Source organism: Acanthaster planci, linkage group LG13 (assembly GCF_054643075.1).
Source record: "Acanthaster planci isolate LZ-2023a linkage group LG13, COTS_SCS, whole genome shotgun sequence".
NCBI classification, from domain to species: Eukaryota; Metazoa; Echinodermata; class Asteroidea; order Valvatida; family Acanthasteridae; genus Acanthaster; species Acanthaster planci.
Genome location: NC_141789.1, coordinates 5,381,335 through 5,651,131, shown reverse-complemented (window position 1 = coordinate 5,651,131; position 269,797 = coordinate 5,381,335). Strand labels below are relative to the sequence as shown.

The 269,797-nt window shown below is 40.1% G+C and overlaps 6 protein-coding genes, 1 long non-coding RNA gene and 2 pseudogenes across 14 annotated transcripts; 5 read left to right on the top strand and 4 right to left on the bottom strand.

The window, feature by feature from the left end:
• Window positions 1-3,325: 3,325 nt before the first annotated feature.
• LOC110990558 (uncharacterized) lies at window positions 3,326-13,779 on the bottom strand. 2 transcript variants are annotated; one of them, XR_015427474.1, is made up of 8 exons: window positions 13,263-13,779; window positions 8,412-8,496; window positions 8,204-8,309; window positions 7,656-7,815; window positions 6,171-6,245; window positions 5,435-5,504; window positions 4,759-4,827; window positions 3,326-4,378 (listed from the first exon to the last, which is right to left on the bottom strand). It is a non-coding gene; the product is annotated as an uncharacterized LOC110990558 (long non-coding RNA). The 2 variants fall into 2 exon arrangements; XR_015427473.1 differs by having other exon boundaries at window positions 3,326-4,347.
• A 78-nt stretch (window positions 13,780-13,857) lies between these two features.
• fra10ac1 (FRA10A associated CGG repeat 1) lies at window positions 13,858-26,320 on the top strand. 2 transcript variants are annotated; one of them, XM_022240842.2, is made up of 11 exons: window positions 13,886-14,007; window positions 14,990-15,167; window positions 17,671-17,738; window positions 18,451-18,534; window positions 19,062-19,107; window positions 20,225-20,304; window positions 21,640-21,808; window positions 22,331-22,490; window positions 23,954-24,208; window positions 25,085-25,160; window positions 25,499-26,320. In XM_022240842.2, the coding sequence occupies exons 2-11, from the start codon at window positions 15,153-15,155 to the stop codon at window positions 25,539-25,541; spliced, it is 996 nt and encodes a 331-aa protein (XP_022096534.2). In that variant the 5' UTR covers window positions 13,886-14,007; window positions 14,990-15,152; the 3' UTR covers window positions 25,542-26,320. The 2 variants fall into 2 exon arrangements, with proteins under 2 accessions (XP_022096533.2, XP_022096534.2); XM_022240841.2 differs by lacking the exon at window positions 14,990-15,167 and having other exon boundaries at window positions 13,858-14,007.
• An 11,134-nt stretch (window positions 26,321-37,454) lies between these two features.
• On the top strand, window positions 37,455-42,178 carry LOC147796930 (uncharacterized). The gene has a single exon (XM_087144814.1). The coding sequence runs from the start codon at window positions 39,868-39,870 to the stop codon at window positions 41,437-41,439; it is 1,572 nt and encodes a 523-aa protein (XP_087000940.1). The 5' UTR covers window positions 37,455-39,867; the 3' UTR covers window positions 41,440-42,178.
• Window positions 42,179-47,897: 5,719 nt separating this feature from the next.
• Window positions 47,898-201,969, bottom strand: LOC110982457 (cGMP-specific 3',5'-cyclic phosphodiesterase-like). 6 transcript variants are annotated; one of them, XM_022240857.2, is made up of 20 exons: window positions 200,791-201,969; window positions 179,141-179,299; window positions 140,928-141,017; window positions 138,886-139,026; window positions 130,177-130,272; window positions 118,161-118,231; window positions 99,809-99,872; window positions 92,416-92,616; window positions 87,187-87,330; window positions 84,251-84,400; window positions 71,218-71,325; window positions 70,548-70,657; window positions 67,779-67,866; window positions 65,562-65,662; window positions 63,812-63,889; window positions 62,412-62,550; window positions 61,077-61,160; window positions 56,941-57,127; window positions 54,642-54,683; window positions 50,749-50,889 (listed from the first exon to the last, which is right to left on the bottom strand). In XM_022240857.2, the coding sequence occupies exons 1-19, from the start codon at window positions 201,433-201,435 to the stop codon at window positions 54,679-54,681; spliced, it is 2,661 nt and encodes an 886-aa protein (XP_022096549.2). In that variant the 5' UTR covers window positions 201,436-201,969; the 3' UTR covers window positions 50,749-50,889; window positions 54,642-54,678. The 6 variants fall into 6 exon arrangements, with proteins under 6 accessions (XP_022096546.2, XP_022096547.2, XP_022096548.2 ...); XM_022240859.2 differs by lacking the exon at window positions 56,941-57,127 and adding an exon at window positions 57,480-57,579 and having other exon boundaries at window positions 200,791-201,968; XM_022240854.2 differs by lacking the exon at window positions 54,642-54,683 and having other exon boundaries at window positions 47,898-50,889.
• LOC147796929 (uncharacterized) lies at window positions 100,895-101,825 on the top strand (annotated as a pseudogene).
• Window positions 108,642-109,627, top strand: LOC147796928 (uncharacterized). Its single transcript, XM_087144828.1, has 3 exons — window positions 108,642-108,691; window positions 108,981-109,225; window positions 109,425-109,627. Exons 1-3 carry the CDS (start codon window positions 108,642-108,644, stop codon window positions 109,565-109,567), a joined length of 438 nt encoding a protein of 145 aa, XP_087000954.1. The 3' UTR covers window positions 109,568-109,627.
• LOC147796927 (uncharacterized) lies at window positions 111,391-118,154 on the bottom strand (annotated as a pseudogene).
• A 2,876-nt stretch (window positions 201,970-204,845) lies between the features above and the next one.
• wdr6 (WD repeat domain 6) lies at window positions 204,846-234,459 on the bottom strand. The gene is made up of 25 exons (XM_022240880.2): window positions 234,279-234,459; window positions 232,441-232,539; window positions 231,650-231,725; window positions 230,907-231,095; window positions 230,168-230,315; window positions 229,316-229,519; window positions 229,069-229,131; window positions 227,862-227,909; window positions 227,295-227,355; window positions 226,524-226,704; window positions 226,202-226,353; window positions 225,637-225,743; window positions 221,762-221,959; window positions 220,724-220,882; window positions 220,163-220,240; window positions 219,163-219,417; window positions 218,604-218,667; window positions 217,376-217,438; window positions 216,426-216,673; window positions 215,037-215,254; window positions 213,325-214,160; window positions 211,360-211,506; window positions 209,900-210,003; window positions 207,578-207,645; window positions 204,846-207,169 (listed from the first exon to the last, which is right to left on the bottom strand). The coding sequence occupies exons 1-25, from the start codon at window positions 234,349-234,351 to the stop codon at window positions 207,031-207,033; spliced, it is 3,978 nt and encodes a 1,325-aa protein (XP_022096572.2). The 5' UTR covers window positions 234,352-234,459; the 3' UTR covers window positions 204,846-207,030.
• A 5,449-nt stretch (window positions 234,460-239,908) lies between these two features.
• On the top strand, window positions 239,909-248,194 carry LOC110982467 (beta-3 adrenergic receptor-like). The gene has a single exon (XM_087145153.1). The coding sequence runs from the start codon at window positions 240,119-240,121 to the stop codon at window positions 241,163-241,165; it is 1,047 nt and encodes a 348-aa protein (XP_087001279.1). The 5' UTR covers window positions 239,909-240,118; the 3' UTR covers window positions 241,166-248,194.
• Window positions 248,195-269,797: the final 21,603 nt, after the last annotated feature.

Sequence of the window (269,797 nt, the reverse complement as noted above, 5' to 3'; positions counted from 1 at the left end):
TTGTCACTTAGTTCAGTTTAATGTTTCTTGGGAACTCTGCATGTGAGCAGAGCGTGGTTTGGGGCAGGCACTCTGCTTGTATTTAGCCTGTAGTCATGACAAGCGTAAAGAGCGATTCAAAAATCAATGATTTCTTACATTGATTACGCAAAAATAAAACAAAAATCCCCTCCCGATTTCGATAAAAATCGACCGAATTAATTAATTGATTTAAAAAATGACAAAATGGTCACAGTAAACTGCAGCTTATGATTCTGAAAAATCAGAGCTCTATTCATAGATGCAGTGGTCGCAATCAAGCATGCGACTGCAGCCCGTGGAGTCGGCCTGGGTATTGACTTTGTGGTTTCAAAATGGTCAGGGGCACAGGCTCTCAAGCTGGTCCCAGAGAGGGCGGTATTGATGAGGGCGCTCTTTCCGGCAAGCGGAGTCTCTGTTGCCTGCACTGTTGCAATTCTAGGAAATTATCGTCCACACGTTGGCGCTTAAAAATTACTTCTACAAATATTTCAAAAAGAGGGGTTCGTATTTATCGAGATACTATTGAGTTGTGTAAGTATTTAGCCCAGGATTATCTGTGTGGATTCAGGGGCAACCATCTGGAGGAAAAGCAGAAAAAAATGTGATTGAAAATTAGTCAAGAGAGCCTCAAAAAATGAGGATTGTCGTTTGAGAAATGGCTGCGGAGACACTTTGGGAACATTCACATTAGGGGGCCGAGGTCAATTTTGATAGATAATTTAAAAATTCACTCGTCAACCTAATAAAAAATGGAAAACCAAATGCAACCTGAAGGATCAGACAAGGCTTTTTTTTAGATGCCTCAGGGAGTTCGGTTGCCTTTTACATGGGGCTCTAAAATTTAATGGTTTTGCATTTTTGTAATGGAGCCTGAATTAGTTCAGTGCATCCCTTCATGCAACTTTGCTTCCCTGGTTCACAAACGAGCAGTAAACGAATGTGCTGCAATCTCATCGCTGCCAAACAAATTGATAATCCGGACCAAAGTGGCTCTTTCCAACCGATGATGGGGTGTTTCCGCTCCTGTGCATTATAAACGGTTTAATTTAATTAACAGAATGCATGAGGAGCTGCTTAGCCTGTACCCCTTCGGACCATCGCGCACAGTTCTTTCAAAACTTGAATTTCGAACATCCGTAGCCCAAACCAATATCATACATCAAGATTAATACACGGTCCACGGGTTTCAGGTAATTTTGCGTCGACTCATTTTTAATCGCGTAATAGTGTAACGCAAAGAGTGTGGGTGAAATTTGTAAATGCAAGCATTTGGCAAAACGCACAACGAAGAAACTTTTGACAAACGTTCAGGGTTGAATAGGGAAAATTATAACAAAAATTATGTTTTCTTCGATATTTGTCCAAATATTTGAATTACTTTGTTCATTTCTACATGGCCAAAAAAATTCGGTTACATTTTTTCCCCATGGTTCAAGATTTGAAGCATGCCGTTTTTTTCTTATGCCGTTAAGCCTGCAACTGTTCCAAGTCTGCAGTTTGTCGGTTGATTCCTGACAATCCGTAAATGCATACAATTTAATCTGCAAATGTCATAAAAATTAACAGACTTGAAAATCCCCCAATTAGGTTAGGAAAAATCTCTCAAAATTTTCACTTATCGACGTTATTAACGGTTTGCCATTTCGATGATCTCAACACATATCTTATGGCACTTCAAGATCTCTGCAGTCATTTTTTATTTATTGTAATTTCAAATAAAGGTTTACAATATCGAAGTGTACAAATTACGATTTACACCCAATTAAACAAGGAAATCGTTACCATGCGAGAGCTAGACCTAAACAGAGTGCACCAATGAATGTTTATTTGAAATCAGACAAAACCAAGCCCTGCCAATTGAGCTCGACGCTAGAATTCGCATATCAATGGCATTGAAATATTTCTACAATTGAAACGAGACTTGATGTACAACGGCGATAACGTTAACTTGAATGTGTCCGTCAGAACCGCTGTGAAGCTGTTTTGGAAGTCATTTACAACAAATTAAATTCATGAAGTACTCGTGATATAAACGGCCTATAGTTGTTTCCTGACCAATGCAAACAATAAAATTTCCTAATTTGGAGGAATAAAATCAGATAAAAAGATAATTTTTATTGCTCAAATCAGAATTCGGCCAAGAAGCAAAAAGGATCTGAAAATCATCATTAAATGGGAGACTTGTGGAATAGACGTCGATCGGGTATCCAGGGATAGGGACACTGGAAACTGGATAAATATAAGGGGTGGTGAATTATGCGGAAAAGCCTCGACTTTCTGACAACAAACACGATGAGCAATCTTGAAATACAAAATTACTATCAACATTATGATGCGGTGATTGGGATGTTTCTGTGTCAAATTAATATTAGCGACATTGTCGCCAACGATGAAATAAAAGTATTTAGACCAAAACCGTAAGACGGAGCTCTGAAAGTGCCATTGGTTGTCTTCATCCCGCAGTCTCAAGGTGTTTTTACCCAACTTCGATGATGTTGTCATTCCGTGAAACTATCTCTATATGTCGTCATCAAACTTTTAGGGTTTTGCAGTTGAGGACCTCTTTACAATTAAGTCAGATGGAAATTTTGTAGCTTCGTACGAAAGCCACAGAGTGCCATCTTAATAAAATATTCAAATTGCTAAGTATCATTTTTAAAAGTTTGTTATCATTAACTACATTTTCACATGTGCGTTGGTTCGAGAGATTCTCCAGTTTGTTCCTGTAAGATCTCTAAGCAGACACGTTTATTCCATTTCCCATTGAGAAATGAATCGAAAGCTCTAAGTGTATGTGACAGTTAAAATTGAAAATGTTTGCCTGAGCAACATACTTCTTTTTAAAAATGTAACAAATGGTTCATACCCTGACATAGAAACAAGGCTTGTATAAATCAAAACGAACTGGAGAAAGCGTGTCCCGAACAAACATAATTTAAACAAATAATATAATTTACTTTTAGAAAGTTTCACGAAAGCAAAAAGGCTTTCTTATATTTGGGTCTTATTAGAAAAACAAATACCTGTGTCATGATTTTACTGCTTCGCGTTTGTCAAGATTCCCAGGGGTAATACTTAACTTCTTGTAGGCCTACCTACTCTATTCCAGGTTAGAATGCATTCTGTATCTTGTCGACCCTAGAATAGGTTTCTCTGGTAAGAGTTGAAGAGAGTTGGGAGTTTCGGAGGAGTCACTTGATCATCCACCATGGGCAATTGAAGGGATTTGGGGTTAGAGATATCACGTAAGCGGTTAATGCTCGTTGTACAGTTCAATGACTAAAGAACACTGTTTATACAAGGTTCTGCTTGGAAAGCGAAATTAATTTTATTCATGATAACATGTTCCTGTTACAAGGACCTCTCTCACGAATGCACACACTTTTATGCAACTGTATTCGCAAATTTTTGTACTTGTTTTATATATCCAACCTAGCACATCTACTTCTTTCTCTCACCCATGATGCCTAGGCCTACAATCATGTTTGTAAAGCTGGCAATGTTTCCCTTTTCTCTTGAACATTATCTTGTTACATACCCGCTATTATATAATAAATAATACGTCAATACAAGTTAATTATTAAGTAACGTTGGAAGCCGACACAGTAAAAATAACCTTTTAAGTGGTTTACTGTTGATTATTGGCATTTCAAAGGTAAAATTAACAAAAGAGAATTGACACGTGTATCCAACCAACGATATGCCTTGTTCTCATCAAAAGAAAATTATAAGAGCTGCCAGCATTATGTATCACCCTTTAATCAAAACACTGGTTACTGTCATTTCCAGCTGCACTGTTTACCCTTCCTGAAATTAAGTACTGTTCTATTTTTATGACGAAATCTCGTCACAGGTTCACTATTCCATTCTGATGTTGGGACATTTGCATGAACAATTTACTGAAGGCAATTCGTGACTGTTCGTGTTGGCCTAATTTTATGAAATAATCATTGGCTGCTGTACATTACTTGTTGAAAATACATCAACAAAACAGTGATGAGGAAAATTCGCAATAGTGACGTGTTTGCATGCAAAGGATTATTAAGCGAACACCCATCCCCAGAATTCCTGAAAACTTTACTTAAACTTTGCTTTCCCTTCGATTTAATTTTTTCCAATAAGTTTCATGGGAGGCTGCAAATGCATTTACACATTCTTCAAACCACTGTATCTAATGTTACAATTACATAACGAACATAACAATATTATATAGTGTGGCATTATCAATTAAGGGACAGACTGGGTGCCGACATCATGAGAAAGATGGAGGATCCTTCTCCGCATAACCTTTCCATATGGTCCGGGTGTCAGCTGATGAAGTCCATCCTAATAACAGCAACAAACCAAACCAGAAAACCTAATTTGGGGAAAACAAACACCACATGTATAAAACTGCCACTTCCCCAATAACATGATACAGGCCAAAAAAGGGTCTTCCTTAGTTATTTCGAGGACTGTTTAATAGTCGGAGCATTTGTCTCATCAATTTTACCGGAGCAAAACCAAGGTTTTTGATAATAACATATTCTCATTTTCAAGAATGATTGAATTTTGTATACCCCTGCAGTATCCAGGTCTCCCTTCCTGTGGACATACAACTGGATAACAGACATCAAAGTTCCACTCAGAAGCGTGTCATTTCCTTCAATGCCAAAAAATGCCATCCCGTGCTGTTTGTCACGTAAATCCTACTTATTTCTTCATCCATCTTCACCACTATACAAACTAAGTACTCACATTTAGAAAGGCCTCCATGTATGCAAGAACATGCAAACCGCAATCATGCAGGTTTTCCTGCTGCGACACCTGATGAAAAAAAGAAGAGAATTTTTAGCTAACACAACATGTGATATTTGCTGAGGTTGTGGGTCAAGGACGTCTATAAACAAGGAACAAAGTGAAATCAACAATATCCAAAAAATCACAATCTGCTACTGATCAGCAGGATTATGCAGAAGTTTAATGGAACTTTGCACTTTGATTAACCAAGTGTAGTTGAAGTGTTTAATTGTAATGCGCCCCTAACTTATCACATAAATGAAATCATGCCGACTGTTAAGATAATGCTGTTCACAGACAAACCAAGTACAACAGATGACTCCAAAACAGAAACATTTAAGATTCCCAATGAACACTACTTTATTTCTTAAACCAAAACCATGAATACCTTGTCAATAATAAGGGCCGATCGGATACCTATAGCTCAGCAAGCATGCTTGGATCAACCACATTCATTATTCACCCTACACTGACCGCAACACTACGTTCCATGTTTCTTTCAAAATCTAATATATGGAGCAGTTTAGTTATGAAAGGAACTATAAAAAAATAAAACAATGGGCACTGTATTTTGTAACAACCGTGTGCTTATATTTTTAGAAATGTGGATGTAACTGCAACAGATAAATCTTACCTCACAGACCTCCAACTCCAAGCTGTAATTAAATGACTTTCAAGCACACCGAGCAATCTGATTCATGTATCTGGAGAAGTGATGAATCAAAGAATTATATACATGAAAAACCTACAAGATAATTGGACTCTGGAAAAAAAAAAGATCCAACAGCACAAATGGAGTAATTTCCCTAACGGAGTGCAGACAGTCTTGTCTAACAATTCGTATGACAACTTAATCAAATCAGATCTTCAGACAGAGGTACATTATGTTATTTTGTCTGGGCAAAAGGAAACGGAGAATTGAGTTGATTCTCAAAGCCAATCAAAATCTGGAAAACTTTTATGACATATAAAGTATGACTGTGTGGTGAACATGAGTCGAATTTTGTGTAAAGTTCATGTGAGCATGATATACAATGCTGGTGTGTAGTTCCAACAGCTGAAGTTGTACTGGCTTGACAGTAGTGGTTATAAAAGGTTTTTTTGGGTTTATTTAAGTGTGAAATTACGGTTCAATATACACTGACAAATCACAAACATTTGTCATACATGCATTTTCAGGATAAATGAGAAACAGTTAAGTTAATTAGAACTAACTAAAAAAAATTAATACTTTCAAATTTAGACAGCAAGTGCCATATGCCTTTGTGGGACAATGCAACTGTGATACATAATACTCAGATAAGATACGGTTGTCATGTTTCTAAACAGTTTAATAAAGGCTTTCATTAAGTTCCACTCTCATACATTACCTAGTGGTGGTCTGATGGATCTCTTGATACACTTGCTGACCCAGATGCCCCTGCAGAGAGTCAAGGATCAGCATCCTGCATTGGAAAACCAGCAAAGACATTACACAGTTCTCATCAAACACTTTGGTAGTAGGAAACTTGTCTATATCGATTAACTGCTTTTCAGGATACATGAAGAATTATTTGTAATTTCTGACAAAACATTTAAACATATAATAACAAATGAGAGTAACCCAAGTGGATTGCTTATTGCTCTCACGTTTTCCTCTGGTCTCAAAGTGGCATATTCAACTGTCAAAAGACTGTATTAACAAGAAAAAACTTGCATCTTAACTTTCAGTAAGTTGCATTCGATCAACTGATAATTACTGGAAAATAACTTGTGCATACTGGTTCTCATGCTGAAACAATTTCTTTTCACTGGAAAAATAGCAGGTGGTAGCAGAAAGTGCATAATTTGACCGAAGCATTCCAGCTCTAGGCCAAAAATAAAATGCTTATGATTATGGTTTCCCAGCCCACCCTACTTTTTAAATACCTGTGAAAAGGGCAGTCATTCATCATGTGATAGTCATTTTTATTTGAATAATGGTCTTCTGCAGATATTTCATGATGTAAGTTTAATGAAGCATATTCCTAGATATGAAAAAAATGCTAATTGTCATTTCAATGTTAGTAAACATCCAATGAAGAAACAGAACTCTCCATCTGCAGTATCACCATATGAAATCATTATTTTTAATGCACGAATACAAAATTTTGTTGTCTTAATCTTATTTATCTTATTAACCCAAATATTGTATTCATGAACTCTAAGTACAAATCGCATCAGAAAGAACACAATAATTTGCTGATTTCTCAAATTAACCAGTGTCGGGAAAATATTGCCTCTCTTGTAAAGGGCCTTAAATTCAATTATAAAACCATGTGAGCCATTTTACATTCAAGAGGTACAGGCACAATTGCAGATTACAGGCTCAGAAGACTTTTGGGGGGGGATTTTACAGTTTGTTGGTAAAAAACCTAAGTGAAAATGTTGCGATACCTGGCTACATGGTATTTAGGTTTAATGGTTTCTGGCTAGCACACGCCAAACAGAGCTATTAGCAATTGGGAAAACCCGACAACATACAGCTGGATAGCTCTGTTGGTAGAATAATACTGGATAGTATTTCAGAGGTTGTAGGCTTAAATCCCATTTATAATTCCCCCAAACTTAATCAAGATGCTTTTTTGGTGCACAGGTGATTGACATTGATTCCCCCAACAGCGCCTCGGGAAACCTATAGTTATATTATTACACATATATTACTCAAAGAATTGTTGCATGATGATAAATTGTAACCATATATCCTATCACATGGCAATCAGTTACTCATGTGTTGCACAACCTGCTTTATAAGAGTTTTCTCACAAGACAAATGTAATAAAAAACATCAGTGTATTCATGCTTATTTCAATGACCAATTCAATCAGTAAATTCACCTGAATATGCTCCAATTCTGGCTGTGGCTGCTGCCTCTGTCCGTAATGTGTGACTGATGATGTCCTTTGGATTACAGCCTGAGATAACCATTGACCCGTCCGTTGTCATGTGCATGAAAGCACATGATGACGGTATATTATCATTGAATTCACTCAAATACTGCGGAGAGAACAGATTGCATTACGATGTTGCACTAAAAGGGTACAAATTGAAAGGAGGTGATAATTAATTAGTATGAAGAAGTGAAAGTAAGTTATTAACACACCATGAAGTTAGTTTTGATAGCCTTTCGGGTGTGATTTTGCACACTTGTGGATGGAAGGTTAGCAGTAGTTTTTCTTGTTTTCAGAGCTATTTCCTTTTCCCATCTTTTTTTTAAGGGGGAAAATTATTTTACACTTTACTTTTTGTTTAGTATGAATAGTAAACAAATGTGCTTTCACTTCAGGAATTAGAGCTGCTATAAATGATGACTAGTTATACCAGGTAACCAAGCAATCAACAAACACAAACACAATTCTGGCGATAGGAATATTCTAATATTTACCATGATAGTTTGATCCAAATAAGTTACTAGGACGCTGTATTGCAGCCTCTTTGAATCTTCCAATCACAAATGGGTCCTCCGCAAAAGTTCCCATTGAAAGCTGGAACTTAAATGTAAAACATCAAACATGAGAAAAAAGAATATTCTGATAAACTCACTGCAACTTGATGCATTTTGTTACAATTAGGAACGGCGGAAAAATACATACCACCCCTTTCCAGACCTCCCTGGTTTAGCCTCATTGTGACAAATGAAGACACTGATGCTCCCATTGTAGATACCCATTTTGAAGCCTGCAAGAAATTGATATACCACTCTATGTTAAAATCTAAAAATCATATTACATGATTCCACAAAAGCTATTCCTAACCAAAACCGTGCTAATTAATATCACAACTGATGATTTGCAGGTGGTCTTACGCGAGCAGTATAACCATGTTCAAATTTTACTCTTAAAAACCATATCTCACTAATCGGTTGGAAGGTATTTGTCCTTTAACAAGTGTTATAACAGAACTCCCACAAATTAGTTGCATAAGTGGAATTTAATGTTTAGAAATTCACATTTCTGTATTTTCAGTCGTGGATTTTAATGTGTGCTGAGTTTGGGGATGGAGTTGATGTCTCGGGATTGTGTTGGGACAGGATCTCATGTAAAGGGCAGAATTCTCAACAAGTAGTTGAGGTTTTTTCCTTATATTCATTAAAAAGAAAGATGCGGAGAAGTTTGTGATGACATTTATCAGTAACATGAAAGTGTGTCACTTTGTATATGTTGAATAAGGTTTGAAAACAATATGAAGTTCTAAAAAAAAAGACAAATTATGTATATTATCACGAAGAAATTCTACGAACGTGTAATGAAACCACTGACATCTAAGGAGTGGCTGTGGTTTTAAACACATGCAGTCCTTGAAAAGGAAACTAAAGGAAAAGCTGATGTAACTAAATTTATTTTTGGGAAGACACCAAGGACGTGGAAGCAAATAAAAAGAAGGAGTAGGTGATGGGGAGGGGTGGATACAAACTTAGATCACAGATTGAACATTTCAGATTTAGTCTTCAGGTTTCAAGCTTTGCAGTGGCTGTAAACTTCTATGTAGATAGCCAACACGTGTGTGGGTGTGAATCAATCAATGTAACTCAAGTGATTTTATCTTAAAAAGGAGAAAATAACAATATAAATTGGGACCTACATGAATGAGTTTTGAATTGAAATACGTACACTCCTAATTTAGGAAGCATAAGTGATTAAAGCCATGATGTTAGCATATGATCGTGGAGAAATTTTCTTTATGTGATGCTGATCTTTTCAAATCATTCCAATAGTGTCAAAGCCATGTAATCATTAGGTTGGAAGAAATTGATACTTCAACCCTATTTTGTCAACAGATTTATACGACAATTATAAGGGACTTTTCTGAGTGCATGTACATGTACAATAAGTCCGACCATGGTAGAACACATATTTATTAAAAGGAGATTGTTTAATGTGTACGATGTGATGGCTGGCATCTGCTGAATTATCTGTAGCAGGAAAAGCCATCTTTTTATTAACCAAAAATAAACAACACCTGAGTGGTAACAGGATCTTATCAGCGACTGTTTATTACTGTTTAGTAACAAACCACAGCATTCAACAATTATTATCGCTTGACTAGACACAATAGAATGTATGCGTGTGTGGTTTTCTCAAGACAAGTGGACTGTCAGAAAGAAAATCTCAGTTGGCCTTTATTAGCTCAGAAACTGAATTACACACCTTCAATCGCTACAGTTGGTCACGGCGCAGGAATGTTCAAGCAGATTGACACATGAGTTTGTGAAGTTGCCCTGGACACAGTTACCAACAATTTAATACATGTCTGTGCTTGAAAGGGTCACCATCTCTGCTGATTAGAGACACAATGAAATCATGTTATCTGACTCAGAGATAGAGAGGACAGTACTCGCCACGTTTCAGCCTCTTCGTATGGAGGGTCATCAAACAGTGGGCAAATTATCTGGGGTAAAAGGGGGGTGTACAGTTTCATGGGCTTATTAATCTGTCCCCAAGAGGAGGGTAACTCACAATAAAAAGGGACTGGATAGAGTGAAAAAGGGGCTTACTGTTTATGCCTGCCTGCTGGCACGAAAGAATGTGTCTTAATACTCCATGTAGCTCGTATTTTACAGCATCTTTTCTTGTCATTCATTCAAAACGTTTTGGTCTTCCATGATCAGACATTCAGACCCACTCAGTAGGTCAATAAAGATATCATGTTTTTTTTCCGTAGTCTCTGCAATACATTTGGGCTGAAGGATTTTCTGACAAGTAAGTACTGTATGTATGTGTCATCAGAATATGACAATAAACATCCACTGAAAATATTCTATGTGTTAAAAGCTATTTGTGTTGTTCCCGGATGCACAGCACTAATAGCAATCACCTAAACATTGGATTAAGACAGCACAGTTTAATGAAACTACAGTCAATCTAGCTTTTCCATAATCCATTTTGTTCGAGTTTGTTTCCCTGGGTACCATCCAGAAATGTTAATGAGACTTCCCCAAAATTGGCTCGAGACTTCTGATGTGAAACTAGGCTTAACAATTTCAAGACAAATTCATTTTATATTCTTTGAATTCAGAACAGTGATTTCGTGGACTATTGATACATTAATTAAAGTCTACTTTAATCAATCATGATGAGTTAAAAGGATCTTCGGCCACTTATGACCATTTCAAAAATAAACCTGCATTGATCCATTGACTAAAGGAATGTTCTCAGCAGCGTAATGGCTTGCATCTTAATATAATATCTTCTTGTTAAGGACTCAGCTGACATATCAAAAAACTATGATGAACTGCAACCTTAAATTTATTTTAGAGAGTACTCGGCCGAGTACTTTTATCCTAAAAAGTTAATTTTAATCAAACAGTGATGGTCTGAAGTCATTATGTTGCTTTGTAATCTTACTTTATGCATGTACCTTAAAATGCCGATGTACTTTAGCTTTGTTCACTCCTAACTAGTTAAATATTTGGTAGGGAAGTTGGTTCTCAAAAAGTACTCGACTACATCACTGCCACAGAGCAAAGCAGGACAAAGCACCAAGACCAGGGTCTTAGGAATGACAAGGTCACACCTATCACTCACAACTTACAAAACCCATTCGAGGACTGTGAGTCATGATCAATAACTGAAACTTACATGCTTAAAAGAGTAACTTTTGGGCAATCAATAACTAAAGCTCTGTAGACAACAACAACAACAACAGTGTTCCTTCATATCCCTTCTCAAACTATTCTCCTTGAAATAAGGAAAGGAGTGAACATAATTGTAATTCTGTCTATCCACTGGTGTTGTTCCCCTGTACATTCATGCAAGTATCATTACCTTTAAATTTAATGTTGCACTCCCTGAATCTCCTATAATAAGGGGTGTTATCAATCAACTCTTGCATACTTGGATTAATATTTGCAGATTGCATTTGTCTTCTGATGACCTAACTTAGCAGCTTGTACCAAAGTAAATGTGCATTGTATATGGGTGAATGTCATATTCATTATTGTAATTTATTAAATAACGTTATTCAATCTTATCACTTTCATTTCTGGTATGGTCCTTTTATGTTTTCATTGCTGAACTATATGTCTGTGCTATATTCTTTGAAACATTTGTAACAATGATATGTCCTTCTAATGTGTAGATGTTACAACTGCTGATCAATATGTCTAAATTATTATTTTTTTTAATCAGAAAGGAAGGCCTTTATGGTTCACATTAAATTGGTTTTCCCTTACCTGTCATTTGCTAGTGGCTTTATTACTTTGTACAGTCCTTGTGTAAAGTTGTATTTGCCACATACAAGTTGATAAGTGTGGCCCGACAAGGAGTGGGTCCACGATGTATTGTTAGGAAAAGACAGGCTATTATCATTGGACTGAGTTGAAGACACAAATCAGTTCTTAATTTACCGTTTTATTGTGCAAGTTGTTTCAGTTTAATCTGACCATGATTTGAATGTTCTTATTGTTTGTTTCTTGTTTGTGTGTCCTCGGTCCCCCTAGTACATGTACATGTTTGTTTACCCAGATTTTCAGGTGTCTGTTTATTTGTGTTGTATTTGATGTTTGTTAATATGTTTGTCTGCGGTTTATTGTTTGTCTTTTTTTCATTAGTCACTTCACCTGTGTTCCCCTGGGTAATGATTCCCCTCCACACCTACAACATCTTATTTCCTGGTTTACCGTCATTCTCCCTTAGAGTTTTTGTGTAGTCTTGTTTTTCTTGTCAACTGATTTATTTATGTGTATTCTCCATTAATTTACACATGTACATACATATCTGTTATTTACTATCTAGTATTTTTGTTTATAATGTTCTTTATTTGAGTTCATTCATTTCCATTCCTGTAACTGGTGGTATTTCTGCTGTTTGATGTGGCTAATAAATAACCAAATAAAAAAACAAATAAACAAATAAATAGGCAGAGGGAAGACTAGCGGAAAGACGAGTGGACTGACTGACCATGAAACATTTTGGGGGTGATTATAAATCTATATAGAGCGGGATGCAGGCTGGGTGGTATAGCTTCCTTAAAGTTGTGGTCAGGCTTGTGGTTGTAAAATTACAGCCTTGGAGTCTTGCGGAGTTGGACAGTGCTTGGAAATGGACCACAACCAGGAACTCCATTGAGATCTTCATTACAAGACATTAAACATACGTAGGATCAAGGAGTGAGTGACCAATTACTAATATGACTAATTCTGGGCTTACACTTGTTTTTAGTTGTGTTAATATCACGTATTTCTGAATTACATCAACATATTAACATCTCTATTCCTTCAGAAAGGGCAGCTGATAATAAATAATGCTTGTATAACTTGTTGACGCTTTTTGATGCTATTGACGCCAGCATGACCGAGGCAGGTAGAGCGATTTAATGTCAACAACCTTTACACGCGCAAGTAGTGTCAAAAAAGCGAAGGTTCAGTAGCCAAGGGAACGTTTCAAAAGGCGACGGAGGCTGGGGTTAAAATGAATAAATCCCTGTTAGCAATAGGTATTACTTACAACGAGTTGTCTCCCGTGGTTTAGGCTTTGCATCACAACGACGTAGCTCGGGCTCCGAGTCAGATTGATCAGCTTCTTCTTTTTTTGATGAATTGGAAAGCGATCCATTCATGTCATCCATGACATCGACACGAGAAATAAAGCAGGGCCACAAAAAAGGTGTTACGTCTAGAGTAGGGCCTAATTGGATACATTACTCCAACTGATTCGTTCCCACAGACTGAATTAAGCTCAAGAACCAAAACAAAAAAAACCTAGTGCAGCACCAACGCGAAGAACATTTGCAAGACCTTTGTGAATGATAGGAGCAGAGGGACTACTTCTGACAATACCAGCGCCTGAATCAAGAACTGCATGTCTGAAGTGACAGCAAAAACGAACTGCAAGCTTTGGATCAGTGGACACCATGTGGTTCTTCAATGAATGTGTGATGATAAAACGTCACAAACTTTGGATCGATGTCATTGGACGCGTCGTTCAGATACGAATAAATATGCATGCCCTTCGAAACACGGCAACTAGCGGGGCTATCACAATTACTGCTGAATGGAGTCTAACTGGATAAGAGCCATGCGCACTAAAAGATACAACCACGAGAATTGAGCATCAGACGTGTGATCGCATATATATCTCAAACATGGAACCGCTGGCCCAAGGCAAGAAGGGACACCGTCGTGACCGTACTGATTGATAGGGCTAATGACTGGATTTTTGAGAAATGGCAAATTTTAATCTGGCCGAGCAAGTAAGTTAAAATGGTCAGAAATGTTGTTTCTTTGAACGTTGGTAGGACCCACAGTTCAGGGGGTAGAGTGTACGGAGGTAGGATGACAAACTCTAGTGTAGTCATGATAGTTAGGCCGGGCATGGCCCTCCTTCCTCCATGGGCCGGGTACTAGTAATTAGTATCACGGACTAAGCGGTAGTCAGGGACATGGTGGTACTGGTGGTAGGCCTAGTTATCACATTTTCCGATCGAAATAAAGATTTCTCTTTCACCATCCTGAATTATCGTATCCTTGCTTTTGTTTAACTCTTACTGTTTAACTTGATTGCTTTCGAGTCAACTCGTCGTGCATGTACCTTAGGCGACTCGTACCTTGGAAGTTGGATGACTTGTACCTTGGACGACTCGTTCCATTGGCAACTGGTACTGGTAGTCGTACATATGGGTGTCGGTCACTTCGCCCCATTTCCACTTCGCCCCATTGATTATCATTGATTCTGCTCTTCAGTAACAGAGGCATAGGCCGAGATGCAACTAGTAAAAACATTGACATTTAAGTACCTAAATAACGATCGGATAATCCAACTTTCAAAGACCAAAACAATGATTCCGATTTCCCGACCGCCGGACCAAATTTTTTTGCGAGACCCTAAAATTTTTATTGGCAAGTTAAAAAAAAGTTTTCTTTGTGTTTCATTGTCGCTGTGGTGAAAACATGAGCGCAAAGCGCTGGTTCCCACCACGCCGCACCTGTGTAATAGGACGCGTGATGGAGTGTGGCGACCAATTTATTCATGCCGCGGCAACCATTTATGTACGTGATCCGTCACGCATTGAAAAAATTGATGTTTGCAATATTTCTTCAGGTTAATTCTTAGTATCTTGGCTATGCGTGTGTTTTCTGTGTTCATCATTTTAATTTTAGGTTGTTTTGCTCATACTTGAAGCGAGCATGTTTCCCCAAAATTTCCTGCACGCCGAGCTTTATCTGATTGCCCAGGTACAGGTGCTCTGGATGCATCAACAATTACCAGAATGATGTGAACAGAATTGTGTGTGTCGCTTTTAAAAAAATTGAAGAGGATGAGAAATAACCCTGATGATGCTAGCCCAACCATTTTCTCCATAATGGCGTTTGGCATCTATAAGAGGAGACTGGAAAAATGAGTCAATTACAGGTAAAATAGAACATTATCACAAAATGAGGTTATTTTGTTTCCTCTGAAAACTAAATAATTCTGTTTATCTTTATTCATAAACAAAGTGCTTTAACCCCTTGACGACGGGACTTTTTTCTGAAAGCCGACTCCAAGAAGTCCAGCCTCGCTTGGCCACGAAGACCCTGCCAAACGGCAAATTCTCGGTTTGTGGCCCTGCGTGCTCTGCACGCTTTGAATTACTCAGTGAAAAGGCTCATTGTTCGGTGGCATGCGGCTCTACTCACCCTTCCACATTCCCGTTACCTCTTTTCAAAGTGGGGACTATTAGGAAGCTGGTGATTACGGCGCAAATTCAGTCTTTTTGTTTCTGGGCTACACACTAAGGCCAATCACCATATATACAAGAGCCATGGTCTGCCTTCTTTCACCATGTTCACTCGAACGTGGACCGAGAATAATAGCTGAAAAGCGGGCTGAGGATCTCAATTTTTACGGCGGCTCTTACTGTCTCCCAGCGTGAAGGGGTTAAAGGCCATCGTAGAAACCATTTCTTGGTACTGCGATAATAGTGACTCCACCTCTGCTTGCATACGGTGTGTACACTAATTTTCTGAGTTATCGTAGAGGAAAATAAATTGAACCACAAACAAATTTTTACAAATCAAATTAAAAAGTAAGAGTTAAACAACAAGGACAAGATAATTTGGGAAGGTGAGCGAGCAATCTTTATTTTGATTGGGAAATGTGATAACTACCGCAATAATGGAGTAACCCATCCTAACTGTTAGTCAAATCCTAGACAATAACTTACCCTTAAGCCTAGGGTCTGTCAGGCTACCTGGGGGACCTCCCTACTGAAGCACCATGAAACAGATATATAGATAACAACCTGCAAGGGTGTTCTTCCAATGTTTTTTAATGGATAGGGCCCTGTTTACGGTTCTAATTGCCCCCTATTTTCAGGCCCATTTGTCAATGGCATTTTCCCAGCTGTGCCCTCAGATGTTACAATTTCTTTGGCAAAACAAACTCGTTTTCATCCCCTACCCCGGCAGAAAATGAGTGCACATCTAAATCCATTATTATTAAAGGCAAGCACCCCATACCTTGTGCTTGATAGCCACAGTCACGTGACCATTGCAGGCCCTCATGTCATCTCCATTATAAAGTCTTTATAATAGGAATCAATGGGGCCCCAGTAGGGAGGTCCCCATTGTGGAGGCGGGGCCTGGTCAGAGAGGTAGCATATATGTGTACTAACAGACCCCTATCCAGTAGACTGGCCCCAGTCTGGGTCTCTGTACATGTATGTACAGCATAACATTTGGCCCAGTCATGCCAGTTGATTCCCTGACCGTGCTGACCATACAACATGTACGTGTACCTGACTGCATTATGGAGGGAGTCCAGGATATAGAAGGGTCTAAAAATGGATGAAAAATTAGCCTAAGAACTAATATTTTCAACACTTTTACCCTTCTAAAGAAGCTAGTTTCACATGTTGTCTGCAAATCCTATGCATCCTTACCTATCCAGCCGGTGGGTTTGAGAAGTTCCACACATTATGACATATCATTATTATATTATATTTGTACAGTGTGCACGCACAAATATGGCATATTAGAATTGGAGCTGCGCACACGTGCATAAAGAATGGGCAATATGTGATTCTTATTTGTCTCAGGCATGTACAACATCATGAGCGAGGCTGTGGGTGTGCATTGATGACGGTACAGTATGTGTATATGGAGGCCTGTGTATTTGTGTATTTGGGCTATTAATGATTAAACTTTAACTTATCAATGCCAAGCCATCAAGTTGCTCTGCCATACATTTCTTGACTACCTTGTATTTGTGAATTTCAGTGTTAAATCTTCATGCTATTCTTTGAAAACGGATTAGTTTTTTTTATTTTGTGGTTCTGAAAAGAGCAGTTTTTAAGGTTTTCTGGTCATTTGACTCCAGAGATCAGACTGAAACTGACAGTGCTTCATGTTGTGGCACATGAGTTGGTCGGCGCATGATTGGTCGGCACACGAGTTGGTCAACTTAAGACTTGGTTGGTGTACATGTGTGTACAAGTTGAACAATCCACATGTGAGTTGGTTGATGTACGAGTTCAGTGTTGTCACTTTCAGATGGCTGATTTTACTCCTGAAGGGAATAATAAGTAATGTTTGTGTGAAGAACTATCTCCATACATGGACCAAAGATTTGCTATACATGTAGTAAAATTCCCAGGTTACCCAAACACTCAATGCCTATGGAAAGTTGCCATTCTGGTTCAACAGCAAAATCATATATACAGGTACACAGTATGAATTTCACAATTTTAATTCAGCAATGAATTTGTTCCATAGTGCCATAACTGTTTGGAATCTAAGAGCCCTGTTAAAAGAAAATGTGTCCAAGTGACGCTTGTTGGCTACATACCTGAATTTCTCTGGTATTGTTTTTTACAGCAAATTACGTGTATACGCATGTTGAACTTACATGTACATGTACCTGTTCTTGTTTACAGTTTGGTTATAATGGAGGTGATTATGGATCTGAGTTTGAATTTGATGAAGATCAGGATAGGAGAAAGAGGTAAATCTATGCTGTGTCCCACTTATTCTCTGAATGTTAGCAATGTGTAGACAGAAGTGTCAGCTCAAACAGTGTCCCTGTGACAGACAGGATCAGGGTGCCAGCTTTCAGCTTTTGAATTATTGCCAATGTTTGCGCTATGCCCCATTTTGGAGCAATTAGCAGTTTGTGAAGATATCCAGCTTAAGTTTGTTAATATTTAGCAACTGACAGCATGAACACTGCATGATTCTGAGCATTTTGACGGTAATATTAGTTGTCTGTTTCTTTTGGCAGTTGTCTAAGTAATTTAGTTATGGAGCATTGTAGATGGATTTGAGGATTACTACAGTACCTGCTCTGCTGCATCCGCCAAAATATCTGAACTTCAATCTTTGTGGAAGTACACGTATATGGCCAGGGGCAAAGTGAGAGACAAGCCTCGTGACTTGATGGACAAATTTTCAGTATTTGATGGTATGATATGTAGAAGAGTGCATTCACATTGAGACTGGGTACTCATGTTTGGAGGCATTGTTTTGTCACACTGAACTCTTCATTTGCAGGTTGATTTTTGAGCCATTATGTTTTTAGTATGTGGTAGGTTTGGTACTCTGTCATTAACGACATCACTGAGATGATAGCTAAGACGTTTTGCACATGGTAGAACTTTTCACCGACCTATTCTTTTCATTCCTTTCCCTGCCACCCACACTTTCTTCATCATGTCTAGAGCTAGATACGATCTAGCTACCAAAAGCAGGCCATCTGCAGCAGCTGTGCCATCCAAACGTCTAGTCCAAACGGAATACAGCAGGTAAGTTTGTCACTGTAAAAGGCCATAGTCCCATCTTGCCCTCTAGAACAACTTGCCTTTTCAACCTTCTAAATCTGTCCTTGAGGTGAAGGGAAATAGGGAGCATCAAAAAACACTGGAAGAACAATATTGAATTCATGCCGCTTTATGTAGCACCAATTCATGAGTTTTATCTGTAGTCAGTAAGAAACAAGACCTGTCCAGATTGCCACTACTTACTAGTACAGAATGATCGGAGTAGAAAACATTGCTTGAAATAATTAAATGAGGACCTGTGATCAGGGGTTAAATTTCTCATTAGAAGCACTTGTGGTTAACTGATTGAAATTTCCTCAGTTCATTTTGTCAAATCACATCTGCTTTTGGTCAGCCGAACACTACAGATGGGTGGAAAATGCTCAATGTCCTACCATAATTTCATGCGCCGTGATTTTTCCATGTAGTTTCAGAAAGATGAAAAAAGTGCATTAATTCCACCTTCCACTTTGTTGATTGCTTGTGACTATATCTTTGCCTTTTCCACACAGGGAGGAGGGTAAGGCCCAACGCTTTCACTTCCTGGCACTGAATGCTGTATCCTTTCTCTTAAATGAGGATCTATCTCACCGTATTTGTGTGTGTTAGCATTCCACATTTGTCAAGTTAATGAATGCATGTATTTTGTAAGCTATTCAAACTCTTGAATTCTAAGATACATGCATACTTGTATCTGTAACCTTGATAATGTTCTGAGGAAGTTATAATGTGAATCAATGTATGCTTAATGGAAGATAAATGTGATCCGCTCTGAAAAAAATGACTCATATGTTGCCAGAGCCATTTTGAGTTAAAGACCTGAAAGAATCTTGCACAGTGTTGAAGCAGTAGGAATCCTCAATATTTTGAAATCCACGCAATGTCCATTTCCATCCCACCGAATTCAGTGACACATCCAAACAGTGAGCAAATTCCCCAATCTACATGTAATACAAAGTAAAACTCAAAAGTGGCTTCAGTGACGTGTGACACATTTTTACAGAGCAGGTCACATATGTGTAGTTTATTTAAGAATGGTCTGATTCATTTGAATTACCAGGTCATATTCTGATAATCCGTAGCCTCACCTGTGAGTATTTTTCAGGCATATTTATGTCTTTAGTCTTTGTGCACTGTGTGTATACAATAGGTTGTATGTGCAGGCTGTTGCATAGTGTCCCATATCAAGACATATGTAGAGTGTAGCAGTGTTTTATGAATTGCTCAACAGTCAACGTTTATTGTGTTGATCGCATGATGAATGGTTTGAAATTTTGATTGTGGGAATAAACCAAGGATAATGTTGGCAGATGACACAGTATGATTATCTGTGGAGAAGTAATTGATTCAGTGTTTTCTCATGGTATTGGCAGCCATTCTCATTCTGACTTTAAAAATGTTTAAAAAAACTCGGAAGGCTTTAAAAGTCAATTTGGATTTGATTTGGAAAGACGCTGTTCCCAGCCACAATAGCCAAGGCACTATCACATCATGTACATGCTACATTGTAACTTTGAAGTGACCTATTCAACCTGGCAATATGGAAGGTAAATGAAAGGAACACTGCTGCTTTCATGGCTTTGGGTTCAGAGGTGGTCCCCGTGTTACTGAATCTGGATGTTGTCGGTGACTTGCATTCTTGACATGTACAATTTTCCTGAATGACTAACATAAGTATGGACGTCACAAAGAGCTGGTGAATAATTACCTCTTATACTACCCAGGTGCCAAAGAACAGCTTTTCAAGAGAAACACGTAAGTTCCTATTCATCTACATGTGTATTGCACTGATTCCAGTCAGCTGGAAGTTGAGGTCGGGGCCTGATTTGTAAAGACTTATTTCTCAGTTGTAACATGTCTGCCATTTGTACATGAACTGTCACAATGAGTCTCAAGCAGTAAATATAAATTGAGTCTGGCCTTGTTGAAGCCACCAAGTCTTGAGTCATGATTTAGATGATTCCAGAGACATTTCACTGGGCATTCTCGATAGCAAGGTGCCTGGTGATGATAATCACTAGAAACCTAGTTAACTAGTTTAATACTGGCAAGGTGCCTAGTGATGATAATCACTAGAAACCTAGTTAACTAGTTTAATACTGGCAAGGTGCCTAGTCATGATAATCACTAGAAACCTAGTTAACTAGTTTAACACTGGCAAGGTGCCTAGTCATGATAATCACTAGGAACCTAGTTAACTAGTTTAATACTGGCAAGGTGCCTTGTGATGATAATCACCAGAAACCTAGTTAACTAGTTTAATACTGGCAAGGTGCCTAGTGATGATAATCACTAGAAACCTAGTTAACTAGTTTGATACTGGCAAGGTGCCTAGTCATGATAATCACTAGAAACCTAGTTAACTAGTTTAATACTGGCAAGGTGCCTTGTGATGATAATCACTAGAATCCTAGTTAACTTGTTTAATACTGGCTCAGTTCATTATCTTCCTCTGGCCCTGTCTAGTTTGAAACATACTGGGTTTAAAACCACTCGGTACCTCAGAAGATGGTTCAAAAGTCGGTTACTATCAACCCAAATTCCTGACATTTAGTGCTCTCTACATGTATGAAAAACCAATCCTTGTTGTGATAGTACCATTTGGATGTAGTTACATGTACATTGGATTGTTTTGAATTTATATTTTGTGAACATTAGCATCTTGATTATTTTTCCATCAAGCATTTGTAAATGATACCTGTAATGCAGTAACATGTACAACAGAAAATACATGCAAAGCAGGAAGGTGTGATGGCTACTGTTTAAACCATTCTAATGGGATAACCCACATGAAACCATGGTTGCTATTGAAATCACTGGTTAGCAGTGTCAGTTTTTTATGCTAATCTTCTAAGGATGAAAGCCGTTTATCGTGGTTCATGCAACTAAATCTAACCAGGGGTATACAGATTCATTGCATACGTTGACAGCATTTTTATATACACTGTACTAGTTGGTTTTCATTGTGTGGTGCCTCTCTGAGCAGTGAATGATATAAAATGTTTTCTTATGCTGTCATCAAATGAAGAAGTGATTCTCTCAAGAACCATACACTTTGATTTTCCCTCCTTCTTTTCCTTTTTTTTCCAGTGTCAATGACAAGACTGATTTGGATGTGATTAGGGAGAATCATCAATTCTTGTGGGAACCCAAAGATGAAGTTGAGACCAGCTGGGCCAAGAGGCTTGCCAAGCGCTACTGGGATAAACTCTTTAAGGAATACTGCATTGCAGATCTCAGCAGATACAAAGAAAACAAGGTACATGTACAAGGGACAGGAAATCATTCAAATTGAACTTCAAACACTAAACCCTGACTGCTTCTTTCTCCCCTGTCTAGTATTTCAACCAGACCACCAAACCAAAGCAAATTTTCACGGCACTCTGATCCATTTGAACCAAACTAAACACTGAAGTCATTTTTTTAGGCATGTTCATGAAAACCTCACAAACAAGCTTAAATGTGCTTGTGTTTGGCATTGTTGCATGTAACCCCAATACTAACCCATGCACACTCCCATTTAATGCTGTTACACAGTAATTTAGGTACTCGATCCTGACATTTTGTAAAATCACCCAAAATTTGGCATCCATTGTTAGCACCCAGATTCGCCAGGTTAACATTGTGGCCAATAATTAGTTCTTTCTTTCTCGTAAGGTAGCAAGTTCAGCTGTGTCTGTAAACAGACCCTTTTTTTAAAATCCTTGTTTTCAATTGAAATATCAACCAATTCTATCGGCCAAAAGTGTAAACATGCCTTTCCTTGTTTCTGATTTCCCAGATTGCACTTCGATGGAGAGTTGAGAAAGAGGTTGTGGAGGGCAAAGGTCATTTCAGTTGTGGTAACAAGCGCTGCACTGAGTGTGAAGGTCTACGAAGTTGGGAGGTCAACTTTGCGTACGTTGAACACGGAGATAAGAAGAATGCACTTGTTAAACTAAGTAAGTATTCTGAGAACAGTTGTTAGATCCACTCTAGAGTTATCTTGTCATATTTTGTTTCTGGAGGATGGTAGACGATTGCCTTAATCCTAACCTCCTAGGGACCATTGAAATCCTGCAGCATGGTTAGGGTTATCAGTTATGGAGTGGTATGTCCTACCAGAAGCGTTGGTCTCAACAGTGGCATGCAGTCTGTGAATGAACAAAATGGATGCTTTTGTCACAGTGTTTCCTGAGGCCAGCACTGTGTACACATTGGGCCACACATACTGCGGGGACGCACCTTTTCCTAGCCATGTGGTCCAGGAATTCCTAACAAAGGAAACTGTCTAGATATCTGTCCTATGCCCTTAATGAGAGGAATGCTTATCCACACTTACTTGTTATCGGGTCATGTGGAAAACACAAATGTTGAAATATAGAGGTTGCAGGGACCAAACATGTGGGGACAGTTTTTTGTTCCCACAACGCAGTTCTTACTCTCCTAACAAACAAAGTTTCTAGGCTTTTGTACGAGACACAGTACTGCACTTAACAAAGTTCAAGAGAGACAAATTGCATCTACAAGGGGGTCACTGTAATTTCTGGCATGTGACTGGACAGAATCTGTTCAACACTTTTGACCTGTTAGACTTTAAGTTTGAGTCATTTGGTAGGTCCCTGTGGTATACAGGTGACTTGCAGACTAGTAGTACCAAACCTGACAAAATCAAGCACAGTCCAAGACATGGTACCTCTATCCAGTCACTCCAGGGAGCAACTGCTGTGTGTCCCTACATAACTCAAACAAAATCCTACATCATCACCCTTGAACTTTGTTCCTCAATCCAACAAAGTTAAACAAGTTTATAATGTATGGTATTGAATCAGCCAAAACTTGACAAACCTACTCTGTAGGGACAAAAGAATTGCCCCCATAACATTTTTGGTCCCCACAGCATCTATATTTCAAATTGTCGTCTTTTAGTCTGTAGTTGTGTGGACTAGACACTTGTTGAAAGCTAGATGTTGCGGGGACCCAAAATAAATTTTTGTCTTCACAACTGGGCCCCAACTTTAACCTGAGTGCATCAAAGACTTACCCACTTCTTCATGTTCTTGTATACTATTCCATTAAGGAGAGGACTCTTTGTTCCTGCACTGTAGTACTCTTCCATGGATTAAGCACAGGTACTTGCCACAGTGGACAATAGACTGACCACTGGGGACTAGGGAACATCCCTTGTTCCCCTTAAGTTCTCTTCTCTATGGTGAAGTAAAGTGAAATGGGTGCATACACACTGATTGGCCATTTTGTCTGAGTCTAACATGAGCATCTAGGAAATGGCACTGGCCTTGCAGTGGCAATGAAATTCAAGCTTGGCCTATGCTTTGGTCAAAGTTTGGTGCTTTTGGAGAACAGTGGTTGATTCATTATTGTCTGGACGAGTTTAGGCTGCACTTTTCTGCTTTCCTTCAAACAGGATTGTGTCCGGAGTGTTCCTACAAGCTCAATTACCACCATAAGCGCCGTGATGTGACACGGCAACCAACCAAAAGACCATCCAGCAGGGAGGTAAGAGAAAACTCACCCAAAGGGAAGAGATCCAAGAGGAAACCCAAACAGAAGGAGAAGCACAAACACAAGAAACATCATAAGAAGAAGAGGAAGGAATCATCATCTTCATCGTCATCCGAGGAGGAAGATGATGGAGAATCATCAGGGAGGAAAGCTCAAGGTTTGAAGAAAAATTATAGCTTTCCTTAGATTGGAGCTGAAGTTTTTGGCAAAATAACATTTCAGCACCTAAGTCAGCATCACAATAATGGCATGTGATATAATGTACGGTAGTCCTCAGACAGTAGCCATAGACTGTAGTCTAGAGCACTTTTACAATTATTAGCCTGTTCATTTGGCCGTGAGATCAGTTTTCTGGGGCAGTTTGTGATCAGCAAAATCCCTTGTTTTGCCCTCACACATGCCTGTATATACTTCAGGGTACATGCAATTATGTTGAAGACCCTTGAGTTGTATATTTGTTTTAGGGCTGGCGATATTGATTTTTTTCAGTATCTGTACTTTCTTCTTGTGATATCACCAACATGATAAAACTACTGACAAATTACAGCACTGTCACAGTTTACACTTGGTCAAAGTTACATTGTGATGTTTAAAATTCTGTGAACATAACCTCAGAAAAGCTGTACAATTAAAGATAACCAGGTAAGATATCTATTTCTGGGGAATTGCAGGCTGAGGAAAATAAAATTACCAAACTGTCAAATAACAGTGTTTTTTAATGAAAGGGAATCTGTTTCCTTGGATGATATTCTAATGTTGGCAGTGTATCTGTCATAGCCTCCAGAGCTAATGTGTACGATGCACTACCGTTACACCTCATCACAACACTTCCCCTGCGCTACTGAGAGTGCAAATACTTGTAGATTGTGTTGATATTTGCATTTGAGTTCTGGATATTTGTATATGTCAGACAAACAAAGACCATTGCATTGTAACCACTTAGCAACTGATCCAATCCTGTACTATTCCTAGTGCTTTAATGCATGACAGAGTGAACACTGATGGGTGATTTCTTAATGTCATTATTGTATAGATGAAGCAGGGAGCAGTGATGTGTCTGACAGCAAGTTCTGGAGTGGGCCTGCACCCATTGTAGAAGACAAGTCAAGGTATCATTTCCTGCCATTTTTTCAAATTGGAAATAGCATTGCTAGTTGTATACATTGAGCATTAATTTGGAATGTCCATGGCTGTGCCTTTTCAATCAGGCTCATCCAGTGTATAAGTGTTGGCCCTTCCCAAAATTGAATTTCTGCTAAACAAGACTACCACTAAATGAAAGAATCATTTCCTTAAACCAGTATTAATGTCCAAGGAAATGTTAAGAATTCTAATTGCTTGATCATCAAGCTTACGTGTGTTTGCGCTAGCCATTTTGACCCTGATTTGTGGCAGTTACTTTATGTTTTTCATCTTTTTTTTTCTTGGTCAATGTTGTCAATTTCAGGGAGGAAGAATTTGAGGACTATTTCCAAGACATGTTCCTTTGAACTCCCTGTGAGTTGCACTTCCTCCAGTCGTAAAAGGGGCCAAGACCAACCTGTGTTTACCCTGGCTGTGTTGGTACTCATTGTGCAGTATATGGACATTGATTTAGAACCATTCACCATGGACTACATATGAAAGTAAATATACCAAAAAAAACAGCCATTGTCCGTGCATGGTGGCCATTGACAGTTAACCTTTGATGATCCAAGAAAGTTGTTGAATCTGGACTAGACTTGCAGCACAATTTGGGTCTAACTATTGGGAACACAAAATTTTTGGGGGGTGTCTTATGAGGGACAGCCTACTTTTTGGTAGTTATTATATGTTTATGTATATGAAACTGAAATTATTGGGGAAGTGTAGGGGACACTCACGTCAAGTGAGGGGTACATATCCCCTATCCTGTAGTTTCACTGATTAGACAGACTTTTATTTACTTTTTATGAAATGCTGCTCAATTGGCAGTTTGTTCTTTCTCAAATATATGTGGGTCATTGGACCAGGTTGGGACAGAAAGTATCATGACAATTGTGATTCTCATCATTGGCTCTATTAATTTAAGTTCTTTAAAAAAAATGATTACAGTCAAAACTACCTTTGTCAAAAGAGATGCCATCTCAATTGTTATGTTTTTCATTGAGATGGTATTTAACATAAGCCAGAACTGTTTGCCTAATAGATTAGTACACTGCCTTTGCTACGCCGCTGTTAGTAAGCAACAACTTTGCAAAACGAGCGCACACGGAAAGTAAGTACATAATAAAGTCAAACAATCTGTAAATTTTTTTGCCTGAAGTGCTGTCTTTATTTTAAACAAACAAATTTTTGCAGAGTTTTGCCCATTTTTCATAAACCGTTCATCCAAGTTTTTCAATACTACAGAATGCCTTCAGACACCTATTAAGAATACTATCTCAGGAGTTATCTACAGAACCAGTCTACAGAGCCAATTTTTTTGGGGGGGCTAGACCTTCGCACATGGCATCACCTTTTAACTTTGGTTAATGCTCTTTCACACTGAGAGTAAACAAAATGAAACCCTATGTACATGTACAGCACATTTTCAAGTATTTGGCATGCAATAGCCAATGTAATAGATCTTGGTGAAAGCAAGGGTCTATCAGAGTTGAACAAATTTGTTAGATAATTCTTAAAGGTTGGCATGATGGATCTACGATAGATATGAGGTTTGTGGAGACACCACATGGATTATCTCTTTTGTGTTCTGAAAAGAACAGGTACTCACACATAGAAAAGAGAAAATCCACATGGTGTCTCCGCAAACCTCCTACCTAACATATCTGTTGATTCATTATGGAAGAAAAAATTTGAGTCCCAATTTGATGTTGCAATTGACTCTGTTTTGCTACGAAGTGGCGTTGCATAACTTTGCATGAGAAGACTGAAGATCTACCACATTCAAATGTATGTTCAGAGTACTTAATACATGGCACACTATAACAATCATGCCAGACAAAATGCAGTGGCGTCAAATTTTGAATCCAATAACAGTTCACAAAACATTAGCTTGTTGAATGTATGTGATATTACAATGGTGTGACTATTGGTAACAAAAGGTGTATAAGTACCTTAATTGCTCAAAAACTAATAGTAATAATATAGCTCCTGTCTTCTCCTTTAATGAAACTCGGTGTCTTGTCTGGATAAACTCATTGGCAACATGACAGGATGTTGGAGTAGATCTTTCGTCATGTCATGTTCGATTGCAAGGCTGCATAGGTGAGTCAGTCGGCCATTGCACATGTTAGCACACACATAAGTCTTCACCCTTTTCATTATGGTAGAAACTTCTCTCCTCTGTTGCTGATGTAAAAGGAATGGTACATACCAGTTGGAAGAAGCAGAGTAGGTGAGGGAATGTTGATTTTGATGTATACAGACGTTCCATAGTGGACTTGAACTCTCTTGTGCCCGAGGAATTTGTATTCTGTTTGATGAATGTTTTAAAGTTGGTAACTGCACTGCACTCGATCATAGAGGATGCTGAAGTCATTGTGGCAAGTTTAAGTTGTACTGACTCATGATTGGCTGAAATAGAATGGGCAGCGTTGTGTAATATGAATGTGCAGTCACTCTGAGTGTCTAACAGAGCATATGTCAGAACTTCTATTGATGGAGACTCCATCAACAAAACCCACATTGGGACTACCATGGAAGTCCCCTGTCCACTTCTATCTGGCTGCTGCATAATACCCCTGCAACTCTTTGGATTTCTCTCCCATAGGCGACTTCTCTTCCACATGACTGACATTAACACTTGACACTGCTTTACTCATCATGCAGGATTGTTGGTGCTTTTTTTGCATCTATCGCAAGTCATTTTTCATCTGCATTCCTTGGAGAGGTGACCTCTCTAGAGGGAGCCAAAGCATAATCTGGCTTTGTGAATAACTTTCCATTTGTACCCACAAGGCTTAGAGCCAAAGCCAGGACACTTATGTTGTGGTCCGTCTTCTTCCTATACTGACATGGCTGTGGCTGGAAGGTACTCTTGGTTGGTGCCTGGCTTTTTTTGACTTCTTGTTGATTTTGTTTGACCCAACTGTTAGTGTTGTACCCCTGCTTTGGTCAGCTGTTCACCCCCTTCCTCCTATCTCCTCTGCGTCTGATAGGTCAGCTGCTTTTAGGGCATGCAAGAAGAAGGTGGGATTACAAGCTACCGCGGTTCCTTATGCATGAACTCCACAAACTCTTCAAAACCAGGGTAGTTGCGAGTTTCATCAAAGTTCTGTGTAACTTGCCAATTGCATTGTGCTGTAGTCCAGTCTGACAACTGGGAGGCAGACATCGGTTCTCCTCACAGTCATCAAGTATTCTCAGAGTTGGGACATGGGGAATGGCATCCTTGCATGCTTTACAAAAGTCTGCAAACTGCTGTAGACCGTTACCAGCCTTTGAGCCTATCCGTGGCCACTTCATCCGTTTATCTTAAAAGGCTGTCTGGACCTTGAAGGCTTGCCTGTAATGCTCCTCAAGTAGTCACCATGCACCATCATATGACTCATCTGATGTGCTGTAAACGAAACCTTCTGCAGCCTTTTAGTGCTTCACCACCTTGCCACTTAGGTATCTTTTTAAGTAGTACACTCTTTCTGGTGTGGAGATCAACTCAATAAGTGTCCTAAAGCTGGTGTTCCACTAACACATTTGATAGGCTCTCCCGTAAACATGCTGGGTTCTAGAGGAGGCAATTATGAATTATCAAATAGTTTCAGAGACTGCAGGCAAGAGCTGCGTCATCACCACCTTCTGATGTTTGAACTGGACTCAGTCGTGTCTCTTGAGCATCATGTTTAACTCGATTTGCTCAGGATGTGGCTCATCAAGAGGGTCACCTGTGTGACTATTCTCTTGACTGTACTTGCATTTCTGGTCAAACTCAGCATGTGCCTAGCCCAACTTTCTTTCTTTTTCCAGTCATTCTGTCTAATTTCTTTTCTTTTCACGGAGTAGCTGCATGTCTTCTTGCTGCCATTGCAGTTCACCTAGCTCTGCTTCCTTCTGTGTGACTTCCAACATCTGGATTTCTGCCTTTCAGGCTGTGAATTCAGCGGCAACCCGTCTGATAGATAATTTGTCTGACAGGTAAGACAGATCGATGCATTTCTAGAGAAAATTGAAGCGTTGTCATCGGTGTGCAGCAGTTGTCTCGACTCAATAGAAATGTGCACTGTCTGCATCATTGAAAGGGGATTAAGGGCAATCATTTCCTGCTTGGTGAACGGTTTCTACATGTATTTTGACTTGGGGCCTAAAATCTGGTGCACTGAGTTATCTGATTGCACATTAACAAAATGATTTGAATTCCCCAGACTAAAGGCATTGTTGCTTTACCTTGTGATTCAGGGCAAGCTTTTGCATAGCGACCACCATCTCTGGAATGGACTGGTTCCTTCGTGCCCTTCTTATCCAATGGGAACAGTGTATTGTTGCAAGGCGTCTCTTATGTAACTAAGCAAAAGCTTGCCCAGAATCATAAAACAGTGGTTTTAGTAAGGAGAATTCAAGTTGTTATGTTCACGTTAATTTAAAGAACTCAGTGTACCAGATTTGGGTCGAAGTTAACTTGCAAAAGGCCTATTGACGGATGCCCTAAAGAAAAAGTCCATTTTCATCCAATGTTGTAGATGTCTCTGGGATGGTAGCCAGCACAACGTTTGGGGATTTTCTCCAGCCAGTCCTTAACAGTACTGTTGTCCACACCACCATTCTCACCACTCATCTTGCCATTAACCCTAACACTCCTCAATCCTTCACATGTTGGAGGACTGAGGACTGTTAGGGTTAATGATGCTGTGCCATTTTGGGAATCACTCAAACACAGAAAAGCATTTGTTGCCTTGATGTGGGAAACTCCAGGCTCTTTTCTTGAAGAAGTGGTCCAGAACCGGAAACAATCGCACTGTGGCATCCTTGACCCATTCAAACAGGAGAGCATTGATTTCATTGCCCATCTTACAAATTGTCCTCTTCCGATTAAGAGGAGTCTTCCCTTCAAATTCCTCTGTCCACTCACTATTCCATTTCGTGATGTTTTGGATCTGGATCTTCCTGCAGTGGTGGCCTTGCATCCCCAAATTCTTAATGATCACGTGGCAGCTCATCTTCTCTTCCTGCATCCGGATCACGTCTATTTCCATTTCCAGTGGAAGTTGATTCCAGAAACTCTTTCTAGGATTCAGACTTGAAGGATTCGGAGCCATATTCTCTTCTTCGAAACCAGCAATTTTAAAAACCACAGCTTTACTGGAGAAAAGCTTTAACATTTCACTCAAAAACATTCTTGCTTTCCTTCACCTTCACCTGAAAGTGTTGACAGGAGGGACCCCCAGAGCATCAGTGGAACTCTTGGTGGCAGTTCTGACTGGCTCTATCGTGCTGCTCCCCGTATGAAATGACAACGAAGGTGGATTACATAATATTTCCATGCTTGAATCATCATTTTGTGGCATGTATTCCATGCTGCTCGTCCTCTGCCTAGCCTTACTCCATTCATCATGGGCTGGGAATAAGACCGCAGCTCTTGGCTTTCTTTTCCATCAATGAAAACAGCCACAATATTGGCTACAGTACTGTTAAACTCTTGACCATACCATCTGACTTGGGATTATAAGCAGTCGTTCTGGTCTACTTCACACCAAATACCAGTATCTGGCACATTTAACCGTAAACTTTAGATCCAAAATTCTCACACTGGTTTGAATGCCACTCTTGTGGCACACCAAGCCAGCATATAAGCTCCTGCACTATTTAGAGTGCTGCTGTCTTGGTGGTGGAATCTGGAAGGGGGTATCTGTCGATATCTACTAATAGACAGATGTTTTGTGCATATATCAACATTCTGATGGTACTTTACGGAAATTTCACATCAGGGTGACAGGGGCTACTTTCATAAATCATCTTACAGTTGGTTGACAAGTCTGGGCTGAAATGCCAGCAATGAATTTGTCAACATTCACAGTTATCAGGTGCATGTCAGTCAGAGTTTTCAGACCCAGCAATCAATGGAGATCATTTGGCACGACAATGAAGGTGGCGCTGTGTACTTCACCGGTACAAATTTTGTTGACAGGTATCTCAGCCTCACCGAGGGGTCTGACTTTAGGGCCGTTCCACATGACAAGTTGCACCTTTGTGGGCTGCACTTGGTCTTGGCGAATGAAGCGCTAATAAATTGTGTTTACGTCAGCACCAGTGTCCACTTGAAAGCGGATGTGGCAGCCATTTACAGCAAGCTTAGCGGTGAGAGTGTTCTTCCTATTGCTGCTCACGTTTGCGAGGTATGCATAGTTGCTATCGCAGTCGTCATCAGAGTCTGTGATGAAATCTGGATCCTTGCGTATGGCATGCACCTTAAGCTTTTTACACTTGGCCTTGAAGTGATTCTTGCCTCCGCAGTGAGAACATGATTTGCCCCAAGCTGGACAGTCAGTCTTTCTCATTAAGTGCATGAGACCACAGTAATTACACTCACGCCTTTTGTTAGCAGATGATGACTTGGCAGGCACTTTGAGTTTGAGGCTTGTCTCGTGCCACGGACCAGTTTGACAGAAGGGACCTCCGGTGCAGAGCGCAGAACTTTCCCTTGTATGGGAGCATTTTCTGCTGCCTTGCAAATGTTCACACATGACACCAGCGTGAGTTTGGTCTCCCGTAGCAGTAGTTTCTGAGTTTCCTGGTCATGTATCCTGAGGATGATATGGTCTCTGAGTATGGAGTCCTGCGAGTCGCTGTGATAATTACAAGTCTTCATCATACTGTGGATGGCTGCGAGAAATGACTCAAAAGATTCACCCTCCTTCTGGTCCCTTTTATTAAAAAGACACCGTTCATATGTTTTGTTGACTTCGCCGATTGTAAAGGAGTCGAATTTAGCAAGGATTTCAGCTGTGGTGTGGGCATTCTCCTCAGTATCAAACTGAAAGCCATCATTCATTCTTAGGTCTTCAAGTGCATGTAGCAACAGAGCAACTTGATATGCCCTATCATGTGTATCAAGCTTAGCAACGATAGCATAGTTCATCCACTTTTGCTTAAACAGCTTCCAGTTCTCAGACAGGACCCTGATATTACCAAAGTCTGGTGGATGAGGAGATTTAATACCACTAACAGGTGCTGCAGTAGCCATTATGGCAGAGTAGGGAAGTATTTATCAGAGTCAATGTGTAAATAAGGCAAAAAAAACATGTGTCCGAATACTGGGCAACAGTCAAGCACTCGTTTACATGTACATGTACAGTAGTACATACCGTGTGTACCCATTACATGCAGCCACGATCTCGGCGGATTTCCAGACCGTTCAAAAGTCACAATTTGCAGCGTGTCAACAACTGTCACAGAGAGTCATTTGCACTCCAGCTTTGTCATTATAGACTCCAGCACCGCTGCCACCATGTTACATGACCCGGCAAGGGATTTACATCCTTTAGAAATTGGAGGGTATCTGCACTCGCTGGAGAGAGCTTTTATTTCTCAGACCATCAGAATCCTGGCGACAGAGGGCGTACTTCCTTTTCTACTCAACATTAAGTATCTGATAGTAGACTTTACTACTGATGAGTTTGTCTGTGGGAACCTGTCTCCAAAAAGGTCTTATCTCTTCAAGTATCCGACAGTAGACTCTACTATTGATGAGTGTGTCTGTGGGAACCTGTCTCCAAAAAGGTCTTATCTCTTCAAGTATCCGACAGTAGACTCTACTACTGATGAGTGTGTCTGTGGGAACCTGTCTCCAAAATGGTCTTATCTCTTCAAGTATCCGACAGTAGACTCTACTATTGATGAGTGTGTCTGTGGGAACCTGTCTCCAAAAAGGTCTTATCTCTTCAAGTATCCGACAGTAGACTCTACTACTGATGAGTGTGTCTGTGGGAACCTGTCTCCAAAAAGGTCTTATCTCTTCAAGTATCCGACAGTAGACTCTACTATTGATGAGTGTGTCTGTGGGAACCTGTCTCCAAAAAGGTCTTATCTCTTCAAGTATCCGACAGTAGACTTTACTACTGATGAGTGGGTCTGTGGGAACCTGTCTCCAAAAAGGTCTTATATCTTCAAGTATCCGACAGTAGACTCTACTATTGATGAGTGTGTCTGTGGGAACCTGTCTCCAAAAAGGTCTTATCTCTTCAAGTATCCGACAGTAGACTCTACTATTGATGAGTGTGTCTGTGGGAACCTGTCTCCAAAAAGGTCTTATCTCTTCAATTATCCGACAGTAGACTCTACTATTGATGAGTGTGTCTGTGGGAACCTGTCTCCAAAATGGTCTTATCTCTTCAAGTATCCGACAGTAGACTCTACTACTGATGAGTGTGTCTGTGGGAACCTGTCTCCAAAAAGGTCTTATCTCTTCAAGTATCCGACAGTAGACTCTACTATTGATGAGTGTGTCTGTGGGAACCTGTCTCCAAAAAGGTCTTATCTCTTCAAGTATCTGACTGTAGGACTTTACTACTGATGAGTGTGTATGTGGGAACCTCCCAGCACCAAAAGATGTTGAATTGAGTTCCAGTGAACAGAATTCACTTGAGGCCATGTCAAACAAGGGTGGATCTAGAGGGCAGTGGTGGGGATTTTTTTTTTACAAGTAATACTTCCTAGGCAAGTAGGAAAGAAAGTAATCAGCAGTATATTTATCATCATATAGTAGCACCAAATTCCTAACAAAACACCGTTTGATTTTCTCTCTCCAACATTGTGCTGAATGAGCCCAAAGCCGCATTTGCTTTTAATTTGCCTCCCTCCAACACCGAAAGCTGGATATGCTACTGCCAGAGGAGCCAACAAGGACATGCCCCCATCCCCTCTAAAAGAAAATGGAGCCCCAACTTTTTTTTTTAAATATCCGAATTTTTTGGTAAACCCCCCCCCCAAAAAAAATTGGTTCTGGAACTGTCTTGACAAACCCAACCTCGTGGAATGGCCATATCTACTTCAAGTAATCTGTCATGAGTCCACCACACACTCAAGAGCAACTAATGCCACAGGCATTGTGCCAACGTTTGTACAAAATAATGGCCAGTAGTCTAAACAGTAGCCAATGCTTTCTCTTCTGCCACTAACTGATTAACTGAAACTCGCGACCATTTTGTTTCTTTTCAATCGATGAGGAAGTGCTTCCACTCAAGGCGGATATATGCTCAGAAAAAGGCTAGGCAGCTCTGTGCCCTAAATGCCTGTATAACTAAAGGGGACACCCTTCTTGAAAAATGAGTCAACACCCAATTATAATCCAAAGTTGGTAATACTAGCATGCTGAATTGCAGGTGTTAAAAGTTGACACTTCTTTTCTGTGCAAATTTTTAGAAGTACATGTACAAGTATTATCTTTAAAGTTGCTGATGTATAGTCACACACAGAGCTTAATCTGCACATGGTCCTGGGAGAAATAAAGCAAATTGATTCACTCTTCTGATATTTTCAGTATTAACAGTTTATTGCAACTATGTGGCAGTATAATATTGCAATGAGGTGTATTTAATTAATGGATGGAATATAACATGTTTAAAGTATGGTAAACATAACTTAATAAGCTACCTGTTGATGCTAGTACTTCAACTGTGTGTCGCTACAAACAAAATCTTTGCGTGAATAGCCTCAACATTAGTGCTGATTAGATTTGGGTGGTAAACTGTTGATGAGTTTTACTCTGGAACATTTTACTGGGATACTGCAACTTGGTAGTTTTGTACTGACCAGCTTGGACTTACCCCAAGAAACAGAACATCATTAGAAAAAAGCTTCAGATGACGTGTATATGCATTGATGGGAGCGTATTTCATGGAGGATTTTTACTACACAGAAACCGGTTACCTTTATGGCATATGTATTAGTATTAACTTGGACGTCTTTTGTTAAGTATGGAAATCTACTCCAAGATATTTTGTTTCAGGAAATAAGGCCCAAGTGGTCAAGTTATAAATTATGTAACTGAGGTGGTACACAATAATGTCTACACTAGGTACGTCAACTGTTAGCTCTTGTTTGTTTTTGTTTTCCGCATAGGAAAAAAAAGAAATCAGTGAATGCCACAGTACTGTGAAAACACAAACAAGTATCCAAGATTTAAGCAATACAAAAGTGTCATCAGTTGTGCTGCTCTGTATGCATTGATATGAACTTGAAAACTCAACCAACTGATCATCATGAAAATAAAACTCTGACCTGCATATGAACTTATCAAGAATTCTTTCATTTTTCGGAACAATTAATACAATTCCAAAACAGATTACTTGAATCACCGAAGAATGTACACTATTTATAATGCAACAAAGTTTAACATCATTGTCTCTCGAAACATGTCACGGCAACTATATCAAAGGTTGGATCACTTCACTGAATTTTACTTCAACAAATGGCTCAGAAAATTTAATATACAGGTGCTCAGAGGATGCCATACAAGGTTTCAAAAATTTTGTATTTTGTGAAATTTTGTATCGTGAAGAAAATGTACCACAATATCATTATGGGCTACCCCCAAAGATTAGATCTTTACTGGCCTGCCCTACTTGTAAAAATCAAACCATGATGTTCAAGAAGTTGTAGTTGTCAATCAGTGCTAACAGTAAATTGTCAAGCTGGGATTACATTTTAACAGACGGTTGATTAATTTTTTACAGTTTATGTTTGACTGTTTTTCCTGTTGCCTTCCAACCAAAATTTGAACGCTAAACTCTAATGGTTAGTTCTTTTCCTCTTTAACCCCAGTCCTCAGTCCACCTGGTGAAGGATTAAGGTCTGTAGCTACATACAACACCTTCTAGTTTCACACTCTGTACTTGCCTGGGCAAATTTAATTTCTCTGGGAAAAAAAAACAGTACAAATTTACTACACGTCTTCATGCAAAATGGAAAGTGTGTGTGTGTGGGGGGGGGGCAGAGATGATTCTAACATGGTTCACTGCAAAGACTCTGACATGCCATAATGTGGAAATGTTTGCAGTAATGAGCAGATATATAAGATTAACCCACCTTCCCAAAAGTTATACACAAGTAAATGGATTTTGTGAAAGGGATCTGATAGTTCAAATCATAGAGGATTTATCCTAAATGTATATGTAATTTTGGGGGACCTTTTCCAATCAATGATCACCACTGAATGTATTGTCAAAGTGTGGCTCAGTATGTACTTTGCATGGAAAGTATGTGTCCAAAGTAGTCACAGGGTGAAACGCTTCACCAAGTGTACTAATGCTGACGTTAGACACAGGATCATCATTCACTGTGAGTTACAAAGGCAGATCCTGCTTTGCCAATTGATGTCAACATATCCAGAGCACCCATGAGTTTGGTCTGACCCTGGCTGAAAAAGGAGTCATTCATAGCATGCTCTGTGAGGAGTCCAAATAATGGGAATATTTGCACATCATACCAATCAGAACAATGAGGGGATAATTGTCACAGTAATTAACAACCAATCAAACTGCAGAAATTGTAATGCTGTTGCCAGTCCTCATTCCACAAAGGCCAGGTTACCAGTCTAAATCCTACTCCTGATGGGACAGTTTTATTAGTATCTACACGAACTAGTATTATTCATTTTGCATTAAAGACTAATTTAGTCTTTGAGCTAAAAGCAATGCATGTACATCACGCCAGCGTAACTATACTAAGCCATGTTTATTAAGCTGCTCCCCTAGTAAGGCTACTCCTACAGTACTTTCAGGGTGTAGGGAAAGTGGGCATTGTGAAAAGATAAAATATAAACATAATCCCTTCAGATACTGATCAACATATTTATATACTTAATCAAACCATAACATGTGCATTCCGATCTAGTCTGCTACGCCAGGTGATAAATCTTGCATAATATATCAACACAAAATTGAACAATTTCTTTTTTTTTTTATAATCAAGACTTATTATCCGGCTTTGCCTACAAACATATGTGCTTTGGAAGATACCATTGGTGATATACAGGGATGTGCATTTGCTACAATATATATAGATGCTATTTCAACTAGCCTTGCTGTTCATTATCTGGTGCACATCAAATCTGGTGCAATATAACCATTTCCATTCAGTAAATGCATAAATCACTTGGTAATTTCAATAATCACTTAATAATTTACAATATAATATTCAGAGCATATACTCACTAAACTGTGAAAAGCTGCTAGTAAAAAATTTAAATCTGAAAGAACTATAATGGTAATTACACTTATGAACACGTTCTTTGTCATACAAAGCTATCATACTTGAATAGATTCAATTTATTAAACGTGCTTCAAAAACACTCGTGCGTTTCTTTAAGTTAGCGAGGGTTCAAGTTGCTGGCTGATTTGTTCATGTGAGGTAGAGAGTACCGCGTGATCACCACTTCAAGAGTGACCTATGGCAGAAAATTGGTGCCCCACCATTCTGAAACCAGGCCGTAGAATTTTAGCTATTACTGGACATATGTGTAATAGGATGAATTTTGTGCCCCCCATTTTTTTGAAATTCTAACTCCCCCAGAGTTAGGTCATGCAGTTTCTTAGAAATGTGTGGGTTGCTTGGCAGCGCGTGTGGGCAGGTTGGTAGCAGAACTTGCAACCAACCACAAGAGTCCTTGAGGAGGAGCAGATAAATTCAGTGGCCAGTGACCCTTCACTCCACTTGGCTACTGGACTCCACAGAGACTGTTCTGTTGTCTCTGTGATCTCTCCTTGCATTGAACCTGCCACAATTACATATTCGTCCCTGTCCTGCTCTAGGTGAGTTTGATGATACTTTTGTCTTACTTTTATGCCTAGATTGAAGTGTCTATTCTTCAACGCTTAGACCAAGTCGTCATAGGTCAATATCATATTGCGTTTCTGAATTGTAGTCATTGTAATTTTGGCTGAGAATGCTTTGAAAGAGTAAAAGAATGTGCACGTCTTAATTTAAGCCAAAGTCTATTTTAGAAGTTCTATCCATGTTGATATCTGTTTAAGGTTCTGTTGTTTCCAGGTACAAACACCATTTCTTTTGCGATATCTTGCACAATCCGTCCAAACATTCTGACTTCCTAGTCCCAGAATACTGAATGAATTTAACTTGCTGTAGGAGTTTCCATTGATTTGGAAGTTTACCATTTCCATGTAAAAGATCTCTGGCGACTTGTCTAAATAAAGTAAAACTTAATTTAGGAAGACGTGATTCCTAGGATTACTTGTATAATATTATTTTACTTAGGTTTTTATGATATATTTCTTCTAGCATACATTGAATAATTACATTCCCTTGACTAAAGTGAAGAGAGGGATATTTCCCTCTTGTGCAAGTTAAGTCTTTGAATTTGTAACATTCTTCTGTGATTTATTACTTGATAAGTTTCAATCATTTGACTTGATTCACTTTTATCTAGTTTTTACCATAGTTCCATATATTCAATAGTTAGTTTTTCTTTATTCTATTTCAGTTCTTATATCCGTGTGTTTAATCTTTTGATGTGTATTCCTTTTGCTTTAAATCGATTTGATTGCCCAGAACTTTGACATTTTAATGTTTAATCTTAATTAACTTTTACCTCCTGATTATGATTCACTCGTATTTCCCGGACTTAAACTTCCAAAGTTTGACCGCAACATTTGTAACCTTGTAATTCCTAAGACACCGGTCTTGGTATAGTGTCCTTGTAACACCTTAGTCATTTCTGTGTAGACCAACCCACACACACAAATGAGGTACCCAGGTGGACGAAGGCATTGACCGACACTGGTAACCATGACAACCTTACACACAGTGTAGTGTTTTAAAGGGACTTTCACTTTTGGTAGTCCATACAACTGTTTTACTTAGTATAGTTAGTATTTCACTCCACTTGGCTACTGGACTCCACAGAGACTGTTCTGTTGTCTCTGTGATCTCTCCTTGCATTGAACCTGCCACAATTACATATTCGTCCCTGTCCTGCTCTAGGCAAAGACACCACTAGTACTGAGGCACCAAGGTAACCTCAGTGAGCCTATCGAGCTGTATGTACTGCTGGACAGGGAGTGACTTGAAGCAGAGTCGCATGCATTGTGTTCCCCACACCTGATTTACCCAAGCCGGGGAAGGAGAGACTGTGCATCGAGTCCTACACACCATCTGCACATAGCCAACGGCCCTCAGAGTTCATCCAAGCCCCCTTGAACCGCAAGTTCTTCAATTGCAGGCTCCCCAGCTTAGTACCAAGTGAAGCTAGGGCCAGTCATCCCCAACTTCAACGCAACTTCAAGCTACGCCCTTCATTTAGTTTTATTGTTAATTAAATTCTTGTGTAAACAGAATCCCTGGGTTTTCCTTGTTGTTTTTAAATATATGTATCCTTTAGATTTAGGATATCTGTATTTTTGTACAGCGTGTTAAAACCTTTCGCTAACTTAGCCGGAAACGCACTTATCTCCACTGGTTGGCTGACAATAAAATGGCGTAAACTAGTAAACAAATAAATAATGTAAGCAGGTGTCATAATTTTCATATTATGCCCGCTACATAATTGGCGCCCGATGTGTGGTTTACGCTGTACGTTTCTGTCATATTGATTGAGTGCATTCATTTCCATGCACCCTTCGACGGCTAAGTAGTGAAGCCCACAAATTCTATCTGATATCATTTGTTTTACATTTTGTTGACAGCTATATATTTGATTGTCTGATCTTTTCTCGCTACCCTTCCACCTAGTCCTTACCTGGCAACTGTGATTTAACCATTTTGTCGTTCAAATCTTTTTATGTAGAGCATTGAGTTCTCTTATTGTGTTAGTTACTTGCAGTCATTGCGTAATCTCGTTCTTTGCATTTTGTTTATTTCCCACTCTATTATTGTATTGCTGGTACAATACCCTTTTATATCGCTTCCATGATGGAAAATTCACCTTTGAGACGCTTTACTAGAAGCACGGTCCTTGTAACCAATATCCCCAGTCAAGCCACTGCAGAGCAGGTACAGAGACATATGAGTCGTGCAGGTTTAGTTCAATCAGTTAGCAAATTGTATCATTCTAGTGCCGACTATGGCACATACTTACACTGCCATTATCGCTTCCCGGATGATGCCACTAATGCTATTTACTTGTTAGATAGACAGCCCTTCCTCGATGGACACCCCCATGTGCTGCGCTCATTCAAGCAACCTCCCCCGCCGGGTACAGAACCGATCGCTCTTGCGTCCCTTCTTCCTTCCGCGGAAAGGGTTTCCCCACTCCCCATTATCCATCCACCAACACCAACCCTGGTTTCGCGATCAAATACGTCACCCCCACCACCTCAAATTGTGCACCCCACAGGTGCGTTCTCTGCAGTAACATCTTCCGAGCCTGTCTCAGCACCGACCATGGGACCGATCCCTGTGGCCCAACCCTTGCTTAATAACGCCGTTCCAGGCCCTGTTCAAGACAATCTGACTTCGGCATACAATCCCTCTCACCCTCTCCAATTGCCACTGTTAAGTCCCATTCCCCAGCGCCCCATGCCCGCCTACCCGCCACTGCCCCCTCCCCTCTTACCAACGGGTTATGTCCAACCCCCGCGAATATCATTATTCATGGGCGATTCAACTAAAGGGCATGGAGTGGACTTTGATACCTGGAAGTTTGAAGTGGAGTCCCTCCTTCGTGACGCCACATACTCTGAACGAGTACTTGCCCCATATGTCCGACAGTCCATTCGTGGGGAGCCCAGTCGGCTTATTCAGACACTTGGCCCCCATGCCTCAATCCCCCAACTCATTCATGAACTTGAAGCCAGCTATGGCACAGTCCAAGATGGACCGGCTCTCCTTCAAAAAGCCTACAATAGCCAGCAGGAGGACCAGGAGTCTGCAGCAGCCTTTGGCAGACGCTTGAAGCTCCTGGTTTTTGATTCGTGTCGCCGGGGTGGATTACCCCAATCCTCTATGGACACTGTCCTCCGTCAAATCTACTGGCGGGGACTGCGCGACCCTGACGTCCGAAATGCCTGCCGCCATCTTAAAGACACTGTCGCCGATTTTGATCATTTAGTTCGCCTTGTTCGTAAGGGCGAACAAGAAGCCCAGTCAATTTCACGACGGCCCTTGAAAGTACAACGCCCCCCACAACAGCCTGCCTCTGTCTCATCCACTTCGGACCAGCCATTTTCCGAGGCACTTTCCAGCATCAACTCCACTCTGGCTGAACTCAAAGTCGCCCTTCACCCCCCTCACACTCCCTCACCCCAACCTTCTTCTCAGAAGCCCGGTACTGCCCAACCCCCTGTGCGTCAACAACCTGTTGAATGTTTTCGGTGTGGCGAGCAGGGCCATATCTCCAAAGGTTGTCGCAACCCTGCCAAACCAAAGACGAGTGGCACCACCCACCAAACACAGTTAAACAGTCCTCTGCCTCCACAGAGGGGAATGTGGCAGGCAGCAACACCAAGTCCCCGCACGACATCATCCACCCAAACAGCGTAATCCATAGACTTGTCGGTAGTGCCAACGAGGCGGATGCATTCCTAGGAGGAGTCAGTTGTAAATGCCTCGTTGACACTGGCTCACAGGTTACTACAATATGCCATTCATTTTACAAGAAATACCTCCCTCACATTCCTATCAAGCCCCTTAGTAATTTGCTGCATGTGCAAGGAGCTGGAGGTGCATCAGTCCCCTTTCTGGGTTACATAGAAGTGGAAATTTCTTTTCCCCTGCACTTCAAGACAGGTTCAGCTAAGTACTGGACTTTAGCCCTTATTGTTCCCGACACACCCTATCACATGGATGTACCTCTTCTTGTTGGCACCAATGTAATTGCTCAGTGTAGGTCCCACTGTTTGCAAGCGTATGGGACACGCTTCGCTCAGAAGGCAGCCCTGCCGCAAGCCTGGCGGCTGGCTCTACAGTCATTGAAGACCTATAAACCCAATAAGAAAGATTTGGAGGTGAAGACAGCAGGTAACAGCCATGTTGTCGTACAACCAAATGACACAGTTGTCATTAATGGTTACATAAAATCAAGTCCGCTCGCTATGCAGTGCCACGTGGTGACGGAAGCATCTTCATGCACCAGTTTACCAGGTGGCTTGGAAGTCCTTCCTTCGGTGGCCACACTCCCACCACAGACTACAATCTTAGGTGTTCCTGTTGTTATCAGGAACTTAACACTAAAGCCACTGACAGTCAGTCCAAAGTCCATCCTCTGCAAGGCAAACCACGTTACTGTCATCAATCCACTTGATGCTCTGGACGTGGCTTCGCCTGACTCGGCTGAGAACAAGACTACTGATGGTTTTCTGGAGCAGTTTGACTTCACGAAATCACCAGTAGGAGCTGAGAACTTAGACCGAGTGAAACACTTCCTGAAGGAGTGGAAACAGGTTTTCTCCCTTCATGACAATGACCTCGGTCACACGACAACTGTCAAACATGAGATCAAGCTAAAAAACGATGTCCCTTTCAAGGAACGCCACCGCCGGATTCCACCATCCCAGTATGATGAAGCGCGTCAACTGATTAAGGATATGCTTGATGCAGGTGCAATCAGGGAGTCTACTTCGCCATGGGCATCTCCGGTTGTGCTTGTTCGGAAGAAGGATGGTTCACTTCGGTTCTGTATAGACTATCGTAGACTGAACGAGAGAACTATCCGAGATGCCTATGCACTTCCTCGCATCGAGGAAACTCTTGATGCCCTGCATGGAGCACGGTGGTTTTCATCCTTGGACCTGAAGTCTGGGTACTGGCAGGTTGAAGTAAGAGAGGAAGACAAGGCTAAGACTGCATTTACAACCCCCCTTGGATTCTATGAGGCCAACCGCATGCCTTTTGGCCTCACAAATGCTCCAGCAACGTTTCAGAGACTAATGGAACGTTGCGTTGGTGACCTCAATCTCAAGACGTGCCTTGTTTACCTTGATGACATCATTGTATTTTCTCGTACTTTCACAGAACACCTTGAACGACTCAAGTCAGTTCTCCTGCGACTTCAGGAACACGGCTTGAAACTGAAGCCATCTAAATGCCAGTTGTTTCGGACCTCTGTTAAGTATCTGGGACATGTAATTTCTGCAGATGGAGTTGAAACTGACCCCGATAAAGTAACCGCTCTGAAGGAATGGCCCACACCGACGAATCACCAGGATGTCCGGTCATTTCTTGGGTTTGCTGGGTACTACAGGCGTTTTATAGCTGGTTATTCGAAAATTGCCAAGCCACTACATGCGCTTACAGCTGGCCTCCCCGCTAAACGTAAGTCATGCTCCTCACGTAATAAAAAAGTGCCACCATTCACTTGGACCCCTGATTGTCAGAAATCTTTCGAGACGTTGATTTCACACTTGACAACAGCACCAGCACTGGCATATGCAGACTTCAGCCAACCTTTTATTCTGCATACAGATGCTAGTCTCACTGGACTTGGAGCTGCACTTTATCAGCTCCAGGATGGCAAGGAGCGAGTTGTGGCATATGCTAGTCGGGGCTTGTCCAAGAGTGAACGGAATTACCCCGCCCACAAGCTAGAATTTCTCGCTCTCAAATGGGCAGTCACAGAGAAGTTTCATGATTACCTATACGGAAACCAGTTCAAGGTTGTGACTGACAATAACCCCTTGACATATGTGTTGACAACCGCAAAGCTGGATGCCACTGGCCATCGCTGGTTAGCTGCACTTTCTGCATATAATTTCACATTGGAATACAGAAAGGGAAAGCAAAACGGAGATGCAGATGGCCTATCTCGCCGTCCCCACTCTGCTCCAGCAGAGAGTAACACCATGGCGACAATAAACAGTGAGGTGTTTCAGGCTGTTGTCAATTCCCAAAGTGTAAACTTCACTGGGGAATCCCCTACCCTTCATATTCCATTAGTCGAGGCACTTGCTTTGCAAAGCAGTGCCATGCCCTCTGCTATTGACAATCCTCCCCTGTGGCCTGGGCAGAGCTCTTTACCTAGGGTAACTATGGAAGAATGGAGGAACTATCAGCAGAGTGACCCTATTTTGGCAAGAGTTATCAGATACAAAGAAAGTGGTCACCCCCCTGACAAAGAACAGCAGAGGTCTGAAGATCGTGACGTCCTCTTAATCTTGAGGGATTGGGACAGATTGATATTTCGTGATAATGTCCTCTTCCGTCAACGTCAGGAGCGCGATGGTGAAAGACTCTTTCAGCTACTCCTCCCCAAAACTCATCGTGATATGGTTTTCAAGTCACTCCATGATGAGGCTGGTCACTTCGGTCGTGAACGCACCCTGGATCTAGTTCGTTCAAGGTTCTTTTGGCCCCACATGGCTAACGACATTGACAAGAGAATACGAACATGCCCCAGGTGTATTCGGAGGAAGCTCCCCCCGGCCGCCGTGCGTTCTGCACCTCTGGTTAACATTAAGACCAGTGAGCCAATGGAGCTTGTCTGTATAGACCACCTTTCTTTGAAGTCATCTGGTGAGGACCAGTCCAGCATCCTCGTCATCACTGATCATTTTAGTCGATATGCACAAGCCATTCCTGTTCCAAACCAGACAGCAAAGACTACAGCCCGAGTCCTCTTCAACAACTTCATCGTACACTACGGTTTTCCAGGTCGTCTACATTCCGACCAGGGAAGAGGTTTCGAATCTGAGGTGATTAAGCAGCTATGTCAAGTGACTGGCATAACTAAGAGTAGAACCACGCCATACCACCCTCAAGGTAATGGCCAAGTGGAACGGTTTAATAGGACACTCTTAGAAATGCTTGGCACCCTGCCTGAGGACAAGAAAGCTGTGTGGAAGAAGTATGTGGCACCTCTGGTTCATGCTTACAATGCAACGAGGAATGACGCCACTGGATTTTCCCCTTATTTCCTCATGTATGGGAGACACCCCAGACTTCCTATTGACATTGCCCTTGGCCTGGAATCTAGACAACCATCCAAAGCGTCCCACAGTATGTATGCAGACCAACTTCGTGAACGCCTCTCAGCTGCTTATAAGTTGGCTTCTGCTCATGCAGGCAAGTGTGCAATGAAAAACAAGGTTCAATACGATCTGAATCTGAGAGCTGCAGTACTGCATCCAGGGGACCGAGTTTTGGTGAGAGTGGTTGCACCAACAGGCAACTACAAAATATCTGATAGATGGGAACAGAATGCATACAGGGTAGTAAAACAGGTTAATCCTGACATCCCAGTATATGTGGTAAAGCAAGAGCAGGGTGAGGGTTTGACTCGAACACTCCATCGGAATTTGCTCTTGCCTTTCAGTTCTTTGCCGCTGTCGGTTCCCGCAAGTCATTCGAAACAGCCCCCCGCATCAGGTGAGAAATCTGGCCCATATATATCTTGCACTGTCGACTCAGATAATGAACAGGGTACAAGTGGTTCAGGCAGGCTACAGGAGAGTGACACTGCAGGGAATGCTCCGTTTCGGAACACTGTGAAACAAAGATCGCGAAGACGAATCAAACCCCCTGACCGCTTAGGCTTTTCTAATGCACAAGTTGTATCACATTCAGGAAACGTACCAGGTTGGAAAGCCAAAGCAGACTTTCTTTATACCATGTTGGACGATACTTCAAGTGAACGAACCAAAGAAATATGTTTGGCAGCAATAATTGACATTGTTCGTGGAAAGTAAATGGATGTCTCGTGTGTTAAAATGGAACAGACAAAGTTGGTATTGGTGGTTGGACGTGTTGGATGTGGGTCACAAAACCCATAGATTATTTTGAGAGAAGAAACGGTGATTTTTATTTTTCCTATGTCGGGACGACATTCAGAAAGCAGGCAAGAATGTAATAGGATGAATTTTGTGCCCCCCATTTTTTTGAAATTCTAACTCCCCCAGAGTTAGGTCATGCAGTTTCTTAGAAATGTGTGGGTTGCTTGGCAGCGCGTGTGGGCAGGTTGGTAGCAGAACTTGCAACCAACCACAAGAGTCCTTGAGGAGGAGCAGATAAATTCAGTGGCCAGTGACCCTTCACTCCACTTGGCTACTGGACTCCACAGAGACTGTTCTGTTGTCTCTGTGATCTCTCCTTGCATTGAACCTGCCACAATTACATATTCGTCCCTGTCCTGCTCTAGGTGAGTTTGATGATACTTTTGTCTTACTTTTATGCCTAGATTGAAGTGTCTATTCTTCAACGCTTAGACCAAGTCGTCATAGGTCAATATCATATTGCGTTTCTGAATTGTAGTCATTGTAATTTTGGCTGAGAATGCTTTGAAAGAGTAAAAGAATGTGCACGTCTTAATTTAAGCCAAAGTCTATTTTAGAAGTTCTATCCATGTTGATATCTGTTTAAGGTTCTGTTGTTTCCAGGTACAAACACCATTTCTTTTGCGATATCTTGCACAATCCGTCCAAACATTCTGACTTCCTAGTCCCAGAATACTGAATGAATTTAACTTGCTGTAGGAGTTTCCATTGATTTGGAAGTTTACCATTTCCATGTAAAAGATCTCTGGCGACTTGTCTAAATAAAGTAAAACTTAATTTAGGAAGACGTGATTCCTAGGATTACTTGTATAATATTATTTTACTTAGGTTTTTATGATATATTTCTTCTAGCATACATTGAATAATTACATTCCCTTGACTAAAGTGAAGAGAGGGATATTTCCCTCTTGTGCAAGTTAAGTCTTTGAATTTGTAACATTCTTCTGTGATTTATTACTTGATAAGTTTCAATCATTTGACTTGATTCACTTTTATCTAGTTTTTACCATAGTTCCATATATTCAATAGTTAGTTTTTCTTTATTCTATTTCAGTTCTTATATCCGTGTGTTTAATCTTTTGATGTGTATTCCTTTTGCTTTAAATCGATTTGATTGCCCAGAACTTTGACATTTTAATGTTTAATCTTAATTAACTTTTACCTCCTGATTATGATTCACTCGTATTTCCCGGACTTAAACTTCCAAAGTTTGACCGCAACATTTGTAACCTTGTAATTCCTAAGACACCGGTCTTGGTATAGTGTCCTTGTAACACCTTAGTCATTTCTGTGTAGACCAACCCACACACACAAATGAGGTACCCAGGTGGACGAAGGCATTGACCGACACTGGTAACCATGACAACCTTACACACAGTGTAGTGTTTTAAAGGGACTTTCACTTTTGGTAGTCCATACAACTGTTTTACTTAGTATAGTTAGTATTTCACTCCACTTGGCTACTGGACTCCACAGAGACTGTTCTGTTGTCTCTGTGATCTCTCCTTGCATTGAACCTGCCACAATTACATATTCGTCCCTGTCCTGCTCTAGGCAAAGACACCACTAGTACTGAGGCACCAAGGTAACCTCAGTGAGCCTATCGAGCTGTATGTACTGCTGGACAGGGAGTGACTTGAAGCAGAGTCGCATGCATTGTGTTCCCCACACCTGATTTACCCAAGCCGGGGAAGGAGAGACTGTGCATCGAGTCCTACACACCATCTGCACATAGCCAACGGCCCTCAGAGTTCATCCAAGCCCCCTTGAACCGCAAGTTCTTCAATTGCAGGCTCCCCAGCTTAGTACCAAGTGAAGCTAGGGCCAGTCATCCCCAACTTCAACGCAACTTCAAGCTACGCCCTTCATTTAGTTTTATTGTTAATTAAATTCTTGTGTAAACAGAATCCCTGGGTTTTCCTTGTTGTTTTTAAATATATGTATCCTTTAGATTTAGGATATCTGTATTTTTGTACAGCGTGTTAAAACCTTTCGCTAACTTAGCCGGAAACGCACTTATCTCCACTGGTTGGCTGACAATAAAATGGCGTAAACTAGTAAACAAATAAATAATGTAAGCAGGTGTCATAATTTTCATATTATGCCCGCTACATATGCATCAACACTCCAAGTTCTACGACTTTCATTGCCTGTTAGTGTAACTATCAGAGTTTCCTGCGGACAGTTGTTTTTTTACTTCACACCACTTTGAAGTATAAAAATTAATTGGGGGGGGGGATTTTCGAACATCAAAATCACTTACTTCAGCCTTATTTGGGAATAGTGGGTCACACTCTCTTCTGCACAAACACTTCCATTACATGTAGTACTGCTCAACTTTCGGCGACACTGACCAGAAAATCTTACTGAAAGAACCAACTTCCCCATTACAACACTTAAATGAGGTAAATAAAATATAAAATGCAAACTGTTTATAAAACCATGCCTCTTTGAATGACCTTATGGGTATGATTTTGAACCCAAAAATTTACTTCATTTTACTCATTTTAGACTATACAGTCTTGGCAAAAGTACTTCATGGAAACATCATCCTCTGTTATAGCATTCTCTTTGATCGTAATCAAGCCGAACAACATTTTTACCTCGGCGCTAACTTAAAAACTGCACTGGCAATGTAAACTCATAAAAACCTGGTAAATAGTGAAATTTTCTCTTAAATGTAACACAAAAACCAACTACTTTACACTATCGTTTAGTTATTTGATGTGTTTTATGTAACAGTATTTACAGTAAGTTTTGAAACATGGCAAACCCTGAGAAAGTCTCAAACGCAACACAGGATAGTGAGCCACAGCACTGGGCCGATGAAATCTAACAATCAGTGCAATCTCCACTCCAAATCTTGATGGCTTCCTGTTCCTATGACAACCCTTGCCATTAAAGCTTTGTTTAGTTACATTCAACTGAAGAATAGAAAGGTTGTATAATGTACATATGTTTGCCCCGCCTATAATTATGCTGATGAATTTAAGTACAAATGACAAGAAATTGAGTGAAAACAGCTTGTGACCTGCCTCTCATAATAGCTATCCACTCAACTTCAACTCACCATACTTGAACAGTTGTTTAATCTTCCCCGAGGTTCACTAAGTCACTTTAAAAAATCATGGCAAGCAGAAGATGTTTTGGCATAAACAAAGCAAAATTAAAAAAATCTCAATTAACTCTAAAACATTTTTATAATGATAAATTAAAAGTTAGATACATACATGCTCATCAACTCTAAAAACTAACTGATATAGTCTTACACATAAGGTTGCATTCACTCGCTGAATATGAAAGCTGTCTGAATATACATTTTGCATAAAAAGAATATGAACAGTTCATCTTAAACCCCACAGAATGTTTTATTGCACACACAAAACCGTACAAGTTTCATAAAAATGCTCATAAGCAAACAAACCCATCTTATTTGAAGTCTTCCAGTTCTTTTACAAATCCTCCCTATAAATTACTTAAGTTAGTGAAACAGAAAGCCAAGTGCAACTCAATCAAAAGGGTATGGCAGACACTGTCAATTCACTGCTGAAACAAAGTCCACATAGCGTAAATTAAACTGAGGGCGAGGCTAAAATCTCAGTGGCCAAAGGTGATGTCTGAAGACACACTGCTTCACTTGGCTGACTGCCACATTTCTGACAAGGGGGATTTGTTATATTTTGGTAGAAAAGTTCTGCCGAGTTGTTTAAATTACTAAGTGAATACTGATATTGAGAATCCCCTTCCGCAGTACTCACTTCATGCATAAATAAACTTTTGTGCAATGCTGAAATCTAATGACAGCTAAACAACTCTGAATACTATGCTTGAATACTGAATACATTTAATACTTGTTTTCTTTTTGAACCAAAACCTCGGGAGACTTCCAAAGAAACAGGAATGGCCAATTACTACTCACATGTAAACACAAAAGCTGCCAGATTTTTTGAACCTCAAGAAAGGACAGTGTGTGATTTGCTAACATCCACTACTCCCAACAAGTACGACTGCTGTCCTGACTTGACTGTAGGCATTCTACCAATGATCTGCTCTTACACAGGTTACCTGTGAGGTTCATTCAAACACCTCAACTGCTGCCAAGTTCCCAGAGCAAGGTTTGCTGCATACACACACACACCTATATTCAATTGCACCAATTCCTGCAATAGACACAGGCTTAAAATGCCAGTAAAAATCGTTTCCAGTGGTTTTGCCATCCTTTATATGCACAAGCTGTTGCATTACACAACACAGTGTAAAGCTTGAAACTTGTATGTTTGACCTCTCAAGCCCAAATCTTTCTATCGAAAAAAGCTGGAATGAAAGAAACAGACTGGAACATGAAATCTGTAGTGATAGTAATTGTTCAGGTATCTTTTTGAGCAGTACATAGGCAACTTGACTTTATTATAATGAACCCTTTCAACCATAACAAAAAGTACAGGTATGTTAGACAGTCTCAGTGGAGCTTCATTACCTTTTGCAACTGACTTTTTGGGGGAAGGGGGATGACCACATTTTCTTGAAAGTGGAATAATTCTTGACGCCAGAACTAACCCTTCAAAAATATCTGACAGCCTTAGTTAAGTTTCCCATGAAGTAGATTCTTGATGTTCTTACTCTTGACAAGTCTCAGGATCTCTGGTTTAGTTTTGGATACCAGAGGAACTTTTGAAGGGTAGTGCGTTTCTGGCTGTAAAGGGCTAGTGCAAACAATTTTAATAGGAGATCCCCTTGTTATGCAAGATATAGCAAACATGGTTGTGCCGGCTAGTTTGTTCTAAGCTTCCAGCATGCATTAAAAAACAGTAGAGGCATAATCTTACACAAACTTCAAAACCTCATTAAGATTCTACTGCAGTTCTGCAATACCCCAGCAAAAGGAACCTCCGATGACGACAGGAAGGACTGAATCTGACCATGCATAAAGATGCCAGAATGGAACTGAGCCAGTTACAAACTTCAAGGGGCATAACAAGAGGGAAGGATGGGGTTGAGCGTGATGTCCCGATGATTGACTAAAGCAGGAGACAGAAGCTGCTGCGGTTCTTACTGGGGGCCAGGGCCTCCTTACACTGACTGCTGACCACATTACTGACGCGGCCGTGCTCCCCGCTAGTGGTGCTACCCCTGGAGTTCCTCTGGTTCTTGCTCTGGGTTGCGGCTTCTACTCCCTTTGATGAGGTGGCTTCTTCCTGAGCCTGCTTGGCGAGATAGGCTTTCTCATCTAATAAGGACATTTGGGCATGATGAAAACCAAATCAGTGTGGTGGCTGATGATATAGGACTATATCATATAAAAGGCATAAATGTTGGCATCTCCTGCGACAAGTTCTTTTTTCTCTTAAACTGTGCTAGTGTGGTACTCTTTGATACTCTGGGCAATGAGAATTTCTGCATGTGCATTGCAGCCTAAATGTCCTTATCAATATTGCACCTGTTGAAAGTACACAGAGGTGGACATGCAATGGCGATTGATGCCATATTGTTACTATTGGTGATCACACGAGCCCGAGCGGAACACAGAATGTAGTGCATCTGTGTCTGGAACACAGACACACTACATTATTCCTTGTTCCACCAGCACGAGCGTGATAACGAATTTATTTTCAAGCAAACTTGACGTGCAGTAAAGAAAGTGAAGGGGCCTATATGCACTTTACATAAAAAAGAAGACAAAAAATATCATACGGTATCATCAAAGGAGCATGGGGATTATTTGAGTTTTAACTTATTGCAATAACAATAGTAACAGGGCTTATACTAAGAATAGAAATTATTAGAATTGTATGTGATGTCTAACACGTGACAATCAGCACGGGCAAACACGCCACTTTTGAATTTACAGTCAAGCAGATGTGCATTTACTTTTAGCGTAAAAATAGCGCAACGCATTGAGTTAGAACAGTGCATTATGCAGGGTTTGATATAAACCGTGCAATATGGTTGTATATCACACTGTTTGTTGCCGTGGATCAACCAATCAGAACTGAGCGTTCAAGTTTGCCTGATAATGTCTGTTTGAAGAGTGCTCTGAGCACGTGTGTCTTCCCATGTATTTGCCAGTCCATACCCTTACCACTCATTTGGATTTGGCTTAATTCATATTACCACCAAGAAATCACTCAAGAACAACTACAGCAATGCACTGTTTTAAGCTGCAGTGTGTCCGACTTGCCAACAATCATCCAGCAACATGTCAGTGTTAAGAAACAGCAGATGATGAATGTGTCAATGTAAAGCTTTCTATATTCCATTTCAATGGTTTGTGAACTGTCTTCATCGCCAGGTTGTCATTCGGGCTTTTTAAAAGCTTATTCTTTGAACTTTACTGGTTTTTCAAGATTGCTGGATAACTGGAGAGTAAAATAACTTGAACTTTGCTACTCACTTTAGATGAAAAAATCCCTTCCCCATAAAACAAATCAGGTGCTTTTGAACATGTCAATTGTTAATCCTTGGTCTTCTTCACTCTCCCCCCCCAAAAAAATAAAGGGTTCAATACTGGTCTGTTTGAACAGAGATTTATTTCCATGTTCTCCAACTGGGTCAATGGATTTATCATCAAGCAAACAATTCAACAAATTCACAAAGTCAACCACCATCAGACACGCACACACACACACTACCTGTGTGAAGCAGTGAGTGCTACGTGCACTGCACAGTAATTATCAATGAGGCAAACAAAAAGAGTACTGATCTATGATTGGCCAGTGGGATCAACCAATCAGCACTGGAGATCCAAAGTTTTGCTTGAAGATAAATGTTTGTTAGAATAAAGGCACCACACACAAGCATGCATTTAAGCTTCACTCAAGTGATTTTTACAGCGTTCAGAACTTGAATTAAGCCCGTAAAGACAGCCTGCAAAGAGAGCACTGCCCAATCAGCAGCAGCCAGTTACTTCCATGCCATGGGGAGTAGATTTGCAAACATTCAGGCTTAGTGTGCAAAGCCTACATTTGCTTGTTACTCTCTATACCTGCAGGTGTAGGACAATGTTTGGTATGCATTTCTCCCAGATCACATGACACAAATGGTCAGTGATTACCTTCTGTGCCATCTTGAAATAACCACATGATGCATGAGTATACTACAAGCTTGATTGAGTACATGTGAGTGACTTGGGATATTTATGCTAACGTGTGAATGCCACACAATGTACCGTGGCAAGTTTGACTGCAACGCAGTCCATGTCTACTACTGAAGCTTTGATATTAACATAGCCTAGTGTGGCCAGGCGGTAAAAAACAGCAGATGCACTTTGATTCATCTCCAGTTATAAATCACGTGAACCGTCATTATTCTGGTGCAATCCCACATAAATTTAACAAATTAAAAGACAAATTACAGTAGCTGTTTGACAGCTCGCCAAAAAGCTGATATGGGCAGGCTTCTTTACTGTCATTGCAAAGCCCATGCACTGTAAAAATAACCATAATCACAATGAGTGCATTCCAAGATGAAGCTGTCTGTGTAGGGTGACAAGACAGTGAATTTGCATAGCATGCAGACACCATGCACAAGCAAGAAATACACTACATGCAAATCAACACAAGTTGACGTCATGACGAGGAGAAAAAAAAAGCCTCAATTATTACCATCTGTTTAAAAAGTACACAATGAATATAATCCCTGAAGGTTACATCCTAAAATGAGTTTCAACGATGTACAAATGTCAGTAGGAAAGGAAAGGAAAAGGGGAAAAAAAAGATTATTTGGCGGACATGCATGTGTCTGAAAATGACCAGAAATTGAGATATATTTCCTGTGAAATATTGGCCCACTGCAGAATCTTCCCCCAGGTGTAACTAATCATGAATTTAATAGTAGTGCTCTCACAGGACCATAGCATATGTGTACATGTACCACTGTGACATACAATACATCATTCACCAGACCATGCATAGTTCCGTATGTGTTATATCAGGCATTCAAAATGCTCTCTAACAGTGGAACTCACCGCTGAATTCCACTCCTAAAAATCAACACATGAAAAGCAACAGAAAAAAATGACGGCTTGCAATATCAGCCTCCTACACAAGTACCGTGAATCAATTATTGTTATTCACACTACGATCTACATATCAGCATTTGGAATGCTCCTAATGTGAGGTAACTTCAGGCCGTGTTGAAATACAGTCTGAACTTGAAACACTAGACGTTTTCTTCTCTCTTTTACGTTTCTAGAAATAATGGCCCTCTTCCATCTTTTGGTTATTCTGAATGCATTTATCCTGAGATCTCAATCCACAAATAAGAGATCGACTAGTCACTTCTCGGGATTGCATTGGTTATATAGTGTGTAAGATTTTTGGTTTGAGTGTCTCGATTTGTTCATTCATTTCAGATGTGAGGTTTTACTCTTTCTGCTATCATTACATTTTTCAAACTTATGTACACAAAATCATTGCACTGTTCTGCAATGGCCGGTAGGCTGTCCTTGTTACTGAACTGCATTTGGTATTGCTAAAAACTGGTACGGGCACAGAATGACAAATGATGGCAAACAGATAAATGGTATGATTTTTTGCTACATTTCCTTCACAAAGTCAGAGGATGAGAAAACGTTGATCTTTGCAAATACCAAGAACGACTTGTTGTGTCTTTGGTACAATTTCCGGAGAACACGTCAAGATACTCAGTGCCAAGGAGGTGGACTAGGCTCATTTCCATTCTTCAATGAACCCCCATTTCTGTGAGGTGGTGCCAAAAGATGACTGAATGACAAAGACTGAGTTGTTTGATGGTTGCTAAAGGTGCTTAGTGGCGTAGTCAGGCATATGGTATGTGCGATAGCAGAAAATGGAAAACAAAAAGAAACAAAACATGGATGACTGACAGGCAGCTACAGACTGAGAGTGCGCACATGATCCACTCCCTCATGTCTCCCAACGTTCGTTAAAGAAACACAAACACGGCAAGATTTCTACCTCACATCCTCATCCGCAGGCCCCAAATACTTATCCGTACACTTACAGGGTTATGTCGGCACACACGGGCCGCAGTGCACATTCTAAACTGCTCGTCCAAAGGGTGTGAAAGATGATAGGGAAAAAAATAAAAAGGCAACTGGGTGTCAACACAGAGACATGTGGAAACAGTTATTCTAACATGATTTCCAAGATATTTTTTATTTTTAGATAAAATCCCATATCATTAGACTTCACCCTTCTAATGTGCTGTTTTGTAACTTTTTTTCAGTCAAGTAAAGCCTAACAAAATGAAATGAGGTATCATGCGGCGAGAGTTCTGCCCTATCATGTGAAACTTTGTAGACCTATTTTCAGTGACTGTTTGAAAACTAAATAAAATCAAATTTGCATACATCCTATCTCAACAACTTCACTGGAACACATTTAGATTTAGCTTCAAGTATACAATTTGTTGAGGAGGGGGACTTTGCCTTTTTCCCAAAACTGAAGGAATCTAGACCTTCTAGAGATGACTGAACCCTGAATAGGTTTGGTGTTTTTTCAATGCAAATACACTGGGCCATATAAATGAGACAAAATAGAGCACAAGTACTGGTAAGCCTTACACAGTATTGTAGTCCAATATTTTCCATAATTCTAAGAAAGGGCACATCAACAATTGTGCATGGACTTAGGTCCTAGTACAAGGATAGGATAGAATACAATCGAATTGATAAGAACATTCTGGTTTGAGATGTACAAATATAATTGCACTGCAACTTTGTACAGTAACGGGGGAGTTCATTTTGGTAAGTGGGGCTTGGCAAGCACAAAATAACTTGTCAAGTAGGAGTGTGTGCATTAGAGACTTAGAGTAGCCGAACTACAACACTGGCCTGATGTTGGCCAGTCAAATCCTTAGTATGGTCAGATCCAGAACGGACGTTAAGAAGCTCACGAGGCAGTGTCTTTCACTCACTACAGCTGGAAGAAATAGAACATGTCTGAGACTGGTGTGGCATAAAGAGTGACATGCTTGGGGCACTCTGTGTGTGGGTGTGTGTGTGGGAATGAACCAACATGCAGAGTCACTGATTGCCTTTCATGCGTTGACCTTAGGATGATCTTAGAATGACCTCAGTCTGACCTCAGCAAGCCTGGGCTAACACATCATGCTGCACCACTGAGTCCATTTGTTTTCAGCCACAGACTGGTAGAGATGTGGTCAAGCCATTGAGGTCCCATGCCATTTGGGGTAATTTACATGGCAGAGTGGGGTTTTTAATACTTACTCTTGAGAAAGGAAACAATGTAAAGAACAGTACAAAATGGTGTATGAGAGCACAATGTGATAATGATATGGCAAAATTAGCTAGAATTACTTTGACTTCTGGAAAGTTCGTTATGCTACTGTTTAAATGCAAACGATATAGGACTAAGCACTGAAAGAGATGACACTATTTTTGGAATACTTTAGGATACTTTGATCAGAAGAGTAATCTCATAATAAAATGGATTATTTCAAGCATGTTTCTTCCAATTCAGAAATGAGAGAGGAATATTACAGAAAGCACACATAAATATTAAACATTTGAAAAAGAATGGCCTCTTTGACTGAATTTTCTTCTTGAATTTATTTCTCTTACCTTACATTTTCCTAAATATGAGATGTTTCCTCTCTATATTAGCTTAATTTGGGTGACTTGAGGAAAGGAATAAGGTTAAATCAATATATCTTATTACACTGCAGGGATTTTCAAAGGAACCTAGTAAAGAAAAAACATCATATATGTGAAACACTTTTATCAGACTGCAGAAGAAAAAAAATCTACCAGCTATCATGCAGCTGGCAACAAGAAAAGTGCTGAGAAAGATAGGCAAATCCAGCATGCACGTATCATTCCATTACTGGCAGTATGAAGATGGGGCACCATCAATTGCATAACAGTGGGCCATGTGTCTGTGCAGCAAGGCTATCAGGCGATCGATCATTCCAGATGAGATGAGGTGAGATAGAACACACGCACGTCACACATGCATGCCAGGGGGAGGGAGGACGCTCATTAGCACAACAGAGTAGAACAGCATGGGGCCCTCCACACCAAGCAGACAGTGGGGGAGATAACCATGCCATGATGCAACAGTAGCAGTGGCAAAAACCGGCCGGATAAGATGAGTGAAGATGAGGATGAAAGTGGCATGGTGGTAGTGGTAGTGGTGGTGACTTTGTTGGTTGTGGTGAAGACAGCGACCCCATGCCAAGTGTGAGAGACAACGCACGCACAGTGGAACCAAAGGAAGACCGTCTCATCCAGTCTCCTGCATCAGGTTTTTTTTCTTTCTTCTCTTTCAATCAATCTCACCCTTGGCCGTCGCATTTCGCTCCTTGGCCTGCTCCCGGATGGTTTTTCTCTTCTTTTTTTCCTCCTCAGCTTTTTGGGCCTCTATGGTCTTTTGGGCCTCAGTGTCAGCCAGCTGCTGCCACTGGCTGCGGTTTTGTTGCATGCCCTGGTATAGTGGGGCCAGCTGAGGCTGCATCGAGGCTAGATTCTAGGCAAGAAAGGAACAACAATATGGCTGATAGGTACACAGATTTCACAAGCCATCTCCCTTGTTTGTGGACAACCACAGCGGCATGGCCTTTCCCACAGATCTCGGAGGCCACTTCTGTTTCTTTAGTCTTAGTAGATGAAAGCAGCCAAAGAAGCTGTCAATGAAGGCAAACACTAGCTGAATGGATCAACTTCAGCGCTCCACAACAAATCCTGTAAAAATTAAAGCAACTCCACAGCAAATGAAGACACATAATAACTACGGTTAGTCTCATTAATGGGAACCTTTGTTAATGATGAGAAAAAAATGGAACAGTTAAAATGTTAAAGAGAGAGAGAAAAGGCCTAACCCTCCGGAATTTTGCCCTCAGAGAGGGACTGCCAGTTGTCACGGTTACGCTTGACGCCATCCAACAGAGGCTTCATGCCAGGCCAGGTCTCAGCAAAGATCTGGTATGATTGGAAAAATGTAGACAGAAAGAGGCAAATGCAAAAAAGAAAACAAAGAACAAAAAGTGGTTTGTGCAGCAGGCATATCCAAAGTGTGTTATGGTGGGATACACTGATAATGGGGAAAGGGAATGGAGGGAAGGGCAGGGATGGGAATAGGGCCAGGGGGAGGGGAGAGGGGACTACTTCATATGACTGGAAAACATAGCATTGATGTGGAAAGCATGGAAAGTAAGACAGTGCAGGGAATGCTTAGAGCAATGGTACAATATTGCTAACATTCCTAGACTACTCGTTTGACTACATTTGATGGCAACCAGTTCCACAGAAACTGTCTTTGACCTTTTTTTGACACACTGATGTGAATAACCAAATCTCCTTCTATCCAACTGCTACTTAATCAATTCATATTAGATGTATTTCTAAAAATTAAAAATAAAAAGGTGTATGCCCCCTTTTTTTTCCCAGGCTTGATCTGGACCCGAAAGATAAGTATCATTGGAGTCGTATTATTTTGCCAAGATCTGTTGCCATGTGACAACACATTCTACATTCTTTCATGCAAAATAAACAGCTTTCTTGTCAGACACTTCAAATCAAGAGACTGTCTGGTACACAAATGGCATAAACCCAGACCAAGGCTTTATGCATGGCAACCAGCAAAAAAGGGACCTCGAGTCTATAAAGTAGAGACCATTCTTAGTAAACCGAGACCACTATGAAGAGAGTTGCTTCAAAGTTAGCAATATTCTACCATAGCTTCACAACTGTAGATGCCTCAGGTTGAATTCTAATATCAGTTAATAAGGTAGTTGAGCAGATTAAAAAATAAAAATATTTACATAATGCCAACTGGCAAATTTCTGTTTATTGACAAGCACGCATTTTCACAAAGTTTTACAAAATTTGATGCAAGCAAAGTGTTTTTCACGTCAGAAGCACTTTTTGAATACACTTAAATGCAAATGAACAAAGTTCTGGCCATGTATGTGCTCTCGAAAAGCTAAATTTCTGAATGAAGACTGATCAACTTCATGCACCATAACAACAAGCAAACAAGACCGTACAATAATGAGAAATGGTCCAGAGAATGCATCACAGAGTTTAGGAGATGAGGGTGTGGTCTTTTAAGAGTCCTCTTGACGAGGGGAGGGCTGGATAGCATCAGTTTAGAATTGATCTAAGGGGAAAACTAGGGTAGAAAAAATTCTGCTCGATGAACCTGTCAGGAGAGAACATATATTAAGGTAAGCAACAAGGGAATTTGGCATGGGATATGTGTGTGGATTCAGCTTGGAAAAAACTCAGTCTGAGTTTTCTAAACAAATATGAACAAAGACTTCTCAATGACACAGAATATGAAAATATGTACCCAGGCATTCAATACTTGATCTTTTTTTGGCTAATGCCATCTCAAATATCAAATTTCAATGCCTTTTCTACCCACAAAAGAATCTTTCTATGATCTTCTATGGTTTTCCATGATTGTGGGAACCCTGTCATTTTTTCATGATGGACTTGAACTATTAGGAATAGATCTTTCACAACAGGGCAAATGAACAAAATCATGGTCATTTCACACAATTCTGTATGGTAACTTAGTTTTTTCATGACATGGTCACTGGAATGGAATGTGATGCATATCACCTGCATACTGCTGGTCTTTGTCACGCAATAGCTGTGACTCACCATGCTGCTCTTTTTAGTGTTTAGTCTGACACCACACAGTGTTCACTTCTAATAAAATTCAAAGGATAAGACCAACCCCCTCCCGAGTCAAAGGTTTAATTGATCCCTTCCCTGTGAATGCAGAAAAATCTACAGGAGAAACTGGCTGACGGACGCGAAATCATATCAAAGGAAATTGAAGGGACATAAGCCTTGCTTGCATCCATGGCTGTAAAAATGAAGAACACTCTCATAGAATTAGCATATTCCCATTTTGGCTGAGGTGAAAAAATTCCCTATAAACCAACAACAACATTGGTACATCTGGAGGCTGGAGGGTCAAAAAATTCATCAGGCTCTGATCTGCCAGTGTTAATGGGGACAGCAGCATGGCAATCTTGGTGATATGGATGCCTGCAAAAAAAAAAAAAAGTCGTACAAAAGTGAAGCCACACAACTATGGCGCAATTACGAAGTTGCATTATCAAATCACCCTTGCTGCGTAATTGCGAGCCCACAAGATTGCAAAGCTGCAAGATCACTGCACTGTTGTGTAAGGTTTCAACCAATCAAGCTGGGAGCTGACTAGTACCAAGGTTCCATGAACGCTACAGAAAACCACGCAATCAGTCATAACCCTTGCCTGATAAAGACTAGCAGTATGCAGAACATGTGACTCACTCCACTCGAGTGACATCATGAAATCAATGAGTGGCCAGCATGTCTGTACCAATGATACAATGATAAAAGTAGCATAATATCCAGGTAGTCAAGATGTCCATCATGATGATTTAGAAGAGGCCTTCCCCAGGTAACCACTTGCTATATCACTGTACTGTGAACTCATACTATTATACCTCAGTCCCATTTTAAGCTGGAGCCACATAGCCAAATTCCCTTGCTTTTAAATAATGACTCAACAAAGGAAAAGAAAATTAGACGACATTCATCATAGAAGGTCACAATCAACAATGAAACATTCTAGATGTGATTGAAAAAGGTTCATTTTCTTAAACACTTTGGCCTTTTGCCAAGGCACTTCACTCATAATGCTTGACTTCCTTCAGTTAGTGCAAGACTAAAAAAGTCACTACCTGCACAGAAACTAATTTAAATGGATAAGTACATTGTTTAACACACACTTTATCAGAGAATTTTTTGTATAAACATTCAGTTCTCAAGAACTGGATGTCAGACACAGGCTCAAGGAAGACCAAACAGCAGTTTATTTGATGCTTTCTGCAAACAAGTAATTGACTCAAAACAGCATGGGCCATGTGTTGGTACCAGCCAATGAGGCAATACAGTGTCAGCATGTTGGGGAATATATTTGACATTTGGAGAAAACATTTCCCACCTGACTTGCCTTGTATATGTACAAGACCAACTGTTTTCTATGGCTGCTGTGCATGAGCAGGTGATAGCATACATCTACTCAGCAACACTGTCCCTTTGGTAAGAGACACACCACTCATGCATACATGCACAAGTCTGCATACCTAAGATGTAGATCGCTTGGTACAATTTCAATGGAATGTATGTCTTTGTTGGGAACATTTTAAGCATCTTCCAACACATCTCTCTCTCTCAACTCCCTCTCCTTTGCAAATGGAGTTTTACATCTGAATTGATATCTAAAATGATGTCAAAAGGCTTACTGAGTCTAGTACAACCTGTAGCAAATGTAGTCTCCCAATGGTTTGGCCAAAATATTCTCCCCAACTTTTCATGACACAGTGATTAACTTTCTGTTTGACTTTCCTTTAACATTGCCTCATAAAAGCACTGGGAAACTTTAAAAACTTTTTTTTTTGACCAGCCATGCTTACCTTGTACACTGGCATACATATTGCATCAATGAACCCCACTTGCATCTTGGGAAGTTCACTTTTTTTCTTCCGATCCATCATGGCCTGTGAAAGATTTAAAAACTTTGTTAATCTCATCTACATAAAAAGTGTAACTGTCTTGTGACAGCACCACTTGTACTTGTAACTTACCCTTTTCGTATGACGTGGGAAAAAAAACATTGATCCTAGATGATGGGAGTCCCACTGTACAACAGAAATTCAAATGGCATCTGATGCAAAGCAACCATTCTCACAATCGTTGCAAAGATTTGGTTTTATCACGTTTATTAAATTCATTTTCATTCAAAGATGGTCTGCACCTCGGATACAAGCAAAATGAATGCGAAATAGTGACGTAATATCAAATGGCAAAATTTGAACAAATTTCAGCTCAAGCGAATTTTGCAGCAAATGCTTCTTGACATGAAATCCGCTTCGCTTTTGCATTTGCTTAAGTCATGAACTGGCCTTCACATGGTAGAAGAAAAAAACTACTTAGATACTCCCCATAGTGCAAAGAGGACTGTTGTGCTTTTCACTCCAGTTGGCAAGTGTGTGACACGCAAGGCTGGACAATCTCAGTCATGCATTTTGTGTGCCTCACTGCCACCTGTAAATTGAAGGTAACTCCAACCACCTTAGTCACCTCAACTGCGAGAAATCTCCACAATCGATTTCACCAAATTTTACGCAACGGCACAAATTGACTTATGTCGCATTTTACTGTGAAGATTATGCACTGCATAAGGAAACCACTCACACAAGAAATAGTGGTGTAACACAATCATTTCAGGTCACAAAGCTGCACCAACAAATCAGAATTGAATGATTTTTGGTAACTAATCATGTTTGGCTCACACTTGCTCACACTTGCTCAACTAATCAAGAGTTGCATAGAAATGTACACCTTTTTTGGAGGTAACAAAAACCTTGCTTGGCTGTGACAGAACTTTGAGATTATCTGCCTAGTTCAGACAAAGAGCAGACAAAAAACCTTTTCAAAATGACAGTCAGAGTTAATTGTTTGAAGACTGAAGCAATATTGAAAAGGGCAGTTATTGTAAAGGTGTGATTGTCCTCTTCCAAGATGTTTAATATACTTGACACTTTTCACAGCTAAGCAAACTTTCATGAAATCAACCATCAGTACATTGCGCAGCTACGCCACAAATTTCTTCCTTAAGGCTTATGCATGGTGTCAAGTTACGCCATGTTTTGGGAAAATGCACCTGTGTCTTTTGACACAGGTGCATTTCTCTCCCTGTCTAATTACACGTAGTCCCTTGCTACACAACCCACAGCTGCTAGACTTACTATGGGTTCTTCCTTCAGCTGCTCTCGCTCCATGTCACCCTGTTCAAAGAACTCACTGGCTACTAGCTCAGCTACCCTCCTCTGGACCTCCCAGGGCTTGGTGATGGCCGAGACATCACAGGCAGTCATCATCATCCCCCTGTGTGGTAAAAACACCCATAATACAGGCCTGGATTTTCCAGTAGGTAAAGTAGGCACTGTGCCTAGGCCCTACGAAATATAAAGGGGCCTACAAACGAGTTGAGGGCCTATGAAATTATCAGTGCACAATAAAACACACAGCTCGGTGTTTCTTTTTTAATTTTTGATTTGATTTGACAGTGGTGCAGAACACTGGTGCCCCAGGCCTACAGAACACTTAACCACTTTGTGCCAGGGTACCCGGTTTTGGGCACATAGGCTTTATACACGAAACCGGGGAGCTTGGCCTTGTAACAAAAGACCGTACACGGAACGGAATTGCCAACATTTTTTCAGTTGTCAATTGAGGAGGAAATTCGACATTGTTTTGAAAGATTATACCACTGTTTGTGGCATTCAGTGCGAGTGGATTACAAATGGGGACAAAAGCGCTCCAGGACTTGCAGATCAAGATTTTCACTTCCTACTTTCAAACTACAGTTTTCTCCTGACAATTAACCCAAACATTTTCCTCAAAACACTTGAACCTCATCGTTTGGTCAGTATATATTATCTTGTATCTGAGAGAGCTTGGCTTTGGAGAAGTAGAGTGTGGGAATATGCACCAAGAAGCACTGAACACAAAGCTGTGGCTTTTCAGATTCACCTGTTTTTTCTCAATATTAAAAAGGACCACGTACATATGATAAAACTCAGAATGAATGCACTCTAGTTGGTGAGAGTTGAACTAGTCTAGTGAAATATTTGGGACCAGCCTACAAAGGTTGGACGGTTATCAAAAGCTCCACTTTTCAAAATGCACAGTAGGGAGCCAGAAAACGTAAGTTGCCGTATTAACACAATTAGCTGTAGTTTGACTGAGGATGTTAGCCCTTGGATATCAGTGCACAGGCTTGATGTTTGCAGCCATCTGACCTCTAGTCAACCAGTGAATTAACGTGTTCATTCATTCATTGCAGCAAACAGCAACATGTGAGTAAACAATGTGAACACAAGATTGCGCCTGCATTCCCCCTGCACATAGTCAAAAAGCAATTGACTAGTGGTCAAATATAGTTTGCGCCCGAATGCTTGGCTTCGTTTAGACTTTACCCCACTCTGATAATGCCTTCATGTTGCTGAAGCCAAGTTAAAATGAACTTAACTTCAACCTGCACAGAATCTAGATCCACACAAGTTGCTATGTGAGTCATGCTCTGAGAAGTTTCAAGTCTTGAGCATTGCCAGTAAAGACAAATGATTAAGCTTGGTAATCATACCTCAGTAGGTCCCTGTGCCTCGGATTATGCCAGTCTTTTACTCCTTGTTCAACCAGTTTGAAGAAATCATTGCGTTTCCTACGGAAAAATTAATGTATGAGTCAAAGCAACAATTTTCTGAATAATGTTATGGGAAGTTCCGTCGAACCTGTCTTTAAAAAGAAGGCACGCTGTCTGTCAAAGTTGAGAGTAATTTTGCTAGAGCTGCTGATGTCACGCTGTTGCACTGCCATAATGTTGGCAATGTGTGCAAAGAAAAACCATTCCAGGGTAGTTTAGCACTACGGACAGTAACTAATGGCGATTAAGCAGAAGTTTTCTGTTCTCATTGAATTGATGCTAATGGCTGAAAATTAGCTTAGGTAATCCATATAAGACTTGAAGCAGGCCTTGACAACAACGGTTGTCCGATTACGGGGGACACGTAATTTCTTCTTTTGGGCAAGTAAAAATTAAGGTCAAATTGCCTGAGGACAGGTACTTTTTCTTGAAATGAAAGTGTCAGTTTTTCGTGGCCAAGAATAGCAGTCAAAATACCTTTGATTTGTTGTTTTCTTCTTCACAAAAGTTTTTAAAAGGTGGTAAAAAGTAAACAGCTATGTGATGTATGATGTTTTGCATCGTTACGTACACTGTACATATACAAACTCGCATGTATTAAGCACACTATACATTCAGCAGGGCACCTTTCCACACAAGGGAAAATGCGTACATAAACAAGCAGTAAAATACCCTAGTGTCTGGCTACCAAACCTCATTGGTCATTGCATGCATGGTGCAGTGGAGCTTTGATGGCCGGAAGCTCAAAGACTGTTTTACATGTGGCTGTGACTTCAACATGAGTGAATTTTACCTGGTATTTGTGTGTGTACTTTATGCATATATGACATCAGGCAAACTCAAGTGGTACAGCCGTTGCATTTGTACGAATGATGCATCAGAGTCCTGCACACGCTGGGGTGATGTATATTCATGTCGTATTGTGGCATAGCAATTTCGTCAATGGTGAGTGGTTGAAAGGAATTTACTCTCCCCGCACAGTAATGAGCAACTAAACCAAGGGTTTTGGCAAGTAAAATCTTACCTTGGGCAAGTAAATTTTAAGTGCTACTTGCCTGAGGACAAGTACGTGTAGTTAAAAAAAATGAAGGTTAAGGCCTGGTTTGAAGGTTTGCATGGTGAAGGTAAGCAGCAGGAGTAAGTATGTAGTGACATAGCACCATGTACCAATCTCTTTTTGGAGTGTGTGAGGTTCTGAAAAGAACCGTGAAGGAACTCAACCTTTCAGACAATCTCCTGACAATGGTTAAAGCATACTGTCCAAACTCACTCCTGTTGCCCAAGTGCTGGCATTTTTTAAATTCAGTGACAGCACACCATTTATGGAGATTTACATTTACGAAGTTATAATCTGTAGAATGGCCAAAAACATGCGGCTTTCCCTTTTTGCTAATAATTCATAAAGCACTCTTATACCAACGATGCTATGATTGATCCATTCACTATAGTACTAGGTAATAAAAGTGATCATGTGTAGTCAGCCATTTTAAATTACAAAGCTGCTTTGAATGATATTGGATGCAGCTAGCTTTGCTCACATGCACATATACAAATCGTCACACAAAATTTCTCAATTCACGTCTTGGACTATGGAGAGAATGGCAAAGTCATCTTCCCAAATGGAGAGGGTTGCGCAGCAGCATAACCGGTGGGAGACTTTGTTTTCTTAAAGGAGCTGAAAAATGCTTACTTAAAGTACAGCGCCAAGTCAGTAGACAGTATGGCACTCTCCAGCATGCGGATCAACTCTCGGTAGTCCTCTGGCGAGAGGAACTGGAAGATATTGTTCCCCTATTCAAGATGAAAAAGATTGGAAATGTCAACAATGTGGGTAATACGCCAGAGCCTGGCCCCAGCAGAGCCAGCCACCCCTTGTTCATCCAACAGCATGATCCCCCTGGATCTACGCATACCTCATTGTAGGTGCTAGGGAGATTGGCTCTCTGTCGTGTCCCAGGGGAGGGGAAGCTGATATTGCGAGCAGCCTCCTTCCCTCTGGCGATCAAACATGACACCTGTGCCACTTACAACACTAATTAAATTCTTTTTTTCCCCAACAATGCCGGAAGAAGAGTATCACGTCATTGAGCGGTTTTCATCCTCCCAAAGTAAGCTGACTGAATTATCATCCAGTGTTATTGCTGCGAAATGGCATTTGATGGCATGGCTGAGGATACATGAGACCGAAATTTGGACAGTGAGAAAAATAAAATCTGCAGTTGTGAGTCAACGAGTTTCGGGATAAAATGTTCACACCACTGTCACTGATCCACTGAAAAAATTTAAACACATTAAACACATGACAAATATTTCACCGGCTTTAACAGAATGAATGAATTGAGATTTACATCAGTTTAAACATCAAAAATACTGTAACAAGAGGAAACGGTTAGCTGAGGACTATTTCATAATGTTTCACATTGGCTAGGCGTGTACATCACAGCTGCATAATTGATAACAAACATGTTACACAGTCTCATGTCCTACGATTGTCCCTGTCATCTGCTATGTACATTTGTGAGGGAGGGTTGATCTAAGGGCAAGTAACAAGACGATTCACTTCACAGCATCCTGCACTTATCAATGACAATGATAAGAACACAAGAGAATTGACAGGCAAAATGAAGGTTTTGAGAATTGAGCAACTACATCAGGAGTTCATAAAAATGAAAACAATAAATTTGAATCTTGTAAGTCCTACAGGACCATGGATTAAGTGTCAACATTAAGACAGTTTTTTAATAATCTGGGACCTTAACATCCATCAGACACTGAAACATAACTAATGATTAACCTACACCAAAATGTTTGCTGCTAAGAGGTGTTTTGCAAGTACATGCACTCCAAATATTGATACTGGACTGTACAATACTTAGAAACAGCCTCAACAGGAAAAAGGACAACTGATATCTTGTACTTTGAGTTCAATACAAAGGATTAAATATTATGCTTTCGCTAATCGAGCTATTTGATGTGAGATTTGAGACTGGATACCCAGTGTTGCCAGGAATTTTTAACATCAGGTTCAACATAATTGCAACTTCTGCATTTATGAAGACAGACTGTTCCCATTTGTTTGAACAGTGGCACTGGTGTGTTAAAGCACATAACTTTTCTTTTTTTTGGGGGGGGGAGCAGTGGTTAGAACTAAAGGGCTGTCCAAACATTAGCTGTGCATGGTGCCCCATTTCAGCCCTCCCCTCCCAAAAAGGCCTTTTGGCATGCGGAAATTGTGCTACATAATTTTTCAGTTATACATGTCCTTCCTGGCCTTAACAGTACCCAATAGTAAACAAGAGAGGTGCCATTAAATTGGGGCACAATTTCACTAATTAGGGTTTTTCAGTCACAGAGAAACGTGAATAAAGTCACACACTAAGACACGGGTGCAATCACAGTGTCTACTTCTCTACACATGTATCTGCAGTAACATAAATGGTCATGCAATGCTGTACTCGAGTCCATCACAAGTCCCTTGACAAGGCCAGTCACAGGTCCCTTGACAAGGCCAGTCATGAGTAACAGGGTGAACAATGACAAAAGAATGAGTTTGTCACAGCTCACTCGAATAGCTTGTGAATTGGCTTAAGACTGAATGACTTGTGATAGACTTACAGGGACTTGCAGGGACGTGTGATGGCCTCGAATACAACACTGTGGTCACATACTGTTATCTCAACAGGGTCACTGCAGAGTACATTGGATTGATTTCATCAGCACTGATACTCTACAGATAAAAAAAAACAGACTAGCAATTGGCAACATGAAGGGTCATCTTAGGCCCTGGAGAAAAGTTCCTGATAGTCAACTGATTTCAGACCATTCATTCTGTAAGGGTGAAAAATGAGACTTCAGCAAGGACTCTTTAGAAAGAAGGGACAAGTTGACAACTGTGTTGTCAGCTCACCTCACTGTTGAGGATCATGATACAATGATCAAAGTGATGATGCTCCATGGTGGATGTGCTATATAACTGGGACAGAGCTGAGGCTGTTCTGCAAGGACAACAGAAGGAAAGCATATATATCATTGAATAGACAATTAGTTCCATCATGATTCACTGAACTGGCTTGCCATCAGTTGCTGCCAAGCTCGTAATTACTTAAACAACACTCAATGGCACTGTGGAAACCGACTGGAAACAGCATAAAGATCTGTACGCTTTCGACTGCTGTGTTGTAGACTCTGCATTATGTGCATAGCATCTTTGGGTACTGTGGGTACTGTTTGAGGGAGTTCTTTTTTTTCCTATTCATACGAAACCTTCAAAAAATGACCTTGTGAAGGAGTCCCTAGGGTTTAACGGAAAAGTAAGTGACTCAAGATGTCAACCTGCTTTGACTGACATGCACATATCTGATCAACTAACCCAAGGCACTGCAGAACAATAAACTGGAAAACAATCTCTTTTTAGAGAGGAAATCTTATGTGGAACTTTTGGGGGGCCAAAACAAACACATCCCCAAAGCCCTAAATAATTATTTGAAAAAAGTACCATGTTGATTGTTGTGGAATAATACCATCAGCATGTACATTAAGGTTCAACACATTTTGTACCTGCATTTCTACTGGCTAAAATAATCTCTCTTTTTTGGCAAAGGAAATTCAATGTGGGAATCAGGGGCCCAAAACAAAAACATCAACGCCAAAAGCCAAAGCCAATGATTTGCAACTGTAGTAAGTTGATAGCTATCATGCACTTACTATGTTAATCATCAATCTGCTTTCATCTAAACAGTCCGGGCACTATATCAGTGAGAAGGTTGATAAATGGGAAGGACAGTTTATGTTCCCTATGTCAGCCCTAGGCTGACATTATCGGCCCTAGACTTGATTGTTTTCTTAAAAACATAGATACATGCCAAATGTATGTGTACAAATGTACATGAATTCTACATGAATTACAAAATAAACACTGTCCCATATTTCATATATGTCTCCACTACAATTCCAATTCAAAGTCGTTTCAAAGAACATTTTTTCCATACTTTCCAACTGATGATGCAAGTACATAAATGAAATTCTAATACAATTTAGATACCAAGGAAGGCTGAGCAGCGATTGTAAGCCAAAGCTTGCGGAGAAATCCTGAAGTTGTGATATCAGATCAAGCAGTCATGTTGCCAATTTGCGAATTCATAAAAGCAGAAAACATTTCAACTTGGGTGAAATTTTGTTGCATATATATTTTGTGACAACGTGTTCACTTCGCTTTCACATTGTATGAACCGCCATTTAAACAGACATACGGGGCTGAGTAACAACTGGACAGCCGCGTAAAAGCCCGCGTCACTTAATGTACAATGAAATTCTTGGTTCCAATTGAAATGAATAATTTCATCTAAGATCGGAATTACACAGAATAAATTGTACAAGAAGATAAGATTGCATTAGTGATTGCTAACGTAGAAAGCATGTAGATTTGCTTGGAATTTACTAGATAATCTCTTTGTCTGACTCACCTGCAGAATATATTCCTGGTTTGTACATTCCAGGAAATTAGATGAATTATTTATTTTCTCACATGTCTATCATGGTTTGATTTTTCACTCTGCCTTCTGACTGTTTTATTCAATGACCAGCCCACTAATTCAAGTTTGAACTTCATTCTAATTACTGTGATATCTGGTTTAGCAACTAGTTCAGTTGTATTAGACATACTTGATATATTCCACTGGAATGCAAATTTATGTTAGTCTTTGTTACTAGGGGAAAGTGACTAGTTTGAAACTAATCAATTCAACTTAGATTCCTTCCTAATCAAGCCCCCTTTGTTTCTGTGTTTCCAGAATGTTGTCGTTCCTGTACGTCCACATAAAATAAATACAGAAGCAATGATTAGAAGATTCCGCTTGTATCGTAGTTATCTGGAGTTGCACGTCTTGTCTGCACCATACACCTTTATCGACAATATGTAGGTTATCTTCACATAGTGAAACAGATTGACACTACTTGTGCCAGTTTGGCATGCAGCTTTGGGTACAATGTAGCATTCTGGAGATGATAAGAAATGACATGGCCTCATGATGCACCAAATGCTATTCATCTTGGATGTTACAGTGAACACTTCTCGGTAGGCCTGTTAGCATTATTTGGTTCCTGGATTTATCAATTGATGTGCTAATTCACTGGTTACCTTTTTTTTTTTGGTTGAAAGATATGAAAGCCACTTTGCCAAATACAAGCTTCCTTTCTGAAGGAACAAGAAAGTGGCAAAAAATTTCTCGGATCTAAAATCGCAAGCATTCCATGCACAAACTCTTTGCCTACGGTAGTTGAAAGGTACAACCGGGTGGCGAGCACTGTAAAGACACTTCAGTGGAAACTATTTGCTAATTGATGATTTCAGCTTACACCACTTGGTTCGTTAATGGTAATTACACCTTAGGTGAACATTATGTAAGACCTAGAGAGGCCCCACGTACATATCTGTCAAGCAGATTCTGTTTTTCATAAACTTCACCAAGGCATCAATAATGTTGTGATGAGCATTACCAAGAGACCTAATGGTGTCCAAGTTGTCACAGTCAACCACTGGGGAAAAAGGGGGCTTTCCTGCAAAGGATTTTTGGAGAACTGTGATCAATTTGCAGGCTCTTAAATTTCTCACTTTCAGAAAAAAAGCCTTGAAAGAAAAGCAGGTAACTGTGAGGTATGCAATATAAGATCAACTTACTTCAGTTGGAAAGCATTGTTTGTGCCACGGTGATCCAGGTCATGGCAGAGACAGGCAACTAGCAGAGCAAATGACTCCAGGTCAGACATGACTTGGCCCATCCCACCAGACTGGGTATAGTGAAACAGACAAAATATATGAAGGTGAATATAGCCACTGGTTGAATTGATATTGCGTTACAATGATCAGAATAGCAAACGTTATGGACTCCTTGCAGTAACTATATGCGTGAGTGACAGAGAACTACAACAGTCAAGGAAGAAAGCAGTACATGTACACGGTGATTTATGTTTGGAAAGGCAAAGACAATGTACAATTGGTTTTAAAATGTGATGCGCTCAAAGATGTGTATCTGTGCACTAGAGCAGCACACATGAGTGCGGACACAGCAGCCAAGGTACTCAAGTGTTGTCCAATATCACTGCTCTCCAGCATTTCCAGTGTTGAGGGGGTAAATGACTGATCCTATCTCTCTTCAGCAGCACAGCTACCGGTATGACGCTCATACAATGCATGTTCCTCCCTGTGATCTCGGAATTGCATCATGTGTACTGTGGATGCTGTTTGAGGGAATTTCGTCAAAATTGGCAGATAATTATGTTTTGAAATCTGCTGCAAGGTCCAAAAGTTGGAAAATCTTTCAAGATGAATGAAGGTTGATTGCCCTTACCTTGAACATGGCAAACATTGTTTGGGCAACATTGAAAGCAGGTCTCCAATTGTGGTAAGTGACGGGGCGGTAGTTCTTTCGCACACTCAACAACCAACTACACAAGACCTACAAAGAGAAAAATGCGAGCAATTAAAAAATGAACTTGCCTCCCAGCCTGAGTGTCAAGTGGATGCTTGAGGAGAGAAAGCTTGGGTTAACAAATCCAATAGTGACATATTGATGAGCAATCTTGTTAATATCATCAGCACAGACTGACCAGCCCTTGTCAGATCTACTGCTTTTAAAATGCATACTACAGATGCATCACTTCACATCAGAATGACGGTTGAAGTGGTGTAGGGACCATCCAGTGAGCCCTGAGGGCTCTTGCCTGCCACAGCTGTCATTCATGGGTCACAAGGCTGATATTATGGCCCTAGGGATTTCGGGAGCAACTACGCCATTTTCAAGACACTGTTGCACAAGGGGCAATTTTACTGTTGGCCCCTGACACAAGCCCGACTCATATCAGGTCCTCTGTGGACTGACCCTCATAAAAATTCCTCCCAAGGAATAAAGTGTGGCCAGCACAATGCCCCTAATCACCCAAGGACTTTAAACTTCACAATAGCCACCAACACCAATGTTTTGATGCCCCAGTGAATTACCATGATGCCCTTACAAAAATACAAAAAAATGTATCTTACAGCCACCTTGCACTGATTTCACTAGAAAGTGGTATTTATTTTTTGACCATTAGGAATGACAAAAATGTTTTTGGACTCTGTGTTACCATCATATTGGTTACATGTATGTACATGTCCGTGCAGGGTGCACAAGCACAACATGTGTCATGATTTTTCATACTTAAATTCTGAACTTTTGACACGTCCATTATTATCACAAGTTCCCTTCATGTTGCATTTCACTATTGCGGTGGTGAAAACATGTATGCAATAATGCTCAATGCATTGAAGCAATGCTACACTGGTTCCCGCCGCGCCATGCCAAAGAAGACTGGGTGGAAATGTGGCAACCAGTCAATGTACATGTATCCTAGCCAAAACAGCATCATTACACTACACCCTAAATGCACTAAGCTCTGGCACTGCATCCCATAAAAACAAGAAGATTTCTGCAAGTTTATTGACAGAACTTGATCTTCTGTCTATGTATGTATTTTCTGTAAAAATGAATTTAATTCAAGGTTGTCCTGCTCGCACTTGAAGTGAGAGTGTTTCCAAAATTTCTTGCCGCAGCACAAGGTTTATTGCCTGCACCTCTGGATGCATCACGCATGCTTACCGCGCAATACATGGACAATGTTTGCCAGGTTTCCCGTTATGATTACCTGACTAGCAATGAGCACAGTGGTGTGAATTGTCAATAATTCTTAGGAATAGACAACTGCAGATATTTTTGCACTGATAGAGGCAGTTTATATCACTTTTTTGTGGCAACGTTTTTCCGCCTATGAAAAATAATAGATTCAACAGTACAACACCAAATGGTAAATAACAGTATATATTCTTGATATGTATTGATGTTTACTTTATTTGTACAACTGTTAAGTATAATTTGGCTTTCAGTTGGCCTTCGTGCCCCCCCATTTTTTGGAAAGCTTTTGAGGCCAAGTGGCCTTGCCCTCTGAAGCTTAAGGTGGAAGCCTGTGTGGAACTGAATTCCCATCCATTTTTTTTGACAAGACAGCCTCTTTAATTTCATCAGACTCTACGGTACTTTCCCTGACTGAAATTGTCTGCCAGAATGGAGAGCGGCACAAAGAGAGTCGAACTTAGTGGGGGCCAGCACTGGAGGGACTGACATCCAGGGGGCAGGTCCAACACCGCTATGGGGCAATTTAAACACAGAGCAGTCCTCATCAATCTTCCCACAAGAGAACCTCCCAAGCAAAATATACATCTTAGTAAACACAACAAATGCGGCTTAAGATTTGCCAAATTGTTTGGTGGCATGATGGGATGTGATGAGGAGTTCATCAGAGTAACACACTGGAATGCATGTGAAGCCGTGTAACATGGCAAGCTTGGAGAGATCCACAGCATTTTCAAGTGGCACTCTGAAGCAACATTCCACCGGCTAATCTTCCCTTGCTCCAGTAATCTTATGCACGATCTCCTTATTTTGCAACCAATTAACAAGTTTACTGTATCACCGTGAGAAAGGTATTATAGTCAAAATAGTATTCTGCTCAAAACACAAAGCACGTGCCTATGTGAAACCTAAACATCGATATTGTAAGATGATATCATACACGGCTGTTTACTTCTTCCATCTCACTCACTTAAGCAGTTCCATAGAGTACTGCAGTGTGAACCATTTTACAGAATTGTGCATGTAACATATTGCCTTTGGTACTCTACATAAGCATAACTTTGTGTAAAGTTCTAGGTAGTATTCATCCAGAGCAGTTTTGCAAGACAAGTGATAGCTAACAGAGACTTGGGTACATATAAAGGTGGCCATGTATGTATTGTTATCAACAAAAGAAAATCACTTCCCTAGAAACCAGTTAAAGAAGTAAACAGTGACTCTGTAGTACTTAGAGTATTTTCAGTTATCACTGTAACAAAACAAGATATTTTCACTTGTAGTTCATTAAATTGAAGTTAATGCAAACACTTTTTCATGACCCATTGAGAGGAATATACTTTAAGTAACAGCTCAACAGAAACTGGCCAATCAAATTTGCATACTAAGATCTGCACCAAAGTCTATAGGACTGACTCTTAGCTGAACCTGAATGCCAAATGCCTTGGCATCAAAAATACCAAGAGCCAACTAACACCACCTGTGAAACAATTCCACTGCTATGCTCATTGTCTGTTTTGTCCAAAAATGTGACTTTTTTTCCTTTTCATTTGGTGACTTGGGTCTCACTTAGAGAGAACAAGCTTAAGTAACATTTCACGTCTGGGATCTGCAGCCAAGGCAGGTGTGAACTTTTGACATTTTCTCTCATCGCCATTTCATCCCTGAAGGGAAGCGCGTGTCAGGAGTAGATCTATCATGACTTAATTTCATTTTAACACCCCCGATGACATCTTGGTGTGTACGGTAATTAAACACCTAACACGAATGAGTAGGCGACGGATTGCACAGCCACTGGACTCAACACTGAAAGTGGCTGAGAATTTGTATTGCACAATGCATAGAATGCCCTTAACGGGTGACTCTGCGCTGGCCTGTGTTTGGACAGATGGACTGACAACTTCCAAAGGGAAGTGTTAATTTCCTCTGTCTCAATACAGGCCATTTTTCTAAAAGGGAGCGAGCTCCAGCTACAAATAGGGCCCAAGCGTGCTGTTGTCATGGAAACTAATGGTCTCGTGACTACGCACGTTTATTTTTTCAGTGGTTGAAGCCTGACTTTGCCAACACAATGCAATGTTGATGAAAGCTTTCATTTCACACACATCTCATACAGGGCCTCTGGCTGTCAGCTTTGTTTTACTACATATGTGTAGGCAAACATGATCATGAGTTTGCATTGCTTTATCAAATGCTTACTTGAAAGTAATAAATAGTTAACATATTTTTGGATGATCAATTAAAAAGAATGACTGACATGAGACTTTGCATGATTAGGTATCAACTTTCATAGCTGGTTCACAAGTATAGCAGATAACAAAGAAAGGTCTTACAAAGTGCACAGGGATTTTGCTGGCATACGTGTAAAAGCATTGGTAAGGCCTATCAGATGGCACGATGTTGAGTTAAATTGCTTTATTGAGAATTGTGAACCCTGATTTTAAAAAAGGTACAGCTGATTCTTAGGGAAAATGGTTGCATCTGATAAACACTTCAGATTGAAACAACCAGTGACGTCGGCCAAAAGATAAAATAAAGACTGTTTTGTGTCAATATGCTGAATGGTGGTCGATTAAAATTTGAACAAAGTGCACTGGAACGAATGCTGTCTCTGAGCAAGAGGAATTCAACTTATTGAATCAGCACACTAGACAAGGTGCAAGACAGAATACAATCAATACAGCAAACCAGATTGCACACTGGCAAAACAGCTGCACCCCATGTCTTCACTTGCAGAGATTGAGGGTCGCAGGAATGGGAGCCACTATGGCACACTGGCTTAGGGAGGGAAAAAATTGCTTGCTTCAAAATTTTGAACAGGAACCAAGTTTAAAGGTGAGGTTAAGAAATGTCGGAATGAAGGCATGTGGACCAAATGATCTCCTACTCTGAAGTCCCATTCCTGGCAATCCCACTGGGAAAAACGACATTTACAGTCATGTTAAAAATGAGAGTCTGGAATTTTCCAATTTTCTGAAGTACTCCAGCACTGAGAAATAAATCCTTTGATTACATTTGGAGTTATGGACACAATAACCTGAAATCTGTTGATTTATAATAGGAGGTAAAATTCCTAAGATATCTCTTGGCATCGTAAAACAGATCAACAGTTTAGTTTTTTCGATTAAAACAACTAAATTAGTGCTGAAAGTAACAAAAGGTACTCCAAATATGTCATTTTGGTGAAACAAATTTACTCAGAGGAACATCTGACCTGTCTTATTCATGCACAGTTGGCTACAAAACTCATTCTTATCCACAGGGGGAAAACAACCCTGATGCTTGAACAAAATGTTCTCTGACTTGAACCCGCTGTTGCTAAGTAAAGGGTTCAAGACTAAGCTCTTTCTTAAATCGGCCTAAGTCCAACAATGTGCAGTAACCAATGCCACATTCTGTGCACTATTAAAGAGATACATTGGGCTACATGATAAAGGTACTGTGGCCACTGCAAGTTTGGAGTCTTGCAACCATCAAACTTAAGCAAAGCAACATGTTCGACATCTGTGCTGCTCACGGGTAAAAAGCTGTTATGTCCATTCAGTCTTTTAAAATGTTGCAACTTTTTAAAACGTGCCTGCTGCATTTGGTCAAACTAAAAAGCAAACAGATATTTCTAGCCCTTGCTGGAATCATACAGGTGCATCAAAGTTCAATTTCAACAGGCAATTTCTGCGTTGAAATTTGATGTACCTTGCTTAGCCATGCGCCCTACAAATATTTCCATAGGTGAAAAAGAAAAGTCAAAGAGGAAGCAGCCTTTAAGATGAGTGTCTCCTTGTGTGAGCAGTGAGTGTGTCAAAACGTTATTATCTTGGAGAAGTCAACACGCGGAGTTGATGCCTTTATTAAATCAAATGATGGATCTCTGCACATATGGACAGCTCTCAACGAAGATATGTGACTGGATCAAACAAAATGAGCCTTGAGGCCATTTTTGGCACTCTTGTTTTGGTTGCATTAGAATGAGTAAACCGTGCTCTTTCTATCAAGGTATCACTCGGTTTGACATCCTGATGACTATGGGCATTATGACATTGAAAAATATTGCGGGATCCAACTGATTTAATTCATGCAAGCAACTCAAAAAATTGCTCTGGCAGCTACCGATTCATTTTGCTACGTTGGGTTATTTTGGATTTGACTACAAAGTTTTTCCCCAACAATTTCTCAAAAAGAATCAGGCCAACAATATTAAGGAAGATACCAGACAAACATTATCAGAAGTATGTACTACATGCCGAGTATGAAAGCCTCATGAGTATGGCTCAAAAGTGAAACAACTGTGCTATGCCCATGCTTCCATATTTCTCTCATACACATTTAAAAATCCCGTAGTACAGTTTATAATGCAAACAAGCTTGACACATCATTCATACGTTCCGAGATCACAACATCTTAAATTGATATATATAGCAAAGCAAAAAGTGCATCCTCTCAATAACAAAACAACGATATCCCCTTTGCTGATCACAAATTCACACTTGACTTAATAAACTAGGGAGAACTCATCCCACAAAGGCAAACACAATCTTCTAAGCTAACAAATTTCTGTGATGAATTAAAACAGCAATCAGTCCAACGAGTCATCACAACCAACTGGCTGAAAAAAAAAAAACCTATTCTAAATGCAAATGAGCCATTTTGCTTGACATGCCAAAGGCTGCTCTTCAGGGAAATGATAAATGTGCATGATTGGTGGAGGCATTAGCAACCTCATGGTTATCCTGAGCAGGTAAAATATCGTCTATAGCCTAGCCCAATGCAGTGAGATGTCGGGAGTACAATGACACCCTACTTTGCCTGGTCCCCTTCATCATAATAGAGAGCCCATTTTAATATTGGTATTCAGGGTCAGCTGACAGGGTAAAAACCTAGAAGGAAAAAATCAGAGTAAGAGTGAGTTCCTGTCCTTATCAGAACCGTGCCACAATTTATTTCCTATGAATCAAGTTTCTTTTCAGTGCAGAAAAGTAACAGACAGGTCCAGAATGTATTTCCCATCATTGATGAAATGCACTCTATCTCACTCAATTCTTCATACATGCCCATTATTCCGCCATACTGGAAATAGCCATGCTTAAGGGCACTTATTCTAACCTGTCAAAGTTTGTCTACAACGTTGAATCTTTGAATTCTGTAAGGCAGACTTTAATATAGCCCAAAACATTAGAGTGTACATGTGTACGTCAAACAAGAAGTGCATGTTTATCAGAATGAAACAAACTGTAAAACTGTATGAATTATTTTGTTTCACATTTTTAAGTTTTAAAGTTGAGAAGGGAGGGTTGAAATCAGCAGCTTTGACAGTTGACAATATTACTTTAAAAAATTGAGTTTTTTCTCCAGCAACACAGACTCCTTCACCACAGATTAGTGGGAGGGAGGACAAATCAAAATGTGTCTGAGTTTTCAACATATACTTGGATCTGAATACAGTCTGGGTCCTTGATCTAACAATCCTAATGAAACAAGTCAGACAAGTGCTACAGGTTGCAGACCAGTTAAGAAGCTGCCATTGACAACCGTGACTTAAACTGTAACCCCAGTTCAATCATTCAGGAAAAATATAAGTTTTTAGGGCATTGAACATGCGCATCAAAATCAAGCTAGTTCCCACATCTTTCACTTTCTTTTCACATTTTAGTAGGTTAATCAATGACTTTCAGAGAAATTTCTACGCAAAAAGACCCCTAAAACAGTTGTAAGCCCATCACCATTTGGAAAACTGATGGCTATTAGCATTGCCTATGCACTCTACTGCAAGATAGAGCTATCAGTATCTGTCTCTGTTTTCTACCAATTCCTATGAAATGAAAGCTGGCAGTCCTGTTCATGTCTTCCACCCTTCTGTTTCTTTACAAACTCTCCAGCCCACAGACTGCAATATGCTGTTTAAGCACAGAATTTGACAGCATGCCATTGTGACATGGTCCCTGCAGACTGTACAATAAGTAGTATATGGAAGAGTCCCCTGATGTGGTGCACTTACACATTCGTTTGATTTTCCTCACACAGTGGTACCAAACTTACATGCTGAGAACTTCAAATTCATTCGGTTAAATGCCAGTACTACTACCTTCATAATAAATGCTGTTGAATTTATGTGGACAATTTCAGTCTCCAGAAATATCGTCTGAAACTCAAAAAAGACTACTGTGGTACACTTGAAGAAATCTCGGAAGGTCCCACTTAAACGTTTAGAAGTTCTTTAAAGTTGATGATTTCTAGTAAATCATTGTAACCTTCACTCATATACCTAGTTTTGTTAGAAAATTATTATTTTTTTTGTATTCTGGGCGCATTTAAAAGAATTCGCCTCGCACTTTGGGAAAAAAAAATTCAGAAAAATCAGGCCCCCTGAAAATATCCGGACTTTGTAGTGGGTAAGTAAAATCAAGATTTATGGATCCGAATATTGAATGTTTTTTAAAAAATTACACTTATTGTGAATTTGAGGTAAAAAAAAAGGGGGCACCACAATAGGGGCCATGCCACACTACAGTGCATCAACAATAAAATCACCAAGTGCACGTGACTGAGAGTCATTAGACTGCTGATTATTGGAAAAGCACAAAGTAAATGGTGAAGTGGAGCAGTGGCATAAATTTGTGCTGGAAAATGGACGGGGGGAAGGAGGACACAATATGACTCTATATTGACTAGAGGTCAATGTTCATGATTTCAATGTTCATCTGTAATATGTATTAAAAATGGCATATTTATGGCTTTTAAACATTGTTTTCCTGAGTGACACTGAATGCATTTGACTTGGGAGTCTGAAAAATTCTTCACAATCTACTTTGCCTTTGTGTTCACCACCAAAAAGTGGGAGGATTTAATAACCTATCCCCCACTTTAAAAAGGTGGAGGTATATAAATCTCCCCTCCCCCTCCCCCGGGATTTACGTCCATGAAGTGGAGGCATCTCCTGATAAACTCAGCTTGAGTTGACAGTGTCATAAAAGCCATGTAGAAAAGGGAACAACAGCCCGTTCCCACTTGATCCACCAATTGGGGGATTTGATCCACCTTTTGTCAAATCGCCGGATCAGATCCCCCGATTGGGGGGTCAGATCCGGCAATTGTGTGTAGTGGGAACGCTAACCGTTATAAGGTGGATCAGGATCAGATCCACCTTTCTTGATCCTCCTCTGGAGTAGGAGACAGATCCCCCAATTGGTGGATCAGATCCTGCAACTGGCGGGTCACGATCAGATGGGAATGCAAAAGGTGGATCTGATCCAGCAATTTGACCTGTCAACATCCGTCCGTGCACGAGTGGTGTCAAACTTTTGCAGTCTGATGAACAAAAAAATGTTTTTTAGCATGTAGCTCATGTGAAATTTTTAACGTCCACACCATGCGCAATAAACAACTGCTGAATTACGGGCTAGCAAAATGTGTCACCACTCATGCGCGACGCATGCATGCCGCAATGTGTACTTAGCCCTTTCACAATTTTCGTTGCGCATTCATCCATTTCTTAACCTTTTCCAGTAGTGCAATTTCACTTGCTCTCCATCAAAAACTAATTCCGTGTTAGCGTATAGCCCGCAGCGTGTGACAGAGTATCAAAAACGGAAGCAAAGTTTGAAGAGACAACAGGGCTTCATTTTAATAAATACGAGGAGACCTAAAAATCGCTCTCCTTAATTCACTTTGTTGATTTAAGGAGAGCATGAAAATTGCTCTCCTTAAATCAACAAAGTGAATTAAGGGGAGCGATTTGCTCTCGCTAACAAAAACCAAGTTGATGTAAACATACTCAATAAAATTAACACAATTGAACTTCTTTTACTGAGTTCAATGAGTTAACTTTAATCAGTTAAAACATCTCTCTTCTTACTTCATATATAGTGAAAATTCGCAGATCGCATTTTCCCCACTTTTTTTACCTGACGGAGCTTGCTGAAATTTCGTCCAAATGTTCCTTATGCCAAAAGTCAGTCAACGCAGTGGTTATGAATCGGTAAACATTTCCACAGTTCCTGTGCGCAAACTCGCTCAATCCATGGCATCTACTGCATGTTCGCAGGCGTGCATGTGGGTCCATCATGTAGTCTTTCATCGTACGTTGGTTTGGTGGGCATGGATGCATAACTTGACTAGTCTCCTCCCTCGCCCGACAATCCATTTCGCCGCTACAGGGGCTCTGAATTTACTGCGCATGTGCATCCTTTCTTTTTGATATTTTAAAATGTATTGCACGTCCACTGCAGTTTGTATTCATCACCCCTTCCTGGGCTCACAATACTACTTCGACCAGTGCATTTTCATATAGAACACCGGGCACATTACCTGCCAGAGACTTTTTTCTTTCCTGTGGCATACTTTCTTTCTCGAACCACACGAACACGTGCATCCATGGAATTCCATAGGCTCGCCAACATGCACTTGGCCCGCCCACATGGACGACCACGTTTGTGTGTTGCGATGCGGGATTCATCAAGCACGCGCGCACAACTCAAAGACTTTGATCACCAGCCCTTGCGTTTGAATACATTTAATCTTTGGACTCATTTGCTCCTGTTGATCCAACGAGATTCAAGGGGCTTGTCATAAATCAACATTCGCTGGTTTGAAAAAACCATGCACCCCTTAAATTTTTAAGGAGCGCTTTTTTGGCTCTCCTTGGAAAACATTAAGGAGCGCAATCGCGCTCCTTTAAAATGAAGCCCTGAGAAAACGTACTAGGCTGAACATTCGGTCCGATTCAAGGTTGTCACGTCAGAACTCCACACCCAAAACACCACAGATTCACAAGCTTGCCGCCCCAGTACGCAACACTGCCACAGAGCGCGCACTCAGCAAGCTAGCACATGCATAATACCGAACTAAGTGACCTCTTGGGCTCGACATTTCTGTCTGAAAAGGTTGATCAATCGTAAGTGAGAACGCGACTTGCGGTTTTGTTGCGGTAAGATAACGACCACACCAAAATGCCGGATCAAGATGCACCTTTCCCCAATTGAAGTGGGAACATGCTGCAAGAGTGGGTACTGGAGATATAATATAAAGGAAGGCAATTTATATTATGCCACAAAGAAACTTGTGAATCCAAATATGCATATCAAGATCCTAGATCCCTGCATTAACTTGCAAACAGACTCTTGCAAACATCACACCACTGATTACAGCTCCAGCACTGGGTTTTCCCTGGCTTGGCAGACCAACCCCTACTGGGAGTAGACAGATTCATGAGTGATGACAGGTAATTACCAGGCAGGACAAGTGTGAATGTCTCTCATCCAAAGTGAAGAGAATTTATGTCATTATCATTCGTCAAATATGCATTGCATCTCTGTTGGAACCCCCTCTGGAACTGAACTTGAGTTCCATAAATCATCAGCTGCACAAGGCACTGGACTCTGATCCAAATGCTGAAGGATGGGGATTGAGTACAATGAGCATAAGGATGATTACCAGCCAGGATCCTGCCTGGGCAATCATGATTGAAAGAATGAATCATCCAATTTTTTATAAGGGAATAAATGTGTGGCAGAGCGTCTATAAACTGGTTGTTTATAAATGCGGCTTGGGCCATTATTAGCATGCAGACCCCTCGCCAGTTATAAATCACAAGTTTATACACAATCTACCACACTCTTATTCCCATTCGTAAACACCTTTTTGTACAAAAAAAAGGTCCCAAAGTTGCAGAAAGAGACAAAAATACAAACAGTTTCGTTCAGCAATCTTGCTTCATAATTGCTATCCATGATCGGGGCCTTTCATCAAAACGTAAAATGGCATATTTGCTGTTCGATATCTGAAGCGGGCAAAAATTAAACTTGAAAGATTTTGTTTCTTTTCTGTAGCATTTATATCAAATGCAACATTCCATGAATAAACACAAGAAAATAAATCACAATGGATAAACATTTCCTTTTAATCATATCCGCCTACTTGTATTGCTTTCTCCAAAAGTACGCCCTCTGGAATAATGACTTAAATGTGTCTGTGCCTGCATGTGTGATCGTAACAAGGGACGTGTGCGCCATGGTATGTGTGAGTGGAACCTGGATGGCCACTTTGTAGGCCTTAAGGCCTAAGTGCATGAATTCTTCAAAACAGTTAGCCTTGACCTACTTGTACATGTAGGCACTGGGTGAGTCTGGCCTACTGCATGTACAGTGCGTGCACCTGTTCACGACAGTCTAGCCCACACATACATGTGCGTGCCCCTTTACCGCTTTCGTTGCGCAAATGCACGCTACGCCCACTAATGTGTCCATACCCGAGACCAGAGTGTAACCCAACACCTTGATGGTTTTGTCCCAAGCCAGCAAAACTAATTACAGTAATGTGATGCAACCCATGGCAAAAACCGCATTCCATTGGTCAGTGGCACTGGCCATGTTTAATAAAAAGTTGTACCATTCGCAAAGGAATGCTGCAATGGTGGACTATTATCATGGGTGAAAACCTTTAATTTCTCAGTTTCTACCATTGCACTGGGGGCTCCCCAAAAAATCTTCATCTAAATGTTGTCATGATGTGGTCAAAATCTGAATGAAATACTGGTTAAGACAATAAATGTCAGAAAAGTTACAGTCATTCACCCTCGCAACCGTTTTGTGATTCGACACATGCAGTCTTATGATCTACTTGTTGTCGCATGTTAATCAAGAGGTAGTAATTGGTCCATAAAACTGAACCATTCATATTCTTGGAAAGCTTGCTTTATGTGATTGGCTTTAAGGTAAGTTGTTAATATTCATACCCAGCATACCTGAATAATATCCCAAGGCCCCCAAACTTGTCCAAAACTGGACGAAAAAAATTAAGAAATTAAACCCAGAAATAACAGACCCAACAAGGCGGTCTTTCGGTTGAACAGGCCATGCATGACACATACACATACATGTACGCACACATGCACGTGCATATGTATGCGAATGCATTGCAGACATGTATGTACACGTACATGTACGTGTACATGAACACTGTACAGTAAAACAGATGTTCATTGTGTCTGTCTTGCATAGCTTGCTCTGTGGATTTGCCATAGTACTAATCCGTAGACGGGTTGGTGTGCCGTGACAGTACCCTGTGAATCATTTGCTGTGGGTCCCCGGCGTCAGACCCAATAATTTCCCCTCAACAAAAAGCACTGAGATTGCCTTGGACAAGGCTACAACACAGTTTGCATGTAAGGCCGTAAGATCTAAAATTTACTCACATAAAGTTCATGTAAAAGTCATTTTAAAGCTTTACTTCATATATTTATGAACATTAAAACCCACCCATTTTCGGGGAAACAATGAGTTTGTTTGATAGAAAATTCTGCTGCAAGCAGAAATATGACGTGTTAGAATTATGCGTAAGTGAATATTCTTGTATCCAGGTTTCTGGGCCCATTTTTTACACAGTGGGCATATTTTCAAATTACAGTGGGCATTATCAAATGTTTATACACAGTAACGTGAGGTGTTTGACCAACAGGAAGAGAAACTGTCCCGAGTGTTAATGAAACTTTGAGGAAGTGCATGTAGTTTCTTGCAGGACGGGTTTACACGTACTCAGTAATCCCTTGGCTGTCTATGTCAGGTGATATCAAGTCAGAGTCCCCAGCCACTTGGTTCCAGTCTGTGTGCCAGTCAAGCGTCAAGCTAGAACAAACCTCAAGACCACTGGGTGTTTAGGGGTGCTTGAGGCACAGTGACACTTGTCAAAAAAGCCAACAGAAGAGAAATGAAAATCCAGACAGACTTACGTCGTAAGGGATGTGAAACTTGTTGATGAGGTTGCACTCCTCAAACATGCAGATGGAGGCCTGTAGTGTCTCGTCCTCCTCCAAGGAGAAGTCATTGAAGGTAAAGTTGTGCAGGTTCAACTTGTCTGAGCTCTCCACCGGGCCGGCTTGCTGCAAAGGAAGACAAGGGAGTGGGGAAAGGACAGATAATAAGGATAGAATGTGAAGATGTCCTTTACATAGCTAACATCTCCAATATAATTTCTTCTGATGTCCTTATATTTCTCATAGTTGAAATGAAATTTGAAGTCATCTGGGAACTTGAGGTATTTAATGCAGTTATCTATGATTTTATCAACAAGTTTGTGAAGCAATGTTTGAAATCGGGCCTTTTCAAGTGGTTCAAAATAAGAAAGCTTTCTTGACATTCGTGGACATGTTCACGCAGACATCTGCATGATACTGCAGAGGTAACAGCCCAATTGTACTTCAGTCACGTACACCCAAATCACATCAATCTAATCAGGTTTGGAACCCATGAAAGGCTTCAAGGTTGTTGTCGCTAGGTCAATGCTAGAAAGTGTATGTCAGAGTCAAGGCAGAGTTTGACAGTCATCTCTGTTCATTTAATTATGACAAAATGAAAGCGTTGTCCATAAAACGAGCTAGCAAAGATGGTTCATCTGAAAGCAATACAATTTCATTATGCATCCAATTTGCTGGCATGATAACATAAATTGCCTGATGATGAAACCAGGCAGAAAGCCTTTCATGCCAAAACTTAAAAACACTAAAAACTAGCCAAATTTACGCGGGGACTATACATTTCAATACTGAGTCAAAATTTCTGAATTATGTTAATAAGTGAAAAGTTATCAATTAAATTGAACAAATTTGATAAATTTGCAAAATTTCATGAAAGATGCATTGTAAGTTGTATTTCAGATGAAACTATGCTTGTCTGTTCAAACAATTAAGCAGCATCAATAAAATCTGCAACGTTTCTTGATTTTGTTGTTTTGATGTTGTTTTCTTATGGAAAACAAAGTTGGTTTCATTTGAATCCATAATTTTACGAGAGCCACAAAAAGGTTCTACAAACTCAGCTCCCCAGTCCTAAGGTAAGGGGTGTGACAGCTGAATAAAGCCCAATCACGTGACTGGTGGGTCGTCAATCATGCATCATGAAATTATCATAATCAAAATTGATCGTTTGATTACTCCCCATTAAATACACTGCCGTTCTGCCTAATCTCGCAGTAAACACAACCACAGCTCTTTACACCTTGTAATAATCCTAATGTTTATCCTACATGTATACATCACACAATAGGCATAATTACGGCTCTTCACACAAACATGATTTCTTGTGATACCAATAAAGCAACACAATTCTTCTGTCTGACGAGGATTTATTAAGGTATTGTTTACATTTATTAAGGTATTCTTACAGTGGTAAGAATTATTTCATGAGGTTACAGACTGAACGCTCCACACCGATTGGCTTTGCCTTGTAGAATACAGCACTCAATCTGTCCCATCATGAATTCATCTAAGTTACAACTGCACTCATACACATTCATTATTTGTGTATCTATCTTTGTCATAGAGCTGCATAATACCCTAATCTTTCCTACCTCCTTGGACACAGTGTTTTTGGAAGAATGTTAAGGATTTGTAAAGAACTTGAGTAATTTAAAGTTTCATACATGTAAGTCATGTCAATTAAGTGGAGTGCAGTCACTGCCCTCGTCTTACTTCCTCCAGCTGCTCTTACATGTACATGTAGGTGGGTGGAAGTTTGTTCTGCACCGAGGTCCGACCATATTCCTGACCAGTAAAATGGACATTGGAATTTTCTGCCAGAATTAAAAGTAGAGGAATTTCGTCCCTCATTGAATTCTGACCTTCAATCTGCTAGGGCGTGGACAGGGCACACTGCTCACTGGCAAAACCAAGTCTCCTGACGGTCAGGCTTTATGAGTGCCCACAGACCAGCCATCCCATCCTAGGCAGTGCTGTGCCTGGTGGTGTCTGGTTGTGCCTGGTTTTAACCATCGTTGACCTGCTGTCTGCTGGGACTCAAGTGGAGGTATGGCGCCGTACCCACCAGTGCCACACCTTCCAGCCACATCCTATCCACTAATCCACAAGCCAGTTCCGTCTGCAAACCTTCCAGCCACATCCTATCCACTAATCCACAAGCCAGTTCCGTCTGTTTGTTCATCCGCCGTCCAACCGTAAACATCGCAAATGTCAGATGTTGGAGGTCACCACTCAAGATCATCAGCCAAAACCAAGAACCCTTTCAGCTTCTGAACTTTCCGACCCTAGCAAACTCAAGATCAGGATTCCACCCATGGAGGTACCTCCCTCTCACAATGGCTACTTTATGTGATTTACCTAATTTATGATGTATAATTCTTTTCCTTCCCAATGGTTCATTTAGCTTGATAAGCATGAGTATTCTGTATATTAAAATATTTCTGATTTCTTTCTGCTAAAAAACTGCTTAATTCTGATTCTTACTGATTCCTGCCTTCCTTTCCCATAACTCTACTTTTGTCTATTATGTTATCTTCTGGGATTTCAGGTGACTTCGTAACGGGATTAAAGACAGTTCTTTTCGAGGGTTGAAAGTACTTCTATTTTTACTTAAACACAAGGATTGATGCCCCATGAAAGTAAGAGTATAAGAAACAGGACTGTGGCATTGGTTTATGTACACGTACAATGCTGGATTTTTGGAGGATTTAGAATGTTTCCTGGAAAATATGCCTCAGGAGCAAGGGTTAACACTAAAAGAAAAACTCAAAATGTAAAAACATCTAAGCGTAGCTCGACCATTTCTGGCCAGGCTTTCTTGCATGCGAACATCACTATGAGATGCCGGATATCAAAAGGCAAAACCAACTTCCTGATTAGGAGAAGACCAGAAGTATTAAAATTTCACCTACCTTGAGTTTCTCTACTTCATCCTGCTGTGCTGTCGCATGATAGGACAAGACCTCTAGCGCTACCTGTTGTTTGGCCATCAGCTTGACAGCACTCTCATACATCTGTGTGTTGTGGATGCCCAGTCCACAGAAGATGGCAAAAGCCTAAAGGAAAAAAAAAACCATAAACTGGTAAAGTACATCAGCCTACAAACATATAGACAGGAGCATTGTTTTTGTCCACAACAATTCCTAAATCCTGTATACAGTACGTCTTCCACTTGCTTCAACGAGGATTGCCTTGAAAGCCTTGTCTTGTCTGCAACATCAGTCATATTTTGGTCAGTTTATTGCATTAATATACACAAAACTACCACTGACCATTGTTAGTAATGTAGCTTAGCTCATCTGTCAAAACACAAGTATGATCAAAAGTTATAGGGATGAACAACAAAGGAATGGCTTTATCACTGTTCATTTGCACAACTGGTGACATAGTTGAGACTGAAGGAATTCTAATTGATGTGATGGACTTGTGCGAATTTGAGAACAACAACGGCAAATTTCTTGTTAGTACGACCATAAATTCATATTCTCTTTGAATAAAAAAAATTTAATGATGCATGTTCCCTGAAAAACCTTTAACACTTCGAAAAAACAATCAATTGTGATTTGCTGTACACCTAACTGACGGCTAAAATGGGAGGGAAGGGCATACTAAATAGCCAAATGATGTAGCAGTGTACCAAACCACATGATCACTGTAAATTTCAGGGAACCTCCCCCCCCATGGCAGAAGCACTGCGCTACATTTCGCAACCCTTCAGTAATACCAACAATAGCCAATTATTTTGCACAGTACCTCGCACAAAGGTTCAGCTATTACCAAGAGATTTCTTGAGTGTGCAGTGATCTTTAGCTCCTCTTCATACACTACATGCACATACAGTGCACGTACATGTGTCAGGCATGCATTCATAATCTTGAGCGTCTTCAGAATTTGCTTTATGCAAGATTTCAAGACAGCAATAATTATTGACAAATCAAGCACACATGAGCCAGGACTGTGGTCTTATCGCGGATATGCCCGAGAGCATCTGAAGCACCCTGTCTGCAAACACACTGCAGATTATTAACCACCGGCTGACTGGAATGTGACCAGACACCAGCAGGCTCTCATATGAGCAGCTCTTTGCAGACAGCTCAAGGAGATGAGCAAACTTTATACCCAGGAGTTAAACAGAGCAAAATGAGGAGAAGAACAGTGACAAGAGGGTGAGCACAGATAGTGGCAATCAAAGCACAATGAGGAACTACGAGTGCTGCAGCTTCACGTTTAATCTAACAACTGAGTAAAGGGAAATTCAGACAACTTGCAGCTGGGACGATGGAACATTGCATCCGGCGCTGCGTGGGTGGCTTTCTAATTTCAGTCTTTTCTGGGGGTGTTAAAAGCCATTAATCCCATGCATGCCGTTAACCCAGTGATCATGCCTGCAGTCACAATTCCGCCAATGTTAGCAATGACACATTGGATATCCCTCAGGGTACTTTGAGTTCTTTCTACCAATCACAAACTATTAAATATATCAGAGATGTGTACCTTTGTATCAAGTAATGACTGATCAAGAAAACTTTGATTTGAACCCAGGCAGTTGATCCTAACCATCTTGGTGATCGAGTGGACAGCCCATTTGTAGAGCCAATGATTTTCCGTTTCAAAAATGGGTATTTTCCGTTTCGCCAAATCCCAAATTCTGCTTCAGAAATTCAAACTTCGTTTCATACCTTTGTAAGCATGAAATAAGAGAGCAAGTTTTAAACTATGCATAGAGACCATTTACCCAACCACATCGCCCCCCCCCCCAAAAAAGAAAGAAAAGAAACAAAAATAACAATAATATTTGGAAATACTCTGCAATGTTTCCAACTATTTTTTATAATTTCTGCAGTGAAAATTAAAAAAAAATCCAGACAACAAATACTGCACACTCCACCCTTTGATTTCCCACCGGTGCGGGATCGCCTAAAACTTGCTACGATTAATCAACGGACAACTCATGTGCCACTCCTCGTGTGTAAAATCAGATTACATACATGTACATGTACTGTACAGTGAAGTCAGGTCTTGCCTGTAACAGTTGTTGATCACAATATGTTAATGTTGGACATCGACCAGCCATTTTATTTGGCAGTAGTGCAACAAAATTCAGAAAGTTAACAATAAATCTGAGCCTTCAAATGTATGTTTGTGACTAAAAACTTCACTCTTTATTGAACACTTCTGACGGCCCATTCAGCTATGGTACAACAAGCTTACTGGGTTTCGTTTAATTCAAGAAATACGTAATTAGTCTTCCGTTTTGCTGCCGCGGTTTCATCGTTTTGCCATGCGGTACTAGCCTTGTCTCAAGCGTCGATGCGGATTCACAGATTAAATTCCCACATGTGCAATAGTCATATGTTGTGTGAGTAAGAACTTGTTTGTGCCTTGATTTCATTACTGGTACGGTGCGCGAGTGAATGGCCAATGTGTGTATACACAATGTACTGTACCTCGCCGCTGCGCTGTATCGGCTGCCGCTGCACGCATAGGGCTCACGCAAGCCATAGAGCTTACAAGTACCAGCACCGGCACGGTGCAGACGACACAATCATGTGTTGGAGTGGTGCAATTTAGCATGTTTCCAGTGTAATTCGTTCATTAAAAGCAAGCATTTGAAAAGGGTTGGGTAGGCATTTATTTTTCAGCACTTTTAATGATTAAGCCATTCTAAGAAGTTGCAAGTTCCAAGCAGAGGATTCCATTTCAAAGTGTTGATTCTGCAAATTCCGTCCGTTTTCAGCGATCACAGAAAATCATTGGCTCTACATTTGCACTAGTAAGAAGAAGGTCATACAGTACCCTAGGTTTGAGGTCTACCCTAGCAAATTTATGATTTCTTTCCCACAATTCTGCAGCACTGAACATACTGGTATAGTGTTTCCTAAATGACATGAGCTAGGGACAAACAAAATTACTGAGTGAAACTGAAATAAGCATATTAAAAGCCCTGTTTGAAAGACTTTCAATTTGCTTCAAACTCACTCTCCCATTCCAACAAAGACATCGGTAAATAAAGAAAAAATACTCTCGATGCAAGCCTGTTTGCCCATGAAATCCCTGCACTCTCAGTGTGGCCTCCAATAACGGTAAAAGCAATGTGCTAGTTACATGTACTACATGCAAATTACCTGGCCCCATGACGGTTTCTCTCAAATGCTGACCAAATGCTTCTCTCGTTAAAACTGTTAAAAACTGTTGAACTGGAACTCTAATTTCAAATTTGGAGCTTGTCTTGATACCAGTTGCTCTTCAACTACGCATGTGAACACTGAAAATCTCTAAAAAAAATTTATGAACAAAAAAGGCAGTCAAGTATTGGATCGTAACATACAAATTAAGTGGCCAGTAAATGTGTTTTTAGCCATATTCATCTGTGCCTGTATAAAGGGTTTCTGATTCTGTCATATTTGATGTTTCAATATACCACCTTTCCAAAGATCTTCAGCACAGTCTTCTATGCATGACTGATGTGCTGACTTCATGGAAACACCTAAATGTTGTGCAAAAATTTTGCCAAACATGCCTCAAATTAAGCAAGGATTCCATCCCTGTGCAGGCAGGAAATGGTGGATTCCCTCATGATGAAAAACAAAAGACACCAGTGTGTGCAAGTTCCACAAAACCAGTTTGCCGAGCCCCTTAAAAGATGTTGCCCCAAACTGCTATAACACTACCCGGAGTTTTCTAACACTTTCCCCGGCTCAAGTATTCATGTATACTTTAACTTGCCACTACATGTACATTTCTTCATGCCAGCCCCTGAGCACTGCCACGGTATTGCGTCACAGCATCTGAGGTGCCCCTCTCACAGATTACGCAAATCCAATTGCGGTGGCAGGGTGCCATGGCAACCACTTAGCACACCAAGGAATGCATTCTCATCTTAATGTAACGCCGTTGGGTTGTCATGCACTTAAGACTCCTACCAGTCAAATTTATTAACTTCACACAACTTCCCAGGGGTTACTCATTAACTAAACGATAAATCTTTTTTTCTTCCTTTCTTTTCAGTGCCTAAAAAGTATTGAGGAAGGTCAAGTTCAGAAGGGCTGGCTGTGCCAATGACAGCCAAGGATTGTCTTCACAAGAATTTGTATCATGAAGTCATCCATTTCTGTTGGGTGAACTGCTGTGAGTGAACATTTAAGCCAAACGACCTCATCATGCAGATCCTCCTTCCTCCCCCATCCAAAAAAAACAAAAACAAACCAAGATGGCACTATTTAAAAAAACAACAGAATCCTGACGAGATTTCTTTGCAATAGAAATTTACTGAAATCGGATTCTAAAAAAGAACTAAAAACTTACTGCACCGGTGCATGCAAAACCATTCTATCCAGTACATTGATTATTTATATTCTTGTAAACTACAAGTAAAGCTACCTGCAAACTAACAGACCTGCCTCCTCTTATCTCTTCCAGTACAATATCAGTTATCATTTTCTTTAGTTAAAATAGTATGCTACAACTTGGATGAATCAACACTTCCCCCCCCCAGGAAATTATTCCCACCACTTGACCACCCATTACATGAAATCTTGACAAGCAGTTTACATCCAAGCACTACCTTTCCCTGTAGCTGTTGACTGAAGGCACCGCAAATATGCATATTTCCACATTTCTGAGCAAATCAGCAGAGCCACAAATGAACCAGTTGGTATTGTGAAGTCAAGCAACGTGTGAAAGGGCATGCAGTGCGCATGACTGATTTCAATTTCGTATGGGCACACAACCGTTGAGTGCAGCCGTTTCTACTGCAAACTTCTGAGAAAGCGTACTGCGTGGGCCAGCATCCATCTTCTTACAGTGCACTTTCAATTCAGTGGGCAGTGCTTTGCAAATACAGTATGTGCAAAGTCTACAACCACAACAGTGTGGTTTTATGCAGTAATCATGATATATAGCCGTAGGGCACTGGGTAATTCTTTGTGTGGCATTGATTTTGTTGACCAGTAGGCCTACTCAAGGATAGAGACTCAAGCATGCACCACTGTGTGTGCATTAATCACAGCACTATTTAAGAAATACAAACTGCTTTGCATCCCAATCTGAATGTCTATTCCTTACTGAGGTAGGACAATGAGCATGAGGATAAAATCAGTGGTTATCATCTTTTGTCTGCCATAGGTCAGACTGGGCCTCACCTCAAACAGGTTCTCATCCTGATCAGTAAAGGTGGGGTTGAGAGCCGTCCCAATCTTGTTGATCATCTCTGCCACACCCACAATCTTGTTCTGGCTGTTGTAGATGGGCTGGCATAGCAGCGTGTGCAACTTGAAGTCCATGTCTACCTCAGCGACCAGCTTGAACTTGGACTGCATATCAAACTTCTCAATGTTGATGGTCTGAGAGGGCAGAAAGAGGGGCCAAAGCCATTTAGAGATGCAGACAAAGGAAATGAACAGGAAAGAGATGGAGGAAATCTGGACAATGATGAAGTGCAACTAGAATCATTTAAGACTGTAGGAAAACTTCAATCAGGTGACACTTGAACCTCAATCAGGTGACACTTGAACCTCAATCAGGTGACACTGACTGCTCTCTTCATATTTACCAAGGAGTGACAATCATGGTGCACTCACAGAAATAACAAATGGGTCAGAAAAAAATGGATTGCCGGAGAACCGTTTCAAAATAAGTTCCTACCATTTAACATATGCATCATAGGAAAAAAGTTTTTAACCATTCAGAAATCTTTTACTGTATTCAGAAATCTGTCAAATGAGTTAAATATGAATTACTAATGCTCAATTACCATTTTTGCTAATTATCCAGGGAAGCCACGAAAGTCAAAAATATGAAAATAATATACCCAAACAAACACAAAGAAAATATGTAGTTTTCTTTCTTACAAGGAACACTCAGCGTAATGATGCGTAATTTTTGCCTTTCAGTTGATGGTCCAACAATAATGTAGTGACCAATGAGATGGGAGTTATATTGTGAATGGCTTTGTCATACAACCCTACTACAGCAGTTAAAATGCCGATTACTAACAGAACGACTCATGCTCCTCTTTAACAGTTGAAAATTGATTTCTTTTATGCACTTGATCAGTTACATAACAAAACAGACAGTTGCCAATGGAACATACACACAACAAAACTGGACTGAATGTTTTCCAAGATAGTCACATGCACTTTATGTACAGTCTCGTCACCGTCCAAACATTTCAGTCAGGAGAGACTGTCGAAAATAATGAGATTTCATCTGGCAAGTGCTATCAACATTAAACAGCTGGTGATAACATCAACACCCTCGGCATCTTCTCAAGAGAGTGTTAAAAAAAGGGAGGGACCTGCAGGGTTTTTGCATTCGTATTTCATGACAATTTTGCTGCCTCTCTGCACTGAGCTTACTGCAGCTTTTACAGCTCAGGCAGAATGCCCATTGCTCCTCACAGCTAAACGGTGCCGTTCCCTTACTATGCCACCAGTCAAGTCTGCTTTTGAAATGCCAACACAAAGAGATGCAGATAGGTTTTCCCCTGCAGTCAGGGCGATTCAATAATGGGGCGCGTGAGGCATGTTCAAGAAATGTTATATTAATGCCCGTCGGCACGTCCAGGACAATTTGTGCATGCTACAAAAGAGCCGTTCGACTGTCAGCGTTTCGCGGAGTCAACGGTGTACACATCTCATACATCATTCAGCAAATACTGTATTAATTTCAGCCCAGGAAATGTGAATTCCAGCTGGGGAAATATATATCGGAGTTAGACAAATGTGCCTTTCAACAAGGTCAGTTATTGCGATTGGCACAAACACACATGTACATGTACAAGAGTAACCAAGGCAAGGAAATAAACAGAAGTCCCTGTCGATTGAGCAAGACAAATACATCTTTGTTCTGTTTTGGATTTTTCCAGTTTAAATTATTTTTGTTGCTATAGTTATCATTGCTTTTGTATTTTCAGTGCTAGAAGCGAGTATTTCCAATTCCTAATTTTCATCCTCTGTCACAGCTGCTGGCATAAGCCAACCCCTCTCCATTAAATTCACGGAGTTACCCATGGATATAATTTCATCACCTTCATCATATTAGGGGAAACGTTATTTGATCAAGAGATATATTGAGGTTGTTGTCCCATTCCACTCCAAGTCCCTCTTCAAAGCTTTCTCTATGCAAGCAGGCATTTGCCATTTAATTGACAAAAACAATTTTCTCCAATCTCACATCTCTACATCATTCACTCCCTTTCAACCTGACACCCCCCCTCCACACACACCTACAAATGCTGTCAGACCCATTTTTTTCTGGGATTACCCTTTCACGTATTTCTTCTTCGCCTTCATTCCCCTCTTCATATCTACCGATACTGATCAGTAATACTGCCTAGACTCCCAACAAGTCCATCCATCTTAAACCAGAAGAAGATGGGGGGGGAAAGAGGAGAAATTGCAGCTACTATCTGCAACAGCTAAGGGTCTACCTAGCTGCGCGCCCCATACATGTGTGCGCGGACATCCACCTTCAGTGTGCCGCTGCAGTACAATCTTCCTGTGCTTTAATTTCAGCCCCCGCTAATGCAATAATGCTTGGCGGAGACAAATTGTATAGATTGGTATCTTGTCTATAAGCCCCCCCCCCCAACCTCTCTCCTTTTCTCTGTATTACCCTCCCTTGCTGATCTGTCAGATAGGTGATTTGGCGCACTGCACAGTGCAATGACTACAGTATAATGGAGGGGCCAGGCTACATATGGGCAGCCATATCCTACTCGTCACAACAGTCAAGTACCCTGTATTGCTGAAGAAATTCTGGCCAAATCTGGGTAAATTTGAATCCCATGCCAGCGTACAATTTGAACTCCTGTCACAAATAGCAAGCCCGGATGAGCTCTTCCATTACACAGTTGATGGCATTTCAAATAGAAATAGTTTCATCCTATTTTTCATTCATTTAAGATCTTTAAATTTATAGGATGCAATTAACCCTTACAGATGCAATAAAGAAAGACAACTGTTGCTACCGAAAAATGACGTAATGACTATTCAAAGGTCAGAGCGCCCAGCTTCTTCAAAAGTTTAGCGCGTCTGACATGTTCGGTGAACGTACACACTCAATAGTGTGCGTACGCTGCCTGCATCATAGTGACTTGCAGCGGTGTCGGAGCTCCAAGGCAAGATTAACATTGCAAGAAGTTCTGCAGGAAACTGATGACAGTTATTCTGAAATTGAAGCTTTAGCTGATCTTGCAAGTGACACTGACGTTTCACAGGTAGTTATAGCGATGTTTAGAGACATTCTTGCGAACTAAAATGTGGCAAAGTACATCCAAAGTGACAACAAAAAACATCATGTTGACAATGGAGCTTTCAACATGTTCGATCATCACTAACAACACTAACAACTGATCGGGACTTCTGATCCCTTGACTATGTTGACTTGTTGTAAACTTGACTAAATACTGTATAGTTCAGAGGTGTGGTTGTCCTTTTGTAGTGTTCATCTCATTGTGTTCTCGTGTCAATTTTCTTAGATTTTTGTCTAACAGCCTATTTTGATTTGGCTCAACATGTCCAGCCTTTAGGGGATGGGAGGCAAAATGGAATTGGGAAAAATACACCTGCGACAGAATGCCATCCTGCCCCCCCCAAAGAATGCAGTTTTCTTTTTTCTAGAATTCTTATGCTTTCAATTTCTTTCACTTCATCTCAACAACACTGACCTCCCTTTGGTTATCACTGAATATGCTGTTGGTTTTCATCAAATTTTTTTTTCTGTGACACCTGACCTGCATTTTTCGAAGTAACTGTGTTCTACCATTCTGGCAAACTTCCCCCCTACCTACCCACTCAGTTTCAGCTGAAGAGAGATTACTGGTCATGTACATGTATATATCACTGAATTTTTAAAGTGTATTCTGAAGGAACATGCTGTTTAGGAAACAAAATTACATGTATTTCGAAGTCGTCCAAATACCGGAATATAAACTGTCCATAAACTTTTCAAATCATAATGTCTTCTTGCAAATGTTCCTGCAGCAGTAACATGAACTGAATATCGATACTGATGGTGGATTGAGTTTTGATGGGATAGAAAAAATTGTTTTATTACATGTATCTTCCTTGAAAATATGACAGGGTTCCAAGCAAATGATAGGTAACACACAAAAATATGGTCAAGTACTATCATCTCCATATGCTTTATGAGGTTTCAATTACCTTCTTCATTGCTAGAACTTCACAGGGATTAGTGTCGCTTTTATAGGCACATGCTCACTCAAACACTCAATTTTACAAAACTGTTTTATGTTTCTTTCTAATTACATTCAGGGTTTTGGCTTGGCTTTCTATTGTTTTCTGGTTGTTTGGGTGATTTTTTTTTGGGGGGGGGGATATTTTCTCCTATCTACAGAAGTTCTTTATTTGTAAATACATGTAAATCCTGAAGAGCAGAAAAATGTGGCAGTGCTTGGGTTTGAAAAGGAAATCAGCATGTTTATGTGCGGGCCTACCTAGAAGCATTTTTTTTCTTGAAACCACTGACGGCATTGTTGGCAGATCGGGCAAGATTTTATTTTCCTTATTGTCGTTTCACAGCCACATAAGTTCAGTATTGTTTTGATCAGGGCTTATGACCAGTCATGGCTGTTGTTAAATGAGAGTACCCCTTCCTTGAATTTATTACAATACTGTTTTGTTATTTATCTGACGTGCATTGCAACACTCATAATTTCGCAGTCTAAGAAAAACTGGTAGTTTATAGATGAATAGCAGTGATGATGAAGTAGGGGATGCTAGAGATCAAGGCCATGCTGGTGGAAGTCCTTGTAACATAGGCCGCGGACGCAGAGGCAGAGGTGGGAGAGCTCAAAGAGACAGAGACCGTAGTTGCAGAGGCCTTGGTGGAGGTCCCAATATACTGGTAGCTCCTCCACCTGGATGGTCAGATACACTGTCTCCTCCAGTGACTCATGCTTAGGAAGAAGAGACAAGGCCCAAGTTCAACATATCCTTCAGTGACCCTGAGCTTGAATTTCTGAAGTGCCTCATTGGTGAGGATATTTTGGCCACACTTGCACACAACACAAACATCAATGCCGTGTGCAGAAGTCTTCTAAACATCCCAAACGCAGAGGATGAGTATGTAACATCTGATAAGTACCGAACCCAACAGATGCTGAAAGCCTTTGTTGGCATCAACATCCTGATGGGGATCAAGCAGTCACCTGAATACAATTGAATGACAGCTACAGCTCATCACTCATGCCTAAGAACAGATATGAGAAGCTGTCTCAGTACTTTCACTGCAGCAATCCTTCTGATCAGAATGACATCAATGATCACTTTTTATAATGTGTGAAACTTTGCAGATAAACTTGCAGACACCTTCCCAAAGATGTTCAATCCAGGCAAGTGTCTGTCTATTGATGAAGTAAAGACAAAATCAAATAGACGGCTTTTCTGGAAGCAATATATGCCCAAAAAGCCAACAAAATGGGAGATCAAGCTTTGGTTTCTATGAGATTCCATAAGTGGGTACTGCCTTTAGTTCGAGTGTACACAGGCTGTGAGGGACTGGCATTACACTGCTGTAAGGGAACTTAGGGAGAATTATATTCTCAGGTACCACCACCAGTTTATTGATTACTTCTTCTCATCTATTTCCCGTGTTGAGGATCTTTTCAAAGCAGATACATACCGGTACTACTGTGGTACGCTAAGGAAATATATGGCCGGTGTGCCAGAAGAGATTCATCACTCCACGCTTCTGAGATATAACAGCATCAAGTTGCAGAAGGAAGGTTCACAGATAACCATAACCAATTGGAACCGACCATAGAAAGCCACGCACCAAGTTCCATCAGGAGGAGATGATCACAGTACCATCAATGATAACAGATTACAATGTCAATGTGGGGGTGTCGACCATAGTGATCAGCTTCGGGCTTACTACAAAGTTGGCCACACTGGAAGAAAGTGGTAGAAGTACCTATTTTGGGGACTTTTCAACCAAGCTCTTGTAAATGAATACATCTTGTGGGAAATCACATCAAGGCTGCGCAATAAGCAGCAATGACAGTGGTCCTTGAAGTCCTTCAAAACAGCCATTGTACATGTACATCAACTGACACAAAGCTACTCATCCAGGAAGAGAGCATCAGTGGGACTTAACAAACGGCGACCCCTAGCGACCATACTGAATCCCCAAGCTGGACAAGGCCACACTCTCATTCAATTTGGGGACAGAAAGAAGAACAACCCCAGGAGGCCTGGCAGTTTAGACAACTTTCTCGGTTGCTCGGTGTGTTCAGTGAATCTGTGCCGTGTTGGCTGTTTCCTATGGTGGCACAACAAAGTGATGCAGTAATCGGTAGGTGAGCCTAATACTGCATGCAGTGCATTCCAGAACAGGTACATGTATTTATTTACAAGATGTTTTCATTTATCTTATTCTCAAATGTACACCGTTCTCTTTTGAAGTATTCATTTATGAATGCCTGTATCATTTCCAAGCAAAAACAGAAAGTATCTCATCTACTTCAATGGAATTTCAATGGAAGTGAAATTTTGAATAGAGAGTCATAGTTCAAAGCAAAGGTCACCGTTCAGCATCCAGCACCCATGAAACAGGACTGTGATGAGTTGACACACAATATTACATTTGCAGGGTTGTTTGTTAAAAATTTAAATGTGATTGTAATACATGTTTCTCGATCTTTTTTAGGTAAATCTCTGTAATTCCTTTCTTCAAGGGTCAAAGGTCACTGTAGAGCTCACCATCTAGCAAGGTACGTGCGCAGGACTGCAGAGATGTTCGAAATGATTTAAAACCTGGATCAAAAGCCTGTGCATAGGACTTGTTTTTTTCATATATTTCAGTCATTTTGCTTGATTTGTATATTTCTGCCTTGAGGTCAAAGGTCACAAAGGTCAAGTTGCTGTAAATGACCTGGATGACCTTGTGCCAAAACAAATTCCAGTCAAAAACTTATCAAGATACTTCTACTGCTTTAGTATTTCAAAGCATTTCTTGGATGTAGAAGTTAAAGGTCATATGATGTCATCATAATAACAATATTGATAATTCTTATTCTGACAAAACGTTACCGACAAGCTTTTGTATGTATATTTGATGGTTGATATCATTCAAAGGAAAATGCATTTTTCTGTATACAATCCCCCCCCTTTTAACTTTTCCTCATTTTAAAAGGTCAAAGGTCATGCATATAGGGGTCAAATGAAGAAACAAGTCAATTGCTGGAAAGAGTTTTTTATACCCTTAGAAATAAATCAAACTTGCTGTACAGTAAAGTGAACAGGAAGAGCAGTATTTTCCGATGTCTGAGGGATGTTGCATAGCAATGTGTTTTTCACAATATTCTCCAGTGAGCAGATGGCAATATACTGTGCATGTATATGTACAGGTGCTAATGGGGTAACCTCAGAAGCAAACGTAATTAATCACATTGCCCTTGGGAGGTGTGAACAGTATGGGTACAGTACTGTCAGTGTTCGAAAACGGAAAAACAAACAAACAAATTAAAAAAAAAAAATTTGAAAGAAAAAAGTACTTTCAGTGGAAGCTCACCTTTCCTGTCAGTGCCACGTATTTAGCAATCTCAGAGTACACAGACTTGTTCAGCGAGTCATCACTGAAATAGGAGGACAATTGAAAAGAAAAAAGTTAGTTGTAAACAAGATGGCAAAGGCAAAAATCAAACCTGTCCAAGGTATTACAAGTGATGAAGTTATCTTCTCAATTCTGTGCATGGGGAGGTTCGTGGTTCCTCAATACAATGGACCTGTCCACACGTACCACGCAGCTTTGTACGATGGATCCCCTAATAGGTTTTTAATTAAAAACGTTCAATCTTCCAGTGCAACACCACAGAACAGAATATCATAACATTCTTCAAAACATACTATTTTGGTGGAGGATATATTTGACACACCACATAAATTTGCATTGAAGGCTCTAATAGGCTCTTTCTGTGTGTTTTGTTTTGCTGTTGTTTTAGTACTATGGGGAAGGTATCAAGCAAATGATTTTCGTGAAGTTGTCAACATGGGTTTGGGACGTAGAAATAAGCCTGGCTTCACATTTGACTAGTGCACTGACAATGGCATTGAAGGCCTGAAAGTCTTATGTCAAAATTGGCCCAATTGCTTCTTCACTTATTTTTAAGAAAAATAGGCTTAAGGCCAGGTAATACTTTCGGCGAATGTGAAAGCGAAGCGAATTTGCTTGAGTTGAGATGTGTTTTCAACTTCTGTGAATTTGCAGCGTGAATCCTAAACCTCACATCAATATCAATTGGCATTCATATTCGTTTTTGCACAAAGTATGAAACAGTTTTTAGTTTTTGTATCTTAACAGCTAAATGTTATGGACCATATTCATGCCATTTTCAGATCACATTCCCTGAACTTATCTTATTCAATATTCTCTGTCAAATGGGGTGATGCCAGATTTTTTTGGATTTCAAAATTTTTAAATGTTGTTCAAAGCATTTAGATATAGTAATTTACGAATTTTAACCATGCATCAATTGTTATGAAATTAATTTGTTTTTATTTAATTAGGCTTTCATTTTTATTATTCGGCTCTCAAAATAAAGCAGTTAACCTCACTTTTGATTCCGTTGACTTGCTGACTTGTGAACACTGTCAATTCATGGAGACTGGTATTGCATACAGCCAAGCGCTCAGGCTGAGACACATTTGTTCTAATGATTCAGATTTCTCCCATCATACACAGGAACTGAAGAGGCATTTGATTGCAAGGGGGCACACCTGTCACCAGGTTCAACGCTCTATCAATAGGGCCCGCTCCCTCCCTAGAAGTCTTGCACTCAAGGATAAGACCCCCCATGACAAAACGACGCCCAGGGTTCCCTTAGTCACCACTTTCCATCCTGGTCTTCCTCCCCTCCGCAAAAAAATCAACGACAATCATCATATCCTCCACACTTCCGACCCCCTGGCCAGTGCCATCCCAAACACCCTGCTTGTGGCCTAGAGGCATCCCCGCAACCTACGAGACCTTATCGTTTGGGCAGAAGTGCCCCCTTTGGATACCCTTCCCCCCTCCCAGCAAGGCACCTTCAAGTGTGATTCTAACAGATGTGTCGTTTGCCAGAACCATGTCCTGGAATCAGATTCATTCTCTGGACACTCCTCCGGTACCACAGACAGAACTAAAGGCACTATCACTTGTAGCTCTTCTAATGTCATAATATCTTATCTCTTGCAGGGTGTGCAGTGTTCAGTATGTTGGAGAGACTAAGAACACTCTCAAGAAGCATTTCTACGGCTACAGATCTACAGTAAACACAAAATGACTAGATACCCCTGTGGGCCACCACTTCAACCTTCCTAACCATTCTATGTCTGACATGATCTCACAGGGCACAGAATCACTTGGGTTCCGTAAAGATGCTGATCGCTTCAACAGGGAGAAGCTTTGGATCAAACGCCTCTGCACCATACAACCCCGCCGCCTGAACATCCAAGAGGGAAACTACTCATTAACCCTCTTTTCTTTCCCCCTCTTTTGTCTGCAGATTAACCCCCTCCCACTTGGGGTCCAGTTCCATCCTTTGTAGTTTTTCTTTGATCTCTACCCATCTTACATTCCTTTGTTGTTCAACCATGCCTTTCATGCAGATTCTGCATGATTCTTTTTTCGAATGGAAGAAACACTTAAGATTTGAAATGCTTTTGTGCATATAGAAAAGACCCACCTGCTTTTTTGTTCAATTCCTCATCCACAGTTCCCCTGAATCACTGAGGAAATTCACATTGCTTTAATTTAAAAGTAATTTTGAAACTGAAGTTTGAATGATGACTACGGCATATTTCTTGGTACCAAAAACTAAACTGGTTCTCTGGGTTTATGGAGCACATTCAGTGGCCGATCAAGTACCGCTGGTATATTACAAAGTCTGCTCTCGCTCCGTTGTCAATCCTGACATAAAGTAATTTTCATTCGTATTGTTTTATATGACAAAAATACTCTTAACTCAAACATAAACAGTAAGCACTACCACCTTCGCACAAAAGTCATTTAGGCCGACAGGGTTTGAAAGTTACAAATATAGTCATGCAAGTGTACATCAACAGCGCTTCCACCTCAGAAGACAAAATTCCCCCAAATCTAGCCTCATCCCTCAGAAAGGCCATAAAAGGTTATCCCCCCCCTTCATCCTGGTTACCCTGAAATTAGGTCCTTGATCTGCCCTTGCATCCCGTGCACTTCTTGATACATGTACATTTGGATTCATTCTAATTTCTGTTCATTCCCTTGGATGTTCCAACCTAACACCCTGCAATGAAAGAATACCAAATTTGGATTCTACACATGCAGGGGACACACAACTTCATTTTCTCTCAGAGAGATGGTTTGCGGGGACACCACGTAGAAATCAATTTCTATAACAGTGGTTGTTCTGAGAAGAATCGGTGAGTGAAGACTCAATGTTTGGAATTTTGAACTTGACGTCCTCCCGAGGACGTCAAGAGCATCCAGGTTGAAATGTCCAATTCACACCACTCTGACAGAAGAGATGATTCTACATGGTATACTCACCAACTATCTCTCTGTATAACCTCCACCATGCAAAGCCTAAATCTTATTCATTTATTTCAGTTACCTTATATGATTATGCAACAAAGATTTTTCCCATTTAAGTAATGCTGCTGTTGATGTTAATCTCAATCGGTAGTGCGATTGATTGCTACTGATACATGTATATTTGCAATGTTATCTGTCGTTTCACTTTCCCCCTCCCCCTCGACCAAGTCTGGTGTCTACCAATGGTAGGCCTACATGTAGTTTCAAGTAAGAATGCAAGTTACAGATAGGATCATCCTTACTGCATTTTGTTTTGGCTGTTGGGGAAGTCAATTAATCGTCACAAATGTCAAGTGGCCTGTTGTCACACTTATTTCACATCTGCACCAAAAGAACTTCAACAGAAAATGTAGACCACTGCAGTTCTGTTTTCTCCGGAGCACTGTGGGAGCAGCACATCTAGTCACAGTCACTTATTACGATGCAGAACTTTAACAGAGAAATCAAAGCAATCTACACTCTCTTTTTACCATGTGAACTGTGGATTCCTTTCTGCACTGGTGCCAGCATCTCTGACACAGTTCCCTCTGTCAAGACAGTGACTCTACTGCAAGAATAATTGAACTCTTGGAAATTGATTTTTCGTTTACTGCATTTGCATTCCTGTAACAACCTACAGATAGTAGTTGCAATATACTTTTAATATTTCTATCTTCTGCTGACAAAGAGTGATGTGCTGAGAAGGCTGGGAACAAGACAATGCAGTGTCTGGAAATTCTCAGCTGGTCCCAAAGGGGGAACCCTGCTAATACATGAATTGCAAATACTTCATCACTTAGGTTCATTTGGGCCCCGTGCGGTGGAACCAAACTGTGATGCTGTCTGGCAGGTGTTGTTTCCCCCCTGCATCTCGATCGAAATGCACACAAATTCTGTAGCAGGAAATTGCTTGTAGATGACACTCTAATCCAAAAATATCAAAGGGTAGTTCAGATGGGGGGGTCGACAAGAAAGTCTGGCTCATCATCTTGCATCTGAAGTATACACATGATGGTGAACAGTTCCAACTGATTTCCACTTCTATATTTTCAGGAGACGTGCTTTCAGCAAACAAACCTCCATGGAATCAGGTCATTGTAGTGAGGAAACAATCAGTTTTGATATATCTTACCGGTACTGCTCATTTCTTATTGCTCAGTACCCCGTAGTACAATACATATTTACATACATGTAAAATGGCATTTTTCTGGAAGTGTTTAATTACATCGTGTGAAATAATTAATTCCTCTAGCATACATGTACATGTTTTTTAAATCATCTGCATAATGACTACACCTTCAGGAGACTTTTTATGGTTTCAACCTAGTGTACATGAATTCCCTTCAATACTGGGGTGAGGTACCCATGGCAGCCAGGGTTCCAGTGTTTACAACTGAGGCCAGTGAAGTTCATGTTAATCCTACTGGTACTTGGCAGTTTCAAGTTGTGCCAGGGCAAACTGAGAAACTGAATGCAAATATCAAACCAGAGAGAAACCCAGGACAAGATACCTTTGATCTCATTTTCATTTGACCGATACATGGCATTTATAGATTAATAATTTTAGGTGCACGGACATACATTTAAGAATGTCAAGTAGTTTTCATATACGAACAAGAGCACGTATGAAGATGCACAAAAAGTGAAAGAAACTGTTATCACGTGGAGACTTTAAAGCTGGGCTCTGGAGATCGTTAATTTCTGCTAGTTTTCTTGTTTTCCTGTCTTACCATGCTTACCTTGCATAAATAACTTCATTGATAAAAAAAGAGAAAAATACCGTTAAAACTCACAATTTGAAAGCCCCGCGTTGCGAAGAATCGAAAAAAAGACGATGACGTCATAATCATATGCAGTGACCTCTGTGACGCGTAGTCTGGGAGACGAAGACCCTTAGCGCTTGCAGCAGGCACGTTGCGCATATACAGCATACAGGCACACACATCATGCATACGTTTGGTTTTTGCGAACACGTCCTATACCTCTAACTTTTTGTTGTGTCGCTGTTAGTGAAAATATTTTAGTTGGTCTATAATCAAGATATTTTAGGCTTTTGTGATGCCACAGTCTTGTGTCATCGGTGGATGCACAGCCAATACTGCGAATAGCCCCAGCATGTGTTTCTTGTCGTTTTCCAAGGTGGAATCAACACGTCTGAGTTGGGTGAAATTTGTGAATAACACGAGGTCTGACTTCGTATTAAGTAAGTGGTCGAAGGTTTGTTCAAACCACTTCGCAGAAAATGCTGTCGACAAGAGGCATCTGCTAAAAAAACGATTGGGCCTTGAAGCTAATTTCAAGTTGGCAGAGGGTGCCATGCCGACAATAAAGGCACCCACGTCAGAGGCCGGGCATGGAGCAGTTAAAACAGCAGCCTCGACAGCCGGCAAATCTAGCAGCAGCGGTTCTCAGCCCCAGCAAGGAAGACCAGGTGGAGCTTTCCGGAAGATAGAAAATGCCAGGGTAAATGAGCTTAATGCTTACGTATCTAAATGACAATAAGTCCAATCGTAATGTACATGTATTTACCGTAACCATTATCAGCCCATGCCCTCCACTGATTCTTTAGGCATAGGCCTACATGATGGGTACAGTCGGAAAATATTTCTCTTACAGATTCTTCAAGACATTGAACTAAGCTTTCAACATCTTGGACAAGAAGAAAACGCTACTGTTGAAGCAGAACAACCAGACTGGAAACATCCATGGTAAGTTGGACTCTGTTATTTGGTTTTTCTGCTGTAGGCCTACATTGTCTTTACATTTCACTGTTATACTGATTAAAATGATATGTTATAGTGGCATGTAAACAGTAACAGGACAAACTCATTCCTTGGGCAACTTGTAGCCAAAATTTTCAACCTGGGACAACTCGTACTCAGGTCACTTCGTACCCACATCAAGTCATACCTGGCTTAAATCACTGTCAACTTTTACCCTGGAGACTATTCTGAATCAAATATGAAAGTGGGCGATGGTAGTGTATAGTTGTCCTTAACTCCTAGGCATATTAAATGTTGAGGATTCAGGGCTGTTACCCGTAGGGTGCAGCACTGAATTGATTATATTAACTGAGTTTTGTTCATTTTTTATTAATCAGAAAAAGCGTATAAAGAAACATTCAAATAAACAGGTTGAAGTATAAAAAATAAGGTCAAGGGCTTTCAAAACAATATTAAAACATTACGTATTTTAGAAAAAAATTTAAGTGACAACTACTTAACAAAAATGCCAGAGCCACAATGTAGCTCTGCTTTAAAAAAAGAAATATAACAAGGGAATAAAACAGTTCTGAATATTACAGTAGGCTATGGGGAAAAAATAAGACACAGTCAACCAAATTACAGTTGCATTTGACATTTTGACCCGGTTGTCCCTGGTGCATATTGTTCTGAGTTGTCAGACATTTCTATTAGGAAAAATAAAACTACACATTTCCTTTTTTGTCATATTTTACAGGAACCTCAAAGAGACAAGGCCTCTCAGGCCGAAATATGCCATAGCCTGACCATCCAGCTTGATGTTGTAAAAATTGACATCTATCCGTGGGGGCATGCCAAGAAATACATTCGGTCTAGGCATACCCAAACCAATCCCAAGAAATTCTCGGTTCGGGATAAGGCAAGGTTTTCCCCCCAAATTACACTTAATACAGTTTTAAAAAGGTAACACTTTTCCTGGAAAGAGTATCACAATGCAGACATCATTTGACACACGAATTAAGTGTATGTGGGACATGTCTCAAAATTAGTGTCTTTTCTAAGACAATGTTTTGGAACTGTCCCTGCTAAATTGCACATTTTCGGACGGATTCTTACTTCCTCATGGCTGACAGATCACCTGAGGGAGATTAGCAAGTCCATATATGGAGCTTTTCCCCTTTTCCTTTTTTTCTATATCTAGGAGTTAAAGCACGACACAGGTGCCCATCAAAATGATAACAATGTGAGCTGGAGAAAGCACCAAAACTTCAACGGAAGTCCATAGATCCTGTGCCCCTGCCTGCAAAAGATGACGTTGAAGACAGCGAGTCTGGCACATCTACAGGCACAACATCCAGCTATGTACCCTCCAGTCCCATGACATCCGATTCACAATTTTATATAAGGTAATTGGTTTTTAATGCATACGTTTTCCTATGACTCCCAGTTGGAAAAAGACAATCAAAAAAGAGCTAATTTTCTGGTTTCTGATCAAGTTGAAATCTTTCTTTGTTGGAATAGCACTGATGATGAGGAGCAGACTAAAAAGGGTATTTTGGATACTCCAAAATATCTTGTATTTGAAACAAGTCTGTTGGAACTGTTCCAGATCTGTCTGAAATGTGGTGGCACAAGAGGCAGTCATGCAAAATAAATATGTGTGGCTACATGAGAAAGTGGCGCAGCCAACCCATGGTGGACAACATCCCAGCAGGCAACATTTTGATGCAGTCGCGATGTCAGGGACAAGTGCCAGAAAATTTCTTTCGGTCCTTTACATTAAACTAGAGCATTCGTAAAAATTCTTCATATTTTATTTTTATTTGTGCCCTCTGCTTTTTCAGATTCCTCCAGCCAGCCATCCTTTACATCTGGGAAAGGCAGCAGGCCTCATTGCTGGCTAGCTTGCAGCATAGCAGTGAAGGTGCTTTCCTCGGGATGGACACGAGGGCCGATTCCATGGGCCATTCGGCAAAGTTTGGATGTTACAGCATGGTGGAGCTGAACCCAGGCAAGGTTCTGCACATTGAACTTGTCCAGGTAGTTATGATTGTCTTTTGATCGGGGTAGATGCATGTAATAATCATAATCAATCTGATCTATTCCATGGTACATGTGATGGTATTTATTTCCATGGTACATGTGATGATAAGTTATTTCCATGGTACATGTGATGATAGTTTTTTCCATGGTACATGTGATGGCATTTATTTCCACGGTACAGGTGATGGTATTTATTTCCATGGTACAGGTGATGATATTTATTTCCATGGTACAGGTGATGATATTTATTTCCATAGTACAGGTGATGGTATTTATTTCCATGGTACATGTGATGATAGTTTTTTCCATGGTACAGGTGATGATGTTTATTTCCATGGTACAGGTGATGATATTTATTTCCATGGTACAGGTGATGGCATTTATTTCCATGGTACAGGTGATGGCATTTATTTCCATGGTACAGGTGATGATATTTATTTCCATGGTACATGTGATGATAGTTTTTTCCATGGTACATGTACATGTGATGGCATTTATTTCCATGGTACAGGTGATGATATTTATTTCCATGGTACAGGTGATGGTATTTATTTCCATGGTACAGGTGATGATATTTATTTCCATGGTACAGGTGATGATATTTATTTCCATGGTACAGGTGATGGTATTTATTTCCATGGTACAGGTGATGATATTTATTTCCATGGTACAGGTGATGATATTTATTTCCATGGTACAGGTGATGATATTTATTTCCATGGTACATGTGATGATAGTTATTTCCATGGTACATGTGATATTTTTTTCCATGGTACATGTGATGATATTTATTTCCATGGTACATGTGATGGCATTTATTTCCATGGTACATGTGATGGCATTTATTTCCATGGTACAGGTGATGGTATTTATTTCCATGGTACACGTGATGGTATTTATTTTGTCCATCAGAAAAATGAGACCGACTACAAGTCGCCTCTGATAGAGGAGGGCCTCATACAGGCTTCTTCTAAATGGCTGTCACAGAAGGAAGTTACAGTGGATGCCATTGTAACTGACCAGCACTGACAGGTGGCAAATATAGAAGAAACCATTTGGTGCCCATGGGCATTAAGCACTACTACGACATTTGGCATGTTGCCAAAGGTGAAAGGTCAATTTTGAATATTATGAAACAAAAAAATTGTCACCGAAATATTATTTGCACTTTGGTGTACAAGTACACATGCCGACCTTTTGTTCTTTGCAGATGTACATGTACAGTGTACTCTTGTTAATACAGGTAACAAATATTTTGGCCAGGTGGGTTTGTATTAATGAGAGTCGACTGTACATGTACATTGACACCATTGCTCATTCTCATGCATGTATAAATACACAAACACATACATGTTCTGCAACACGACTTAGTATGCATTTATGTTTATATTACACATGTGAAGGTCTGAAGAAGAAACTGATGGCCATGGCCAAAACTGCAGATGTGAGGATGTTGAAGCTTGGATCCCTGGCATCATTAACAACTTGTACTGGGTGGTGTCATCAACACCTGTTGGGGATGCCAACTTGAAGCCAGCCAAATTTGAGAGTATTGCCAACCACGTCCTTAATATACATGACCATGGCAACCCTTTGTTTCCCAAGTGTGCGCATGGACAGCTAGAGGGATGGACGTGGCTGAAAGTTGGTATGAGCTTTGATCTAGCTAAATCACCTTTTTATGATGGGAACATGCAAATTAAGTGCATATTGTCCACCATGTGATGAGAGAGATGGGCAAGCAGCAAATTGGTCCCTTTTGTTGCATATTTGGCTTCAAGTAAAATATAAGGAAGGAATCAAATTTGACTTATTTTGAATTTCTTTCATCAATTATATCCTTACAGATTTGAAACCAGCATCAAAGGTAGAGGATATCTTGGAAAGCCACTGGATCAGGCAGGATGTGAAGATGTTATGCCCCTCGATGCAGACATCTTATGTCGAAGCTTTCTACTCAGTTATTAACCAGTATGCCCTCAAGAACTAGATGTTTGCCTTTTCTTATGAAGGCATGCTGCGCAGGTGAATTTTTTTCTAACCAGTGCAGTTTACAGCTGCTGTGCTCTTATCAAATTTGGACTCTTGCATTTGAGGCATGTATTTTTTTTCCAAAATCATAGAACCCTCCTTGCTGCACTGCACTTCAACGAAAATGCAGGTTGAGAACAGACAAAAGGCAGAGATGGTCAGCCTGTCTATACCACTGAGTAAAGTATACCCAAGAGCAAAGCAAGACAGCGGAGGCTACAGTGTCAAGAAGATCAGGGTGGCTTGCACATTTGGTAAATGCTTACTGTACGTGACGCTGAGGTGGGGGGGTGCCAAGGTTTGGCTGACCTTGTTGTGGAGCCAGCACATCCAGTTATCAGTATTGATGATGCTGGGCTGGGATATTTATCATTTTTTTCTGTTTTCAAAATTCTTTAAAAATTCCTATCTTCACTTACAAACACGTGAAGGACTGTCTGGTGGCCCCTCTAGCCTGACAGACAAAATCTATTGACGCCTGATTATTTCAGCCAGGCCTACAGCCTTGTAAAAAGAGCTCAGATTGTGCGGTGTTATATAACTTTCTTTTGTTCAGAACCTGGCTTAGTGCACTGCTGACCTCTTTTCAATAGGGCCCAGATTAGCATGCAGTGAACCAGATAAGCATGCAGTGAAGCTGTGTGGCTCACTGCTGCAGTCCCTGCTGCAGCACTTTTGTCCCCGGTGGTAATCCGCGCGCTCTAAATGCCCGTGGTATACTGTTTCAAAACAAGGCTGGATTATCTCCACTTTTGAGAGTGAAGAAATGTCGGTAATGCCCAGCAGCCTGGTCTTTTGTTCCGAGTACGGTCTTTTGCTACAAGGCCCTGTTTCCTTTGTCGGAGTTCAGAGACCCTGGCCATGCATATAAAGCATATGTGTCCGGATCCGAAATCCCCGAAAGGAAGTGGTTAAACATGAATTTCATCAAATGCATTGAGCATTGTTTCCTTTGTTATTTAATAGACTTCAAGAAGCACATCACAGAGAAAGTGTTGGCGCTGTGCGAGTCAGGAAAGGATACCAGAAAAGACTATCCTGTCTTGATGGTAAACCCTAGTCCTTTGACCCAACGAGCACAGCGGCTTGACAAGCAAACTGCTGTGGAGAAGTTTGTTTCATGTTTTAGCATCTCAGTGGCACCTGTAGGTAGACCTGAAGGGTGTGAGAACTTGGTCGTGCCGGACAGAGTTAAAGAGAAGAACAAAAAGAAGAAAAAAGGCAACTAAAAAAAGGGCAAAGAAGAGGGCAGCTAAGGGTGCCAAATGGCAGTAATCCATACTCCTAAATTCCAGTAAACTATGTCTGTAAAGTCACTAGAGGTTTGTAATAAGTACTGGATTGCAGAAGGATGCTTGTACTTGGCTTTCAATTTAGAAACATAAAAATACCCTGTTTTGTAGCTTTATATTTTCTGGAGACTAGTAACATGCTAGTTTATTACATGTACATAACAGAAATGATAAAATGAATACTGACTTGTGATAAAGTGACCCTGATTTTAATTCAGGCCTGTCCACCATTGATTAAATCACTATGGGTACACTAAAGTAATTCATGTCAGAATTAGTTTGACAGCTTGCCTACACAACTTGGGGGATTGTGTAGATTTAACTTTAAGCCAGGATAACTCCCTGGTTTGTGGGCTTCCGTCTGTGGGCAGATTTGATGCAATTACGATGAAAGAATGAGTCCTACAGGTCTGGAAAAAGGAATGGTTGTCATTTTACAAATGGGTGCAGGCAAGCGTGGGAATTAACACTTTTCTTGAGGTTTTGTTTGTTATGTTTGTTGAAAATGTTATTGTTAACTTGCCAGAAACTGAGAATTTGGCAGATTGAAGAATGGAAAATACATGTACATGTTATTTTTAAAAAACCTCAGTGATGCCTGACTGCCTGTTATTAGGCTCCGAACTTTATCTAGTTTACACTCTTGTTTGATGAGGCTCGGTTTGAATAAGTGTGGTGCACCCCTACATGCAGTCAGGAGGGAGATATTGAAATCCTTGGTAGTTTCCATCAGCGTCCGGATAGACTTCATGGATTTTACGCATCATGCAAGAGGGAAGTGGCATCCGATCATCTCGTCCCAGGAAACCCCAGCACCATCGTACAACCTGCCGTTATGCAATGTGGCGAAATTTCCTGCGTGTGCAAATCACACAACACAAAATCAAAAAAACTGTTGTAGTGCACTGGAAAATATTTCAAAGCCCAAAGCAACATTTTCTAAATAACATGGCAACAGTTTTGCAAAAGTCAGAAACCATGAATCTGAAATTATCAGTGAAGTCGCAGCTAGAGTTAATATGCTGTGTGACCTTGCAGCATCATCGTCTGCCTGTGTCCCGTACTGCTGTCTGTACTGCAGATATGCTGTTTAAAGTGTTGCTGGGTTGAGACAAACTGCCTCAAACCAAGGATAGGTTGTAAAGCATTGCCCGTGCAAAATAACATCAGCCTCTTTCAATTTTTCTTGGAATTGCTGGACTTCCCTGCAGCACCTGCAGTTTCTAACATCAGGCATAGTAATGCACCTAACAAAAAATACATGATGTACAAGACGTGAATACGAAACAGGCAAAGTTGGATATGAATCAGGCCATATTCATGTATTTCACTCACGATCTTGGCGTACTCGATGGCGCATTCACTGTTTAATTAACATGTACATTTTATTTGTAAATTTTACTTAATGTTTAAAATGAACAAAAAATTATTAGATCCACCTGAGTCACTTGACCAATAATGAAGTTAAAGGTGGTTAAATTACCTTTCAGTATTGAGAAGACGATCTGACCATCGTCATGTGCGCTGCGACCGCGTTCGTCGCCTTCGTGTTACAGCTCAAATCGATACGGCTGACCTCCCAGAATATCTGAATTTTCTGCATCAATGTGTTTGTCATCATCTGGGGAAGCTGAGACACTTTCCAAGGAAAATCTCTCAGAATATAAATCAAAGTCTTCCCAATAACTACCGTTCGATTCCTTGTCCGATTCGGCCATGGCACGATATATGTATGTACATGTACACGTATTGTGCTTGCATCGCCTGTCCGCCCGTCCAGGCCATGCTTCTGTTAGGTTGGGAGCTAGACTATAGTCAGCAACATGTCTCCCAAAAATGATGTCATCGTCCTATGCTACTGTGCCCCTCGATGACCTTTTGTTTCTGGTCAAACGCGAAACGCATATTCATAAAAAAACTGATCTTATCCTTTTTCTCATGCTTTGAAGAAAATTTTATTCAGAATAATTTGTTGAAAAATTGTTATAATAAAACTGTGATACTGACAGGAATGCTTTTGATAGAGCGCAGCTTTAAGGTAATTAACATTTTCCAATTTGACAAAATTTCGGAATGTTGTTTTGACAATGATTGTTCTTAAAATGTTGGTAGCTGAAACCTCTCTCACATAAATGTAGGTTGTAAATTATGCATAAGTCTGCACAGTCATTACACACTATCATGTGAAGTACATGATTGGTGTAAGGGGCATTTTATGAAATATAATTTGCAGGTCATCAGACCTCTAATATTTGCCCGAAGTTTGATTATGAATATTGGTAATAAAAAGTTTCATGTTATTCTTTGGATTCAATAACAGCTTAAGTGCACTTGCACTTTCTCCAAGCTTCCCTTCGAAAATTACAAGTATTACATGTACATGTATACCTGGCAACTCTCTTCATATGAACACAGAACTGTCTTTCAGAAGTAAAGTTTTGAAAATTTGTATTCACCAGCATGTCAGATTCAATTTTACACTGTATCTACGATACAATTTTAGTACATGTGAATATGCCACGATGACAGGAAAATAAAATAAACTCATGGTTGTTTTCAAAGTGTCTCAACAATCATTTAAGAAACTATCCTTTTTCCCACAAGGGTAACAAATCAATTAGTCAATGATAGCTACAACAGTGTTAGTTTCAAGCAAAAAGGAATGGAATGGTTAAGGAATGGAATGTTACTGCAATGCTCAATTAAAACTGACAAATTGTTCAAGTTTGGAGGTTGCAATATAATGATTGGTCTCAGTGTCTTCCCCATCAATCTTATTTAGCCAACCAAGTCTCAGAAACAACGGCTGTTTTTGCTGTTGGGAAGCAGCTCAAGTTCCCAGGCTGCAAAATGCGATTGATGAGATTGTGGAAATTGAATGCACTATGCTACATGAACATGCCTGGCCGCTGATGAGCCAATAAGCCACATGTGTACTGAGGGCTGTGGTCTCATCAATTACCTCCTCAACAGTGGTAGATCTGATTAAGCCCACGCTATATGTGAAAGTATCCAGGGTCATGCAACACCATCCATTCCATGGTTTATTCAACCACAAACAATTTTCAGTGAGGTCAATTTTAGGTACATGTAGAGTAACTCAAGAACCCATAGTCAAACATCAACCCCAAGACTCAAGCTGGAAAATTGAAACGATACATACAAATTTCAACCCAGCACGCATTTTTTGCAGCTACTAAAACTTTTTACGCAGAGCTAAATTACACTTTTTTCCCAAACCTCCAAGAAAATAAAGCTGAAGTTCGTAACAATTTGCCATTTTGCCAAAATGACTGAAAACTGGAACTCTGACATTCAAGTAGGCCCTTTTGTTATATCGTTCAGAAAATTAACATTCCATCAGTGCAACTTTTCCCATGGTGAAAAATTGTACATTTTCAGGTTTTTACATATACTGCAGCAGCTTTTGTTTTCCCAAACAGCCTTATCATGAACATTCACGAGCTGATTATATTTTAAAATGTTTCTCAAGACGAAGCATTCACTGAAAAGGTTCTTTCTACTCTATATGTAACATTTTCACCACAATTCTGGCAAATGACATCACTATGGACTGTGATTTGACAGAGGCTGACTAGGAGAAGGTCAGTATTGTCATTCTGGCATATTAAACATCATGCATTCCTTTGTGTTAAGGGCCCATCCTTATACAGCAATGATCCCACTCAGGTGTCTGGGGACATTTCAAGCACACTGCCATGCAGTTATGGCATCTCATAAATTGTTTTTCCCTTTGAAGCCCAGTACACTTGACTGGCACTGGCAAGCAAGCTAGGCAGAGTGCTTTACCACATTTGTTATGACCTGTCCCTGTTAGCTGTTAGCTGCATACCGTACCTCTTGGCCAGCCTTAACTGCAGATACATCCCAACAGAACAACGGGTCGAGCAATTCACAATGTTTTCTTGAACATGAAAGCCTATGTAACCTTATGGTTGAGATCTACTCTGGCATGAGAGGGGGCTGACAAGCTTAAAAGCTCCTCAGGCGGCATCACTTGGTATCAGTCACACTTGTGTTAATGTGTGACGCTGAATGGGAACAATTACAGCTAATAGCTACAGCTGAAGGCGAGCAGTTTGGAAATGGCTGGGCTCTCATCACTGATTAAGCCGGGGAGGTCATCCGAAGAAAGACATATCAAATTGCTGCCCCCATAATAAGCATTCCAAAGAGTGATTTCTCATTTCTTGGCTAGTAAGTTGTATACGTGATGCTTTCAAAAAATGAGTGCAGCTTCTGTGACCCATTTTCGGCTTTAAGACAAATCTATAATTAAATAAAAATCCCCATTCAAATCAGTGAAAATTGACACCATAATTACAGTAAATGATTGACTTTTCTTGTTTTAATCTTGTTTGTTTTTTTCTCTCTTTTCTAAACCAATGCCCTGGGTATCTACCAACTTAATTTCCACTGCAAAATTTCTAGCGTCAATTACAACCAGGAGTACAGCTATCTCCCCTGCTCAGTTTTGACATTTTTACACAAGCAAAAAAAATGTTTGGAAAATCCACCATGTGATGGTTACTGCGTCCAACATCTGTACTAATTGAAAGCTGCAGCGACCTTCCCCTGATCGAGCTTCCATTTTTCCTTTCCCTTCCCCTTTTTTCTTATCTTTCATATCAATTTCTTTCAATTTTAGTGCGAAATATCAACGGCGATACTTTTTTTCATTTTCTTTTGATGAGTGGGTGAGTATAAATGTCTAGAAAAGAGACACTATACCACAGCTGGCGCAGAGCCCATTTCAACACCTCGCCATCAAACAATCATAACTATCAACCATGAACTTTGACATTTCCAGAGATTTGCCATCCAACTGAACCTGCTTTTGATTCCGTTATTTCATCTTTGTCTCCCTCGCTCTTTCATGTTTTATTAGCCAGGTGCATTTCCTTCACGAGGACTGGAGTACAGGGTAATATATCTGATTATCTGAAGTGTGTGATGATGAATCTGCATCCACGATTACAGGGTCTCCTTGGGACAACTAATCAAAATGAATTGCACGCTCCACCGGCAAAATTGGTTGAGCACTTGTCTAGCACAGAAAAATGGTAATTTGATTAAAGACAAGCTCGTAAAACAAAATTTAGATACTGGGTTTTAGAACCAGGACCAAAGCACCTGCCAACCAGTTACATAAAAAATTGTTGATCTGATTTTTGGCCTAAACTGTTTTAATTTTCTAGAAAAAGGAAACAATCAAATCCAAATATTCAGATGTAAAAAATGCTAAGCCCAACAAAGGTAAATTATTATTTAAAAGAATGACAGGGTAGTTCTTGAACATGTCAATTACTGATTCCTGGGTACATGATTGGGTACATGATTCAAAGCATGCTTCATATGTAAAGTTCAAACCACAAAAGTGGCTTTATGGTGATACAATGAATGCATGACAGATTATTTCAACAGCAACAGGATTGCACTGCATGAAATACAACACCACCAAGAGGAGGCTCCTTCCAAACTGCTAGGAACAGAAACCATTCATGGCAAAAAACAGGGGATGGTATTCAGTTCCTGAGGACTTGAATGGACAGAGGACATTAGAGGAGGGGGGATGCAATCATGCGAAACCATGAGATGCCTTTACAAGCATTTGTGCCTCAAAATGCATGCTTTCTGCCCAGAAAATCTCTACATGGGTAATTCCAAAAATTAGGGGTCCAAAAGTGTGACATTTTTGTGTCCCTGTTACATCTGACCTGTTATTTGACATGGAAATATCACCGGAATTAATTTCAAACTATTATGTTTGGCAGGTAAGTTGCATTAATTAAGGACTCTCGGAAATTAGAAAATGTGTTCTGAACTTACAAAAAATCATGTCAGATGTGACAGGGACACAAAAAAAACCTGGACTCCAATTTCTGGAATTACCCACATACGTACTGCATGCATCACTGCCCATTCATAACTCCTGGTGCATGTACAAATAAACATCTCCAGCTTGGAGCAAGTGTGCAAAAACTGGTTAATTGGACTGAATAACACCAAGTCTAATATTTAGCCATAGTTAAAGTTGTTGACCATTCAGAACTACATCTTCATGTAACATACCGGTAAGTGTGCCTCGAATTGATATGTCTGGTTGTTAATTCATGTAATCAAATGTCTCCCCCCCCCCAAAAAATGATTTTCCCCATTTAACCCCTTCGCGCCGGGAGGCGGCTTGACACGTCGTAAAAATTGAGATCCTCAGCCCGCTTTTCAGCTATTATTCTCGGTCCACGCTCGAGCGAACACGGTGAAAGAAGGCAGACCCTGGCTCTTGTATATATGGTAATTTGTCCTTGTGCGTAGCCCAGAAATGAAAAGACCGAATTTGCATCATAATCACCAGCTTCACAATAGTCCCCATTTTGAAAAGAGGCAACGGGAATGTGGAAGGGTGAGTAGAGCCGCATGCAACCGAACAATCAGCCTTTTCACTGTGTAATTCAAAGTGTGCAGAACACGCAGGGCCACAAACTGAGAATTCGCAGTTTGGCAGTTGGCCTTTGTGGCCAAGCGAGGCTGGAATTCTTGGAGTCGGCTTTCAGGAAGAAATTCACATCATCAAGGGGTTAAGGCAACCACTGCCTCTGCCATTCTGTGCGGCCATATCAAGCCTCTGGTTTCTCGTACTGACAGTGCTTCTTATAGGATGCAACCTTACTTAGGCGTGCCCCATTCAGGCAGCTGGATCAATTCATTTTTAGAGTGGACCACATGTATGGAAGTTTACAAGAGCAAAAACCTGTCCCCGTAACGATTTTGGTCGGCACAAGGTCTAAGTTACAACATGTGTGTACGAATCTCCTTAACTACAGAACAACTATGTGTGTTTTAATGACTGGGCTTTCTTACACTGCCATGGTACCCATTCAAACAGATGCCCATCTGCCTCACCTTGCTCTACCCTGCTTTGCAGGAATGGGGGTATGAATGCACACAACACAAATGTGAATGTGGCAAGACCAATCTAAAGCCTCCAACACCTATACACACATGAGCACAAAACATGCACCTCAACAGTGCCCCTGCTTTCCCCTTCCCCCACCTCAATGATGCTAGTGTACTAGTCAGTGTGCACACACCCATGTCAGACTGTTGTCAGACATGTTGGCAGTGCAAGCATGGCTGCGATATACTGGGGCAGGACTTAATGGGTTGGTTGATCAGCAGTCCACACCGGTGAGTCAACTTCAAACGAAATTTAATATGCTAGAATTTGATTGGTCTTACCTTGGTTGCCTAACCTCCTCCTTGTTCTTAGCCAAGAGGTCAAAAGCTTTGCTGAAACCTGCATGGAATTCCTGTGGATAAAAGCAATGCCCAAAAGGAGAAAAGTGTTAATCTTATGTAGGAATTTAGTCAAGGTTTCAGTTATCTAGTGGTACATCCAAAATAAATGTAAGTTCTTCAACACTTCCCAACGATGGAATATGTTTTTGCTCTGTGTACGACCAGTCAAGGGTGGCAGACCTCACCTAAATGTACTGTCAATAGGGATTAAGACATCCGTTGGGTATGGGTATGTATGCATTTGCAATGACCAAATGAGGCAAAATGCATGTAAGTGTGCTGGCTGATGGAATACAATGTCCACACTGAACATGTACACAAAACTTGTTTACGTTAGAAAAATTATGAATAATGAGTTTTGATAATGGCCTTGGTACAACATTCACTGACATTCAGTTACAGGCCAGTGCAGCTATCATGATGATTTTTTTGGTTAAGGAACGCCTGCACGACAGAGTAGTTTGGTCAAAAGTCTTTCTCCTATTTATTTGAAGAGTTACATAATTTTCCCCTGTTGTGAAGGTCAGTTGTTAACAATGGTTAAGTAAAGATGGAGCTTGCTGTTCTTTCAGTCATGGCTGATATCTTCCCTTCACATGTGAATGAGCAAGATTACTGGCAATTTTTCAATTCAGATGAGCTGGTTAGTTTTGAGTCATGAAATCCTGACATTTCAATGGAAAGAGTGCAAGGTACAAAACGTGACAAGATCTACCAAGTACCATGGACAAGCAGTGTATGTATAAAAAAGCTTAGAAAGCTGTGCTGTATTAGTAGACAATCTATGTTAGAAAACTCTGCAGAGATGGTTTACATTTGATGTCTGCCAAGAAACTCTTGTAATGAGCAATTCTCTTTTCACAGGTTTTTACTGTACATGTTGACATATGGGCATCTGGATTCATGTATGTAAACATTCGGATGGACTATCATTTACACCCAACAGCGGATCCTTCAAAAGTACACGAGGAGGTTTCACAGCATTACTACAGGCTGGAAGCAATGGTTGTCTACAGTAGAAGATGCGGGAGTTTTTCCAGCCAGTGAATATCACAAACCTTCTTTCAGTGCACCTAAAAGGCACAAACAGAAATATATGCCTGCCAGCTGTCAAGTGTAATGAAAGTCTTTCAAACGAATTCAGCCATCAAAGCCACATTACTTCTAAGTATGCTAAGTTAATGGTAACTTCTCCACAGCACTGCAACATGGAACAAAGGTTTCCTCTTGAGGGAAATATAAATGTATGCTAGGAACTCTGCTTGCCCAAAGAATGGTCTCTTGTGGGGTTGGTTAAGCGACGAATGCATTGCATCTTTAATGCACCAACGACAGGCTTATTTTTAAAGTTAATAAATGCATCTAGCTCTTAAGCACATGGCTTTTGCATTAACTACGTAGAAAGAATGGCGAGCTGTGCTGAGCAGAACAATTCCATCATACCAATGTGACTGCGGTTTCTGTTGTGTTTTGTAAGCAATGATGTGAGAATATAAAGCAGCAAAATTTCGTGAGAAATGTAGGGAACCCTGGTGCGGTTAAGATGATGCATCTCTTACATGTCGGCATCGTGTGCATATTTGCCGAGCCGTGAAACATGCAAACACGTTCAATAGTCTGTGGTAATTTATTGTTGGCCATTTGGTCTGAGTGATGGTTTGTATGGCGCCGTGCCTCCAGTTTAGAACCTCTTCGGACGCTAGTCTGTGAGATGGAGTCACTGTTCAATGTCCTTTAGTGCCAACCCATGGGTGTCATCAAGACTGAACATGCTGCATTGTTTGGGGGGAAAAAAAAGAAGTAAACCACCACCAAGTGTTTTTCTTTCAGAAAAATTCATGGTGCTGGGACTAATTCAGAAGCACAGGCTGATTTTAAATAGTGGTCTTAATCACTGGTATCTGAGGGGGACCGAGAACTAACACCCTTCCAGAAATAGTCTATGTGGTTTAGTGCCAACATTTTGTCAGGTATCAATTTCTTCATCTGGTCAAATGCAGCAGTACGTGGGACATCCTGTGCATACAATTCAGTAGTTTTCTTGCTCTACACACATGATGATGAACATCTTGAACTTAGTCTGGCAATCACAGAGGCAAATGGGAGACTTCATTGCTAGCCTCAGCACATATCCTTTCAGACGACTGATGTTGGGGTTCTTTCATTTATAAAAAAAAAATGACTAAATGGAAGTATGGAAAAGGGAAACTCTGCGCCCGTAAAGGCCCATCGGCCTACATGATAGCATCCTCAAGATGCAAATTATATAATTTATATACACTGGGGTTTGACTGTTCCATTATCTCTCTGTTGGAGGGATTCATTTCAATCTAGCTGCCTACAAGTACCTACATCTGTCTTTGGTCAATGCCAACCAAAAACAAACATCATCCCTGTGCTTGAATGCCAATTGTCCCTTGGACTGTTGACTGTTCAATAATTTAAAGCTATGTGTATCTAATTCATTTGATTTATCCTGTCTTGGGTCAGTACTAAAAACAATATCAGGAAGTCTTGCTATCTGTAACATTCCAATACAACTGCAAAAACAGCAATGATTTCAGAACATGATTTCATTTTCAGTTAGTATATATTTTTTTCTTTTTCAATTTCTGCACCATATCACAAAAAGACATGATGAACAGAAGCAATCTAGTATCAGTTGAGTGGACAATATCCTGGTGTGTCTACATGCCAAGTGCATATCAAAAAGGTTTCAACAGCCAAGTCCGCAAAACATAAATAGATGGGGGAGGCAAAGCCATTCCCCTCCCCAAGAGACAAATTTCGCTCTGCTCATTTTTCCCCATTTCATATCGATAATTTGTGACCACTTCATTTCTTTTACTCATCAATCTAGGTGAAAAGCCTCCCCAAATTTAGTAGCCTCACACTTGAGAAGGTCCTGAAGCAACCTTCAGTTTTTGTCTCAATCCCCCCCCCCCCGAACGTGGTTCTGGGTTTGCTCATATCCCCAAAATGAGCAAGGGATGCAGGTCCAAGGAATCCATTGAAATGTGAAAAACGTTTTTATAAAAAGAGAATACAATGCTTTTTTCTAATCACAACCCCTATTCCTTTATCTGCCATTCACAACTGACAGGCAACCTTCAAAGGATATTCAAAAATCGTAACATTGTATGAGCACATGGCCATGGTTTAAGAACTGTATTAATTCCCAGCTTTTTGTACACCAACGTTTGATACCCCAAAATGAATCCGAGTTTAACCCTCTTACTACCCAGCAGGTCAGGAGGAGAAAGGGTTACTTTTTTTCTGAGTTATCAATGTTTGTTTCAACTGTGCGTGGGCAAATATGGACTTCCTTTCCATCTTATTCCAACAGGTTCTGCAAGTATGCATATAATATTAAATGTCAGCACCCTGGTCAGCTCAAATGTATTGTATTGTAAGATTCAGCACTCAAATCTTTAACATCGTGTCAGGCATTTTGATGTTCCTTAAACACAGACTCCCAAGTCAGGGACATGGAATCAGGAAGGCTTAAGACAAGGGTGACTCTGAGGTTCGGCCAATGATTTCATACTTGAGTTTTCCTCCAAATGACACACTTTTGTTGCTAATTGGTAGAATAACATCACAAGCATATTTGGTAGGTTTACTTGTAAAATTGGTAGGCTTTGGGATCACTAGATCAGTTTCTACTTGGTGAACAGCACATTACATTGAAGCCTTTCAGTAACATGACAATCAGTTTGTCATAAGGTCGGCTGGCCCACAATGTACCACATGGATGAAGGCTCAGGCCTGTGACTTATCTGCGGGGACTTGGGCTGAATGACATTTATTGTGGGGATCCAAACCATTGTGGGAAAACCCCAAAGGCCCAACAATCCAGTCCATAATTCCTTCAAAAAGAAAGTTTCCCCTCAACGTGGCACTGGCTAAGAAAGTAGATATGTTGTAGGTTTTTCTTATTTGAGACAAAAAGAAAGGGCAAGATGTGTGTGTACACTGGTTCACATGCATATGGTATGAAGTGGCCTGAGTCATTTCCATTTGAATGTGCACTAGCTGGAAGCCTTCTACACATGGGCACCAAACCTCTCTCGCTCAATGTCGCTGTTAAATGTATGATATATATAATGCCTGATCGGATTTCTGTCTTCACAAAGTGAATGGTGCAGTAGGTCATTCTGAACCATAAAGCCACATGTATATCAAATGACTATAGTGATAACTTGCTGTGCAAAAAGTATGGCCTGCTCGGTACATCTATGTTTGAACAAAAGCAATAGAAAACTCAAACTTCTATAAGGCTATCTGCATATCTGCATCTGTATTCTAAAATAAGGCCTCAACAAAGCTTACATGGCAAAAGCCTAAATGCAATCAGTAAATGAGTATTTCATTTTGCTTAGTGCATGTCAATGCATCCATACTACTGATAGAAAATGACTTCTATGCTATGTAGTAATTGTACACAGCACTAAAATACACCCTTCAAAATTCATTCATCTGATTTCATTATGTGCTACAAATACATGAGCATATGTCTTCAAAACATCTATAGATTCCTGTCCAACCCCACCCCACAATGTTAGTGGATCAATGGCACATCTTTCAAGGCAAAGACAATATTAGATTTTCCAGTCAGATTGATTCTCCCAGCAAAGAGTATTGGGATTGCTTGGTAACTTGATAAAGACTTAGGTTATTACGCTGCTTGGTTGGTGTACTGATTTACCATTATGCCGCGAGCCCCCCCCCCCTTTTTTTACCCATTCTGCCACTTAAGGGAGAAAAACTCTGTATCTTCCAGCAAGTGAGATCGACATCCCTGCCGCGGATATTAAAACTCTCCTGCCCGTAAAGTGAGTTGGACAAACATCGGGCCTTGTGGCATTGTTATTACTGCCGCACGGTGTTAAGCACTGGGCTATCAACTAGCCCACTTTCCTTCCCCTAGGCCTGGCAACGGATGGGGGAGGAGGTTTACTGTGTCACATATTCATTCCTCAGCCAAGCCTTTCCTTTGCAGGTAAACCCCGGGCCTGGGAGGACAACACAGCGGCTCCCATCAATACAAAAGCATGTTCTGAAATCTGTACCATGGGAAGGCTGTGTAATTGTTGCAGAGAAGCACTGTTGTATGGTTTGCTCGCTCAGAGGCAAGTACACTTTGGAGACTCACAAAGCGAATCAGCCATAAGCAAGTGTGTCGTTTCATTTATTCCTGCCCATCTTCAGGCTCTATTCTACTAGAACAATGTGCCATGCCCAAGCTGGCCAAAGGAAATTCAAATAAAGTGAGAATCCACAAAAAATGGCCAAGTTACATCAAATGCTTTCTTGGTTCTTTCGCTGCTTTCATTCTTGTTTGTATCACAGTCATTTAGCTGGGCAACAAGCAATCACTACATGATCGTTTACAATTCAAAACATCCAACTTCTCCAACTGTGATGATTCAGATTTTTTCCCAGTGTCACAGAGAAATGAATGACTTCTGGCAAACTTTTCTTCATCAACACAATTTGAAACTTTCAATCTCAAATTATGGTTGTAACCGAACTCTGTTAAACTCAAAATATTTGCTACAAAAACTGACTTGCATTTCAGAACATCCCCCAAACAAAACAAAGCATTCAAGATAAAAACTACACAACTTCAAATATATTAGTGTGGAAGGAATGATTAAGCAATGTAATTTGACTTGAAGCGCTTGAAATCCACAGAATTCCAGCACATCAAGGTCCCCAAAGGTTCTTTGAAATGATCTTTCATTGGGTACGTTAGTTTTATTCTGATGAAAATGACCATCACAGTTTTAATTTGGCAGGACAACTTCTTTGTGAATTTTAATTGAAAGAAATGCAGGGCCACTTCCACCAAGGTCCCATTTATAACAAGGACAGACGCTCTTGTATTGATTAGAAGTGGAGCATTTTAGTCTTTAGCCTGACCGTGCTTGGATAATGGAGGACAAAAAATCTTCCTTGCTTGGATTTACACTGCAAACATGTACTTGTACCAGTATGTACCTCATATATTTAAGCATTTATTATCCAATGACAAAAACTAAGGCAGCCTGCTGTGAATTCCACATGTTGCCAGCACAAAAGACAGAAATCTTGTGAAAAAGTTTGTTCATAGCACACTATTTAGCAGCCCACGTAAAGAAGACAGCCATGTCTCAGAAGACTGGTGCCCTCCCATAACATGATCAATTTGTTTTCAAGAAATCTGGGGCATTGTTTGTTTCCTTTTGTGCTATTACCAGTGATGTAGTCCGACCTTCCTGTACCATCAGGATCAAAACCACGACAAGAGAAATCCACTACAGGATTCATTTAGTTTCTATGAGCAGGCAGTTCCACTTCCCTTCTTGGAAATTACCTGGAACCAGTCCTCCTCCCCCCCCCCGACATGGTCCTTATTCCTGCCCAAAATATTTCAACTGCTCTTTTCCAAAAAAAGGCCACTTCAATCAATTAGCCTCACTTAAGCAGCCACTAACTGTGCCAAACCAGGTGTTTGAGAAATCTCATTTGTTGCCAGGCAGCAGACAAGAGGGCTTTCTGTGCCATTTGCAAGCTTAGAATGACAACGTACAGACATGCTCTTTCAAGAGGTCCCCTACAAGCACAGGTGATTTCCTCTGAGTTTATCAATGTATGGGTTGTCAATAATTCATGTTTATACAACAGCCGAGTCTGGAGGGGCTATGCTTCAGCCTTGCATTAGCCTGTACTCTACAATATCTCTTGCATGTGACCACTGGCTAATTTTTTATGAGGGAGGCCAATATCGTGGCTGGTACATGTATTTCACAAGGATACACATACATGTAAGTGCCCACAGGCCAAGAGTGGGATAATTCTGCTTGTGTGTGACATATTTAATTTGAACAATCCTGATATCCTACTGGTACCTGATAAACACAGCCTCCCAATTCTCAATTATGCAGTTGGTATCCATCTCAAATATTGAAACTAGCAGTGGCAAGTCCATAAAAGACAGCTGGCCTTCACATATGCAGGATTAAAAATTGAACTTCATGTAAGTGTATGGATGCAAAAGCAAAACAATATTGATTTTGCAATTCTGAAAAAGGTCATCACATCAGGAAAACACAGATCAAATGACATGCCACCCTGTCTTCATAAAAAAGATGAAAAAAAAAACATAACTTAAAGGCATATTAACTATTCAACTGCAACCACTAACGGTGGGAAGGATTTTGAAAATAATGCCAGTGGGAAACACCTGTAAAATGGGACTTTACTGATACTGTGAGTCCCATAGTTGACAACAGAGTAACAAGAAATGTGTATTTTAATCCAACTTTAGTCAAAGTGCACCCTCCCTACCAAAGAAGGGACACACTGGTGGCAACTTTTCTAACTGAGCTTATAAATGTACGTCTCCAGTGCACGCGCGAAGAACATACTGTACAGTCCAACAGAAATTGGTTGTGTGTACTCAGCACGCTCCACCCCAAAATTTGCAGTATTTAATGCACATGAACCTCCTCATTCACACGATGAGTTGCCAGGAAAGGACTGCCATTTCCATGTAACTTGAAAACATTAATACAGACATCTTCTCACAGTTGGGACAGCTTTCTCTTTCTTAACATGGTAATACGATATGTACATGTAAGTTCATGCTGTCATACAACCAAATGTGAATTTCATCTGAGATGGTTGAGACAAGCACTGGGTCCAAAAACAGCTGTGCAAGTTAATTTAATTTTTTCAATCTGGTCACAATTTCAAAGGACAGCAAGGGGGATCTCTTTGGTCTGAGAGGATGCAAAAACCAAGACAACTATTAGCGAAAGTGGTTCCAGGGCCAAGGACTCAGCCTTAAGCTATGCTCTCATTGGACTTTGTGGGGAGTAAACTACCATGGCTGAGCTACAGAGCTACTATTAGTTATCTGAGGAGTGCGAGTGGAAAACAGAATAATGTAGTGTGCCTGTAGTGCCTTCCGCCTTGTGGTATATGGGACATGGACACACAGTACGATGCTATAGGGACAGCGCGCAAGCGTGCCACCTTCCAATTTACAGTAAATTTTGCATTTATGCTTTGTTTTCAGCGTAAAAATACCGCATTGCGTTGAGTTACATGCACAATAGCATATTAGGCAGGGTTTGACATGGACCAAGCAACATGGTTAGTTATACGTCACACTGTTTGTTGCCATGGAATTGAGAATTCAAGTTTGCCTGAAGATAAAAAATTAAGTCTATTTGGAGTGGCTGGAGAATTAAAAATTAACATACCTGTTCAATATACACTGCAATCGGGTAACCTGAGATGTTGAATGTGGTCAGTGGAGATTTCCATGGAACCATAGTAGTTTTACAGGGACAGAACTAGTCTAGTGGGAACAGCTGGGTGCTGTAAAACGTCCATGTGTGCACTACATAATGCATTACATTATAGCAGACATGTGAAGAATGGTTCCCAGACCCCTTTGTTTGTGTTTAAAGGGTACCTGCAACCAATGTTTTAATACAAACCTTTAATATTTTAAAATAAACCTTTGTGTCTAACTTAACGTTATTTTGAATTTTTGTTTCACTATTTCAAAAAGGGATTTTACTGCATTCTTGGTTTTCATGCCAAGTATTTCCATATTCATGAGCAAAACTGTGATATCATCCCAGGAAGAAAGTCTCAATGTTACATTGGTTTGCACACACAAAAAGAGCTGCATTTTTGTAGATTTGCCGGACTACATTGAATTATTTTGCTGATTTCTTGCTGTGTGTAAGCACAGGCATATTCAGTTGTCTAGGAAAGCATGGGTGTTTTAACAGTTTTAAAAGTACACTTTTCACTGCTTTTAACCAAATAGCAATGTAAAAGAGTTTTCACATACTGAAAAGTACAAAAATGCAGAAAAATTGTGTCTCAGAGTGATCCAATGCGGCTGCACTTTAAGTAGAACTGCAAACCCACGTTAAGTAATGTTCATAACCCAGTTTGCATTGATGATATCTGGCAGATTTAATAAAACTTGTGAGCATTGCTGTTGGGTTTAGTGCAGGTCAAACTGCTGGAGGGTGGAGGAGAATGGAAGGAAATTATTCTTGTTAACTTCTGTTGTCATTAGGTCACAAAACCAATCAATTTAATAATGGACAGTAACTAACTACTGTTAGCAAATAGAAACTACCAGTGCTTCAAGCATCTCCAATGTGTCACATTGGGCTCATCATGAACAGAAACAAAATCTCCCAGTATAAAAAAAAAGAATCTGAGAGGGAATTGGCAGGGGATTAACACTGCTGGAAGTCATAGAGAGTTTCCACGAAGGCACAGAAGAAAACGTCCAATGTGAACATGGCATGAGATATCTCATGCACAGGTCATAAAGCTTGCCACAGGACAACATACTCAGACAGTCAATGAACTTTGGGGTCTACAGCAAGCATCCTCAAAGAAAATGGAATTGGTATTGACAATAATTGATGAATTATGCTCAAGCTTTTCATGGGCTTTTGGAAAAGCCTTTTTTATTTGTTCTATACCAAACCAAGATACTTTAAGGAAACAAAACTGTGCACAGATAAGCCCATTTCTAATCTTTCTTGCACATGTATTTCCAGTCTTTTAATTAACAGATCAAATATACACAATGTCGGTCAATATTAAATAATCTACTGAAAGGACTTACAAATGAAGGACCTGTGAGTAATTGTCAGAGAGAAATTCACACACAAATGATAAGATTTTGTATTTTGTAAACATACACTCAAAATGTAAATTTTTGGCTGTATGTCCAGTGCCTGCCTGTACTGAGCTCTGTGTTGAAAGCAGACGCAGCAGACAAGGTCGGATTTGAGGATGCTTCATGTCTTTGAGATGAGAGAGGGGGGCTTCAGGAAGCTGGGATTACAGCTCCAGTGCTGACAAGCCATTTATTTGGCACTCCCGGCAAGATGGCCCAAGTAATTTAATTAATTTTCCACAGTCATGCAAGGCGCAAACCAGTCAAGATGCAGGTTCACATTAGGCAACCATCTCCCCATCTTGTGCAGGGTCAAACTGTGTGTCTGCATTTCGTGAATCATGAAATACTTTTGCGGGCAAAGCAATGAATACACTAAAGACTGGATTTCAAAGAGACCAAACATCCACATGAGGAAAAATGTATTTATGCTAAGAGTAAAATATCAACATGGCACAGAACCTGACATTCAAGTAAACCCAGAAAGATGAAGCTGCAAAGAATGTTGAAATAAAATGTTACTTCACACCATAAAGAGAAGCCAGATATTAGTAAATCTTAGATAAGTTTGACCACGAAAACAAAAAGCAGGAAAATCACCATGCACCCAAAGCACCATATAATTAAATACATGTAGTTCAATCAAAATTATTTTCAAGCCAACAGCCAAAAACACATGAATACATATATAGGTACATATTAATAATTAGAAATGGGTGCACTGCAAATATCAACAAACCAACCCTGGTTTCGAAACAGGTTTTTGCAGCCTTCCAATCTGGTAACCTGTCCTCGTCGTCATGACCTCAAACTTTGAAAGATTCTAACAACAAAACGCCAGTCTTTTGAATTGAGAAAAAAAAAGGAAGGAGAAAATGGATGATGGCATGAGATGACACTGATCCGAGGAGAGAAAAAGACTTTTGGTAGCCGTCTGAGGAGTGCGATAAGTGTGACAATTAATGGGTGTGAAGTGAATTATTTTTCGTCACAGATGACTTGTCCTCTTCATTTAGACCTTCTTATGGTGAAACATGTCCAGCAGAGGACAGAGAAAGCAAAATTAGATATATATACACGTGGAATGACAACCATATTTAAACCATCTCAATCTCTCTGATATCAAAACTCTCCTTCTCCATTGAGTATCTGATTCTCGTACTCTCACACAAAAACATGAATTTATGTGGGCAGTAGTTACATACATTGAAAGAACATGTACATTACACATAAATGCCAAAAGAATTCACAATTTGTTGATTACAGAAAGGGTAACTAACTATTTCAAACAGAAAAAATTAACTTCTTTTGCACGAACAGACATGTGTTTATTGAAAAATCAACTTTGACTTAACAGTCAACAAAATACTGCACTAGGGTGTGAAAATGAAGCAAATAAGAAACCAATTTCTGACAAGGTAGGAAATTTCTTTTAAAAGTGTGTACCATTATACCAATATGTTGAATTATTCATGCAGGTTAGTAGTAATACATACCACTCACAAGAAACCTTCCATCATATTCATTCTTTACTTAAAATAAAGACAAAACAGAAGAAAAATCACATGCACTGGTTGCTTAGCAATGCTTGCCTACATGCAAATGAAACAATCATGAATAATGAAATGAATATCAACGGCACAAAGAAAATTGAAGGCACCAAAGCAAGCATAATGCGTCACCAGAGAGTAATGAAATCTAGAATAGATGACAGTGACAATGAAACTCAAAATTTAAAAAGGTGAAGAACAGTTTCAAGCCTGGAAATTCCAATGTGCTTTAATAATTTCATCTATCTCTTTTTCCGTCCTTTCTGTTTGAGAGTGAAAGGGATACTTCTGGGGAGGGTGAATTTCTACATCAACGTACTCACAGTAAACTTGGAACCAAGGCACTAAATCTAAGCAGATGCCTTAATTTTCCAAGGCTGCCACATCATAACAATAATGCTTCAGTTCATTTTTTGGTTTGATTGTAAATAACAGACATAATGTTTTCACGCTCCAAGCTGATGCTTATGCAATATGAATCCCACATCTACAAAAATTCATTGTAAAATTCAGTAGAGTCGAAATGTATTCAACTTTTGCAAAATGATAACATAAATACTTGAAGTGATGCTAAAACATTTCATTGGTTGTAACTAGGACTGGGTTGATTTAGTGTTGACCTGTTTGAAACACAGGGATCATTCTATCAAAGAGGTATGAGGGAGGAAGTCTCCAGACTTGAAAGCGGTGAATACGTTACCTTGGTCAGGTCCAAATCGGCGTTGCTTTTGACAGCGACCGGTGATTCCAGTGCCTTCTGCTGACCCTGCGATTCTCTGAGCTGACTCAGAAAGGCCTGCACATCAAAGAGAGTGCAGTGAAATACACAGAGACAAACAAGCGGGATGGGAGTGATGCATGCACAGGGAGAAAAAGGGAATTAAGACACAGACAGAAACAGGAGGGAAGGCAGGGGCAGCAGGGGTACCACCAGTACACATACAGGTGCAAACAAGAATGGCGGAGCACAGGACACAGGGCAAACATGGGTGGGGACAGTAGAAAGACAAATGGACAGACAGAAGGAGGCCCACGACACGGGTAATGCCACACATACAGGAAAATGGTGGCACATGACAAAGGGCCACAAACATTGACCAAGGGGGAGAAAGCACATGCAAACAGGCCAAAACAGTTTTCAGGATACAAATACAAAAAAGACGAACATGCATTTTGTATGGACAAGACAGAGTACCAATGCAGAACAAACGGCGACCAACAGTGACACAGATAGAGATGAACACAGACAGAGGATAACCAGGATTGCAAGAAGTGGGGAAGGAATCAACAAGTGCCAACAAGACAATTTTTGCAGAATATTTGGTTTGGTGAATGTAGGCATCATTGATCAAGAGGTGATGAGAAAGAAGAGAACAGAATGCAAGGGTACATCCAGAGTGGCATTGGCATCACAAACGGGGAAAAAACACAAGTGCAGACAAACAGCATGTGGTATTTTAAAGGATAGTTTGCACACCAAACATGTGAGTCCATGGGGGATGGGGACACAGGGACAAACAACAGTGGACACATCACCAGAGACAGAAATTGGGAAAGAAAGGGTGGATACAAGAACAAGATGGGGAAAAAAAGAAGAGATGGAAGAAGGTGCACTGATCAAGTTGAATGTAACTGTGCATGTATGAAATGGGCAAGATATGAATTTGATCTAGATTGAACCTCTTCAAGGAAAGTGTGCCGTTTTGTAAGATATGATCTGCGTGATTTTCAGAAAGTGTGCTTGAGCTTTTTACTTTGTGTGTGTTACATGTATTTTCTCTATCTTGCACAGAAAAGAGTATTACCAAGACATGAAAAAAAAAATCATGGCTCAAGAATGAAAGGTGCATTGAGCCTTGACAGTCATCTCTAGTATAATCTGACAGCTGCATTAAAAGGGAAGAATGTAGAGATACAAGGACAAAAAGAAATGTTGTGACTTGATCATGGAAATGACGGAGAGAAGACAAAAACCACTCCAAATTTGTCAAAGGTAAAAACTGTACAAGTGTACTTGTTTTTAGAGTAATGCCCAAAACACTTTACCAAGGTGGCATGCCAACAGCAGCCATTGTTGGTTTCTTCAACAAATTTTGCAAAATACCGGTAGACAGGATGTGTGTCTTGACTTTTCCTGGCAAACCTTACATTTCTCTTTCCTCCACCACTGACAGTTTGGGATGGTTTTTCTTTTCTTAAATCACAGTTTACATGTACATGTATGTACAAGTGATGACTGGTGATGGTGGTTTGGCTGCTATAAAAATGGCAGTGCAACAGTGGCATGGTGCATGGTGCATGGTGCATGTGCTCATTCAAATGACAGCCTACAACACTGTGAATATCATCACAACAACATATGAGAAGGCCATATAAACTCAGCATTTTTTCCTTGTACATGAATGTTGATTCTCAGTCAACACTGTCTACAGCGCACACACACACCCACACACGCATCATCTTAGCATTCAGCTACTACATATTAGCCTTCACTCCTACAAAACACACACTGGGTTGATCTCAGGTGGTTTCCAAACTGTGAGCTGAGTCATTAACATATCAGCAGATGTATGCTGTTGAAAGAGTTTGCTAATAGTGTGCACCATACAGCTCAACACTAGCACATTCACAGCTTTGTTGCTTCAAACAGATAAAGACCGAATCCTATAAATAAATAGGCCTACATTATTCAAAAAGTGGGCTTCACAGGTAAGAGATATTGTTACTGCCTAATCACATTAACGATGTGGAAATGGACAAGCACTTGGGTACTCTGATCATCTAAGTCAAGTGGAATCTAATAATGGAGCAACCGCAACCGTTTACTTAATAAAAGTTGATCGAATCATCAAACAGCATGTCATGTGCACAAGTTAAAACTCTTTTTGTAGAGTATTAAAGTCACACATCACACCAGAAACATACATACATGTGCATGAACATGGCGCTGTAAGCACTGGGAAGACAAAATATCTTGATAGCTTACATGTACTGTACTCAGTGCACCAACACTACTCTCAAATCACTGCACCAAGAACATTACTAACCCCTGGAGTTAAAGCAAGACAAAGCAGTCTGTCACAGGTGTAGAAATCCTAGGTGAGAGCATAACACACAAACTGTGACAAGCTTATTCTGAAGACACAAAGAACTGATTTGCCATGTTGAAATAACAAAAACGCACAAACAAATTTCCCCAAATGTATGGCATCTACCTCGATTAACAAAAGCACACCGTCTACAAAATTATCCCCTTTATCAACACATGAAGGCCAAACTGAGATGAATAAAACAGTGCATGATATTAATTGCCTTAGGCGCTGAAATAGAATGCAGTCATCCGATGCCACATTTTATCAATTTCTGTAATTCTGTAACATATTCCAATCACACTTAGACTCAGTATGCATGTTTGCTCCTGAGATGCATGCATTTATATTTGCAGAACATAAAAATGGATTTTGTTGGGAAAAAATGACTAGCCTCTCTGCCACCTAAATTTACCATACACTGATTTAAAAGTCTGATCTCAATATAATTGAAAAACTGAGAGCAGCTATTTCGGAGAATTTCAATTTTCAAGTTTAAGGAGTGTGCATTCCTTGTACATGTACATATACATGTAGATCAGTATGGAATATTTAAACCGATGATCTTTGTACTTAAGTTAAACTCCTTGAAAACATTTGAACGTACATGTCCACAGAAAATGGTTAAATACAGCTTTTGCTACTGTACCCATGCAAATTTTATCAGCATGCAATGTGTCCTGAGAAGACAAGCAGAAAATATTCAAGGAGCTCTGCTAGTTCTCAGACAATTCAAGTCATTTCAGTCAAATTTTTCTTTGGGGGGGGCTGAAGTAGTAGTTTCTGAATAAAAGTTTCTTGGCACTGAAACTTGGCCCAGTAAACTTTGCTACTGCTCTGGGCCTAACGTAATCCCCTGTGTCAATTGACAATCAATGCAGTGGTAACCAGCAAGCCTGCCCTGTACTGCACTGCACTTCTAATCCTTGGACACTGCACAATGATCTGCCTCAGTTATCTCAATGCCATGATTAACGCTGAAAGGCTAACTGTAAACAGTTACTGAGGCTGTAAGCTATAACCTGTAAAGTCCTCTTGAGCCTTAAGCTGTGAACAGTTATCTCAAATGTAAACAGGCCCATTTAAGTGTAAACCACTAAAGTGGCAGAACATTCAAAGAGCAATCCAAATGGTTTACTTGGTTTAAAGCACTTAGAAGGTTGGATCACAGAGAACTTAAGCCATGTTCCCATTGGACTTTTCTGGTCAAACTACCACAACTCAGAGGAAGAATTACCAAATTAAGTCTGAGCAGAACACAGAGAGAATTGGCATCCCTACTTCCTTAACATTGTGCTTACTGTAACTTTCTGCCAAAAGTGACAGCAGAAACTTTTAATGAGCCATTGTTACATGATTGATCATGTTTGTTACAATTCGGTTTCCTTTTTTTGGGACTTCTGTTTTTTGTTTGTTTCTGTACGAGTGCCTGTGTGGTTGATTGACTGACAGAAACCACTTTGGCTTCCTTTCAGAAGATGCAAGATTATGTAATGGTGCCAACAAATTTCTAGAGGCAAGAAGGTTTTATGCCCTTGTCTACAGTTCAGAAAACACTGGTGTGTAAACCTTTTCTTTCCCTGAGACTTGAAAATGACTGCAGTATTTTGGAAAAAAACTTTCCAACTCATGTTAAACGTTGTGATCACTAGGAAGAAACAAATGTGAAGGCTGCAAGCCTGTACAATGATGCAGCAATGGGCTGACCAAGGATACTTTTTAGAATAAGTAACATCCTCCTACCAGCTCAAATGGAAGATTTAAGTGCTTCAAATAAACAGGCCATGAAAGATAGGTTAGTCCCTGTGCTTTCTCTGTAAACAGACACAAAGCAATTAATCTACATGTACTGTATATCCTAGTATGTATATCATTGATGCACATAAGTGCTATAACAGGTTTATCAGCTATGCATACATGTGACATCTAACAATCTATCAATCGATGATAAGGAGGAGGTAAGACATGGAGGCATTGAGAACCAGAACCAATGACTTAGTAGGTTTAATGTATTATAAGAAAGCTTAGGCTTAGCTAGAAATATCAAGCGCTAGGCTCATGATGTGGAAACAGCACTAGAAATATGTCCATTGGCTTTTCAATAGCTTTTACCATTTGGGGTTGATAATTTTCCTTTCCTTCAAGGTACATGTATGAACTTAAAACCACTTCAATGGAGCAAACATTGATAAAGGCCGGTCTACAAAAAAATAATACTAATACCATTCCATCCCATGATTCCTCGTCCCCATAACTTTGAGCAGTGCACCCCAAACAGCTACCTGCTCTCTCCAGTGGGGACAAGGTTGACTCTGTGAATCATCTTTGGGTTATGCAAACGCTGAATAACCCACCAAGTGTCTGTTTCTTATTGCTTCCATACTGAACCTCCTGATTATCACAACTGCCTGCAATAATCGCCTGCAGTCCCAGGTGGAAGGGTAACTCGACCTTCCTTCAGTCGTTTCAGGGTTGTACTTGTATCAAGGATCATCGACAAAAATTTGCGCCTGCTGCGTGTGGGAACCAGTCTAGAATATGACAGCACCTTCACCATGGGAACAACCTCCAAAGCCAAAGAAAAGTTTGAGTGTAACAGGACAAACAATTAAACTAATTCTACTGGTTTTAAATTTGGATGACTTCTACTAAATTTAAATGAAATGAGATGTTGGAGGAGCTGCAGCTGTTTATGTCAAGTAATAAATGCATTCGAATGATAAAAACATCCAATCTTAAAAAGCATCAAATCTCAAACTATATTTTTCTCAAGCTGGATACTTTCAAAAAAGCATTCAACATTAAAATGCATTCAATCAATGAACCATTCAATTTTCAAAAACACTGGATTTTCAAAAAGACCCAGTTTTCATCAAAAGCATCCAATCTTCTTGAGTGTAATTCTGCTCTGCATGAAACAGCTCCATAACCTTTAGAAACAAATCATTCTTTCTGTCACGTACGACCGACTGTTTCCAATTATACTTGCATGCAAGGTAACTTGAATTATTTATCATTTAATCCAGCACCAACATGTACAGGTGCATTTGAAATGCATAGGCCTATGTGATGTCATTTATATTCTTTCCCAGTAAATTCACTCAAGTCCAACTGCCATGACAACTGGAATGAAAAATGACTGAGATCCAAGAATCCATCAATCTACAAATTGACCAGAAACCTGGATCTTGAATTATCTAACAGGCCCTGACAATCAAGCAACTTGCTTGGAAAATTGAGTTACAGTAGTCCGTTGATTTCAATTAACTTCTGGAGTCTGCATGATGCAACCATCTCAGACAACAACACAAAACTGATGACTAGTTTGTGACTGAGACACACAATGAAACTGGCATTTAACCCTCTATATCGCTGGTTTTCCCATCCCTACATACATGTATCTGATACCTATTCAACAGAATTGCATGCTCAGTTGCCAACTTGAAGCGAAGCTCTGACATGAAAAGTGATCTGATGTGGTCTGTTTTAAACATTCAAAGCCTGGTTCCATCTAAGATTTCACCAAAAAAGGCCCGTTCTGCCACCTGCCTTCTCCATGAGTACCCATTTTGGCCTGGCCCACAAAAACTGACAGTAGCATGCATTGCTGAGAAAGGTAGCCTACTGCTTATCAGATCCCATGCCCATCATTCTTCACACCATAACAAAACTGGGCGTCACAATTTTGCCAAATCATAGCTGAGGGGGAATAACTGAATGAGGTCAATAAGCTGACTTCCTTCTGTGAAGACTACTGAAAGCCCCTTGTTTCACTTGGGGTTCATGGAAGTTACATGCAATTGTGTATTAGACATGATGTACTGTCAAATTTGAAGTTTCTCTAATTTCATGAGGGGGCACGTGTACGTGACAATTTAAGATGTTTCCACTTGATCTTTCATGAGATAAAGAGCAATGCTTCTCTTCTGCTGAATGATCTTGCAATGAGATGTGAGCAACCTGCCGACAGTACAATTCCAATCCTGTTTCACAAAGGCTGCACAAGACAAGCTACAAAGAACACAGCAGGCTTGCAGCTCATCTTGCACCCCTCCCCCTTTATCGCAGTTCCACTGGCTGAGCACTGATTTCGCACAGCTTGTTAGTGTTTACTGGTTTGCAAGAGAGTAATTTCTTTCAATTTGTGGGGGAAGGGTGCAACCAACAGTTAAGGATGAAATCTGAGATGCAGCACAAATGTGAACATTTCACAAGACATTCATCACTTGATGCGGACTACTCCAACCAAAACAACTTTGCCTGTCACTTTTAACTTTTTTTATAGAATGCCCATCTGGTATTACATTCTGCCTGTCAAGAAGACAGGCTGATTTGTTTTTAAAAAAAAGCCCGAATTCAATGGTGTTATATCTTTTGGGGGGTCCGGCATATCAGAATTAAATGTAGATGACAAATCCTAAGCTACATGTACTTACATAAAAATTATCAACCCTATGTGTGCATGCATTTAAACAGAAGAAAAGCAAACAGTGCATGATGCATAAGACCAGCTGCAATAAAAGGGACCACATCTGCACTGATCATATTAAAAGCCTGTCTTTTTTCATCTTCTGCAGACATCAAGATTCTTGACACTTCAAGCAAGCCTGTTCAAAGTCATCACATGCGCATGGACATGAATCTCAGACAATTAGGTTAGGAGGTTACAGCCAGTTCTCCAGTGTTGAATACTTGCTGTGACGGCCAGTCCTTGTCAGTTTTTAATACCTGGGGGAAGTAATATCCTACCAGACCTGAAGTAACATTGCACTACAGATCTACAGATCAGGCAACAACATTTAATTCAGCACCATTGCCAGCACACCCTCCCATGCCCCAAACAATTACCAAGCACTCTGCCAACAGCATAATCGGCAGCAGGAAAAAGATTAATAAAAATCCTAGTATTCCTGTGGCTGCATCTGGGGACTTCAGTCATCATCTCAGCCCAAATGATCCTCATCTCCTTCTGCCTCCTTCCCTTTTTCCCCTGCATCCTCTTCACTATTAAACCTCCCCTCCATTCATCAGTGTTTCATCACTGGCCACCCCCGTTCATCCCCAGCTCAAACCCCCTGTCTCTTGGCGCCTTATCATCATAATAACCAACAGTCTTCCAGCTCCCTTGTCTGTTTACCCTGTCCCCCATTTTGATGCTCTTCTCCCCTTCATCCTCCTTTGCTGTTCTTCATTTGTGATTACCCCTGACATTTCTTTTTTTCACACACTCTCTCTCTCGCTTTATTAAAAGGATTGTGGTTACAATATGATCTTGCTTAGGAAGGCATGCTCAGTAGTAACTGATTCAAGATCTTTGCCAGTCAGAAGGCCTTGAAGTCAATTTCTTTCATCAAATGTGATATGTCCGTAAACATCAAATGGGCAGTTCCAGGTCACTAATGGGACATACAGGGACACAGGGACATACCAAACTGCAATTTACAATTCAGGTCACTGTTCCCGATAACATCACGTCATAGCAACTGAAGATACTACTGGATCATCTTTGGTCTTCTCTGGCTGTGGTGGGTTCTTTTAGTACATGCACTCAAACTGTTTGGAAATATAATTGTATATTTATTCATTTTTTTCCTTACTGTTTCTTGCTTTCAAGTGAAGTACATGTACCCGGTAGGTTAGAGCCTTGTTGAGGTTTTTTTTTCACACTTCTTTTTTTTAAATATTTTTTGGAAGGGGGCCCCGGGACTGTTCAATTCTCATGCGGGAGAGAGCAGCCCATGGAGCACTGTGTACAATTTTACATAGATGATGCACATTAATGGTTTAGGGGTATTTCTATTAAATTGAGAGTATTCATCAAGTTAACCTAAAAATTACAAGTGTTATCACACTGATCACTGTCTTCATTATTACTGTGCTACAGGTACTAAGATCATGATTGTGATTACATCACTGAAAGGATATTTATTACACCACTGATATGATATTGATCAATATATAATCAATGTCACTGCCAATTTCACCACTGTACACGTATTTACCACTGGTACCATCCCCTTTCTCATCAGCATACTATTACCGCTTTCACCAATTTCATTAGTATCACCACTTTCAGAGGCACTATCACTATTATAACCTCACCCGCTGTCTTCATCACAGCCACTATCTTTCTCCTTGCTACCTTCTTCACCATCATCATCCTTGCATTTCAGCCTCCCAAACATCCGCCAATTTGTCTCTTCCGTCTTCCACACAGCCCTCCCCAATTCTCACTCCTTGCTAACACGTAAAATCACAGTGACCCACAGCCCCTCCCGTGAGAGCCCTCTCTTTTCCCCCTACCCCTTTTTCCCTCTTACCGATTTGTCGTGATCCTCCAGGAGAAACACCAAGCAACGCTCGCACTTGAGCAGTGTGATGGCCTCCTTCATAATCTTGTGGACAACACTCTCCAGGGATGTCTGTTCCTCAAAGATGCCACGGGCCAGCTGCAGTAGCATCTGCAATAGGGACACATCATACCACGGTCAGTGCCAATGGCTTGTTATGAGGGTACAGGTTGAGGAAAGCGTGCAGTGTTCTAATTGACAATATTTCTTCAGCAAGAACATGTATTTGTTCGGTGAACTCTGACTGTACAACACTAGAGCTGGTGTCGAAGAATTGAAACAAATTATTTAAGAAACAGACTTCTCTAAAAAGCGCCAGTTTTCCGGAGACAGAAGGACTTAAACTGCTGATGTAGGAAAGCCTAATGAGAATTGAAGGCGAGTTTTTATTTGAAGAGTCGTACATTGCTTTTGGAAAGAACAAAATCAAATTGGTACCTGCATGTGCAATACATGGCATTTTAAAACATTCACTCCCATGTAGACAACAACTAATGGCAACAACATATCAAATCTTAGGCAAGAATTTTACTAAGGCAACAACACGTACAACTGGATGTTGAATGTTTCCCTGAAAGAATTCAAGATTCAATTTCTGCACTATGACTGCATTTAATGGCCAAACACTTTGTGATGTTCACTTTTATTTTTCCAGACTTCTTCCATCACAAAATAAGAAGAAAATTGAAAAAATGACAAGCTTTAAATAAAAATAAATGGTTGCAATCACTGCATCATCATAGGCACGAGACCCTCCATTATGATAAGTATCACATTTTGAATGCCTCCCATTTCTGAAGACGTCACAACAGTGTCAATTGATATCCCTTCCTGTCTTTTTCCCCATTGGAAAACATGTCTTTGTAATGCCCAAGGCCTTGATCTTTCTCTAGACATACATCATTGGCAAATTGTCTTGCAGAAAGCTTTTAAGGCACCTCCGCTCCCAGCTCAAAATCTACTGAGCCACAATGACCGCTCAAAAAGCGTCAGCAGTTAGGGAATTTAAGGGTTCTCAATGTCTCACACGTCTGACACTACTGTCCTGCTGAATAACACAAAAGGGCGGGGGGGGGGAGGTCTGTTTCTTCAGCTCTTCAAACTCCAGCGCCATTTCTACATTGATAGAAGTGCTTCCACAGGGGAATTTGAAGACACTGAAGCACCTCATTGAGCGGAACAGAATCCCACTCTTCCCTCCCTCCCATGGCCCACTAAGAGCAAACATGTCGCACCAGTGCATGTCGTTGCCAAGCAACGCATCATCTGTATTGACGAGAAACTCCTACTCTTTTATGCCAGTGTTTCCCTTTATTTTTGGTGATATTCCACTCAGAGATGTATCAAGGCAAACACACCTTTCTTTAGCCATGAAGAATTGAACATTACGCTAAATTTTCAATGAAATTTAATTGTGATATTTTCATTTTAATGCACCTATTATATTCAGAAGTGAATCCATTTCAGTGGTGAACAAAAATAGTCAACACCTACCATTTGCTCACCAATTTCCACACTGTCATCACCTACATGTACACTATAAGGCAGGGAAGGTACATGTACCTGTACATGAAGCAGTACATTTAAACAGCCCTTCAAAGTTTCTTGTCCTTTCAACATGCACAATTAGCAATGTAACTTTGAATGATCTTTGTCAAGACTACTCATTAGACTATTTGTCAGTGTACCATTGGCATATACCTCGGAAGTGCACATACATGTACATTCTACACGAAAATCCAGGAAGGCTTTAAATATTGAATGTTTCAAATTATTATGAATATACATATGTACACAAATAATAAAAAAGAAACAGATCTGACTTGAAATTAATTTTGAACAGTCTTCAACTTGTGGGAAAACATATATACGTCTACCTTTTCACGACATCTGAAAAAAAATCACACAAGGGCTTCAGGATTGCAATATGGTTCCCGTGCACATAAAGTTCATACAAATGAAATGGATTCCAGTGCTGTTGACAGTGTTGCGACGATAAATGCATGCATTACCTGATTGCGTTTGTACTCGTTGACAGACATCTCAAACAGCTGGGCATTCATGATGCCGATACCGCAAAATGTCAGATAGTTTCTGAAGACCTAGACAGCCAGACAGGGGGGAAAACAAACAAAAGAGAAAAAGAAAACATCCAAGTTACATATTGTTTCCACAAGCGTGAAACTGAGACAGCATTCGGGACAGCCACTTTTATGGTACTGTACTCCTTGCAGGTGTTGTAGATGATCAACAGAGTCAGCAAGCTGGTTAATATGTTCAAATGGGTGGAGAGGCAAAAATGCTTGGTTCATAATTTGTAACACGGTAGAAAGTGCTACCCTTAGTTACATCATATCATGAAATGCTTTATCTTTCTAAATCTCTGTAACGTTTGGTGATCCAATGCAGAAAGTGTTCACCCTCCCTGGAAACGCTGATGGGTGTACATGCATCCTCGAGATATTAAAGAAAAAAGCCAAGACAACATCACAACAGTCAGCTCAGTATTTAGCAGACCTTGAATTTTCTTGTGATTTACCAACTTGAATTTAGTGCACAACAACGTTAAGTGGCAGTGATTGGAAACTGTGGCATCACAAGACAAACATATAAAAAACTGCAAGACATTTTATAAAATGCATTACAATTCGGCATCCACTAGAGAATTCAAAGAACTTTTAGCAACAGAGGTTCAGGTAATGCCTACTGGGTACGGGAATACATGGATGATATCATTCCAGGGTCAATATTTACCTCTGAACAGAACAGTTAGTTCATTATCTATACCTATACGCCCACTGAGGACTTCTATCAAAATGAGAATACACTGGAAACTTTTGTGTAAGCTAGTCTTGGGATAGATGTGCACCAAATATAGGTAGGTACTGGAGAAATGGAGTGAGACACAGCAGACATGTATTTAATTACTTTAATGCAACTCTGCATCTAGCGACATAATTCCAACCAAGGGCAATCAAGTGTGAGGCAAACAGACTGGCCAATCCTCTCTCCTTTCTGCAATACACCTTGACATTCAAGATAGCGCTAGAAACCAAATTACATGTTCATGTAGCTACCTACTCCTAGATTTGATGGTCGACCTAATTGGAGAGAATCAAATCTGTGCGTGTTGTTGCAGCGATTTGCTGGCATCTATATTTGCCTTTGGTTTGTCATGCAATTACTAGAAGACAATCAGGCACACCCAAGTCTTCATACAGAGCGGCTGGCAGTATAGCAATTGCTTCAGCCACAGCCTCTTGTCCTTTATTTTAAACAGTTTTCCCGCACCTCATTTAGTGCTTTAAACTGACACGTTCAGGGAGGTGAGAATGGGCTGAAAAATCTTACAGAAACAATCATTTCATGGAGACCATTTTGTTTATTTATTCACCAGACAGCTACTTACCTGTTCATAGCCTTGCTGTCATCTTTTTCGTAAGGATTGCATCTGAATTTCTGAAGTCAGCTTTGAGTGGCTGGTACATGAGTTCATATGCTTTCACATGCATACCCTGTACATCACATATTCATTATTGTTGAAGTGTTGAGCTATTGGTACCTAAGTACCCGGTATTGCTCGGCAGGTGAACATTTAACATAAAATGCTTTGAAACGGTGCAAGCTGTAAAAGGAATGATTCACGTACTGGCACTGTGTGGATGTTTAAACCTGCCAGTGGTAATAATAGTTTTGCTAAATGGTCATCAATGAACACAGACTCTCATCCTTGATTGTCTGCATTCCTTGTTTGAACTGATAGGAATTCCATCTGTCTTCTGCAAAGTCAGTTGTGAAACTAACATAAACACATACATGACCGAACACTATCATACTCATGTTCGCACTCAACAATCAATAGATTTTCATCAAGAACATCAACAAGTACATGTATTTTCAGGTCACCAGCTAAATGGGGTTTAATTTATTTATAAGACTGACCTTCAGTTTTAGAGGAAATATGCCCATCGGTTAAGAATATTTAAGTATACAAATCAGGAAACTACATGTAAGTGAGACTATCCCCTCACACATACACAGATCTCAACAACATTTTAATCGGGTATACATTACTGCAAGGGTAAATCCATTCCAACTAATATTTTGGGGGCTAATTAAAAAACGAATTTCAACTTTTAAAAAGTCGGCAATGCAGTATGTTTAAAGTGAAGACAAACAACATAATGAGGGGAAAACTGTTTAAAATTTAGGCTTAATGGTTTTGGAAGAGGCACTTTTCACATTTTCCTGTCCAGAAAACATTCAATCTGAAAGCTTTGTGCATATCGGTATGTTCGTGGAGGGTGCAAATGTTTGTATTTCATATTTGAGAAGCTCCAGAGAACCATCCAAAGGCCCTTTTACACGTGTTGAAAACAGTTCTCATGCACTGAAATTGCATGAGCATCAACATCACAGCAACATCATGTTGTGAGAAAGCGCATCCCTGTCACTAAATTGTACAGGTCCCTGTATGTTTGTCGTGTGGATCGAGACTGCACTCCTCCAAAATTTCACATCACAATTGCAAACTCCGCGTGATTATCACTGGGGTTGGTCATGTGAACATAAAGCATGCGATTTCCGTACAACTGTGTGTTGTACTCCGTAACGGATGCGCACTTTGGCTGTTGCCATTGGGTTCACGAAAATATACTGCCCGTCAGTGACAACCTTGTTGCCATCTGGTTCAGTGCATTTATTAGCATTGTGTTTTCATATTCCAGGGGTGGGAACCAGACCTATGAAGTCCAGACCTTCCTTTCTCATACCAAAAAATATCCTCTGGTCCCACAAATGCACACAAAGTTTAGACTTTCCCTTTTCCATTAATCTGAAAAAACTTTCTCTGTAGCATTTCCAGGGATTGAACTCAACACCTCACTTTAATGAAACTGAAGCTTACAGTATCTTGTAGACCACTGAGTCTACTCAAGTTACAATGGGAATCCTCTATGTTATCCGCTCCGAGCAGGAAAATAAGAGGCCGTATTTTTAACTGATATTGACCCTTTGGTACAAACTTACCGCATAGGTGCGCAAGTTTATACGCGTTTGACGTAGAGCACACTGAGTACATGCAACATATTTATTCTGGAATGTCTGGTCTTTGCTTGCACACCAAATGCGTGCAAGAACCCACTCGGTAAACTTTGTACTAGTCTTCCTTTTGCCGGATAAAGGGCAACAAGGCGATCCCTCTACCTAACTGGCAGTGATAAACTGCTGGTAATGTTGCCGTAGGTCTCTCTTGAATGATGTCATTTCCTACAGACCATGTATCAGCATGTTTGACTTCAAAGTTTCGTGACATGCATCAGCCACGGTGTACGGATCAACATGCCCATGAGTTAAGAACATTTGCACATGGCAAACACACGCACCTGTTGGCGTTGTATAAGCAGTTGTAATTTTCCTACAAAGATGGCGTCCAATGAGAGAGATCTATTCATGAAACTGATGAAAGAAAACAGCCAGCTAGGACTGCCATAAAACCAAATGTAAAATCTGGAAGACTGAGGTGCATACGCTGCACATGCCCCATGGTATATGCAATTAGGGCAGCTTTCAACAAGCAAATAATGTTCCATTGTTGCCAAATTTGTGCATCAATATACATAACCTGCATAAAAGAGTATGCGCATGTATGGCGGGAAAATTATAATTCTACATGTACCATTCAAAGAATATCTCAGCACCACCAATACTAATGTAAATGCAGCAAAAACGAGAGATGTTTGATATCATGCTACCGTAAAGTGTACTGTGTAGAAGCTACATGTAGTAGTGAGGAAATCGCACATAACCCTTGCGACAGACACTCGGCACCATGCAACCATCACAGATATGTCTCCAATGCTCACGTGCAAGGAAGTACAGTAACTGGACCATAGGCCCACAGCTAGGTACATGTATGTAGGTAACATCTTTCCTACAGCAGTATGACATGATAAATTGTCCTGCTGTGGCAAGTGCACAAGCTAGGTGGTTGTTATTTCTTTAAGGATTTGACCCTGATATGCAGGTCAAGCCCATGACTTGTGTAACAGTTGAGGGATTTATTCAGATGTACATGTACATGTATACATGTAGACTTTTTACCAGAGCAAGTACAACTATCAATCACAGAGGTTAGGCCTACAGAAGCCATTTACACTGTCAGCGTATGTTGCAACATGCTTCAATATAAATATTATAACAAAGATTGCAAATTATTAAGTTGTGATAGTAAACTGTTAAACAGTGAACATTAAACAGAGAACATTGTTCTCCTGAGCTCTAGCTGTCTTATGAACAGTTTCTGCATAGACCCTGTACAGCATGCATTACCATAGCTGGAAAGCATTTCAAAATATTAACCCTGCCAGTTAGTTTTAGATATTAATCAGAAGATAATATCATAAAAGCAATATGCCAGCCTATCCTCAACTGATGCACTTTTGTAGCCATAAACCTATATGTACATGTTTGCAATCCGCCTCTCAGAAAGCAATTTGCTTCTGCTCTTCAATAAGCTGCAGACTGCCGAGTTCAACACTGAAGTTTTGAATAAAATGAGTATACCGATATGTTCGTGAATTTGTATGTCCAAGCATACACAGCTAGACTGTTTTTATTGCAAGGATGCATGTTTACACAGTCCTTGTAATTTGGAAATTGCAGGCGTGCAAAAAAAAACAACTCCTGGACATTTCCAGGTGTGCAAATTTTCTAGGAGTGTGACTCTGAAGAAGGAATCAAAGCCTTGGGCCAATCAAGACAGAGTAAAATACGAAGATAAAATTGGGTCAAAATTACATATAAACAATCAACAAAACCAACAAAAAATAGTGCAGCAGTTTCAGATTACACCCGCTTACTTCAAGCAAACTCGAAGAGATTCCCGTATGTCCAATACATGTAAAAAAAATTCAAAGTTTTATGACGGTAATAAAATCATGCCCTTTCCATTAATAGCAGCCTCGACGAGGACCATGCAGAGCTCCTCTGACTAATAAACCACAAAATCACTCCAATATTCTCCATTAAATTCTTCCAATAAATCTCCCGATTTTCCTGAGGTTTCTTTTGACCAAATCTCTTTCCTGTGAGTTATTTCCATTCATAACACTAAAAATTTAGGTGTCTGCACACAAAGATCTGCTGCGAACCAGGCTGGCATGATCTCTCTATGGCTTTCAGGCTATACATGTACGTGATGCATCATGATTGACTGGACTGGTCCTTGTCTCAACTTCAAAGGAATTCGTTGGTTCACTACGCGTAGGGTGCGGGAGCCTGCTTCATGAAAGCTTGTCGACTTCTGGAGATCATTTTGTGCAGATGCGAGTAAAAGTCCAGATTTTTTAAAGAAAAATGCCAATGTTGTGATTGGAACAACTTACAGGACAGACATCTCCACAAAATACTTGGGATAATCAGGAAATTCATTGGAATCATTTGACTAGGAAGTGGTGTGATCTTGTGGCACTGAATGTGACATGTACAAGCTTGTGAAGCCATGTACAGTCTGGTGTATGTAGTATTATTCATGAAGCAATGCATGCTGCTGCAGCGCTGTGCGACGTGGGTGTGCTGAACGATTGTACATTGACAGAGCTGTCACACAAAACTGTTTTGCCGGGAGAATAAAAATGATTTTGTCATCACTAACTGTTAGGTAGGCGTAATGTTTGATTCTTTCCATTTCATTTTTCGCAAAAATTGCAAAGCATAATTATAAAGTAAACTCCTGCCGAGGTGTGCGGTATGGATGGTTTCAGGCGTGCAATTATTTGCACTTCTCGGGAAGCTTTTAGGCGTGTGATGGTGTGGGAGTGCAATCGCATGCCTTAAAACAAAAAGACTATTTACACCAAAGCCACATAGCGACATCTAGGATGTAAGTAGCCTTTTATTCACACAATTTATGATGCCATCAGGCCCTCTGGTTACACTTGTTGCCAACTTGCCATCCATTATTCATAGTATATAAACATGCATAGGGGCACCCCTACAAGACCTGGGAAGGAGATCAGCCTGGGGCTGCATGCAGAGATATCCAATGTGTACAACAAAATTGAAAAACTACATGTTTAATCAACTCCAGTCTAAGAACTAGATCCATGACTCTACTCTTTTAGGGGGATGGGGTGGGGGAACTTTCCACAGTCACTGATTCTAGTTCCCTTCAGGCAGTGAATGGCACTTACAGAAGATGGGTTAACTCCCGCCCAAATTCAATGATCAAGAATTTCTGGGTAGAATTCAAGTCTATGTGTACAGTGTCAATGTGTATGCTGCTTTTTTTAAGCACAGTGCACTGCGTCAAAAAAGTTTTGTCTGTGAAATTTTATGTAAAATAGATAAATGACACATGGAAATTGACTTCAAGTTAAAAATTCAATTATGTTTGACCCAAGCTTTATATTGCATGCCACTGAAAATATCAGCACATGTACACATACTTAGTTACAGTATGCTCACTTGTTTTCATGTATATCTTTCACTTGTGCAGGTACAGTACATTGTACATACATGTACATGTACATGCATTAGACTAATCCATGAACTTGTTTGAAGTGTGCAAGCAACATATATTGCTTTGTTTGGATATGGTGCACTTATCAAAATATTAAGGCAAAGTTGTTTGGAATGGATTTTCCTATCCTTGAGGTAATTCCAGATTAATAAAGTTGATGGTTTGCTGTAACACACAAGGTTGCAATCCCAAGCCTGACACCATCATCTGGCCAGCACAGACCTCCATAGTGAAAGTGCTGTGCACTTGGGCTGCAGGGGGATGAGCAGTTTACTTATCACTGCACAGATAGCATCAAAGAGAACACCGCAATAATGCCCATCATCATGCACCTGACATGCTGCATGATCATCGTATCCCTTCTGATTAAATCAAGATGCACAACATTAACTTCCAGACTGGTTTATGTAGCCACTCACTGCAATCAAGTCCCAAGTGCTCCCTGGGGAAATCAACAGAAAAGACATCCTTACGTGTGAGTACTTGATGAACCTCAACCCTTATTAGTAACATGTATTATCATACCATCTTGAAATATTATTGGCTCTGTATCATATCTCAAAGGCCGAGTTCAAATGACAGGTAGTGTGTTAATTCTAATGCAGGTTGAGCATAGCTTATTAGATGCAAGTACCATATGCTCCACAAATAACAGCAGGATGTGTTCATAACACAATCAAATTCCAATACAAATAGACCATGTCTATCAAAAAAGCTAATCTCCAGTATAACTTCTGCAAAAGCTGTTTGGAGGGCAATGGACTTCAGATTTTGAGGCTTACCATACATGTACAGTGTACATTCCTCCAGACCTCCACTGGAATAGCAAAATCTTAAGCAAACCAAACTAATAATGTACAAACATGCCAGATTTCTGTGAGACATGTAATATGCATGAACTTCATATCTTTTAAGGCTAAAAAGTGACATTTAAAGGTGACATGTTCTTGCCAATTTTGCCCAACATTATGAACAGCAGTCCGTCACTTATGATTTTTTGCTTTATTTCAAAAGGAGCTTGAAATGATGATTTTGAATGATCAAGTCAGCACATCTGCAAGAATTTTAGAGTTTTCCAAATGTTGAAGGCAATCCTATATTCAGCCTCGACCAAAAGTGTATCAGTATGTGGGTCACATGGTAGATGTCATTTTAAAAGTGGACGACCAAAACTGCCAAAAAAATTGCTCAGTGCTCTTTGGATTGGCCAAGTGTGTGGAGCACTTATTAATTTCTAAATATGTTTTCATGTTTTTCCCAACTTTGATACACTGTCTACTGTTCAAGTGGAAATCTCTGGCCCTTTTTCATAGTCCCAACCATCTCTTTTTTCCACTCTCCCTATGTGAAGAAAACACAAGGACATATGGGTCATTCCATGAAGTTTTGGCACAGTTTGTGACGGCGTTCCTTGTTACATCGGTAACTTTTAGTGCCCTTTATTTTCACATTTCAACAGAATAAGTCATATTATTCAGCAAAAATGAAGCACACCACTACAAGAACCTAGCAAGATTTAGAACAATGTCAATTTAGAATCCACATGCAGGGAAAAAAAATGTTTATTTTCATTGATGTAGCAAGGGACGCCGTCACAAACTGTGCCCGAACTTCGTGGAATGACCCATATATGAATGAAAATGTAAAATCTGTTCTTTTTGACTGATCATCTGAATGTACTCTGACTGCCTACAACAAACAGTGGGTTTCTCTGTTTGTGGAATAATTCAAAACTGCATTCTTTGAGGAAAGTGTGAAAAAAGTCCAGAAAAAAGGAAAACGTACAAGCTTAGGCCTACAGTGGTTATTCAATTGAGCATTTAACAGTTTGCCACAGTGGTAAAGTCTCCATTCATGTGTGTTTTCTGCGCTGCCCCAAGCAACTCAATCAAAGGTTGCAGTGGCCTAAGGTGTACATGCATTTCACCAGTGACACCAGTAGAATAACACCATCCTCTAAATACACCAGAGAAAGCCTTTTTAATTGGCTATTAATCTGTCTTTACTTCCAGTGCTGAATGCAAGACTATCAGTACAGAGTAATCGTGTCACTAATGACAGGCACAAAGGCATCTCTGGCTATACAATACTGACTCCTGCAAATACATAGCTGATGACTGACAGGTGACAGCTTTGAATGAAAACAATCATCAAGGCTATAAACTGGCAGAATTTGTACCTTGCCCTTTGGCTAGAAAGGTACTGGCATCACTTACCAGTATTACCATAGTTAAAGTAAAATTTATGGGTAAGTATTCACATGCTTTTCTTTTAAAAGGGCCTGTCAGATTTACATGTATTTTTCAAACAACATTTTCAACGAGTGCAGATATCCAGAAAATTCCAGAGCACTGTACTATACACAGACTTGTAATTTTTAAAAATCAAGCATCCAAATGTGATCAACCTCAGTGCCAAGACAATTTGGCAAAAAGACGTAACATCAAGAACTCATCAGAGTGTCTTCAGAGTGATATTAGGCCTTTATGTGAACAGATGATGCGAAATGATTCCCCATCTTCCATAGTGATGAGACTGTCACCTGGGATACATTTTCCTTTGGGGCAAATAAATACAATGATCATGTCCCTAGATATAAAAATGGTGCTACTCAGAACACTGCTCTCAAAATCTCAAAAATTTGTTGGCAAAAATCTTAGCAAACCAATTCATTACATTTTTGTACCGGTACCTACAAAACTTTCTTTTCTATGGATACTGCAATTATGCTAATATGTATCATACAAAAACTTACATAAATGTACAGTGTACATATACAATGTACAGTACACGCATTCTCATGTATGTTGTAATACCAGTACGTGTTTGGTGAGATTATGGGGCTTTTTTGTGGACTCTTTTCTTCATTAACGTTTCACTTGTTAAATCATTTTAACCTTTGTTTTACTATTCTTTCCTTGTGTTTTTTTAGGGGGCTGCATGGAAGACAACTTCTTATTTTCAATTTTAAGTGTTTGGAGAATGACCTGATGTGTAAGTGTTTTATGCACAGTGCACAAAAGGTATAATTGCATTCACAGCCAGCCTCGTCAATGAACAACCATTAAGAATGAAACATCACATCAATTATGCTGTCTGCATGCACACCGACCCCATGTGATAAATATGCAGCCTGCTAGATGTGGATTCATGGACAGAGGAATGAACACAATACATTAAATGAATCCACTGCAAGGGGAAAAAGAAGCAACAGAATTGGTTCAAACACCGATCAATCAAGTTTCTCTACTACAACAGTATCTTGAAACTTTTCTTTGACAGAGGCCTGTGATCTGCATTTATAGTTATGTGTTTGTACAATATTCAATTACAGAACAAAAAAATTGATAATGAAAGGACACTATCGACCTCTCATAAAATTGATCTTTCATTCACTTTCCCATCAGACTGACAAATTGTGGGTCAGGACACAATTACTGTGATGGGACCCCCGCAAGTCATTTAAATTTTTGCAAAACAGGTAGTTTTCTAAAATTAAAAATAAAAGACGAAAAACCTGGAAGGTGTATTTCACACAATTTCACTGCATTATGATTGCTTTCCAGATGCAAGGGAGGATCCCAGTTCAATTACATGCAAATAATACAGTGGAACACACGCGACCATGTCATCCCTTTAAATCCCTGTATTTTAACAATCCCTGACCTGCCACCTTCCAGACAATTTCGCAGGTCAAAATATTTTTTTAAATATGCCTCAGTGCTGTGTCATTTAAAAGCATTGCACTTTCTGTCTGAGTGACCTATAGACATGTTCCTTCCCAGCAACAAATGATAACCTTTCTTCCTATCCATCTACAACTTTCTCTTTAGAGATGTTTGGCAACAAATTACCCAGCATGATGCTCTTTTCAAAGCATTTCTGATGTCAAAAATGAATCAATAATTCTATAAAATGAAATGTCGGCTTCTTCAATTATTAACATTAACTGGCACACCCTCATAATGCACACATAATTGTCAGTCCCTGCAAGACATGTTGGTGGAATGAAGGCCACCAAAGTGCATGTATATACATAAAGCAATAAACCTACAAGAAAATAATCATTAAAATGTGCATTGCAAGTAGTGTACATCCTCAGAAGTGTGTTCCCTTAATTGATCATACATACATGTATGTACATGTACACCAACTGTTTTTGTGGATGAAACATATTTTGCATCAGTAAAATAGCGAGTATTGTTACCAGCAGACACTTGCTCAAATCCAATCATACGTGCAACTCAATGACACACGGATCTCATATTCTTTGTTTTACTGGTTCCATGGTGTTTGTCCAGTGCTAGTCTCTGGCAGAGAGTTCAGGGTAGGCCTACAAAAAGTTTTACTCCCTGTTGAATGCTAGTACCCTACATGGATGAAGAAAGGCAGGTGAGGATACACAGTGTAGTATATGGATAGGGCTTTCGGCCAATTATCAAAACACTCAAACAGCTAGCAGCTGTTTTCAAAATCCATGCCTATCCAGGTGGGGTCAGGACTTAATAGTAACCATTCAATCATGCCAAGCATTGGGCCTGAGGAACCAGAATTCCTTCGGATGTTCTGTAAGTACACTGTTCTTGATCTCAGTATCTATTATCTCAAATCCTCCATAATAACACAGTTGCTAAAAACTGCCTTAAAGTGCAAAGGAAAAGGGCTTCAACTACTTTGATATCTAGGGTTTTGGAGGTACATATAGATTGGCCACCCCTAAAAATGTTTCTGCCAAAATCAACAACAGAAATAAAAGGCAATTTCTTTCCACACCCAACTGGGCCAATTTCGGAAACACACGAGGTCAAATTTTGTGTTTATGTTGGGTTGATGACGGCAATATGGAGAAAGGAACAACAGGCATGCATGAAGCATGCATGCAGATACATGTAACTGGTATCGTTGTGACCCAAATACATTGAAATGAGGAATTTTGATGATGTGCAGAAAATGCACAATATTATGTACATTAATTTCTAAGACACATAAACCTAAAATCTTACTCTCAGCTGGTCAAAAAAATTGTGAAATTTGTTCCGAAATGAAGGAGTATGAGACTTTGTAGGTGGAGAGGAACGTAAATTTGCAGGGCATACCGGTACATGTGGAGGTGCACTCATGTTTTCACATGCAGACTATTCCTATGCCACTGAGAATAACACAGTCAGCGTTGTGGGGGGGGGTGGGAGGTGGGGGTCCCAAACCTGGCGTTGCCCACATCCAATAGCACAGCATGGTACACCGACAACAGCGACACAAAACAAGCAAGGCAGTCAGCGAGGCTTATGTGTCGCTTTTCTAAATTCGAAGTACTTCTGCAAACGCTGGAAATTTGTCTAAGAAGTCTTCCAAAAATCCTTGTTATTTTACTTTTCTGTGGCAACCGGGCAGGTCTAAAATCTACCCTTATTGCATTGTCCGTTGACCATTGATTCCACATGTTATAGCATGTACAGAAATGTAGAGACCGAGTCTCAGCGTACAAGATTCCTGTCCGAAACTACAAACTGCACTGATGGATGGAACAATCAATGTATTGGACAAGAATCATGCAAGAACACTGCATTTTGAGCATGCCTCTACTGAAAGACTTGCATGTGAAGATGCACACTGTTTACAGCCGTATCTCCCCATGATGTTTGGGGTCACCAGCATATCATTAATACATAACAAGTGTTTATAAAATCAGCAAAAAAGGAACTTGCGGAAGCCCATTTTTGGACATTTTTTTATCATAAATGGGAAAACTGTTTGATTAGTTAATGAATGTTAAGTTTGGAAGATGGACTTGCCACCTGTTGTATAAAGGCTATAATTGGGGAAAGGAGGATTTCTCTTCAATACCTCTTAAATGTAACCTACACATACGTGTACTTCCTTCACATCCTAAAGCTTACTAGTACATGTACATGTAGAGCTGTAGGGAAGCTCCAACATTTGGGTTCAGGTTTGGTTCAGCTTTTATTGGTTTAGACACAGTTCATGTAAATGCAGTTACTGGCAGAGCACATATTATGAAGGCATGGGATGACTACGGTGAGACACCATAGTCTGGGCGTGCCGAGGGCGAGAACAAGATGACAAGCACATACGCAAAGCACAAGACCAAGCCTCCTCTAAGAAGAGACAAGAGGAGATACAATGGAATGAAGGTGTCAAAAGATTGCTTGCTACCACATCAAAGCAAGATGATCTACCCTCCCCTAGCTCTGAAGTTGATCTTTTTCGTGGCTGTCTCTCAGCAACTAGATGCGCACCTGTGCTTCAACGCTGTCAACTGCCAGGTCAGCCATGGCGAAAAAGTGCAAAGCCCACCAATCACTGTTTTGCATGCAGTAGCTAGACCAGGCCACTGGCGCAAGAACTGCACCACAGCCTTCTCTGCCTCTCCAAAGACAACCGGTCAATAGTCTGCAGTCATCCATCGAGGTACATGTATCAAGACATACTGAGGACATGCAAGACCAAGACGGGTTTACCAATGATAATGGGTATGAACTCAGCTTAAAAGTGATTATTTTGAGTATGAGCCAGGTCTAGCCCAACCACTTGTCAAAGGTAGATTAAGACGGGCCTATTCATTTTGGAAATCCATTAATGCTTGTCCTTATGTTTTGGATATCATTTTAACTCAAATAAAGGGGTATAAACTCCCCCACATAGAAGTGCCTCCACCTTGGTTCATGTGGAATAACATATCAGCACTCGATAACACCAGTTTTGTTCGCGAAGCTGTTGCTGAGTTGTTAACCAAAGGAATTATTTTTGAGTGCAGTAATCAACCCAATATTGTTAATCCCTGATCGGTTTCCCGTAAATAGTTCTGGCAAGAAGTGTTTGATATTGGATCTTAGATACGTCAAATTCCTTTGGAATGAAAAAGTTAAATTCGAAGATTGGAACATGGCCATTGCATATTTTCAAAAAGGTGATTTCATGTTCTCCTTTGACCTTAAATGTGGGTACCATCACATTAACATTTTTACTGAACATATAAAATTCTTGAGTTTTTCTTGAAAAATGGGTATTGTTCAGTTAAATTCTTCTCATTTACAGCATTACCTTTTGGGCTCTCTACTGCCCAAATGCGTTTACTAAATGTTTGAGACCTCTCATACAGCACTGGAGAGAGAAGGGAATCTTCATTGTTGTGTTTCTCGATAACGAATAGGGTAAACAAAGAACCGCTGAGTTGTGTGCCATTGCAGCTGAGTCAAATGGGACCTATTAGAAGCAGGTTTGGTTCCAAATGTAGATAAATCCCACTGGACTCATACCCAATCGGTGGATTGGCTAGGACTAACTTGGAATGGAGAGCAGGGATGGGTTAATTTAAAATCTCTTCTAAAAGAATCCAAAATCTGCAGCTGTATATTTCAGATACCTTAAATAATCTTCCGAAGGTTTTGGCTAGAACAAAAACAGGCCTATTGGTCAATATTCACTCCCACAGGTACTGATATACACCGATGCATCTTGCTGTGGTGGTTTACAATTACACACCAATTGGTAGCAGAGGAAAGGGTTGAGAGCTCCACTTGGAGAAGGCTAAAGGCAGTGAGCCAATCTTTGTGAGCTTTCGCCCCTCAGATTGCAGGTAAAACAGTCAAGTTTTACACAGATAATAAAGGTGTTGTTTCAATCATAGTGAAGGGTAGCATGGTGCCTGAGTTGCAAGTTTGGAGACATTTGAAAATTGTCGGCAGCATTCTATCTCCTTCCACATTCAGTGGATTCCGAGGCTCAATAACTGTACAGCAGATGACCTGAGTCGTTTGCTTGATTTTGATGATTGGGGAGTATCAAAAACATTTTTGAGTTCCTTGCTAACATCTGTGGTCCCCATCACGTGGTCTGGTTTGCAGATGGACATAATGCCAAGTTGCCTGTATTTAACTCCAAATACTTTTGTCCAAACACAAGTGGCGTTGATGCCTTTGCTTTTAATTAGAGTTCTGTCAATAACTGGTTAGTTCCTCCTATCTGCTTAATAGGAAATGTTTTGAGCCATCTCAAAGCTTGTAAGGCACTTGGAACATTAGTTATCCCAGTTTGGCCTTCTTCTCCGTTTTGGCCCCTGTTTTTTCAGAACACAGCTCATTTCGCACTCTAGTGTTAGATTCAATGAAATTTTCTGATTCCCGGAGTATTTTCATGCAAGGTCGCTGTCATAATTCTGCGTTTGGCACACATGAATTCATAAGTTTTGTTATGTGCATCAGATTAACAGGAGCTCATTAAAACTGATTCCTACCCCTTACTTTACTTATCAGTATAATTTTCCACATTGGAGTGGAACCCACCCACTTGGCCTTTGGTATCCTTCATAGTGAATGATTGTTTTATTTCAACATTCAAATGTCTGTTATGTACTTGTGCCATGTGGCATATTTTGACACGATCTCTTGTGCACATAGCACATCCCCCTCAGCTACATGGCACTGTTCTGACCGCAGCATGGCACAAGTCTGACTGCCATATGACAAAGGTCTGACTGCCGTATGACAAAGGCCTGACTGCCGTACGACAAAGGTCTGACTGCCGTACGACAGAGGACTAACTGCCGTATGACAGAGGACTAACTGCCGTATGACAAAGGTCTGACTGCCATATGACAAAGGTCTGACTGCCGTACGACAGAGGACTAACTGCCGTATGACAAAGGTCTGACTGCCGTATGACAAAGGTCTGACTGCCGTACGACAAAGGTCTGACTGCCATACGACAGAGGACTAACTGCCGTATGACAAAGGTCTGACTGCCATATGACAAAGGTCTGACTGCCGTACGACAAAGGTCTGACTGCCGTATGACAAAGGTCTGACTGCCCTATGACAAAGGTCTGACTGCCGTACGACCAAGGTCTGACTGCCGTACGACAGAGGACTAACTGCCGTATGACAGAGGACTAACTGCCGTATGACAAAGGTCTGACTGCCGCATGACAAAGGTCTGACTGCCGTATGACAAAGGTTAGATATACAAAAGAAGTACATGTAACCTTGTGGTACCAGATTACAGGTAGCACGCAGTGTATAAAAATATTCCTTTTCACTTTGCATTAGATGATTAGAAGTTACTTCTTTCTAGTTTGTATACATTCTATAATGTATGTATGTTTTACAGATTGTCGTTGGAAGATAAAGCTTAAATGATAAAGCTTTGAGTGACGTCTTATCAGCTTCCAGGGCTCCCAACACAGTTCTTATATACAACAGAGCCTTTGCATTCTGGCAGAACTGGTGTGATGCACATTCATGCTTTTGTATCTTCCAGCTTCAAAAATTCCATCAGTCGGTTTCTTATTCAGTTATATCAATCAGACGCGGCCTTTTCTAGAATAGAAACTGTTTTTTATGCCAAAAAAATGGAAACATGATTCTGGGTTCGAAATTCACGATGGCCCTTTTACTTGCCGTGATGCCCCTCGGAAAATTGCATTGTCCACGGCCACTTTTGCTGTGCCCTATGCACACTTTGGCCGTTGTGCCCTTTCCAGTGAGTTGTCAAAATAATTAACAATAAATTCAGCCCAGCGCTAGCGCTCGCCGGCCGCAACAGTCGGCGAGACCATACCACGAGCGATCGGGCTTGCACAGCCTGCATGGTATATGGCCACATTGCCTTCACTCACGCAAATGCGTATTCACAAAATTTCTCAAGCAGCGAGCTGTTACTATAGATATGCGTACCCCATGCGTTACAGGCCAAGCCACGTGTGCGCTACATGGACTGTCCAGAGGGGGTAGTGTTGACTGTTCGACTTCTTGTAGCAATGAACATCACGCATGTTAGCAAGCACAGACCTGCACCCCTTACGGATTGCTAAGCGCGGTGTCCCATAATGCATTGCTGCATATACCGCTATTGCACACTTTCACATTGATCCGCTGCACGTGCGCAAGCACAAAACCGTACCCTTACGGATACGTGTAGCTAATCGGAGTGTCCCATAATGCACTGTTGCATATACATGTACATGTACCACCAGTGCACTCCGCATTGATCCGCGTCACATATAGTACGTGCTTCAAGGGACGCAGACCAGCCACGTGGAATCGAAGTTCTCCTATCGCTACTGGCCCGCTGTCAGTTTGTACGACATGCGACAATGCCTTGGGAAGAACGTGTTTGAAACGTTCCTTTCAAAAGGAACTCTGCAACTTGGCTACAAAATGCAAGAAATTGGATTTTTTTATGCAAGGGTAAGTGGTGGTGTCACCGAGTGTAGCTCCGAGATCGGTAATGTTGACGGCACCGTGATTTCCCGAAATCTGTGCCGGGTGAAGATGCGGCCACGGCGGCAATGCAGGCTCCAAATATATCTCCCGCCCCACATTGCTGGCAACAAACAAAAGTAAAGGGTAAACGAGAGGTTAGCTGTCTGTTTGCCAACAGAACAGAGGGCTTTTTCGCATTGTTTTGAAATTTTGAACAATTTGTGTATACTGGAAAAGTAAAGGCAAAAAATAGTCAGTGAATATAATTTAAAACAAATGTTCAACAGAGAATGTTTTATCAGTGTAACTTTGGTTTATGTGATATAGTGATGCTATGGGAAAAAATAAAGATTGAAATTTCAAAACAATTTACATGATGACTTCATCATGACGTCACTACTTTGGTAGAATATTTGCCTGATCATCTGCGCTTGGTGTAACTTTTAGACCGATTCAAGTCTGCTAGCTGAAGATATTGCAACTTGAAATCTATGTACAAAGTCTATGGGGAAAATTAAAGATTTAAAAATGCTTAACAAATCATATGATGACGTCATGTGACATCATCAATTTGGAAAATACTTTGCGTGTGGGTCGTCATTGGGTGTAAGTTTGATAATGATTGAGAATTGCTAAGTGACCAAAACTGTGCCTCAAAAACGTGTACAAAGTGAATATGCCGAAAAAAAATCGAAAAATCAATAAAAAATCACTTGATGGCGTCATCATGACGTCATACTTCTATGCATAAGTTCCTTCATTGGTGTAAGTTTAATGACATTCGGAAGTTGTTTAGGCACTAAAGTGGTGGCCAGAAAAAACGTGCACAAATTAAATGGCCTTTTGGGGAGAAGAAGAAGAGGAAGAAAAGGAAGAAAAAGAAAAAAAAATTAGAACAAAAAGAATGCCTTTTTCGCACAGTTGCGAAAAAGCCAAAAAAAAGTAAAAGGGCAGCAGAACTTGATAACCCTTAACCCTTATTGCTCATGTTTTCATGTCAGGGTGGGAAGCATAAGGGGATGGCAGGGTTCTTAGATACAGTGTAGATTATTCAGCTGGTAACTTGAAAGTCTAAAAGTCAACAAAAGGGATGTGCACACATTTTTAAGTGTTATGAAAAATTTTTAATTAATTTGACGATCATTTATGTGCAACTCATGCCCTGTTCATGCCCTGTTCATAGAGTATAACAATTCCTGGAGTTAGGTTTCGGTCAACTTTTTTCCACAATAAAGCAAACGAATGCACTTTAGAGGTTGCACAGATTGTGTTTTGACAAATTTGCCTTTGGGCCCTTATCAATTTTCGACAATGGCCTCTGTGCCCTTTTAAGTGGCCTTTATGCCCCTGGAAATTTTGACTTCTCCAAGGCCAAAATGGCCTAGGCCCCTAAAAAACGAATTTCGAACCCTGATGATTGTATACCAGATGTTCCAAATCTATGTGACAGTTCTTTCTTATGCACTGTTGTTCTGGGCGTCACAAGCTTCTTGCCAAACCCGTAACAAAGAAGGATCCTATTATGCCAGAAATTCTTAAAACCACTGTTGCTAAATATGGTTCTCCTAGTATTCTCTCAGATATCACACTGTGTATTACGTAAAAATTTATCCCTCCCATGTTAATATTTTTATATGCAAGAGTAAAACTGATGTATTCAGACAAGATGTATGGATCTTCATAGGTGCTACTTATAACCCCACATGGTCCATCACCATGTTACCCCATAGGTACATACATTTCGAACTAGCTGAATTAAATGACAATATGGACGAAGGGTTTTTTAATTTACCACTGCAATTTCTTCAGTCACATAATGTACCGAGGCATGGTCAGCTGTTGTATTCCAGGTGTTTGGAGCTGCTGAAGAATGCTCTTAGTTCAGTTGGCTTAGATCCAAAGTGCTTTGGGCTGCATGGAAGCATGGGTGCTGGCAGTCAGAGACTGCAAAGGACTCGTATAAGGAAGATTCAGGCCGAAGTAGGTTAAAAGTGTCAACTAATTTGGGCATTTAATTATGGTCAGGCGACAGTTTTTTATAACTTTGTATTTCGTTTTGTACTACATTAACAAACAGTAAAGAAATAGACTTGTGCAAATTCATTTACGTCCTTTACTGGCCCGTTCTTTGGATTCCTTAATAGGGAGGGGACAATTGTTCTCTCCCCGATTGGCCTCAAGGTAGGTGCTCCCCAAATAAAGGTGTGTATTTAACATGTTCTTTGTTGCAGGTGCAACTTTCTTTTTTTTCCCGAATTTTCAAATGTGTTTTTCCAATTTACTTTCCAAAATTATTATTGGTCGAGTAACCAGAAGCAGAACTAGTTTTGTGGCCTTAAAAAGTGTGTTTACATGTAAATCCAGCAAGGCTGGCCAATCAATTGTTTTGGATAGAGAAATTCCACTGATGCAAATGGGCATGCATGTGTGGTGGGCCTGATTGATTTCATTACATGTACTCAACTCGGGGCCACAAATGTTCACGAGGGCTAGTGTATGTAGTGCACTTCCCCACCGGCCCAGCGGGGTACCGTACCAAGAGACTGAAGTTAATTTGACCCCTGTGATGCCATTCAGGGAAGACACTGTTCAGTTTCACTGTTCTGGTATGCAAATTGTGAACCAAAAAGTTGCTCATTGAAAGCTTTTCTGAGAAAGAGTTACTCATTTTTTACACAATAATAAATCACCAAAGAAAACAAAATTACACCATCAAAACTTGCAGCACTTTTTGTGCACAAATCAATGCAACATTGAGGTTTAGTTCCCAGGATGACATCACACTTCTACTCATGGATATGGAAATTTGTGTTAGCAGAAAAACTAAAAAGGCACCAAAGAACTTGTACATGTTCAAATGGCAAAACAAATATTTGAATTTAGGCTAACTAAAACACAAAACTACATGTACATTTTCATGGGCAAATGTAATATAAATTGCACTACAAAGACCCTGAAATGTACATTGTACATGCAGAAGGTGGCATACATATGGTAAATGTACGTTTTGTTATGTCTGATCATTTTTTAAGTTGTAAAAAGTCAACAGGATCATTTGCATTCCTGAGAATTTCTATTCCATGAGATTTTTCTAATTTTCATTTTCAATTTAATTTATTCAATCAACTATTCAATTATTCAGTGGATACTTTACTTTCTCAGAAAATAATAAAAGAAATCTGTATAATTTTTTTAGAACAAAATGTGTGATATTGTTGACCATTCTGTTAGTGTTTCCTGTCCTTTAAGTCCATTTTAAAAGATAAATTGCAATTCATAAGAAACACAAAAAAATTACAGGAGTGTTTAGGCCACACAGCTACATGTAACTCCTGGTGAATTGCACTACTGCAAGCAATTTGTCACAGTGGTTCATTTCATAGTTGATTTAGCACTCAGTTCCAATGTATAAGTCTAAATTCCACATTAAGCAACCAAACTCATCACAATCACCGGTGAAGTGTAATGCTTATTTTCTGCCTGGTGAAAATGCTAGTTCTGCACTTCTATTTTATTAGGAAATCATCCTGTATTCATGACTGATTAGCAACGATTATGGCGTAACGAATTCTGGCTTAAAATACTGTAGAAGCTTAAAAGAATCCACATTTCCCCGTTCCCGTCCAGTTTGTGAATTTTGTGAAGGGGCAAGGCAGGCAGTCCTTACACATGTGTAGAAAGAAACTTTACTTCCAATGGACAGCCAGTGATTTGGGGGGACTTCAGGAAAACTTGTAACTGTGTTACTTTCATCATGTGCTTCATGTTACAACATCAATTGAACTGGTGGACCAAAGTTACCTGTTGCCAATTTTCTCCCACAAAAATGATACCAAAACGCACAAGCTCTAACTTGTGTTGGGGAATGACAAATTTTATCACTTCACTTTGATGGATTGCTTCCAACAGCATACATGTATGTTTCCAATGTGTGATTGTCCAGAAAGAAGCATTCCAGAACAGTGTACAAATGAAAGGTTTTCACACAGACATGTTTTTCTTATACATGTAGATGTATACAGTATTTGCTGGTCCTGTCTATTGTTTGCATCAAGTTTGGGCTAGTAATGTGCAAGAGCACCAAATGACGCAACAATGCTAGACCGTCAGGAAGAACAAGAATGAATGCCACCACTGAGGATCGACAAGTCTTCTACTGAAGTTGGAATTTTCTGCATTTATAAGACTAGCAATGGATTTACATATATGCACACAAACAGGACCTTCAAATGTGCATTTTTCTTGGTCTCACATAATAACAATGAAAACAGATCTGACTGGGGAATAATGCATAACAAGTACAGATACAAAATGCCAACCATGAAGGTGAAAAGTGGTCTCTTCCTGAGTATCCAGACGAACACAGTCAGCGAGCCACAATGTTTGAAAATCCCCACCCTAATTTATTTGAATCCTCTAAAGGGGAAAACCACTGACACTATGCACATGTATATTCACTGCAAAAACAGGCACACTATTCTGTTGATCAGGGCATCTGCAGGTATTAGTTTACCGGTATTTGTGTCTCATGCATGTCCTTCAACACAGGAAAGAACCTTTATTTGACCATGCATAAAATCCATTACCCTTTAATGGCCGTTTAAGTGTTTGTATTTGATCAGACATTGTATGCACATGTATAATACACTCTCATTGTGAAAAAGCAGCCACAGAATGAGGAAATTATCTCTTCCATTGATTATTCCTGAAATTAGGCCAGCGCTATAAGCCAAACACTGAGGCATTAACCCACATACATCGGCAAGTCACTCGGAGCTCATCTCAAGGAAATCATGCAAGAATGTGGCCAGGCATGAGCATGACATTTGCCGACATTCTTTGGGCATTGGCGCCGGGCCGGTAATTTCACCGTCTGATGGGGCGCACCTGGAAAACATGCACAACAGTCACAGTCTACTGGTTGGTCACTGTGCACCAAAGGTGATGGGATGTTTTCAGGACAGGAGATGTCTGGTACTGGTACATGAGAATATGTCATGTGAAAACAATACGGTTCTGGTGATAACAATGTGATTAATGATGCAAACTCACAATGCACAACATCCTATCTTCGTGCATGTATATCAGTAGGCCTACATGTAATGTGCAGTGCACTGATATCTGATGACTTCTTATACAAAATAAAATGAGATTGAAAAATACAGCTTATGCAAAGTAAACGTTATACGTATGATTTGTAGGCCTACCATGTACATGTACAATCCAAACAGAGCGAACCGTGATTATCAAATTTCCACCCACCCAAAAAAATCAATTTGAAACCTTCAAGACAGAAAAACGATACCCCTTTTAACAGAGTACTGAGTGCTGTGTATCATATTTCCTTAAAAATAATGCCATTACTTCTCGTACAGTTTTGTTTTATGAGTTTTGCTTGTTACTCGTACATACATGTACTATGGTACAGGTATTAAAAACAATTTATGTCTTTTAATATATATATACCACTAGCTTCTGTGTACTAAAAATAAAACTGTGTACTGTGAACGTACACATGTAATGGAAAAAGAACCATGGATGACTGGAATATTATGTCAGTATAAAGTATCTGGATGAGGACAATAGTTTTCAATATACCGTTATTGTCAACTTCAATTAAATTTCCAAGTTCCTGGTAGATCACAAAAATGAAAAGTCACAATTTTAACCAGTGAACAGTGTGTGGCATTTCTATATGATCATGCATTGTCACATTCACCTGTTATCGCACATACCAGTATCAGTCACACATGTCCTTCAAAATATGGTACATATACGATATTTTGAAAAGTCAGATGCTAAATAAGAAAAGAATTTGATTTGGTTATCCAAATAAATTTTGTTTAGATTAAATTGTCAGCATGATATAACTAATAATAAGAATATTTGATGCTTAACACAAATTACACTGAACCATATCACTATAATTTTGTCATGAATATGAAATTTCCTCCCCCCAGAAAAAAAAACTACAATCAAATACCTGCACGTTTAAATCTTTGCAATATTGATATATTGACTGTATTGTTTTCAAATTGGTAATTTCTCTTCTCAACCTGCTTTATCAAACAATATATACTGTATTCAAGGACTGGGTAGAATGAAGGAAACATTAGCTGCTCTGGTACTCCCATTATTTTATATTTAGCATTTGATAACTATCCACCCTGAGTTGACATGCACCCTCATTGGCAAAGAGAACAGGCTGGTGGGAAGTTTTTTAACCAAGCTTTCATGCTCGGGTCTGGTGTACATGTGAATGCTGTACATTCACACATTCAAACGGCCTGCGTACTCATTGCATCCTGCACCAAGCACTCAAAAATGTGTGTGCATGTGATGGTTCTCACCAAAAGACTGATTATGTAAAAGCATGCCTACTGTCGTTCCTGCTTGGAGTGGATACTGCATTACACATGCAATTTTCAAGAACAGCATAACATGCTCAGACTTTAGCGCAGCAGTTGGTGTACATACCAGTATGTACATTTACATCTAGTAGTCTTCATATGCTCTAGATCAATGTACATGTACATGTACATACATGTGCATTTCATCTACCAGTTCATGCATGTACATGTGCTAGTGCATGTACATGCTTGGGCATCTACCTGTGTACAACATTTACCACTACTGTTGTGTCTAATACAGAACGTACACAATGATAGTAATACACGCACCCAATTGCAGATCTTGTTGGATTACAGAAATATGCATTCATAAAAAAAAATGGCTTCATTTGAAAGAGATACTGTATATGTGGGGGATAAACAAGTGGCCTCACCCATACACAGTGGTCTCTGAGTCCCTTAATATCATTTACAGGTATGCCACACATGTACCAGTACTGCTACAGGCGTGTATCATGTTAAGAGCCGCATAAGGAATGAATTTTATAACAGAGAGTGATTTGAACATGGTTTGCCATGTTGACACCTCAGGTATAAAATGGCTATGGGTTTGCAGAGGAATATCAAAATCAGTACCGAGACATGTACATCCAATGATGCTCAAAAAACCCCTACAAAATGCCAGGATTTCACTCTGAACATACATGTACATGTACATGTATATGTACAGTGTACATGTACATGTACTGTACTCAAGTGTTCCACTTAATGCCTAGCAGTAGCATTGTGCTCACTTGTACAATGCACTCCAAATATTTGTAGCATGAAATTTCATATGAAGAGGTACATACAGTACATTTGAATAGCATGTGCTTCACATGATAATTTACACACATTCTCCACTGTTGGTGTGTGGACTGATCCCCACTTACATGAATCATAATAGTCACCATAGAAGGAGCACTCTACTCCACAATGTACTGATATGTGATTTGATAGGTAATTGATTTGATAAAGTAAAATGATAGTTTAAAAAATTTGCACTGTTGGAGCAAAAATTATCCATTGCAATACACTACCTCAAACCTGTTACCAAACAACCAAAAAATCCAGAGAATTCCCTTTAAAGCTTCATTTGTTGATTTAGTGTACTTATTATAGTCGAGTAGGTAATGAGATCAGGTGACTATCGTGACTGTAAGATTATCTCCCCCGAGAGACTGACAAACATTACTCTAGGTGAACTGTATGTACATGTACCAGTACAATGTAATATTGCTTTAAAACATGGGGGCCTTGCAAATATATAGCACTGATTTGGGCAGGTTATACAGCTGTGCACGCATTAAGTTATTGCTTATTGTCTGACACAGTTTTGTACCAAAACACACATGTACATGTATATACACAGCCACATTATATTTTTTCCTCCTGAAATGACAGTGACGTATAATTTGCTGTTGGGAAGATCAACTTTCCCGCCACATCTAAACAAGCATCTTTGAATAATCCCTTTCAATTTTCAAAATCAACTCCAGATTGGTGCAAGGTGTCCCAACTAATGAATGAGCAATGATGCACGCAGGTGCCCCAACAGGAAGAGCTGCCAATTCAATTAATGTTCATTCCAGACTTGGCCCACATTCTCACAAAGCAGAGCATTACATGCCCAGATTATTTCCACAAATATTTACCTCAGCCATTTTACACTGCCACAGACTCTCTTAATAATTAGGTCATAGATTCCTTTTAAGAGACAATCCCGAGCTGTGCGCAAGGAGCCATGCCTGTGTCCCCCCCCCTCAAGGCATTCCTATGCTGGCTATAATCACCCGGTATGCCATCTGCATCACGGAAGCTCCTGACTCCCATTTCAACAGGAGCTGCTGTAGTTTCAGAGTGATGTGGGAGCTGATTAAATTTTGGAATACCGGTAGTCTGGGTGAGAGAAACAGCAGGGGAAAAGAGAAAACTGGCGAGGGGGATGGAGGCACGACTAACACAGGCTTGGCACAAAAGCCCGAAGCAATCTTCCAGACAACTTTCCCTGAAATCCAATTACATGTAATAGTCCAATCAGTCTTGGCAATATCCGATCTTAATTAGTGCAACTTGCTTGCTAGCGCAAACTGAGCCAATGTCATGTGCTACATTGTACATACAACATGTGACCCATTTATCAAGTGAGTACCTACACGTATGTCAAGTTTATTGTCACAAAGAGAGACACCATCCTGGCTATAAGTGTAACTTTAAAAGTCTTACTATTTACAGTGCAAACTAACCTAACATGAAAGAGTCAAGACCGATGCAATGAGACTAACATGTATGTAATCGAGTCTGTCCACACTGATGCATACAGGGTTCTCCCCAGGATTTTCAAAACTGTGGGGGTTTGCAATTGTGGTTTATCAACATTTTGGGAAGCCCTGGTGTGGGGTTCAGGGCCCACCCAAGGGCCCCGAAAATTTTTGGACTTTAGATGCTCTCAGCTGCATTTTAGAGTATTTCCTGGGCTTTTCAAGTACCTTTCTCATGAAAAAACAATGGGGGATTCAATGATTTTTTTAAAATTTTGGATATCAATATTTTAACAAATGACCAGTTTTCCTTTCTGGACTACTAATTATAGGCACAAAAGGAGTCATTTCAAGTTTCAGACATGCAACAACATGTAGTGGCTGTGTTAATCAATGATTTAAACACCCGTTTATTCAGCTTTAATTTAAATACATGCTTCAACCTTTGGTTTTTGCTGATCACACCTTAAACCATGAGCTCCATTCAGTTGTAAGACAAAAAGATTACCTTAAAGGAATAAACAAATGTCATAAAAAAATATAAAACTATTTGGTCTTTAGGCTTATATAAATAAAACTTTAACAAAATAGAAAAACTAAACAACAAGGCCTTTCTTGCACATCGGCAAGAAAGAATACCCGCTGCAGGTGGCTACTTTGTCTGCATTTGGGTTTCCCTCAGCACGGACTGCAGATGTTATTGGCTCAAATAAAAGGAGCCCATCTTTGATTGAGTTTCTGCCATTATGCGCGAGACAAAACATGGTGATATGGCAACAAGAAATATCATCCCTGTCATACATGTAGATGCCATTAATACTGTTACAGAGGGCTACGGCTGCCCCCATGAAAAAAAAACGTGTGTGGGGTCCATGTTGTAAGTTCTGCAAATGCTGTAGTATAAAATTGTAACCTTCATAAATGCGCTTCTGTAATTTCCTAGACCCTACTCAAGCTATCGTTACTTTTCTGTGGTAACAATCACTATCAGTATCACAGAAGAAATATTTGACAGAAACAAAAGGCAAAATTTTACAGTTGGAAATTTGCATTACATGTCACACATACATGTACGTATCTTTTAGTGTGGACAGACCCAGTTATAAGTGATCACCAGTCCATGCACATTACTAGTAGACCCTTCAAGGTGATTGGTCTCAATTTTGTTTTTCAGTGTCAGTCCTCCAAATGCTGGCAAAGTACAACCAGAAGGAGAGTCCAATTTAAATGACAAGATATACATGTAGGGGTAGCTCTCAAGACATTTGTTACCATTTCTTATTTCAGGCCACTTTTTCAATTACCGGTATAGAATTTAAAGTCAAATTTGCTCTGCATTGAGGAAATTACACAACTGAGCCAATGAATTTGTTTTCCCCAAGCCTTTCATCTAGAAACATGAGTGGCACAACTGTGCAAGGTGTGCACATTTTGTTTCTCATAAGAGAGGGGAAAAAGGAAAAAAAGGGGAACATTCCGCTCGCCGGGGAATGGCACGCCATTGTTTATTTGGTTTAAAACTGAATCCAATTGATTCCCCTCCTTTCCCGTCACCAGCCTCTAAATGAGTGTTTGTCCAGGCCCACTGTCAAAACAGGCTGGCTGCTCCGCGACTTTTATGAGAATCTGCTCAAGTGACAGGCCCCTAATGCACCAAGTTCTTGGTCATGACTTTGGCATGGCCATGTGCAAAAAAGAGGCCAGTCACACGACGTACGGTACCGGTACAGGTGTACAGCAAGGGAACTAATAAAAAGAAAATCGATGACATGTGCACATCATCTGCTTTGAAAGGGAAAATTGCAGAAGGAATAAGATTCTCCCATTTCTGAAGTGGGCCTCAGTGACATCAACAATTTCTCAAAAAGTTGCAACCCTACAAACTTCCCCCACTACGTGCAATGATTATGCTGCACAGTACATGTACATACTGGTATGTTAAAGATTTTATTAAATAAAAGTTATATTTTGGAACTAAATTCATGGAATTAATTAAAGACCGAATTATATTCTCAACAATCTTAAAATGAATACACTGTGAATACTTTATTCATCAGTGTATAGGTCAACATAAAAGACATTTTGTACTACAACAATAATGTGCAATGAGAATGCAGATAATGGACCAAGCCAAAGGGCTTATTGGTGCCAGACCCCTCATCACTTTAAACATACCAGTATGATACCAGGATTTGTTTAAGGCCCTTTATTGTGCATTTTATTCCCATTCATATATCATCTTTATATAAAATAAGGTAAAACCAAGTTGAAAATTTGTATCTTCCAACGATTTAGTTTAGCAATATTTTGTGACACACTCATCTAACTGTAGCTGTGATCCTATAACATCTACTAATACTCGTATCGAAAGTGGGCACTTGGCAGATACATGTACTATTTGGTTCAGTGGTGCCGCTGTTAAGTGATAATCTACAAAATTCAGACTCACTGGTAGTATTGCGCATGCCCACATAATGAGAATTAGAGTCAATAAAATAGGAGCCAAAATTTAATATGAAACCAGAGAAGTGTTTAAATCCAGCAACATGTAATAGTCTTATCAGCAATTTAAATCTGCCCATCCGATTGGCATTCAACATTTGGGTACACTGACTGAGGTACCGGTACGTATGAAAAAGTTTTTAAAATGCATGCAAAGAAGTACCGGTACATGTATATCAGAAAATACTCTTCTTATCTCAATACACAATTCACATCCCATCAAGTTATTACAGGTATACACTGTTCATGTATGGTACATACCAATATTACATACATATTCGCGTACATGTCCATGTACCGGTTTAGACTACACCATATAAATGTGTGGGAAACTGACAATCGTTTAAAGATGTACATGAAATAAACAAAATAAAATTTGCTCTATTTTGAATAATACCCAGCATGTTATGCTAAAAAATATGTAGTCCAATTTTTACCAGTGGTTTCATAGCATAGGAAATGCTGCCATTCAACTTGATACCAATGACGCACCAGTTTATATGTTCAGCAGCATCCAGAGCTATGCACAACCCATCCACTCAGGAGCCTTTCATACTGGAACAGAAGGAAAGATAATTGCCTACAAATCCAGTTGACCGAAAACAAATCCGTCATGGTTGGCCTCAGCAAGCCAGCCACTGCGTGATCCTGTTTGTGAAATTAAACACTGCCAGCCTCTGGTCTACATTTCTGTGGGGACCCTGATCCAGTTATTGCAAGCATCTCTTGTGGACCAGTAATCCTATCATCAGCACTGCACATTATGGTGACGACTGAAACAGGAAACTAAAGATGCTCTGTGAGAAATGCTGCAGAATATCAGCATTTTGGAGACAAGTTTCACATGTTCACAAGAATTCACATCATTCTTTAATAATTTCAATTTGCTTTTTGTTGTTTTCTTTTTTCCTTTACATCATGATACTTGTACATGTATGAATGAATGCATGTTAAGAATTTTGATGTTTTTTTTTCTTCTTTTTTTCTCCATACATCACACATGTGCATTATGTACATGTATGTATGATTTCACTAGTTCTATGTTTTGGGGTAACATACAGTACATGTACATACATGTACATGTAAAAACCATCAAAGCTCAAAGCTAATTGAAAAAAATGGAAAATGCCACCGTGATCGTTATTATTCCTTTGAAAAGTCCATGCCAATAAAAGTGTAAAATGTCAGGGAAATTAAATATATTTGATCCTCCCTAGTCTCATCAAAGATGCAAAGGTATAATATCTCTCTTGCACCTACTAGTATGCCACCTCAGTTGTCAAAAGTGATTCATGAATTTTTCCCTTCATTTACTTTTTGCAATCAGCCAACAGGCAGTTTATGTGACATTGGAAAAGATTAAACCAATAAAAAAAAAAATGAGCCTCAACTGCACATTTATCTACATGTAGCCCCACTAGGGCTTACTAGAGAGTATATTGGCCTGCAGTTTTAACGCTAAAAGATCAAACACTTGGTCTTGACATACATTTACATGTACGACCCAGATGATAATATAAAGGGACATAAGGCACCATGTCCAGTTTCCTCATGGGGATGGTTCATTTACTAGTCCTACTTCAGTAAGTAGATTATGAAAGTCCAGTATTCATAGTAATAGATGTACATTTACTTTACCACCTTACATGTAAATGTATGTACCGACACCGGTAACATTTCAAAGTGGTACACTTCAAAGTTTCTGGAAACAAAGCTGCATGATTAAATCACATACAGATTACAATCACATGACAGCTAAACAGCTCACAATGAGTAAAATAATGTGACCTGTCACGACAACATGAGAGTAAAGTCACATCGCACTCTTTCCTAGTTTGAGGGTTCAAAGTCATATTGAAGTGGAGGTCAATTTGGGGGGTTTGTAATATTTGGAAAGAGTACCCCGTCTCCTATTTAATTCCACATATTTCACAGAATCACATATTTAAAAATGTCATTTTCTCAGCAATTCTGACAATAGCATTATTCGTGCCTGGTCTAAAATGGTGAAACAATGTCAGGAACAAAGACACAAAGCTGCCAGAATAATGCCGCTTTGTTACTTTATACTTTTACCCTAAGTTTTGCATGTACATATTGGAAAGCACTTTTTCTGCTGAATTAAAAAATACCAATGTCTCAGTTTTTGAAAATTCTGACTTTCAGCTCATTTTGTGGTGACAGGTCAAATTTAATCCTCTTTTGAATATTTCATAAACCTGATAGAGAATCTTAAATGTACATGTAGAGGAAGACTAGTCCCCGATCAGGGACCACAGATCAAAAATGCTCCATCACTATAGAAAACATTGCTCTCTGTAGGTTGAACCTACAGAGGGCAATGCTTACTATAGTGATGGAGCATTTTATATCAACCTGGTTAATATGAACAGATCACTGGCTTCCACTCACACTGACAACAATCACGCTCAGCGTCAGACAGTCTTAACAAATGCATAATAAAGCAGAGGCACAATCACGAATCAACTTGCTGGTAAACTACTGTAGAAGCCAGTGCAACTGCAGCAAAACCAGGACAATATGGTCCAACTTGTCTAACAGCCATGTTTAACCACTTGCTGCCGGGTGGTTTGAAAGTTTTCAAAATTCTTCAAAAATTCATCATTTCAATTAATGGACGTTTACACCCACACGAATTACTGCCTGGTGGCCACTCTAGTCTGACAGACAAAATCTATTGACGCCCGAGTATTTCAGCCAGGCCTGCTACCTTGTAAAAAGAGCCCAGATTGTGCGGTGTTACATAATAGTCTCTTGTTCATGAACCTGGCACAGTGCGCTGCTGACCCCTTTTCAATAGGGGCCATATTAGCATGCAGCAGTGCTGTGTGGCTCATCGCTGCGGTGGTGGTATACTGTTTCAAAACAAGGCTGGAGTATCTCCGAGTACGATCTTTTGTTACAAGGCCCAGTTCCGTTTGTCCGATTTCGGAGACCCCAGCCACGCGTATAAACACACGGTGTACGAAACCGGGCTCCCCGGCAGGAAGCAGGTAGTACATGTATCAGCACATGTACATAGGCATACAGTATACACACAGTTAGAAGCATCTGAATTTAAAATTGTTGAATATTCTCATACTGATTCTCCTGTATGGTATTCCATTCACAGAACTGTGGGAGGCAAAACGCTACCAACAAAAGGGAAGGACATCAAGGCAGATTGTGTGGAAGCAATCTACCGGTGCACACACAAATGACATTAAATCTAACATATGCCACTCATTAACAATCCATGCCCATGCCATGCACAACCGTAATGTTCTCTCTATCCTAAAGGTACATGTACATAAACACCTTTCGCAATTTGCTGTTTGTTTGATATGAGGAAATCCATAACCATGCACGCACTGTTTGTGTTTGTGCTATGATTACAACCAAATTCTTTAAATTCCTCTATTTGGTTTCATATTCTTCAATACTCAGTTACATAATTTCCAGTTTCAATGTTCTTTTTGAAACAAGGTTACTATTTCTAATACTTCTACAAGCTTACTGAAACTTTCAATGTCTGTATCTCCTTCGCCTGGTATACAAATTCCAAGAGAATATGGGTGATTCACAAGAGTGCCCCTCCAAGAGTTTGCAACATGTTGGCAAATCACAATGCGCGAAATCTGTCGACCCTTTCCAAATGCACACTAGGAAGACAGATTTTGAGCATTATGATTGGTCAGTTGGTTGCAAACTCTTCAAGGCACACTATTGTGAAACGCCATATTGAAACATTCTGAAGTTATCGGCTGAATGATTGGTCTCAGGATTTATTTCAAACAAAGCAATACCACAACAGTGTCTGTATGGGGAGTATGCAAACACTGCCGGCATTTGTAACAAGTCCCTGTTTCCATTTCTGATTTGTAAACCCCATAGAATGGTTGGCATGGTTGTGAGATATCCCCAGCAAAAGTATCTTATGTGCAAATTGACATCTGTGACTTTCTGTGACTTATTTTTCCCTCAAAACTGTTGGATCCCACACATCTGGTTCCATCACTGATTGTGACCTTGCATAATCAAATAGCACCTACGATATCCATCATGCTGCAAATTTGATTCAATTGCAAATGCGTTTAACCCTAACCCTCCTCAATCCTTCACCTGTTGGAGGACTGAGGAGGGTTAGTTAATGTACGTATGTTGTAAGTCCTTCAATACCACCGAAATCAAAATAACCCTCCCTCCATGCACATGTGATGGAACTGTCCCTCAACAGTGTCCAAGTTGCATACATCTTGCTTTCACAGACATGTACATGTACACGAATACTGAATAACAAGCAAAACATGCAGGTGTAATTTGTGACCAATCACTAGACTCAGAGAATTGATCAGGTAAATGGTTGTGTGCATGTCTGGGCTACTACGAGAAAGAGAAACTTGGCTGGGAGTGAAGACATTGTGTCATCTCTGTAATGTGCACTGTGTGGCATTTTCCCACTCTCTAACCTGTCTAATTTCATTTGCAGTGTTAATTTTGAATCATATACATACATAATAACATCACTTGTAGGTGACACTGCTAATCAGAAAATGCTACGAAGCACATACATGTAAATGTTCACAGGTGTCCATGTACACGTATCTGACGTAAATCAGAAATATGAACACAGAAATGGGCCCCGTGTATGAAAAAATGACATCCTGGACAGCTGAAGAAATCAAGGGATAGTTTTCCAATTCCAGGTTATTCAAAGTGGACTTAGAATGTGCAACGTAAGGAACCACTGTTTTGTAAATTTAACCTGAAAAAGTCCCACGTGGTGAACAAGGCTTTAGTATGGACACTGCCATCAGCATCTCTTCTGCTCAGAGCATTCCCAGACATAAACCCATCATCAGCAGCCTGGGTTAAACTAAACAGACCTTTCTCTGAGACCACTGAGAGAAACAGCAACTACAAGATGATAAAGGATCCCACTGCAGATGGCCCAGCTTCTATGCTGCATTCAACTGCTTTCTCAGAAAAATGAACTCCCTTGTTTAGGTCTGGTGAGTGACTCCATCAAGTACCTCGTTTTGTCTACTACTGCAGAGAACTGCCAATGGCTTTGTGCCATTCCAGGCACTGTGTTGGAATGGAATTCCCTTGAAAGTGCTTTAGGAGGTGAAGTAACAGCCGGATAAGCTGGATTTCACAAGAAATTAGTCAACTGTTGCCATGCACAGGAAGCATGCCTGTAAATGGTTTTACATGAATGGGACTTAAAGTAAATCCTGAAATACTCCCGGTACATGCAGCTTCAGCAGTTTCAGCAGTACACATACAGTGCCAGATGTTTTGGGGAGGAATTCGGAAGTAGAATTTTTTCAATCTCTTTTCAAAGCAAATTCATGTCAATGTCTCAAACAAAAGACCCCACTGCAGTGAGGTGAAAATTTTGGAGTCCTTTTAATACCTTGAAGAATAAAACATTAAATCCAAGTGCTTCATAATATGCATCCCTTATCTTGCGTCAAAAGTCTGGAGATCTCTCTTTTTCATGAGACCTGATGCAAACACTTTGTTAAAAATGATTAACATGTAGTTGGTAAAATGTATGCTTCCTGCAGCCATTGTAAGGAGCCATTCAATTATTTTAGTTTTAACTTTCAAATTTTTTTTTGAAAGTTTTTTGACCCCCCACCCACACCCACTTTCAATTTTCCTTCAGTATTATACACAGACCATACATGATGGCGGCCATGTTTAATGTCACACCACAATCCCACATACATGTACAAATTCCTGTTACAATGTTCCCTGATATAACGTTCTTCTCTTTTTCTCATGCCAGGCTATTCTCCCATTGATTGTGTACATTTAACTTTCTTAACAGTGCTCTTGTTTACAGCCTTTTCAAGTCCAAGTATCACCTCCCTGATAAAAACATGCAAATTATTGCAGGGCAGGAACTTCGTTCTGGAAAGGGCAAGGCAATTTTCTCATTTGCAAAGGGCACTTGTATTTGAAAATCAACTTGTCTATGGGGCACTTCAATGAGCATTGAGGCACAGACCGGGGGCATCATCAAGGCCCTTGCCTCTGATGCCTCACTGAAGTTCCTGCCGTTATTGACGTGACATTTTTTTGTATTATGCAGCAGTGCATCAGCTGAAAGTGGCTACCTTCATGGACCAGCCATAGCTCCGTGGGTCAAGCGTTGGTCCAACAGAAATCAGGGTTCACTGGACGGCTGAAAAAACGTGCAATGAGACTTCAACATGGAAACATGAAATCTGAAAAATACCTATGAACCGGTATGAAGAGCGATTTAATTTTGTGACCTAACTCACATATAGTTCTGAAGTTTTTTATCGTTTCATGTTATCAGGCTGTGGAGGTTTGGAATGTATTATGTTGTCACAGGGGTCACTGGCTCCCAGCCATTTCATGTCATTCTTGCTTTTTCTAGTGGTAGGAACCAGTTTACCATGAATGCTTCACCTAGTGTGCTTCCACCACACAACTTGAGTAGTGCAAGTTGCTTCACATTTGCGGGAAAGCCTGTAGAGTTTGCAAAGTACCAATTATGACGGCCATTTTATACATGTGTTTGACACTATACACCCTCATCTACACATACATGTACACAAGTATTTATGGAAAGATTCAAGTTAGATGGCACGTACATGTGTTCACTGTCGGATTATGTTTTACGGTGCAAGTGCACATGTGCATGGATTTTACCTGGTTACATTGGTTTCAGCACTGCTCAGATAACGTAAAATAAGCTCGATACCTACATGTAGTTATTACAAGTACATGTATGTAGAGTGCATGAACAGGAATCTGTCTCATGTAGCACATAGTAACAATCCACCCTGCGGTCCTTGTAATTTAAGATTCAAATGGGTGAACAATCCAGTGGTAAAAGCAACTGGTGATCAATGCCTGCAGTGTGAAAACTGATTGAGCGCACATGGTACCCTGCTGCATGACCACTACAAATGCCTGGCTTCCAAATCTAATGAAAAACCGTCTTCACCCATAGAGTTTCACGCATACAGTATATGGCGCACAGGTCAGTCTATCCGAAACACAGAACGAAGTAGAAAGGAATGTGCTTACAGAACGCTGGAACAGCGTGTAGTTCACACAAGTATGGTGGCCCTGAAGGGACATACAAATTCACGAATTGTCACGAATATTTTTGGGACATCCTGAATATTTTTCAGACATGTCATGAACAAATTCACTAGTCGCACACTTTGTCACAAATATTTTTCCCGTAGACTAGTCGCGAATGTCATTGTCCCTTCAGACACACACACAAGTCAACTTTTTCCCCGTTTTATGAAAAGTGAATTTTGATTTTCAATGATTGACCTTAACCCCCACCCACTACTTTGAGAAAAACACTGAAATCAAAACCACTGAAATTAAAACCACTGAACTTAGCAGTAATTTGGGGGCAAGTTTAGTACGTGTAGTTTCATTGACCAACATCTGAAGGTCCAGTACCAGTTCAGTACATGAACACAATGGATCTGATTTCCTGTTTTAAGGTACAACATTAAGTGATTTACAATTCAGTAATTAGAATGCTCTTAACAAGTACTTGTACATATATGTACAATGTACGTGTAAATTATAGGTGCATTATACAAATAATGTAAAAGACCTTCAAACTTCAAAATTACGGGTCCTATAATAAACTGTTTGTCAGGCAGATGATTGAGTTACATAATTTAACCCTGTTGTGTTGTGTTACATCATTTTTTTTCCTCCTACGGGTACTGCCTAAGCCCTCAAGGTGTGCAAAGAGATGTTGTGGGCTAGTCCAACTGCATGCTTAAACCAGACTGCTCAGGAAATAGAGGGAACTACACTGTGGCACAGGCAAATGCGGAATCATGCAATTTAAGGAATTGTGGCTAATTGCTCCCCCAACCCCTTGGTAGAAATGGGGATACTCACACACACATGGCATTAATTCCAACATTCCATCTTTTTTAGTGAATTGAGTAATGTGGTAACAGCTGTTATGCACTACTGTGAAACCTACATGTATGTTCCCATAGAGTCTTGATATTGAAGTAATTTGCTATAGAACATAGTGTCCTTTGAAAAGTTGCCAGCATTTTCCTCAGAGAAACCTCCATTTTTAGGGTACGCTTTCAGCTGGTATACATACACTTAATTCAAGGAAAATAATGAACCTAATTCAAGGAAAATATTTCCATCGTAGTTCAATATGCTAGAAATTCATCCTTATCTGCATTCCCAGCATGTACATCTTTAGGCCCATGATTTAAACCAATGTCACCAGATGTGGCCAGGTTCAAGTATGTGGATCAACTTCAACCATGGCCATAAATGTTTCCCAATGAGCTGGCGGGGATCCAAGAAGACGCTGCGGATACTGCCGCAGCCTCCGGAAGCCAGGGCCAGAGCTGCATTCTCCTCTGGCTGGTTGTGGAGCTCTCCCTCTCTCTGCCTCTCTCAGTGATAGAGAAATACAGGCCAGACACGCACGCAATCAATCACTCAGCATGGGGACAGCATCTACAGAGCCCCAGTGCCACACAGCACGGTCTTGCATATTAAATACCACTGCTGGAATATCATGCAGTAAAAATTGACGGAATAATTGGAATTCAGACCGCTATCATTTATTGACAGAGGCTTGCAAGATCATGCATGATAATGCGGAGTCTGACTTCAAATTAGCCTGATTTGTTTAGCTCCCAGGTTTGAGAAGTTCCCTCAAAGGCAAAACTCAAAGATATTACAACTGTATTAAAATGTATTACTTTTTTCACCAACCAACAATCTTATCCTGTACAAAGTAACCATTGTCAACTGCAATAAAAAAAGTAACTGGAATCCTTTTTTCCCCTGCTTGAATAGTTGTAATTTAGGGATTAAATTTTCAGGATTTCAAGAGTTTCAGAAGTACAAATCTATCATTTTTGACCAGGCAATCAAGAAATCATAGCAATCAAGGCATTCATGCTTGCGTGCATATCTATGCGGATCTTCTTTTAATGCCATACTGTGGTCAAAGCTACCCTTTGTTCATTTACGTTTCACACATCTATAACCTTCTATTTTTAGCAAAATTGGCAGTTAATGTTGTGTCATACGATGTGTGATAAACATGTGGCACTTAAATATTTCTTAACGCATGTGCGTGCTGTCTATAATGTAAAGTATGTGCATGTACAGTACGCGTGAAATCAAACAGTAGAGTTCTCAAGGTATTGCATATATATATATATATATATAATATATATATGGATATTCCATATCAAATGGAATATATTCATGTAGTTTGAAGGGCTACATGAAAAGTCACACGTACATGAGGAAAATCTATTTAAAATCATTTCATCGTATCATGGAAACCCATCAAGAACATTTGAACAATAGCAGTACGCCTGTCAGCTGGGTATTGCAGTGATACTGCAGACAATTACAAGACGTGATAAAAAACCTTACTTTGCATTTACTGAGCATTTTAATATGGTTTATCATTCTGTAATTTCTCTGGACCCCAGTGACTAAACCCCAGGTAAGCATTCTCAGAGCTTTCATGGAACTGCTGTAACATCTTTTCCATGGAAAAAAAAATCCAAGAAATGTAAGCAACAAAATTAATATATGGTAAAGTACAAAAGGAGTAAAGATAAGTGTTTAACTGTAAAAATTGCATGTAAGTTTGCAAAGTTCTGCAAAGGCTCACAAAAGAAACATGGAATTGTGTAGACTTTCATTTACTGCTTCAGGAAAAGATGTCCTTCCACCCAGTCATTTCAAACGTGTCCAACTGATCCTTAACCATTACCATAAGACAAGTACACAAAAGACCTTGTGAAAAATACATGAATATGATTGCTATATCAAAAACAGGAATGCATGTACATGTACATGAAAGTATAGTACATGGCATCTTCCATGGGACTAGAATACAAGCAAATGAACGGTATGGTATCAGGGTTCAATTTTTTATGATTGACATGATGAAATACTTGTAGAATAACCTTGGAGCTAAGAAGATTGTAATGAATACCCATGTTATCTTGGTCTTCACCACGGAGCCACTAAAATGATAATGAGGATGGTAATGCTGTGTCTAAGGATAAAAACAAATGCAGGAAGGTCACGCAAAGCGTTCTCGAAAGTCATTGCACTGACAGCTCACTTCTACTGTCTCAGTCTAATTGCGGACAGTGGTCACATTTGACCATTTTTTATTGGACCACACTGTTTTTCCGACGGTAAAACCGTCGGAAAAACAGTCCAGTGCGAACACGGCTTAGGAATTACTCCACGTTTCTACTAGACTCCTTATTACATGTATGACTGAGTGGATTCCAACTTTCTTACCTCCTCATCTTTGTTGGTGAACTCATGGGAGCCGGAGACCTTGTTAATGACCTGTGCAACTCCAATCACATCTCCGTCGTGGTTGATGATGGGCATACAGAGAATGCTATAGGTGCGGTAGCCAGTTCGCTTGTCTACCTCGGGATTGAAACGAGGATCCTGTACATTAGATTTAAAAACAGAGAGAAGTGGTATATTAATCACTGTGCATATACCTACATGTATAGAGCATCATTCTAAAATTCATTATCACTAAAATGTACAGGAGTCAATATTTCAACGATATCATTTTCCCAATTAAAATTATAGCCATAATTTTCAACGAGTACAATTATACGAAAATATTACAATTGAATTATTATTTAATATTTTATCATGTGTGTTTTTTACAGGCATAGCTCAAATCCAACAAATTTTGTCTAATCAGAAGATTTCAAAACAAAGTCAAAAAATTGTCAGGCACATACATGTACGTACTTGGGTGTTTCAACAAACATTTGTTGAAACCTAAGCACCCGTTTTCCAATACAATTGAGTACCCACTGAACCCTCACATACTGCTCTGGCAAGCTCTGTATCTAAAAGACAATTTCAAGAAATTTGGGACTGAACTGAGGGAATAATATTTATCCCTGTAGCAAATATGTCCCAACAACTACTATCATTCAGTACATGCGCAGTCCCCACAGCTACAACAGAAGTAGTATGTGTACTGTACACACATACATGTACATGTACATACAAACCTCTTCAGATTTGCCGTCAACTATCGGTACATGTACATCATGTGCACATCAGGAGCGTAGCCATGCGGGGCCTGGGGGGGGGGATTTGCCCCTACAAATTCCCATTCCCCTCCCCATGTGCCCCCATCAAAAGAATGGATGAATGGATACTGAACAAGGCTAACAAGAGCTTGCCCCCCCAAAAAAAAACCCACCACAGAAAGCTGCCCCCCCCCAAAAAAGATGCTACTATCCCCTTGCGCCTCCCCACTAGTAAAATCCTCGCTATGCCACTGGCGCACATATCTGGTACCAATACACAATAGTTCATGGCAGTCTGAGTTTTATCCAGCATGCTACATGTAAACCGTGTTCTCAATCTTAGCTGGGTTTTCTACATGAATTAACATGGTGATGCGCACAAAAAGAGTGAGTTTCAATGTAAATGCAATTAAGTCAGTCTGTCAGCCTGAACATTTCAGCCATTACTCAGGGACACTCTCAAGTGCGTGGTGTCCTAGCAACCACCTGGCGACAAACAAAACGTGTGAAATGCTCTTCTCCTTGGTTAAGATTTAGAAGGCTCTCCATTGTTATCGGTAGTGCAGTTTGTTTCTTTTACCTGAAGGTTGGCAATTTCATCCCCAATTTCCTTTCAGGCAAGACATATTTCCAATTTTTGAGAGGGATGTCACGAAAGAACAGTGATGGCAAAATTTAATAACCAGAAAAATTTCATCCTTTTGTAGTCAAATGGAGCCTTTTGCACAATCTTCAAGTGAGAGATTTCTATTTTTAAGTTTTCCATATCAAAATCTGAATGCATCTCCAAGTTAACATTTTAAATAATGCCTGTAATCAAAAATCTAGTTTTCTAGGAAATCAGGGGGTTTTGCCAACATTTATTCTATCATAAAAAAATGGTGGTTGGCATTGTTTGTTTTGCAAATGCTTGTTAATCAGTCACATCATTTACAAATGTAAATTCTGTATGTGCAAGTAATTTAATGGAAAAAACTTCAAAAACAGTTTTATGTGGAAAATTCAATCATATAACCACATACATCTGATTCTGTCAGTACAGAATTTTTCAAATATTTGCTTCATAACTTTAATCAAATCATTAATGTCTAAAAAATGAATATCACTCAGTTCAAATTTTACATGATCAACATGTACACATTCCTAAACAGAAACTTGATCTTTGGACATGTTATGATTGAAGCAGTGTGGTTTCCCGATCGATTTCCACAATAACACATGCTTCTGTGTATTTGCTGATTAACTTACTAATTTACCTTTAAGCAGAGCAATTAAAAGTGCCCGTTGGCTAATGAACGTGTCATCAATGGAGAGAAAGTGTACTGTAGCTAGTCTCCAAGAACCAGGCCATAACAAATTGAATTGCTTGCAGTGGAGTGGAACAAGCAGCATATTAAGCACAATACTGAGTCTCATCATTAGCAGGGTCACGCATCGGTTAAGTGGTTCATTCATCATTCTTAATTCATCATGGAGAGTGAAAACCTTCCATACTTCCATACTGACTGAAACTGACCTGTGTGTATAATTTCACAATGATCAAAAATTCAAGGATCGATGCGTCTTTGTCAATCAAAAGTTACTTTTCTTTTTCCCTTTTTTTCTGCAAATTTGCTTTTTCAAGTGTCTAATTAACAAAACTCACATGATGGGACATGCTACACAATTCAGACTCCATTTGCCCCTCCCCTTTGGGGCGGCCAAACAAAAGTACAGACTCTATGACCTAAAAAAAAAAACCTGGGAAAAAAATTTGGCTGAAATGGTTTGTTTTAAACCGTGAACTAATGCCAATGTAAAACAAAACACCAACCAAGCCCTGAACTACATGTACATGCAGCATATCTGTAGGATCATTTACTGGTGTACTGCTTTAGGAAGAAGCCAATCGAGTATTTATAACACAAACCATCTTTACTGAAGAATCTTTGTCCTTTAAGTTTCCCTTCATGTATCAGACCACAATGCCAAAATGCTCTTCAGTACCATGCAGTACAAGTATGCATCGTGCCTTCGAAACCGTCTTTCCTAATTTTGAACACAAAAAAATTACCCTAGCATGGTCTAAAGTAATTTTATGAACACTTTAAATGCATGTACATGTACATCCACATGTACCAGGTATGAACCACTATGATATTCAAATAAATATGTTAAATCTACAAATTTGGACCTAACCCCTGATAATTTATAGTAACTCATTAGTGGTTTCAAAGGAGAGAATTGTCCAATTGGGAACCGCATGCATGAATTTAATTTGGGGCTTTTAACTTCCATTTCTATAATGACACCCTATGTCAATCTTCAAGTACAGTGTCTATTCTGCATGTGTGTAATTTCAAGGTGTTAATTTTTGCAATGCAAATCTGGCTTCAGCAAGTGCTCAACTGTCAGACATGGCGCCTGACTAATCATGACAGATTGAGCAGGCCGAGTCAGAGAAGACAAACAGTTGCAAACATTGGGCAACCCAAATTTATGAATGTTGCTTTATCAAGAGTAACAGCACTAACGACAGTCCATGCTTTCTGCGAAGACACATCATCTTCCTGGCAAACACCAAGTGAGGTTTGCGTGCCTAGTGAGCAAAGACCTTCGCTGTACATGTTTGGACAGCTGTAATGTTCACAGCTCCATAACACCACAAAGCCCAACCTTCCCCAGCAAGCACACCAACAACTACTCAATACTCAGCAAGCGTAGAAGACAGTGAATTTGAAGCCCATGCTGATATTAATTCCAGTAATTCCAGCCGGCCCACTCCCATAAGCCCCTAGTGCATTTCAGGCAGTCAGCTTCATCCTGCGCATCATGTGTTCAATTAAGCACCAACAGTGCACAACCTCTACAGATAATTGTCTAATTTTCTGTCCTAAATTAAGATCCCCGAAGATAAAAAGAGTTTTGAAAAAAATTCAACGAGTGGGTGTATTACTGCATGCATGCATTTAAGGCAACAAAACAAAACAACCCCCACCCCAAAAACTGACATAATCTAAGGCAAACATCAAATAAAGTCACTGTGGACTAATAGCCTGTATAAAAATGAATTAGACGTGTAAAGGACATCCTTAACTGTATTTATTAAATGTACCTTTAAAGGGAGTTTATACCATTGGTTTTTTGCCGTGATTTTACAAGTTCTGCTGATTTACAGGTGTAAAAATAATTGCAGTTTTCATTGCACTGACTTATTCACGTTTGAATTAACTTCTTTGAGAAAAATATTCAAAAAACATAGTAATCTTTTCAATGGTCAAATTGAAGATCAAGTTGTAATTTATCTTGTGTGAAATCTATGAACTACAGCGCATTCTGGGTGAGTGAACAACGTACTCGCTGGGTCAGTCTGCAGATGAACAAGCATGACAGGTGCTCTTGCCCTTTTCAAAGATCATTTTTCCACGGCAAAGAGTAATCAGTAAATTTACCTTTGCCTCTTCGATAATTTAACACTGCGGATTCATGGAAAAAACTTCATCAAGCAGTAAAATCATTGAAGTCAACTCGAGTCCGTGACGTGACACAATTTTACACAACCTACATGTAAGCATAGGGGTCATTCCATGAGGTTGGGTCACAATTTGTGACGGTTTCCTCATTACATCAAAAACTTTTATCAACTGTTGTGACCTGTAGAGTAGGTCATTTACTTGGTAAAAATAACACAATATATACAATATATCTATATTCAGCCTTGCAAGGTGTACAGTATGACAATGTCAATTTGGAATCCACATGTAGGGAAATAACTGTTTATTTTTACGGAACCAATGTAACAATTGACACCATCAGAAATTGTCCATCAACCTCATGGAAAGACTCATATGAGTGTGCAATTATGCTTCACGACCATATTTTCCTGTCAGTTTACCTGTCAATGGAAGTACTAATAATTATGGACACAGAGAAAATTATATCTGGAAACACAAGTGGTTTGATGTCTGGAATCGTAGTTTTTGTTGTAAAAAATCCTGTAGTTGTACACTGAGCTCAGAACAGCCGCTATGTTACAGTTTTGATCATACCATTATGCTTCAGGGGTGATAGTGAGATGGCAACATTTCACATTGAGAAAATGCCTTTTTGTGGATAAAATTTGACTCGAAACTGCTCCAATTTCTTTAATTTATACCTTACATTAAGTTTCCTCTTGTTTCAGTTTTCAACACATTTTGTAAATTTCCACTCGTGTGTTGCTGCTTTTAGTTTTACCCAATGATGATTACTCCTATGACATCTGTACATACCACACAGAAAAATGGGTGCATGTTAACAGATATAATATCCAAAAGGACACAAACTACACAATGGTCGGCTGACCGTTATTTTAAAAAAAGACAAAAATTCTGTTTTCCCCAAAACTACAGCATTCTGGACGGAAATATTTCACAGACTGACTGAGGCTGTTACATGTACATATACATGTATATACTTTCTTTCAGGTAAGATATTCAAACATTATTCAGCAGTCCCATTTTTGTGATTTTATCAATGGTAAAAGTTGCTTCAGTGGCATACAGTGGGAGACTTTAAGATGCTTGGTGGGGGCAAACACACTGGGCTCAGGTGACCAGTTCACCGTACCACCTTGACATCCTGAAGGCAACTTACTATTGTTTGCATCACGCTTGAGCTCACGAGTGCATGCCCAAAATAATACAAACAATAACAGACTGATTGTGATCGCGTGGGATCAATATGTTTACCACCATCAAGTATCTCACAAGTCTCCCACTGAAAAAAAATTACACACTTCAGTTAGAGTTTGGAGCACAAATTGACTACAAATGTTTGTTAGAGATCAAATGACAATCAGCCCGTTCATGATGTAAAAATACCTCTGTCTTGAGGGTGCCTACTTCTGTCAGAATTTGGATTGGTTTAAAATTAAAGTTTCTTTATGATAAAGGAGTTTACCTGATGCAAATATATCACCGTATTAATATCAACCCTTAAGATAATGGCAAGGTCCAAACCAAGCAAAAATTGTGGCAACATACATGTAGCTGCTCCTTTTTGAGCTCCATGGCACAGCCAGTCTTCTCAAACAAACTCTGTGATTTCCAGACATTTTTTTCCAATCACAATAACTTTATTGCCCTTAGTGCAAGGGTAGTTACCAGATTTGTTGGTTCATAAAGTATTTGTTACATGTCCATGTGCACTGATGGCGTGTGGACAGTCTTGCACCGATTTACATGTGTACATGTGACATGAACGTGTGGTTGTGCATGTGTCACTGAGCCATGACTGCCGATGACTGCAGCCTCTTTACTGCACAATTGAATTAAGTGTTGTTTATTTGATAAATTCACAGCATTTCATTGTTGAAGGAAGAAACACAAACTTGAAAGTAAATTTGCTGACCCATACTTTGAAGCCAAATAAAAAAAACGCACTTTGGGGGGATCTGCAGATTGATCTCACCTGTGTATTATCCAGGTACTCAGGCCCATGGATTTTTAGCAGGACAAATTACACAAGCTGCATTTTGCGCTTTGTTAAAAAACTACATGTAACAGCATTTTTACTTGATTTACACAGCAGTGGACTCAAGAAAAGAATGAAGTCCATAGAATGACATACAAAGTAAATGACAACCCCCCAATCAGCTAATTTGAAAATTTGCAGCAAATGTAAATTATGTACATACTGGTATATACTACCTTTAACTTCATTTTCATTTGTTTCATTTGAAATTCAATCTAATATACTACTTTATGTGTACATGTTGGCAGACTTGTGTCTGACACTGTTTCTACACCAATTTTCTTCTGATTTACTGACCTATGTGTAGAAATAATTGGACTGGATATTTGCATGTAGGAAATTCATGTTTTCCTCCTAATATTGGGTTTTGTGTTTCACAGACACCACTAAAAGAGCACTGCGTTTTGTAGATGTACATGTATTACACACACAAGCTAATCGCAGGTCATCTGGAGGTGATATTCAATTCCAGTTAACACTGAAACATATGTTCCTTTTATGTCATTGTAAACCACTCAATTCTCACAGATGACCTCACTTAGGAGGAAATTGGGACTTCCACAGTTTCAACAGTAAATGATGAGAAAATGTGCTGTTTGTATGGACAGTAAAAACTAGACGCTCTGAAGTTTAAAAAAAGTTCAACTGATCTTTGGCATATGCCCTGTTGCCATGTCAGCAAATGTTCCTTGTTCTTACCAATGTTGGTGTCTAGGTGAGCTTGCGCAACACAGTGTACATGTGGAATATAAATTTCTGAGTATCACACAAGAGATACTCCAAAATGGTACAACATGCTACCCAAGACTGTTGTTTCCACCAAATAAAACCTTCAAAATCTCATTTAATTTTCACAAAAAGAATGCATTACATTACACATCCAATTTCCATCCACCCCAGGAACGGCTTTGTAACCTCAAGGCATAAGCATCATTTTGTGGGTAACCTTTTTACACAGGGCATTTCATCAAGGACCATTGTAAACTCAGTTGGCAATGTCACAATGAGCACCTGTCTTTAATGAGGGTGGCTGAGGAGTAGAAAGAAAAGACAAACATGTATTGTTGAGCCTACCTTGTGCTCCACCTTAAAGGGTTTTGCTGTTTTTGCTTTTGCTAAATTTTCTCCTGCTAAAATGAGTTTCATACTTCACATAAATTGAAATCAGTTGTCTGATTTTTCCACATATTATACAAATGCATTCTAATGCAAAATGTCCACACCCAGAAAAGGGTATTTCACTTGAGTGAAAGGAGTTCATATACTGGTGATTTCCGTGTAGGTACAGTACAAGTAGCTGCGTGAGTAAAACAATGATAAAATTTGTATTCAAGTGCTGTTACGCGCAAGTCCTTCAGCAGTGCAGTAGCATCAGTGGAATTCACAAAATCAATTGCCTTCCCGTGTTTTTTAACTGGGCAACTTTGTGACGTGGTTTGCTGCCTGTCAGTGACAGGCTGTCACCATGGTATATTACATTCTAATAACATGTACACTGTACAATGTAGTTACTCATAAAAATAAATATTTTAGGTCATCTGTAAGATTTTACAAATCTTATTAATGCCTGATCACTTCTAAAAACAAATAGCTGCTTTCATTTTCATGGTAAACATTGGAAAACATTTAAAACTTCCAATTCAAAGGAGAAGAGCAAATTCTGACGGACTAAAGCAGTGCTCACACACAAAAAAGCCATAAATCTGCAGTCTTATGTACAGGTCCACAAACCAGTACACTGTACATACATACAAGTACATCCCTAGAAGATCAGGTCTTGTCAACATGGAACATACTGTTACATGTACATTGTAATCAATGACGCATGTGCGTCACCTGCAATAACAACCCACAAGTTTAGACCACATGCCTCTGAGACACTCGTCAGAATGAGCAAGGATAATAATGTGTTAGTTTTCAGATTTTACACTTGATAAATGTACATTTTATTTTATTTATTTTTAAACAAACTTAGGTTTGATGGATGCAGTACATTGTACCATATGTTAAAAAAAAAAGGGTAGACAAGGGCCAGCAAGAATGTTTCTCTGGCATGCCTAACACCAATTACTTCTCATGCTAATCTCTTAAATGTTTACTGACAAAAGCTGAAATCACCTGCTTCAAACAAGTTACCTACTTCTCATCAGCAATACATTTCTTCTGTGCTGGGAGTATTGCAAGAAAAAAAAGTAGTCATTATTCCATGCAGCATGCTTTTCCATATCTTGCATTGCTTGTTCCTATTTCTTAACACGTACACGTACATTTGCCTGTACATATAGATATGTCCCTAGATCAAGCCAGCTAATATACATGTACATGTAATATTAAGCATATTAAAACATGGTGTTCATTAAACGGTTCAACTAACTCAAAATTAATTTTCTTGAAATATTTTCCAAAATGGTAATCTTGGACTGCTCTGGAGTAAAGTTGTACCTGCATACAACCACAAAAACAAATTTGAGGTGACTTCAAAACTAAATCTACGCTCATACAGTATGACAATGACCTCCTGAAAAAGTCCAAATGGACTGCTCCTGTACATATAAATTGAAGGAAACTCCATTTCTTAATATTAAAAATGTACTAATTTCACTCTGTGATCCATTTGGTATTCCAGAATGTTTTCAGTGTGCACTGTTCAGGAAGACGGGTTTAGCATTAGCAATAGGAAACTCTCGAAAATGGAAACTACATGTATGTAACTTTGGAAATTAATTAACATGGACTAATTGTTTATGAAGTATATGTTTATTTTATTGGAAAGCTCACACAGTACCAGTAACTTGATCTGTACTAACAAGTTGGTGGTTCTACATTGTATTTTGAAACCTACCCGTAACTACCGGTATCAAGTGTTTACTGCAAATTCCAAGCGTCAATACAAATCAAGAGTCAGTCAGAATTACTTGTACATCAACAGTTAGAACATTTACATTAAGTCAGTGCCGCCACCTGTGTACTAGTATTACGATTCATCTGACAGAGACAAAAAGGAGAGGGAGTTTGAAAACCTACATAAATCAAAGAATTGCCTAAATACAAGAACTTTTGGGAGGCAAAAAAGGTACACACCTGGGGTAAATGTAGACTTTCAGGCAACAAACTGTCTTTATCACTCAAATCAGGCAAAAGAAATATATTTGCTTTTTTCTTAGGTTTGAAAAAAAATGAGGATGGGCACGATTTTTTCCCTGTAAATTTTGTAAGCTAAAAATATAAGGGTGGGGCAATGGTCTTTTCCCCTAGTTTGCAAACTCATTTATAACAGTTCAGCAGTAACAAACACTGTCAATGCTGTACAGCAGCAGTATCAGTAGTTTTTTTCAGTACTGTTATTTACTTGTTGGTCATAGAATGCTCAAATTGAGAAAGCAAAAGCCGGTGTATGTGGATATAAATGCACAAGAGCAAGCCACTTTTTTCATGCTGACAAAGCTCAAACGACAAAACAGAAATATTAAAGTAGGCCTTTATGCAAATAAGGCTCAAGGGTCAGCATCATTAGTTATTTTTGAATTATTTATTCATATATTTTAATACTCTGAGGTACTTATCAGGGTATACAGTTCCGAAGTGTGGTGTCTTTATAACTACTGGTTTGGTGGTTCTCTCACTAATGCCTTGTAACCGGTATACACAAAAGTGTGTTCATGATGTACACGTAGTCACTTTTGTACTCTATAGCTTCAAGATCATTTTCTAGGATGGGTTAAATATCCTGGAAACTTGATTGTGTTGTGTTGTGGTGTGGTGTTAGTGGTGGTGGTGTGGAGTGGTGTTTGTTTTTCTGACTATAACTTTCCCAAGACCAGTATGTTGGGATTTGAGTCAAATTGACAACAATGGTTTCAACTTTCTGAACACTGTTATCCCTTGATCACATTTTGGAACTGGAAAGCAAGTGCCAACCTTGTTATTAATTATCTCGAGAGAATACATTTCCAAGAATTGGAATTGTTCATGTATTGAAAGAAATTTGATTTGTTTCATCAAATACGGCCCGAAAAGTAATACAGAGATATACATGTATCCCTTGGCTACAGTGCAGTAATTTACACGTACACATGTACATGCATGTACATGTACCAGTACCTTTGATAAAGACTTACAGTAGCCTAATAAATTTTTTAAAGGGTACATACATGTACCTCATAATTTTATATTCTTTGGGCAGCTAGTTAGACACCATGGCATCTACATGTACAAGCACATTAGCATGAGAATATGTATTGTCTCCTGATTACAGAAATTTTCACTATCACTTATTATCACAAAGATGTAATGTTACATACTTATTTAATGGTACCATAAGCAAGTCAAGCTCTGTATTTTCCAGTAGCTGCCTTGGGATATGAGGGAACTTTCCAACTTATTGATCATCTGCCCATTACTTGGAGTTTGTGACTGCATTCTGATTGTTAGATGATGACAGCAGCAATGTATGCAAAGCAATGTTTCCCTGAAATCCTACCCACCAACTCTTGACCGCTTTACTGCCAACGGTGATGCATTTGGGATCTTTGTTGCATTTTGAGATGGACACAGGCTCGGAGAACTGTCAGTCAGTTGAATGCATCTACAGAGCACTATACTACTGTCATCATCTCAGTGCATCTTCAAAGGGGAAAATTGTTACACATGTGGTTTACACAGAAGCGCATAGATTTCTGTGGTCTTGGTTCAAAGATCTATGCTTTACTTTTAGCTAGAGTGAATTAAGTCAGACTACAGAGAGCACTTTATCTGCTTGCAAGTGCATTCATTCTCTGACATTCAGCAGAGTGCTTATGTTTTTTTAATTGCTTTTCCCCCCAACTTTCTAGGGGAGGTTATTAACAGTTTGGTTTGAGTGTTACATTAAATTATTCGTGTTGGTTTATGGCATCATACGACAGAAAATTGAAATCACAAATGGTGCCAATATCTTAAATTCCACAAATTTGTATTTTATGTGTAAAATGCTGTGTTTAGGTGAATGTAACATGCCTTTAAAGTATGCTGATATCGCTATATTTTGGTAACAACTACCCATATGCAGCAACTTGATGGAACATTCATCCCATCAATTTCCAGTTAGGGGGAGACAAGGGCTAAATTCATGGTGCTACAGCAAGCGGTGACATCACACATTGTGACACTGTGCACTTTAGACAGCAACATTGAAAACGGCTCACCTTTGGGGGCTATCTTTATTCACGGCAAATACTTGACTGCTGCCCCTGGGCTACGGAAGGATATTTTGTGTGTGCTTAGCTCTGGACATCTGAGGATTCGCATCGTCTGATGTTTCAGTTTTAAAACATTGTGCATGAACGTGAAGCTATTGCAGGCCATTTGCATAATTTTCACTTCTTATCACTCAAGCGATATAAATAATGCATATCTTATCCATTATTTCCATAGTCTGTAGTCGCCCTAGAAAAAAAAAAACACAACCTTCCTGAGATTGCTAATCATGGATAACAATGCTCAGTTCGTCTGGAGATAGTGCCCTCTAACAGTGATGGTTCTTGATCAGGGAATAAACTACATGTACGTGTGTAGGAATGTCTTAGAACCAAGACCAGGTTTCACGTTGTTTGGGACAAGATCAGCAATGTGACAATTCAATAAAACCAATTATTTCTTTGATCCTGTCCCCCAGAGAATTTCTTTCTACAGTTCTTTCTTAGAATTGAAAACAAATCCTTGTTTTCTTTTTTGTTGGCGCTTTTGCTTTCGGGGGCATCAAGCCCAAAGAATTTAATAAGGAATGCTCTCTACTTTCTTTGAATTCCACAAATTTTTCCAAAATCTACATGAAGAATCCTTAAGGGTTAAGACTGAAGATAAAAATTCTGTACATGTACATGTATTATAAACTGTAAGCACTACATTCAATGGTTATTAAGTTGGTCACAGTTTGAAAAGCATGGGGCAGTTTCTTTCCGATCATTAAACTTCAACAACCACACAAAGCACAAATAAAATTTATTACCAAGCCTGTAAACTTTATGAACTTGGCTCAGATTGAGTTTTCCACTGACGATGTGAAATGAATACAGGTACGAGTGATAATTTATGTAATGATTAACACTAGACATCATGATAAATATTTATTTTAAAGGAGAACCTGCACAGAAAACTCATAATGTGCATATACCGCAGTACATGTACAGTATCGGTACCAGTAATTAAACAACTTTCTTTTGAGTGGAAATATGACAAATTTATGCATTTCAACATGTTCAAGCATTTAATACAGTTTCCTTGAAATACTGCTACACTGTACATGTAAAATCAAATTAAGCTCTGGATCAATAAAAATGAAGGGTGTTTTTTCAGACGTTTATCTATTCAGTGCTCTTGCAGTTATGTGTAAATCAATGGTTGCTTTACAACTGTGACGCAAGTGGTCAGTATATATGTACTAAGGCAATGCTGATAGGAAATTACATTTGTCTGGGCGTGCAGCCATGTAAAGAAGCTTCTTACCCTTGGCAGTTCCACTCCCAATAAAGATGGCATTTAAACTTCAAACAGCAAAAGGACTTACGTGAATTGCAATGCATGTTATCATGCCAATTAAAACCATTGATTAAAAAGCCCTTGTGCATTTCAAACTATGGTTCCAAACCTAATTGCCTGTACATGCATTCAAAATACATTCTGTGTTTTGTGCATGGCCACTGTAAAAAAAAATAAAATAAATTAATCACTTTAAACAGCATGTGTACTTGTCGTGCACAATACCCTGCCATTCCACCTGCCGGGCATACATGTACATGTATGGCAAAACAATAAAAGGGGAACATGAATATCTGACAAATTGTATACAAAATAACACTTTCCTCAGAATATTGGCTACATACCAGCATACATGTGTTTTCAACTGCAATAAACTTATTAGGAGATAAACTGCATGAAATGCTGGAGGGAAAGGTACAGTGTTCATGCACATGTACACACCGGTATTTATTGATTTCATGGTTAAACTGAGGTCTAAGGAGGCTACATGTAGTTGTCAGAAAAGTTCATTTAGAAAAAAAGGTCAAGTCAACTGACAACAACAAAGCTCAGTAACCACTAACCGCACTAAATTACATTTCTGCAATTTACCACTGAATGCACGCAGCTGAAATAGTGGCATGTTAGTCTCTTGTTTCTTGTTTGAAACGTACTGTACCGGTATGTACACAAATAATCTAGTCTTTGATTCTGTTCATTCGGACATTCAAACACACCTTGTACTCCTCGAAAAGGCATGTTGTGTTCATGCACAGAGGTTAGAGAGCCTCGAGATGTGAACAACTACTGCATTTAAAATGAGTGTGATCACAATCTTAAATTTAAAAAAAAAATAAAAGCAAAAACAAACAAACACCCTATACTGCAGATCTGTAATTAATTTACATATCTGAAATGGTGTGACAAACTATGAACAATGTCCAATGTGCAATGTACAGTACATCCATCAAGGCTTCTTAGTCTACAATTTGGACACAGTACGTGTTTGTGTACAGGTGTATACGTACACTTGTGTACATACATGTACATGTACATGTGTGTCTTGTGTACACAAGCATACATGTACACTGCGAAGTAATCTCAACAGCTTCCTCAACTGCATGCAAAAACAAGGCATGGCACGTTTTAACTATAAGGAAGAGTGTCCCTTTGGCAGGAACACACTGTCTGCACTCACAGGTTCGTGGGCATTCCGTGGAATGTGGGTGCATTCGCAACCACTTTCTCTTAAAAGGTGCATTCTTATCATATATGCCTGTAGCTGCAATTCTGCCCACCTGCCTGTCGCTTCCTTTCTAGTGAGGAGTTTGATCTAATCAGAATGGATGTAAACATGCAAACATACGCATTTATTATAACTTCAAGCGCCTTAATCTATTATTCATTGTTATTTTAATTCAAATTTAATTTTAATTATAATGTGAGTAAAGAAACACAGTGCAAAACCACATTTAATTAATGTACTGTATGCTGTACTGGTAGACACATGTACATATATCGGTACAAAGTACAGCATAGAACATGCCGTACATGTACATGTTTTGCACTCAACATGCACATATGTACATGTACATACCGGTATACACATGTGCACATTCAACTTCAAATGCATGCATGGGTAGCAAAGCAGCCATTACCTTTTAAATAAGACTAGATATGCCCATGCACTGTTAATCTATGACTGCAACTTGTTTGGAAGAAGGTGCGCTGCTGACACACACCATGTGTACTGCCGTTCTACAGTTCTGCATCATACATTTACATACTGTATGAACATGAAAGTGCACTTGTACATGTACATATGTACTCACAAAAGAACATTATGCGGCACACATTCCAGCATAAGTCATAACTGTACACTCTGACACTTCAGCTCCATGTGGGAAATATTCCATTAGTTGAGGTCACTTTAAAATTTCATCACACAGAAAACCACACATAATTCAATTACCAATTAACACACTGACCTAAGGTCAGGCTGGCACTTCAAATTCTAATGAAATTACTTGAGCACCTGATGCTCCTCCAACATAACTGTGTATAACTGGTGTAGAGGTATCCAATTTTTCCATGGTTAGCAGCATACTATAAGGATCATGGCATCATTGCATTGGGGTGGGTTACATCATTTCCTTGCTGATAAATTGGGCAAATATGGTAGGACCAGCATGTTTGTAAACAATTTTAATTGTGACTGTCAAGATACATGTATGTGCCGGTATGTTGTTTTGGGGCTGCTTTTAACATTTGCATCGTACATGAGAATCTCAAACAATAAAAACAAATGCACATACAGTTCACTGTTCACTGCCTTGCTGCATTCCAGCCATGAGCAGATAGATAGAGCCTTGTGAGTTATATGGTGTACTCGTTATCTAATTCTGATTACACACATCAACATCAACTGGATTTCAAACACATCTGCTTTGGTTATCTAATACATGCTGCCTGCAGTGCTAGATGCTCCAGCTACATGTTTGTACGAAGAAATCCTGTACAGAGTAATTTACACACATACACGCTGTACAATACATGCTTAATTGCATATCACACAATAAAGCACTTACGGTACCTGATGGGCAATTAAGTTTAATACCCTACAGTGCATGTTTTTCATAATCGGATAAACTTCTGTTTTGTTTGTTTTTTTATCCTCTTCAACTACAAGTACATGTAGACTTCATAAACAATCACTGCTACTGGCAACAAACTTAATGGCTCAATTAATCAGCAACAAAGGAGCATGTCCATCTTCAACAAATTCTGATGTAGACGCAGCCGGCCTAAATCTCTACACTTGTGAGAAGTAAAATTCTAGTAACAACTGCGAGTAAAATGCACCCTCAAACTTGCCTCTTAAACAACAAATGGCCACATTGCCATAGGCCCGGTACCCTATATATCACTGATATACGTATACGTACATGTACCAGTACGAACAGTACATTATTGAACACATCCTAGTTGGTTAACAGAGATTTGACCCTCCATTCAAACACTATGCTCAAGTTAGCAATTTTAATACATGTATGTGACACTGCCTCTCCCCTCAAATTCATTTTCATACATAGTGGAAAATTTTCAGCAGAAAGCTTTGGTATAGGCAGTGAAAGGTTTGAAATTTGTAATGTTCATGTGTATCCGCCCTGAGCTTGAACAAGAGAGGGCGTGTTTTAATATGTAATGACAACGGTCTGATGGTGGGAACTCACCACATCCACACAAAGGCTTACGCATGTATGGCACGGGATATGCTGAGCACGTGAAACCAATTCGTGTTTGAGTCTTAGAAAAAGACCATATCAGCAATGTGCGCATGGGTGTGGTCTTGCCTAGACAGTCAGGTACTGGAGGAAAAATATGAAAAACAAATGCCAAATGTGATGAATGCAAGATGCTACCGGAACGGAAAGCGCACTAGCACTGGAATGTTTGCCCTGCACATTCTAGATGCACATTTCAATAGCTATCATGCACGTAGAGCTACATGTACATGTACATATAGGTAACATGCCAGGTTTTTTTTTTTTGCATGTCTATAAGGGACCACACAATGGGGCACGGTCATTGCACAGTAAATGGGTCTATATTCACATGCTGCCAATGTAGTCTTGTTATGACATACATGTACATGTATATGATTTGAATGCAAGGTCCTCAGTGGGTTGAAAACTTCCCATTTCAATTTGATTAAGATACTGGTATCCTTTCGCAGATAATAGAGGAGCAGCCTTTAGCCTGGTTTTCCAATGGTGGGTTACAATGTACACACACATACAGTGTATACGATTCTCCACACATATGAATATGTGTGATTCAATCCTTCTGAATAATATGCTTATAACGAATAAATCTTACAACTGCTGTTTCTCGACAAAAAGGTATATCAACAGATGTCTGAATTCAAATTTGGGTGAAATTTACAGAGAATGCTGTAAATTTGACAAAATTAAGCCCATGTACATAAAAACTTTTTGACCTGTAAAGTATCCATTATTGGTAGTTTTACCCTCAGTGGCAGTAAGTTTTACAGGACCAGCTTGGTCATAAAAGAATTACTCTGTCAGTTTTACAGTACCGTGCCAACTTCTGATCACTGCCCAGGTCATTGAGCCAGTGCAATCCTGCTACGTTTCAGGCGTCAGGCTGCTTGTATGGACTGTACGTATGTACATGTACATGGTTATTTTATCAAATGCAAATGTAGCATGGCTTGTAATTCCTAAAAGTTTGGTTCCAGATTCAATGTTGTGTAATGTGAAAATGTTAGAGGCAAGCATGGAAATATGTTTGACCACAAAAGTACATATACTAGAGAAAGTTTTCAACATTTTTGGAATCCTGCATTCCACATTATCCGAAACCACATCCTGTATCAGACTGGAAATTCAATCACTACTACGGAAAGTTTAAACTTTCTGTAGGCCTTGAGTAAACCAAGTGCGGATGCCCGGAAAAATAACCATGGTGGAATGTACCGGTAAGTGATTGCTCATGTTAACTTAATTACAAATTTCAGCACAGTGCAAACACAGCTTATGTCTACACGTATTTGCTCGGTATGATGTGATGATGTGAGGAGTTCTATGTAGCTGGTGTAACATGAAATATGGAATACTCTGATGTTGATTACAGTAGAACATGTGTCTGCATTGTTCTCTGTCCATGACAGCATATGCATTGTGGCAATGGACCGAGAACAGTCATGTGACATCATTTTCACACTAATTGCAGAATCAAACTGAAATTTAGTTTGCTTCACACATGGGCTAAAGATAAGACCTGGGCCAAGATTAATTAATAAAACAAATAGGATGGTGCTATGTTATACAAGTAGTGTGTAAAGCAGAACAGACCAGCCTGGTCAACATTAATTTATGGCCTGTGTCACAAGGCTAAAGAGGGCATTGAACAGTGGGAGTGCACATTATGTAGGGCTCTGTAAAACATAACATTATCGCGTGCTTATCTCAACTGAATCTCAACTGGATTCTTATATACCATCTGAATCTGACTGATTAATTGTTGATTATGCAACAACATTAATTACATATTCATTAAAAGGAGAATAGGAACCATGCAAAATTCATTCAACAGTTCATTATAGTCAAACAATAAATGCACACTACACATGGTCATACTGAAACACACCTCTTCGCACAAAGTGGCCAAAGCTAATGATAGATGCAAGCCTGTTCCGTCTTCTGACATGAACAAATTTCAACACAAATCCGATATGTTGTCCAAGGCTTAGAGGAATATTCAGGACAAATAGGAACATCTATTGTACCACTAACAAAAGTGAAAACGCAAGGACAAATTATGTAAAATGCTTTTACGTAACTATACGTAATATGTACCTATTTTTGAGATGAGATTTGTAAATAAAAATTGGACCTCCTCAATCAGCCACTTTCCTTGAGGCCTTTGATGCAAAAGTTGGATTAACTACAAGTGTTTTGGACTCAGAATTGACTTGTTTCTTAACACCCTTCAGATTCAAACACAAGGGCAAATACCCAAGTTGCTCCACAAAAAAGTTGATAAAGTTCTGCAATGCACCGGAGATCAAATCAATATTTTTGAAGTTCTTCACGTTGAAATTCTTCCAGTTTACATACTGTGGCTTCAAAAGTTGCTGAATCATAAATAACATCTTCTCAGGTTTTAAACAAACGTGTACAGAACCATGTTAATTTATTTTTTTAAATGAATGAAACAAACATTACTACAAGCAAATGTTGTTTTATTTACCAAAGCAAATTCTTTTGTTTATATGAGATGACCATAGTTATAAAGACCAAGTATCACATACCAGAGCAGTTGTGAATAAAGTCAATGGAGATTCAACATTTTCAAAGTATTTTAAAATTAAAAATGTTTCTCAGTCGAAGATTCACGTCTGTTCAATATTCTTCGCTTTTTTTGCAAAACTGACCTTCAAGGAGATAATATACACTGTATTGAGAAAAGTGGCATCAGGATGCAACAGTCCTCACAAAGCTAAGGTTTTTTAAAAAGTGAGCAGCGAAATTTATACTTCGATTTCCACTTCTCCACATCAAGAAAGAATTGAGGAGGCCAAAGTTTGACAATAGTACCAAGCCTTAAAAAGGAATAGCAAACATGAAATGAACAACATACCAAGTGCCGCATGTGTGTGCGTGTGAGTAATCTGATTTAGGGCACTTATGTTTTATCATCTGTTTGAAACATGTCACACAATATGCTTGACATCATCAATTTGGAGCCATGACAGATTAAAGTGATACTAGGGCTGTGCCGAATATCCAAATAACCATATAATCCATCCATTACCGAATATTCAAATAATTTTTTCCAAATTTGAATATGCAAATGCAAATTAATAAAAAGAAAGGGAGAATTTTCTTTTATTTTAAATGAGAAAAGTTGCACTATGGAGGCTTGTTTCGAGCAGACTCAAATGAAAAGCGACAGAAATCTTACAGTGATTCAAAAAAGCGAATTAGTCATTAAAAAATTTGAAAGGAACACAAATTTTCAACAGGGCAAGAAGTATTGTATGTCTCTTAAATTTTGCTAAATCGTGGCTGGAGATACTCCTGGATGTAAGAAGCTATTATAGTGATTATAATGTACAATTGTAAGGATCGACCAATGTAGGTTTTAACTGCCGATCCAATGTCCAATGTTTCAGTCGGAACATTGGCTGATATCCGATGTGATCCGATGTTTTTACCAACAATAACTGAAAAGTAACCTCAACAGGATGTAGGCCTACTACATCCAACACAAAACCAGTGTACTCCTTTAAAATGTCAGTTTACACATTCCTGGTAATACTAATAGGATTAGTTTTTGCCTTCACAGTCACTGTTGAGAGAATAAATTGTGCAAATTGTGTACATCGATCGCTGCCGCGCATGATACTGATGTAACCGATCACACAAACCCACACGGTGCTTACCGGTACATGCAAAATAGACACAGCACCTTGGCCTGAATTACGGTAGCCTTCAGTCAAGGCACACATGGCACTGATGCACCACTGCATTGGTGTCTTTGACGTGCATGCCAACAGCAGAGGTGCACGTCGTGTATTCAGGTAGCCACTCGTGCCTTGAATAAAGGCTAAATCGCGGGCTTCCTTCAGACCAGCAACACAGCACCTCATGGGTGGTGCCACAAATGGTGTAGTTCCCGGGCTGTTTTAATGGCTGTTACTGGAAACAGTAAGTACACTGACTGTTCCATGGGGCCACGGTCCATACATTGCATTATTGCGGCATGGATTGTGCAGGTGTTATTTTCAGGGATACTTGGGTTTAACCATGGTATAACCGTTCATTTATCACATCAAATGAAAAAACCAAAGCTTGTATTCATGCTCATAAAAAATGAGATTTTTCTTTGCCAAAACCGAGTGTAGAGTTTGCTCCTTTCTCCAAGTCAACATCGGCACTCATATCGGCAAGGAAGGTCACATTCTTCCAATCCGATGTTTTGCTATGTTGCCGAACATCGGCCCGATCCGATGTCTGATCCCCTCATTGGCTGACCCCTATGCAATTGTGTGTTACTGCAACTGATTTTGTATATGGTTTGTTCATCAACAGTCTGCCAGTCAGTACAACCAAATATTCGGATATTCGATCGAATTAAATGTTGAATATTCGAACAGTGAAATATTCGAATTGACTCAGCCCTAAGTGAAACATGTACTGATGTACCGGTATATGTAGAACACTAAACAGGTCGATATTAAACAGTAGCACACAAACGTTGAGTAGGCCTACGAAGTCAAAATTGTTTTGCTGTCTCTACAGAGGAAGGGTCCATGGAACCATGAAACTGTAAGATGTCTGCCTGAAAAATATACTTTATATGAAAACAAATCTACTAGTACACAGTCACAAACATCTGGTCTGGCAGTTATGAAGGCCCACATTGTAAAACTTCAAAACAAATTTTAAATGGCCCTAATTGCAAGGGAATGGCATACGTATATTTGCAGAGGTAAAAGTTAGAGAAAAATACGACTGGATTGCAGGGCTGGTACCTCATAAAATTGACTGGACCAGTGCAGGGGGTAACCTTCCACCACCATAACCACAGCAAGTGCTATAAGACAGACACTGTAGCATACATGTAAGTGATTATGAACATTACAGACTAAGAAGTTGGTGATAGCACCATGCAAGGATACATGTATCTCTTTTTAAGTACATGTGTGTGTGGTTCTGAAAAGAACCAGAGGGTACTCAACATTTGGACGGTAATGAGTGTGCTCTGTCCGTCATCAGGAGACTGCCTGTTAATATTAAGCATTAAATAACAAATTGTACTATCCCAAACATTATGTTTAAGTTGTAGGCCTTCCTTGTGTCAAGGGCCAAGGGGAGATATGTTTGATAACCACTAGGCTGCTGGACTTGTCCTGGTGTCCATGCAACAAGACCAACATTAAAATCTCTGGCCTCCATCTGGGCACTGGGCCGGTCCATTAGGTATTTCCAATGTACTTGTTCAACTGAAGTCTTTTAATTTAGTTCAGTGACTGGGACTGTGCAATCAATTGGTCCTTATTATCTGTCCATCAAACGATTAAATGAACTACTTGTAGGTAAACGGTAACAGACCTGGAAATCAAATCACTTGACACCCTTTGCCCAAACCCTACGACATGTATGAGACTAGTCTAAAAAATCTTAAGTACACGCTTTGATAATTTCCCTGCCAAATTCGACTTCTTAGGATGTTTACTCTTTCTGATGGCTGATATGCCAATGCAGAGAAAAATCAGCGATGCCCGGCCATGCAGGCTTACATGATTTATGGAATTCTTCCTTTAATTGGGCCCAGGCCTTGCATAAATTCAACAAAATAACAAACCTCATATGCATTCTTTATGTTGACTGTCTCCTTGGTTTGTGCCACATGCCCAGCTATACCCTGTCCAAAGGGTATACGAATTTCATCTTCTTCGGAGTGAAGAGCATCCTCAACTGTTGAATTCTCCGTCACGTCAAAAAGCTTGGACACTAGGTAGCGATTATCACGATTTCCACGTGCCAAAAAGAGGCTGCAGCGATCTCCATTCGTCAAGATACTCACATTCATGAGAATCTTGTGGCTGAGCGTGTGTAGGTCAAGTTCATCAGCTATGTCACGAATCAGTTCCATAAACAAATCTTTCTCATCAAGCTGCTTGAGTGCAGATTTATTTCTTCGCACCACTTTCCGTTTCCTTGGTGACAGAAGACTGCGTAAACTTCCACTGGCACCTGCAAAACTTTTGCGTAAGGAGTGCAACATTTTGTGCTTGTCTGTGTTTGATGCACAGGCAGAGACATCCGGCCAGGACCCAATTTCATGGCTTGACATGCTCTTTGCAACATGACCAACTGAATGCTTGGACAGCCATCCATCCACCAACTCTGGTGTTGCCTTTGCAGCAAAAATCTCCATGGCAATATCATGATGGGTGTCCAAATATTTCTCAACGTCTTCACGACACAAATCACGTTTTTCCGACATTTTGAATAGCCTTTAGTTATGCACGGTGTCCTGATATTAATAAAATGTTTTGTACAGTTGATGATTTTAACTACGTATTGAGTCTTGTGTTAGCGAATAAAACAGGGAAACGTCATTTGGCTGTGTCCGTCCAGTTGTTCGCACCAGAAGGCCCAGGTTTACGGCTGGCGGCTGAACTCGGGAAGAAACAGTACCGCACGAACTTGCCAAGCTGTGCCGGGTTGCATTTGCCATTCACCATCGCCGTGACCAGCTATCACTGTCATTTTGCTCAAGACCCAACACGCCTTTTTAAGATATGGAGGGAACACAGGCATGTGCACAGTACCTACTAAATTCACACAACATTGGAATTCTTTTAAATACCTTCATTTGTCCAGAAAGAAGCTGCACACACGGTGAACTCACAGTACCGGCAATTCCCCTAATGAGAACACAGTATTGGCAGTATGCACACAGGCTACGTTCGTGCGTTGTATGTTCGTACGCACAAATGCATCGCCCTCCCGAGCGCGAAACGTGATATAAACTAACCGCGTGAAGCTAGCTACAGATTTGTGCACGAACATTGCATTGGACGTCGACACGCGTAGCGTACATATCACCAATCATCGCCAGGGTGTTCGATTCAAGGCATGACGTCATGCTCAATCTGTCCAATCCAAGCTCTTTAAAAAGTTCTCTTTGTTGGCTTCACGGGCTCAAAAGCTCTCGCGGTGAGTTTGTTACGTAGTGATGCTTCTGGTCAAGAGAAGCAATTTCCCTCATTAAAGACGGCAGAACATTCTCGAAAGTGACAAAGCTACGCCCAATTTTTATTCGTCAGAAGGAAGAGAGCAAGAGGTTACAATTTGAACCTTAATTAACTGATTTTATAAGCGCGGTAGGCCATTAAAGTGGGCAATTGGGATGACAAAAAAGAGCAGAAATTAAACCCGGTGTTATGATACAGATCCCGCCAGAACCATCTTTCGAAGGAATGGCAACTTCTGGTTGTCAATTTCTAATTCTAATTCTAATGGTCTTGGAGCATGAGGCTTCACTTTCAGGATACAGTTTAGGAGGAACGGAGGTGGCAATAACACCAAAACGTTGCTCTTTTCTCTACATGAGAAAGCAGACAGAAGCCAACATGTATGTCAGGCTAAAAGAAACGCATTATATGTATAGGAAAAGTCCGTGGATATGGTTTTTGTGTACGGTTTTATCCATCTCAGATTCTCTCTTCCGATAACTTTGATCACTCTCCCAGTAATCACAGGACCAGCGGCTGGGGTGATGCGTCCGTGACCCCTTCCTGGGACGACAATCCAGACATGGGGATCATGTCCCACTCATCGCTATTTGTTTGTCTTAAGGGAAGCCTACATGGCGATGTCTTGCAATAATACTTTGTGTTTTTAAATACGTCCATTGCACGTCAGCAGCGTATCAGCCAGCTTTTGACGTCAGGGCTTTGCATCTATAGTCATATTTGTGGCTAAATGTTCGCTCGAACGATCACAGTGTGTGCATGTTGTGACATCTTGCCGGAAGGCTAGAAAAGTATTTCCCAAATTTCAGCTTCGCCTCCGCTGCACATTCATCTTTGACATTGAAATCAATAGTTGTTTGTTAAAAAAAAATCCCATCCTTTGGTCAATAGCTTACAGTTTGATATTCCTCTTGCAAAAATTAGTTTTAATTTTTAAAACAAAATTTTTAACTGATGCAAATTTCAAAGTCAGTGGATTAAAATGAGGCACGCGTAGACAAAGCTGAGATTTGATAATCGGCCATGCATCATGTGTGTAGGTGACGCGGATCTAAACTCACATCAGACTCGTTCGCTTCATGTAAGTAGAAAACTATTCGAAAGTGAAATCGATCACTGACGTGGAGCCGAGATAAAAAAAAATTAAATACATGAAAATGTAAGGGATTTTTAAGTGAGAAACTAAGAGTGATTAGTTGTTTCATGTCAGGTTAGTGATGTCGTGAGGACAAAACAAAAACCTTCTGTCCAACACAACTTTCTGGGCAAAAAAGGACGATCACTTTTGTTGGTGTGTTGGGGTATTTGTTCGTTTATTTGTTTGTTTTCGGCGTAACGGCAAAGGAGCTGCTCCGAACACTTCGCGAAGGCCAGTCTTTTGATCTAGGTGGCGCTATAACTTAATAACCTCCTTCAATTCACCCGAACGTTTTATGGCTCGCGGTTCGTAACTTTCACCATGGCGACCAAAATGCCTTCCGATTCAGTGTGTTGTGTAAGAGTAATTTCTCCCAAGTCAAGTCAAGTTTTCCCGACTCAGTTGTTGATTATTGTATAAATGTACCTGTTTTCTCCATAGACCTATAGTTTTTATAAAAAGCTCTGCGGTTTTCACTCGATTCAAAAAATTTAGAATAAAGAACTTCGCTTGCGCCGAATACATGTATCAAAACGCCTCTAGATTGCAGAGTGGGGCCTGCCCGTGCTGGCGCGACTGCACACAGCTTGGACCATCAGTGAGTGAATTTAAAGAAAACACGGCTGAAAGGGTTCTATATCATATATGCAGGTTCTCCAGACTGTTTGAAAACGTTTTTCATTCTACGCGAACTAACGCATTTTCAACGTGTCATTTCGTCATTTCAATTGCTGTGGAACTGAGTTCTACCTACGAGCAACACATTTCGGCTTCGGGTATATTCGATTTCATCTCGTCCACGCTGAAATGTCTGTATAAAATGCAGGAAACAAATTTGCCTTTTGCCGTACAATCTAATACAAGTTTTCAATATCATTTTACACCTGTAAATTTTTAGAACGATACTTTAATTTTATCCACGAACATCGTCGCGCTCAATTCCTAATTTCGATCTCAAAAGGCCACCATGGTAGTGCATAATTCAAAATTCTAACATTTTAATTCTTCCTAAATTCGTTTAGGAAATTTCTTTGATATAGATGCAATAACTGGACAAAAATCTGTAATACGTTTATCCAAATTTCGTTAAACGTCACTGTGAAATCCATAATGAAATCAGGCATTTGTACCTTTCAGATTAGTTTTCTTTAACAGACCTTAATATTCTAGGTAGAATTTATGAAACAAAAGAATGCAACTGTTTTTGAAGTTAAAAAAAAACCGTCTGTATGTTTCTTTTAAATTGAAAGAGCTTGAATGTGTGCTCTGTGAAGCAAATTATTTCTGTCAGCAGTTATCCGAGCTCAGTACGCCTTTTGTCTTTTACATGCCAACGGTTTGTCGAATTGTTCTCAAGGACACGCATAACAGATACTTTTAGATACACAAGACAGATTCAGACGACTAACGTGTTGAAGTGATTGATACAAGAAGAATTCAGTCTTTAAATGCTGCCATTCAGCGACAGCTTAGACGAATCTGATCTGCAACGATGTTAATATCGACACAAGACTGTGGTGGAGAGTTTAACTGGGTAACTGCATAGTAAAGGAAATTTTTAATCTTCTGATTGAGATCATTCTTTTCAATTTATCCAGGAAAAAAGATGGCATTTTCAATTTTTTTTGGCAAGATCTTCACCGAAGCACTCATGTTTATGGAAAATATGTGATGACCTTTTAACGCCAACAAAACCGAATATTTAAAACACATACGTGGCAACATTACACCATGTACGTTAACTGTTTCAACTCGCAGTCTCTTGTATTACTGATACTTATTTATGCCCTCTGGTGTATACCTCATTTTGATTGATATTTTAAATTTGTCCGGTGTTTTAATGTTTTAAATAATTCCAATGCATTTTGAATCAATATTGTACAGCGCGTTTATGTTCAGCATAGAATTTGCACTTGATCAATTCCATTATTATTAACAATATTGGCAGCATTATGTTGACACATTTAGATGTCATGTGACACAAACTATCACGCCCCCTCCCCCTCCGGTGCACCCCCATTTGAAATCTCTGTTGATTTTTCATAGCTATGCAGCTACAGCTTATTTTCTCGAGGTGCCCCTTGAAAATGTGTGCATCCCCGGGTGCCCTCCCCCCAGACATTAAGCCCCAGTTATGCCACTGGCTCACCCAAAGGAAAACCTCCTTCTGAATCTGAGCCCCTCCCATTCCAACCGTCCGCAATACAAATCTTAATCCTGTAACTGTCTACAGTACTATTCCAATTCCTTTTACTCTTAAGATGGAAATGCATTAGTGCATTACTAAGTCGTTCACCAACATTTCAAGTGATTTGATATATACAAATATGTACATACATGTATATAAAAATGCATCTACATAAAAATTAACTGGTAACAATAAAAATAAGGTGAAAAATTTTTATTCATTGGCCCTTACAAAGTGACCTTTGATGACTTACACAACACCAATTATAGACGCGTATGTGCTGTGTGATATCTAAAGATTTTCCACTGTATTTTTGTCAGGGTTAAACGCAAATATACAAAAAACAGATTTAAAAAATACCAATTTTGTTTCACCTTTGTCTGTTTCTAGAGTCAGAAAATCATATTCATAAAATTTGATCTTACTTTTGCCTCAGTAAAACATGTTTTAAAAGAGATTTAAAAATTGCATCTGAGAGAAACAGTAGCAAGGCCATCAGCCGGATAGTTGTAATGAATGGTCTTCAAGTTGTCCATACACCCTAGCTAGTGTTCAACAGTTTGCTTTTCAAGTTAAAGGTTGACCACTGCAACAAAACTGTGTGTAAAGCTGATCTATAAATGGTTTGCCTGCCTGACGCTGGCTGAACATGATTTATGCCAGGAATTCTTTATATATATATTGCTGGACTGGATGTTATTAATAATTCATCAATACCTAAGATATTTAGCTATTCTTATTGGTTCAAAGCATGTCACATGGCAGGTCTTAAATGGCACTAGCTGGTTCCACTTCCTGCAGTATGTGCTAAATGTGCATCAATTCCCCTGGTCCAGTCTTAAGCAATGTTTAAGGCTGGACAAGCACATGTTCGTTCTCTTATTTAAATAGCTGAAAATTGCCTTGACAGAGGGTATTCAACAAGGAGTGGCTGAATCTTCAGGTTAGAAATGATAACACCAGCAATCGGCCCATAGCCACAAAAACAGTAAAGACTCACTTACTGCATGATTCTATGTTCGCTGTCTTTATCTAAGAATGGCTTAGAATAATACCTAATTTGCCAGTTTTGAACTGCTTAAGCCAGCTGGTTAACAATTGCAATGGCAGCTCATTTTCAAGTATGGACTGCCAGGGCACTTAGCTATCACATTAAAGTTAGTTTTGTCAAATTACAGTTCATATTTGCAGGTTGGGTTGCCCATTATACAACACACACAAGTGCGGGTGCTGCCTGGCCAAAAGCTGCATTCAAACATCTTCATATCCTTAGCATGTAGGTGTCCCTTCAATTTGGTGGCTTCAAAGTTCAAAAATACACGGTGTTGAATATGAATGGTTTTTGCAGAGAGGCATTCCTGAATCTTTAGTAAGCCTTAAATATGCAAGAACCCCTTGTCTAATGCCCATGGGCAAGTTCAATCAGCGGCTATTTGTTAACCACTGGTCATTTTTCCTTGATGCCCGATATATATTGAATGCATAGGTCACCGGTCAAAATCGACCACTGGTTGACTATTTGTCACTGATCGAACCTACTCCATGATGGTCATAGGATGGTAAACTGCAAGTGCCTGGTCTCGTGCCTTCACTCTCCTTCAAATGTAGAACTTGTACTCCTTGACCACACACCATGATAACATGCCCAGCATGCCTAGAGAACCAAGAAAATAACACACCCTCATCTATACTAAATTTAAAGTGTATGCAACATATAAAATGCAATTTAGAAAACAGCGAGAGCAAAAATATAACAAAGCAAACTAAACAATCTGAAATTAGTGGACTTCTTTCCCTCCAGTTAATACAAGTTATGAGTCAACTGGCATGATAGCTTAAACCCTAGCACGGCAGAAGAGGCCTCGGGAAAATAATTTGAAATGATGGCAAACCATAAAGTGACCATCATGGCTAAACAAATTACCTCGAAACAACACACAAACAGTTTGTCTTCCATTATCAATAGGGCAGAACTGATTCCATGCATGCATATATGCAGAATTCGGTTGTGCTCTAGTGGTTTTTATTGTCGGGTGTTGCAAAATTAGCTGGCCTGAATTACCTCAAGGTCCAGTGGGCCATGCCAGCACAGTCAGCAATGAGGGTAAAGCTGCTACCAAACTGCTTAACCTGAAAAAAAAATTGTTGGGGTTAGGAATAGTTGAATATCTGGTGGATTGTTTTAGCAAATGAACCACAACTATCAAATGTTGGCATATGCACAGGTATTCCTCCTCAGTAAACAGAAAGATACAAAGGGTCATCTTGGTGTACATAATACATTGTAAGTAAAGTCATGTTTATATATGGATGAATTGTGTGCATTGAAGAATCACCCAAAATGCAAGTGTATTCCTACACAATATCACAGCTCAGCGACACACTTATTTGTTCATGTACACTGCCCATTAAGGCTAAATGCTTTTGCGATATTGATCCTAAATGGCACCTTTCCAAAAACACGTTTTCAGAGCACCTCATGTCAATATGCACATTTCTGTCATGCATGGATTCACAATTTGGTAACAGAAACCCATAAAATAAGAGCTCCCTGAATGAAATCACAGCAACAGTGCTTTGAGTCATCCAGACAAGCATGGACAATTTGAAAAGTAAAAATAAAGTGCAGCATTCCTTACACTTCACCCCAAAGGATGTCAAGCAAATTTAAGCTACATAAAAGGTTATCAATCAGATGGACCCTTTAAAATCCTCAGTTCACCACCGAGGATTGGATGCTTCGACACACTATTAAAGCAGAAAAGACTTCTAAAAACAATTATTACGCTTTGAGAGAAAATTTTGAAACAAGATTCAAAAGGACACGATTGTGAAGGACATTATATGTGCAGCTCTTTTCAGAACTCAGTAGGCTACTCAATGTTAGTTTCTAGCTACAAAGACAAGATTTGAAGGAGTGGTTCCCTAGTCTAAATGTAATAGGTCTTGTGATATAATCTATAATGCCAAGGAAAAAAACAGTTGTTATTCTGAGATTAATGAAATAATGAAAAGCAAACACTGCACTAGATCCATACATCATGGTCTTGACAACAAATATTGCAGAAACTGTCCAAGATATATGTTCTCCAAAGGGATTTCCTACCAAATTAAAGCACAGCAAGATGCATAACTATTGTGCCTTTCCTTGGAACATAAAAGATAAGTATGTTATGGTCTCTTCCACAAATGAAGGCAGTCTTCATGAGGTGGCCTTATTGACAGGACTGAAAACTTTCACTGCATATTTTCTTTTGTTCAAGACTGCCCTCTTGACAGGATCGGCAGATGAGCTGTAATTCCTATCCAAATGGACACTACAATTTCTGTTGCAAGAGGGATTGTGATTATTTTTTCCCCTACTGAATCAAGAAATGGAGATGGAGTTTTATTTGTTGGTAAGGAAAAGCTTCTTCTTGATCATGCTGTTGTCAAAAGTTGAAAAATAAACCGACCAAGAATTTTTATGTCAGAAAACCACGGACTTCATATCAAGGCCAATTTCACGAAACTTACGCACTGCGTAAGTCCGCGACTTATGCAACAACTTATGGTGTAACTCACACAGTCATTTCAGGTGGCGTAAGTTGTGGGAGAAAGCAAAAATTAGTGATTTTACTAGCTTATCCTGTTTAAGCCTCATCATTGCTGAACTTAACAAGGCTTATACGAGAAACGTACAACTTTGATGCAGAAGGTAATGAAACCCTTGCTTGGCTGTTAAATGAAGAAAAGAAGAAAAGACGAGGTGATTCACGGACTTTTTGATAACTGTTGTTAGACTGGAATTGAACAGCAATTGTAAAAGCCATTTTTGTCCCCATCCAAGAAATTTAATACATGTATTATTAACACGAGGCCCAGCTGCGCAACTTTTTGTGAAATCAAATCTAAGTATATTATGCAGCTACGGCATAAATTTGTGGCAAAAGGCTTACGTAAGGTTCAAATTATGCCATGTTTTGTGAAAGCGGCTGCTGCCCCTTTAAGAAATTTATGACATGGTAAGAGAACACAGTCCTTGAAACTGACAGCTGGGTAAGGAGGTCCATTAAGAAATTTTACAATATTGTAGGATTATTTAATTCATTTATGGATGAATAAACAATGGTAATTCGCTCACACTAAATCCCCAAAACTATGGTACACTGTTTCAAAGCAAGGCTGGATTATCTCCACTATTGAGAGTAAACAAATGTTGGTAATGCCCAGCAGCCTGGTCTTTGTTTACGAGTACGATCTTTTGTTACAAGGCCCAGTTTCCTTTGTCCGATTTTGGAGACCTCTGGCTTGCGTATAAAGAATACGTGTCCAGCACCGGCAACCCCAGCGGCAAGTGGTTAACACAAATTCAGGGTGATTCAATTATTTTGTTTATAATTACCTTCAGGATGGAGGTCTTGTCAGGTGAAATGCTGATACTCCAAACACTGAGTCTTTGATCAATGGAGGATGAGACTAGAGTGCAGACATCAGTGAAACACAAGCCTAGTGAAGGGTTCAGCAATGATAAACAAGATCACTCATGGGTCAGATGAAGTCTTCTCATATCACATCTCTGATGAACCAAAGAAAAATCTGTACTCCTATACAAAATCATAAAAATCATCTGTTCTTTGAATTTCCAAATGCAGCATGACAAACAAAAAGACACTTTGAGCTTGAAAAACATACATGTGGCAATACAAATGTGAAAAAAGAAAACAACTTGAAAGAAAAGTAAGGTTTTGCCCTCCTGTGGGTTATATGTATTGAGCTCCTAAAACTTTACTCACAACATCTTGAAATATGCTTTCTGTATGCAATTTTGTAACTAAATAATTGATATGTTTTCCTTTTTATCATTAATTTTCATCTTTAAAAATTCAAATTCAAACAAATATTCAATATTTGATAAGTAATTAAAGATTTAAATAATTTGAACAGCCCTATGGACCAATTCTCATTCACAAACAAAACTAAACTAAAACTTGAATCATGAGTGACGAGTGGCCAAGCTCGAGAGGTGAAAATCAAATAAAAAAAAAGTTAGACAGCACTGACAAAGATTAACAAGCTGATGTCTTTTTTCTAGTATTGCTCTCAAAATCCACCAAAATATTTAGCCTGTTTATTGTACATCTTTTTGCAAATTTCCCAACATTACGCTAAAAAAGATCCGCAAAATATCTTGGTATTTTTTGTATATGGATCTCCACATTTGAACGACTTTGAATATTCCATAAAAAAACACAAACAAACAAAAAAACAAACACAGAAAAAATAAACCAACAAACAAAAACGGATAAGTGCATACTGCATCTATGATCTAAATACAGCAGGGAAATCCTAGACATGTGATATATATTCTTCTAGTCTTTAGAGGCCACCCTCATATGTATTAGTGATAGGGCTGGGAACCAACCTAACAGATTGACCACAATCAACTTGAAAAACAGGAAACTATAAAACAAGTGATAATTGATACAATTGACTGTATTACATGCAAATACGGTCCTTGTGAGGATTGTGGCTTCATGTAGTACACTACACCACTTGTTTTTTCCCTTATATGTAGACCGATAGTGCTCGATAGTGCCCATCAATGCATTTGAAAAAGGTATTTGTTGACTGTGCAAGCTTATGAAAAAGTTTTATCAATGAAAGTCTTGTTGGGTGCACCGTCACTTTTTAATTTGACAATTCAGTAATGCATGAAAGCTGGCAACGGTACAAGGACTTGTTAGGTGCACTTTTGCTGATTGTATTCCCAAATCACTTGACATAGCTTTGCAAATTTTGGTATACAGCGGCTAAAGAGGAGACACTAGGGAGTTACTTGGCCACTTAGGTGACTTGACCTACCTGTGACCTGGGCAGCGTGTGCACAGGTGATGCTGTGTGTATGCTCCACGCTGAACCTGATATTTCTGTCAGATTCAGCACTTACAGAGAGCAGACTGAGCTGTATGGAATTGTCGTCACCACCACTCGCCAATAGGAACCTGTTGCCTGAAAACAAGAAAACAAACAAACAAACCTTTAGTCTTGCTGAATACTTCAATTATTTCTGCTGTGAATACATTAAATCCCTGAACTGAGTGTGTGTGAGTCCAGATGAGCATACCATTGCACAAAAGCTTTTGTTAAGCTCATATGGATGGAATTCAAAATAGTCATGTGAGCCTCAGCCTGCTGGGTGCTGTGCTAGTGCAAGAATGCCTGTAGAGGGCCATGTAATTTTTGCCTGGGCACGGCCAAAGAAGGCCATGGTCAATCCCTTGGCCGATCCAGTTGAAGGGAGACATGCGGGATGCATCAATTGACAGCCTCCTTCATCTCAGTCAGTCCTCCACCTCAGTAAGTTACTCCAGCATTTGCAGCTGAGTCCACACTTCGCGTCCTCTGTCCAGCTCTGCCTGCCCGGTGTCCTCCCTCCAGATTAACCTGCAGGTCTTAGGATGTTGAAACGTGTGAGGTGCCCAGACCATACCAGCTTTCTCCTTTTTATGGTCGCCAGCAAATGGCTCTTCTGGTCCAGCAAGTTTTGCCGCATGATTGGAGACATAGTTCTTGGTCTGTGCTTCGTCCAGCCTTGAGCAGCTGGCAGAGGTATTTTGGCTCATTCTCTCCAGGTCCATTGACGTGGCTCAATTTCCTAGTCATACAGCAGATCTGACATTACCAGGGATCTGTGCATTGTGTCATCTCAGTTTTGTACTGAAACTAATGCCCTTACTCCTCTAGATTTTGCCCAGTCTTGACATGGCCACTGCTGGACAGGTTTCTGTGACTGACCTGCCGTCTCTGATAATGATGGTACCCAGATACGTGAATGCTTCCGCTTCTTCAAGCTTCTTGCTGTTCACTGTGATGTCTGTACTGATATCCGCCGCGAGCAGAAGCACCCCCTCATCAAGAAAAGAGCCACATTGGTCAGGAGTTTTCATTTTGTTGGTAGCGTTGCAACTGTGATGCCTGCATTTCATAGTCGTTCATGAACCAACAAAGAGTAGTTTAGTAACAAAGAAGCCTCTGTTGCTAAGAAAATAGTGCCCTCTCTTGGTCCAGCTCAAGGTCCATCGTTGCTGTTGGTCATCACTTTTGCTCTTTTCTGTGCTGACTCCCGTGCCATAAGCTTTCCCTTGATCAGTGAGACTTTCAGTGAGTTCCTGCAGTTTGTTGTTACTTCCTGGAAGTTGGTCAATATCATCTATGAAATGCAGGTTGCGGATCTGCCTTCCCCGTTAAGATGGTGTCATGAAAGTTAAGGAGGGATTCTCTGGTGATATTCCATCAAAAGTCTTACTGTAAGTTGAAGTGTAGGACAAGTTAAATCCCCTGGGTTGGGAGTAGAGTAATGCTACTTTTACCCCAGGCTTCCTCACCAACACTAACTATCACCAAGCTCTGTTCTTTCTAATTTCCGAAACTGTGGTCTTTACACTTTTTTCTGCAACAAACTCTTTGATTAATTTGTTTTTATTTTCATACATAGTAGCTCCAAGTTGTCCCTAAATATGGAAGTAATTAGACTAAGTGGATGGTCCTTTTGTTTCTAACAAGGTAATTTTCTTGGCGCCTGTAAAATCTATGTACTCTCTGATTTGTTTTTGTATCTCGTTGCAGCCCCAGACCACACAATACAAAAAAGCGCTGTGTTAGATACTGCATCAAATGGCCCAGTCTTGAAGGATTTTCTGATCGGTAACCGGCACGTTGAAGCATAGGGGCTTGCTGAGTCTATGGTGACCTTTTCTCTGATTGGTCACCAGTTTCACTATTGCAAATACAGTCAACACAGAAAACCTTACCCAGACACTTACTCACCATCTAATTGACTCATGCACAGTGCATTGATTCCTGACTGGTGTGCCTCAATGGAAAGTAGTGACTGTCTGAAGCCATCCTCACTGTCTCCTGATGAATCAGTCTCTGTCAAATTCATTGCCAGAGCTCCAAGTTCCTTTTGAGATGCTAAAGGTTTAGTTCTTTGCATGTCCTGATGTTTCTGTATTGTTCCAGGCTCTTCTTGCTCCTTTTTGGACAGTGGAGGTAATGTGTACCAAGTACTTGAGGTCTCATCAGTATCTGTGGTTATATGACGGCATGAGTCTCTGGTAGAACTGCATGGTTCTCTGGTATCACTGAAAAGTTCTTTGGTATTACTGAATTGTTCCTTGGGATTTCTGCATTGTGCTGTTGTGTTGCTGCATGCTCCCACATCATCACTGCTTGGTTCTGCATTACTATCACACCGTTCCTTGATACTAACCTTTGCTTCTTTAGAAATGCTGCATAGATTTTTACCACTTGCTGACATTTTAGTATTGCTACACTGCTCCTTCATACTTCTAGAAAGTTCCCTGCTTATTGCACCAGTCTGTTGATTTGTTTCTAAGAGTTCAATTTTAGATTTATCATTTGTGTTCAATTCACTTTTCGCCAGCTTGCTGTCCTCTGTGCAATCAGCACTGCATTCCCTGAGCGCTTTCTGGATATCCCAAAATACAATTCTGCCATTGGTTCCTGCAGTCAGCAGAACAGGGCACGAGCCCCACGGGAAGTCAAGGGTGATGCCGAGTGTGGCAAGCAGACAACAGCCTTGGGAGTTGGTCGAAACAAGTGGGGTCATTTCCCTGGTCTGCTCGTTAAAAACAAAGAGCCTGTGAAAAAATTATCAGTAGAGAAAACAGTTACTCCTCAGCAAGTGTTTACCGATGTCAAATTACAACAGTGGAAATTAAGGAAAAAAGCCAAAGAACTATTTCTAGTTTCACAGAAAGACAAGTTCTACACATACAATTAGCATTGGACATCTTGCCATTATGTTATGCTCTCATATTCTGGCAAATTTCAATTTGACAGGCTGCATTTTAACGTTACAAGAGCTCAGTCGACTCATTGAAAACGAAACGACCTAATTACATGCCATTTTAGAAATACACCTCTTGTAAAGTGCTGTAATAATTACTGCTCTTAGTAAAAACAAGTCCATAAAAGCCATTTCTCTGAACTTGTTTTCAGAATTTTAATTTTTTATTCAGTTACAGCTTCTCATGTAGGAAAACAAATACACAACTCTAGAAAAAGTTCAATGCCAAGTTTGAAATGACATAAGAAGCCCATAACTGATTTTTCCCGCACTGTGAAGGAGTTCTAGATTGTGTGACATCTACATCAGACAGAAATGAATTTCCCTTGATACATGTATCAACAGCACGGTTGTGTTTCTTTTTTTTTACTTGTGGTGTGTATTAACAGCTGGTGTGGGAACCCACTTCCCTATGGATGATAACACACCTGTATATGGGTATCAACAAAAGAAACTCAATCCCCCAATTTATGGAAAATAAAAAAAAATACCAACTGCATTCAACTAGTTAATTCTGTTTTACCCAAAAGAATACTCATCACAACCTTTAAACCTCAAAACTAAAATAAGCGCTGTCCCTGTGTCTACATGGTTGAAGAAGAATGATGCTTGGATATTCATGTGCCCAATGCTAATGCACATCCTTTTTTTAGGCATTCATTTTTACCTCAGGTAGGCATCAGAACCAGCTACTCCCAGAATGCATTCTGTCCTGCTGTAGCCAATCACCTTGTTTCCTTTCCAGAGAGAGGCTGACATGAACCTGGTTTCTGGATCAACAGGCTTTCCGTGTCTCTTCAGCCAGCGTCGCTGCTTGACGTTGTCTGTGTTTCCGTAGGACATCAGGTGCTCCACAGCGCACATGGACTTCAGGAGCACAGAAGCCTTAATAGTTTGTTTGATATAATGAAAAGTAACTGATGTTTAACTGAATAGCTTTCTGACATTTTTGTTCACACCCACTGCCATTTAGTATGGGTGGCAAAAGTTTTCAGTAAGTTTACCCTTGGTTGGCAATGTTTGCCTCAAAATGCACTTTGTACATTAAAGTAAACATTGGAGGCATTTTCTGTTGGCATTTAGCATGGTATTCATTATTTCATGTTTTAATGCTAACATGAGATTTTTTTAAACACTTTGTGAAATACTCGTTCAGTTTTACACTTCTTGACAGCTATGGTTTACGTTGGCAACACTGCATTTATGACATCAGCAAAAGGCGATTGTGGTAGCACACAGGGGCTTTTTTAGATGGAAAGGGTGATTCTTTACTTCTTGTTTTATTGGCTTCTATTATATCAATACTTCCACAATTCATACAAGAAACCTAACTTGCTGTGAATATCAAGAGACTTTCTTCTTGGCTAATTTATACTTCCACTTCTTGAAGTTTAAACACTTCTGTTAATGTGTATGATATGATTACGCAAATATCAATATATCTCCAGACTGCAAAAGGCCACAGGGTTCAAACCTACACCAAATGAAAGCTTATAATGTAAAAAATTCAAATGTGTATGTAACTCCTTTTGAAAAAATGTCCCATAATACCCATTTTGGTGGAGTAGGTCACATATTGTACAGAACACAAAGAGAGTAATAAATTGCATTTTTTTTCCATTACTGACATACGGTAAGGGCCATCTGAGAACACAGGACAGATGGCACAGAGTTTACAAATGGTTAAAAATGTAACAATTTCATTAATATGCTTTGTCCATTACCACGATATTGTGAACTGTGCCATCTGAGAATACAGGAAATATTTTACATGTTGCTTCGGTATGATAACTGATGACCTCTTGCTTGCTAGAGCAGATTATGCCAGAACTGCGTGACCATGAAAGTTTGTTGGGTCAGGTATTGAATCCGTCCATTCCAATATAAGGACAGTTACCAAAATCATGGAATGAAATGATGGAAAGACGGGCGTATTTTTACACATGGCATTTTGTATCTGGCCAAACTTAATTTACGTATGGTTTTCTCAGTCATTCCAAGCCTAATTTTTAAGGTAATGTTACACAATCCTAAGGCCCTATAAACTAAAGCTAACCTGGTCTTGAAGAGGGCAGTGTTGGGGGAGTGTCAATCTCCAGCACAGTATGGCTCGCCGGCCACCCACAGAGAACAGTAGTAACCTTTGACCTGCCTCCTGACCACCCGTGACCTCTCCTTGCTCTAAGGGTTCTCCCTCCGGGTCTATTGCAAATGAGGAGGGGCAGGCGGCCAGGCAGCGAACGCTTGAAATGTGGACTTGAAGACGGTGCAGGATTTGAAGTGTGGAGGGTTCACCAACAGGGACTGTGGGCTTGTTTGTTAAGGAAAGACGTCTGCTTGAATACAGCAGCTGCTTGAGATCAACATGTCTCTGAACAAAGAAAATATACTTTCAATTGTCCTTATTTTCCGCTAACTCCCGTGCATAAAACCTTCTCAGACAAATTTTCTGGTTTGATGTATGAGTTGAGAACATATTAGAAATGCGGATACACCCGAGTGTAACTGGTTCAAAGTAGCAAAGTTAGAAGGGATTAGACATATAGCTCTTAAAGGTCACAATCGAACTCTAAACCGTTCAATCTTTGGATCTCAATTCTCTCTTAAATAGACCTAAAACATGATGTCATCATGCTCTGTTTACATGTGCGCTTGCCTAACAGTGGGGACTTGATGGATCACATCCCACCTCACTAACATAGGAAAGCACACATGTAGTAAACAAAGCATGAAGTCATTATGTTACAGGTCTATACATTGACCAAACTTTCTCCATATAAACTTACTGCGAGGCCATCAATCACATTTCAGTAATGCAAATTAAACAGTATACTGACACACCGCCGAAGAATGGGACATCCTCTGAAAATTCAGCATGTACCAATCAAAAACGATCTTCACTGACATGAACACTGCAGGCTGGAAAAAAGACCAGCATTACATAATCGGGAAATTTCTTGTCAAATATTTTGGCCTTAACTATGGCATTGAGTGAGGTGTGGATACACCTGATGGCAACTAGGTTGACAGCATTATCTTCACTTCCTGTAGCACAAAGTGCACATTCCCCTACAAAGACAGGAAGGCAAGAGGTCCATGAGAAATGTGGAAATACAGTATATTATTGAAGCAAATTCAATTTACCTTTCTTAAAATTTCTGAGGAAATTCCAAAACCTAAGAATCATTACAGGGTCCAGCATGAAGTTTTCTTTAATGTTATTTTGTTGCAACTTTATATTCTTAGACTCTCTCTTTAAATGTCTGAAAAAATATTCATTTGCGGTTTAAGTACACGTACATTGAACACTTTTAATTGTTAAAACAATTCTGTAAAACAGAAAGTGCCCCTGTTGTGATGTCAACCATGGAAGAAACTATTCACTCTGTAGGGTTTCTTGTTCAAATTGTGAACCTGAAATTTACTCACTTGGGGAACATTTCTGGGAAACGGTTGCCTACTGGCTTTGTGCTAATAACAATGAACTAAACAATGAAAAAGGTTTTCTCCATTGAATGGCATCACGATATGCCTGAACGTTTTGTGAATATGGAGATCGGCATTAGCATAAAACCAGAAAGGCGCCATAAAACCCTTTGAAATAGAAAGCAAAAAATTTAAAATAAGGTACATGGAAACATTTTGAAGGACTTTCAAGGACTGCAGTAAAAAAGTATTGCACAGACCCTTCAAGGCTTACAATAACAAACCATTTTACCTCAAAGAATTTGTCTGTGAGCATATGTCACGTCACGTGACCTTGCCATACCAAATTAACTGATTATGTTCCCAACACTATCCAGTTTAGCCCATCGCTGTGCATGTACGATAGTTTATTCCCATCCAGTGCATCAAATGTACATGTACAAGCTCTGTCCTTCTCTTCACTGCACAGCTTGCTGCTAGTTTTTAAATGTTGTTGCATCTCTATTACAAGTAATAGCATAAATGTGACCTTGTGTTTGTTGAGCCTGCACTTAGATGGGTGGTTGGCATTTGTTCTGTTGGGTTTGATTTACGCTAATGAACAACACCTATGAAGAAGCAGTAGACATTGCCTGGTGAACTACTTGCCAAGAAAACTTTGCAGGAGTAGAACTTTCAAACTATTATGTGCACAAGCCTGCAGTTTTTCATCTGTGAATAAGGTTTTTCCTTTTTATCACTGACAGCACAGAAATAAACTCGAGACGCCTACAACTCCCCCCTCCCCCGAGCTTGCTTGCTTGCTTACCATCTGGAAGACTGACGGTGGTGAGGAATTTGATGCATGTGATTCGGCGTCCATGCAAACTCTCCTGTGGAACCACGAATAAGGGTAAAAATGGAAACAAAAAGATGGGGTTGAGGATTATTCCTCAAGTGAAGCGACAGTAAGGACAGTATGTGAAATGTAATAAAAACGAGAAACACAGCAATGCAAAACATTTGGATATACCGATCATTTCCCTTGGTTAACAAATGTTCAACACACTTTTATCAAACATTGAAATTTCCTTTAAATGAGTGAACCTGATGATATTGACTTGATAGGCAAAGAAAACTTTAATCTTATTCATGAAGGAACAATGACCAACGCGTGGTCCATATCTTGTGGGTACATGTATGAATGCTATGTACTTCCATCACCAAAATTTGCACATGCAATGAAGGCATTAAGCTGTACACTTTCCTGGGAGCTGAGGTGGTAAGTAGGGATAATGTAGAAATGTATTGCCTTGAGCACCAGTGACGCTGGATACCAGTTATTATTAAGGGACAGTATATGTGGGTGGGGTTGGGGGATTTTTCACCTTTAGTGTGGGATGTCGCTGTAGTTTCTCTCCGGGTGCTGTGCACACAATGACCTTTTTGGTTTTAATGCAAGCAAAAACGGCCAACGAACCACACGTGCCATCCTTCCTTGCCACAGTGTCCCCATGGGTGGAGCTCTCCCCTTGGGTAAGGGGAGGCTCACAGTTGGCAAAACTCCAGGCCCTGTGACCCCCACCACAATGGATCTGGATCAGTTTCTCGTTGCTCTTGTAACTCCAAACAATAAAGGAAGACTGCAAAATGACCAAGGAGACACACATATGAGTACAATAGGGACAAGTAGCCCATCTTGAGTCACAAAAGGCCACTCAAGACACCCTGAGGGCTACAAGAGGAAAAGTAAGTCAACTGAGATAGGGTTGCAGGCACCTGAACAAACATGGTTCATTATTCAAAAATTGGCTTAAAATTGGTATTTGACTCATAAAAATTATATTTATTTTTGATGATTTTTTCCGTGATTTGACCAATTTTCTCACTGGCTCAAGTGTGATGATCAAATAATGGAATGGAAGGCTGGATTTCATATTGTTTTCAAAGCAAAATTATTAACACAACTTAAATGACATTTCTGTATTTTTTTGTGAATTTCCACATAAAACATGGCCAATTTGTAACGGTTGGAAGCTCAACAACAGGATAAAAGTCTGGAATTCAAAAGCCCAGCAGTTCTTGCCTCAGCATGTGCAAACCACATATCCTTGCTTGGTTCTCAAGAATGAGAACATACACGTAGCACTGTCCTGCAAGGAGTCTGTATGCTTGGGAAAACTCAAGTATATTCGGACAAAAATATCTTTGATGGCCAAGATTTTCTCTCTTAGGTTGGAATAACCATGACACTGGTCAAATGGTCATGACGAGCATGCAGTTCATGAAACTAGTGGCAATTCAGAAATATGGAATTAGGTCTTAATATTTCAACTTAAAACATGGTAAGTCAAACCTGATTTTCCGAAAGTGGAAAGTTGAACTTACAGCATGGAAACCGCACACCAAGACATCGTCAGCAGCAGTGAATGAAATATTCTCTATCCACTCAAAACCTTTATATACCTTGTCAAAAACATGAGGGAAATATCATAAAAGACAATTAATGACAGATGTTTGTGTGCGGTGAATTCTTTGTAATTGGTGAATTCAGATTTTTACTGTGTGCTAGCAGAACACTCTTTCTGTCTTTTGAGAAAGAGTTCATTATATTAAGTTGCCAATAACTTCTTCTTTTAAAGTGCACTTCATCTTAATATAAAATCTGCAAGTGTTTTGCATGTAAAAACTTACACACTATTGAGACCCATCTCAAAAAGAAGGGGGTTTGACATTCTTCTGGCAACTTCCCCGTAGAAAAACCTATTATTTCCGTGTCTTTTAAGACCTAATAACATACCCCATTCACTCAGGGACAAGTTCAACCAAGGGGGACACAAAAAAGTGATTGTATCATTTAAATTTCAGATTTCAAATCACAGCAAATCTTGAATAATTTTAGCTCCCATTTCTTCAAAGAAATTTCTGGAGGGTGTCATACTGCAATACCTTACAAGTATTCATCATCTCTAGTCTGGTACCCTGCAGCCTGTTCTGTCTGTACGTGCCATCTCTACCTGTGCTGTAAATGCACCCAGCATGGTAGCAAACGTGCGTCACGCCGGACTTGCCGTGTATACAAGGAAGAGAGTGTGTCGGACCAACTAGCTGGACAAGTTAAAAGTGACAATTTAAATTCACAGTTGGAAAATAAAGACAGCAGAGTGGGAGACATACATCCTAATCTTTAACCCCTCCAAGCCTCTAACCCTCCAAATCCCTTCAAAATCTGTAGAATGGGTAAGAGGGAGGACTTTGCATCAAACCCTTTCTGAAGTCCTCCTCTGTGGAGTATATGCTTTGCTTTTCTAGACACTCCACAATAATTTGTGTGGTCAAGTCAGGACAAGTAGTGTGATCCGTTTGGCCCTTCAGAACCTCATGAATTAACTTCTTTCTTAAACAGCTGATGTGGTTCTTCTGTTTGGGTGATTGTAAGGGTGACTACTGTTTTAAAATCAAGCTCCGTGAGTGGCTAAACATGTTCCAAATGCATCTGACCACATTATATTTGCCAAACTGTAATCCCAACTGGTGGCAGCTCAAAAGGTCACCTTGGTTTTGGCAACCAAGAGCAATTCTGACAAGTGAAATGCACTCAGTACAAAGTGCACCTGTGTCCTTAACCACTAGAATATTAAAATCTGGTCCAGAAACTCACATCTGTTTGTTTTGTACAGTGCATCGAAACCTTGTGTGAAATGTACTCTACTATCATGGTTCATAATTATTATCTCTGATTTACAATTGGCACAGTGCCAGAGGATTCATGGATGGAGACCAAAGTATCGGAGTGAATTTGGGCAGTGATATCTATTCATAATCTAGAGATGGTACTATCGTGTATGACAAGTAAAAAGGCTGCAACTCTGCTGATAAGATTCACAATCAACACAAATTGATGCTGTGCATATCTAACAAGGTAATGTTGGCACAACTAGTAAAAAAAGATTAAAACCATTCACACAACAGTGGCCCAATGCTCACCTTTTCCTCTGGTCTTGTTCTGTGTAGGTTTGTATAGAGCAGAACGGAGCCTCTCCGATCTCCACACACGAGGGCGCCCTCCTGATTGGGAACCAACGTGACAGTGGTCAGCCAACGCTGTGGTGCTTGAGGCAATAGGAACCTGGCTGCTTCCACTAGGCAGTAAGCCTTGCTGGATTTGTTGGCCTTGTACCAGATCTGCAAAATTGGCAGAGAGCAAAAACGAAGAGTAATAAAGTCACCGAAGTGTCCCGTATTGCTGTGATGCAAACCTGTGTGCAGTAGTCTCACACTCCAGGCATGAAAGACTTAATTCAATAGTTTACATGTTGCCAGTGACAGATCCACTAAATACCAATGCACGCTAATCTGGCCACATTTAAATAGCCGCCAGCAGTGAACGGGACCCGTTTTGGGAACAAAAGAAAATTACCTAACACTGCACAATCTGGGCTCTCTTTACAAGGCAGCAGGTCTGGCTGAAATACTTGGGCGTCAATAGATGATGTCATACCTCTGTCTTGGATACTGTCTGTTTATTGGCCCAGGACGATCACATGAGAGGGCGACATATCCGCATATCACACTCACCGTGAAACTTTCATTCTTTCATTCACGTTTGCGCGTGAAACACAAGAGCTTTGGGAAGTTCGAGAATGAACATTTGCAGTCCTTCAGTCAGTTTTGTATGGTACCAGGATACATTTTGTGCATAGGCTACCAGGGAATTCGATCGATGATTGCACTTGTATAACAGACTGGTTACCGTCCCCGCAACGTATAAGGTAATGTGGAGATCGCTAACCAAACTATATAAATGTAATCACTGGTACTTTTGATAAATTCCTGAAGACAGAGGTATGACAAAACAATTGTCTGTCAGATTAGAGTAGCCACCAGACAGTCATTCGTGTGGGTGTAAGCGTCCAGTAAATGAAGATATGAATTTTTAATGAATTTTGAAAACAGAAAAAATGAAAAATTGCCCGGCCCAGCAGAATAAACATGGACAAATGGACCTGGCGTGGAGTGGTTAGGTGTGAGGTCAAAATACAAACGCTTTTGAAAGCGTTGAACGCTTTGTAAACGGTAAGCCTCACGGACGGTCAACATCGAACAGACGAACGCTTCAGCGAGGCTGGCCAAACCGTTGCGGTCGAGTACACCTTGCACTCTGCAGCGTCCAGTAAACAATGGACAGCTCATCACATTACGGCATCATAGACTTCTACGGTCTGGTGGATTAGTCATAACAATAGCTCTTTACTTTGCAGCTCCACAGGAGGATTTAGATTGGCAGACTGTTTTAATTTCCTGATAAAACACGTGTATTGAGTAGTTGTATTGCACTGTCAGTTTCCACACCCAGTCGTTTCAGGTCTCAATACCCTGTAATCTTGATATTTTGTCTCGGTATCGTGAGTTAAATACACACCTAACTGTATACCTGCAGAATCGAATATACTAACTCGAAATAGTATTTACCTGAATCATTCACGACGTAGTGTTCTGTTAGCCAACATGTAGTTACAGATAAAACTTTTTTTTGGCCCGTGTGCACAAGCTGGGACTCAGCATTGCGCGCTCGCAGGTTTTCATGTGTAGGCTCGAGGAAGACACATACGCGAACTACGCGCTTTCTACTTCGAAGCTGCACCTGCACGATTTAAGGATACAAGTACATCTTTTTCTTGAAGTCAATAGTACATGCGTGCACGTTGCAATATGTTTTGTACGTACCATTCTTTTGTACTCTTTGAATACTTTGTGGCTGCACAAAATTCTTGTTGGAAAAACAAACATGTCGGGTTTTATACTTATCTCTGGTGTTTGACTTTACCTATTAAACTTTAATGCACAGTAAATTAAAACAATAAACACAATTTAATCTAGTGCTGCAGGCGAACCGCCGAACCGAGGCAAAAAACATCAAACAAGGCACTTTTGAACCGAACCAAACTGTTTGGTTCGGATGTACGGCTTTAATAAGGCATTTTATTGATGGCACGCGGGAAAACATACAAAAATACAAGAAAACTTAATAAAAATAACAAACAACGAAAAATGGATAACGAGTTATACGGCGTGCTCCACACGTGCGTGAACATACTAAAACTTACAATGGCCCGCATTGTGGTGAGAATCACTCAGAAATCAACCAAGAACACGCAACGTACGGCATTGTCGCTGCATAACATTTCTAAATTCTCACTACATCCAATCGTGTCATGTATATTCAGATGTATTATTTTATTTGCCAATCTACGAAAGCCACGCCCTTACATTCCATACTAAGGTAATGACGTTCCATATTAGGCCAATGGTCTCATAAATGGAGTGCAAAACGAATTTTGGTTGGGTGCCGATCACAGTCGGGCTCGCGCTCGATCCAAGGCATCCCCGGATGAAAATTTTGCCAAGCGGTTCGGTGCATGCTGTGCTTCAGCGCAGCGCGAGGAGATTTTTGTTCGCGCGGTGGCCTAACTTGCCTTTCAGTTGACCATGAAGGGTTTGTCGTAGTGCAGACGCGTTGTAATGGAATTTGCCAGATCTCAAATAACAAAATGCTGTTATTCCTTCAAAAGAGGCTGATGAAAAATCGCCCCTTTGGTCACGTGCACGCCGTCCTTGGAAAGGTTCCCCCTCAGATATGCAACGAAAGCCATTTTCGTAGTTTTCAAAAGCCATCTATTTTGCAAAAATAACCAAAACACAATTTGCTCGAAATTTGATTTTAATCTTGTATTCTGTACTGGAGGAAAGTCCTAATTGAGCATGCTGTTTTTTTCTATTTGCACAAATCTTACGGTCGTTTTGTTGGTCCGAACACAACCGCTTCTGGTCGGCAAAACACGGTCGGGAACTGTCTCACCCTCGAAATAACTTTATATGGAATGTACTCGTAAACAAACTCTGGGAAAAAGTTTATAAAAAAAGGTATTCTAATCAAAATTGCTCGCGGATCGGGAGAGATAGCAGATTCATAATTTTACACGTAGAAATACTTTATTGGCCTTTGCAGCTCGATCGTAGCGAGCCTTTCATGTCTCAGTGTGCATTGTACTTGTACATGTGTGTACATGTCCGAACCCAACTGATCCGAAGTTCGGCAAAAAATGTCCAAGCCCTGTCTGAACCGAACACATACTTGCAGCACTATTTGATGCGGAGTTTGACATTTTTTTATTACCTTCAAAGAATATGGTACACGGGACAGAAGTTCCAAATAAATTCACATTGCGTCTACGTGAATATTTCCTTTCATAGACGATAGATTAGGCGGTAAAATGAGGCAACCGTGTTTGGTATTCCCCGTCACTCCCATATAAACGCATTTATTTTCCAGTCTAAAAAACGCTTAAACACGAACAATTATCTTGGGGCGATGCTTTTTTGTCATGAAATACCCACTCAAAACGTATCTGTAGCTAGATAAATGTCTGTAGCCTGGAATGCAGTTGATTTTGCGTCTTCCTATCACAAGGTGTTAACCGCTAATCCTCACGGTCAGCCCAGGAAGGCTGACCGGGGCCAGTGAAGTTCTCCCTGAATAGGATCTTTTGTTCACAACCATGGCTGTGTAAGCCACAAACTCCATTGTTGTCAGGGTTGCTCATGAAGCTAGACAGTCCAGGGCAGACGGTTCTTTTCAAACCGTTGAACTGTCCAACACCAAAACACGAACGGAATGAACGGGGATTAACACCAACCGTTCAACTGTTTCTAAACCGTCTGTATTTTGACCTCACGCCTTAACTGTGTCACTGCCATTGTTTTCCAGCCCTGCTAACGATAAAAACAATAGTTGGCATTTATCATCTTGCGGCTGGAAAGACTACTCCACTAAGGCACTGCGAAAACAGGCAGTTACTCACCACGACACCATCAGGACCCGTGGCAAAGATGTTGTCCTCATTTTGCCAACACAAACTGAAGATTTTTCCTGTAAACACAGGCAACTCCACCAAGGTTAGACCACAGTCTGCAAATAAAAAAAGCAGGAAATTTACCATGGATAATGAAAATCAACAGTTAAGTGCAGTCCTTTTAGAGATAAGAGATTGCCATGCACACCATCAGGCTCCTGGAGAGCTTTCCATCAAGTGTAACTGATCACGCATCTGCGTCCATCTGTGCGGCAGACTTTGCAAACATTTCTAGCATAATCAGACTTTTCAAATCATGTGTAAAAACTACAAACCTGGCAAAATCTTGTTTATAGATTTGCATCAGAACTGCAAGTATGTTGCCTAAAATGTCTACTGCAATCTCAGTGCACATGCTCATACTTTATTGTAACATTTTAGAAGTACATGAATGAAGATCATCAGTTTTGGTCATAAGCAAGCATTTGAGTATGAAATGTCAATTGATCAGGTGTTTTCCTTCCCTTGTCAAAGCCAAAAGACAGGCAGTGCTAGAAACGAAGCCTTGACTTACCCAAAGCGACAATCTTCAGACTTCCCTGGATGTTGCCCAGGGCAGCCACTTGATGGCTTGGACAGACTGACAGGAGGCAGTAGGATTGGTAGTTGGGGTCATGTGACAGCAGCTGCCACTGTTTACTCCGGAGCACGTAACACAGCAGGCATCTGCAGTACAATGACCCCCCCAAACCAGAGTTTTATCATTTCATTAATTGAGGCCTAAAACTCCATTCCAAAGTGAGCAACTTTTGTTTACAGCTCTAGGAATTTGTATCAGAATTAATTTTTAATCAACTGTTTCCAAATCAAGAAAGAAGTTGACCTCTAATCCCTACCCATTCAGTGTCAAAATAATGATCTTCCCTGAGTTGAGAACAGCGAGTTGTCTTGGGTTGAATCCTTCTGCATCAGTCAGTGTTTCTAAGCCATGGCCTGGGCCGGCAGATGCCAATGGGTCACCTTTGAGCAAGACAGGTACAGCATCTGTCCAGATATGCAATTCCTCTGTGGTGAAGTCTGCATTGTATGAGCGACAGGGACCATCAAAATGAGTGAAAATTGAGACATAGTTTTTGAGGATTTGACATATCACAAGATGTTCCCAGAAAGTAGCGAAATTAATGAAAATGTACTTGTCTGTTGCTCATTTCACTACAGACAACTCGGTGTCCCTTTCATTTTGAGACTTTGAGTAGTGAAAACACAAAACGGTTGTGCGAAATTTGAACAAAATGGTGGCCATCTTGAAAAAAAAAAGCACCTCTGTCTCCTTTAAAAAATAACCAGATGCTGAAAGTTTTGAACTTGACCTTATAAACATTGTTTGAGAACACGCGCAGAGATTATATGCATGTATACACCTAAAGTCATCTTGATATCACCCAGGTCGACTCTGCCTCCTACAGGACACAACCTGATGCCAACCAAAGTCTTCATAATGGTTAAATTTGAGTTTTGCATATTGTCTTTTACATGCTCTGCACAATCACTTCACACCGTTAGTCACTTACTGTAGCACCCACTGCCAATCTATGAATGTCAGTATCGAGGGATTTCAATATCTTCCATTGTATGTCCATCCTTTCCTTTGCATTAACAAGACTTACTTTCTTCCTGTTTAGCACCAATGGGCCAGATTCGTATACTGCTATCTCCACCACCAGTGACCTTAGACGATTAAAACATCAAACGCAAGTGTCAAATATCAGTTTTAATAATTGCATCATAATTTGTAAGCAACACTAGGCCATACGATGGAAGAATAGCTGCAGTCAATCATAGTTACCATAGGCTCTAAGACTTGTTCACTGAAGTCTTGAAAGGTTTCAAAATAACCAAACAACATGGCAAATGGTTATTGTGACTTGACCCAAAAAAGTTGCTTTGGCAACACAATTTTGTTTTACTTTGTCAACTCAATTTCATGATAAATCATTTCCAGTTTGGTGTATCTTTCATTCACAAATTGATTCACATTAATTCAAGACTGGGCTTAATATCTTGACTTTCATGGCACAAATTGGCTTCCTTTTACAATAATCGAAAGACTCTTTGTAAAGAAACTCCACCCATTGCAATTTTTTTCAACTTAACTGTAACACATGAACTTTCATCAACAGGGCCAAAAGTGAACATGGGATTCCAGATTTATCTGGTTAACAAGAGGTACTCACAATGACTTGCTGAGTTTCGTCAACAGCTAAACTCCATATACTCCGCCCCTATGACAAAGTTGTGACTGATTTTTAGTGCGAATTATTCCTCAAATGGAAAGCACAAAAACTACTGCAGACTACTTGCTGACTAAAGTGACTTAAAACACACTCGGTAAGATTTAATAGAGAGCTTGAGATTTAGATCCTTGAAGAAACTTTCTCATTTTGCCATTGAGAAAGATTCTGCTAGGATCAAAACATTAGGGCCTATTACTTTGGAAGTTGAGATATTCACAACATAAAGCACAGAGTCAGCACCCAGTGCTAGACTGGCACAATAATGAACACCATACATGGCATGTGTGGTGACCGGTTTGCTTTTGATAGAAGAATTAACCACTTCCTGCCGGGTGGAGTTGGCACATGCAGAACGAGTTGCTGGGCAATTTTTTCATGATTTTCCGTGTTCAAAATTGTTAGAAAGTCCACAACTTCATTTACTGGATGCTTACAACCACACGAACGACTGTCTAGTGGCTACTCTATTCTGACAGGCAACTTCAACTGATGCCCGTATATTGCAGACTGAGCCAGGCCTGCCACCCTGTAAAGAGAGCCCACAATTGTGCCGTGTTGTGTAATTTCGTTTGTTCCCAAAATTGCCAAGTGCATTGCTGAATGGCAGTGGCGCCTTTACAAATACAGCCAGATTAGAATGCAGTGATATTGTATCGCTCACTGCTGGAGTGCTGGAGCACTGTTGTCCCCAGTGATAACCTGTGGGTGCTGAATGCCGCAAACAGTGGTATCTGTGCTGAACATTTTTGGCATTTACCAGCAGCTCGGTCTTTTGTTCCGAGTACGGTCTGTTGTTACAAGGCCCAGCTCCTTTTGTCCGATTTCGGGCACCCTCGCTACATGTATGTGTACAAAGCCAAGGTCTCCCATACTGTGAACCCTGGCACCAAGTGGTCAACTGCAATATGCAATGATAAGCCTCACTGTCTAGTTTACAATGTTTGCCTTACAGTTGCTCACCAAAGGTCACTTCAAGATGCAACCCATGACGAGAACTGTGACAGTCATTCATTACCGGTCACTTCTGAGATTTATATATGATTTGATATGTGACTGACTCCCCTTCAATGTTGGGATAACCAAATGCTCTACAGAATGTTACATTTTTGGATTTTGCATTCTGCTTGTCTAGAAAACAGGACGATACCTTGTGGCCTGTGAATCTGTGAATAACTTCACCAGTGTCGTTCCAAACGCAACAAGTAGCATCCTGTGGGAAAGACAACACCACAGTAAGAATTGAATTGTTAATAAAATATTAAGCCCTCATCCAACCATCCCATCAAAAAGTCCCAAAACTTGTGAAACAAATCCAATTGTGTCCTTAAAAAGGTTTTGCTGCCCCATCATGCACCAGTCTTCCTCTGCACAAGCAGACAGTGCATCTCACTTACCTCTCCTATACTGGCAATAGAATGGTCAAGTATCTTTGCATCCCACACCCTGGCGCTGTGTCCATACATCACCCTGTGGACAGCGCCACTCTGCTCTGCAGGGGGTTTCCCCAGGTCTAGGTGCCACAGACGGATGCTGCGATCATCTGACACTGAGCAAAGGAGCTTGCGCCCCCTATGGTAACTCAAGTTGAAGATGACACCCTGTTAAAGTAGATGCAGGAGCTTTGAAGTAACTTTACGGTTTGGAACCCAAAACCCCAGATGTTGAAATATTTGAAGCCTATTTCGGTTGGGCTTAAACAAATTTTTCCTCCGAGGTTAGCATGCCTTTGGCTGTGCTCACTGCTAATGGTCTCCATGAAATATGAGGCGCCTCTGTAAGTGTGACATCGTGTGTTAAGCAGCGCCATAAAACTGGGCCCTGTGCTGTGCTAGCAGCATGCATGAAGCAGCAGACTGCAGGCCTGACCTCACAAAGAAAACAAGACTGTGCGTTTAGTGACAGTTTTGATTGGCAACATGTTCTCAGTGTCACAGTGTTGAGATTAATCTTTCTGTCCTCATCAGCATACAATTCTCATTGTCAAGGGTATCCCATTAATACCATAAGTGACCAGGGACACCCAACGTGAGTGTTACAGGTACTTGCATTTAGTTTTCATTTGAAAGCACAAAACTGAATTCCTTGTTCTGATCAATCATTATATGGGCGAAAAATGTTGAGGTTTTCATTAACAATTTCTTTTTCCCTTTTATTTGAAGGTCAACTTCCACTAGTTTTGGTCCTAGTTTTAAAGTATGAAGCCGCTTGCAACGGTGAGGTATCATTTGAATATAAATGTACAGTACCTGGTGCCCTGTCAGTCTCCTCTCCACTGGTACCCTTCCTTCTGTATCTCTTGGCCCTGTTGTTTTCCATATCACAACCTGGTTGAACACGGTCCCAGCTACGACAGTCATGTCATCCCAGGTGCTACCGAGAAGCCTTGCTGAATAGCTGTCATGTACAGCTAAGGAATTGGTTTGCCAACAAGATTGGTGATAATTTTCTGGTGTGTTCCAGAGACGTTTTGCAACATCAAAGATGCAATGAGACGAAGGTTTGCTGTAGCACCATGTATCCCTTTTGTGAGTGAGTTGGGTTCTGAAAAGAAGTGGTGAACTCAATGTTTTGGTTGATGTGCTTCATCTGTCATGAAGTAGGACATCTCCTTCCTCATAAGAGATGTACATGTATATGTGTAGGTAATGCTACTAGAAACATTTGTCTTGTTACAATGTCTGCCTTGCAAACTTTTAAATTATATCACAAAAGATGTAATTTTGGCCAACCGGTGCATGGCAAATTTCAGTTGGCTGTTACTATAGAAACGGGACAAAAAATTCACAAAGAATCAAAGTGTATCATGCAAATACCCAAAACAAACACAAACTCTAAAAGGAAGGCACCTCTCTCCTTACAAACATAAAAAACTTGTTTTTGAAACTGTGAAAATGAAATAGCCAGTACCTTAAATAACTTAGAGGGATGGCATGGAAAAGCAACATTTGTTCTTTTCCTATACAGTAAAATGTAGACAAAGGATACAGAATGCAGTTTTCAGCAGAATGGATGTGCTGTAGACAGGCTTTCTGCTTCCAGTCCCACAGCATGGCGGAGTTGTGAGCAAGAATGAGACCCAGACAAGCGGCTGGAGAAGGAGACTCATCCTTCCCCAATAATGCAACATCCAAGATCCAATCAGGGAATTCGGCAAGTTCACACAGGACACTGAGCCTATGAAAAGTAATAGTTACCAACGATTAAAAAAAGAGCTTATTAAAAAGAGAATGTGGGGTTAAAATCATTACCAAAGGTCAACTTTTTTTGCCCTCTTCAGTTGATTTTGAAATGGTAATGTACTTTTGGACAAATGGGTGACTAAGGCTGTTCGGCGGCCAAACTGCATCAAAGATGGCAACACTTACATGTACAAGAAATTGTTCCAGAAGATTGTCATGTGGAAAAGGATTTTTTGTTAGTTCTTAGCTCTGCCACAGAAAACTTTAAGCACTGTCAAAAAAAAGCCACCATCTGCAGTTGACCCCTGTGATGTGGAATGTGTTTTTAACACCCACAGGGACACACAGCATATTTGCTTTCTTCTCCAGCGCTACAAGTCACTCAGGTGTTAAAATATTATATCACAACAATCAATCAATGTTAATTTTAGTGTAAAATTTACGTTAATGAATGAACTATCATCAGCACTGTGTCTGGTGTAACTTCCAACAGATAATAGAAAAGCCTTTAAAATTAAGTCATTTCTTCCTAACTTATCCACTTTTTACCTGACATTCTCCCCCAGTTCAAGAAGAACAACACAGACTGCTTTCTGGCCAAACACGGCATACTGGTGGTCTTCACCTATAAGTTCATTTACAGACCATGATTATCAAACCACGCCACAAACATGATAAATGGTACTTGCTATTAAACGTGAATTAGAACAATTTATTGCATATTATTCCTAAGGACAAGAGAGGATTTAGGCCAGTTCATACTTGAGGCAAATGTAAAAAGTGCAGCGAATCACATGTACACAAAATAAAACTTTGCAAAGAAATTGGTCCAAGTTGAAATGTGGTTTTAACTTTTACCAATGTGCATTGTGCAGTATGAAGTTTGATTTGTTGTCACATGCCCACACAACAATGGGTTTGCGTTTGTTTCAGCATGTATGAACTGGCCTCTAGGGTTTCAAACCAATTTAAAACATTAAGTTTAAAGTAAAAGTTTAAGAAGGTTTTTCCCTTACATCGACGTATTCTGGACACTGTACACTCAGTACTCGTATGAGAGCTAATGAACAAAAAGAACAAGCCTGCTCAGGTCCTTTCCGAGGTGGCACCGAGTACACAGTGCTTGTGAATATACATCAGTGTAAGGGAAAACCTTTTATTAAAATCAACATCTCCCTCAGAGAAAAGTACATGTACATCTTGAAACAAGTTTGAAATTACAATGCCACTCTTACTCTCTGCATTACTAGAAACCAACAGTCACTAGAAGCTAGAATTTCTTTGAGGGGGGGCATGGGTTGAGGGAGGTTGGTAACATTCCCTAAAAACACTGACTTTACCTCTGCGAATGCCATGGATAACATGTGCTCCAAGAAGACAGTACCATTCCAAGTGCTCTCCAGATGTAAGGTTGTACACATGCAGATAGGATGCCTCACCTTCACACACATTTCAAAGGGTAAAATCAACTTCTTTTTCATATAAGAAAATTTGCTAAGTGGGAGTCTAACCTGAAAAACTAACATAAACAAATCTGTCAAGTTTTATATTCACACAAAGAGAATTGAGTTGTTACATGTAGATATGGCATTCATGTACATGTAGTTAGATTGTGAATGTTGACATTGTTAATTCAGTTGTTGAAGTTCATTGATTGGGCAGTTTTCTTTGACTAAAACATATTTGTCAGTATTGCTGAAGAGCCATATTTAAGTTCTATTTGTCATTGCATGCTACACCACCAAAAGACTGTGCAAGAGACACTTACATGTAATTACAGTGCTGCATTTTAGTCTGCCCAAGGTATTCCAATAGCTCATGCCCAGTACAAGGCTATTCAAGAACAGCAGGGTGCTGACGTGGTAGTCTGGCCTGACTTATGCACTTTGTTCCTGAAAGACCTTGGCTTTTTGATATATCCAACTGGCTCATTACAGTGTACTGTACGCATGTGGTGTGCTTGTAGGTATGTGTGGTTAAATTTGTTGACAGAGGACAGAATGTAGGAAAACAGATTTTTTCCCTGTCCTCACGAGTCAGTGGGTTGTCCTCAGTGACTTTCCCTTTTTTGAACTTGCCACTACCTTAACTTTTCCTTATTTCTTAATTTTTGGTATCTTTATAATATAGAGGCTCGCAATGTGACAGGCTTATGTCGGATACCCGAACCCACTCATCAATATCAAAACTTGGTTCCATTTTGGGGGGCCAGGTACCCAAAAAAAATTGGATGTAAAAAAGTAAACTTGTAACAGTGAAGGGCAAAATTGCTAAAAAATTACTGTGATGCTAAAAAAACCCAAACTGTGGTTCAGAGAGGAACGAACATACCTTTACAAATTAAAGGTAACAATTTTGTTTAATAAAATGGCTTTGTTAAGAACAATGGGCTGCTTCCAATGCATGAAAAAAGAGCCCTGTTTCAGGCACATGGTCTGCTGGGATGCACACAATGCCATTTGTTAAATGTTCTTTATATTTGAAGGGTGTTTTCATCATTATCGGAATCTGCAATTCTTACATGATCTGGTGCCTTAGACGGCTTAACGACAAATTTTTTGTTGTGAATTCTGCGGATTTTGATTTTGGGGTACAAGGTATTTTGAGTGAAATGAATTAATGGAAACAAAAGCCTATTCTGGTGGTCGGACATCTGGGAACTTCTGTACATTATGGAATAACACAATGGGTGAATTTGTCCCTTTGCTGTGTGTTTAAAGTTCATAGTGACATCATGCCTACCGCAAGAATGGAAGGTACTTGGACCCTACTAATCGCCTGACTGTGTCCAAATGTTAAAAAGGCGATTTGTAGGGTCCAAGATACTCAATTTCAGTAAAAGCCTCCTTTTTTGAGATTTTGCCACCCAGGACCTCAACTTGTGACCCCTGACCCTTGCGCCATATCTATTTATATTTGTGAGACTGAGTGAGAGATGCCAGACCTGAGATTTTTTATCAAGAATGTTTAGGCAGGGAGGTAGCCCAGGTTGGATGTCAGTCTACCCCCAGAACTGTGGGGTCCGACGGGAGCGGAGCGGAGGGGACGTCGGACCCCACAGTTGTGGGGGTAACGTTAGTCTTCGTTTCACCTCTCCTTAGCGGCGTAGTACTAGTACCGTACACAGACAGGGAGTCCCCCTGGGCTAGGAGGGTACATCAATTAGTTTCCCCCTTACCTGATAAAATGTAATTTTTGTGTACTTCGATAGCTGTAACAGGAGCTAATACAGCGGCTGTTGTAATCTCCATTGTTTTAACGAATTTTCAACGAAACCGACACATATCATATTCATTGATACTTGCTCCACTCGTTAACAACAGCTCACCGCCTCCTGTTCGGTGTGCCTGCTGCAGTGCCATGACGCGCTTGGACGCTTGGTGGCGCCAAACAACTTTTTCAAGGAAGATACCCGGCCACGGACGCATATCATATCTGGACTCGCAATGCCCTTAAATCAGCTTATAGATATCATTGAAGCCACTCGCGGCCATTTTACCGAGCCGAATACAAAGCTTTCCTGGGAATGCCCGCCTTTGTTCTTCCTGACGTCAATAGAAGTTGTTGTTGTTTTAGTTTTAATGCCGCTTTCAGCAACTCAGGCTATTTGCTCCAATAACTGTACGTTTATTTATACACTTTATTAATCAGCATCACATTATGGAGTTAGGAAGAAAGGTCTAGTTTTAGAGGCAGGAGGAAACCGGAGTGCTCGGAGAAAATCTGCGAGAGCGAGTATGGGCTGCAAACCAAATGCACTTAAAGCCTGGGCCAAGCCGGGACTCGAACCCGGGTCTAATTGGTGCAAAGCGAGGAAAGAACCGCTACGCCAATTAGCTCCCCCGTCAATAGAAGAGAAGATACCCCAAAAATAGCAGTAAAACTAAACGCTCATTTCTGAATGTAGCTGCCCGCCTCTATCCAAAATAGACCCTGGAATTTGGTTTTTTTGTGAAAGAAATACCCCGAACTAGAAACTATCAGTCCCAAATTCGGGATTAATAGAAATATTTCTATGATCCCTCCTGATTATGGTCTGTCTTGCTGTAAAAATCCTGTGGGATCACAAATTATTAATGAGCCCCCGCCCAGAAATACAACCATTTGGTGGAATGCACCCTTCAGGGTGTTTTTCTTTTCAGCAAATGCCGTGCTTTGATCTCCTCGATCGATTGTTTGACTGATCTTCGCTCTTTTCTCAAAGCAGCAGGTGCTTTAATTGCGATAAAAGTTGACGGTGTTAGGCCAACAACAAACGGTTATACCAGTCACAAAGTTTTGGCAATTTGACTCGAGTTTTAAAGGCTGTGTCCAAATTATTTGGCTGCGGCCAAAATTACGCACGAGAATACGGTATAGTGGCCGCAGCCAGTCCCGTATAGTCCTGTGTAATAATTTCAAGCCATAGCCAAAAGGGACTTTTTCTTTGTGGTAAATACTGCAAGAAAGGCGATTTTTGTGGTTCCATTCCCAAATCTTTTCTGGATCGCCCCTTGTACACTGTACCCTCTTAGAGTTTCTTTCATGTTTTGGCGCTAAATGTGCAGAACCCCCTTATGAGGAGGACATGAGGTCGGCACTTGAGCAGGCGCGGATGGGGGGGGTTCGAGGTCAAACCAGGATATTCGTCGTTCTCAAAATCAGCGGCAACTTGAATTTATAAGTTTGAATATTTTCCAAATTAAAACGCACGTTTGAGAATTATCTTTGACAAACACCTACAAATCTTAGACAAACGTTTAAGACAGACTAAGCACGCACGTATGTATATTTAACCGCTTATGAATTAAACATGCAGTTATCAATAAAAGCCGGATGGTCGATTTTTTTTTTACTTCAAGCGAGATCTGAAACAAGGGTGTCCCCTTTGAGCTTTTCTGTCTTGCAAATAAAAAAAACGAACCAAAGAATATACGTGACTTAGAGACACTAGAAAAGACCACTCTTCGCTTGAGTATAGGCGATTTTTTTTATCTGTCACGGTGTTTATCAGGCAAATATTCAGTGTGTCTCGCGGACCAAAAAAAGAGCATACAGAAAAGCACTTTTAGACCTTGAAGCCATCGACAACTTTGGGGAAAAAACAGTAGGACCAAAACTGAATCTTTATATTAAAAGCCAAACCCCAAACAAAATCAACCACCACCATCACCAACACCACCACCAACACCTATACCAAATCAAACTGCATGCTAATTTTGTCCATACAATCCATATAACACTTTTAAGGTTACAATCAATTCAAATTTCACAAGTTTTCAACGATGATTTATCAATAAATAAATCACACTTACAGAATAAATCTGACTTTTAGGGTTCGTGACTTAGAGGCGAATTAAGGTCGGCAAGCCCATAGCCAAACGGCTATCCACAATTTTCGGCCTCGGCCGGCAACATAAAACTTTCGTCGGCTTTCTCCAGACTTCAGACCGAATTCAAAGGGCCTCGGTGCCCTAGGAGACTCCAAGCCAGAGTTGCTTGCAACTCTCAACAAAATATTTAATTGGAATGCACCGTACCCATTGGGAGGGTCTCAGTGACCAATAACATCCAATCAAACATACTCATACACATACGTGAAGTTTGCCTGGCGGTTTACGCTTGAATATCTGCATGTTTTAACCAAATACTGGTACACTGACGCGACATCCAAGCTCCTGCGAATACCCAAAACTTCACTAGTCGTAAAAACTCTAACAAGAGGGACTTTACACCCAAATACACACGGTCGAAAACGGCAACTCAGAAACACAGTTTTCTATTTCGGTTAAAGTTAAATTCGATTCATAACCAAGTATCAATCCATTCCATGGGCTTTTTTACAAAATCAAAATGGAATAACTTAAACACGTAACCTTTAACTTATACAGCCACAACCAATAAACTTGACATAACCCATAATTTATACAATCATAAAGAATCCAATAATACAACATAATTCTCATGGTTTTGTTTCCCATGGACTCCTAAAATCTCCGAAACAAGTCACCGTTTGTGACAACGGTGTATTTATGGCTTATAATCTCAGATGATTGAGCGTGGCTCTTAAATTATTCTCCATTTTTAGTACTATTGAATACATTTTTAAGGTAGGAAAGTCCAAAAAATTCTTCACAGTCTGTCTGAATCCTTCACACCCAGAACATGTGTGAGTGTGTGGGGGATTCACCAGATAACCTCCCCAACAAATGGGGGTATAAACCCCATTACCCCCGGGTTTACGCCCGTGGTCTTTAGCTATCTTTATTTGAGTCTTGTACACAGATGACCATTTACTTCGATCAGTTCACTTTGAACAAAAATAATGCCTGATTAGGACTGCCGTTTTATTTCGTCTCCAGATCAAAAGCAGGGGTAAGCTGTCAGATCAGCACGTAGATGTTACATTGTCATAAAATCGATCAAATCAGAACCCGTGAATCTTATCTTGCTTATCCCGAAAAGCCCTTAGCCATGTCACTCTCCGTGCCCAATTTATAGACACCGGTTTGGTCTGAGTCCATGTCACTGCTTTGGTCAGTGATGAAAAGTGTAAGATGTTATTAGCGCGTAAGACGGAAGGTAATTTCACTTATCCATCTCAAGGAAGCTAAGTACAGATGCAGTTGTCCACTCCAACAAAATTACATTTTGGCCTCCAAAACATGGAAACGAACAAGTCATCCTGTCCGGCAATCCTAGCATTCTTGTCGCGGCAATCCTATTGTTCATCATTCGTGTGTCAATTACCTCGAATAATTGGTTGTTGGTATTTCCAGCTGCAGTTCCATTCATTTAGAACCTTCAGAAACAAGTTAGTTAATTTGGCCTCGTGGAAAATTATTAAACCAGGGTCCAGAATTGGCAATATATATTCAATATTAAGAACTGTGCAGAACTTGTCTTAATTACTTTACCCAGTTTTAAATTCTACAAAGATTACTGAGAAAACGAAAACACAAAATGGCACCAAATGGAATGAACTGAAGGGGAGTGTATTTGCTGAGGAATAGGCTAAATTACCCAATGAGGTATTGGATATGGTGCCCGGGTATATCAGACACATTTCACATTTTAAGTCTGGATATGAAATGTCAAGATCATGAGGTAAAACGCAAAACTACGACCTTGACCTAATATTCAGAAGTTTAGTAGGTCCTGCATACCTACGGAAGCGTATAAGGGCCACTTGCAAAATGTCTTTTTTTTCGAGTTACTATCTCGCCGCGGCGAGTTCCTATCTCGCGGCGAGAAAGAAACTCACACAAAAACATTTTTGCAAGTGGCCCATATACGCTTCCGTAAAGTAGCAGTAATAATGAATTTATGATGGTAGTAGACCTTGTCGTTTGTAACAGAATTGAAAAGAACATCAACGAGAGTTATATAATTTAACATTTTAATGTTCACTCCTCGTGATTGTTATTTTTTTGTTCACCCCCCCAAAAAAAAACTGATGCGGAGTAATACCACAAGGAGGGAATGTACTTGTATAGTAAAACTCTGCAAATCGTAGTACACCAATATTGTGATATTTCACACATGGGCGAGAATTTTAGATATGATTTTTTGCTGCTAAACATCGGGAAATATTGTAAGCGAGCTCATCATTTCACCCACCGTGCAACTACGTGATTTTCCCGAGAGGCATTCGCCTCCCCTGTGCGTGTGATTTTTAATGGTTTCTGTCGACTAAACACGAAAAAGCCGAACAGATTGAAAATCTTCGCATCCGTGAATCTTAATATGATTACACAAGTCCGTACATTACACTGACGACTGTTGAAATGAACTTAAAGACTAGACTGCCTATGAACAAAATCCCGTGATTAGAACGCCAACAGCTTGTGTGCACGAGAGCGATGTTGAACGTGGTTAAAAAAACGCGAGTATTTTTATACCACAATATTTTTATACCGTAATTTTCCTAGCAAAGACTATGAAACGCAAGCGTTATAATAGTCGCATTGAACATTCCTGATCAACAAGGCTCTTTAGGAATTTCAACCGATGAGGGGGTGCTACTGTTCAAGGCCGATAGCTCACATATGTTCACCCCTTCCTCTTACCATGTGCGCATGCACTAAAATTCGGCAAATTCGAGGTCACTTTCTGTAGCTTGTTAAAATGGCGACGCCCAGCAGCAAATGACTACATCAAAATCTATCTGCGGAGATCTTCCGCACTGTGTAAACGTTTGCTGAATTTATACCAGAGAAATATAATCAGCTGCAGATTTCATTTGTCATGTGTTCTCCTTTGATAATCAAAAGTTACATTAGGGAGAAAATGGGGTGAAAGATGTATGTGTACGTTACATTTCTGAACGCAAAAAAAAGTATTTTAAACTTGAAAATCTGAATTGTTCTCCAGTTGGTCCACACATGCTGCATATCCCGATAACTGAAAGAGTGTTTGAAAAAGGTTACCATGTTATGTTTAAGCTATAGCGAATAGTCCTTTGTTAGTTTGATCAATTTCAATTTGGGCTCTCTGTCGACCGGTCGGCCATGGTTTATGTGTGCACATGTGCAAGTTCATGTACATGTACTGTACATTTTCAATGTACATGTACATGATCATATGAAAAATTTGAAATAGCTCGACACTCGATGTCGCTTTTCAACATCTTGTGCGTTTGTCACAGATTGTCATAATTTTAGGCAGTCATTTGTTTCATTGGCTCCCTAGTTTTCCTTGGACCTGGGAACAGTGCTTACTGTGCCTATTGGATAATCTGGCCCTGCAAACGATACTTTCATTGGCGGCAAATATTAGAACTGACCTATCCTAAACATCGCCAGCACCTACGCCGATTAGCTGCAATAAACAAACATCTCGACAGCTGAAGACCAATCACTCAGCTCATGAGGCACGTGATCTGCAGACACGTCCAACCAGCGTATTCGATGCAAGTAGAAGGGAATGGACTTGCAGAGATAAAGGCTGAGAACAGTAGGCAAGCGACAACATTTACTAATATATTGATCACTAAGCAGACGAAGGAAGGAAGCTGAGACAAAACAAAACACCTAGGCCATGGCAGATGTTCTTCTGATTCTTCGGGTATTTCGGACCGTCATCGGTGTAGTTGGCGTGCTGGGCAACTGCCTGGTCATTGTGGTCATATATAAGGTCCACTTCATGCACACGATGACCAATGCCTTTATCTGCCACCAGGCAGTCATCGATCTCTTAGGTTCGCTGCTGTTGGTGCTTCAAAATAACATTCCCGTGCCAGACCCGGTGCCGGCAACGACAGCCGGAGAGGTTTTATGTCGGATGTGGATCGGGGATGCCTTACTGTGGGTGATGTTCGTCACCTCCACATTCAGCCTTCTGGCCCTGACGCTGGAGCGGTACTTCGCTATCGTGTACCCCTTCCGATTCCAGGCCTTGTTCTCTAAGAAATCCACTGTTGTGATGATGATCGTTGTATGGTTGATGGGCCTATTGCTCAAGTCCTACTCCTTCCTTATTTACAGCGTGATTGACGGCAGGTGCAAGTTTCTGCAGCTGGAAGCGTCCAAGGTGATGGGGCCACTGCTCATCTGCCTGCAGTATTTCGTCCCCGCGATCATCATGTTGTTCTGCTACACGCACATCACCATCACCCTGAAGCGGAGCGCCAAACAAATCGCGCCGCTTACCACCACCAGCTACCAACACGGCGTGGAGGGCAGCCACATCCAAGCGGTGACTGCTATGGGGCAGGAGCGACAGCAACCACGGCTGGTCAACGAACAACAGGAGTCACTCCTTCGGGCCCGACGCAATACCTTCAAGACTCTGTTTATCGTCTTCGTGACCTTCCTGATCTGTTGGTCACCCAGCCAGTTCACATTCTTCATGTTCAACGTGGGCTGGATCAAGATTGATTTCGACGGGCCACTCATGGTCACCAGTACCATTTTGGTGGCCTCTAATTGCTGTATCAATCCGATCATCTATTCCTTCAAGTACAGGCAGTTTCGACGGGCATTTCGCATGGTGGTGGGCCGTCCTGACAGGCGTGAAGATGGTATACCGTCTGCAGTTACTGCGTCCACAGCCCAAACAATGGTCACTACTCAAAAGCCGTTGTAAATGTATTACCGTTGGGTTGTGATATATTACTAGAAGAGAAATGCCGCGGCGTTTAAAATAGGATGCGAACTGGGTGACTCCTTAAATAGGAAAGTCATGTGGCATTCATTTAGACTGAAGAAGGTGGGTGAAAGTGCCAGAACTGTTTGTAAAATCTTGAATTTTTTTTGCACTTCAGTAGGAAAAGAAATTTACGTACTTCGCACCACCATGTTCTTTACGGCAAAAGCGATGTAACACTTCAGTATATTTGTATATATGTAAGGCCATTGTTTGTACAAATTGTTCTTAAGTTCGATCTTAACTTTTACGACTTTTACGATATCGATCAAGTGTAGAAAACAAGCCAAATTCAACGATGCATCTTAATAACACAACATACATCTCGTGTCAAACTTAAGCGATCACACTAGGGCATGGTATGGGGCACGTTAAACCCCCATCACACCATAAAAACACATCACACTACGTCCTCTAAAAATTGGGAGAGCGTGGCCAATCGTGGCGAGATCTTGCACATCGTATTAAGAACTCAGTGGGAACTCATAGCAACGTGGTATGGTCTTCATGGACTGCTAGGTCGTGTAGTAAATAGTGGGCATGCTCAACATTTACATAGCAGAATCGTAGCGGCTTCAAATCGCGGTGGCAGAGTTTTTAACGTAGTAATTACAGCATACATATACCGCGTAGTTGGGGCGTATCAGCAGGATGTTTATAGAATTGGTGCAAGCGTAGCTCGACTAGGACGAATTTTTATGCCGTTCCCACCACATTAATGGAGTTTTGTATCATTTAGGCCGAGAAAGAATTGATGGGGTGCACTGTTTCAGCCAATATGCTCGGAAACGTGACGGCAGCTAGCTACAAACGTACCGCACACGTTATACATGCAGCAACAACGTATAACCATCGTTCCGTGATCTCTTAGATCACACTACAATTGAAGTTTTTTACATCGTGGAACGAGCGGATTGCATCTTATCAGAGTCAGGACCCACGCTCAGTTTAATCGTGCCGAGAGCGTAATGCAAACTTCATGTATACATGTGCCAGTCTCGCAATAACAACCTAGTACGATCTTCAAAGAACAATTTTCACCCCGTTAGCCACATTTCAAGGAAAATTTACAACGACACTCCCTGGTCGTCGTCAGTGTTCGTGATGCATAACTCCCAGCAGTACCTCAGGTACCCCCGCTCTTGAAATTTTGAAATGCACAAAACGTGCCCCGTTCAAAAATCTACGCACCTATACCCCCAGATGCCCCCTCAGAAATTCACCCTGTAGTCTGGCTACTGCGAGCACGATAAGGTAACTGCCAAAACTTTCAAAATGTGGTCGATTCACAACCCCCACATGCCAATTTGGGGCCGTTTTCTAATACTCATTTTCGTTTCCGTCACAGGATTAATTTCGTCTCCAAAATCAAACCCGATTGTGGGCCTAAAGCGTTGACTCTTTTGCTGTTTCATTGACACTATCATACTTACTATTGAGCTAACAACTTCAAAGTCAGAAGGTAAAAAAAAAAGACAGAGCCTCCGATGGAGACGAAGTCGGGTATTAAAAAACGGCACAAGCACACTTAATTCCGGGTTATTAACTGCATGCATGGCGTGGATTTGCCTCGTTAGTACCCGACGCCCCAAAGGCGCCAATGGGTACGGTTCCTTCTGAATGCATGCCAGACACAATTACTTTCCTCGTTCCCTCGATAGAATATTAAACAATTAGACGTGCCCAGAATACAAGTGATGGCCACTAAACTGCCAAAATGCCTTGCAGTTCTCCTCTGATCTGTGCAAGAGGTTTATCCATACGAGCGTCCTGTGTTGGATACGAGTATAGATGCTTAGGCCTATACTCGTTTACCTTTGTGTCGCCACCTGCGTGACCATGGCTCTGTGGACCAAAGCCTAGCTCATGTTGTCACGTTTGTGGCTCCGACGGGCCTCGGTCAACAAACTCTTACTGAAACATGGCAAAGCACGGACACGTACGTGACAGTGTGGTTTTGAAGAATCTAGGTGATCCTTAACGGTTAGAAGGGCCAAAACAGTTTTGAACATGCTCAAATCTATCTAGCGCAGCCAAAATTTTTTTCAATAGGCCAAAGTGGGGCAATTCTGGTGCAATCGTAATTCAATCTGGCAATGCTGAGTACTGTAAGCGAGAGAGACATCGTTGAACGCCCGTCGTGCCAGCTTGCGTGCTTGGCTTTCTCTGGCGACTCAACGCAGAGAGTAGGCAGAGTGAATCCAATTTCAGCTTTGCCAAATATCGCCGTCCTTGTTCGCGTCAGGGTTCCATATGATTGCGTATGTCCAACATTTATCGGTGATGCTCTTCGTCGTTGTGGAAACCAGGCTTAATATTGACGTACTATGAAAGTTGGGTCGATGAACATGGACACGACTCTAGGAAGCGTAAGACAGACTTTAAATGTTGTCCCTGTCAATTGCCTCCCACGACTCCAGCACAAATGACATCTGTCAAAGTTTGTAAGGCATCTTTCAAACACAAAGTGGGAATGGACCCAATTTTATGCGCACAGCTCAGTAGGCCGAACCTAACCCCATTAATAGTTGTCGCTGTCACCAGACATTTGATCCCTTCAAAGCTGTGTAACCACGCGCGTCTCGCAATCGGTTAATGAGACGTCACGATAATCATCTTTGACGGTTATTATGCAGGGATATTTTGGTCGTAAATTTTTACAATGGAAACATTCACCCTATACATGAACTGTCTTATGATTAAACTGTTTTTCAAATGCTGCTTAGAATATACCCGTCGGTAGCCATTACCCATACAAGTGGACCTGCTGACATGTATATGTACACAGACACTATTTTCCATGTAACACCACCCACAATTTAATTAATGAAAGCACAGGTACTCACTATTGCCAGCTTTCGCTGGAGTGAACAGAAGTTTTCTTTTCAAATAATTGATGATTTTCTTGAGTAATGCTGCGGCGTATACTAACGTGTCCTGCCTGCATTCTGAAATTCTGATGTGCGTTTTATATTATTTTTATATCCAGAAGGCTTGCCATGTTTCAAAAACAAACCTATTCTAAGTTTATTGTTCCTTGGACATAAGCGTTCAAATAACGTACCTAATCAAGATCTAAGTAAATGAGCTTAATTGTAACGCTAATAATATTTCAGATTTTGTTTGCAGTTTGTAACAAACATATATCATATCCACCGAGCTTTAACCTGACCCAAAATCGAGCCAAAACAAACTTCCTTTTCAAAGTAAACTTTTTTGTTTCACTATTTGTTTTATAAAATAGCAATTTCAAACTCTTTGAATATTCGGTTGAAAACGTTTTCTTTCTTGAGCGCATCATGAATCACGGTTTGGAATCACAGTGTCATTTAAAAAACCTATTCCAACGAAGTGCACTGTATCTGAACTGTTCTTCGAACGTAGACCCAAATCAGGAAACAATTTCAATTTTCCATATCACGTTTGACGAATTGACTTGTTTTCTACCAGCAACAAAAAGCTTATTTTCTGTTTCATTATCATTTATGTAGGTATAAAACGGCATAAGAATAAAACTGGGAGATGTTGCTCACATGTACTTGGAGATTCTTAGTTTCTTTTTATTATAAGATAGCATCCAAGCACAACAAAAACTATTGTCAGAAGACTGAAAAACAGGTTGTCCAAGGATCCATCATGTTCTTGATGGTAAATTCTAGATCACCATTATAAACACTCCCTGTGTCTATACTTTGATTGTGACACAAGTTATTAACTTCGGTTACTATTTTTCAAGTCCGGACATCAAGTCTTGTGTGAATGACACATTGGAACAACTAGGAATAAGAACCCGAGTCTATAAAACACTGCACAACGTAGACAGTGTGGATACTGTATCCGAGTACAGTGTTGGTGGTATACCGAATTGGAGTAACCTGGGATAAAACCACAATGAAGTAACCTTGGATTATATTATCCAAGTCTATATTATACACCACATTGAGGCAATGTGGGATAATATTATCCAAGTCTATACTGTACACCACAATGAAGCAAACCTGGGATGACATTATCCAAGTCTATACTTTACACCACAGTGAAGCAACATGGGATGATATTATCCAAGTCTATATTATATATTAACGTCTATACTAACGTGGGATAATATTATTCAAGTCTATACTGTACACCACAATGAAGCAAACCTGGGATGACATTATCCAAGTTTATACTATATACTAACGTCTATACTAACGTGGGATAGGCCTAATATTATTCAAGTCTATGCTGTACACCGTAATGAAGCAACATGGGATATCATTCTTCAAGTCTATACTGTACACCACAATGAAGCAAACCTGGGATGACATTATCCAAGTCTATACTTTACACCACAATGAAGCAACGTGGGATAATATTATCCAAGTCTATACGATACACCACAATGGATTATCCACGTCTACATGTGTACTGGTAAAAGCAATTATACAATTTGGTTTTCCTTGGACAATATCTTGATAAGAACATTTGTGATTCGTATGGTATACCAAATTACAAATAAAAATAGTGTTCGATACCTCAGGGCTAAGTTTTGCAGATGAAGTTATAGAATACATTTGTTATTTGTATTGCTTTAAAATGACACATCCAACTATACCGACATATAACTATTTGAAATTAAAAATTCTGCGTCATAATTGTTTTTATTCTGAATTTCCAAGGAGCAAAAAAAATTTAAACCATTGTTTCTGGTTCACACCGAGGGTGAGCAATCAAACAGTCTGATTGACTTTAGAGTATTAAATACTGAAGTCAGCAGTGTTCACTAAATAAGACAATCGTTATCACCAGGTGCAGAACTCCGACTTTAATTTACAAATTCAGAAAGTAAGATGGTCTGATTGATGAATGGCCACAGTTCTCAGTACTTTATTCATATCTGACCAGGGCTGTGCATGTTTAATTTTAAAGGTTAACGAAATATTTTGATATTCAATTTACTGCGGTATTCATTGATTACATCAGTGGTTACATCAATGCACACTGGAGCGTTACAGACATTCTATGTGACTGCCATCTTGCCAGCTGAACAGGTTGATCAATTGAGTAATTATTACATGTATTTTAATATCAAACATGCTGGAAGTCTTTAAAATGATTGAATTTTGCAAGTCTTTCAGATGACTGACTTTACAACTGTAGACTTTTGAGACATTCTTAAATTGGAAAACGACTTTTTCCCCTCAATATTCAACGAGTCAGTTTTAGTCTGCAATGGAAAATAAAATAGTAATAACGTGTACATGGCAATGGTGACAGACTCCCCCTCACAATGCTGTTATTGTTTCTTTCCCAGCATTTTCCTCATTTTACTCAATGTGTTAGTTTAGATTACTAAACACATACCTCATACATATTCACGTGCAAGGTTGTCCAGCCAAAAAAAAAAAATACATGGAAACTGCTTTGAGCATGAGCAGTGCACCACTGGCAATGACAATATGGATCCTGACCCATATTTGACAACCGCCAAGCAGGTTTTGAAAACCACCATACCAAAATCAAGGATTATGTGGAGTGTTATGGTGCTCTAACTCAAGATTTCAGAGCTAATGTAGATTGTGGTTTTGGGCCCAGCCGGTCGTTGTATTTTTGAGCAAGATACTGTCACAAATTGCTTTTCTCCATCCAGTGGTACATGGGTACCAGTGAAGGCAGTGACAAATTTGTTTTATTAGCCCATGCGTTCTTAACTGGCTGCCGGGGCTATACACTCTCCAGGGAGCTGAGAAAGTTTCAGGAATGATTGATGGGCTTGGATACTATGATAATATAGAATCTCAAGCACTAAGCTCACATTAAAAATACTACGACTGTTTCAGTTATTTTCCACATCAAATAACAGTGACTGACAATCACACGAGTAGTGACATAAATCATGTAACGTGCCTTTCAGCAAAAAGTCTTATTTATTGAGTCTGAAACGTTTTGGGGAATGCAATCGAAAAGGATCCCTTTAATAGATAATAAATGAGTAGGTTAGCCCTCGGTGATACTAGTCCTTTCTGACACAAGCGTGACAAGATGTATATACAAAAATCATGCAGCAACATCCCGACGCCGTGGAGCTCAAATCTCAAATCAGGAATTTACAGCGCGCTTCGCCAGTTAGGCTTGATGGAAAGGCCAGACTTCCTGTACATAATTGGCTTATACTCGTCCAATTGAATCGATATCCTTTTTTGAGAGTATACCGTGTTCACACTCTACTTACAGTTATTCTTTAAGGGGAAAAACTTGGTGATAGCGTATACTGATGTAACTTATTCATTTAATTTGTCGAAAAATACGTCTGCTTTAATACAAACTGCGTTTGGTCAGTATTGTAGGCCTGATTGTATTGTATGTAAAAGAGCACCGGTACTGTATTTATCAAGAATGTCTATTTATTGTATAAAGGTAAAATGGAATACTATATGGTAGATATTTCCAAGCTTTACTTTGTGGAAAGTAATCCTGCATATTTCTTAACATTTCCCGAGGTCGGGAGGGAGGGTGAAGTGTGGTACATATACGGTGTGTGTATCTTTATTGAAGGCTAAAAATAAAACATGACTACACTAAACATGGTACAGCTAAATAACAAAAAGTGGTAAAAATTGGATCCTTTTGGAATTGGTTAACCCTCTCCAATTCCTCAGTGTCGCACGCCTTTTTTCACCTATGCAAGGGAGAATTTCAAACACATTATTATTTTTTGGTACTGTTTGTTTTGTTTGTTTTTGAAAGGATGTTAACATAGAGTCTCCACTTTTCATTGTTGCCACCACTCAGTAATTCAAATTAAGCAGGTGTTTTCGAATCTCAATATGTCTGATTTACCAACGTGCAAGTGATCGGTGGTGATCAGTGGGGGCCTAAGTTTATTCCTCTGGTCATCATGTTATCGGCTCCGGTGATTGTTGGCAGCTCTCAACCGACAAACACTGAATGACATTAATATCAATAAACGTCATGTCACTCTAATATTTTGAAGCATACACATTTTGTTTGTATCTCTTCGTTTTTGTCGACTCCCTTATCTTGGCCTCTTTGTGGAGGCAAATGAATGAGGAAAGGAAAATCAACAAATCCAATTTTGACTTGCAACTGCGGAATTTCATTATCAAAATTAATTTTGGGTCTGCTCGCTCTTGAAGTATCCTACTGCAGCACTTGCTTATTTACACTGGTTTCCTTCGATGGTGCTATAGAGAGTCCGTGGAAATGCGCCAAGTTCATTAAACGAGGAATCCTTGAGGACGAAATAGATTTTTTTATTTGGGGGAAAAGAAAATTTGTTTTTTAACGTGAGACTTTTCTGAAGGATGATATGATGCTACATTTTACACGCTTCTGGAGGAAAGTAAAATGACGTAAAACACAAATGCCCCCATCCCCAGTGCTTCATGTTTCCCCCTTCTTTTTCTGTTTTCAAATATCCCGTTGTCACTCGCGTAAAATGTACCTCACAACTGTTTGCTGTCGCCCTATTATCTTTTCCCCTATGAATCAAGAAGGGTTTTAAGGTCTTTGATACTTTGAGATGTTCAGCGTGGAATTAAACCCGCGTAGAAACAATTTGAATTTTGTGGGGATTTAAGTGGAATCCGAAACAGCAAGTGCACAAACCCTACGATAACAAGAGTACTGACAGCTCTCAAGGCTGATCATTGATAGAGACTAATACTCGTGTCACAGTTTGAAGGCAAAGCAATACCCTCGGTGGCTGACGTCAGTAGCTTAGCCAACACCGACGAGATAATGTTTTGTTATGTGCTACACAAGGGATGAAGAGATCATCAAAGGTTTTACAATACCCTCCCCCTAAAAACCTCATCGCAACCGGGGAATTTCACCCAAAATTAGACGAGAGCCATGTGAAATTTTAACTCGCGCGAGACGTAAGTGCACTGCAAACTTAAAGGGATACTGCAATGCAATGTTCGAATGCAATCCTTCAAAATGCAACTCTATGGCTCAGTTTACCCCATTTTAAATTCTAAAACTATACTGGTGTCTTATAATAATGAGATCTCTGTATTCACGAGCAAACGACATACGGGACCGGGAAGATAACCTCAATTACTGCTGGATATGTTTCATATTTTGCTGGCCAGAATTTTCTTTTCTATGCTGATTCATTGTTGTGGAACATAGTAATAAACCAGAAATGTTTTCAACCAGTAAACCCTGGGTTCGCAAGAAAAAGTTGAGGATGTCAAATGGAGGGAGAAAGAGGAAAGCGACGACGTCACAGTGTGACGTCACAAACAAGAATAGACAATGTCTGTGGAAACAATGAAGGAGTCCGACAAGTTTAATTTTGAAACGATTCTCGCGATCCATTTGGTTTGGCGGGGATGTTTGAAAAGTACGGTAAGTATTGTAACTTTTATAACGTTGTGTTGAAAATGGTTATTTTATAGATGCGTTCCTCGTTTTCATTGACTTGGTGCAATATTTTTGAAATAAACGATCACTTGTATTTTCTTATTTTGTGTTGTGATTTTGTGTTGAAAATAGCAATCGTAGTTGCTGGCGTTGCTTTTTTTCTATTTGTCAAGTAATCCGGGTTGCTTAATTAATTTCATTAATTTTACTGATTTTTATTCAGTGTGTGCGTCATTTTTCCCCAATTGAGAAGCTGCTTGTCTTTCTTTATTTCAACTATATGTGGATGGTTATGTTTATTCATTAGGAATTTTTTTCATGTTTGTTTGCTTGTTGGTTGGTTGATCGGTTGGTTGTGTATGTCAAAGACAGAATCTCCTCTCGTTGTTTTGTAACGTTTGAAACGTTGTGTTGAAAATGGTTATTTTATAGATGTAACCATTCATTGTTTTCATTCACTCGGTGCAATATTTTTGAAATATGCCTACTTGCATTTTCATATTCTTTGACGTTGTGTTGGAAGTAGCAATCATAGTTACCGGCGTTGCTTTTTGCTGTTAGTCAAATAATCCTGGTTTAACATAAATTTCTTCATACACTGATTTGTATTCAGCCAATGCATCATTTTTCGAACTAAGAAGCTGCTTGCTTTTCTTGATTTCAACGATGCGGATGATTATGTTTATTCGGTACGAATTTCTATGTTTGTTTGTTAGTTGAATGGTTGGTCGGTTGATTGATTTGAGTTTTTAGGGTGTACATTTGTTTGCTTGTTTGTTTTTTTTCATGTAGTTTCTGAATTGTAAATACCTTCTAATGTCTTTGCAACTGTAGGACATAAAAAAACCGACCCGCTCTAATGGTCATCTTCCAGATGATCCTGTGAATGAAGAGGAATCAATAGAAAGATAACGTCTGATTAAGTACATTTTATAATGTGTTATTTCTTTTCAACAAAAGCCAAAATCGAAATTCCTATTCGTTTATTTATTTATCTAGGGATTCTCGTTTATTTACTTTTTCTCTTTCTCTTTAGGATTCTGACGGATATCCACAGCCGAGCCATTCAAATGCACCCCTTGCAAATAAACTTCACGAAGAATTCATGGTAAGAATTTAAAAAGTGCTGTTGTTGACTAACCTATGGAGTGATAAGGTCTATATTATCCATGTCACACGTAATTCATACAGCGAGCTATTTTGTCATCTGTGTCGTTTTGTTGTTCCTGTATTTGTTTTCTTTTAGTATTTGGATGAAGAGTTTAATTGGCGACCCCCAGAACGGACCAAAAAGGTTGGTTGCGACGATTGTGGCAAATGGTTCCTACGCTAAGATATTTAGAGGCGACATACAGAAAGGAACAAACGTCCAAGGCACAGCATTGGTCACCCTGGTCCCTCCTTCTCCTGCGAGCAGCGTGGCAAGCCTTTGCTCTCGCCTACAACCTACGGAGGCACAAGAATGCGCATTATCCACGTTTCCCTCCACTTGTCCAACCAGAGGAGAACAACAAACGGCCAACCGTCAAAAATCCGGCGCGTTTCACCTGCAACATCTGTTGAGAAATAAACGCGATGAGACAATCTCCTTCGGCACCAGAGAGCTATCCACGAGTAGTCGCGAAACTGGCCACCGCCACCACCCGTTCGTCCTAGGCCCACCTGCTTCACTATCTACCCCACCTCTCCCTGTCCCACCACCAGTTTTAGCCCCCCCCTTAATTCAGGTATGAGAGTAATGTCAGAAGACATAGAGGAATTTCCCAATGCGGCTCGAAACTACCTCACAGCCCTAGCCGACAACGAAGGGGAACCCGGGGAACATCGTGGTCGAGACCTTCCAAGATTTTCACTTCGGCAGGACGCGAATGGTGGTAAAGAATATGAAGAGGACCCCAAACTGGGAGAAATACTCATGGTAAATTGGGGCTCTATTAGAACTCACCATTTAACAGAAAGACCTGTTCAAGATATTTTTAATTTCAGGTTAGTCGGATCTAGGCTTCTTGAGCAGGGTATCAATAAAGAAGATGTATTGGAGGTACTTCCACCAACTCCGAGCGAGAGCCAAAATCAACTTCTCCTTTGGGCTAGTTCTGAAGTACAGCATTTCTGGTGATCTGCGATATTACCACGCGAGTGAAAATAACACTGGCCTTTTCTCAGAACCCATCTCGATAGGTTCTGAAGAAGACTTTAATCGCATCATAGATAGCATTAAGGAAGGTGATATTGCTGAGCGCGGTCGAAGACAAAGACCTAATACCATGGACTGTAGAATCCAGCTGCAAAATGGCCGTGTTCGTAAACAAGACAGATTTCTTCATTGATTCCCCGTCTTCCCCACTCCCACCTTACTTGACTAATAACCGAGGTTTGATCAATTGGGTGAAAAGCAGACAAACTGGTGCTGGGTACAATGACAAGTTGTGTTTTTTTTTCAGATGTTTGGTATTGCTAAATAACAATAATCCGCTTAGTCTAGAACGTGAAGTTCATCAACTGGTAAATACTTACCTTTGTGAATTTGGGGAAGTACGGAATAATGCTGTCACGATGAATGAATTACATGAGGCCGAACACCTATTCAAAGTTAATATACAAATATATTCACTACTGCATGTCTCTCAGGAAGAGATAGGAGAAGATGTAGAGACACGTGAAGAGGGAAATGAAGATAAAGACACAGATGGGAGATGGTGTTAGAATATGAGCTGAACTCATTCGACGATCCCTGTGTCGTCATACGCGAACACCGAACATGAACTTATTTGGGAACCATTTTTCCTACATTACGGATTTGAAGATGTACAGAAAGTCCTATTCTATTCCTGCTTAAAATGTGACTGGGTGTCACTCCACACGTCGCACATTTACTAAAGGGGGAATGGTTCTTGATGAGTCGTCCATTATTAGATTTGTTAATGGGTCCATTTTCAGGTTGAAGGCAAAGGATGGCTTGGTATAACCATCCCGTATTGCTCGCGGGCAATCCAGGCAACGTAAAGGTTTGAAATGTTTCTCTGATGTATCGTTCATCAAGACGAATTCCAAGGACTGAAATGGCAAATAACACCCTCGAGGAAAGACAAATTGCACTTACAATGTTCAATTCTGTCTAACCTACCGATGTGGAAAAAATCATGAAAATGCCTCCAACAAAATGTCTCACTCGACTCTTGTTCACAGTCGAAGTTCAAGGTCTTTACAATAAATCAGTTGGGGAATTTTGTCCACAAACAGAAACACAGACATGAAAGTGACCAAAGGGATCGATGAAAGTACTGAATTATGTAGGCATTTATTATTTCACACTTTCCTTTCATCATTTTCAATTCTTCAATTTTCTAATATTACAAGGAGTTCCGTTTGAGCATTTTTTATCAACATTAAAAGGCAGATCAAAAACAAAATTTTCAAGGGCCACTTTTTGAGAAGGGGCCATAACGAAAATCGACCTCGTGTAATCCCTAAAGTGTTTTTTGCGGTAAGATTTATTACGTTTTACACACGTTCGGAAAGAATGGAGATGAAACAGTACCAGCGTCGTCCCTTCCTCTTTGTACGTAAAAAATAAAAAAAATGAAGGATTTCTTTTTAATAGGGGCATGGTACCGTTGGGCCCCCAGATACGGAAGAGTGTGTATTTTGTGTTAATAATCACCTTGATGTGTAGGAAATTGGGGGAACCTGACAGCATGCAGTGAACTGGGAAATCTGATCGACGATCAATCATTGCTTCCTCTTGAGGAAGGGTATCCATATAAACAAAACGATCCACATTTAATAAACAGCATGAACGACGGTACAAGCTAGGGCACAATAGGCTATTCATGGTTCATCCACGCGAAAAATATGACTTCATTACTTGCGCAGGGTATGCACACAAGGTAGCTACTTCATTGGGTCATTTCAACCCGTGCAAGCCCAAACCAGAGGGCCATATTATACAAACTCTTGGAACCGTCGCCGCAAGACCGAGTGACTGAATCAAACTGACCCTTTGTGATGGTTTTTTGTTCGTTGGTCGGCTAATCAATTTTGAGTCACTGTATGATAAAGTCTTCACACCGTGGCATTCAGACTGGTGCCAATGAGCTCTGCTTAAGCGGCCAATGATATTTCACATACTTTCGTGACACGATCACTTTGTGAACATCACCGTGGAGGCATGCCACAAAATGTCTCCACGCCCTACCCCCAACGAAGACATCACAAGCACGAACTGGTTGACCAGGAAATTACAGAAATTAAATAATGAAATTAAAGTTGGAATTTTTATAAAATGCATACATCCTTTAAAAACAAGAATGAAACAACACAAAAGGACTGAGTATATACAAACCCTAAATTCGCTTAACAATCAGGAAAGTCCCACATTTCGAAGAAGCTGGCGGAGTCTCATTTCAAAATTGACGTCTTGAAATGCCTGCGGTGCGAAAACATCCTGAATACATATGTTCATCTACACAATGGTAAGCAGTCCAAAGAATTAAGAATCGAACACCACACAGAACACGTGTACAGAATCTAACCTACATGATTGCAAGTAACCATTAATGGAAGTCAGGTATAGGCCTATATGTATTGTGATAAGCTGCGAAACCTCTCGGCACACTTTTACATTACGTGCTGCAAGCAATAACATGTACATCGTAACTGTGGCTAATGACAAGTGAAAATGTCAAGTATTAATGCGAATTCCTCCCACGATCAACTTTGTTTTTTTTTTAATTTCTTTGATCATAGTGGTCTGGTATGGTCTCTCAAGATTGAAACTAACTAGGTTGATACGAATAGTTGTATCACACACGTTACATGTACTACAAAGGGCCATGCATTATGACGGTCTCAGGCCCGCGGTAAGCAATACAGCAGGGTGCAGGGGTCTCAGAATTGGTTGTTCCAAGCTGATCGATAAGAATTAATGAGAAAGTTAAGATGCTGCTAGAATTCTACAGCGTTTCGGCAGAAGATTAATAATGTGTCCGGCAAGAAAACCTAGAATTCCAAAAGCTGTTACTCTGAGAAGTCACAATGTTTAAGCACGTAAATTTGGTATCGTTAAATGCGCTACGGCTTCATCTTCATTTTGGTACCAACTGTAAGTTGATTTCTTTCCGCCTGTCTGAACAACGAGTACAAGTGTATACATTTTATGTAACTAAGGTGACATAAAATATTAATTATTGCATTTCTTTCAAGCTGTGGTTAGGGCCTAGTGATATTTCTTTTTCATTGCCTAATCTTGTGGTGGGGACAAGACAATACCCCGTACCATTCCTGAGGGCTATCTGGGGGATATGGTATCTCAAGCAACCCCTGCAAACCAGTCTGAAATGGGACTGGCATTGAAGTCAACACTGAAAGACTATGCCGAAATCCACATATCTGTTTAGAGGGACAGTAACTTATACTAAAAGTAACATCACCGAAGGTGTTGAAACAACGCCAAAAATGTTAGCACCGCTGAAAAGTGTTGGCCTGGTCGTCTTATAACATCGGGGTGTTTCATTTAACAGCCCAGTTTACACAGTGCAGATATCCCTCAACAGAGGGAGACGGTGGAACTGCGAGAGGCATTGAATAATGGGGATGAGACGTTTCAGTGTCATAACGACCTTATTAATATTTTAAAATGTGTATAAGGTCACATGGAATGTCAGTTTTGTTCTTGTTGAATAAGCTTTTATTAAAGCCTGTTTTCAAAGGAAATGCAAAATCAAAATGTCATTATGCAACGCGACGAAAATGTTGTCCTAAAATGCTCCATTTCAAACTCATTTCAAACGCGTCGTTTTAAGCACACAGTGTATGCTGCAATCACATGTAGACAAAGAATATATATATATAGTAAGTAAGAATTATTATTGTAAATTTAATTTTAGTGAGAACATTTAACAAATATAATCTCTTTGTGTCAAAAAGTAAAACTACGTGTGATAATCACTTCCCAATTACCAAAATAACGTTCAGAAATGAGTACTTTTCCCACTTCAAAGTGATTTCAGAAACATGCCTGTAGAGAGGTTTTCAGAGGCGCTTTTGTTACCAAGATAAGATTCTGATATCACGAACAAGATGTTACACCCCTTTTCTCTGCTGCCAAGAGCCGAGGCAACAAATTGCCGATCAACAGCTCCAAATCGCCCCGGGGCTGAGTTCTCAGACTCGGCGTGATCGACCAGCGTAACCGTGCGATACCTGACAATTTATAGAGGGGCCCCCCACAAACTATCACATTATTGTTCCCCGGGAACTGTGTGGCCAAGAGCAATCTCATGCAAGTCAAATCGGGTACACGATCTGCTCTCCAACCAAGTCTGTTTTCCCCATGCCGGTCAAAATCGCGTTGTGTACAGCTCTAATCTGGAGTTTAGTCGCCTATGGGGTTCTGGATATAATGTTGACGTGTTGGTGCTGCGTCTGGGGTGTCTTGATATAGTCATTAGTCCAATTGAGTAGGGTATCATATCATTTTAGGGCATTAAGTTGGCAACCCCATGGAAACACTATAGCGTTTAATTCCTATTAACCTCAATAGCGTACTCATTTCCAAGAAGAGTAATTCGATTCTAAGTAGTTTGATGGTTATTTCGTTATAGGTGAAAAGTCTGAGAATTAATTTCACCGCGTTGATATAAAAAGCAGTGGGATCTTCTTAAATCACCGGGTTTGCTAAAAGACATGTAACTTAATTGCCTGCGATAGTGCTATGTGATTCATGAAATGAAACGTCTATAAAAACCAAGCAACTATGAGTATGACATCGAATCAAACATAACCAAGGGAAAACAAATGCAGAAAAACTTTTAAAACCCAATGGAATAGCCTGGTAATCTTCTGAAGGCCAAATGATATCATTTACTAGATAACTGAATCATAAATCACAGTCTGTAAATGTTGAATTAATTTTTTTAGTCTAAGATCATGAGAACAATTTTTAAAAATCCAGTCTATCTTTGGTTTAATGAAAAGCTGCTTCGTTTAAATTACTGAACAAAAGCCACTGCTTGATGATAATTACAGTGATCCTCATTCATTATTCAAAATAAATTGCATTTCAAGGTATAATCATATAGCATTTCATCTGTGTCTATATAACTGTAATTTTTAATTTGAGGAGTCAAAGGGAGATAGAGGACAGGGGTATTGAAGCAAAACATCCGAACACATTGAATATCAGCCAAAGTGGCTTTTACGTGAGATTTTTTTCCGACAGGCGTCACACTGGCGTCACTGATACGTCTAGATGGCGTTCCTAAAGTCACTGATTGGGTATGTCATGCAAGAGAATCGCCAAGGACTGGTGGATGTTCTGCTAAATCGTAACCAATTACATGCAGTGTTGAGCACAAAAATGTGCAATTGTAGGTGGCTGACGAAGCAGGAGGCACGGAGATTATTGGGTTGCTACATCCGAACTTGACTTTCAGCTCATTTACGGATGAGAAAATCACGGGTGGTTGCAACAGGGAATGTGCTTGTTAACTTTCCCATTTCATCTCAGCGTTGCATCATATTCTTCAGAATTTAAATGGTCTTCTACACTTCAGATATATGAACACACGCTCGAACGCGTCTGTAGGGCATGGCCATAGTGTGCTTTTGAGTAAGATGGGCCAATTTCATAGAGCTGCTTAAGCACAAAATTTGCTTAAGCGCAAAAAAATCTTGCTAAAAAACAACGGTTACCAGCTCAAAATCTATGTGATTGCCATGCTAACCAAAAGACCGGTTAATACCATTTCAAAACAACATACAACACATGGAGTTTTGGCTGATAAGCTGCTTTTTCAAGCAAGGTTTTTTACGCTTAAGCAAATACCGTGCTTAGGCAGCTCTATGAAAATGGCCCCCGCAGCTGTTGCCCATAGATAGCTGCGATTATGACTAAAGCGTGGTATCTCGAGTCTATATGTTATCTAATGCGCGCAGTTCAAGTTCTAACAAATGAAGTCTGCAGGTTACGAGTTTGCCATGCATCAAGGCATGACTGGTGACCGGTAACTGAGGTGTAATCATGACCATCAAGATGCAGGAACATTATCAGATTCAAAATCGTTGTAATAAGAGGAGGATACCAACATAATCATCTATTCATCTAGTTTATAGTTCAGATGAGGAGATACCAATACATCCACTGCACTATGGAGCTTTCCTAATAAATACGCTTTCATTTTTATTGGATGAATTGAAAATTAACGCATTTTTACAGAACTATGTTGCAATTACTCGGCAACATTAATAGCGAGATTCCTTGTGACGAAATCCTTCTTCTTCCTATATGCACCTGACTCTGCTTTCCGATTATCAGTACTGCAGAGAGCAGCTTGTGATGAAATGATACTTTTAAAACATAAAAAACAGAGAGTACAATGATATTTACGGGCTTTGAATGCCATGGACACCGTACCTATTCAAGGGAAACGGTACATGTTTAGACTTCCAAACATAATTGGTATAGTCATGCGCAAACAAATGCATTTTGATCATTGAAATTAATACTTGTAGTCATTTCACCCGACAAGAGTATAATGCACATCGGTACAAAAAACGCATGGATTGATTCAGTACGATGACCGTACGGCTGTCAGAATGAACAGCAATTAGGACCGAGCTAATTACCATAGCAATGTTGAGGATGGATGATTCCACACTGAAATGGACAAAATCTACCCGAAAAACATTATATATAGAATAGGGATGTACCAAACACCATTTTAACAATGGGAAATAACCTATCGAAGAATAATCAGTTTGCTTTGGTATTGGCCGACTTGTTTCACTGAGCTAACCGAATACAAATTAAAAAGCTAAAATTTGTCTTAAAAACACTAGTATTTATTGAGGAATTATGTTGGAGCAGTCATTATACCGTATAGGTATTTAGCAACTATTTTTAACACAACGTTTCAAACGTTACAAAACAATGAGAGGAGATTCTCTGTTTGACTTACACAACCAACCGATCAACCAACCAAAAGCAAACAAACATTAACATAAATTCCTAATGAATAAACATAACCATCCACATATAGTTGAAATAAAGAAAGACAAGCAGCTTCTCAATTGGGAAAAATGACGCACACACTGAATACAAATCAGTAAAATTAATGAAATTAATGAATAAACCAGGATTACTTGACAAATAGAAAAAAAAGCAACGCCAGCAACTACGACTGCTATTTTCATAACAAAGTCAAAGAATAATAAAATACAAGTAATTGTTTAGTTCAAAAATATTACACCGAGTCAATGAAAACAACGAATGATTGCATCTATAAAATAACTATTTTCAACATAACGTTATAAAAGTTACAATACTTACCGTACTTTCTGAACATCCCCGCCAAACCAAATGGACCGCGAGAATCGTTTCAAGTTTAAACTTGTCGGGCTTCTTCATTGTTTCCACAAAACTTTTCTATTCTTGTTTGTGACGTCACACTGTGACGTCGTCGCTTTCCTCTCCATTTGACTCCCTCCCTCCACCTTTTTTTGACTCACTCCCACTTCCTCTATTTTTCTTGCTCAGAAAGATGCTTTGTATGACTCCTATACTACCAACGACCCACATTCACCTACATCTCTAGAGAGAAGACAGTAAGAAGCAGTTGCAGATTTGGAGGTGGGAGGAAAATCCCCTAAGAAAAAAATTCTGGGTAAAAATCACGGAATCGAGTAGGGACTGAAAACCCAATCCACATGTGGAACGAGCCAGGAATCGAATCCAGGCCGCAAGGGTCAAGGGCGGGGAGAGAACCACTTCGCCAACCTGACTCCCCGAATATCTTTTCGGAGTCTGTCAGTTTTGTACTTATGCATGCTCGATTGAAAAACAGTTCAATCTCGTACCATAATTGGGCTTGAATGTGGAATTTGATTTTGAATTATTTTGCTCCAGCAGACTTCATTTGTTTGTCATGACACTACAACAGTCTTAATGTTGTCGTGAATCGTCTTGTTAGGCTGTTAGACTGCTGTTGAAAAACACATGGAACGACTCAGAATGTTGTAATTGTAATTTATACGGTAAGTTCGAAATGTAATTCGAAACTGTATACCAGAACTAAGCCCAACAAGACTTTGTGGTAATGTCTTTCATCGAACGTGTGATAATGTTAAATGAAGTTATAACTACATCACTTGTTCGCATTGATTAAAGGAGCATTGGCATGTTTGTGTTACAAAATGGTGGATCATAGTGGCTTACAAAATGTGTTAGGGATATATCCCCATCGCCCGGATGCATTGTGGTTCAAAAAAGTATATCCAAGTTTTAGGTGATTGTTCACCCACATCCAGCAATCCAAAGAATTTGTATTTACCTAATGTTGATGATTAGGGTGTTTAGCAATAATCCCCCCAAAATGGTAGGTCTAACATAATTGGATCTCAAGATATCACCCATTATAGATGGCATGTACAAAACTGATTTGTCCACAAGAGCTTCATCGCTCACAAGCATAGTTGAACACAATGATATCATGTAAAGCTCAATTATGCTTTAATATGAGCGATGAAGATCCTATGGACAAGCCATTTTTGTACACGCCATTGTAACAGGTGATATCGAGATCCAAAAAAGCTAGATCTACCATTTTTTCAGGATTATTGCTAAACACCTTACTCATCAACACTATGTAAATACAAATTCTCTGGATTGGAGGATGTGAGTGAACAACACCTTACAACCTTGGGTCTACTTTTTTTAACCACCCTGTATTTTAGAACATCTCAAGGACAAGTGAAAGTGCATCCCACACAGAAATAAATTTGCATTTCTGCATTACAAACTGCATCTTGCTGGCAACAATTGCTTTCTGTGTTTTCCCTCGTCTGCTCCATTTCCCACTGTTGTAATTTATAAATTACAACAGTGGGAAATGGAGCACTATAGTGCTGCGTTTATTATTCCTCATCAGGCCATCCTGTAATGCTGAATCCTCGAATGAATCATCTTGAATAGGTCATCTCATCCACAACATCCCTACTGTGTCACCACAAAGAGTACAGACGGTGAAGTAGCGGCCTAACAGCCCTCTTTCTCGGCTCACTTCCTCGAGTTGACCCAGCCAATCATCAAGTATTAGACGGTGGAATCAAGGGGCGAGTCGAACAGGCGACTCATGCACGCACGATCGATCAAGTGCTATTTGCTTTTCCTAAAGGTGAAACGGGAAAGGGTTAACTGAATCTGACTTAAGCAGAGATGCATTGCGCAAGACTCAAAAGAGACGTTTGAGACGCCGCGTCGGGAGTGCAGACTATGCGGTTAGGGTTGGTGAAGTATTTTCACAGTCGTTCCGTGCCACTGAAACTGTTGGCTCGTACCAGGCCTTACAGGACGTCGGGAATGGGTGCAACTTCAGACACTGAACTAAGGAGGATATACGTGCTACTCCGATGGCCTTATTGGATTATGGATTTAGGAAATCTCGTCGTTAAATGGATTTTTAAGTCTTGCATTTTGCTCCAGGGGTTAGAATGAAAGTCAGCACGCCGAGTTGGTAAAAGAGAGAGTTGCCTGTATATTTTAATATGCAGACAGACATGATGCAATGCTAACCAGCTCTGATGTGAAGTTGGCAACCTGAAATATAACATACATGTATAAACCTGAAAGGAACTTGTTTATAATGTTTATAATTTATTAAATTATTTGTAATAATCACAAATATTCAGATGATGGTGGTCTATTGCTGGACCACTTTAAACCGACTTTAAAGGTTCCTATGGGTTTTGTAACACCCAACACCATTTACCATATTATTGAAAATTCAGTCTCTGTGTTATGAGCGATTACTCATTCACAAAAATGTATACTATACACCGAAATAACCTATATAGTTACCTAAATGACAAGATGCAACGATGGTTTGAGTAGGCCAACATCTCAAGCCTGTCAATCAAGAAATACTACGGTTGCCACCCAAACTATTGTCCAGCTGTTAGACAATCTAGAAAATGTGACAAGTTGCTATACTTTCTACTGCATTTTGTCTTATCAGTACCTTATATGGGTTCTACTGAAATACAAAGTTTTTTTTCCGTTATCTGCCTTAAGCAGAAGCACCCCGGCCCTCATCGGTTGAAAAGAGCCAAATTGTCGCAGAGTCTACATTTTGTTGGTAGCAACGCGACCGTAAGCGTGCATATCACATTCGTTTGTGAACCAGCTAAGTGCAGTTCCCATCAAACGAGTCCCCGTTGCTAGGAAACCTGCGGCCTCTCTTGCTCCAGCCTGGGGCTCAAAATTTCAAACTGTCGGTAGCAGCAAACATGCCGGGCCTATGGTGTTCCATAGTCGCCAAAATTGCGTCGCTTCGTCCCGACGCGACGCTCCGACGGCTCTGTTGCGTCGTGCTGTCGCATCGTGGCGTCACCTCTTTTCTCATTACTTCTATACTGTGTTTAGTGCATTACGTTGTGTCGTCGTGTCGTCGCGTCGTCCTGTTTCGTTGTGCCATCGTGTCGTGCCGTCGACTCGTCGCGTCGTGCCGTCGACCTTTTGCGTCGTGGCCTTCAGCCGTCGCGTCGTGCAGTCCTGTCGTGCCATCGCCCCTGTGCAGTCGCATCGTGCTCTCGCCGTCGCCTTATTACTGGTGGTAACAGGGGGAGCCCTTAGAGACGGAGTTAAGTTCAATACCAATAGATACCATTTTTCTTGATCAAATCTTGTAGGCCCTATGAGTGCATTCCACCAAATTGTTGGATTTCTGGGTGCGAGCTGGCAGTTTTCAGTTCGGAATATTTCTTTCACAAAAAGTCCCAAATTGTGGGCCTGGATAGAGGCAGACGGCTACATTCACAAATGAGCGAATAAATTTTACTACTATTTTGGGAGGTATCTTCGGGAAAGGCGAATTTTTAAAAATCACGTGGCTAACCCCTATAACACTGAAACGAAAGTGATCTGGCCATAATCTTGAATTTCCAGTGAAAAAAACGAAGGCTAACTTCTTCCCGAGAGTCAACAGGCGGCGCTATTTTGGTCTAATTTTGCACAGTTTTCTATCGTCGCGTATTTGGTGTTGTGTAACCTTGGTCGAGTTCGGGCGGCCAGTTCTTGACACAGGTTTCTTGTTCTCGCGCTCGAACGGCGGGAACACGACTCAAGAACACTGTTCTCGGAACAGGATCACACACCACCTCCTCGTCAGGGTTTTACAGGAACACACGAAAAAACTTGTGAGATTTTGATTTTTGAACAGCTGCAAAAAGTAGAGAGATGGCTTCCAAAGCCATAGACAATGGGACGTTTTGCAAAATTAACATTAATCATTTCCGTAACACAGAAATGAATGTTCCTGTTTATATAGAAAAGAATTCAGCCCATCCAAACATTAACTCTCGAATAACGTAGCCTGCATGGACGCCGCCAGTGGCATGTTGCTTGTCACTAACTACCATCGATAACTGGTTGTTTGTTCCCGGCGTTCGAGCGGCCGACCCACGAACAACAAATCGGGCTGTTCGTGAACATACGGGAACAAGCCGACCGAACTCGGCCCTTATGTACGCACATTACTTTTTCCAGGACTTGTGACATACGCCCTCTATTGGCCTAAGTAATCATCAGCCATTTTTTAGAAACAGTCGGGCACGACGTCATAATACGACGGACCACGACACAACGCAACAGCATGACACGATGGTGCGACGACACGACGCAACGGCAAGAAATCAGGACGCGACAGCACGACGGCAGGACACGACGGCCTAACACACACTATATAAACCCATACCATGACAGGCAACGCGACAGCGCAACGGGACGACACGACACAATTTTGGCGGCTTAAGAACCCCATACGGGCCCAAGTCTAAGTATTCCCTTATTGTTTGCGTCACGCTTGAGTTTGACTATGCTGAAGCGTACTCATTGGGTGGAACTATTTCACCAAGACGGATTACTATTTTGCCCGGGCGATTTTTCTATTTCGCTCGCGCGGATCACTGTCGAAATTGTAACATTCTTTATGTACCTGGACGAATAATAACTCGCCCGGGCGAAATAGTGATTTATCCGCCCAGGCAAAATAATAATCCGCCCGGGCGAAATAGTGGGTCAGTTTATTTGTGTAGTCATGTTCTAAGTACGTTCCGTAGTCTGTGTATCCCATGGGGATTTGTGTTTGGACTCGACACAACCTTAGGACAAGATAAACGCTTGCCTGTCCTATCTTCCATAGATGACCAGACATGGTTTTTCGCATTGTAGTGGAAGATCGCCGATATCCTATAAATTTTAAGTGAAGACGACAAGTTAATCGCAACTGAGCCAGAAGAATTGGCAGTAAAAAGCAAAGATCGTGTAGCGCCGCAAAGCGACGCTGTACGATCTTTGGTACAAAGCGATACAGAGCGATATATTACCAATATGATTGTGTACCACCGAGGACACTTCAAAGCTTAAGATGCATTGAAAGAGTGGTATACCGTTTTGATGTTTAATGGAAACAGAATTGAGGCAGAATTTCTGTTTAAATTGGTTTACATCAGCTCAGTTACTTTGATTTGGGACGTGTTTACTTCCTAAAATGGCACGTTTCCGTGCGAATAATTAGCCAGAAAGGCCACTTTTGACGCTGGTGATTTACAATCATTTTAGTGAAGATTGTGTTAAGTGAGTGACGTTAGTTTTTTCCCATTCAAGGGCAATACGTATTTGAAGGTAAAACACGGCTCCCACGTCAAAGCTACTGCCTTTCAGTTTAGTAATAAACATATACATTCTAAATGCCACAGTATCAATATCTGGAAGCAAAGAATCACGGTAAAGCAAAATATTTGCCAGGTTTTGATCGTGCGCTGACTAAATCAATATTTGAGGAGCTCGTAAATTTCCGTTATGGGGATGCTGGCATTGCTGTAGGCCAGTGTTCAAAGACGTAACTACACAATATCACGAGTGAAATGGGAGTTGAAACGGAAGGGTTGCTGGTAATTTGGAACAGAAACCGTCAGAGATGTGTAGACTAATCATGAAAAATTTTCAAATTTACAAGAGCCAGTTGCACAATCCACACCCTTCTACTCTTTTTGCAATTTCGTCACATCCATTTTTTCCACGCACAGAGCTGTCAAGATTTTTTCCAGTAATATCTTGCCGTCATTTCGACTGATCGGATATGCCGTTCTCTTGCAGCGCCCAAAATGGCTATGGTGCTTTTCCAATTCTCGATGCACGCCTGCCGTCAGGTGGATAGAACTTCAAAGGATCACAACAAAAAAACCGTATATTGGACCCAGCTGAAATTTAACATTTAATCTAGGTCTTCAGTTTAAAAAAGATCAAGCAAGGGATAACCAAGTGCCTGGAGGGGTCGGAATCCACCCTCCCCAGCTCCAAAAAAGCCCGGTTCTTGTAGGGTTAAAAGGAATTCGTGCTGGCAGAGCTACTCAGCATAGCAACTGTTCGTCAACAAATAGAGTTTTTGGTTCACCGTTGGTCAATTTCATTCTGTTTGCGCGCTTCAGCAAATTCTATTCCGCATATCAATCAAATGTCACCAGAATCAAGCATCAACTACTGTAGTTCAGTATAAGTCGGTTGTTGAAATAAGAATGCCAATATTTCTGACATTTTTTTTTTTTTGGAGGGGGGATATTGGTGTTGTAAGGAATAATCGTCGGACATGCAGGAAGCTCTGTTGAATAACGGACGAGATATACACACCCATCGGCAGTGGTTCTTACCTTTCCCCGTATCGATCGATCGATCGATCGAGAAGCAAGAATGACAAACCATGCATTACCTTAATTCAGAGATTGTGAGGCTGTGATCATAGCAGTGTTTTGTAAAAAAATTAACATCTTTCGAAACACAAAGACGGGGGTGCATAGCCAAAGTTCTTAGAAAGGCTATGTTTGGTTATACCCTTTGCCAACAGACATTTGCTGCGACTGCTATCACTGCTTCTACCAATTTGTATTATTTCAGTAATGTTCATTATTTAGTGTTTCGATTAATGCATGAGATTAAGACATAATTTTGTACATTTACTTTTTCTTGCTGAGTTTCTGTTTGGCAAAAACTATAATGGTACACAGAAAAGACTTGATTTGAAGATTTGCATGGTGATCGCAGTATGAATCATAATCAACAGAAGTTAGAATAATGATCAACAAACACATGCGGAAAGGGAAGGGGGAATGGTCCCCTAACACCCTAACACTCCCTGACAGGTGAGGACTAAAATGCCTCCTATAAAAATATGTTGTTAAAGTGATTTGATGTCTTTTCATGAACACAGTAGACCTACGCTGAATTGTTAACAAAATCATTCAAAGTTTCGATCTGCATGGATTTAATGAGTTCATGATATGAAACTAGGAAATGCACAAAGTGTACACGGGAGCAATCGTTGTTCTCGAGGGGGGGGTCGTTGGACAGTATTCCAGGCCGGAAAAATATTGGTTATTCCAAAACTATTCAGCAAATAAAAGACTATTAGGGGTACCATATCGGCAGTTTAAAGCTACTCCCACGTCTCAAATGTGAATGTCTCCCCTGGCATCTACTTTATAGTCACGCGAGTTGCAAAGGGACTGTCCTCTGTTTACTGTTCGTTCGTTTAGAATCTGTTCTTATCGTTTGTGTGGCCTCACTTGTTGACACTTGGGGGAGGGGCTATTGAAGCATCCCCCTTTTTTATATAGTGAGAACAAATTAGGGCAGATTGTGAAGAATTTTTCGGGCTTCTAGCACCAGATGTGTGGCACTTATAAAGAAAATCCATATAATACACCATTTTGATGGAGTGTATATATTACCCGCTTTTAAGTATCATTAGGTGTCAGCCCCACTGGCCCCGCTTTTCTAATTTCCATTATTGGGCAAGTCATCCTCCCACAATTCCCCATCCACCCAGTTCCCGGTATAAATTTACGCCACTGAAGGAATAAAGACCTCCCCAAAGCCCTAACTGTCGGTCAGGTCATCGGGATGGTAAAAAGAAGGCAATTTAACACTCTAGCTGATTTCCCCCTTGAGCGATGTAGAGCCCTTTTAGACAACCTTAATCTTCACATCCGCTTGATCGACCAGGCAGAAAGTCCAGGTTTGATATACTCGAAAATGCCAAAGCTCCACGACAGCTAATAGCACTCCCACAGACTCTGTACAACACCCCTGTGACAACAGTTGATATGATTTTGTCGAATGTGTAAAGTCGACACTGAGATTATATTGCCCGTCCGTATCGAAGAGATCACCAATCGGAAAGGTATATGCCGACACGAACATTAATCAAGAAGGTGTATGGAATTCCTAACCCAGCGATCCTGGTAAATACCAGACCGCCTATCTCGTAAGAGTGCCCAAATGTCCACATATTGACAGAAGTATAAGGCATATACTGTTTTTCATAAACCAGATGGAAAAGGAACACACCAATTAGATGGAAAAGGAAAGGCTACATCTTTCTTTTGAGTGTGTGTCATTACCGATAGGATTTCGATAGCGTTTACACCAACCAATCAATAACATTTCCTTAATGAAATTTGATTTCTTAAAAGGGCAGGTAAATATAAGATTCCCGGTCACTTTTGCGAAGTGTCTTTTCACGCGTGCAAGATCGGTCATTCATTTCGGCCGTAAGTGGAATGACTGCAGTCATTCCTGTTTGGAGCCGCGATTCGCAATACGGTTTCCCCCAAAAGGGTGCATATTTCCAGCTTCGCGGGTTGTCATCTTGGTATAATGCTTTACCACCTCAAACGACTCTTCACAGTTTTATGGCGCTTTGAGATATCCAGCCGGTGAGATAAAAGTTTGTCCCACTATCCCGCCTGGGTGGATTAGTATTTCGCCCGGGCGGATTAGTATTTCGTCCTGGCACATAAGTAATTCGCCCCTTATCCTGGGCGGATAAGTAAACCAAAAGTACGTTTTTAGCCACTTCCTAAATACGCCTAAATGTGATTCGACGAACAGAGGAACATTTTGAATGATCGCAACATCCCATGCACTTCAAAGAAAGTGAGTTTGTGATGGTTGTTTTTGGAAGCGCATCAGACAAAATCCATGATGACTGAACTAAGACGCAGAGGAGTTGCTCGATGTCGACCATTTCCCAAAGTGGGCTGCGTACTTCCGTTGAAACAAGTTGTAAACAACGGTCAGGATTACTGTAAATTGCACCTGTTCGAGGAAAATCACTTTCTTTTCTTTGCGTCTCATCCGATTTATATTTCCAGAAATGTAATTATGCCTTTTTTTTGAAACGTGGAAATGTAAAAACAGCTGACCACATCACACAAGTTTACATCTGATACAGAAAGGTGTAAATTTAGTGCTGGAACAAAAGAAACGTTTCTCTTCATTCGATATCAAGTCGCATAAGCCTGTACGTGATGGCTGCTCTTGAATAGAAAATATCGATAAATCGAGGGTTTTTAATGCTAATCGAAACAAGGGGTGATCGAGAACTAACTTTTTTTGGGGGGGGCAAAATATTGGAATATTCCAATGTAGCTTTTTATGGCCTTTCTGGGGAGCGAGGTTACATTTGAGGCTTTACACGCTTTGGGAAGGACGAAATGCATAAAATAAATTCCCAATTCTTTTATTGTTTTTTTTTCTCTGGGAATGTTTAAATGTTTGAACGTTTGCCCTCCCCGGGTATATCTTTGGATCAAAAACATTTTCAGGATACATCTGAGAACAATGCAAATCTTGTTTCCGTGTGAACAACACTGGATATATCACGTATGTGCTCATGCACAAAATTCTCTTTCTCGGCGCGTGATTACCAGTGAACCATTAAAGGCCTACAGTCTGTCACAAAACAACTGAACCCTGATTGACAAAGTAAGTGGTGCCTCCGAGTATAAGCGGTGCCTCCTGGGATTTGACCGAATGTAATGTGCAGAGGTTCAACTTGACAAGGATAAAAAAAGGTCCGATATGCTGAAAGTATCTTGGTTAACGATGAAAAGGGGGACCGAGATGAAAACAAATCGAATAGGAAGAAAGAATAAAAATTGCACGTGTTTCTCAAGATGCCACCGATGCTTGCTTGGTAATTTAGTTCGGAGCACGCACACAACAGGACCGGTTTGTCTGCTGCCACCATGCGTCTAAAAATCTCCCACTAACGCGTAGGACCGAAATCAAAAATCATATGACGATATCACATCTTCTGTATGTAGGTTTATTGTGGTACGATAATAGTACATGGTAATACCCCGTCCCCCCGAAAATGACATGCGAGGTTTCAACTTCAACTTTCAGGGTGCCAGCTATTTTAAATGTTGTCCGTTTGGGGAGAAATCCCCCACTGGGTGTCATCTGAGGCATAGATGTTACGTAGCACTTTGAGAGAAAAAATCAGCTTAGTAACCCGAGCAAAACAGACGCAGACTGAAATTGTGTCTGATATTGCTATAAATTACCTTTTTTTGAGTTTATAATCCTCAAAGCTCCATCCTCAGCAAGTATAAGGATTATCGATCTGTGTTCCATATAGGACAATCCCTGTTCTGCTAGCCTGCTTACCAGGGCTTACAGGCCCGTTGCCTGACCAGAGACTGGGGGGTTAGTCAAACCAACACGTGGAACTTTTGGCACTATGAACACATATTTTTATACAAAGGCCTATCACAATGTGCTTTGGAAAACAGCATTGAAAAGTTCCATGTTTGTCGCGAACCAAAGTGTTGCTGTAGCATCAGTGCAGCAAAAACTTCGTCTAAATTTAAATTAAAATATTACATTTGTGTTTCTTTTAGTTATTCCTATAATCCCGCAAGATTTGGAAATTTAATGTATAATCTATTTTTGGCACAATTTAATAGTTTTATTTTGCATCACATGTCGCCAAACCATTACATCATGTTTTGTAGGCTGTGCCTAATTAACATATTATAAGCCTCTATCCAGGGCATGTGAACAGCTGTGCATTCATCACACTTTAGATACGAGGATGCATGGAAAACAACGTTTTTCTCAGACACGAGTCAGCAGTGTCTGACAATGGCATACATTTGCTAGTAAAAAGTTTCGTTAATCAAGTTATAATTCCAGAGTTTGACTATTATGTGATTCCCAAATAATTCCCACGATTTTTAAGATTCTTAGAGAGGCCTTTATGGTAAGCTTTGTTATATTTTTGACCATAAAAAGTACATGTCAAATTCGTAAACTTCATAAGATTGTTAGCTAAACAAAAATGTGCTCAACGTTATATA

What these genes read in the sequence shown, in the direction of transcription:
- wdr6 (XM_022240880.2), bottom strand. Translation starts at nt 234,351, where the DNA reads ATGGAGATTACAACAGCCGCTGTATTAGCTCCTGTTACAGCTATCGAA. An exon ending in CACCGTCAGTCTTCCAGATG is followed by an intron (nt 217,439 to 218,603) that starts GTAAGCAAGCAA and finishes CTGTCTTTGTAG; the next exon opens with GGGAATGTGCACTTTGTGCT. An exon ending in GGTTCTGATGCCTACCTGAG is followed by an intron (nt 214,161 to 215,036) that starts GTAAAAATGAAT and finishes ATTTTTTCACAG; the next exon opens with GCTCTTTGTTTTTAACGAGC.
- LOC147796930 (XM_087144814.1), top strand. Translation starts at nt 39,868, where the DNA reads ATGATGGAAAATTCACCTTTGAGACGCTTTACTAGAAGCACGGTCCTT.
- LOC147796928 (XM_087144828.1), top strand. Translation starts at nt 108,642, where the DNA reads ATGGGCATTAAGCACTACTACGACATTTGGCATGTTGCCAAAGGTGAA. An exon ending in CATGTTGCCAAAGGTGAAAG is followed by an intron (nt 108,692 to 108,980) that starts GTCAATTTTGAA and finishes ACACATGTGAAG; the next exon opens with GTCTGAAGAAGAAACTGATG. An exon ending in ATGGACGTGGCTGAAAGTTG is followed by an intron (nt 109,226 to 109,424) that starts GTATGAGCTTTG and finishes ATATCCTTACAG; the next exon opens with ATTTGAAACCAGCATCAAAG.
- LOC110982457 (XM_022240854.2), bottom strand. Translation starts at nt 201,435, where the DNA reads ATGTCGGAAAAACGTGATTTGTGTCGTGAAGACGTTGAGAAATATTTG. An exon ending in ACGAGTACAAACGCAATCAG is followed by an intron (nt 139,027 to 140,927) that starts GTAATGCATGCA and finishes TCCCTATTGCAG; the next exon opens with ATGCTACTGCAGCTGGCCCG. An exon ending in GAGGAGGTTAGGCAACCAAG is followed by an intron (nt 99,873 to 118,160) that starts GTAAGACCAATC and finishes CTCCTATTTCAG; the next exon opens with TGATGACTCGCTGAACAAGT.
- fra10ac1 (XM_022240841.2), top strand. Translation starts at nt 13,981, where the DNA reads ATGGCAAATTTTAATCTGGCCGAGCAA. An exon ending in ATTTTAATCTGGCCGAGCAA is followed by an intron (nt 14,008 to 17,670) that starts GTAAGTTAAAAT and finishes TCTTGTTTACAG; the next exon opens with TTTGGTTATAATGGAGGTGA. An exon ending in GAATGCACTTGTTAAACTAA is followed by an intron (nt 22,491 to 23,953) that starts GTAAGTATTCTG and finishes TCCTTCAAACAG; the next exon opens with GATTGTGTCCGGAGTGTTCC.
- LOC110982467 (XM_087145153.1), top strand. Translation starts at nt 240,119, where the DNA reads ATGGCAGATGTTCTTCTGATTCTTCGGGTATTTCGGACCGTCATCGGT.